At 41.9% G+C, this 288,358-nt stretch overlaps 8 protein-coding genes, 2 long non-coding RNA genes and 1 pseudogene across 15 annotated transcripts in view; 3 read left to right on the forward strand and 8 right to left on the reverse strand.

Annotated features, from left to right (window-relative positions):
- Window positions 1-1,864: 1,864 nt before the first annotated feature.
- LOC135549198 (transmembrane protease serine 2-like) lies at window positions 1,865-15,126 on the reverse strand. Its single transcript, XM_064979234.1, has 14 exons — window positions 15,030-15,126; window positions 14,817-14,867; window positions 14,412-14,607; window positions 14,073-14,165; window positions 13,716-13,832; window positions 10,118-10,247; window positions 8,585-8,698; window positions 8,381-8,421; window positions 6,121-6,289; window positions 5,635-5,807; window positions 5,112-5,207; window positions 4,803-4,945; window positions 2,153-2,305; window positions 1,865-1,947 (listed from the first exon to the last, which is right to left on the reverse strand). Exons 2-14 carry the CDS (start codon window positions 14,829-14,831, stop codon window positions 1,939-1,941), a joined length of 1,449 nt encoding a protein of 482 aa, XP_064835306.1. The 5' UTR covers window positions 14,832-14,867; window positions 15,030-15,126; the 3' UTR covers window positions 1,865-1,938.
- A 14,217-nt stretch (window positions 15,127-29,343) lies between these two features.
- acat1 (acetyl-CoA acetyltransferase 1) lies at window positions 29,344-45,684 on the reverse strand. Its single transcript, XM_064981681.1, has 12 exons — window positions 45,551-45,684; window positions 45,128-45,175; window positions 44,863-44,980; window positions 38,126-38,221; window positions 37,932-38,032; window positions 37,411-37,554; window positions 37,075-37,225; window positions 36,834-36,929; window positions 36,396-36,509; window positions 30,636-30,700; window positions 29,905-30,062; window positions 29,344-29,773 (listed from the first exon to the last, which is right to left on the reverse strand). The coding sequence occupies exons 1-12, from the start codon at window positions 45,599-45,601 to the stop codon at window positions 29,653-29,655; spliced, it is 1,263 nt and encodes a 420-aa protein (XP_064837753.1). The 5' UTR covers window positions 45,602-45,684; the 3' UTR covers window positions 29,344-29,652.
- A 9,909-nt stretch (window positions 45,685-55,593) lies between these two features.
- Window positions 55,594-60,483, reverse strand: LOC135550653 (collagenase 3-like). The gene is made up of 10 exons (XM_064981664.1): window positions 60,344-60,483; window positions 59,745-59,989; window positions 59,333-59,481; window positions 57,863-57,991; window positions 57,562-57,723; window positions 57,246-57,381; window positions 56,953-57,086; window positions 56,341-56,500; window positions 56,138-56,241; window positions 55,594-56,001 (listed from the first exon to the last, which is right to left on the reverse strand). Exons 1-10 carry the CDS (start codon window positions 60,443-60,445, stop codon window positions 55,901-55,903), a joined length of 1,422 nt encoding a protein of 473 aa, XP_064837736.1. The 5' UTR covers window positions 60,446-60,483; the 3' UTR covers window positions 55,594-55,900.
- A 90-nt stretch (window positions 60,484-60,573) lies between these two features.
- acer3 (alkaline ceramidase 3) lies at window positions 60,574-94,502 on the reverse strand. 5 transcript variants are annotated; one of them, XR_010457127.1, is made up of 13 exons: window positions 94,208-94,502; window positions 88,855-88,965; window positions 85,536-85,588; window positions 85,220-85,272; window positions 84,772-84,853; window positions 83,708-83,743; window positions 82,587-82,645; window positions 82,071-82,172; window positions 81,603-81,707; window positions 81,340-81,385; window positions 64,581-64,651; window positions 64,107-64,350; window positions 60,574-63,141 (listed from the first exon to the last, which is right to left on the reverse strand). XR_010457127.1 is itself a non-coding variant. In XM_064981666.1 (12 exons), exons 1-11 carry the CDS (start codon window positions 94,308-94,310, stop codon window positions 64,616-64,618), a joined length of 786 nt encoding a protein of 261 aa, XP_064837738.1. In that variant the 5' UTR covers window positions 94,311-94,501; the 3' UTR covers window positions 60,574-63,141; window positions 64,581-64,615. The 5 variants fall into 5 exon arrangements, 3 of the variants coding, with proteins under 3 accessions (XP_064837738.1, XP_064837739.1, XP_064837737.1); XR_010457126.1 differs by lacking the exon at window positions 64,107-64,350 and having other exon boundaries at window positions 64,546-64,651; XM_064981666.1 differs by lacking the exon at window positions 64,107-64,350 and having other exon boundaries at window positions 94,208-94,501.
- Window positions 71,388-75,567, reverse strand: LOC135550656 (uncharacterized). The gene is made up of 2 exons (XR_010457128.1): window positions 72,316-75,567; window positions 71,388-71,815 (listed from the first exon to the last, which is right to left on the reverse strand). It is a non-coding gene; the product is annotated as an uncharacterized LOC135550656 (long non-coding RNA).
- A 5,127-nt stretch (window positions 94,503-99,629) lies between the features above and the next one.
- Window positions 99,630-100,197, reverse strand: LOC135549199 (tsukushi-like; annotated as a pseudogene).
- Window positions 100,198-107,082: 6,885 nt separating this feature from the next.
- Window positions 107,083-111,598, reverse strand: serpinh1a (serpin peptidase inhibitor, clade H (heat shock protein 47), member 1a). Its single transcript, XM_064981668.1, has 5 exons — window positions 111,408-111,598; window positions 109,421-110,042; window positions 109,207-109,305; window positions 108,826-109,058; window positions 107,083-108,512 (listed from the first exon to the last, which is right to left on the reverse strand). The coding sequence occupies exons 2-5, from the start codon at window positions 110,016-110,018 to the stop codon at window positions 108,210-108,212; spliced, it is 1,233 nt and encodes a 410-aa protein (XP_064837740.1). The 5' UTR covers window positions 110,019-110,042; window positions 111,408-111,598; the 3' UTR covers window positions 107,083-108,209.
- Window positions 111,599-118,357: 6,759 nt separating this feature from the next.
- Window positions 118,358-164,699, forward strand: LOC135550658 (glycerophosphodiester phosphodiesterase domain-containing protein 5-like). 2 transcript variants are annotated; one of them, XM_064981670.1, is made up of 16 exons: window positions 118,358-118,803; window positions 149,217-149,394; window positions 157,747-157,850; window positions 158,052-158,145; window positions 158,250-158,309; window positions 158,425-158,523; window positions 158,613-158,706; window positions 158,899-159,044; window positions 159,285-159,367; window positions 159,748-159,898; window positions 160,091-160,312; window positions 160,432-160,577; window positions 160,775-160,922; window positions 161,308-161,390; window positions 162,128-162,240; window positions 162,474-164,699. In XM_064981670.1, exons 2-16 carry the CDS (start codon window positions 149,275-149,277, stop codon window positions 162,548-162,550), a joined length of 1,740 nt encoding a protein of 579 aa, XP_064837742.1. In that variant the 5' UTR covers window positions 118,358-118,803; window positions 149,217-149,274; the 3' UTR covers window positions 162,551-164,699. The 2 variants fall into 2 exon arrangements, with proteins under 2 accessions (XP_064837742.1, XP_064837743.1); XM_064981671.1 differs by having other exon boundaries at window positions 118,358-118,460.
- Window positions 164,700-166,962: 2,263 nt separating this feature from the next.
- On the reverse strand, window positions 166,963-179,506 carry samsn1b (SAM domain, SH3 domain and nuclear localisation signals 1b). Its single transcript, XM_064981672.1, has 8 exons — window positions 179,265-179,506; window positions 177,946-178,026; window positions 173,175-173,306; window positions 170,802-170,937; window positions 170,024-170,181; window positions 169,655-169,861; window positions 169,256-169,406; window positions 166,963-167,956 (listed from the first exon to the last, which is right to left on the reverse strand). The coding sequence occupies exons 1-8, from the start codon at window positions 179,325-179,327 to the stop codon at window positions 167,766-167,768; spliced, it is 1,119 nt and encodes a 372-aa protein (XP_064837744.1). The 5' UTR covers window positions 179,328-179,506; the 3' UTR covers window positions 166,963-167,765.
- LOC135550660 (uncharacterized) lies at window positions 179,452-240,993 on the forward strand. The gene is made up of 4 exons (XR_010457129.1): window positions 179,452-179,641; window positions 180,919-181,057; window positions 183,667-183,759; window positions 240,655-240,993. It is a non-coding gene; the product is annotated as an uncharacterized LOC135550660 (long non-coding RNA).
- Window positions 240,994-262,829: 21,836 nt separating this feature from the next.
- LOC135550664 (nuclear receptor-interacting protein 1-like) overlaps window positions 262,830-288,358 on the forward strand; it is a 63,353-nt gene continuing 37,824 nt past the window's right edge. The window contains 2 exon segments of the mRNA XM_064981680.1: window positions 262,830-263,086; window positions 270,957-271,067. The gene's annotated coding sequence lies outside the window, so the exon portion shown is untranslated.

Consider the following 288,358-nt stretch of genomic DNA (forward strand, 5'->3'; position numbering starts at 1 on the left):
AGGACTGGCCACCCCACATAGCCTGGTTCCTCTCTAGGTTTCTTCCTAGGTTTTGGCCTTTCTAGGGAGTTTTTCCTAGCCACCGTGCTTCGACACCTGCATTGCTTGCTGTTTGGGGTTTTAGGCTGGGTTTCTGTACAGCACTTTGAGATATCAGCTGATGTACGAAGGGCTATATAAAATAAATGTGATTTGATTGGAAATGTCCTGCAACAACAGGGTGATTAGATTAAGATCATGTTTTGCTGTTGGGTTGTTCCAGATTAAGCAGGATGACCCAAGAATATTTCATAATGACAAATTTGGAGCCTTGCCAGAAGAGGGATAGATACTGTAGACAGAAGTGTTGGAAAGCATGATTATTTGAAATGAATGTCCATGATACAGAGCACCAGTCAAAAGTTTGGACACACTTTCTCATTCAAGGGTTTTAATTAATTTTTTTACTATTTTCTACATTGTAAAACAGTAGTGAAGACATCAAAACTATGAAATAACACATATGAAATCATGTAGTAACCAAAAAAGTGTTAAACAAATCAAAATATATTGTTTATTTTAGATTATTCAAAGTAGCCACCCTTTACCTTGATGACAGCTTTGCACACTCTTGGCATTCTCTCAATCAGCTTCATGAGGAATGCTTTTTCAACAGTCTTAAAGGAGTTCCCACATATGCTTAGCCCTTGTTGACTGCTTTTCCTTCACTCTGCGGTCCAACTCATCCTAAACCATGTCAACTGGGTTGAGGTCAGGTGATTGTGGAGGCCAGCTCATCTGATGCAGCACTCAATAAATTTCCTTATTGGCCAAATTGCATTTACACAGCCTGCAGGTGTGTTTTGGGTCATTGTCGTGTTGAAAAACAAATGATAGTCCCTCTAAGCGCGAACCAGATGGGATGGCGTATCGCTGCAGAATGCTGTGGTAGCCATGCTGGTTAAGTGTAACTTGAATTCTAAATAAATCCCTGACAGTGTCACCAGCAAAGCACCCCCACACCTCCTCCTCCATGCTCCATGTTGGGAACCACACATGCAGAGATCATCCGTTCACCTACTCTGCGTCTCACAAAGACACGGCGGTTGGAACCAAAAATCTCAAATTTGGACTCATTAGACCAAAGGACAGATTTCCACTGGTCTAATGTCCATTGCTTGTGTATCCTGGCAAACAAGTCTCTTCTTATTATTGGTGTCCTTTAGTAGTGGTTTCTTTGCAGCAATTCGATCCCGAAGTCCTGATTCACACAGTCTCCTCTGAACATTTGATATTGAGATGTGTCTGTTACTTCAACCATGAAGCATTTATTTGGGCTGCAATCTGAGGTGCAGTTAACTCTAATGAACATATCCTCTGCAGCAGAGGTAACTCTGGGTCCTCCTTTCCTGTGGCGGGCCTCATGAGAGCCAGTTTCATCATAGCGCTTCATAAATAAAAATCCTTGAATGAGTAGTTGTGTCCAAACTTTTGACTGGTACTGTATGTATTCATTGTTTTCACCTGGGCTGGCTGTATTCAATGTGCAAATGTACATGTATCAGTGTCTGACTCACTCTAACACATGTACATAAAAACATAACACTTTATTTTGTGTCAATTAATACTTGATATTATCATACACAGGTTCATAAAAATTAGAAAAGGCTCTGATCATGTAAAACAAAAAAGGTACGACCAAAACATGGATTTATGTGTGTGCAAGTATGCAGAGTACAGTACTCCCTTTCAAAATGACAATTCCTGCATACCTTTCCTCAACATGATAAAATATCTTAATAATTAAAAAAAAAATAGATATTCCCTGAAAACTTAAATATTAGAAGTCAACAGGCACAAAAAATATCTGAAAGCAGTGTACATGTAATGTATTCAAAAGCTTTATTTCAGACAGGTGAATTTGATAAGCAACAGAGTGCGTCTTCATTGGCATCTCCATCAATTCTTCTGCAAGGAAATTCAAAATATATAAAACATGTTTTAAAGTAATAATCTTAATTTTATTGGTTCTATATATGCTGCACTGATTGGTGACTCAATGATTTATATTTTTTTTATGTAAAAAAAATTAAGAAATGTATATATCCTCTTTGCCTATCTTTTCTTACAATAATTCACTTTCTGTTATCATTGTCCTACTGTTAGTACCTACCTGCATCTGTTCATATATCCAGGGGAGGAAGTGGGTGACATTGCCGTAGACTCCTGGTTTGTTCCTCAGGGCACAACCTATACCCCAGCTAGTGTCCCCTACCAGCCACCATACTGAACCCTCCTTGGCCACCATTGGTCCTCCACTGTCCCCCTGCAAGACACAAGAATTTACCCCCCCTCCTATGTTAGCATTACAAAATGGGACCATAACTTTAATACTGTGCATTTGTAAAGTATAGTCAACTTCATCAGATTTGCCACCAATACTCCTTATAGGACACATCACTGCACTCTATACTACTCTGTAAACTGGTCATCTCTGTATACCAGTCGCAAGACCCACTGGTTGATGCTTATTTATAAAACCCTCTTAGCGCTCACTAACTGATAATCCTACTGCAGCCCTCATCCTCCACATACAACAACCGTTCTGCCAGTCATATTCTGTTAAAGGTCCCCAAAGCACACACATCCCTGGGTCGCACTTGTTTTCAGTTCACTGCAGCTAGCGACTGGAACGAGCTGCAAAAAAACACTCAAACTGGACAGTTTTATCTCCATCTCTTCATTCAAAGACTCAATCATGGACACTCTTGCTTACAGTTGTGGCTGCTTTGCGTGATGTTGTCTCTACCTTCCTGACTATGTGCTGTTGTCTGTGCCCAATAGTGTTTGTACCATGTTTTGTGCTGCTACCATATTGTGTTGCTCCCATGTTGTTGTCATGTGGTGTTGCTACCATACTATGTTGTCATGTGTTGCTGCCATTCTTAGGTCTCCCTTTATGTAGTGTTGTGGTGTCTCTCTTGTCGTGATGTGTGTTATGTCCTATATTTTTATTTTTATTCTAGCCCCCGTCCCCGCAGGAGGCCTTTTGGTAGGCCATCATTGTATGTAAAAATGTGTTCTTAACTGACTTGCCTTGTTGAATAAAAGGTTAAATAAATAAATACAAAATAAAACAAAAGTATTCAGACCACTTCACTTTTTCCACATTTTGTTACATTACAGCCTTATTCTAAAATTTATAAAAAATGCAAAACATCCTCATCAATCTACACACAATACCCCGTAATGGCATAGCGAAAACAGGTTTTTAGAAACAGAAACCTTATTTACATAAGTATTATTTACATATGACCCTTTAATATGAGACTCCTGTTTCCTGTTTCCATTGATCATCCTTGAGATGTTTCTACAACTTGATTGGAGTCTGTGGTAAATTCAATTGATTTGACATGATTACGAAAGGCAAACACCTGTCTTTATAAGGTCCCACAATTGACAATGCACGTCAGAGCAAAAACCAAGCCATGAGGTCGAAGGAATTGTCCGTAGAGCTCCGTGACAGGATTGTGTCGAGGCACAGATCTGGTGAAGGGTACCAAAACATTTCAGCAGCATTGAAGGTCCCCAAGAACACAGTGGCCTCCATCATTCTTAAATGGAAGACTCTTCCGAGAGCTGGCCGCCCTGCCAAACTGAGCAATCGGGGGAGAAGGGCCTTGGTCAGGGCGGTGACCAAGAACCCGATGGTCACTCTGACAGAGCTCCAGAGTACCTCTGTGGAGATTGGAAAACCTTCCAGAAGGACAACCATCTCTGAAGCACTCCACCAAATCAGGCTTTCATGGTAGAGAGGCCAGACGGAAGTCACTCCTCAGGAAAAGGCACATGACAGCCTGCTTGGAGTTTGCCAAAAAAGCACCTAAAGGACCTGAATGCCAAGTGTCACACCTGGAGGAAACCTGTCCATCATATGTACTGTGAAGCATGGTGGTAGCAGCATCCTGCTGTGGGGATATTTTTCAGCAGTAGGGACTGGGAGACTAGTCAGGATCGAGGGAAAGAAGAATGGAGCAAAGTACTCTCTATTGTTGATGAAAATCTGCTCCAGAGCACTCAGGACCTCAGACTGGGGCGACGGTTCACCTTCCAACAGGACAATGACCCTAACCACACAGCCAAGACAACGCAGGAGTGGCTTTAGTACAAGTATCTGGATGTCCTTGAGTGGCCCAGCCAGAGACCGGAATCTGGAGAGACCTGAAAATAGCTGTGCAGTGACGCTCCCCATCTAACCTGACAGCGTGTGAGAGGAACTGCTCAAATAGAGGTGTGCCAAGCTTGTAGTGTCATACCCAAGAAGATTCGAGGCTGTAATCGCTGCCAAAGGTGCTTCAGCAAAGTAAACGGTCTGAAAACATATGTACATTTGATTATGATTATATTTCTTTATATAAATTTGCTAAAATATCTAAAAACTCGTTTTTGCTTTCTCATTTTGGGGTATTGTGTGTAGATTGATGAAGGGAAAAAAACAATTGAATTCATTTTAGAATAAGGCTGTAACGTAACAAAATGTGGAAAAAGTGATGAGTATACTTCATATATATACTACTTCAAGGTCTCAGAGCAAGTGACGTCACCGATTGAAACGCTATTAGCACGCACCCCACTAACAAGCTAGCCATTTCACACCGGTTACAATAACAGAAAACAACTAAACCAACAAAACATTGTCATATTCAATCAAATAATAAAGAATAAATGCAGTAAGTAAAAAGTAAAAACTTTCCCCTAAATAAAGATTAGATAGCCTACAGTATGTGCTGCACATGTATGTTGGTTCTATGTGTGAATCTGACCTGACATGAGTCCACTCCTCCTGCCAGTGTCCCAGCACAGATCATAGAGGCGGTTATAAGTCCATTATACACCAACGATGCATTACATGTCTCTCTGCTGTACATGGTGATCTGGGCCTGACGCAGGTTTTCCGACGACGACCCTGGAGCCATAAAAATGATTAGCAATCATAAGTCAATCATACGGCTTCATTACAACAAATTAATTATATTCTTTAAATCTTATAAGATCAATCACTTTTAGTCATAAAACCTTTGACTTGTGTTTAATAATGACAGTCATTGGTCCTGTAATAAGAGTTGTCTTACCACCACTCCTAATGGACCCCCATCCAGAGATCCAGGCTTCTCGCTGGGGAGTCAGATTCACACCGACGTTGGGCAGACAGACTGGTCTCACCGTATCTGCAACATAACACCATAGTTGGCAATCAGAAGGTTGCGACACCAGGTGGTGTCATAGGAAGGCCCTAAAAATTGTCAAAGACTCCAGCCACCCAAGTCATAGACTGTCCTCTCTTCTACCTCATGGCACCGATGCACAAAGTCTGGAACCACCAGGGACCCTGTACAGCTTCTACCCCCAAACCATAAGACTGCTACATATTTAGTTAAAGATTTAACCAATAGCTACCCAGACTATCTGCATTGACCCTTTTTGCACTAACTCTTTTGACTCATCACACACACTGCTGTTACTATTGATAATCTATCCCCTGCCTAGTAACTTTATGCCTAGTCACTTTATGATACTCTTCTTTTTCAAAACCATAAAAGGGATTTTCTAATGGATCATGCTTTTTCAAATGTCTGAAATGGAACACGGACTTACTTGACATAGTGAGGGGTGTGCTGAGTTTCATGAGAGCGATGTCATTATCACTAGTCTGCTTGTCGTACTTTTCATGAGAGATTATGTGTCCCACTGAATTCCCAGTGGCAAAATCCATCTGGGTCAAGGCCAGATAGCCAGCATACACCGTCCACTGACTGGGCCTTGGTAGCCTAGCATACACAATGAGAGAAAACAGACAACAGTATGTCCTCAGGTGATCTTTGCTTTTTCATGGTTGTCATGCTGCCACCACACCACACATGCTATTGTATTGTGTTGCTTTGAATAGTTTTATGTTTTTTTCTTTTCTTTTGTTTGTTTTTATTATATTGTAACATTTTTAGGAGATCCATCCTCCTCTGCTTCATTGCCGAAGATTTCAGAGGAACAGATGATGTTTGGTCTGAAACGTATGCTTTTAAAGTTGAAATGGCTAATTAAACATGTTTTTATTCCCTTTAAATAAGTTGCAGTTAAACTCACGTTTCTACGCAGTGGGCGGCAGTGAGGATCCACTCAGGGCTGATGATGGATCCTCCACACAGGTGCTGGCCCCTGACGTGCAGACTGACCTGCCATGGCCAGGCCCCGCTCACTGCTATATCCCCCCCTACGATTCGGCTCCAAGGAGCTGCTATACTGACACCACAGTCTGGAAGCAATCCAACACACACATTTCAAAGACTAACTTTGTAGGGCAAAGAGAGCTGCATGGCCAGTCTGGCTCAAGATGAACACAACAGGGTTTATATCTGGCTATGTATTATGTAGAAATTATATAGCATCCCTATGTTTCCATAACCAACCCCAAAGTCTGGTGGAGGCTCCTCAGAGGAGGACCATCCTCTTCAGTGAATTTCATAAATTGTTTAATTGTAAAACATTTAAAAATGTATCCTTTTTAGATAAAACTGCACTAAATATAATCACGTCACCAAATAACTGATTTAAACACACTATTTTTCAAAGAAGGTCTACAGTAGCCTCAACAGCACTCTGTAGGGTAGCACCATCTCCTCTGGGTATATTGAATTCAGTTCAAAACCTAGGAGGCTCATGGTTCTCACCCCCCTTCCATAGATTTATGCAGCAATTATGACAACTTCTGGAGGATGTCCGCCAGCAAATCAGAGCTCTTGCAGCATAAACTGATATGTTGTCCCCCAATCAAAGGATCAGAGAATTAATCTAGTACTGAAATAAATAGCTATAACTAGCACTATAGTGTATAAAATGTGGTGAGTAGTTGACTCAAAGAGAGATAAGACAATAGTTTAGAACAAATTATTTTCTTCCAAAATGAAGGAGAAGCAAGAGAGAAATAGAGCGAGAGAGATGTTCAGTTTCACTTACTTAGCTAGCAAATGCAGCTAACTAGTTTAGCCTACTGAAACACCCTGCTCAAACAGAGGTATGCTATGTTAGCTAGCTGGCTATGACTTTCCAACACAAAACTGGAACTCTTCCAAGTCAAGGTAAGCTTTTGGTATTACTCATTTATTGCCACCGGGGTCAGCCGTTGTAACTACTTACTGACTGTACACTGTAACGTTACTGCATGATTGTAGCGGGTTTACTAACTTGTTAGTTCTATTAGCTATGCTGACTATGACGCTACTTTAGCCAATATGGTGACAACGATGTAGGCTGTGTGTAGCGGTTTGGCTTGGAAATGTTATTTTGCCTGGTCACATACAGCTGATGTGTTTCGCTCCACAAGCAATGGAAAGTTGTGAGAGAAGGAGAGTGCATAGGACATGGCTGCCATGACAGTGAACTGTGTTTACACGTGATCAGGGATGTGTTCAATCCGCCAATTATGTTGAAAAACGTTTCTTAAACGGAAGCAAACTGAACAAAATGGGGATAAACAGACCTGAATTAGACCAATAGAAACTCTTGTTTGCAATTGTTGGACTAATGATTACACACTATATCAGATAGATGCAAGCAAGAGTCCATATGTCACTGTCTGTCACCTCAAATTTGTCTCTCAACCTGTGTGCACCTATATTGTAAACTTTCATTCATAGGCTAGATTGTAGCAACCTCATGATGGGTATAGGGAAATTTGAGTATCATGTAGTAGCCTAAACCGATCACTGAATTATCACTGAACTGAGTGAATGGAATATGAATGAGTCATTTTATATGCTGTAATAGAAATAAGGCCATGCTCATGAAAAAAACATCATCCTCCCTCATCTTAAACGCCACTGACCGCCATTGCCAACGTCCCTAGTCAAGATATAGATCACAGTAGTAAACCAGTCTAAGCACGGTCCCATGTGGCTCAGTTGGTAGAGCACGGTGCTTGCAACACCAGGGTTGTGGGTTTGATTCCCATGGGGAGGAAAGTATGAAAATGTTTGCACTCACTATTGTAAGTGACTCTGGAGAGTCTGCTAAATGATGAGGAGTTCTAATGTTGTAAATTATCATCTTGAAATATTGAGTGCCATAGTCTAGTTTGTACACCAGACGTTAATGGTTATCTGTACAGGGAATGTTTTGAGTAAAGGAAGGGCAATCAAGTACCAGGCATTGATAAGGGTGGAGAGATGGAGAAGGAACTGTTTATGGGCCGCATCACTTAATTTCCTGCCTAGCAATAACAGATGTAAATGTAACAGTGATCATGTGACTTGAGATTTGTTCCCCTGAATGTGTTTCTATAATCTCTAACCAGAAGGTAATCTGAGTTTGTACTGAGAATTAGTGGAAGGGTAAAGTAATGGCTTACCAATACACTGCAGGGAGACTGCTTGTGCTGAGCAGTAGCGACTGCAGGCAGAAGTGACATCACAAAAGTTTATGGAAGCAATTCTGTACAATTCAATTCTTGAACTCCATTTTGTATGTATTGTTCACCACTCAAAAAAGATCTGTATAGACAACATTTTGTTTGTTTTGATAGAATAAGAGAGTGCATTCATGTTAAACTCACCTTCCAGTTAGCTGCCTCTGTAGAAGGGATTGGGGGTCAAAGCTCGACAGCTTCAAATAGCCCTCGGAAGCCAAGGAGCCTGGGTTTCTTTGTGAGGACCGAACGTAGGACCCACTTGGAAGCAGAGATAGACCTGGTCAGTACATGCCCCTTAAATAGCCCTTATGTTATGCACATTATACTGTATGTACGGTACAGAGTTTACCAAATCAAATCGCATTGGTCACCGACACATCTTTAGCAGATGTTATTGCGGGTGTAGCAAAATACTTGTGTTCCTAGCTCCAACAGTGCAGTAGTATCTAACACACAACAATACACACAAATCTAAAAGTAAAAGAATGGAGTTAAGAAAGACATAAATATTAGGATGAGCAATGTCAGAGTAAAATACAGTAAAATAGAATACAGTATATACATATGAGACAAATAAAGCAGGATGTAAACATTATTAAAGTGACCAGTGTTCCATTATTAAAGTGGTCAGTGATTCCTTGTCTATGTTTATAGGGTGGTAGCCTCTAAGGTGCAGGGTTGAGTAACAAGGTTGTAGCTGGCTAGTGATGGCTAGTTAACAGTCTGATGGCCTTGAGATAGAAGTTGTTTTTCAGTCTCTTGGTCGCAGCTTTGATGCACCTGTACTGACCTCGCCTTCTGGATTATAGCGGGGTGAACAGGCCGTGGCTCAGGTGGTGGATTTCCTTGATGATCTTTTTGGCCTTCCTGTGACATCGGGTGCTGTAGGTGTCCTAGAGAGCAGACCGCACCGCCCTCTGGAGAGACCTGCGGTTGCGGGCGGTGCAGTTGCCATACCAGGTGGTGATACAGCCGGACAGGATGCTCTCAATTGTGCATCTGTAAAGTTTGTTAGGGTCTTACGAGCCAAGCCAAATTTCTTCAGCCTCCTGAGTTTGAAGAGGCACTTTTGCTGGGTTCAGACCCAGGGTCCCAGAGCTTAACGATGAGCTTGGAGGGTACTATGAGGTTGAAGGCTGAGCTATAGTCAATGAGCAGGATTCTTGAAGAGGTTTTCCTCTTGTCCAGACGGGATAGGGCAGTGTGCATTGCGATGGCATTGTCGGTGGATCTATTGAAGTGGGTCTAGGGTGTCAGGTAAGGTAGAAGTAATATGATCCTTAACTAGCCTCTCAAAGCACTTCATGAGGACAAAAGTGAGTGCTACGGGGCGACGTAGCTGGTTTTCCCTTTGTTGTCTGTGATTGTCTGTAGACCCTGCCACATACGTCTTTTGTCTGAGTTGTTGAATTTCGACTTTGTCTCTGTACTGACATTTTGTCTGTTTGATTGCCTTATGGAGGGAATAACTACTCTGTTTGTATTCAACCATATTTCCAGTCACCTTACCATGGTTAAATGCGGTGGCTTGCACTTTCAGTTTTGGGTGAACGCTGTCATCTATCCACGGTTTCTGGTTTGGGTAGGTTTTAATAGTCACAGTGGGAACTGTGATTACAGTTACAATTACAGATACTCTATGACACGTATGTGATCCTATTTCTCATGGTGACCCACCTGCTGTATCCCATCTTTTTACAGGTGGCCCTGCCAAAGTTGTCATTCCAGTCATCAGCACACACTGGCTTCCACGTCTGACTGTCTGATGAGTAACTCTGCAGCACAGAACCAGACCCATAGAGGCGCACTGGTAGAAGAAAGTAGATATTACAATTGATTGACGAATAGTGTTGAAATTGGGTGGGATGGGGTTTGGGCACAAATCATATAAAAAATCAGAGTGAAAAAGTGAACAACCCCCATAGCTACATGAATTCTAACAGTGTTCCGAGACACAGCATCAAATCAAACTTAAGCACATTTCTTTAAAAAAAATGCATTTCAAGGTGCTTAACCCTCATTCTACCAACTGGGGTAGTTTTTGACTACAGACAAAAACACCCAATTCCGCCTACAATAAATACAAAAATCTTCCAATAGTATACAAAGTCTGCCAATAGTATAAATACTTGACAGAACTGCAATACAGAACTCCGATAGGCTCTGAATCTACATAGAGAGCTGTGCTGGTGTGTATTCTACAAAAAGTAATTATTCTAGGACGAATGTTAAAATATATATATATATATATATATATATTTGAATCCAGGTTTCTCTGGACACATAATATTAACAGGACAGATGCCTCACAAGTCCTCAACTGTCAGCTTCATTAAATAGTACACACAAAACATCAGTCTCAACGTCAACAGTGAAGAGGCGACTCCAGGATGCTGGCCTTCCAAGCAGAGTTGCAAAGAAAACGCCATATCTCTGTCCAGTGTCTGTGTTCTTTTGCCCATCTTAATCTTTTATTTTTATTGGCCAGTCTGAGATATGGCTTTTTCTTTGGAACTCTGCCTAGAAGGTCAGCATCATGGAGTCTCCTCTTCACTGTTGATGTTGAGACTGGTGTTTTGCAGGTACTATTTAATGAAGCTGCCAGTTGAGGATTTGGGAGGTGTCTGTTTCTCAAACTAGACACTCTAATGTACTTGTCCTCTTGCTCAGTTGTGCACCGGGGCCTCCCACTCCTCTTTCTATTCTGGTTAGAGCCTGTTTGCGCTGTTCTGTGAAGGGAGTAGTACACAGCATTGTACGAGATCTTCAGTTTCTTGGCAATTTCTCGCATGGAATAGCCTTCATTTCTCAGAACAAGAATAGACTGACAAGTTTCAGAAGAAATTTATTTGATTCTGGCCATTTTGAGCCTGTAATTGAACCAGATATCCAGATATTCAATTAGTCTAAAGAAGGCCGGTTTTTATTGCTTCTTTAATCAGAACAACAGGTTTCAGCTGTGCTAACATAATTACAAAAGGACTTTCTAATACTCAATTAGCCTTTTTAAAATGCTAACGTGCCATTGGAACACAGGAGTGATGGTTGCTGATAATGGGCCTCTGTACGCCTATGTAGATATTCTATTAAAAATCAGCTTTTTCCAGCTACAATAGTCATTTACAACATTAACAATGTCTACACTGTGTTTCTGATCCCTTTTCTGTTATTTTAATAGACAAAAAAATAGCTTTTCTTTCAAAAACAAGGACATGTCTACATTTGAACGGTAGTGTGTATGTATATACATATATGGAAAATGTTATATAAATACCAGAATTCCTATAATTTCCTCCAATAATCTATAAGTGCAACGTGTTATGGTATTTGGGTTGCTATAACATTTGGTTTGAAGTGACAACTAGGATTTGAGCATGCTTTTTGGATCCTGCTATAGGCCCTACCACTCCCATTGTTTCACTATGCTAATCCAAGCTGTGGTGTCAGTAAATAAAGAAAACCATATTTTTGGTCAGTCTCTCAGGATCAATGGATGACTCACTTTTTGTCAATAAAATTAAGTACATATCTAAACACCTCCGTCCAACTGGATCCTGGACTTCCTGACAGGCCGCCCCCAGGTGGTGAGGGTAGGTAGCAACACATCTGCCACGCTGATCCTCAACACTGGAGCTCCCCAGGGGTGCGTGCTCAGTCCCCTCCTGTACTCCCTGTTCACCCACGACTGCATGGCCAGGCATGACTCCAACACCATCATTAAGTTTGCTGACGACACAATAGTGGTAGGCCTGATCACCGACAACGACGAGACAGCCTACAGGGAGGAGGTCAGAGACCTGGCCGGGTGGTGCCAGAATAACAACCTATCCCTCAATGTAACCAAGACTTTGCTCGGCCTCTGACCGCAAGGCACTTCAGAGGGTAGTGCATACGGCCCAGTACATCACTGGGGCAAAGCTGCCTGCCATCCAGGACCTCTACACTAGGCAGTGTCAGAGGAAGGCCCTAAAAATTGTCAAAGACCCCAGCCACTCCAGTCATAGACTGTTCTCTCTACTACCGCATGGCAAGTGGTACTGGAGTGCCAAGTCTAGGACAAAAAGGCTTCTCAACAGTTTTTACCCCCAAGCCATAAGACTCCTGAACAGGTATCCAATGGTTATCCGGACTATTTGCATTGTGCCCCCCCCCCAACCCCTCTTTTACACTGCTGCTGCTCTCTGTTTATCTTATATGCTTAGTCACTTTAACTACACATTAATGTACATACAACCTAAATTGTCCCAACCAACCAGTGCTCCCGCACATTGGCTAACCGGGCTATCTGCATTGTGTCCCACCACCCGCCAACCCCTCTTTGCTACTCTCTGTTCATCATATATGCAGTCACTTTAACAATACCTACATGTACATACTACCTCAATAAGCCTGACTAACAGGTGTCTGTATATGGCCTTGCTACTCTTTTTTTAAATGTCTTTCTACTGTTGTTTTATTTCTTTACTTACCTACACACACACACCTTTTTTTGGCACCACTGGTTAGAGCCTGTAAGTAAGCATTTCACTGTAAGGTTTACACCTGTTGTATTCGGCGCACGTGACAAATAAACTTTGATTTGGTTAATTTTTTACCACATAAATGTGACTTGAATATTTACTTCAAAATTCTAAACACGAAATGATACTACACAATCAAATGATGGCAAATCAGCTCTTTGGTACTAATAAGAATTGTACTTATTTAATGGGAAGATTTATACTTTAGTTTCATAGAAAATGCAAATTAACTTTCGTTTTGCTAAAATAACAGTCTGTTGTATTTATTTCTTATTATTTCTTACAGATATCATTATTTACATGTCTAATTATGTTTTAATAATAATTAAGTCGATATGTTGGTTGGTAATCCATGTATGTAAAATATGTTGGTAATACGAGGGTTAACAAATAAAACAATAAAAGGTGCGAAAGATTAAAAACAACTCGCTTCTATGCAAATATAAAATCAAGACAAACATGAATAAAAATGTGCAATTAAGGGAGAAATTAAACCCACAACCCTGGCATTGCAAGCACCATGCTCTACCAACTGAGCCACACAGGCTTTAGACTGGTTTACCTCTGTGATCTACATCTTGACTCAGGACTTTGGGGTTGGCTATGGAAGCATAGAGATGCTATATATAGTTTCTGTCAAATTTAGAACCAAACGTTTCTGACATTTGGAACAACTAAAAGAATAATGCCTTAAGATCTGAGTGATCAACAGTCTACTGTAATGATAAACCAAAAATGATTGAGTGGAGACTTACGGCACTGTGTCTCGTCCTCTCCTCCTGGACAGTCTCTGATGCCATCACACCACTTGGATGCACTCAGATACGCACAACCCTGCCCACAGGACCTCCCCAACACACACTGGTTGGACACTGGACACACACACACACACGAGACCATGACTATAAGGTTACACTTGCTGTCCTTTTAAATGACTGAATAAGAACTACATTAGCCTCTAATTACAATGTCAACTAGTCTTTTTCCACTGTGTAGCAAGCAGTAGCATAGAAAGCATAGATCATTTCAACATTATTAATATTAATGTCAGCTTATGTCTACCAAAGCATCAATTAAGAAACAGTTACTGTATGAGGATTCTGTGTACGTACGGAAATACCAAACCAACGCTCCTGTTGCCCCAAGGAAAACTAAGACACTGAGGATAGAGGCCACAATACATTTACAGTGACTTTTCTTCGCCACTGAAAGAGAGCAGAAACAAAATAACACTCAAAATACGAACAATAACACTTTTTGCTCTACATTTTACCATGAAAGGACTCTCAACCCTAGACCTAGATATTCACATAGAATTTGACCATTATCCCCTCTTAACATCTGTGTGTCACCCTGGAAGCATGTAATCATGGCAAGGCTTGTTTTGCATTTAAGTGTGGCATCTGACGTTTATCAACAGAGGAATATCAGTGGAAAGGTAAATACTGTACCTTTTTGTTCTGGGACTGGGTGTGGTAGTCCAGGGGTGACCGTGTGGTGGGTATTGATGGTCTTGGGAGCGTACTGGGGAGTGTACTGAGGACAAATAGAGGGGGGGACATTGTGCATCTTTGGGGCAGAGGCGTAAGGAGGGGGTCTTCCCTCCCCTTGTTGAAACCCACGGTTCACATACTGGGGACCTGGTGTCTGGAGAAAGCGGAGAGAAGGATAATGGTTTTCCGTTTAACTACAATGATAAAGTATTTGATAAATTGGAGCGGTTTTTCCATGGTATGTTGAACATAGTCCATGGTACATTACACCAGTATTGTAATCATCACAAAACATCAATGAATGGCTGCCCATTTCCCATAGGGAAAACAAAAATCAAATCAGAGATATACAACTGAAGTTACCTGGTTATTGTTCATGTCGACACCACGTTCAGCGTACTGATAAGATCAAATCTGAAAAAGTTTGAAGTAACTTCTAAAAACATTTTAGCCACAGTTTAATATTTATTAACAAAAATGTTGTACAAATGTACAGCAAAGTCTTGTATGACTGTTTTTTTGACAGCAGATTCATTTCAGGTACTGTTTTCCTTACCTTGGATTAGTTTTACTTACCTTGGATTAGTTCAACTTGCTTTCAAACACTGATTCGGTGTCCTTTCTTTTTCTCTCCCTCTAACTCAGGCCATTTCTCCCTTTGCTCCTGGTAATGAACAGCCATGACCACACCTTAGCTTGTGCGCACAGCATGACTTGAAGGGTGGTTCAATTATTTAAGTTGTAACACTAACATAAATAACATTGTGATTTCCTGGTCTAGGCCTAGACCGAATACTGCACCTTGTCATCAATGACTTCAGATACTAATCTACACTATACTGCACTTGCACTATGCACAACACTGTATATATTTGCCATGGCAGTATCCCTCCCTCAGCTTATAGATATATCCCCTCTGTATATTCCCACTGCAATCAGCCTATAATCCAGAGTTTAATGGTCACTGTTCTGATATTGTATATTCTATATGATGTCTATGTATCCTGTTTATATATTGTCCATTGCTGGCAGCATCTTCCCACTAAGGCAAAATATGGGTGTGTAAATGTACTTGCTAAATGAGGAGATCTATATGAAAACTCAGGAAATAAATACATGTTGACAACAATTTTGCTGAGAATAGGAGTTAAAATACTGAATTGCAAAACGTGTAATCATTACTTTACATGCAATGATTAGCCTACATGGCACTTTACCTTCCTAAAATAAAACATTTTACTTCTGTTAAACATCTTTACAAGGAATTTTGTTGTGACACTACTAAAATGTAATGTTTATGCACATCTGCTTTTAGGAGTAGAATTTGCATTATGACCAATTCTGTGAGATTGAAACACAGTATACGGTAATGTGGCTAACTCTGGGAAGGAAGTATAACATGACTGTGAAAACAGATACATTTTATAACCATGTTTTAATTAAAAGTTTTTCTGTTTGGACTGTTATTGCATGGCAATCTCCCTAACACCCTAGTGATCATCTCTGCCAGGTCATGCGGGAAGAATAACTAGTCAACCATCCAAAAAACCTGCACACTTGAAGACACAATGACCAACCTTTAAAAATAAACAGCATTGTGGAAAAAAATATTTAACTGGGCAGTAGCCTACTGTGTATTGTTTGCTTTTGTAGATTTTGTCGGTTGAATAGCCAGAATCTTCCACCCACACACCTGCTCCAATTCACTTACAATACTGTATATCATTGTAAATGGCCAGGGAAGAAGAAAGGTTATCCAAAATGTTTATTCACAGGCATACATGTTTAGTATATATAGATTTTTAATCTACAAGTAAGTTTATTACATTACATTCCAATTCATCCCAAAGGTGTTCGATGGGGTTGAGGTCAGGGCTCTGTGCAGTAAAGTTCTTCCACACCGACCTCGACAAACCATTTCTGTATGGACCTTTGTCATGCTGAAACAGAAAAGGGCCTTCCCTAAACTGTTGCCACACAGTTGGAAGTACAGAATCGTCTACAATGTCATTGTAGGTTGTAATGTTAATATTTCCCTTCACTGGAACTAAGGGGCCTAGCCTGAATCATGATAACAGCCCATTATTCCTCATCCACCAAACTTTACGGTTGGTGCTATGCATTTGGGCAGGTAGCGTTCTCCTGGCATCCGCCAAACCCAGATTTGTCAATCGGACTGCCAGATGCTGAAGCTTTTGCAGAGAGCTCATTTCCAATGGAGGTGAGCTTTACACCACTCCAGCCGATGCTTGGCATTGCGCATGGTGATCTTAGGCTTGTGTGCGGGTGCTTGGCCATGGAAACCCATTTCATGAAGCTCCCGATGAACAATTATTGTGCTGACATTGCTTTCAGAGGCAGTTCGGGAACTCTTTAGTGAGTGTTGCAACAGAGAACAGACGATTTTTACACGCTAAAGCACTTGGCGGTTCTGTTCTGTGAGTTGTGTGGCCTATCACTTCGCGGCTGAGCCGTTGTTGCTCCTAGATGTTTCCACTTCACCATAACAGCAGTTACAGTTGGCCGGGGCAGCTCTAGTAGTGCAGAACTTTGATGAACTGACTTGTTGGAAAGGTGGCATCCTATGACAGTGCCACGTTGAAAGTCACTGAGCTTTTCAGTAAGGCCATTCTACTGTTAATGTTTGTCTATGGAGATTGCATGGCTGTGTGCTCGATTTTATACACCTGCCAGCAACAGGTGTGGCTGAAATAGCCAAAGCCACTAATTTGAAGGTGTGTTTACCTACTATGTACTCCTTAGATGACTTAAATGCAATCAATAGAATGAAGTGAAAAGATGGCAAATTGTTATTAATGTGTAAACAAGAACCCCTGGTTCTCTGCCCATGTCGTCTTTCTTCTTTGCAGTTAATCAACAAGCAATGCATTATGACCATGTTTTTGAGAAGATATTGACACACAACAGGCCCTTGAAATGTCTCCACACAAACTTTATGGCCTCAGGACTTTGACACACTAAGTGCCCAGTCAATATTTAACATGCCATATGACTGTTCACTGCCTGGATAGAAGATGATTTACTATGGGCCTAATGGGACAGAACCACTTGACTGTTCTTTGCCATTGGTGGGCTGAAATTTAGCTTTCTTCTCTCAGGTAAGTCAACTGGTTGTTTTATGTAATATAACCATAGATGAGAGGGACTGAGGTAATGAAGGATTATTTTTTTTTTACTGACAAGTCAGTTCCTAAGTTCCTTATGATATGATGGCTATGCATGAAAACCTCAAAAAGAAACACTGGGCTCCGTCTCACTTCAATCCTACCAAATCTAGTCTCTAACTCAACTGTTGGAATGCGAGAAGATGGGCTTTCAAGGCAATCTTGATACCAACAGGCAGATTTTCCTACGATTACTTGGTGGCCATATGTTACAGTAGTTGTCATTCATTACATAACATAACATAACTGTCACGTCTAATCAAGGTGGGTGGAATCAGGCGCAGAGAGCAGATAGCGATCTAAAGTTTATTCTCCGGTGAACAAAAACAAACAACGGTCAACCCAAATAGAGACAGGGTGAATATATCCAACACAGAATAAAGACTAACCGGAGAACAACAAACAGCAAACACCGACAGACAAAACGAAATGACAAAATAAACAAAACAAGGGCGGGACAACCTACATTAAATACAGACACTAATTAACTAAACAACACACAGGTGAAACCAATTAGACAAAACCAACAGATACACGAAAAAGGGATCGGTAGTGGCTAATAGGACGGTGACGACGACCGCCGAGCACCGCCCGAATGGGCAGGAGAGCCAACTTCAGCGGAAGTCGTGACATAACATAAAACACAAAACAACACAACACAACATAACATATAAAACATAACACATAAAACATAAAACATAACATACATGTGTTGAGAGTTGTCTACAATAAAATCATCTTTGTCAAAACAAACAGTGTAATACTAACAACAGAAATGTTCTTTAAAATTCCACATTTAAAAAGCCATAGGTCTATACCCTTGCCAATCACTGCCTGTGTTCAGAAGGCGACGCCAAAGAGAACTACATGACTTACAGTGCATTCGGAAAGTATTCAGGCCCCTTCACTTTTTCAACATTTTGTTATGTTAGCCTTATTCTAAAGTGGAATCATATTTTTCATCAATCTACACACAATATCCCATAATGAGAAAGTGAAAACAGGTTTAGACATTTTTTCAAATTACAAATAAAAAACAGAAATACCTTAATGACATAAGTATTCAGACCCTTTGCTATGAGACTAGAAATTGACCTCAGGTAATTCCTGTTTCCATTATATTTCACCTTTATTTAACCAGGTAGGCCAGTTGAGAACACGTTCTTATTTACAACTGCAACCTGGCCAAGATAAAGCAAAGCAGTGCGACAAAAACAACACAGAGTTACACATGGGATAGACACGTAAGTCAATAACATAATAGAAAAATCTATATACAGTGTGTGCAAATGCAGTAAGATTTGGGTGGTAAGGCAATAAACAGGCCATAATGCTAAATTGTAATTATTTCAACACTAACACTGGAGTGATAGATGTGCAGATGATGATGTGCAAGTAGAGATCCTGGGGTACAATAGAGCAAAAACATAAAATTATAACAATATGGGGATGAGGTAGTTGGGTGGGCTATTTACAGATGGGCTCTGTACAAGTGCAGTGATCGGTAAGCTGCTCTGACAGCTGATGCTTATAGTGAATGAGGGAGATATAAGTCTCCAGCTTCAGTGACTTTTGCAATTCGTTCCATTCATTGGCAGCAGAGAACTGCAAGGAAAGGCGGCCAAATGTGGTGTTGGCTTTTGGGGATGACCAATGAAAAATAACTGCTGGAGCGTGTGCTACCGGTGGGTGTTGCTATGGTGACAAGTGAGCTGAGATAAGGTGGGGCTTTACCTAGCAAAACTTAGAGAACCTGGAGCCAGCGAGTTTGGCAACGAATATGTAGCAAGGGCCAGCCAACGAGAGCATACAGGTCGCAGTGGTGGGTGGTATATGGGGCTTTAGTGACAAAACGGATGGTACTGTGATAGCAAATTAGATGTAGTCTGAGTAGTGTTGGAGGTTATTTTGTAAAATTTAAGGGATTTTTATGAATAATGACTAAATGATGTATAAATTTCAATTAGAACTATAACTAAACAGAATACTACTATGTTACTGTATGGATGTATGAATATTATTATAATCATAATACTGAATGTAATGTGTATAGTTTTGGTTAAGAATTAGCACAAGGACTTTCTGTTCCTTGTTAGAAATGAATGGAGCTATCATCAGACCGGCTGAAATGCTGTGTTCCTTACAGGATATTCTGTCTCTACCCAGGGAGGGGAGAGACCTTGGGCTAGTAGTAGATTGTTTAACAGGTGACAGACAATGTGGGAAGGCTTGTGAACTATACTGCCATTGTATCTGAGAGGAGGAGAGACATTTCTGATGAAATATGAGGTATATAAACTAATGTACATGTTATTATGGGAGAGCTCTTGGAAAATAAATGCTACTGATTAATTTTGAGACTGGTCTCTGTCCATTTTATGCAAATAAGTATCTTACAGAGTGTTTTAATTGAATTGGTTAATGAACATATAGTAGTTAAATTCCTCTAACAATTTGGTCCTTCGAGCGGATTTCCAAAATCTGTCCCTGTCGTCCGAAGGTATCACGCCGAAAACCGTGCACGGACGGGTCGTAGACCCGTAAATTAAAGACCTGGCCCCTGAATTGGGGTTCAAAGAGCAGGCCGGTAAATATAGGTCGACAGAAACGGTGACGGAATCTCACGAACATTGCTTTTGCCAGTCATCAAAACCAGGTCAGTTAGCCTTTATTTTCAAATTTGGGGGGAATTAATTAAGTTATTTGACTTGATGTTCTAAAAATGCTTAGAATTGATCAATAATAGGAGCTTGAGTATTCCAAACAGATTCACTCAGATTCCTTGTTGTTTAAGGAAGATCGATAGAGGCAGGTCCGAAAAGGCCTGAGGTAAGGCGACCTGGCCAAGATAAAGCAAAGCAGTTGGACAAATACAACAACAGAGTTACACATGGAGTTAAACAAACATACAGTCAATAATACAGTAGAAACAAGTCTATATACGATGTGAGCAAATGAGGTGAGATAAGGGAGATAAAGGCAAAAAAGAGGCCATGGAGGCAAGGTAAATACAATATAGCAAGTAAAACACTGGAATGGTAGATTTGCAGTGGAAGAATGTGCAAAGTAGAAATAAAAATAATGTGGTGCAAAGGAGCAAAATAAATAAATAAATAATAAAATAAATACAGTAGGGAAAGAGGTATTTGTTTGGGCTAAATTATAGATGGGCTATGTACAGGTGCAGTAATCTGTGAGCGGCTCTGACAGCTGGTGCTTAAAGCTAGTGAGGGAGATAAGTGTTTACAGTTTCAGAGATTTTTGTAGTTTGTTCCAGTCATTGGCAGCAGAGAACTGGAAGGAGAGGCGGCCAAAGAAAGAATTGGTTTTGGGGGTGACCAGAGAGATATACCTGCTGGAGCGCGTGCTACAGGTGGGTGATGCTATGGTGACCAGCAAGCTAAGATAAAGGGGGGACTTTACCTAGCATGGTCTTGTAGATGACATGGAGCCAGAGGGTTTGGCGACGAGTATGAAGCGAGGGCCAGCCAACGAGAGCGTGCAGGTCGCAATGGTGGGTAGTATATGGGGCTTTGGTGACAAAACGGATGGCACTGTGATAGACTGCATCCAGTTTGTTGAGTAGGGCATTGGAGGCTATTTGTAAATGACATTGCCGAAGTCGAGGATTGGTAGGATGGTCAGTTTTACAAGGGTATGTTTGGCAGGATAAGTGAAGGATGCTTTGTTGCGAAATAGGAAGCCAATTCTAGATTTAACTTTGGATTGGAGATGTTTGATGTGGGTCTGGAAGGAGAGTTTACAGTCTAACCAGACACCTAGGTATTTGTAGTTGTCCACGTATTCTAAGTCAGAGCTGTCCAGAGTAGTGATGTTGGACAGGCGGGCAGGTGCAGGCAGCGATTGGTTGAAGAGCATGCATTTAGTTTTACTTGTATTTAAGAGCAATTGGAGGCCACGGAAGGAGAGTTGTATGGTATTGAAGCTTGCCTGGAGGGTTGTTAACACAGTGTCCAAAGACGGGCCAGAAGTATACAGAATGGTGTCGTCTGCATAGAGCAGCAAGAGCGACATCATTGATGTATACAGAGAAGAGAGTCGGTCCAAGAATTGAACCCTGTGGCACCCCCATAGAACCTGACAGAGGTCTGGACAACAGACCCTCCAATTTGACACACTGAACTCTATCCGAGAAGTAGTTGGTGAACCAGGTGAGGCAATCATTTGAGAAACCAAGGCTGTCGAGTCTGCCGATGAGGATGTGGTGATTGACAGAGTCGAATGCCTTGGCCAGATCAATGAATACAGCTGCACAGTAATGTTTCTTATCAATGACGGTTAAGATATCGTTTAGGACCTTGAGGATATAGTAGGTGTTGTTTGAATAGGACGGTTGTTTTGTACAAATAGGACAGCCATTAATTCAAAAGACATACCTAAATAAAGTCCTAACCTAAGTAGTCTATTTGTATATGGGAAGTAGTCTGACTATGAAAAGTAGCGGTAGATATACTAAAATAGGTGAGGATATAAACTAGGCTTGGTGAGAAAGAAGGTAAATCTATGCGATCAGGATAACTTAAACCTATTTAACGCTGAAAGAAATGAATATCCAAACAGGAGGAGAGGGAAACCTAATCGAGAGGTGGGATAAAAGCCAAATCTATAGACAGAAGGTTCCAGGAGGAGGTAATCTAGAGGATAAATCTATAGACAGAAGGTTCCAGGAGGAGGAAACCTAATCTAGAGGTGGGATAAAAGGAAACCTAATCTAGCCAAATCTATAGACAGAAGGTTCCAGGAGGAGGGAAACCTAATCTAGAGGTGGGATAAAAGCCAAATCTATAGACAAAGGTTCAGGAGGAGGGAAACCTAATCGAGAGGTGGGATAAAAGCCAAATCTATAGACAGAAGGTTCCAGGAGGAGGGAAACCTAATCTAGAGGTGGGATAAAAGCCAAATCTATAGACAGAAGGTTCCAGGAGGAGGGAAACCTAATCTAGAGGTGGGATAAAAGCCAAATCTATAGACAGAAGGTTCCAGGAGGAGGAAACCTAATCTAGAGGATAAAAGAAATCTATAGACATATAATCGAGATCCACATAGACACATAGATGGTAAAAGAAATCTATTTCCAGAAAGGAGAAACACATATAGAGATCCACACACATAGATGGTGAACATTAAAGAGAGACACACATAGTCAGACAGGAGAACATAACTATAGTAACCAGGTAACAATAAACACCTGCATAGATCATATAAATACATACACATAAATAGTGATAAATATCATAACTACTAGCAATGGCAAGGATTTATCAAACATGGGTAGGAAATCCTCAAAGGAGGTCCAGGAATTAACGGGAGATCAGCGCTATATGGAACTCAAAGATAAAAGGAACATTGAATTCTGTCCAAAATGGAGAAAGAAATATGGATTCGATGGGCGTCTGGATGTGGAAAAGCTAGAATTACTTATAAATCAAATACATAAGGAGTGTGGTAAGGATGTGAAAAAGCTGAATAAACAGAGGTTGTACACAGCTAGAGTCTGGCTTTCGGAAGCCAGGAAAAGAGTAGAAGGGGGATAGGAAAAAGAAAGACCCAGAGAACCAAGAAATGCTGCCCTCCGCTCCCACAGCTGAAAAAGTTAACCAATTGGGCGGGGGAGGGGGTCAAAAACTATATCCTTCCCTAGTAGACCAATCATACCGAGGTAATCCCGACGATGAGGTGGTGGCTCAAAGAAGAGTGCAATTGCCTCTCCGAGCTGGGCCTCCCCCAGCTTATGATTTGGGAGCGGATTGTGTGAGGCCAGAGGGAAATGGAGACATGGAGACATGGAGAGGGATCAGGAACAGGTTAGGGCATCATTGAGAATGGTGGAGTTGGAAAGGGCATGGATAGAGGCTCAGGCTGTGAAGGAGATAGATAGATCGGGGAGAGGAAAATATCATACACATTCACCAAATCAGAACCGATCAGGGCGAATCAGAAAAACATCTCCTATAGGAGAGAAAAATAGAATGATGCCTAGATGCCTAGGCAACCCTAGCGGAGGTAAAAAGATATGCTGTCCATCATGAACAGCACAGATAGACAGAAAAAAGAAAAAGGGAGAATAGGAAGGATGAGTTCTTAATGGCAGTACTAGAAGACAGAGCTACCAGAGATAAGGACAGGGAGAACAGGACTTGGACAGACAGAAAGGGGAAGTCAGGGGAAGGGAGAAAGGGAGAGAGTATGTTTTAATTGTAACAAAAAAGGACATATCGGCAGAGAATGTAAAGCACCTTGTGTACATTGCGGTAAAAAAGCCCATAATCACAGCGATTGTAAACAGAAACCACAGGAAAAAGGGGGGGGCGCCCGAAACCTGACTCAGGCAGCGACGATGATGAATCCTGACTAGAGACTGATACCGCTAAGATAGGAAGGAGTTAGTGGACTAGACAGTGAAAATTACCTTGATATGTTGGATAATATGGACTCTGAGACTGAGGTGTTTGAATTAGCAACAGTAGACCTTGCTCAAGAGAAACCCTTTTTGACACTTACAGTCATGGGGAAAATAATCAAATTTCTGTGTGAAACGGTGGCATGTAGGACTGCTATATGCAGTGAGGATGCACCAAAAGGGATTCAATCTTCGGGGGAATTTCTTTGTTTGTTCGTTCTGCGTCTGGCCACCATTGTGGAGAAAGACTCGACTCCCATAACCCTCAGACATGAAATGACTGAGTGGGAGGCGACAGTCCCAGTACTCATATCAAAATTGTGTCCTGTGAATCTGTTGGGGAGAGACGTAATGAAACTCTTGAATATTGTCATAACACCGACAGACAAATGTATTAAAGCCCAGGTTGTTAAAAATAACATGGTAATCTGTGGGGAAGGGGAGCCGTATTACTGGTATAGTCAAGATTTATTGAGGGGAGGTTTGACAGACATACCCAAAGCGTTGATGGAACTAACAGATGATGTCATATCAGGACCCACTAAAATGTCTCCAGATGACTTGCACTGTACACTGTGGTATAACAGACACCCCGGCCCCGACCTGGTATACGAGGAGGCACTTCTAAAAACCACTGAAAGAACCATTGGTCTGAAATGGCTTCACTATGACTCTACTCATGCAGCGGTGGAAGTGGAACTGCCTACTCATATCCAGGCTCTTTACAGAGAAAATGGAACCCCCATGTGTCCCTAGCTAAAGAGCCCTCTGGGCAGTGGAAGGATATGGTGGGGGCAATCAATTCACATATGGTGTCCAGGGCACAGCTGGGGGCTGAGGGGGTCTATAATCAAATCAAATCAAAAAATCAAATCAAATTTATTTGTCACATACACATGGTTAGCAGATGTTAATGCGAGTGTAGCGAAATGCTTGTGCTTCTAGTTCCGACAATGCAGTAATAACCAACAAGTAAGCATAGGCAAGATACAGTAGATGGTATCGAGTACAGTATATACATGAGATGAGTATGTAAACAAAGTGGCATAGTTAAAGTGGCTAGTGATACATGTATTACATAAGGATGCAGTCGATGATAGAGTACAGTATCTACGTATGCATATGAGATGAATAATGTAGGGTAAGTAACATTATATAAGGTAGCATTGTTTAAAGTGGCTAGTGATATATTTACATCATTTCCCATTCAATTCCCATTATTAAAGTGGCTGGAGTTGAGTCAGTGTCAGTGTGTTGGCAGCAGCCACTCAATGTTAGTGGTGGCTGTTTAACAGTCTGATGGCCTTGAGATAGAAGCTGTTTTTCAGTCTCTCGGTCCCAGCTTTGATGCACCTGTACTGACCTCGCCTTCTGGATGATAGCGGGGTGAACAGGCAGTGGCTCGGGTGGTTGATTTCCTTGATGATCTTTATGGCCTTCCTGTAACATCGGGTGGTGTAGGTGTCCTGGAGGGCAGGTAGTTTGCCCCCGGTGATGCGTTGTGCAGACCTCACTACCCTCTGGAGAGCCTTACGGTTTAGGGCGGAGCAGTTGCCGTACCAGGCGGTGATACAGCCCGCCAGGATGCTCTCGATTGTGCATCTGTAGAAGTTTGTGAGTGCTTTTGGTGACAAGCCGAATTTATTCAGCCTCCTGAGGTTGAAGAGGCGCTGCTGCGCCTTCTTCACGATGCTGTCTGTGTGAGTGGACCAATTCAGTTTGTCTGTGATGTGTATGCCGAGGAACTTAAAACTTGCTACTCTCTCCACTACTGTTCCATCGATGTGGATAGGGGGGTGTTCCCTCTGCTGTTTCCTGAAGTCCACAATCATCTCCTTAGTTTTGTTGACGTTGAGTGTGAGGTTATTTTCCTGACACCACCCTCCGAGGGCCCTCACCTCCTCCCTGTAGGCCGTCTCGTCGTTGTTGGTAATCAAGCCTACCACTGTTGTGTCGTCCGCAAACTTGATGATTGAGTTGGAGGCGTGCGTGGCCACGCAGTCGTGGGTGAACAGGGAGTACAGGAGAGGGCTCAGAACGCACCCTTGTGGGGCCCCAGTGTTGAGGATCAGCGGGGAGGAGATGTTGTTACCTACCCTCACCACCTGGGGGCGGCCCGTCAGGAAGTCCAGTACCCAGTTGCACAGGGCGGGGTCGAGACCCAGGGTCTCGAGCTTGATGACGAGCTTGGAGGGTACTATGGTGTTGAATGCTGAGCTGTAGTCGATGAACAGCATTCTCACATAGGTATTCCTCTTGTCCAGATGGGTTAGGGCAGTGTGCAGTGTGGTTGAGATTGCATCGTCTGTGGACCTATTTGAGCGGTAAGCAAATTGGAGTGGGTCTAGGGTGTCAGGTAGGGTGGAGGTGATATGGTCCTTGACTAGTCTCTCAAAGCACTTCATGATGACGGAAGTGAGTGCTACGGGGCGGTAGTCGTTTAGCTCAGTTACCTTAGCTTTCTTGGGAACAGGAACAATGGTGGCCCTCTTGAAGCATGTGGGAACAGCAGACTGATATAGGGATTGATTGAATATGTCCATAAACACACCAGCCAGCTGGTCTGCGCATGCTCTGAGGGCACGGCTGGGGATGCCGTCTGGGCCTGCAGCCCTGCGAGGGTTAACACGTTTAAATGTTTTACTCACCTCGGCTGCAGTGAAGGAGAGACCGCATTTTTCCGTTGCAGGCAGTGACAGTGGCACTGTATTGTCCTCAAAGCGGGCAAAAAAGTTATTTAGTCTGCCTGGGAGCAAGACATCCTGGTCCGTGACTGGGCTGGGTTTCTTCCTGTAGTCCGTGATTGACTGTAGACCCCGCCACATGCTTCTTGTGTCTGAGCCGTTGAATTGGGATTCTACTTTGTCTCTGTACTGACGCTTAGCTTGTTTGATAGCCTTACGGAGGGAATAGCTGCATTGTTTGTATTCAGTCATGTTACCAGACACCTTGCCCTGATTGAAAGCAGTGGTTCACGCTTTCAGTTTCACGCGAATGCTGCCATCAATCCAAGGTTTCTGGTTAGGGAATGTTTTAATCGTTGCTATGGGAACGACATCTTCAACGCACGTTCTAATGAACTCGCACACCGAATCAGCGTATTCGTCAATGTTGTTATTTGACGCAATACGAAACATGTCCCAGTCCACGTGATGGAAGCAGTCTTGGAGTGTGGAGTCAGCTTGGTCGGACCAGCGTTGGACAGACCTCAACGGCTGTGATTATAATCGAAGAGAATTCTCTTGGTAGGTAATGCGGTCTACATTTGATTGTGAGGAATTCTAAATCAGGTGAACAGAAGGATTTGAGTTCCTGTATGTTTCTTTCATCGCACCATGCCTCGTTAGCCATAAGGCATACACCCCCACCCCTCTTCTTACCAGAAAGGTGTTTGTTTCTGTCGGCGCGATGTGTGGAGAAACCCGCTGGCTGCACCGCATCCGAGAGCGTCTCTCCAGTGAGCCATGTTTCCGTGAAGCACAGAACGTTACAGTCTCTGATGTCCCTCTGGAATGCTACCCTTGCTCGGATTTCATCAACCTTGTTGTCAAGAGACTGGACATTGGCAAGAAGAATGCTAGGAAGTGGGGCACGATGTGCCCGTCTCCGTAGCCTGACCAGAAGACCGCCACGTTTCCCTCTTTTTCGGAGTCGTTTTTTTGGGTCGCTGCATGCGATCCATTCCGTTGTCTTGTTTGTAAGGCAGAACACAGGATCCGCGTCGCGAAAAACATATTCTTGGTCGTACTGATGGTGAGTTGACGCTGATCTTATATACAGTAGTTCTTCTCTGCTGTATGTAATGAAACCTAAGATTACCTGGGGTACTAATGTAAGAAATAACACGTAAAAAAAATAAAAAAACGCATAGTTTCCTAGGAACGCGAAGCGAGGCGGCCATCTCTGTCGGCGCCGGAAGTACAACAGTGAGAGACTTATTTCTGGAAAGGTTTTTAAAAGTAGAAGCTCTAACTGTTTGGGCACAGACCTGGATAGTAAGACAGAACTCTGCAGGCTCTCTGCCGTGGATTGCAACACCGCCCCCTTTGGAGAGTTCTATCTTGACGGAAAATGTTGTAGCTGGGGATGGAAATTTCAGCATTTTTGGTGGCCTTCCTAAGCCAGGATTCAGACAAGGCTAGGACATCAGGGTTGGTGGAGTGTGCTAAAGCAGTGAATAAAACAAATATAGGGAGGAAGCTTCTGATGTTAACATGAATGAAACCAAGGCTTTTACAGTTACAGAAGTCAACAAATGAGAGTGCCTGGGGAATAGGTGTAGAACTGGGGGCTACAAGGCCTGAGTTAAGAACTGTTCGTCTAACCCGTTGGGAACAGAGAATAAAGGGAGCAGATTTCTGGCCGTGGTAGAATAGATTCAGGGTATAATGTACAGACAAGGGTATGGTAGGATGTGAGTACAGTGGACAATGCATGTGTGGCTTCGGGACACGTCTCTGAATGTCCTTGAGAGGCCCAGCCTAGAACATCTCTGGAGAGACCCGAAAATAACTGTGCAGTGATGCTCTACATCCAACCTGAAAGAGCTTGAGAGGATCTGCAAGGAATGGGAGAAACTCCCAAAATACAGGTGTGCTAAGATTGTAGCGTCATCCCCAAGAAGAATCCAGGCTGAAATCGCTGCCAAATGTGAATCAACAAAGTACTGAGTAAAGGGTCTGAATACTTATGAAAATGTGATCGTTTTTTATATTTAATACATTTGCAAAAATGTGTAAACCTGTTTTTGCTTTGCCATTATAGGGTATTGTGTAAAGATTGAGGGGAACATGTTTTATCCATTTTAGAAGAAGGCTCTAACGTAACAATGTGGAAAAAGTGAAGGGGTCTGAATACTTCCCGAAAGCACTGTACTTTAATCTGTGGCCAAGGCCTCTGTGACTATTACAGGCAGACAGACACCCATTTTTTGTCTTATTCAAAAGTTTAAAAAAATAAACATGTATCCACTTACGTGACACTTCCTATAATGAGCATAGGCCATTGAAGAATGTTCTCAATCTGTTCAGGGGATGTTTTTCAAGTTGAGGCAGCTCTCAGCCATTTCTGCCTGGACATCTCTCCAAGTGTTCTTGGGTTGGCCTCGGAAAATGTGTGCATCTAATTGTAAATCATATTACCTTGACATATGATATAAACCGCTATGTTTAGATATGATTCATCTTATCATGAAAAGCTCTTTCAACAAAAACGGTCATTGTTTAGTGGCTACACATTTACAGTAAGGATCGGTTATGTATAACATTGAAGACAAAAAAAAAACAATGATAGAAGGCTCTTTATTCATAAACTATTTATTAATCTTTACAGACGAAAAGTTAAATATAAAATTGCCTCTTGCAACAAACATTCAACAGGAGTGACTTAAACATGGGAGTTATAATATTAGTTCAGTACGTGAGGTGACCAGTAAGGCTGTCAGACTGGAGGTTGTTCATTTCAGACATATTATCGAGAGTGATAAGGCATAGTCTAAAACATGACAAGTACATCCAAAAGTGTTTTAACAGCTCAGTTCAGGCAGTTTATATGCTTGTCTGTTAATAACCTTTAAGGGGAAGAGAAACGATTCCTATATCTTCTGGATGATGATAGAGGAGGCTCCACCACCACCATTGCAGATCCCAGCCAGGCCGTACTGGCCAGACTTCAGAGCATGTACCATGTGTCCCACGATTCTCGCCCCCGACATCCTGGGAGATTGACAGAATGACAGAAAGTAAGCATCACAAAGATCTGTCTTTTCCCTCCCTTATTGATCAGGCTTTTATTTGTTTATCATCAGGAATTCTTCGGCATAGCACTCTATGGCAATGCTGCTTACCCAATAGGGTGTCCCAGGGAGACAGCTCCTCCATTGACATTGACTTTGCTGGGGTCGATGTCCAACATCTTCACGTTGGCCAGAACCACAACACTGAAGGCTTCGTTGATCTCCCACATGGCAATGTCCTCCTTCTTTAGCCCTGCAGCTGCCAGGACCTGAGGACCATAAAAATGTACATTTATTTATATTTCACACTTATTTTACCAGGTTGACTGAGAATACATGATCATTTACAGCAAATATGTGCTGTCATTCAATTAAATTGAACAAAGACGGATGCTTTTTTCACCGTGAAAAGCTATATTCATGAGTCATGTTACTGTCCCGATCTCTGATAACCCATATTATCTAAAAGGAACAGTGATGAGACCCACAAGTTACTTGAAACAACCACTATATCAGTCATTTTGTTAAAGGGACATAAAATAAAATTCATATAGTTCTCCAGCACTACCCCCAACATTAACATACTGTATGAGAAAGTGGCAGGTTTCTATGTTTTGTAGTCAAAAAGATAAAGGAAGATACAATTTTCCAATGGCATCATCAGGTATGCATCATGTGACTTCAACCAATGATGAGTAGGCATTGCCTACGACTGGGTAAAAATGTATTTGTACTACAAAACATAAAAATGCTGTATTTTCACATATGTTGATATTGGGGGTAGTGTTGGAGATGAATTTGGAGTTAAAACATTGAGATTTCCCATTAACACTCAGACTCACCTTTGGTACAGCAAAGGCAGGAGCGATGGGGAAATCAATGGGAGCAGTAGCTGCATCTGCAAAAGCTGGAAAATGAAGACATTTTATTTAAAAGGAGCAACATGTTATATTTAAGTCATCATTTTGCAACTTAATCATAATAAAAATTAAAAAAAACACACGTTTCAGTTACGTGAAGAAGTTTTGTATTACTAATGTTTTTGCTATTGTGGTCAACATCGCTAATGAGACTCAATCGTAATACAGGAAGTTGTAGAGACAACAGCTGGACCAGCTAGCTGCGGTAACAACTGATTAGCAGTATCAAAATCATTCTAAAAATTACTGGTATGTGATTGACATTTGGTATTAGTTGCAGGTGGAAATTTAACATGGATAACCTTTAACTATAATTGGGGGGGGGGGCATGGTAGTGGGTATGGCCAATGGCACGGTTTTAGAGGCCCTCTTGGCAGGAAAGAAAACATTTAGCTGTTTCAAAGCAAATTTCCTGGAATTATACACATTTTGCCATGGCATGCCTTGGTCTTAGGCTACCGGAGTGACTCAAAACATAACGTAAAATAAAAATTGGGAAGCCCCATGCCATTTTAAAAAATATTTTTTTACATTCTCCCTGACTGGCTAGTTTTTAATTTGATGTTTATAAGAACTTCCCAAAAAATATATATTGCTATTATCTTTCCTACATAATTTATATCTGGTTTTATTTACACTGAAAACGTTTTAACCATCCCACAGTGGCAGCCACAATTTAGCAGCGGCAGTGCGCAGTGGCTAAATGCATAAAGGGGAAATACTGCTCTTTATAATGAATAGCAGATTTTTAATGTGTTATTAAAAGCTGCAATATGTAACTTTTTGGGCGACCGGACCAAATTCACATAGAAATGAGTTATAGATCTGTCACTCATTGAAAGCAAGTCTAAGAAGCGGTAGATCTGTTCTATGTGCGCCATTTCTATGCTTCAATTTATTGATTTAAAATAAATAAATAAATAAATAAATAAACAGTGCAGTGAAGTCGCTCAACATTTACATTAGTCGGTCATCTAGCATACACTCCCATCCAGAACAACCCACAGGAGCAACCAGGGTCAAGCGCCCCGCCCAAGAGAACATGGACAGATCTCCCACCAAGTCAAATCGGGGACCCTGTCAGGATTCACCTAGCGGGCATGATTTGGGGCTGTACAAATGTTTGATGTATTAGAATAATTGATTATGCTTATGTTATATTAATAGAAGGGGAGGTGTTATCAGACCCCTCCCTCCTTACATTTATAGGGTCATAGACTACAGATTAATATATATAAATTGATTTATTGTGGAATGTCTGAGTAGTCTCTCATCTCCCACACTCCCCTGCAGAGTTCTGTCTCAGTCACACATTTCTAAGATGGGTCTTCTTTATAAGAGAGAGAAAGAAAGAGCAAACAACTGATCACAGTCTGAGACTACTCAGACATTCCACAATAAATCAACTTTGGGGAGGGGACAATTATTGCCTAGCTTTTAGATAACTACTGAAACTGTGTTTGTACAGCTGTGGATGCATGGTTTTGGTCTCAGGAGTAAAAAGGTAATTTTTATTTTACCTTTATTTAACCAGGCAAGTCAGTTAAGAACAAATTTTTATTTTCAATGACGGCCTGGGAACAGTGGGTTAACTGCCTGTTCAGGGGCAGAACGACAGATTTGTACCTTGTCAGCTCGGGGGTTTGAACTCGCAACCTTCCGGTTACTAGTCCAACGCTCTAACCACTAGGATACCCTGCCGCCCCAATAAATGACGTAGTCAGTGACATCACTAAGGCAGGACTTCGGTTTTATAAAACAACTTGAGACCTTTTGTTTGATGCAGAAATGACTCAGAAACATGCGTGCTATGTTCCTGTTTGTCAACTTCTGTCTGCAATTGCATTAATAAAGGTTTTTGAATTATTTAATTAAAGATATTGTCATAATACTAATTTCACCAATGATTGACAAAGAAGGACGTAAGGAACGAACCCTAACAACCCAAACCAGCGACCTCTCAGCCACCGGCCTAAGTTCCCAACCCCCAGGCCAGCAACCATCAAAGAGCCCCCCGCCAGGCCAGCAACCATCAAAGAGCCTCCCGCCAGGCCAGCAACCATCAAAGAGCCCCCCGTCAGGCCAGCAACCATCAAAGAGCCCCCCGCCAGGCCAGCAACCATCAAAGAGCCCCCCATAGCTCCCCTGAGAGCTGCCCCTCAACCATCTAAGACCCCTCCACAGTCCTCCCCGAAACAAGAGTGTATACACGTGTAGAGGCACTTACGTGGCATCAGTCTCAGGCAAACAGGCATTGGATGTAACAGTGTTCCTTTAGTGTTGTTTAAAAAAATAAAACAGTTTACTTTCATCTTTGACCTTTTGCATTCAGAAAGTATTCAGACCCCTTCACTGTATCCACATTGTTACTTTACATCCTTAAATCTAAAATGGATTAAATTGCTGTTGCCCCTCAATTTACACACAATACCCCATAACAACAAAGCAAAAACAGGTTTTTAGAATTTTAAAAAGATTTAAAAAAACATCACATTTACATAAGTATTCAGACCCTTTACTCAGTACTTTGCTGAAGCACCTTTGGCAGCAATTACAGACTGGATTTTTCTTGGGTATGACGCTACAAGCTTGACATCCTGGTATTTGGGGAGTTTCTCTCATTCTTATCTGCAGATCCTCTCAAGCTCTGTCAGGTTGGATTTATGGAGCGCTGCAGAGATAGTTATCCTTCTGGAAGGTTCTCTCATCTCCACAGAGGAACTCTGGAGCTGTGTCAAGAGTGACCATCGGGTTCTTGGTCACCTCCCTGACCAAGGCCCTTCTCCCTCGATTACGCAGTTTGGCTGGGGGCCAGCTCTCGGAAGAGTCTTGGTTGTTTAAAGTTCTTCCATTTAAGAATGATGAGGCCACTGTGTTATTGGGGACCTTCAATGATGCTGAAATGTTTTGGTAGCCTCGACACAATCCTATCTCGGAGCTCTTCAGACAATTCCTTCCCTAATGGCTAGGTTTCTGCTCTGACATGCGCTGTCAACTGTCGGACCTTATATAGACAGGTGTGTGCCTTTCCAAATCATGTCCAATCAATTGAATTTACCACAGGTGGACTCCAATCAAGTTGTTGAAACCTCAAGGATGATCAATTTAAAGAGCATGCACCTAAGCTCAACTTCCAGTGTCATAAAAAAGGTACATGTTTTTTTATATTTTTAATACATTTGTAAACATTTCTAAAAACCTGTTTTTGCTTTGTCATTATGGGGTAGTGTGTGCAGATTGATGAAAAAAAAAATTGATACATTTTACAATAAGTCTAATGTAACAAAATGTGGAGAAAGTCAATGGGTCTGAACACTTGCCGAATGCATTGTACAACATTTTTGGTTAATGAAAATATATTTCACAGTGGTTTTGATGGCACAATGATTCTCTACACTAAAAACTTGTTTGTTTTGTCACAAACTGAAATCAGGTGAACTATTATAATTTTATCAACCAAGGTGATTTCTGCATATTGCACCGTTAACCTCTCTGCGCACAGAACCTGTTAGCAGGATGAAATTCGACAACATACGGTGATCGCTACATAAATAGACATATTAAACATTCATGAAAATACAAGTGTCTCACCTGTTTCGAAAGTCTAGAATCTTGCTAATCCAACTGCATTGTCAGATTTAAAAAAGGATTTACTGCGAAAGAATACGATCATCTGAGGATAGAGCCCCCTAAAAAACAACTATTTCAACCAGCACAAGCGTAACAAAAATCACAAACTGCAATAAGTTAATCGTTTACCTTTGATGATCTTCCTCTGTTTGCAATCCCAATGCTCATTGTTACACAATGAATGGTCTTTTGTTTGATAAAATCCATTTTTATAGCCTAACACAAAACATTCTGTGAACCGCTTTGGTCGTGAATTCCGTCTCATTCCATTTGACGACACATTTGAGGTAAATACACACAAAACGTGACTTTTCCAGTCATGTTTGGTTTCATTGCAATCAACTGGTTTGTTTGTAACACAACCAAACCTGATGGGTCTTTTCGCAGGAGGTATTGACTGAAAGAAACCGATTTGAAGACAACAAGTAATGACATCACTGTGAACCAATGATTTGCCCGCTGTTTCGTTGATTGACTGTATTTTAACCCAATGAACACTAATCGTCTTGAAATCTAGCTGGGTAGATAGCCAATGAGTTGAGGTAAACGGCAATATGTAATGTTTATGTGTTGGAAGACCAACCCATGTAGTAAACTCCGGCGAATAGAGGTTAATTCGCCATTGACGATTCATACCGGAAGGAGCCACGCATGTTGCGCACAGCATTGTTTTGGTAAAGCGCATCTTCAGCTGTTTATATATCAATCAGTAAGACGACTAAGTCAGGGAAAGCTAAATCTAAATATACAGATGTACACACAATTTTAGAAGAAATTGATCGAGGACGATTCATTTAGCGATTCCCAAATGGAGGAATAATTTTTGAACGGAGAGGACATCGTTTTGGACTGGTAAGTTCTTCTCATGCTAATGCCGTTGTTTGAAATTAATAATATAAAAGATTATTTGTGAAATGAAATAGCCTATTTGAGGCTGTTGAGGGGAGGGCAGGCCCACAACAATGGCCAAAGTGAAATGGAGACAGTAGATACAGCTGGCCTGTTGTAATATAATAAAGACAGTAGATCTAGCTGGTCTGTCATAATATGAATGAGACAGTAGATCTAGCAGGTCTATAATAATATATTCAACCATATGTTCCCTGTACTCTATACATATCTGTTTATTATACCTGTTCATACAGGGCTCATATGTGAAACTATTCTAACTGAACATCTTTCAGTGACACTGACTCCGAATGGGAGCCCCCAGTGCCAAGGTGTCCATCCCCCACTGAAGCTGGTTCATCCAGCTCCTGCCACAAGTGGTGTTCATCTGCCCAAATGTATTTCATGGATGGCACCTGGCATCAGCAGCATACTATTGTGTAGAGGACGGAGGGTCTTCCAAATATTGAAAGTGTTATTTTGCAAATTTTTTTTTTTTTCCATTTTTTTTTTTTGGGGGGGGGGGGGGGATGTTAGAATACCATTTTGGTATTTTATATATAGTTATTCCATTCAAAATGTATAAATTCACCAATTTGGCCACTTGGGTATATTTGGGCTACCTGTGTGGGACACCTGGGGGACCTCATGATAAATGTCATGTAGCACACTCATTTTGGAAGGGACAGTATCATTCTGAAACTTTGCACAAGTACTGTTACCCTCTTATGTTTTTCACTGAAATTGTCCCCATCATCCTATCTGAATGTTCGTTTTATCTTGTTCATTTTAAAGATGATACAACAATAAAAATAAAAAACGTATGTTTTTTTCATTGTATTATCTAAACCAGATCTATTGTGTTATATTCTCCTACATTCAATTCACATTTAAACAAACTTCAGAGTGTTTTCTTTCAAATGGTACCAAGAATATACATATCCTTGGTTCTGTGCCTGAGCTACAGGCAGTTAGATTTGGGTATGTCTTCAGACGGAAATTGAAAAAAGTAGGGGGGGGTAGTAGCTCTAAAAGGTTTAAGGTGAAAGTTTATGATGTTCCTGGGAATCCCCCTGGATTGTTATCTCTACAAAGACACTATGTGCCATAGCATTATGCAACTACAGTCTGGTACTGGGCTACGTGGGGGGGTTGGTGTCTTACAGACGATCCTGGCCAATGGGGTGACGCCGAGTCTCTTTGCTGCGTCGACCGTCATGAGAACCAGAGCGGCTGCCCCGTCGTTCAGCGTGCTGGCATTGGCTGCAGTAACCGTGCCTGGAATCCAAATCACCAATCAGAATCAACTTAGTCTGCACACAGAGGTTTGTCTCAAGCACATCAGTGAATGTTTGAGTCTGTCTCGGTCCTTATGCAAATACCGTTCACAGTAGTTTTACTTCTGAAGACGTTTTCTTTATGCCCATTATCATGGATTACCTTGGGCTACCATGAAAAAAGGATATCGACCCAAGAGTTGAAAAAACAGACATCTATTTTTGGCTTTCTGTAAGCTCAGATACCCTCCTACTCAGTAATATATAAGCAAAGATGCAGCAGACACCAGTTCAGAGACCTATCAACTTGGACTAGGGTGCTTACCATTCTCCTTTTGGAACACTGCTCTTAGTTTGGGGACTTTGCTGAAGTCCACACGCCTCCACTCCTCATCCTCTGACACTACCACATCAGGCTTGCCTGCAGAGGAACAACATTATGTCAGCTACATGCATCTGACCACTGATAATATGCCTATGGATAAACATGGTAACATGGTTTGGTTTAGTTTATTTAGTTACACATTAGTTATTGAGGTTATATGTTATAGGATACCATCCTTTACCTCTCTGGGGGATGCTAACGGGGACAATCTCTTTCGCAAGCACTCCTGATTCATATGCTGCTTTGCTGCGGCTGTATGAGCTGATGGCGTAGGCATCCTGCTCCTCCCTGCTGATCTGGCTGTTCTTGGCTGTGTTTTCTGCACAGTTTCCCTACACATTAAATTCCATTAAAAACACATTATATCCTATTCAAAAGTCAAGAACTCAACTACTAACCATTGCTTACTCTGTCTCCAATGGAAATAATAATGTCCAGCCAGCAAGAACACCAACACATACACTCCTATAGAGAACATTTGCTCTATTTAAATATTTAATACACAGTGATAAAATACCATGTGGAATTTGTTGTAGACGTCAGTGAGGCCGTCCTTTACGATGAGGTCCTCCATCCTCACGCCTCCGTAGGATGGAGTGTCCCTAGTCATCACATAGGGGACATTGGACATACTCTCCATACCGCCTGCCACCATCACATCCTGACACAGTCAGAGTTAGTGGGAGAAACAAAAATGAAACACTTTTTAGGAGATTATTCCTATGTTACATGATGCAACCCTTTCCATCGAAAAATAATGGGCTTATTAGATAAAGATTAATGACATGGTTATATTTAGGTCACAATGACCTTCACCGGACATCTGTATTCTGTGAGTGCAATGCCACTCGGGTTTTATTCTTCTCTAGGTAGTAAAATCCAGTGTTCTTCTATGACCTCATATAGGCATACCAACCATAATGTTTGGCAAACTGAGTAACACAGTGATATTGCAGATGATCAGAGCAGGGGTAATAGCAGCAAAGTCTGGTGTCAAGTCATCCTATGGTAACACAGTGAGCTGTTATGTTACTGTACCTGGTGTCCACACATCAGACTCTGGGCAGCCAGCATGATCGACTTCATTCCAGAGGCACAGACTTTGTTGATTGTTGTTGCTGGAGTGGAGAGGGACAGCCCTGGGGGGGTAAGTAGCAGTCGATTAGCACACCTGATAATGTGGTGTGTGTGTGTGTGTGTGTGTGTGTGTGTGTGTGTGTTTCTAAACATACCTGCACCAAGCAGGGCCTGTCTTGTAGGGGCCTGTCCTTCCCCAGCCTGCAGTACATTTCCCATGTAGACCTCCTTCACCTCCTCAACTGGAATACCTGGCCACCATCACACAATATACATACCCTTACAGATAAAACAAATTGACTGTGCAGTTGGACACCTTTCAGATGAAGTGTACAATATTTTACTAGCCTAACTGTGCTGTATACTGCCTAGCGATTAAGTCAGTTCAATTATTTGAATTCCATTTTTGTTCGTTTTTTTGTGAGCTCAATGCGCACATTGAGAAGTTTCTCTAGAGATAAATCATGTGAGTGTGTGTTTGTCATATATACTACCATTCAAAAGTTTGGGAGTCACGTAGACATGTCCTTGTTTTTTAAAGAAAAGCACATTTTTTTGTCCATTAAAATTAACATCAAATTGATCAGAAATACAGTGTAGACATGCTCAATGTTGTAAATGACTATTGTAGGAAACAGCTGATTCTTAATAGAATATCTACATAGGCGTACAGAAGCCCATTATCAGCAACCATCACTCCTGTGTACCAATGGCACGTTGTGTTAGCTAATCTAAGATTAGCATTTTTAAAAGGACAATTGATCATCAGAAAACCCTTTTGCAATTATGTTAGCACAGCTGAAAACTGTTGTTCTGATTAAAGAAGCACTTATTTAGGCAAGTTGAGTATCTGAAGCGTCAGCATTTGTGGGTTCGATTACAGGCTCAAAATGTCCAGAAAAAAAAAAAAACATCTGAAACTTGTCAGTATATTCTTGTTCTGAGAAATGAAGGCTATTCCAAGTGAGAAATTGCCAGGAAACTGAAGATCTCATACAACGCTGTGTACTACTCCCTTCACAGAACAGCGCAAACTGGCCCTAACCAGAATAGAAAGGGTGGGAGGCCCTGGTGCAACAACTGAGCAAGAGGACAACTACATTAGTGTCTAGTTTGAGAAACAGAAACCTCCCAAGTCCTCAACTGGCAGCTTCATTAAATAGTACACGCAAAACACCGGTCTCAACGTCAACATTGAAGAGGGGACTCAGGGATGCTGACCTTATAGGCAGAGATCCTCTGTCCAGTGTGTGCTCTTTTGCCCATCTTAATCTTTTATTTTTATTGGCCAGTCTGAGATATGGCTTTTCTTTGCAACTCTGCCTGCAAGGCCAGCATCCCGGAGTCACCTCTTTACTGTTGATGTTTAGACTGGTGTTTTGCAGGTACTATTTAATGAAGCTGCCAGTTGAGGACTTGTGAGGCGTCGGTTTCTCAAACTAGACACTAATGTACTTGTCCTCTTGCCCAGTTGTGCACCGGGGCCTCCCACTCTTTCTATTCTGGTTAGAGCCGGTTTGCGCTGTGAAGGGAGTAGTACACAGCGTTGCACGAGATCTTCAGGTTCTTGGCAATTTCTCGCATGGAATAGCCTTAATCTCTCAGAACGAGAACAGACTGACGAGTTTCAGAAGAAAGGTATTTGATTCTGGCCATTTTGAGCCTGTAATCGAACCCACTAATGCTGATTTGAAGGCGATCTAATAAACCCCCACTTCCTTCCATTCTGCTAGCAAAAGTGCAATCTTTGGAGAATAAAATAGATTACCTACACGTAAGATTAAACTACCAACGGGATATTCAAAATTGTAATATCTTATCCTTCACGGAGTGATGGTTGAACGAGGACACTATCAACACACAGCTGGCTGGTTATACGCTGTACCGGCAGGATAGAACAGCAGCGTCTGGAAAGAAAAGGGGCGGCGGGCTATGTACTTTTGTAAACAGCTGGTGCACGATATCTAAGGAAGTCTCGCGCTATTGCTCGCCTGAGGTAGGGTCTCTCATGATAAGCTGTAAACCACACTACGTACCGAGAGAGTTTTCATCTGTATTTTTCGTAGCGGTTTACATACCACCACAGTCAGAGGCTGGCACAAAGACAGCATTGAATGAGCTGTATTCCGCCATAAGCAAACAAGAAAACCTCTACCCAGAGGGGGCGCTCCTAGTAGCCGGGGACTTTAATGCAGGGAAAATTAAATCCGTTTTACCAAATTTCTATCAGCATGTTAAAATGTGCAACCAGAGGATTTTTTTTTATTATTATTTTTTTTAGTCTGGACCACCTTCACACACAAAGCTCTCCCTCCACTTGGCAAATTGTTTATGGGTTATGTTTTAATAAATGATTAGAATATTACACTCTGAAACCATATGATATTATGAAATGGATTAGAATAATTTTATTATTTTAATGCTGTGTGTGGGTTTAGTCAGTAGAATTATATATCCGGGAGTGTAATTTTTGGTCAGAATTAATGTTTTGGAGACAATATGCCTAGTATCGTGATAACAGACTGTCTGAGCAAGATTCGGGGCCGACCTTGGCTGGGGCACTGAGAACTTCCCAGGGTCTCCCTATCTTGGGGGAGGGCGGGAAGAAGTTATTCTCCCTGACTCCCCTAATCTCTGTCGGCTGGGTAGCAGGACAGTGTGGGCGTCGGATACCTAATGTTTTGTGTGGAAGTATGTGTGTAACTATAAAATTAAGGTCTTTGTACTGTGTACGCCAGAACGTTCCGTGAATAAACATTTGACTATAGTAGACTGGGCCTCTGTCTGCTTTCATTTATATCAGTATCCTACAAATCCTGATATAGCAGACTGAGTAGTTTAATTGAATTGGTTAATGAACATGAGAACATAATTCTCCTAACACAAATCTGACCATAATTCAATCCCACTGATTCCTGCTTACAAGCAAAAACAAAAGCAGGAAGCACCACTGACTAGATCAATAAAAAAAAGTGAACAAATAAAGAAGATGCTAAACTACAGGACTATTTTGCTAGCACAGACTGGAATATGTTCCGGGATTCCTCCGATGGCATTGAAGAGGACACCACATCAGGTCATTGACTTTATCAATTAGTGCATCGATGACATCGTCCCCACAGTGAGCGTACGTTCATACCCCAACCAGAAGCTATGGTAAGCTAGTTGAGAACAAGTTTTAATTTACAACTGCGACCTGGCCAAGATAAAGCTTTAATAACTCTGCACGGGAGCATCCACACTGAGCTAAAGGCTAGATCTGCCGCTTTCAAGGAGCGGGACTCTAACCCGGAAGCTTATAAGAAATCCCTCTATGCCCTCCGACACACCATCAAACAAGCAAAGCGTCAATACAGGACTAACATCAAATCGTACTACACCGGCTCTGACGCTCATCGGATGTGGCAGGGCTTGCAAAGCACTACAAACTACAAAGGGAAACACTGCCGAGAGCTCCCCAGTGACACGAGCCTACCAGACGAGCAAAACTACTTCTATGCTCGCGTCGAGGTAATATGCACTGGAACATGCATGAGAGCACCAGCAGTTCCGGAAGACTGTGTGATCACGCTCTCCGCAGCCGATGTGAGTGAGTAAGACCTTTGAACAGGTAAACATTCACAAGGCCGCAGTGCCAGACGGATTACCAGGATGAGAATTGCGAGCATGCCCTGACCAACTGGCAAGTGCCTTCACTGACATTTTCAACCTTTCCCTGTCTGAGTCTGTAACACCAACATGTTTTAAGCAGACCACCACAGTGCCTGTGTCAAAGAACACTCAGGTAACCTGCCTAAATGTCTACCGACCCGTAGCCATGAAGTGCTTTGAAAGGATGGTCATGGCTCACATCAACACCATTATCCCAGAAACCCTACACCCACTCCAATTTGCATACCGCCCCAACAGATCCACAGGTGATACAATCTCTATATCACTCCACATTGCCCTTTCCCACCTGGACAAAAGGAACACCTAAGTGAGAATGCTATTCATTGACTACAGCTCAGCATTCAACACCATAGTGCCCTCAAAGCTCATCAATAAGCTAAGCACCCTGGGACTAAACACCTCCCTCTGCAACCCCTCAAGGGTGCGTGCTCAGTCCCCTCCTGTACTCCCTGTTCACTCATGACTGCACGGCCAGGCACGACTCAAACACTATCATTACATTTGCAGATGACAACACTGGCCGTGTGGTGCCAGGACAACAACCTCTCCCTCATTGTGATCAAGACAAATGAGATGATTGTGGACTACAGGAAAAAGAGGACCGAGCACGCCCACATTATCATTGACGGGGCTGCAGTGGAGCAGGTTGAGAGCTTTCAGTTCCTTAATGTCCACATCACCAACAAACTAAACATGGTCCAACCACACCAAGACAGTCGTGAAGAGACAACAACAAAACCTATTCCCCCTCAGGATACTGAAAAGATTTGGCATGGGTCCTCAGATCCGCAAAAGGTTCTACAGCTGCACCATCGAGAGCATGTTGCACCACTGCCTGGTATGGCAACTGCTCTGCCTCAGTACATCACTGGGGCCAAGCTCCCTGCCATCCAGGACCTCTATACCAGGCGGTGTCAGAGGAAGGCTCTAAAAATTGTCAAAGACTTCAGCCACCCCAGTCATAGATTGTTTTCTCTGCTACCGCACGGCAAGCAGAACCGGAGCACCAAATCTATGTCCAAGAGGCTTCTAAACAGCTTCTACCCACAAACCATAAGACTGCTGAACACCTAATCAAATGGTTACCCAGACTATTTGCATTGCCCCACTCTTTAACACCACTGCTACTCTGTTGTCATCATCAGCATAGTCACTTTAAAAAATAAAATAAAAATATTATTTAACCAGGTAAGCTAGTTGAGAACAAGTTTTAATTTACAACTGCGACCTGGCCAAGATAAAGCTTTAATAACTCTACGCACATGTACATATTATGACAACTAATCAGTGCCCCCGCACATTTACCCGGTACCACCCGTATAGTCTCTATTGTTATTTTACTGCTGCTCTTTAATTACTTGTTACTTTTATTTCTTATTCGTATTTCTTTTTTATACTGCATTGTTGTTTAGGGGATCGTAAGCATTTCACATGTGACTAATAAAATGTGATGCTACAGATACTCAACTAGTCTAAAGGTTAGTGTTATTGGTTCTTTAATCAGAACGACAGTTTTCAGCTGTGCCAACATAATTGCAAACGGGTTTTCTAATGATCAGTTAGCCTTTTAAAAATGATAAACTTGGATTAGCTAACACAACATGTCATTGGAACACAGGAGTGATGGTTGCTGATAATGGGCCTAGATAAGCCTACGTAGATATTCCATGAATTTATTTATTAACAATGTCTACACAGTATTTTTGATAAATTTGATGTTATTTTAATGGACAAAAAGAAGTGCTTTTCTTTCAAAAGCAAGGACATTTCTAAGTGACCCCAAACTTTTGAACAGTAGTGTATACACACACACACACCAGACAGCATGATAGACTTTATCCCAGAGGCACACACACACACTATACAGTGCATTTGGGAAGTACTCAGACCCCTTGACCAATCAGGCTTTTATGGTAGAGTGGCCAGACAGAAGCAATCCTCAGTAAAAGGCACATGATATCCCGCTTGGAGTTTGCCAAAAGGCACCTAAAGGACTCTCAGACCATGAGAAACAAGATTCTCTATCGGATGAAACCAAGATTTAACTATATTGCCTGAATGCCAAGCGTCACGTCTGAAGGAAACCTGGCACCACCCCTCCAATGAAGCACAGTGGTGGTAGCATCAGGCTGTGGGGATGTTGTTCAGCGGCAGGAACTGGGAGACTAGTCAGGATCGAGGGAAAGATGAACGGTGCAAAGGTTTCTAAAAAATTGTTTTTGCTTTGTCATTATGGGGTATTGTGTGTAGATTGAGGGAAAAACTATTGAATCCATTTTAGAATAAGGCTGTAAAGTAACAAAATAAGGAAAAAGTCAAGGGGTCTGACTACTTTCCGAATGCACTGTAGATAGGATAGATATATTTTAAATGTATCATTTTCCCCCAACCCTACCGCCCCTCCCCTATTTGGAGTAAACAAACGGACTTAGGCTTCTACCTCCAGCTTATACATACTATATACATTTTATGGACACAATGTATTTTACAATAGTAAAAGAGAAATAAATCAGATCAAGCCCGAAATATGCGATGTAGTAGGGAGTTGTAGTTTCCAACATGCCAATATTCTACATTCTTTAGTGCAGAAAACTTGACAATTCACGACAATGACCATGATCTACTGTACAACTACTTGTCCGGTCTATGTTACTTTTACACCTGCTACATAAAAGAGACAGAAGAATGTGCAATTAAGGGATAGAGAGCAGTTGCTTCGCAAGGTATCTCTACCAGAAAATACATGATCTAAGTGATTGATAATTGGTATTCAGCAGTGATAAAAGTATGCCTTATTTACTTTTAAGAACTACTAAAATTGTGATTTTGTCAGACAGCAGCTCTATAGAGATGAGAAGATGACTTGGAATTAAATAATAAAGTCATCAAATAAAACAAATGTAATATACACAACCTAAATATTGTATTAAAGTAATGTGAATAAATGAGGGCCAAGTGACAAGCAATAATGGGCAGTCACTACCATCAATGGACTTTGGTTAACCGTTTTAGTATGTGTCACAGCAAGGTAACCTACACAATGCATTCGTTTTAGAAAATGTATCAAAACCAAAAACCATTATTATTTTTTAACAATCAAATCGACCTCAAAAAGCACTAATCGCTCAGCACTACTGCTGTGTCAAAACATGCATCTAATTGTCAATCATTTTACTGTGAATGAATGGAATGACGTAAAGTCTTCATATCACTTCCATACCTGCTTTCTCAATGGCTCCCTTGATGGCGATGGAGCCCAGTTTGGTGGCCGGTACGGCTGCCAAGCTCCCTCTGAAGGACCCCATCGGGGTGCGGACCGCACTGACGATGACCACTTCCTAAAATGACCCATCAAAATTTGGCAAAAACCCTTGAGTAGCTTCCTACATTCTCACTTTCACTCAGTCAGTTCAATGTGTTAAGTTAGCTGCAAAGATCCTGAAAAGGGTAAATTATGTTCCAAAACATTTCAGTCACTTACTCACATTTAAAGAAGGGCGAGTTGAATATGTCCTTGACAGGTACTTGTGAGCCTGCAAGGGTAGAGGAGGGATATACCTATTAGCAGCTAGGTACTGTTTTGTGTCAGTGTGAGAGGGACGACGACAACGTTATGCCACTTTCAGCCAGCTAGCAATCTGATTAGCTACTGCTGCTATTATTGAGGTGGAGATAGAGCAATATATTTCTAGGAGTCAACTAACAATATATAGCAAGGTAACACATTACAGGGATTGCTGTGGCTAGTTAACTATATCAGATAGATAGCGAAGTTTACAAGGCAGGCCTTTTCTATCGTAACCGGCTGTCAAAACAACAATAGCTAGCATGTGCATGCGGCCGATAAAAATGAGAAGGAATGCTTCCCGTTTGAAGTGCCCACATTGATTTTGGTCACCCCCACTTACCAAACGCTTGCAAATTTGAGAACGCATGGTTAAAAGTCCACTTGATGACATAATGTTGAACTGCAACGGAGGTCTGTTCGCAAAGTTGGACCTATTTCACCTTCAGCCGACTAGTACAACGCCAACCCAATGGACCAATCAGAACGAGAGGTGTGTTTGCAAAACGTCAGTGCGCATTGTGGTCATTGTAGTAAAAACGATTCACAACTTGTAGTTATCTAAAGGAATCTACCACAGACAAAAGGGCTATTATTTTCATTTTTTTCACCTTTATTTAACCAGGTAGGCCAGTTGAGAACAAATTCTCATTTACAACTGCGACCTGGCCAAGATAAAGCAAAGCAGTGCTACACAAACAACAACACAGAGTTACACATGGAATAAACAAACGTACAATCAATAACACAATATAAAAAAAGTATATATACAGTGTGTGCAAATGGCTTGAGGAGGTAAGGCAATAAATAGGCCATAGTGGCGAAGCAATTACAATTTAGCAAATTAACATTGGAGTGATAGATGTGCAGATGATGACGTGCAAGTAGAAATACTAGTGTGCTATAGAGAAAAAAAGTTAATAAAAACAATATGGGGATGAGGTAGGTAGTTGGATGGGCTATTTACAGTTGGGCTGTGTACAGCTGCAGCGATCAGTTAGCTGTTCAGATAGCCGATGCTTAAAGTTATTGAGGGAGATATGTCTCCAACTTCAGCGATTTTTGCAATTCGTTCCAGTCAATGGCAGCAGAGAACTGTACGGAAAGGCGATCAAAGGAGGTGTTGGCTAAGGGGGGTGACCAGTGAGATATAACTGCTGGAGCGCATGCTATGGGTGGGTGTTGTTATCATGACCAGTGAGCTGAGATAAGGCGGAGCTTTACCTAGCAAACACTTATAGATGACCTGGAGCCAGTGGGTCTGGCGACGAATATGTAGCGAGGGCCAGCCGACGAGAGCATACAAGTCGCAGTGGTGGGTGGTATATGGGGCTTTGGTGACAAAACGGATGGCACTGTGATAGACTGCATCCAGTTTGCTGAGTAAAGTGTTGGAGGCTATTTTGTGAATAACATCGCCGAAGTCAAGGATCAGTTTTATGAGGGTATGTTTGGCGGCATGAGTGAAGGAGGCTTTGTTGCAAAATAGGAAGCTTTAATTTTGGATTAGAAATGCTTAATATGAGTCTGGAAGGAGAGTTTACAGTCTAGCCAGACACCTAGGTATTTGTAGTTGTCCATATAGTCAGAACCGTCCAGAGTAGTGATGCTAGTCGTGCGGGCAGCGATCAGTTGAAAAGCATGCATTTAGTTTTACTAGCGTTTAAGATCAGTTGGAGGCCACAGAAGGAGAGTTGTATGGCGTTGAAGCTCGATTGGAGGTTTGTTAACACAGTGTCCAAAGACGGGCCAGATGTATATGGAATGGTGGATCAGGGAATCACCCGCAGCAAAAGTGACATCATTGACATATACAGAGAAAAGAGTTGGCCCCAGAATAGAATTGAACCCTGTGGTACCCCCATAGAGACTGCCAGAGGTTGAGACAACAGGCTCTCCGATTTGGTCCACTGAACTCGATCTGAGAAGTAGTTGGTGAACCAGGCGAGGCAATCATTTGAGAAACCAAGGCTAATGAGTCTGCTGATAAGAATGGGGTGATTGACAGAGTCGAAAGCCTTGGCCAGGTCGTTGAAGACGGCTGCACAGTACTGTCTTTTATCGATGGCGGTTATGATACCACCTTGAGCGTGGCTGAGGTGCACCCGTGAACAGCTCGGAAACTGGATTACACAGCGGAGAAGGTATGGTGGGATTCAAAATGGTCAGTGATCTGTTTACTAACTTGGCTTTCAAAGACTTTAGAAAGACAGGGAAACCCAGATAAATGGCAGAAATCCTGTCAAAATCCAATCAAATTGTATTGGTCACATACACGTGTTTAGCAGATGTTATTGCGGGTGTTGTGAAATATCTAACAAGTAATATCTAACATTTTCACAACAATACACACAATACACACAGATCTAAAGTAAAGAAATGGAATTAAGAATATATAAATACTTGGACAAGCAATATCAGAGCGGTATAGATTAAGATACTGTAGAACAGAATAGAATACAATATATACATATGAGATGAGTTATGCAAAATATGTAAACATTATTAAAGTGACTAGTGCTCCAATGTTAAAGTGGAAAATGGTTAAAGTCTATGTCTATAGGGCAGCAGCCTCTAATGTGCTAGTGATGGCTGGTTAACAGTCTGATGACCTTGAGATAGAAGCTGTTTTTTAGTCTCTCGGTCCCAGATTTGATGTACCTGTACTGACCTCGCCTTATGGATGACAGCTGGGTGAACAGGCAGTGGCTCGGGTGGTTGTTGTCCTTGATGATCTTTTTGGCCTTCCTGTGACATCGGGTGCTGTAGGTGTCCTGGAGGGCAGGTAGTTTGCCCCTGGTGATGTGTTGGGCAGACTGCACCGCCCTCTGGAGAGCTCTGCGGTTGTGGGCGTATCGCCCCGAAGAAGAGTCTGTGCGTCTTGCCAAGATATGCCTGTCACCACCCACTTCAGCCCATACTGCCCCACGAAGCCATCATGAACCTGAGGAAGATGAGGCCCTCTCTCATCTAAGAGGCTAACAGCCAGGACTTACACTGCCTCCCGAGGTCATCCTGCTATTTACCAGACCCCCCTCCACACACACTAGTGTTACTCACCCCTTCACACACACTAGTGTTACCCACCCCTTCACACACACTAGTGTTACTCACCCCTTCACACACACTAGTTTTACTCACCCCTTCACACACACTAGTGTTACCCACCCCTTCACACACACTAGTGCTACCCACCCCTTCACACACACTAGTGTTACCCCTCCACACACACTAGTGTCATCCCCCTCCAATCCCACTAGTGTCATCCCCCCTCCAATCAGACTTGTTTTACACCCCCTCCACACACACTAGTGTTACCCCTCCACACACACACTCCAGTGTTACACCTGTCCACAGGCACTAGTGTTACCCCAGCCCCCACACATACTAGTGTTATCCCCTCCCCAAACACACTAGTGTTAACCCCCCTTGACACAAACGTGTTACCCCCCCTCCACACACTAGTATTACCCCCCATCCAAACACACTAGTATTACCGCCCTTCCACACACACTTGTGTTACTGCCGTACCATGCGGTGATACAGCCCAACAGGATGCTCTCAATTGTGCATCTGCAAAAACGTGTGAGGGTCTTAGATATACAAATTTCTTCAGCCTCATGAGGTTGAGGAGGCGCAGTTGCGCCTTCTTCACCACACTGTCTGTGTGAGTGGACCATTTCAGTCTGTGATATGTACACCGAGGAACTTAAAACTTTCCACCTTCTCCACTGCTGTCCTTCCGATTTGGATAGAGGGGTGCTCTTTCTGCTGTTTCCTGAAGTCCACAATCATCTCCTTTGTTTTGTTGACATTGAGTGAAATGTTATTTTTCTGACACTACACTCCGAGAGCCCTCACCTCCTCCCTGTAGGCTATCTCGTCATTGTTGTTAATCAAGCCTACTACTGTTGTGTCGTCTGCAAACTTGATGATTGAGTTGGAGGCGTGCATGGCCATGCAGTCATGGGTGAACAGGGAGTAGAGGAGGTGGCTGAGCACACACCATTGTGGGGCAACAGTGTTGAGGATCAGCAAAGTGGAGATGTTTCTTATCTTCACCATCTGGGGGCTTCCCATCAGGAAGTCCAGGACCCAGTTGCACTGGGCAGGGTTGAGACCCAGGACCAGGGGTTGAGACAGTGTGCTACGGGGCGATAGTCATTTAGTTGAGTTTCATTTGCTTTCTTGGGTACAGGCATAATGGTGGCAATCTTGAAGCATTTGGGGACAGCAGACTGGGATAGGGAGAGATTAAATATGTCCGTAAACACTCCAGCTAGCTGGTCTGCACATGCTCTGAGGACGTGGCTCGGCATGCCATCTGGGCTGGCAGCCTTGCGAGGGTTAACATGCTTAAATGTTTACTCACCTCGGCCACAGAGAAGGAGAGCCCACAGTACTTGATAGCAGGCCTCATCGGTGGCACTGTGTTATCCTCAAGGCTGGTGAAGGTGTTTAGCTTGTCCGAAGCAAAACATCGGTGTCCACAACGTGGCCGGTTTTCTCTTTGTAGTCCATGATTGTCTGTAGACCCTGCCACTTATGTCTTGTGTCTGAGCTGTTTAATTGTGACTCCACTTTGTTTCTATACTGACGTTTTATTACCTTACGGAAGGAATAACTACACTGTTTGTATTTGGCCATATTCCCAGTCATTCCCATGTTAAATGCAGTGGTTCGCGCTTTCAGTTTTGCGCGAATGCTGCCATCTATCCACGGTTTCTGGTTAGAGTAGGTTTTAATAGTCACATTGGGTACAACATCCCCTATACACTTCCTGATATACTCCGTATCACCGTGTCACCGTATCAGTGTATTCATCAATGTTATTCTCGGAGGCTACCCAGAACATATCCCAGTCTGTATGATCAAAACAACCTTGAAGCTTGGATTCCGATTGGTCAGACCAGTATTGAATAGTCCTTAGCACGGGTACTTCCTGTTTGAGTTTCTGCCTATAAGCAGGGAAGAGCAAAATGGAGTCGTAATCATATTTGCTGAAGGGAGGCCGGGGGAAGGACTTGTAGGCATCCCGGGATTTCGAGTAGCAGTGGTCGAGTGTTTCTGTGAAACAGAGTATGTTACAATCCCTGATATCTCTCTGGAAGGAAATCCTCACCCTGAGCTCATCAACTTTATTGTCCAGAGACTGAACATTAGCGAATAATATACTCGTAAGCAGTGGGTGCCTCCTGAGTCGGACAAGAAGTCCCCTCCGAATACTTCTTGTATTTCTTCTCCACCGACGGTGTTTAGGATCAGCCTCTGGAATCAGTTCGATTGCCCTGGGGGAAACAAACGTAGGATCCGATTCGGGAAAGTCATATTCCTCGTCGTATTGCTGGTAATGCTGGTGAGTTACCGTCGCTCTGATATCCAAAAGTTCTTCCCGGCTGTGTGTAATAACACAAAAAAAATTCTGGGCTAATAATGTAAGAAATAACACATAAGAAAACAAAATACTGCAAAGTTGCATAGGGGCTTGAAGCACGGCTGCCCTATCTATCGGCACCATTTTTTTACGCCCCCTGTCAGTGAATGTTCCCGCCATTGCAGGCCACTGAGCTTGTGTAGGGATGTACTTTAGAGTGGACTGTGATTGAAGAAGTGCGATGAGTTTTGTTAGTTGACGTGTTTTCCCCCTTTCCCGCAATTGTTTTTAAATTTCTTATTCAATAACCCGTCACGCTGGTGGCAGTATTGCACCATTAACATTGGATGCCAACCGCAGTTAAAGCCTATCGAAGAAGAAGAAGAACGTTTTCTTATCGCTAAATATGGTAGTGAGAGGCAGTCCAGTCGTGGCTAGTGGGAGAGGATGGAACTAGGTGAAACTGGGCCAATGTTCTGCTAATTTTCTTATCGATGAAACATCTGATCTCAATACATTTTTCTCTTCCCAAAACTGGAATCTTTTATGAACACAGTGCACTAAGATTTATAGACTTGACGCTTTGCCAAATTTGTACAAAATTGTGATGTTTAGGAGGATTCCAAGGTCGAATTGAGTTTCCCTAACGGAAATATCAAAAACATGCTACAGCACGCTAATAGGATCTCGCTAGCTCGTGCTTGTCTTTGCCTACATCCTTGCTTGTTCTGCCCTCTATGTTTAATTTGCTCCCACTGTAAACAACGCAGATTAAATACACTACATCACCAAAAGTATGTGGACACCTGCTCATCAAAAATCTCATTCTAAAATCATGGCCATTATTAATATGGAGTTGGTCCCCCCTTTGCTGCTAAAACTGCCTCCAATCTTCTGGGAAGGCTTTCCACTAGATGTTGGAACATTCACTGTCCAATTCATCTCAAAGGTGTTCTGTAGGGTTGAGGTCAGTGCTCTCTGCAGGCCAGTCAACATCTTCAACACCGATCTCGAGAAACCATTTCTGTATGGACCTCGCATTGTGCACGGGGGCATTGTCATGCTGAAATAGGAAAGGCCCTTCCCCAAACTGTTGCCACAAAGTTGGAAGCACAGAATTGTCTACAATGACATTGTATTCCGTAGCGTTTTCCGTTCAAGGTGCCTAGCCTGAATCATGAAAACAGCCCCCAGACCATTATTCCTCATCCACCAAACTTTACAGTTGGCACTATGGATTGGGGCAGGTAGCGTTTTCCTGGCATCCGCCAAGCAGAGGTTTGTCCACTGTTCCAGAGTCCAAAGGCAGCGAGCTTTACCCCTCTCCAGCTGATGCTTGGAATTGCGCATGGTGATCTTTGACTTGTATGCAGCTGCTCAGCCATGGAAACCCATTTCATGAAGCTCAGAAAGAACAGTGCTGACGTTGCCTCAAGAGGCAGTTTGGAACTCAGTAGTGTTGCAACCAAGGACAGACGATTTTTACGCGCTGTGCGCTTCAGCACTCGGCAATCCTGTTGTGCAAGCTTGTGTGGCCTTCCACTTCCCCGCTCAGCCGTTGTTGCTCCTAGACATTAACAACTTCCTAGAGCTGGCTGTCCGGCCAAACTGTGCAATTGGGGGAAAATAGCCTTGGTCAGGGAGGTAACCAAGAACCCGATGGTCACTCTGACAGAGCTCCAGAGTTCCTCTGTGGAGTTGGGAGAACCTTCCAGAAAGACAACCATCTCTGCAGCACTCCACCAATCAGGCATTTATGGTAGAGTGGCCAGACGGAAGCCCCTCCTAAGTAAAAGGCACATGGCAGCCCGCTTGGACTTTGCCAAAAGGCATCTAAAGGACTCTCGGACCAAAAGAAACAAAATTCTCTGGTCTAATAAAACCAGGATTGAACTATTTTGCCTGAATACCAAGCATCACGTCTGGAGAAAACCTGCCACCATCCCTACGGTGAAGCATGGTGGTGTTAGGGACTAAGGATGCATTACCATAATTATTGCTAGCTATGTACGGACGTCCTGATGCAGAATACAGAAAGTTTGCAGACAGCTTCTAACACAAACTACTGGATGTACACTGAAGCTGACAACTTAAAACATAGGAAAAGGATTGAGAGGAAGTCTATTATTTAGACTATTATTCACTTATTATTTAAAGTGGTTGATTAATTCAATCCAAGCAAGCGTTCAGACATATACAACATTTTATTAATCACTGTGGAATATTTTCTTACAGGAGAAACTTGTTAAACTGATGTTGACCTACTCTAACATCCATGTATGTGTTTAATTGTAGTTCAAAGAGCAGAAACAGGGGATTAGGCAATTGTAAATACTTAATTGGCAAGAGGGGAGGATCTTGACTCCGAGCTTGCACCTGTCACAAGAGGAGACTAGCCTCTTTGTGTATCGTTAGCATGGCTCATACTGATGTGACAAATGATTACCTGTTTTTGATGTGTCATAACATATAATTTCTCCTGTGTCACTGGACTATAATGGAGGTTAGATCAAGCAAACCAGAATATTTGCCAAATGTGTGTCATTTTCTCATGTAGCCTGGGGACTGTCATGCTAGCTCATGGTTTCTTTCCATTGCTCAAATCGAGTCAAATTTTATTTGTCACATGTACATGTATAGACCTTACTGTGAAATACTTACTTACAAACCCTTAACCAACAATGCAGTTTTAAGAAAAATTGTTAAGAAAATATTTGCTAAATAAACTAAAGCAAAATAAAATAAAAAATACAACAACATAACAATAACGAGGCTATATACAGGGGGTACCGATACTGAGTATTTGTGCGGGGGTACAGGTTAGTCGAGAAATTTGTACATACAGGTAGGGGTAAAGGGACTATGCATAGATAATAAACAGCGAGTAGCATGTAAAAACAAAGGGTGGGGGGGTCAATGGAAATAGTCCGGGTGGCCATGTGATTAATTGTTCAGCAATCTTATGGCTTGGGGGTAGAAGCTGTTAAGAAGCCTTTTGGACCTAGATGTCCAATGTCTTTGTTACCGCTTGCCATGGGGTAGCAGAGAGAACAGTCTATGGCTTGGGTGACTGGAGTCTTTGACAATTTTTGGGGCCTTTCTCTGACACCGCCTAGTATATATGTAGGTCTTGGATGGCAGGAAGCTTGGGCCCAGTGATGTACTGGGCTTTACGCACTCCCCTCTGTAGCTCCTTACAGTCAGATACCAAGCAGTTGCCATACCAGGCGGTGATGCAACCGGTCTGGATGCTCTCGATGGTGCAGCTGTAGAACTTTTTGAGGATCTGGGGACCCATGCCAAATCTTTTCAGTCTCCTGAGTGGGAAAAGGCATTGTCGTGCCCTCTTCATGACTTTCTTTGTGTGTTTGGACCATAATACTCATTGGCCTTTGTATTTCATTACAAGAGGATCATTGCTTGATATGGCAGAGCGGTTTTTCGAAATGTTCTCATCTATATTTTACCGTGAAAATAACAAAATATCTAGCAGTCTAGGCAGACCAGATCAAAGTCACACACCATATAATTTCCCTAAATAATTAGTTTAGTTATACCTTGTGGTATACTAAATCAGTGTGGCATGTAGAAGATTGAGTTCCTTCATTGTTATCTCTGTTATTATATCCATTCCATTTCATGTCCCATTGGGTGTCCTACTAATCGGGGCGGCAGGGTAGCCTAGTGGTTAGAGCGTTGGACTAGTAACCAAAAGGTTGCAAGTTTGAATCCCCAAGCTGACAAGGTACAAATCTGTCATTCTGCCCCTGAACAGGCAGTTAACCCACTGTACCTAGGCGTCATTGAAAATAAGAAATTGTTCTTAACTGACTTGCCTAGAAAAATGAAGGTAAAATAAAATTTAAATAATCCCTCTAAACAACCAGAAACGGGTACCCAAAATAACCCCGAAGTACCCCAAACAGGTACCAAAAAGAACCCAAAAGTACCCCAACCAACAAGAAGCATCAAACTGCAGACTATGTACCCTGAGGCCACCTGGTCTGCAAACCTCAAAGAGCATGCGCTTGCGTCTCAGATTATATTTTTTTGCATCTGAGTTGGTATTTGTGCAGTGCTCTAATGCCCTGGACCAGAGCTATAATCTGTCACAAGCTCTGGTCCAGGGCATAGCTGGTAGCTTGCTAGTACTGGTCCACACTAGCTCTGGTCTAGGGCATAGCTAGTAGCGCTGGTCCGCACTAGCTCTGGTCCAGGGCGTAGCTAGTAAATTACTAGCTCTGGTCCACATTAACTCTGGTCCACATTAACTCTAGTCGAGCTCTGGTTCGCACTAACTTGCTCTGGTCCAGTGTACAGCTAGTAGCTAGTAGCTCTGATCCGCATTAACTCTGGTTTAGCTCTGGTTCACACTAGCTAGTAGCAGACCAGCACTACTAGCTATGCCCTGGACCAGAGCGAGTGGGGACCATAGCAAGCTACTAGCTATGCCTTGGACCAGAGCTAGTGACATATTATAGCTGTGGTCCAGGGCATTAGAGAACACATACCAACTGAGACGCAAAAATACGCCAGAAAATGCACTTTGAGGTTTTGTTCATAATAGGTGGCCTCAGCGTGCATAATCTGCAGCTGGATGCTTCTCATTATTTGGGACAGGGTACCTTTGGGTTCTTTTGGGTACCTGTTTGGGTTTTTTGGGGGTTCTTTTGGTTACCTGTTTTTGTGGTTATTTGAGGTTGTTTGTGGTTGTTTGTGGTACCTGTTTGTGGTTGTTTGGCTTTGTTTGGGTTGTTTAACTTATCTGTTTGTGGTTGCTTGTGGATGTTTTGGGTTGTTTGGTGTATCTGTTTGTGGTTGTTGCGGGTTGTTTGGGACACCTGTTCTGTAGTTGTTTGCGGTTGTTTGGGGTGGTTAGTAGGACCCTCTGTGGGTTGTATATTTGTTTAAGTGAATTGTTTGGTAATGTCATTTGAAGCAATGGATCAAATACGCATCTTTTCTCCATACTGTTTCCAAAATAAGTACACCATAGTAAAAGGCAAAACAAATCTCAATAACTTGGAATTTATTTGAATATGCAAAGTGTAAAGACTTGTTTGGCCTTCATTCAATACATTCATGTTTTCAGATTATTTAGGTTACAATTTAATCAAGAAACATGTCAAATAATTGAGATGCATGAATAGATATTTGAATAGATATTTAAATAGACATGTGACAAAAATATTTATTAGAAAACAAATCTTTAAAATCTCAAAGTTACAACAACTATATTATATATTATTAAAAAAATATTTGGCTGCATTCATTGTTGTTCATGGCTGCTACTTTAAACGGCTCATGGGTGTCGATGTTCTAACAGGGCAGGAAGTAGTTGTTTCCTAGCACGCGTAACTGTCTCTTGGTCCTCATGCTGTACTCAAACATATAGGAGCCACTATAGAGGTAGGTAAAGCCTGTAAAACCATATAGGGTAGAGAAGTTAGAGACATCCTACTGGGCACATACTGGTTGAATCAACATTTTTTCCACGTCATTGTTTATTTCCATATGCTTGGCTTGCAATGTGTTTAGATGCTGTATCACACTCACCTCGGACTTGGAAGGCTGCAGTCACTTTGCTTGTCATGCCTGGGAACCCTTCATCCACACGCTTGGGGAAACCTTTGTCCATCCTTTTCATTGCCTCGTCGTAGCTACGGTAACAGAAATATTGGTGAGATTGGCAATACACAGTACATAGAAAAATGAATAAAAATGTAATAACTTGTAATGATTAAACAGACTCCACTAACCTGTAGTAGTTGTCATCAACGAAGAACAAGGTCTTGCGAGAATCTACATCGTACAGGGCGGCGTCAACTTTATTCACGGTACTGGGCAGGCCCAAGCTCTTCAGGTTTCTGGGATAACCGGGGACGATGTCATAGCCGTAGAGAGCCCAGACCTGACTATCTGCAGGGACAGAGAATGTATTGCTGAGACATATTCACACATTATTCATTACAGCCATAGTGCCAGCTTATAGAGACTTGCAGCTGTAATTGCTGCAAAAGGTGGCTCTACAAAGTATTGACGTTGGGGGAGGGGGGGTGACTAGTAATGCACGTTTTCAAGTTTTCCGTTTTTTTTGTCTTATTTCTTGTCTGTTTCACAATGAAAAATATTTTGCATCTTCAAATTGGTAGGCAGGTTGTGTAAATCAAATGACACAACCCCCCCCCCCCCAAAAAAAATCAATTTTAATTCCAGGTTGTAAGGCAACAAAATAGGAAAAATTCCCAGGGGGTGAATACTTTCGCAAGCCACTGTAGTGTATGAGGCTAGCTCTGATATGTCTCTAGACAAGTTATGGAGACTACAGCCATAACAGGGCTAACTTGAGGCATTTGGTGACTCTGCCATACCTTTGAAGAGGAAAACTCTGTCAGATAGCTCGCTCTCGTAAGCAGCATTGATGTTGTCGGGGAGTTCGGGCCAGTAGTTCTTGATGAGGCTCTGTTGTGGTTTGCTGCTCTGAGCGTAGCTACGCCAGAAGAACCTGAGGATGGAGGGAAGACATCAGGACGTTAAAGCTCTTGATTACAGATGAACAAGCAACCTGTTTTCCTGGGAAACCGTGTCATTCATTTACTTTTTTTGAGCTGTAGGTTACCATAAGTCACTGAACATTTGATCTAGGCTACATGATTTGCTGTACCTGCCCTTGAAGAACATCTTCTCCCCACGTAGAGTGGTGACAGCATCCAAAACTAGGGTGGGGTCACAGACATTAGGGGTGGAAGGGGGTGTAGGATCTGGCTTGTCTGGTTTGGGGTTCACATCTGTGTTAGGACCTGGAGGACACACAGATACTCATTAATTCAAGTTCCAGTATAAAATGACTTGGAGATCAATTATATAAATGATATGGCCTGAGCCTTTTTGTTGATCAGTCAAAAGCAAACAAAGTGGAATTTAGCAATATAAAGCTGAAGCAAACTGGGCAGAAGGAGAAAAGATAATTGAATACTGACCATAGATGTGCTGGATACCGTTGACGTCATCGCGGGGCAGAGAGAAGGTGCTGGGGTCTGTGTAGCTGTACACTGGGTACATCAGTGCTCCAGGGTCGGTGGAGTGGCTGAGACCGAGGGAATGGCCAAACTCATGGGCAGCCACCAAGAACAGGTTGTACCCTTTATGATGACAATACATAATTACAGATATTCTACTCTTTTGTGGCAATTATCATGACATGTCATTCAGGACTGTCGTACAATTGAAACAGCGAAAATGAAGTCATGTTCCACATATCGTTGTGATAGAGGGTCTCACCTCTGGTTGAGCTGAAGCTGAAGGACTCGTCATCATCAAAATGAGCATCTCCTCCAATGTCAGCGCCGGGGGAGAAGGCATGGGCCAGGGTGCCATCAGGGCCATCGAAGGGGTAAGAATCACCATGATCTACGCAGACAGGAGAAATCATCATTTGAGCCATCAGAGATAAGGACAAATGCATACTGTATAAACATTTATATTCAAATTATTTATATAGAATGTTAGTTTCTTTAAAACCGATACACTTCGTAACACGTCAGAAGGTGAAATAAGGCAGAGTGGCTCTAATAACACCCCTTCAACTCCTCAAACTGTAAATACGGTTTACAGTGAGGGGCAAGCAGTGACATGATATTGATGCTACTGTGGATGTATATGTTTAAGATTACGAGTGGTGATGATGGTTATGTAAGTGGTATTTGGGTGTCTCTCCATTCTGTCAGCACATCAAACCATGTAAAAGAGATTAAAGTGCAGTAGAATGCCACCGAGACCATTGTGGATGTCTGTGTTTGTGAGTGATGGTGATGTTGGTTATGTAAGTGGCATGTAGTGGAGGGTGCCCCTGAATAGGTCTGTACCTGCACTACACTCTGACAGGAGGAATGTAAACAGTGGATCCTCTACAGGTATCTCCCTGCATCCCTCCATTTCTAACTCTGCTATACAAAAACATCCTCAGAGCCTTTGAAGTGACCGCTTGTCTTTCAAAACAAAGCACTGTACAGTACATACAGTACTTTATGTTCCCTTTTTAAATGGATACATTCTTTGTGAACATTTACAGTATGACATTTTGGTACATCAGCTTATTAGCTAATTATAGTACACTGTAAAGGGGTTGCTGTGAATATGACAGTAACTTACAAGCAGCAAGTGGTTAGTAAGTTACTGTATTTCATATTGCAATATACCACCTGTAATCTAAATACAGTATCAAATCATGTACTGTGTAATTACACACAGTACAATACTGCAATGGATGAATGAATGATATTCAATTAGGGGAGGTAATGTTTGTATTTTGCTGTAATTACATGGGGTTGGTGCCAGCAGGTTGGCTGCTAGGTAATTTGAGGTTGACAATTAAAGGTTTAAGACTTGCTGCCACTCCAATCTGTCCCCTATACATTGTAAATTGATGGGGCAATATTACCACATACCAGTTAAATTGGTACAGCATTCTCACTAATGGGTGCAACAAATATAGCCTCTTACAAGGCACCCCTCAAAATATGTTAATGAGCCAGACAGCAATGCCATTTACTCACGAGTGGACAAAAGGCTTTCGGCACTCCAAAAATACGGTCTGGTACTGTATTCTGTGCAATGGAATTACAGTGCCACTCGAAATATAGCATTTCCTTCCCCACTGACAAAATCTTCCCACAATGCATCATAATGTGCAATAAACGTTTCGCAGTATTTTTCTGTTTCAATGTGTTGGGTAGGATAAAAGTTGCTTACTTCTGGTGCCGAATGTGATCCTGATGTCAGCGATGCCACTGTAGATGCGGGTAAACCTCAGGGGGGAGACCTTGGCCCACACCTGCAGTGCTCTCTCTATGGAGTTGTCCACCTCAGCCACAGTCATGTCAGGGGTGTAGTTCTCAATCCTGAAGAACACAATACACCAACAGTCAACATTAGAAAAACATTCCTCAAAGGGCTATCATCACTGTCTCTGTACATAACTTGATGTTTGCAAATACAACAACATTATTATCCACACTAAGTGGATACTTACCTTTATGTTTTTCTCAAAGTTTAAAGACCACCTGATTAATAAACGCACATAACTAAATGTTAACATGACAAGCCTTATTTTTTCTTAGCATAAATTCACCATGGTCAAATGAGTCTTTCTCACTCCTCTCACCTGTAGGTAACCTGGTTGGTCTGCCACTTGCGATTGTCGAAGGTGGTGAAGCGGCTGAGTTGGACATCAGGTACCCCACAGCGTGGCTTCTTCATCATCGTCACAGTCTCAGCGTCCAAGGTTCCTGTCACCTGGAGGCCAAAGAAACTTTGCATCTCGCTGACCTTCCTGCTCCGCTGGCTGGGCCCCCGTTTGAACGCAGGACCCGTCTCCTCTGTCAGGTTAAAAAACCTCTTCAGGTACGTCTACAGAAGACACAGCAAGCATGATGTTAACATGATAGTACATTATGGTGACCTTTACTACAGTTATGAATATAATATCCTATGGTAGGTGTACAAGGCTCACACAACAAGTGTTAAGATAAACAATGACTTTACTGTGTTATGAGTATAGCATCTAACTAAGCAAGTATTTCAATAGTTCTTGCACATCAATAGTTCAACACAACTAAGTCCAATGTATTTTTATTATCAACATTCTCTTTTACAATAACAAACTGACCAAGCCATATCATGTACATATCTATTCCATCACAATCATTTCAGTTGTAAAACCCATATAGGCCCTTCTAGCAAAAGATGTGACAAGAAGCATACCTCTGCAAGGGCTTCATCTTCTTTACTAGGTGGCGAGATTGGCAAAGAGTGAACCACTATTGCCAGGTTGATTAGTAGTAAGCACAGATTGAAAGTCTTCATGATGCTTCTTTCTCAAGAGTGTCTTCTTTGTGTGGTTTGTGGCCAGGAGTAGTCTTATATACGCTCAAAGCCCGGAGAGTTGAGCAATGTCAGTGAGTCATCACTGGTAAAACCCTCATCAAACAAGAGGAAGGAAATCAAGGTGATGACAGACACCAAATACATTATTACAGACAAAAACACTGCCTTAATCGTAATTACTTTTCACAATGTACTGTAATGTACTATAAATTGGAAGACAAAAATACCCACAAAACTGTATTCAGACACAGAAATAAAGCTCAACAAGCTTAAAATAAATGTGTTATCAATAGTCATATCCTCTAAATAATTGGTATATTGATTTATATTTGTCTTACTTGCTGACATCAATCTATTGTGTATTTCACATTCTAAATTACTAAGTTATTGCGAAAAACACTTTGTGTACTTAGTATCGTAGAATGTACCACTCTCTCAGAAAAACTTGTTATTGCATGTATAGGAGGGAATGATTATTTCCATCATATTAAGTCAAGTGTAAAAGAGTGATATGAAATTTATTTATCAAAACAAAAGTCAATGTAATATTTGGTTATTAAAAAGAAAGAGAGAGGAAACCGATGCAGCCCATGGAGTTGGCTAGTTGGCTGCTGTCCCATTTCACAGACACCGGCCCCAAACTACTGTAGTGCAACGACCCATGATGCCCATCAATCAAGAAATGTCCACCTGTAGCACTATAGTCCATCAGAAGTGGAAAAATACCATACTTTGGGAGTAGCACAGGGTCAGCTGCAGTGCAGCGCCTCTGGCACTATGGTTGGGTTAAAGAGGTTAAGGAGGAGATCTAATACCAGGTGCATTCTGGTTGTCAGTTCATTTTTAATGCCCGGCCTGGGATTCAAACCTTCCGGCGACTGGTCCTCTTCTCCAGCCTCTGGGCCTCTAGTGTAATATGTGTGTAATAGATACATTATTTTAATTTACATAGACACATCGATAATGAACTGAACAACTGATTATGACCATGGAATTTATAAAGTGAAGGTAATGGTTTTAAATGAGCAGTGCTGAGGACAGTCAGACAGACAGAGTCACGCTAAGTTGGCATCGCCAGGGCAACCCCACAGATTCATAGTAGCCTACTCTCAATTAGTAGCATGCCAACCTTTACTCATCAGCCTTGTCACTATGGGTTATGCTGCCAACTACCTACAGCAAAGAAACATGCAGTGAATCATTTAAATAAGGATTCAAATAGTCTAGAGCAGTTCAACTGACTTACAGGAGCATAACTATGAAATAATGCAGTTACATTGACACTTAGGCTGTCAACACCCCAGGTAATTTTAACACTGTTGGATTTCATTCATTGTTACCTGGTACACAATCCAGCTGTGAAGATATACTCCTTATGTTTCAGTCAGCCTCTGCAATCTTCCAACATGGGGCAACAAGAGGAACTATCCTTCCCACATACTGTACTGTATGACTCAATGGTCTCAGGTAATTGCGATAGTCAATAGCATTAGTCAACCTTCAACTGTAATCCATAGTGGTGAAACTGACACATCCGTTTGCAATATTACAATAACATTGTTGTTACAATATGTTACTTCAAACAATGCTTTTTTTCACACAGACATCATTGCATGTGTGATAGAACAGCAGTATGTACTAAGACTTTTTTTAACCATGACACTGGCTGCTCATTTCCAAAAAAACAAAACAAAAACAAATGCTCCTGGTGAGACAAGTGCCACTGTTTATAGAACAGATATACATTTATGTATTTTTTAAATCAATATCGATGGGGGGGGTTCTAGTGCTATGAATGACACAGACACAAGCAAGCAATCCCGTAGCTTTGTGTGAACTTCATGAGAGCAAAACACTTCCGGAGGCTACTTCCATTAGATGAAGGCTTCCCGCAAGATTGGAATTATTGTTTCATATATTGACAGACCATTTCACACTCAATATATAATAATTGTATAGTTTATAAATGTTTTATATCAGAGGAAATGCACAGTAATCATTAGGCAGTAAGTGTAACAATGCTAGACAGTAGTTCCTGGGCTTTTAGACTTTTTATTAGACTTTTTGTAATCTGGTTTAACCCTGATTAGACTTTTTATAGCATTACACTTGATTTATTATATAATTTCATCATTATCAGGTTGTGTCACATCAAATAACCATGCAACACCTTTCTTCACTTCCCTGAGCGGACAGCATACTGTCAATTCAACCAAGCATTTCAATAGCTATCCTGCTTACAGAATGTTTCATCGCTAAAAGTTGTGGGATTCTGTAATAAGGCATTGCAGAGTCTATGTAATGATGTAAACCAACTTGTTGTGGTTGTTTCCAGATCAAAATGTCACATCTCTTTCATGCATCTGACTCGGTTCCTCTATTGAGTCTTCCCTAATTTGGACAACCGTCTCTGGGGTTAAGGGAGAGCGTGAGATTTTGAGCAGAAGATGACTTTGCTATCTCCCCTCTTCAGTGTGTTGTTGTTAAATTGTCCTGTACACTCCTACAACCCATTGGCAGGCCCTGTGGCAGTGACATGTTTGGGGTCATATTTCTACTTAACATTCCCCTTGAAGAAGTAGATGGATCATTCAGAATCAGAACTCTCACCTGTAGCTCAGGGTTGCTGTTCTCACCTGTAGCGCTTCTCACTCGTAGCTCTGAAACTCCCCATTCTGGTTAAAAATATATATATATAAATTGCTGATGTGCATTCACTTTTGAGGACACAAGCTCAAGTACATATTAAAAATGTTATGAAAATATGAAATATCATATATACTTTTTTTCCTATTCAACAAAAGTGGTGGAATAGGGCTTGAAAAGACTGTCATGCTTTCTAAATATAGTAGCAATCAAATGTTACATTATTTACTATACAATATTGGTAGCATTTCATATAATTGACAACATACACTGAGTGGCGCAGAGACACCAATCAAATGTTTGTAGACTTGTTACTTCAGCTTTAAGCACTTTAAGCACAGATGTAAAAAATGTCATGAAGCCAAACATAATGAAGCATAACACACCATGTTATATGTTTGAATAAAAGTTAAGTAGAGCAAGATGGAAAATAACTAAATATAAATTGCTGCCATATGCTCTCCAGATCACACTGGCTGGCACAGTTCTTATATCTGCAGCATCAAATCAAATCAAATGCTATTTATCACATACGCCAAATACAACCGTGAAATACTTACAAGCGCTGAACCAACAATGCAGTTCAAGAAATAGAGTTAAGAAAATATTTACTAAATAAACTAAAGTAAAAAATGTAATAAAAAGTAACACAATAAATTAACAATAATGAAGCTATATACAGGGGGTACCGGTACCGAGCCAATGTGCGGGGGTCCAGGTTAGTCGAGGTAATTTGTACATGTAGGTAGGGGTAAAGTGACTATGCATAGATAATAAACAACGTGTAGCAGGAGCCTTTTGGACCTAGACTTGGCGCTCCAGTACCTCTTGCCGTGCGGAAGCAGAGAGAACAGTCTATGACTTGGGTGACTGGAGTCTTTGACAATTTTTTGGGCCTTCCTCTGACACTGCCTAGTATATAGGTCCTGGATGGCAGGAAGCTTGGCCCGAGTGATATACTGTGCTGCACACACTACCCTCTGTAGCGCCTTACGGTCGGATGTCAAGCAGTTTCCATTCCTGGCGCTGATGCAACCGATCAGGATGCTCTCAATGGTGCAGCTGGGGACCCATGCCAAATCTTTTCAGTCTCCTGGCGGGGAAAAGGTGTTGTCATGCACTCTTCACTCCTGTCTTGGTGTGTTTGGACCATGATCGTTTGTTTAGGGATGTGGACACAAAGGAGCTTGAAACTCTCGACCCGCTCCAGTACAGCCCAGTCAATCACAAGATCACCTCTGAAATAATAGGGTCAACCTATTAAAGAATAGCGCTTGTTCAAACAGTAGAACCAGCAACACACCTGAGCAAGGCTGCACTCACTGTCTTTGTAGGAGCCTCTAAAAGTCTGCCAATAAAACCATCTCAAACTTGACCTCTGATTAGTAGCAGCACTCTAAAATGCAATAGTAAGTCGAAGAGGCTTGTCTTACCAGGGGTAACAGCCTATGCCTCCTCTCATAAATACCTCCGCAAACTCCAGGTCAGCATCTGATGGTCCTCTCAGGGGTCGCCCTGGTTCTTTGTCTGGGGATCGACCTGGGGGTCAGAGGGGAAAAGTTAATATCAGGCAGGGCTGCATCAGAGCCTGGACGGTCAACCAGGTTGTCCCCCTGCCTTATGATGTCCCACCGACTCAAACTCTGCCGAGGCGAGGCCTATTGCTCTCTTTCTTAGTTATCATCTTTTCCAGTGCTGTGTCTACAGTGTATGGAGTAGGGGACCACCTAGATCATACTGTGAATTATGTTTGTGTGAGGACAGACGCTGGGTGATGAGAAGCAAGTACAGGGAGTGAATATTTAATAAATAACAGACATGAAGCAAAACACGGACAGCGTCTGGACAAGGGAAACGTAACGACATTAATGCTGACACGGGGATCAAACTGAGGAACAGACAGATATAGAGGAGGCAATCAATAAAGTGATGGAGTCCAGGTCAGTTCAATGAAGCGCAGATGCGAGTAACGATAGTGACAGATGTGCGTAATGATGGACAGCCTGACGCCCTCGAGCGTCAGAGAGGGGGAGCGGGAGCAGGCATGACAGTTTGAGAGCTCCTGTCCTAACAGGACTAGTACAATATCTCTAGACATGTTCCAGGTGTCGTGAAGGTACCACAAAATAATTGGTTTACCTACCCACATGTTAACAAGTGGTTATCTGTGGATGAGCATACAGAGAGGTATGCAACATTGTGAAAGTATGCTATCAGGATAATAATGGGGTAAAAACTGAGATTTGGGAGTGAGATTAGGCTTTAGCCCGCAGATACAGAACAGTATACATTCCCATATCAGAGTCTAGTACAATAGCAGCCAATTGGCTGCTGCTGTATTTACCAGAATCTATTGGTTGATGTATGACTAGACTTGTGGAACACAATAAATGTTCATGTAAATAAGGCCATGATGGGTAGAGATGGTTATGGTAGTATATAATATGTAATTTTCTCCTAAACTATTTATTAACAAGGGTATTTCTGAAGGCTTCATAATCTTCATGTAAAGTTTTATACAGTTTTAATATTAGCTCTAGATCTGCTCTATAGTTTCCAGTTAATGGGACAGAGCATGACAATGTTTGCAATGACTAAGCAAACACTTTTACAAACGTACGCACATGTCAAAATCACATAATCACTTTGGACATGTCTCTACACATCCCTCCATATGTGTCTGCTTTTTCAGGTGTTGATACAATCTGACCTTGTACCCTGAGGATGACTCAGAAATTTCCCAATTATGATGAGGGACGGTATGGAATGATAGAATCAGTGTTCCTACGTCCTAGGGATGAAGTCATATCCTGCATTCTGTAGCAGGAAATGTTGGCTAATGGACCATGGTAGTAGTTTGAAATAGCTATATGGTGGAAAAATCACATGAAAAACCTTGACAGTCTGATCAGCCTTTCTAGACAGTATTACATGCTATAGGTATACTGTGCAGAAAAACAGAAAAACAAACTAGAGGGATTGTTTTATTGTCTATGTTTCAGGCAATGTCAAGACATTTCTGAGACTTGTAAGGCAGCTAAGTCATTGGCAAAAAAATATCTAATTTCAATCCCAGTTTTGTATCTTTGTTTTTCAGGTGAACAAAGATAGCCCTAAGAGGCAGTAAGTCTGTACCATGTAGTGCTGCTCTTTATAGAACGAGTAGTTATGACATTGCACACATTATAGGAGCTGCTGCTACTGTGTATTTAAAATAACCTCTACATCTCACCTTCTCTCACTGATCTGAAAGAGCTGGATTAGATGGCCTCTTAGATGACACACTCTAAAAGGTACTTCCAAGAACACCATAGAAGGTGATATTCATCGAGGAACCTCAGTTCTTGGGGGTTCTTGCAGGAACCTAACTGCCCAATTGAAAAATGTGGATTTAAATTTGAGAAAACAGCAGGTGCAGGCCCTTAACTGAACATTTTTAAGATCTCCTCAATTAAAGGTAAGGTTTCTCCCTTATCTGATCTACATTGACATTGTTTTATGATGATACCATCTCTATTTTCATATTTGTGCAAATAGCTGTGGCTTTTCAAATTATTTCTAAAACAGAAAATGGACACAATTCAATGGGATGTTAATCAACAAAGAGTTAAGAATATGTTGAAGGCTATAGCTGCATTGGGCGCAGGTGACTGAACTACCCAACTTATTTGTGTGTGTCTGTGTCTGCAGGTATATTGATCAGGCACACAAAGGTATGTACAATTGGTATTGGTTTGTCACATAATGTTATGCAGATCACATGTAGGCTATCATTTATTAATGGTTTCTCTAAAACCTTATAGGACTCAGTCACAGCAGCCATCTTCCTTCTCCCTGACCTCTTCAATGAAGATCCCAGAGGTCTCTACATTATGGACAAGGTATGTGTATGAAAACCGTTGTCAAAAGCGAACCACTTTTTTCCTTCACATTTACCACAAAACCGATGGTATGAATACTGCCGTGTGCATGTTTTGTTAATCATTTGTATAATTATTAATGATTATTTTTGTATTCACAGACTTCACCCTTCACCCTACATGAATATAACTGGAAACCTGTTCGTTCACCAGGCACTGCAAAATCATTCTGGCTATGGATATAAAGGATATCAACACATTAACACACCAGAGGATAAACTGATTGAACTTGGAGCTCTGCTCGGAGTTTACATCATATTTAGATTTTTGAATTCTGCTTTGCCACTAAACAAAAATATTGTGTTATTGTTGTTATGCTGATTAATAGTAATAATAATTGGGGGGAGGGGTAAAAAATGATTATTCGAAGAACTTAGAGGTTCCCACACAGTTTCAATTTGAAGAACGCCTAAAAGATCTTTATTTTTAGAGTGTAAGGTTGCTGTCAGATACCAATGTTACAGGCTTACAATCATCAGACTCTTACCAGTATAGTGAGGACGACTATACTGTCACAGACAGTACCCAACCTGACATAACACACACATCACAGGCTGGGAGCCTGCTGCCAAACAGCGCCCCTGGAGCACTTAGGGGTAAAGTGCCTTGCTTAAGGGAACAACAGCCCTTAACTGCTTTGTCCGTCCAGGCTCGGGTATGGCACCCAGGTCTCACAGCGCAACCACCTCTGCAGATCCTTTCAATCAAATTTCAATCAAATGTATTTATATAGCCCTTCTTACATCAGCTGATCTCACAAAGTGCTGTATAAAAACCCAGCCTAAAACCCCAAACAGCAAGCAACACAGGTGTAGAAGCATGGTGGCTAGGAACAACTCCCTAAAAAGCCAGAACCTAGGAAGAAACCTAGAGAGGAACCAGGCTATGAGGGCTGGCCAGTCCTATGGAGATTATAACAGAACATGGCCAAGATGTTCAAATGTTCATAGAGGACCAGCAGGGTCAAATAATAATAATTACAGTGGTTGTCGAGGGTGCAACAGGTCAGCACCTCAGGAGTAAATGCCAGTTGGCTTGCAACATGGCTGCCTCACACAAGAGGCCATAACATTAGCAGATCCACACGATTCAGTCACAAACAAACGCTTCCCCCTACTTAGACTGAAAGATATTACAACAGCCCTATTACAACAGCCCTATTACAACAGCCCTATGCCCTACAACAGCCCTATGCCCTACTTTGTGAGACTGCTTAATGCTGCTTAGCTGTAATATTGTATCTCAATTACCAGTAAATTCACACAAAATAAAATATTTTATTTACTTACTTACGTAGGCCTACTGTATTCTGCAATTGTGTACAATTCAAAATAAACCTATCAACCTTACCATTATTAATATATTTATCAAAGCAATTAACTATTTGAACAATCAAGGTATTCCAGACATGACTCAGTCCCTACTTTGCAAGCTCTCAATAAGCGACTGGTTCACAACTGTCTTACTCACGCTTTCCTAGAAAATCAGCTCAGACGGATGCCAGCCAAGCAAAGAGCCTGTGGCCACTAAAACAAACTGATAGCTAGTTGTCTGTCTTGTTGTAAAGCTGAATCAATGTGAAACAGGAAGTGCTGGGTCTTATTCTTTGCTAATGGCCTTCATTATGCATTCATTACACCCAATAAAATGCTGGCTGAGCTCTTGGCATGCAATAAGCTTGCGATAGTAACCCCTAAAGACACAACAAGTGGATCTGTGGCTGTTCTGCAGACTGTGACATAGCCTACAGTAGCACTGTGTACCTACACAATGCCTATGATGCTAGAAAGAGGGAAGGCCTGGTTTAATGGGGAGGCATCGCCTGATGGAACATTGCTTCCCACCAAACATGCCTCCCCTATAGATATGAGCCTGCGTTGCACAAGTGTAATTTCAAGCACAAGACACTGCACATTTTGTGCAACATATAACGAATAAATACTTGTAACGAAACAGATGACTTCATAAGAAACAAACAACACTGAACGAAGCAGCTGGCATGTTTAGGCTGCTATGGGATGTCTGTTGCAGTTGGTAAATGTTACTTCAACTCTGTTCTTCTCTCCCAGTGATGGAATACATTTTACAGCAAATGGCCCTATAACTGCTCCAGGTATCTGTATCATTAAGATAATTCTATGTTGCAAGTGAGGACAGGAATGAATGTGAACCTTAGAACAAGCAGCAGAGACAGTAATATAACAATATGTAAATGAATGTACAGTATGTCCCAGGTTTATATGTGAGTGAACCTATTCTAGCTCCACAATGTTGTTTTTAGCTGATCCTTAGATGAAATATTAACTGAAACACCATGCGCACAGGTAGAGCTCTGCCCAGTGATACTACCGTCTCAGAGCAGGGAGTGTTATCAGGAACAGGAAAAATGTCTCAGGGACTTTTTCAGATTAGTCACCACTAATGAAACCTTACAGAGGTGTTTTCCCTATTTTTTACACACAGTTATATACCTTCTACAGATGTGCATTGGTACTTGTTCAACTAAAAACAGGGACAAAACTGAGATACACAAAACATGGGAAAATCTCATTGAAATCAATACTGGTTGTCTTTTGTGGTTTTGCCTTGTGTTTATTTGCTTTTCATTCGCAGTTTTCAGTATCTAATTTGTTATATAATTCTAATCTTGTATTCTCGCAGCCCAAAAAGAATGTTCTCAGTCGTTGAACCCAGAAACCTTTTTGATTGCAAAAGGCCCATAGAAACCACAAACTACTGAGTGTTAATCTGATAAAATCAATATCTATGAAAAACAAACAAATCTACTCCAAATACTGAGACAGGTAATACACACATTTACACTACAAATACTAGAGAACCTCCAGGGAAAATTGGATAGTGCTTGTGTGTGTTTAGTGTTGAACAGCTTGTTGATTAGATGAGAAGGAGCTGGGGCAGATCAGCTGTGTTGTCATTCTTTGGTGGAACAGCTTTGTCCTGACTTGTCTCTAGTCTAGTCTGTACTGTAAACACTTCCATATAACCTTATACATCTACCAAGCATTTATAAGGTACAGATGAGAGATCTTAATTTGAGACAGTTTCCTGCACCAACAGGAAATGTGAATTATTATATGGATTATATAATTAATGGAATTTTTTTTGTAGGTGTTGCTACATTTTTTGTTAATGCAAATCAATTCTGACATTTTAAAGTGGAAATTACAAACTTTAGAAGCCTGTTTAAACCTATACACATTACAAGTTTGCATTTCCTGCAGTGCAGGAAAATATTCCACAACAAAACATTTTCTTGTCACCCAGTGCAAGTTTCAGACTTGATTAGACTAAGGGCATGGTGACTCAAAGAAAATAGTAATTGTAAAGTTTTGGATTGCATCAAGTGTTTTGGATGACTCTTGAATAACGCATACTCGTAACAAACACACACTCTTTGTTTACCTTGGGCAATAAGTGGCTTGCTCTGTGGGAATTCCTAAGCACTTTGTGGTTTCATGTTCTCATGTGAACACAAGAGACAGATCATTATACTCCTACATACACCAATAGGATTCAGTGACTCAACCTTGCCAATGTAGCACTTTGGCTACTACTCAGCCTGAAGTGTCCCCATTTGCGCCAGCAAATTACTAGCTTTTCACATGGTGCCAACTGGTAAGATGCTTCAGGAGGGCAGTCATGTGTGTTAGGAAGGCAGAAGTCCTGGGTTCAAGCCTTGATGGGAACCAAATCAGGAGGAAGTGACACTTGCTAACCAAGCAGCATGATGTATTTACACCTAGCCTATAAACTGCAAATTATTCAATACTTCTCTCAATAAAGCTCTGAAAAATAGGCTATTGATTCAAGAAAGATCAAATCTCACAAATGTATCTTTAGTACATATTGAATTATGTTAATTTCCAGTAAGCAATACTATACACATTAAAAAGTGAAATACTGTAGCTATGTTATCAAAAAATTCAACTCCAAGCTACAAGTATCAGAACGCCTAGTAAGGTAGTTCTAACCTTAAGGTTTTTTGATAACATAGCTACACTATTTAACTTTTTAATGTGTATAGTATTGCTTACCAGGTGTGTCCAATCAATTTTGTAACCACTCCCTCTTCAAATTAGAGCTAATTGGAAAAGCTGTTCAAAAGAGGACATTGTATTATTTCTTTGTACTCCCTGACGAAGGCCATGCAGCCGAAACGCGTCGGATTTTTAAACTTTGTTTCTATTGAACATGCCATACAAATAAAGGCATTTTAATTATATGAAGAATGCCTTGGTCCTCCTTTCTTTTTGATGACCTGTATGTTTGACTAGTTAGAATTATGCCCCATAATGATAACATACAGTACCAGTCAAAAGTTTGGACACATCTACTCATTCATGTGTTTTTCTTTATTTTTACATTTTATAATAATAGTAAAGACATCAAAACTATGAAATAAATAACACATGTTGAATCATGCAGTAACCAAGAAAGCGTTAAACAAATCAAAATATATTTCATATTTTAGATTCTTCAAAGTAGCCACCCTTTGCCTTGGTGACAGCTTTGCACACTATTGGCATTCTCTCAACCAGCTTTATAAGGAATGCTTTTCCAACAGTCTTGAACGAGTTCCCACATATGCTGAGCACTTGTTGGCTTCTTTTCCTTCACTCTGCGGTCCAACTCCTCCCTAACCATCTCAATTGGGTTGAGGTCAGGTGATTGTGGAGGCCAGCTCATCTGATGCAGCACCATCACTCTCCTTCTTGGTCAAATAGCCCTTACACAGCCTGCAGGTGTGTTTTGGGTCATTGTCCTGTTGAAAAACAAATTATTTTATTTGGATCTATTTTAGTCCCCATTTGGACTAATCTTCCAAGAGTCCTTAAACATTAAAATACAATTTATAATACAAACATACTTTCACATATAACACACTATTACAAACATACATAATATACGAGCATAATGACCTAATAAATATTCAATCTAAAAAATATTGACTCTTCATCTACTATAGTCCCACAACATTTCTATATACTATATTTAAATTATTTTAAAATAATGTTTACATGTATATATTGAAAGGTTTCTAGTTTGCTCAGTTAATTTATTCCATTTCTGTATTGCTCTAAATCGAAATGTTAATTTGCCTATTTCTCTTTTCTGTCTGGATCACGCATAGATGGTGGACAATCTATTCCTAGTATTTACGGAATATCTGTCTCTTACCAACTGAATACCGTTGTGAATAGAACTTGGCCGTTTTAAATTATGTATATTATAAAATAAAATATGGATGTTTTTTTCAATTACCTTGTCGATTGATGACCAACCAAGAACACTGAGCATGACTGCAACAGAAGAACCATATCTCCACCTTAAAACAATCCTTGCTGCTTTATTCTGTGCATTCTGCAGCCTCCAAACTTCACTTGATGATGCATTTCCCAGACCACCGAACAGTAGTTCACCTGACTCTCAATTAATGCTTGTTTTATTTGCTGAATAATTTGTCCTGGTAAATATTTAGCTATCCTTCTGATTATGCATGCTGTTTTAATAATATATTAGTTATTTGAGACAACCATGATAAGCAGTTGTCTAGCTGCACTCCCAATAGTTTGGTTTCTGCCACTTCTTCAATTTGTACTCCTCCCATGCTTAATTGTATCCCATGCTGTTTTTGCCTTTTCCTAGTTGAACAGACCAACATAACTTTGATTTTCTTGGTGTTTAAAACAAGTTTGTTTTGGCAAACCCACTTCCTGATATTCTCCAAATCTCCTTGTAAAGCCTGCTGTACCTGTTGAACTGATTCTCTTGCTGCATAAATTGTAGTATCATCTGCAAATATAGTAGATTGAGTTTCAACCAAGGCATATGGAAGGTCGTTGGTATATATTAAATAAAGAAGTGGCCCAAGGCAGCTACCATGCGGTATTCCACAGTTTAACACATTAGGGGAAGAAAATGAACCATTAATATAGGTGGACTGTTTCCTGTCAGTTAGATATGACTGTACCCAATGCAATGCTACCCCCTTAAAACCATAATGCATTCATTTTGTCAAAATTATTTCAAGATCTACTAAATCAAATGCTGCACTGAAATCTAAAAATAGTACACCTACAAATTTGTCACTATCCATAGCATTGAGCCACTGGTCAGTCATGTCAACCAATGCAGTGGTAGTGGAATGGTTTTTGCGATAAGCATGCTGATTGGCTGTAATCAGATCATTCTTTTCCATGTACTCCCACATTTGTCTGCTCACAATACCCTCCAATATCTTGAGTGTAGGGAGTAGACTAATTGGTCGACTATTGGCAGGAGTAATGTTTTTTTTGCTGTCTTTCGGAATAGGACACAGTTTCGCATGCTTCCATACATTTGCAAACATTCCCTTTTCCAGTGACCAATTAAATATGTATCTCAGTGGAACTGCAATCTGGGGAGCAGCACAGTGAAGCAAACACCTCCTCCACTGACACCGTTTGTAGACTCAGAGAGCAGATCTTATTGCTCATAATATGATCATCAATCCATTGGACAATAGCTTGTTTGAAAGAATGTATGTCTACATTGTTGCTCAGTAATTACATTTTCTGTGTAAAAAAATCTGCAAAAAAATGGCAATATCAACTGGTTTTGTTATTATTCTCCCGTCAACCTCCATACTAGATGGGCCTGATGAGATAGATGTACCAAGTAAGCCCTTAACTGTGTTCCATACCTTTTTAGAATCATTTTTACAATCAATTAAAGCATTGTTGTAAAATAACATTTTTTTCTTTCGATTCATTTTAACTGCACAATTACGTAATGTTCTATAATTCTGTTCATCAATTTCTAATTTTGACTTGGCTGCTAAGACTTTTTTCATATTTCTTTGAGAAAAAGCCTCACCCAGTTCATCATCAATCCATGGAGATGGACGAGCACCAACTGTACTCTTTCTTATAGGGGCATGATGGCCCATTACCTCAGTGAGCAAATCAATAAAACATTCTGTAGCGTGATTTAAATCATCCTCTAGATAAATCAGCTCCCAGGGTACAGCAGCCAAATCATTTAGAAATAACTCATGGTTAAATGTTTTAAAATGTATTTTGACCACAATCCTAGGGGGTTTCTTTGGAACCTTGGTGTTCATGGTTTCAATATTATGGTCTCTCCAGCCCACTGGCATTAACCTGGCTTTTAAGCATTGCAATGGTATATTACAGAAAATCAGATCAATGCATGTGTCTCAACGATGACCCAACTTAATTAAAGATCTAGTAGTATCATTAACCATTTGTTTCAAACCACAGTTCTTAGCATATCTCATCAATTTAGTTCTATTCAAATCATTGTGATCCTTCCAATTTATATTAAAATCACCCAAGATAAATACATTTCTGTTGCTATCTGTGGCCTGGTCAAACCCAGTACATAAGTCATCCAGATAGGACACCGTAGAGCTCGGAGGTCTATACACACATCCTACAAATATGGGTGCCTGGTGAGGCAGATGTATTTGAGCCCATAGTGCCTCTATTTGACCTACATTAAGGTCATCCCTCCTCTTAAAAGGTATATGATTCTGAATATACAGTGCAACACTCCCGCCATTCCTGTTCCTGTCCCTTCTCAGTAGACTATATCCTTGAATGTTCATCTGCCCATCATTTACAGATGCATCTAAATGTGTTTCGGTCAAAGCTAAAATATGAATATTATTTATGTTGACCAAGTTAAAAACCTCATGTATTTTGTTAGGAAGGCTACATACATTAACCTGAGCTATATGCAGCCCTTTCCTTATCAAGTGAAGATCAATATAGCATATATTCATTATAGTTGAAGTTGTCATGATACACTACAACACACAAACTCAGTTTTAAACATTGAATTAAAATAACCAGAAAGTTATTCTAGAGTCCTGACACAATTGCCTGTTGATATAAAGTTTATCCATCACCATGGAAACTCGTTGATTCAGGCAACGCTTTTCCTTCATGATGGGATATAGTTTTTTTCTCCTTTCAATGATCTCGGTGGGGAAGTGATCATTCATTCCAAAATCAGTGTTTCTGAGTTCTCTCTCCATGTTCTTCTTCATTTCCTTTTGCTTAAATTTATCAAAACATGCAATAATAGCCCGTGGCCTATTTCCAGAGGCCTTGCCTATTCTATGGACTCTGGAGAAAGTGGCATTACGCACAACATCAGTGGGCAGTTTTAGTTGAGTTGACATAAAGTCTCGGACTGTGTCCTCATAGCCTCTGCTGTTGGCATTCTCCGGTATCCCTGTAAATATTAGATTGTTCCGCATTGATCGACACTGTACATCAAGCAATGTTTCTTTAAGTTGTTTGTTCTCCCTTTGCACCACCTCCACCTTGCTATGAATAGAGTCTACAGCACCTTTCAGCTCCGTGTTCTCTTTCCTTAGATCATCAATCTGACGTTGGTTGAATTCAAGACTAGCACATAATGCATTGATGTCCTCTCATAATGATAGTCCCACTAAGCGCAAACCAGATGGGATGGTGTATCGCTGCAGAATGCTGTGGTAGCAATGCTGGTTAAATGTGCCTTGAATTCTAAAAAAATCACAGACAGTGTCACCAGCAAAGCACCCCCACACAATCACACCTCTTTTCCATTCTTCACGGTAGGAACCACACATGCAGAGATCATCCGTTCACCTACTTTGCGTCTCACAAAGACAAGGCGGTTGGAACCAAAAATATAACATTTGGACTCAACAGACCAAAGGACAGATTTCCACCGGTCTAATGTCCATTGCTCGTGTTTCTTGGCCCAAGCAAGTATCTTCTTTTTATTGGTGTCCTTTAGTAGTGGTTTCTTTGCAGCAATTCGACCATGAAGGCCTGATTCCCGCAGTCTGCTCTGAACAGTTGATGTTGAGATGTGTTACTTGAACTATGTGAAGCATTTATTTGGGCTGTAATCTGAGGTGTAATTAAGCCTAATGAACTTATCCTCTGCAGCAGAGATACAATGGGGAGAAAAAGTATTTAGTCAGCCACCAATTGTGCAAGTTCTCCCACTTAAAAAGATGAGAGAGGCCTGTGGGTCTTTCAGCATGACAATGATCCCAAACACACCGCTCGGGCAACGCAGGAGTGGCTTCGTAAGAAGCATTTCAAGGTTCTGGAGTGGCCTAGCCAGTCTCCAGATCTCAACCCCATAGAAAATCTTTGGAGGGAGTTGAAAGTCTGTGTTGCCCAGCAACAGCCCCAAAACGTCACTGCTCTAGAGGAGATCTGCATGGAGGAATGGGCCAAAATACCAACAACAGCGTGTGAAAACCTTGTGAAGACTTACAGAAAACGTTTGACCTCTGTCATTGACAACAAAGGCTATATAACAAAGTATTGAGATAAACTTTTGTTATGGACCAAATACTTATTTTCCACCATAATTTGCAAATTAATTCATTAAAAATCCTACAATGTGATTTTCTGGATTTTTTTTCTGATTTTTTCTGTCAGAGTTGAAGTGTACCTATGATGAAAATTACAGGCCTCTCATCTTTTTAAGTGGGAGAACTTGCACAATTGGTGGCTGACTAAATACTTTTTTGCCCCACTGTATCTGTATCACTGTGTTTTAGCATCGTGCTTGACGAAAGCACTGATGTAAGTGACATTGCCTAATGATGTGTTTGGGTCCACTTCCCTCAAAACGAGTTGTTCAGAGGAACTTGTATGTTTACTGCCCCTTCAGAGACAAACATGTGGAGAGGATATTCTGAAATCCCTTGTTACATTTTTTTGCTGATAATAATATTGACTAGTTAAATCTGGCATCTCTGTGCACTGACGCGACCCCAAACACGCGAGGGAAGGAGAAGGTACTTATAGGCCTGATGAGAAAGGGAGCATATTCCCGAATTTGTTATTTTTCAATTTATCATTCATCAGGAAGCACTTGTGGCTAGACTTACAGAATGTGATGCAGAAAGTTGTGCGCGTGGTGAGCATTATTATTGTGAGGGCACTGAAGCACCGGAATTTCTGCAAGTTGGAAAGACCCAGAGTTACCTCTGCTGCAGAGGATAAGTTCATTAGAGTTACCAGACTCAGAAATTGCCAATTAACTGCACCTCAGATTGCACCTCACAGAGTAACAGACACATCTCAACATCAACTGTTCCGAGGAGACTGCGTGAATCATGCCTTCATGGTTGAATTACCTCAAAGAAATCATTACTAAAGGACACCAATAAGAAATTTGCTTGGGCCAAGAAACACAAGCATGGTATGGGGTTGCTTTGCTGGTGACACTGTCAGGGATTTATTTAGAATTCAAGGCACACTTAACCAGCATGGCTACCACAGTATTCTGAAGCGATACACCATCTCAACTGTTCTAGGCTTAGAGGGACGATCATTTGTTTTTCAACAGGACAATGACCCAAAACACATCTCCAGGCTGTGTAAGGAGAGTGATGGTGCAGCATCAGATGACCTGGCCTCCACAATCATTCGAACCTCAACCTAATTGAGATAGTTTGGGATGAATTGGACCACAGAGTGAAGGAAAAGCAGCCAACAAGTGTTTGCGTGTGTGGGAACTCCTTCAGGTTGGAAAAGCATTCCTCATGAAGCTGGAGAGCGTGTGCAAAGCTGTCATCAAGGCATGGGTGGCTACTTTGAAGAACCTCGTACATTTTTGTTTAACACTTCTTTGTTTACTACAGTACATGATTCTGTGTTATTTCAAAGTTTTGTCTTCACTGTGATTGTACAATGTAGAAAACAGTAAAAATAAAGAAAAAACCCTTGAATGAGTAAGTGTCCAAACGTTTGCCTGGTACTGTAAGTACATTACATTTAAGATCAAATTCACACAAAGTTTCAAAGACAAATCCCCAGAATAATGCATTGTAAATTACAGCATCCTTTGGTAAATGTACATATAGCCTCAAACTGAAATATGGCAATCCTTGCCATCTAGTGGCCATAAGGAATGAGAGCGTGTTGGAATCCATCATGAGAACTGCAGTGCATGAACAGACTGGTACAGTTCAGAGGTCTCATCCTTGAAGCAAATGTGTGTGTGTGGTAATACAGGACAATGATAATTATTTAATTGCAGACACCTGTATTCATTGCTAGATAGAGTTAAATAATGGATATTAATGTCCAGATGATCCAGTCTGTAGAACAGTGGTCAGAAATGTTCAGTGGTCAGTCAAAACACTATTTTCTCATTCCTCCTTTTGGCAGCAACACCAAGGCTTGTGCAGATATCTTTATTTCAGGTAAACTTTCTTCATGATCTTTTGCGTTGGCAAATAAAAAGACATTCACATGAAAATAATTACCCTGTATCCTTGTAATTCCCACTATGATAACAACGTGACTGTATTTTTTGAAATGGAACAATCCTTAACTTGTATAATCTTCCAATCTTCCATTTGTTAATATTAATCAAGTAAATCATAAAACACATGGACATGTAAATGTAAAAATATCTAAACAACTTCACATTTTACAAGTATAATGCAGCTGCAGTCTTGGCATACATTAAATAAATGTCATTGAAGTCAAAGAGTGTTCCTGTGTTACCAAGACGTTGCAGAGGACATATATACTGTAGTCAATATAATTGATTTATTATACCTTTCCCTGCCGTCTCTGTTTCAGTCCTGTCTGTAACCAGCACACTGTATCATCTAGACCAGATTACCTTAGAGAAGGGAGCCTCTGCCACCTCTGGTGTCTTGGGCCTCCCACCCCTACAGGGTGTCGGCTCCCACTCAGCCCAGTCAAAACTCTTCTCTGTTCTGGCACCCCAATGATGGAACAAGCTTCCCCCTAACGTCAGGACAGCAGAGTCCCTGCCAATTTTCCAAAAATGTCTGAAACACTACCTCTTCAAAAAGTATCTTAAATAAGACATTTAATTAATGCTTATGCACTTGTGTATTCCTACTCGCACTGACATTTGCTGATAACTTCTTTGAGGAAAAATGTACTTACTATGACTGTGATATATGGTTGTCTGACCTAGGTATCTCAAGATGAATGCACTAACTGTAACGGTGTCTGCAGGCTTTCCATCCTAAACAGTTATGACTTTTTTCTTTGTTTTGGTCTTTGGCAAGGTTTTTTTGGGCTGTTCGTGCACACAAACATTTTTAGATGGAAGCCAAAGTCGGTAGCCAAAGTCGGCAGCCAAACTTTACGCTCCTTCGTCGGTGAAGGGTCAACAGTGGGGATTCTTCAATGCTGTCATTGTTAATGCTTCATGTTTGCTGTCATTCAACTAGAGATGAATTGTTTTGATGCTAATTATTTCACTTGAGAAATACTGCACCAAACATTTTAGATGTAAAGTTGAGCAACTAAGATCTCCTCAGAAAAAAATGTCAAAATTAATGAAAAATTTCTTGAGTTATCATTAATTTTGGACTATTTTAAGAAAGTGTTTACTGGCTACAGAGTTTCAATATGGACAAACAGTAGTATTGCTGCTTTTTTCAAGCGAAGGGCATGTATTTTTTTTAAAGATATTTTTTTCTCCCCAATTGATAGTTACAGTCTTGTCTCATCACTGCAACTCCCATACAGAGGCGAAGGTCGAGAGCCGTGTGTCCTCCGAAACATGACCCAGCCAAGCTGCTCTGTTTCTTGACACACTGCCCACTTAACCCGGAAGCCAGCCACACCAATGTGTCGGAGGAAACACTGTACACCTGGCAACCGTGTCAGCGTGCATGTGCCTGGCCCACCACAGGAGTCGCTAGAGCGTGATGTGACAAGGACATCCCAGCCGGCCAAACCCTCCACTAACCCGGACGACCCTGGGCCAATTGTGTACCGCCCCATGGGTCTCCCGGTCGTGGCCAGCAGCGACAGAGCCTGTACTCGAAACAGGATCTCTAGTGGCACAGCTAGCACTGCCTTAGACCTCTGCGCCACTCGGGAGGCTCAAGCGAAGGTCTTTTAAGGGAGTATATGAACACTTGTTCGGCTAAGCATCAGCCGAGCCAAAGCATGCGGAAGGCTTAAGTCTCTCTGGATAAGAGCGCCTGCTCATTTATATTGAAAAAAATAGGGTAGTATAACCAGTTCCGGGTCTCAACATAACCAATGAAAAATACAGCCAGCTCAACCTGACCATCTGACATTATTATGGTTTGTGAATATGCTAAAGTATTATATTGAATGTTATAATACATACACTAATATAATTTAGATGTGTTCTTATGACTATTGTCTTTTTTCCTAATCTTATTCCAGAAAATATCCATGTTCGGGCAGGGCAGCTACATATCATATATGCATTGACATACAGGAAAGTATGTACTTTAATGCATTCAAAATGTTTGAGAACTTAAAAACAAAAACACTACAACATCACAATGAAAATCCGATTGTGATCGATGAAAGAGAAAAATCATTCCATATCAACTCTCAACGCCTTGCTGTACTTGGCAAATCCACACAGTGTGAAACAAAAGGGTCCCTGGAGTGGTAGGTTGGGGGGGGGGGGGGTGACCTGCCAGACCTCTGGTAGTGGGGTGTACAGTATCTGTCCCAGAGACAGCAGAGGGGGAGTTGGCAGACTGGCAGGTCAGGTCCCTTTGCTGATGCCTGTTGTATGGTAGTCACCCTCCTTCATGGTCCCCAGCCACTCAGCTTGTCTTCTGAGCCTCCATGTGCAACATGGGCCACACTCCACATATAAACTGATTGAACACATTGTGAACAAGTGTTAGGCTATTGTTGATATTATGGTGCCATACAGATGTAGGATCTTAATTTGAAAATCCTCTTGTGTATCATTACCTGAAGTTCTGATTCTGAATGATCTTCAGGTATGATGAGTATTAGAGAAGGATGGAGGGGGGCTCTGCCCAACAGTGGGCAGGCATACATACATCCCTGCATGCAGCCGTTATGTATACGAAGATAGCTATTGTATAGAAATTGCATCCCAACAAATGTCCTTATCATAACCCTCAGTCCATAAATGCATACCATAGAACTTAGTTATGACTGATTGAATGTCATGACTGAATGTCACACTACACATACTCAACTATATTTTCTATTCCCAACACCAATAATCTACTTAAAGAGGAACGTTCCGTATAAATATTGTTGGACTGTACAGGACAACTTAACAACAACAACAACACACTGAAGAGGGGAGATAACAGAGTCATCTTCTGCTCAAAACCTCACGCTCTCTCGGTGTGGGGGTCTTGATTTGATCACCCTGTCGCAAGTAAAACTTGTAGAGCCTACATCTGTATACACAAGCATAGAACTGGGATGTGTTGAAGAACTGGGAGGATGAGAGCACGCTTACCTTTACTTTTGGTCTGTGCTTGAGGTAGATTGACCGTATCTGGAGGCTACATGACAACAGAACATACTACATTTTTCAGTAACACATTCTTGTAGAAATCATCTGACCATATCCCTACTCAAGATTACCAGTCTGTTCTTAATCTAATTATGTTCTTCAAGCAGAATAAATTAATTTTAGTGGGAACAAATACAATGAGCAAACAAACACAGTAGAAGCTTTATAAGACCTGTAGAATATAGACGGTTCAGTGGATAGTTTACCTGAAGAGTATGTGTAGGTAGGAGCCCAGACCTGTGAGGATGTGCCACCAGGCATGGAACTGTGTCACCGCCCCAACAACAGGGGGCAGTCTCTGTCTGGTGGATCTAAAGGAGAGTGAGGAGTAGAGAGTTTTACATTTGATTCTGTCTACAAATGTAGAATCTTAATTTGAGACAGTTTGCTACAGCAGGTAAATAATCCTGCAGCAACAGGAAATAGTAATTATGTGGATTATAAATATTGGCCATTTTTGTAGAGATTGATTAAAAATGTTAAAGGAAATTCAAGTCTGACATTTTTAAGTGGAAATTACAAACTACAGAAGTCTTTTTAAACCTCAAATACAGGCCAAGTTAAAAACATTTTTGCATTGCAGGAAAGTTCTCCTTCAACATTGAGATCCTACATCTAGGGAGATGGATGTCCATATTCTGATGTCAGCATGTGCAAATGGTTTGTATATTTACCTGAGTGAGTCACATGCCAGATTATCAATGTTCCACAACAGGAACCCCAGCAGGAAGACACTCAGGGAGATGTAACACATAGGTTTGAGCCAGGGGTAGACCCTGCAGTTAAAATACAAAGTCATATGAGATGTATAAAGAATGTTATAACATAGCCCTACTTCAGAGGAGGCTGGTGCGGTGAGCTATGGGAGGACAGGTTCATTGTGATGGGTGGAATGGAATCAATGGAACGGTATCAAACGCATCAAACATATGGAAACCACGTTTGACTCCGTTCTATTTCAGCCATTACAATGAGCTCCTCCCACCAGCCTCCTCTGCCCTACTTCGTACTGTGGTTTCTGAAAACGTTGTCATCCAGAACCACAAATATCAGCATAATAGCAGTATCCAATGGTGAGTGGCTATGATACAATTCAAACTTTGTAAGGACAACAAATGTACTGTTGACCTCTTAGTTATCAGTTAGTTTCCCAAACTACTAAACCATGATGCTACCACATTGCCACATACCATGTAACTATAAAGACAGAACGCGTCACCAAGCAGGCTACAAGCGCACCATACATGACCTAAGGACACAAAAAGAAGAATCTTTAGTTTTGAAAAGCAACCAAATTCAAATCTGTGTCATATTTTAAAGTGACCTAATTCTGGTGTTTTCACTAGAACAAAGGTAAGTATGAGGTGCATAATGCACACGTTTTCAACCAGACTGCTCAACCCCTAAAAGGATAACACAGCATGTACAAGGTTCAAACACGAGGTTGTGCTAAATCCATGCTCAAATAAAGACTGCTCTTTTGTGATGGTTGATGAGACGTATAAATGGATTGTCACAGTTCGTGTGTTCAAATCAAAATCAAATCAAATTTATTTATATAGCCCTTCGTACATCAGCTGATATCTCAAAGTGCTGTACAGAAACCCAGCCTAAAACCCCAAACAGCAAGCAATGCAGGTGTAGAAGCACAGTGGCTAGGAAAAACTCCCTAGAAAAGCCAAAACCTAGGAAGAAACCTAGAGAGGAACCAGGCTATGTGGGGTTGTATCTAATTGAGTAGCAAATCAAACTACGTGCATCAGCTTGGTGTGAAACACCAACTCGTTGAAACAATATGCTGACACTATAACGTCCTCCAAAACAGACTGTTGAGGGCATGTTTATGACTAAACGTGTGCCACCATGGAGCAGTAGGTTAAGCAGAGGGGGCTCTGAAGTGTAAACAAAGGCTGCTTTGTCACTTTGTTTCTGTTGTTGTCGAGTAACACAGACACTTCTCTAGACTCTCAATATCCACAGCAACACTGGCTATTGTGGTGGTATGCTAGGGAGGAGTTTATATAAGTGTAACCTGGGCATATAAGATTAGTCAAAGCAATAGTCAAATAGGTGGTGTCTGACATGTTGTATGACATGTTGTACGACAAGTGACAACGCTGAAATATATTGCATTGCTGAATACAACTGCACAGATACATCTGAAGTGACATGCCACAATAGCAATCTAACAGGACCTCATGTCTGGCTGTTTCCACTTTTAGCCAGGGGCAATATTTACTAATGAAACAGTGAAACCTTATACCAAACAAAGAGCACGCTCACTGAAGAGTGCAAATGTACTCTCTCTTACCTGGTGAAATACTGGCTCTTTCCATTGTAAATACACCTGGGGGAAAAAAAGAGAAAAAAGAGAATGCAGATAGTGACATTATTTATTGACATACAGTAATGGAATGAAAATGGACACAACAGTTACAGTCAGGTCCAAAATTATTGGCACCCTTGGTAAAGAAGAGGAAAAAAATACTTTATAAAATAAATAATACAAATAGTGAGCTATATTGTATGCACATTTTTTAAATTCTATTATTTTATACTAATACAATTGCTCAGAGAAAGATTTCGTTAATCAAGCAAAAAAATCAAAATCAAAAATAATCTGCGTATGCATCTTTCTTTCGATGCCAAACCCACCACTGGTGTGCGTGTCCAAAGAGCTCTATTTTCATGTTATTTGACCACAACACCAGTTCCAATCCAAGTGCCGATGCATTTTAGCAAACTCTAGGCGTTTACATTTGTTGTTCTCTCTCAATAAAGTATTTTTTCTGGCAACCCTTCCAGAGAGCATGGAGGTGGCGTAAACTTGGTCACCGGAAGATACATGAAAAAAAATAATCTGTAATTCTCCAGCTTTGGCCCTTTGCCTCCCGAAACCGTCTTCCTTACTGTACGTGGGGACAAGATACACTTTCGCCCAATACCAGAAAAGTTGGTTTCAAACTGAATCGTTGCCCTAATAGTGGTAGAGATGTAGGATCTTAAATATGAGCCAGTTTGGTACAGTAGGAAAATAATACTGCAGCAACAGGAAATATGAATTATTATGTGGATTATAACTAAGGAAAAAATGTTGGAGGGGTTGATACATTTTTCAGTAGGGCAAATCAAGTCTGCCATTTTAAAGTGGAAATTACAAACTTTAGAAGCCTTTTTAAACCTTGAATCCACTACACTTTTGCATTTCCTGCTGTGCACGAAAATTCTCAGCAATAAAATAGTGATCAAATTAAGATCCTACAGCTGTAGTGGTGTATATGCATATATGCCTGAGCAAATGCATTAGAATAATATCATTTTTATCAAGGGCACCAATAATTTTTGACCTGACTGTGGGATTTATGAGACACTCACCACACTGACTGAGACACTGAAGAACAATAACAATGTGATAGGAAATAAACTCAGAGTGTTTTCTTGCTTGAAGCATTCATATCTGTAACAAAAAATGAATTAAATTATCATTCCTCTCATGAAACACATATGTAATTTTAGACATACTGTATTCAGTAAGGCCTTTGAGAAGGATGGAGAGCAAGATGATGAAAGATGCCCCAGTTGAAATGGAGGAACTCTAAGTGCCGCTGAATCCATAGACATCAGTTCGGTTACATGGCATCTACAACCACAATATGTGCTTTCTTAGGGTGGATCAATTGGAGGGTTGGATTCACTTTTCATTTATCACATTACATTTTATATTGCCCTCAAATTACTTTCAGTGAGCTTTTGACCTGGGCTGCGCAATGGCATTGGCACTGTGAAAGCTGAAGAGCGTAAATCCATTATGTTGGGTACTTACAGACAGTAGACAAAGACACAGGTGCTGTAGATCATTGGCAGCTCATCCAGCAACTGTGGGGGTCAGACAGCAGAGACAGAGAGTGATGTATAATGGGATGGTCGGCACGAGCCAAGACAGAACTATTGTTTTCTGTTGACTCCAGTGTCTGACCGAACTGCATGTGCATTCTTCAGGAAATGATGAGGTATCATTTTTTATGTCCTTAACAGCTGAAAAGGTCCATGTGATTATGAGAACACAACTCCTCAATGGTGGATGCATACAGTGTGCTGACGAATCACAATTTATTTTTAGATACTAAAAGTCAGCTCACCTGCATCTCATATTGCAACGTCATATGGAAGCACCAGGAACCAATGCCAACAGCTGGAACAGAAGAAGAGATCACATCAAACAAGCAGCAGGAAGGCATCTTGATGATGCCCTTTTAAAATACTATGAAGTAGGAGTAAGTACTGTAAGTAGCCTTACACAAGTCTTGGTCGCTGACACAGATTTGCAGATTTTATTGCAGGTGCAGCGAAATGCTTATGTTTCTAGCACCAACAGTACATTAATATGTAGCAATACAATAACAATACACACAATCAAAAAATGAAGGAAAATAATATTAAGAAATATCAGAGCTAGCAATATATAAAACAAATGGAATGTATAGACAGTATATGAATAGAACATGTGTATACAACAGTAGTTATATAAGATGAGCCATGACTAGAATACAGTATATACATACTGAACACTTAGTATACAAAAAAATTAAGAACACTTGCTCTTTCCATGACATAGCTTTCACCTGGATTCATCTGGTCAGCCTATCATCCCTTATTTATGTCACATGTTAAATCCACTTCAATCAGTGTAGATGAAGGGGAGGAGACAGGTTAAAGGATTTTTAAGCCTTGAGACAATTGAAACATGTATTGTGTATGTGTGCCATTCAGATGGTGAATGGGCAAGACAAAACATTTAAGTGCCTTTTAATGGGGTATGGTATTAGGTGCACAGGTTTGTGTCAAGAACTGCAGCGCTGCTGGGTTTTTCACGCTCAACAGTTTCCCGTTTGTATCAAGAATGGTCCATCACCCAAAGGACATCCAGCCAACTGTGGGAAGCAGTGGAGTCAACATTGGCCAGCATCCCTGTGGACACCTTGTAGAGTCCATGCCCCGGCAAATTGAGGTTGTTTTGAGGGAAAAAGGGGGAGGTGCAACTCAATATTAGGAAGGTGTTCCTTATGTTTGGTACACTCAGTGGGTAAAATAGTATGAAAACATTAAAGTAGACCAGTGTTAATGACTCTCGGTACATAGGGCAGCAAGTCTATGGTGCAGGGTAGAGTACCAGGTGGTAACCAACTAGTGACAGTGTAAGGTTCAGGGCAGGTTACCAGGCAGAGGCCGACTAGTGATGACTGTTTAACAGTGTGATGGCCTGGAGATAAACAGCTTCGATCAGTTTCTCGGTCCCAGCTTTGATGCACCTGTACTGTCTATGCCTGGTAGCGGGGTGAATAGGCTGTGGCATGGGTGGCTGAGGTCCTTGATCTTCTTGGCCTTCCTGTGACACCGGGTGCTGTAGATGTCCTGGAGGACAGGCAGTGTGCCCCCAGTTATGCGTTGGGCTGACCGCACCACCCTCTGGAGAGCCTTGCGGTTGTGGACAGTGCAGTTGCCATACCAGGCAGTAATACAGTCAGCCTGAAGGCTCTCGAAAGTGAATCTGTAGACATTTGTGAGGTGTCTTAGGGGCCAAGATGAATTTTTTCAGCCTCCTGAGGTCAAAAAGGGTCTGTTCAGGGCTCTACAGGGCAACCATATTACTCGCAAATGGCCTAAATATGTTTTCTGTGCGAACTGGAATTTATTTAGGCGCACCAGTGCCCCTAGAAGAATGAAGGATTCTAGCTTTATTACCTCATATTTTTCATTGAAATCCTACATTTCTTTGTGTGCGCCTACATTTTCCAACTTAGGCACACGTATGCTCCTTGTAAAAAAGGTCAGTGTAGAACCCTGCTGTTGTGCTTTCTTCACCACTCTGTCGGTGTGGAGGGACTATTTTAGGTCCTCAGTGATGTGTACGCGGAAGAACTTTAAGCTTTTGACCCACTCCACTGCAGCTCCATCGATGTGGATAGAGGAGTGTTCGCACTGCTGTCTCCAGTAGTCCACGATCAGCTCTTTCGTTTTGTTGACGTTGAGGGAGATGTCTCTCTCATGCAGTCTCCTCTGAACAGTTGATGTTGAGATATGTCTGTTACTTAAACTCTGTGAAGAATTTATTTGGGCTGCAATCTGAGTTGCAGTTAACTCTAATGAACTTATCCTCTGCAGCAGAGGTAACTCTGGGTCTTCCTTTCCTGTGGCAGTCCTCATGAGAGCCAGTTTTATAATAGCGCTTGATGGGTTTTGCGACTGCACTTGAAGAAACTTAACGTTCTTGAAATGTTCTGTATTGACTGACCTTCATGTCTTAGAGTAATGATGGACTGTCATTTATCTTTTCTTATTTGAGCTGTTTTTGCCATAATATGGACTATTTTACCAAATAGGGCAATCTCAAACGCATTAAGGAAAGACATTCCACTATTTTACTTTTAACAACGCACACCTGTTAATTGAAATGGATTCCAGGTGACTACTTCATGAAGCTGGTTGAGAAAATGTCAAGAGTGTGCAAAGCTGTCAAGGCAAAGGGTGGCTTTGAAGAATCTCAAATATATTTTTGTTTAACACTTTTTTGGTTACTACATGATTCCATGTGTTATTTCATAGTTAAGGTCTTCACTAGTATTCTGCAATGTAGAAAACAGTAAAAATAAAGAAAACCCCTGTAATGAGTATGTTTCCAAACTTTTGCCTAGTACTGTACATTTTTGCCCTCGGAACAGCCTAAATTTATCAGGGCATTGACTCTAAAAGGTGTTGAAATCGTTCCACAGGGATGCTGGCCCATGTTGACTCAAACGCTTCCCACAGTTGTGTCAAGTTGGCTGGATGTTCTTTGGGTGGTGGACCATTCTTGATAGACACAGGAAACTTTTGAGCATTTCAAACCCAGCAGCGTTGCAGTTCTTAATACAAACCGGTGCATCTGGTACCTACTACCATATCCCATTCAAAGGCACTTGCATTTTCTTGTCTTGTCCATTCACACTCTGAATGGCACACATACACAATCCATGTCTCAGTTGTCTCAAGCTTTGAATATCATTCTTCAACCTGTCTCCTCCCCTTCATCTACACTGATTGACGTGGATTTAATAAGTGACATTAATAAGGGATCATAGCTTTCACCTGGATTCACCTGGTCAGTCTATGTCATGGAGAGAGCAGGTGATCTTAATGTTTTGTATACTCAGCATACCGGATCGAGCATGCCATTCCAGCTAAACAATGGATATAATGTATAGCGTAAAAATAAAAATACATATCTAAAATGTATTAAATAAAAATCAGAGATCAGTAATATTTTACACACACATGAACGTACCCATAGACAACGATTTCTGATGAAAAAACACATGGGGAAAATGGGTGGATATAGCATTTAGGAAATAAACTCCTCATTTGTATTATAAAATATTAGTAAATCATACTAATAGTTCCTGATGTGTATGGAGCACCTACCTGCCAGTCCCAGAAAGGAGTAGACGTAGCGGAACTCTAGGCCGTCTTTATACGTCTGGATGGCACCGTAGATGGGAGGCAGGATCATAATGAGGTTGCTGACAGTGTTCCCTGTACAACAAGATAACAAACAGAGCAACTGTCAGAGGAAGACAAGACAACGTGTAGTGTATGATAGCAAACAACCACAATCATTTGATGTCTGGTAGAATTTCTAATAGTGTGTCTCTTAGCAGATGGAAAACTAGAGAAAGAATAGTGTTTACTTTCTGTAAGCAGGTCCAATTGATAAAATCAGTAAGATTTAGACTGGTGAAATTAGTTATTTCTTTAGAAGGCCATTTTAGGAAAACTGCCCTTTTATCTATGCTGTCTTCTGGCTCGAAAGGAAAATGCATAAAACCATGGTCCTTTAATTTCTCAGCCCCCTGGTCTTGGAATCTCCTCCAAGCCAACCTAAAACTATAGGACCTGATGTCCCTGGATGAGGTCAAAGGACAAATAGATGAACCGGTTGTTAAGACATGTAGTTGTTACTAGATGTCACTAGTTGCTTATGTAACGAAGCATGTTGTTTTACTTCACACACACCACAAACAAACATGCCTGCACACACACACATCCACTGTTTGTTTGCTGTTGTATTTGTGCTGTCGCCAGTGTCTTCTGTCTGTGTTGTCCGTTTTGTCTTCCATAGTTTTTTTCTATCCCAGCCTCCGTCCCCACAGGAGGCATTTTGCCTCTTGACATCATTGTAAATAAGAATTGGTTCTTAAATTCACTTGCCTGGTTAAATAAAGGTAACATATTTAATTTGAAGATTTCACAACACCAAGTGATGGTTGATGAACGATGCTAATGATTAGAATGTTGCTTCAAGTTGGGGCTTATATGTAAGAGGTAAGAGCTCTGAGGGCTAACTCAGTTCGTTGTTCAGTTAACACTGCTACACTGCTGTACGGTATTTGGTGCTTGCTTAGCTGCTGGATACAAAAGTAAAGGATTCTTGAAATCATATTCTTACAAATATATGTACAAGACCAAGGAATATTGGATGTCTGTTACACAATATTTATGTTTAACATTAGGCTGGTGCCCTACATTAGTAAGTTGTGTTGTACATTAGGCTCACTGACTTCAGGTCAAATAGCATTAGGCATTCCCCAAGGTGCTGTAGTCCGTACAATGCCAAGAACTTTCCTGTTTAACGTTTTCATTAGTTTAACTTTAAGCAAACGTGAGGAGAATCTCCTGTTGAATGTATTCTGACCTCCCCCGATGCTGCAAGCAGCGCTACTATTATTCAGCTCTGCTGAGGTTCTGAAAACTGAGATATAGCACATGTTTGCCACACAATGAGGGTAAAAAAAATTGCCTCTGTCTGTCTTCCACATTAGATTTATTGGACGTTGCACATTCCAGGCCTTTTATTCTACAACTTGAGACCCAATTTAAGAGCCAAACCAACCATTGCTTCAAACTCTACTGGTCGTGTGGAGTATCAGTGACATGGTCACTTTAATAATACAGTGTTCTACACATTTATAAAAGCTACGTAAGAGCAAGTGTTCTGCTTTCAGAGTATTAGTTCTAGGTTAGATGCTTTTTAATAAAAAAAAATGTTCCTTCATCTTATGCATGTGAATAGTCATTCAATCTAGTGTTTTCACCTTTCCAAGGTCAAGGAGAGAAGAGGAGTGTTGGGTCACTCAGTGTAATGTGGGTCATGGGTGAGTCAGAGATATCGAGAGAAAACTAAAAGAGCAGTAGATAAACACAGCTAATTCTGACCCACTTGGCAGTTTCGAAAATTGGCATCATGAAAAACACAATAAAGCCAACTGTATTATCATGGAGTTTTGCCATAACAGGACAGTGTGCGTGGGATTCTCAGAAAGCCTGTAGGGCAGAGTTTCTCAAACTTTTTGGGGCCAGGGATCTCTTTTGTAATAGCAAATTCACCAAGGACCCCCTCATAACTCGAGTGCTTCTACACCTGCATTGCTTGCTGTTTGGGGTTTTAAGCTGGGTTTCTGTACAGCACTTTGAGATATCAGCTGATGTACGAAGGGCTATATAAATAAATTTGATTTGAGTGAGATAGAACTAGCATAGTTTTACTGCTGCACTCACAATCTTTTATCACTCATATCATTCAAAAGGGTATCCAAAAGCAAATTACGAATGCCGAGTTGCAGGTTTTTATCTTGCAATGGAATGGAGCTCTTAGTGTTAAAGATAATTATCATGAATAGAAAAATGTTGCGGTGCCTGTGTAACATGCTGACTAAACCAGCCCTGCACGCGAGTCCATGTGCGCCATCGCATGGATGTTGATTTTGTCCATCCACACCAGACGCGATCATGATACGCAGATTAAAATATCAAAACCAATTGTGAACCAACTACATTAATTTGGGGGCAGGTCAAAACGCACATGAAACATTTATTGATGAAACATTTATAGCTAGCTAGCTGTTTCTAGCTAGTTTGTCCTGGGAGATGAACATTGGGATGTTATTTTACCTGACATGCACATCTTTTTAGCTAGTTCTATGTAGGATTTTCACCCAGAGTTTATTTTAGCGCTTGGTTACGCAGATGCTCGTTCAACATGCGAGTGTGGTTGTGTGGTGTGGTTGAAACAATGATTTATATTAACACTAGATGACTGGCAGGGGACGCTGTTTTGAAGCTATAGTGCCTCCATCTTGGTACTCCCCCACCAATGTAAAACATATTTTAGAAGCTATATAAATGCATTTTTGAAATATACAAAAACATTTTCCTTAAAGTATATATATTTTTTAAGTACTATTGCTAATGTCCACACTGCAACAAAAATGCTTAAATACATGTACTTTTGTCCTTGAAACATTTTACTTAAATACTGTAGAATTCCAATCATTCCTACAGTGCCTTCAGAAAGTATTCACATAGCTAGAATTTTTCACATTTTGTTGTGTTACAAAGTAGGATTAAAATGTATTTAATTGTCTTTATTTCTCAACGATCTACACAAAATACTCAAAAGTGTCAAAGTGGAAGAAAAATTCTAAAGTTTGAGTTTAATTTGTACAAAACACAAATATTTCTTCATTAAATAAGTATTCAAACCTCTTGAGTCAATACATGTTAGAATCACAATTGGCAGTGATTACAGCTGTAAGTCTTTCTGGTTAAGTCTCTAAGTCTTGCTTTCCATACTTGGATTGCGCAACATTTACCCATTGTTCTTTTCAAAATTCTTCAAGCTTTGTCAAATTGGTTGTTGATCATTACTAGACAAACATTTTTCAGGTCTTGCCATATATTTTCAAGTAGATTAAAGTCAAAACCGTAACACAGCCACTCAGGAAATGTCACTGTCTTCTTGATAAGCAACTCCAGTGTAGATTTTGGCCTTGTTTTAGGTTATTGTCGTGCTGAAAGGTGAATTAATCTCCCAGTGTCTGGTGGAAAGCAGACTGACCCAGGTTTTCCTCTAGGATTTTGCCTGTGCTTAGCTCCATTCCTTTGTTATCCTGAAAAACTCACCAGTCCTTAACGATTACAAGCATACCAATAACATGATGCAGCCACCACTCTGCTTGAAAATATGGAGAGTGGTACTCAGTAATGTGTTGTATTGGATTTTCCCCAAACATAGCACTTTCTATTCAGGACTAAAAGTGAATTGCTTTTCCACATCTTTTGCAGTATTACTTTAGTTCTTTCTTGCAGGATGCATGTTTTGGAATATTTGTATTCTGTCCTTTTTACTCTGTCAATTAGGTTAGTATTGTGGAGTAACTACAATGTTGTTTATCAATCCACATTTTTTTTCCTATCACAGCCATTAAACACTAACTGTTTTAAAGTCACCATTGGTCTCATGGGGAAATCCCTGAGCAGTTTCCTTCCTCTCTGGTGACTGTGTTAGGAAGGACACCTGTATCTTTGTAGTGACTGGGTGTATTGATACACCCTTCCAACCTTCACCAAGCGCAAAGGGATATTCAATGTCTGCTTTTTAATTTTCACACATCTACCAATAGGTGCCCTTCTTTGAAAGACAGTGGAAAACCTCCCTGTTCATTGTGGTTGAATCTGTGTTTGAAATTCACTGCTCGACTGAGGGACCTTTCAGATACTTGTATGTGTGGGGTACAGAGATGAGGTAGTCAGTCAAAAATCATGTTAAACACTATTATTGTGTCCATGCAATGTATTACGTGACTTGTTAAGCACATTTTTACTCCTGAACGTGTTTAAGCTTGCCATAACAAAGGGGTTGAATACAGTACTTTGTTTTGTTTTGATTCAAGACATTTCAGCTTATCATTTTTTTTTTTTTTTTTGCATTTGTAGAACAAAATCAAAAAACATCATTCTATTTTGACATTGTGGATTATTGTGTGTAGGCCAGTGAAAAAACAACCTAATTTAATCAATTTTAAATTCAGGCTGTAACAATAAAATACGGAAAAAGTCTAGGGGTGTGAATTAGTGATGCGTGGGTTGACTCATAACCCGCAGTCCCCCCAGTTATATCCGTTGGGCTGACGGGTTTATGTATATTTCTTGTGCAATTTATATGTATAGGTTTTTCTTTAATTATTTTAGGCTGTCTGGCATTAGTGCGTAAGCCTAAGGTTTAGGGTCAAACTGTATGCAGGGCAAATAGTCTACACGCCTATCGCCAAATGTTTTTGGGAGCGGGCAGAAAAGGTTTACGTCACTCCACAGAGGCAAAAGGGAAAATGTCGGAGTTTAATTCAATAAGAGAAAAGCTGAAGAGTTGAAAATAAAAGAGGGCCAGAAAAGTAATGTTTGGGAAAAATTTGGTGAAGTGGTAGCTCTGTCAGCTCTGGGATTCGATCCGGCAAACGTTCGGTTACTGGCCCACTGGGCTACCCGAAAGAGTCTATATGCTGAAGCCATCTTGTGGCGCATTTCATTGTACACATGCGCAAAGCGACTTTTTAATGTGCCGTATAGATAGCCTATTACAGAAGCATACTTGTAAACAGTTAGGCCTACTTGAAAGAGCGCGGTGCTGCTGCAGGTGCAAGTAGAGTTGTGACTCATTGGCGGGTCTGGCATCGCCCTAGGCAAGAAGCACGGTCGAGTTGACGACACTAATGGTAACTTCTACCTTACCGGTATAAAAACATCAAAGCTGTATTTAAATGTAGAAATAACAGGCATGATCTAGACTTCTGGCGCGAGCGTACGGGAATGGCACCACCAGGCATACTGTTTACGCTATTTCTGAGACGGCTTTCCGCACGGAGCCACATCAGTATTTATTGCATTCATTTTTGTTTTATATTACTAGTTTTGCAATAAGCATGGTGTCAGCTGTACTTACAGAATTCTGCGATGTAGAAAGAGACGACATAATTATCCTCACACCAATCTAGCGTTGAGGTTGGCCGCCCCCAGTATCCCAGCCTGTCTGCGGATGGAGCCATGATGGAAAAAACGATCGGGCAGTTCTGTGTGGCTGAAGTCCAAACACTTAAAAGACACACCCTATCCCCTCAGCCCTCAAATGAAGTGGACACTTCTGATGACGTGTCATGACGTCTGACGAGTATACACTTACAGGGCGAGGGAGGAAGTAATGATTTTTGTGTGTGTGTGAGTTAAGGAGGAGTGCAGCATCTTTAGTACTGACGAATTATGACCGAAAGGCGCCCTCCATCCCCTCAGTGACAACCAATTGTATGTATTAACCCTAGATGACTGACAGGGGGCGCTGTTTTGAAGGCACTGCGCCGCCATTTTGGTACACCATAGTAAAATATATACAGTACCAGTCAAAAGTTTGGACACACCTACCCTTTCCAGTGTTTTTCTTTATTTGGACTATTTTCTACATTGTAGAATAATAGTGAAGACATCAAAACTATGAAATAATACATGGAATCATATACTGGTACCCCCTGTATATAGCCTCGCTATTGTTATTTTACTGCTGCTCTTTAATTATTTTATTTCTTATTTTTTACTTATCTACTTAATTTTTTACTTAGGAGGTATTTTTCTTAAAACTGCATTGTTGGTTTAGGGCTTGTAAGTAAGCATTTCACTGTAAGGTACATGTCACAAATAACATTTGATTTGATGTAGTAACCAAAAAATTGTTAAACAAATCAAAATGTATTTTATATTTGAGACTGTTCAAAGTAGCCACCCTTTGCCTCGATGATAACTTTGCACACTCCTGGCATTCTCTCAACCAGCTTCATGAGGTAGTCACCTGGAATGCATTTAATTTAACAGGTGTGCCTTGTTAAAAGTTAATTTGTGAAATTACTTTCCTTCTTAATGCATTCGAGCCAATCAGTTGTGTTGTCATAAGGTAGGTGTCACTTCTACTCCCGCTCCCCCTCTCCAGCAAGCAATGTCGCAGGTTTACTAATCCCTGGCTCTGACTACCATCATTACGCACACCTGGCACCATCGTTATGCGCACCTGCGCCTCATTATGAGACTCACTTGGACTACATCACTTCACTGAATACCTCCCCTATATCTGTCAATCCCTTTCATTCCCTGGCAGTATTAGTTATGTGTTTCATGTCCAGACGCTACTCTTGTTTTGTTTCGATCTATGTTTATTGTATTATTAAACTCACCCCCTGCACTTGCTTTTTGACTCCCAGCGTCTCCTTTACAAAATACTGCCTTGACAAATGGAAGTAGCAGGAATTCAGGATATCTCCCAGTCGACAAACAGGGATACCTACTTTGTCAACACCATGACCAGCTGGCACAACTTGGGAAGGCTATGGAAGAGGTTCTTCGCAGTCTTCAACGTCTCAAACATATCCGAGAGGCGTTGCCTTCATCTAGCGGAGGATACTCTGCCAACCGGCAGACCCAGCACACCAGTCCATTCACCAGTCCGCCCAGGTCAGCGATGCCCGTTTATCCCTCCCGGATAAATATGACAGAACCCCATCGAAATGACGTGGATTCCTACTCCCCACCACGAGAGGTCCAAGGTTGCCACTGTTATTTCTCTGCTGATTCTACGACCGTCTTGGAGAGAGGAGAGTAGGAACTGGCTTCGTATTAGGAGTTCATGGCTCTGTTCAGAGGTATCTTCGATCATCCACCGGAGGGCAGAGAGGGGGATGAGCGCCTATTCCAACTGCGGCAGGATTACCAGACCGCTGCCGAGTTCACGCTCACCTTCCGGGCAATAGCAGCATCCAGCGGATGGAATGAGCCGGGGCTCCATATGCTATTCAGAAGAGGACTGCACGAGGAGGTCCATACGGAACTGGCATGTAGAGACGTCAACCTCTTCTTGAACGTGATGGCCATCCACCTGGATAATCTACTTCGGGAACATCGGTATTCTCATCGCTTCTCTCCCTCCCTCAGTGACCACTCTATCAGACCCTGAACCCATGGAGGTAGGGGTCACACGCCTCCCCGCGCCTGAGGATGGAAACAGCTGGGGCTCTGTCCCTATTGTGATCAAGGGGGGCACCAGCTCCAGCATTGTCCGGTACGTCCCAACTTGGCATCCACGAGAGCAGAGGGACAGTCAAGTGATTTTCCACCTCCTGGGGCAGTATTGATCAGACCCTTGCCTCCTCTCTGAACATCACCTCATACCCGCTCTGCCCTCTGCCCTCTGTTTCAAGGCCTTGATAATTGGCCACGAGGATCTGGAATCATCACACACATCACCACACCACTCACGTAGATGTGGACATTCGCCAGGCTCTGGAGAGGGAACCTGCATGTATACGGATGATCTCCATGCGTGGTTTCCACCGTGAAGCATGGAGGAGGGGGTGTGATGGTGCTTTGCTGGTGACACTGTCTGTGATTTATTTAGAATTCAAGGCATACTTAACCAGTATGGCTACCACAGCATTCTGCAGTGATATGCCCTCCCATCTGGTTTAAGCTTAGCGGGACTATCATTTTTTTTTGCGGTACAATGACCAAAAAGACACCTCCAGGCTGTGTAAGAGCTATTTGACCAAGAAGGAGAGTGATGGAGTGCTGCATTAGATGACCTGGCTTCCACAATCATCCGACCTCAACCCAGTTGTGATGGTTTGAGATGAGTTGGACCGCAGAGTGAAAGAAAAGCAGCCATCCAGCATATGTGGGAACTCCTTCAAGACTGTTGGAAAATCATTCCAGGTGAAACTGGTTGAGAGAATGCCATGAGTGTGCAAAGCTGTCATCAAGGCAAATGATGGCTATTTTGAAGAGTCTAAAATGTATTTTTATTTGTGTAACACTTTTTTTGTTACTACATGATTCCATATGTGTTATTTCATAGTTTTGATACCTTCACTTAGAAAATAGTAAAAATAAAGAAAAACCCTTGAACGAGTAGGTGTGTCCAAACTTTTGACTGGTACTGTATATATTTTTTGGGGAATAGTAAGAATACCTTACTGTCCCCACTACAACAACAACAAAAATACCTAAATACATTTGATTGAAATACTGTAGAATTCCATTCATTCCTATGGCGGACTGCTCCTACTGAGGACTACCATTATGGTGGCCGGTGGCTATGAAGTCTCTCATTGGCCATTACATAGCATAAGCACTCCAGGGTTTATACACATCATTGGTTTACAACCAACCTGGTACAGGTGAGTTTTGCTTGGGCAGGTTACTGCAGAAACATACCGACATTCACAACAGTGTTTTCTTAAATGTATCAGTGGTATAGGCCACTTTCGGGTTCTCATCCTGGCAAATGGTACAACAATGATTGTGCTTTAAATTCATGTTATTACTGTGTAATTAACTTTAAACCATGTAATTAAATACACTTTTTAAAAACGGCTAATTTATATACCATAATCATTTTTGACACTTTAAAATGCCCCATGAGCTTAGTTCAACTGTTGTTCCCCATCAGAACCCAAAATATAGGCATGTTTTACTCTATTGTTCGTTAACAATACAGGCCTAATTATAAACAAACACTGTATAGTCTTAAAACATGGTTCAAACTATCATTTTGATATCATCGATGGTCAGTCCTTGCATCCATAGCTCTTTCTATGAATTTGAAAACGGTTAAATTTCTCCAGCCCCATCACTTATCATTTTACCAAAACAGTGGCTGGGCGTTGATTTGTTATTGATTGAACTGCAGATTGCCCCTTTAAGTGTATTCTATTAATTTATTGGGAAATATAGCCTATACTGCGTTGTTCCTTACAAAGGTTTAGATGACCAGTACAAATAGAGGACTCAGGAAGCTGTGACATACTAGCCAGAAATACCAGTTTATAGGTACACTGAAAAATAGTAGAGGGATTGAAAACTTGGTACAACACATCTGCATAAAGTGCAGGTAATAATTTCTGTCTTGTCCTTCTAGATCTTCATCATGATGTTAACAAGATGGTATTAAGATGGACCAGCTTGAACTTGAGAAAAGTAAGTCAACCAACATCTGATGAATGGTAAGCCTTCTACAACATTCTTGACATAACTCTCTGCAAGTTTAGTTCAGTTCTCAACACTGGGGACACTCAGGGGTGCATGCTTAATCCCCTCCTGTACTCCCTGTTCACCCACGACTGTGTGGCCAAGCACGACTCCAACACCATCATTAAGTTTGATGACACAACAGTGGTAGGCCTGATCACCAACAACGATGGGACAGCCTATAGGGAGGACGTAAGAGACCTGGCAGTGTGGAGCCAGGACAACAACCTCTCCCTCAACGTGAGCAAGGCAAAGGAGATGATCGTGGGCTACAGGGAAAGGAGGGCCGAACACACCCCCATTAACAACGACGGGGCTGAAGTGGAGCGGGTCGAGAGTTTCAAGTTCCTTGGTGTCCACATCACCAACAAACTATCATGGTCCAAATACACCAAGACAGTTGTGAAGAGGGCACAACAACACATTTTCCCCCTCAGGAGACTGAAAGGATTTGGCATGGGTCCCCAAATCCTCAAAAAGTTATACAGCTGCACAATCGAAAGCATCCTGACCGGTTGCATCACCAACCTGGTATGGAAACTTTCCCTGCCTCTGACCGTAAGGCGCTATAGTGGGTAGTGCGTACGGCCCAGTACATCACTAGAGCCAAGCTTCCTGCCATCCAGGACCTATATACTAGGTAGTGTCAGAGGAAGGCCCAAAAAATTGTCAAAGACTCCAGTCACCCAAGTCATAGACTGTTCTCTCTGATCCCGCACGGCAAGCAGTACCAGAGCGCCAAGTCTAGGCCCAAAAGTCTCCTCAACAGCTGCTGAACAATTAATCAAATGGCCATCAGGCCTATTTACATTGATCCTTTCTTTTTGCACTGCTGCTACTCGCTGTTTATTATCTATGCATAGTCACTTTACCCCTACCTACATGTACAAATGACCTCAACAAACCAGTTCCCATACACATTGACTCGGCATTGGCACCCCCTGTATATAGCATCGTTATTTTATTGTGTTAATTTATTTATTTAGTAAGCTCATGAAAGCCATTGAACATGTTTAATTCACACAAACTTAATCTGAAAGTTTCAGTATTGATTATTTACAGTAATCTCAGTAAATATGGTAGCATGATTGCCATTGCTAGCTAGATAACTAGCTAAAACGGTTGCCGAGCAACAATCATTTCAAGAAGATTTGTAAGAAGATATTTGAGAAGTTCCTAAGAAAATTATGAAATCTTAAGATTGTTGAGGAATTGCACTTACAAACTATCTTATGAATTTTTTTTTTTCTTAAGAAGTTGCTTAACTTTTTGCATAAGAAGTGTTTTGTGAATCTGGGCCATAATCATAGGCTCATAATCTTCAGTGGAAGGCCCTGCAGCTTGGGCACGGCCCTCAAAAGGTTCTTTGCCAGATTGAGGATCTGGATGTTAGGAGGGCTCACCACCTGTGGATCCCTAGTCATGACCGTGGTCAGCAGGTTGTTGGACAAGCTGAGATCTTGGAGCCTTTTGCTGCTCAGGTCCACATCAGCCAGGGGCAGGCCAGAGAAGCAGCCCGGGGCCAGCTCCTCCAGGGTGTTGTGGCTCAGGTCCATGGTCTCCAGGTAGCGCAGCCTAAAGAAGGTGCTGCTGTTGAGTCTGGAGAGGAGGTTGTTGCTGACCAGGGTGGTGTACCCTGGCCCAGAGACGGTGGTGTGGATGGCGCTGGAGGACAGGTCCAGGGAAGGAATCCAGAGGGATGGAAATGGGGACCACCAGACCATGACCTCGGCCCACCCTGGTTAGGCTGAAGCTGTCGAACAGACTGAAGCTCTCCACTTCACAGAGACAGCCCGGGTGGCAGTCCGTCGCTGCAGCCACGTAGTGGAGGATGAGCAAGAACCAAACCCTCACACCCAGGAGACTGGACATTGCAAAGATGCAAAATGTTTTAATTAATTAGGTTTTAATTTAATTAGTTCATTACATTCCTCTTCAAGTATTTCACAAGAGTTTGGTTATTTAGGAGTCTATGAAGACCTACATTATTACGTTCTTTAAATCAGCACTTTTTCTCTTAGAATTAATTGAATGTCAAGCTCAATCAAATGTTCACATGCACAGAGATAATTAACATTAAAAGTTTTTATATTTCTGTTGTCAAAGGAGATGAAATGCTAAGGAAAGTAGGATTTCTTTTTTATTATTTTTGAACTTTACCCATTTTTCTCGCCAAAATCGTGGTATCCACGTTTTGGAGCCACTATCTTGTCTCATTGCTACAACTCCCGTACGGGCTCGGGAGAGACGAAGGTTGAGAGCCTCCGATACACAACCCAACCAAGCCGCAATGCTTCTTAACACAGCGCCATCCAACCCAGAAGCCAGCCGCACCAATGTGTCGGTGGAAACACTGTGCACCTGGCAACCTTGGTTGGCGCGCACTGTGCCCGGCCCACCACAGGAGTCGCTGGTGCGCGATGAGACAAGGATTTCCCTACCGGCCAAACCCTCCCTAACCCGGACGAGGCTAGACCAATTGTGCGTCGCCCCACGGACCTCACGGTCACGACCCCACGGACCTCACGGTCACGACCGGTTACGACAGAGCCTGGGCGCGAACCCAGAGTCTCTGGTGGCTGCAGTACAGCTCCCTTAACCACTGTGCCACCCGGGAGGCCGGAAAGTAGGATTTCAATAAAAATTGTGATATGGTATTTGGTCAGAGTTGATAACTTTATCTGTGAGTGAAGCAGGAGCTTAACCTGATGGTTGTAAATCAAAAAGCGTCTGTGTTCATTCATCCACCATGTATGCATCGCTCATAATCTCACATGGAGGGATTACATTTAGAGACACTAAATATTTTTTGTTAAAAGAACACATATCAGTCTAATATCATCAATTAACACTAGCAAATATTTTTACTAATATGCTGCTGTCAATATATCTTAGGTTGTTTTCAAGCGTTTCAGTTAATTGTTTGAACTCAGTCCGGTTCGCTTACTTTTTTGTGCAGTGTGAACACTCCAAATGGAACTCAGACCCCTCAAAAGAGGAAAACAAAAAACAAACAGACAATCTCCAGATGTGGTCTGAGTTCAGTTCGCTTGAATTCCACGGTCGGTTCCCTTTTTTAGCTCCCCAGGTTCGCTTGTCACTTGACTACCGCAACACCGTTTCCCCTGCCATAAACCATCACATTGGTGCTACAAAAGAGAGAAGTTGATGATGTGCAGGTTCCCTGAAAAAATGCGTGCTGTTTCTAGATATTGATTAGCGATTGTCAAGGATACACTAAATTCCAAAATGTATGGAGTTTTTAGTTCATATTATTTGTTTGCCATATATCTTAAGAGAGCTTCATAAACTGTTTATTGATAGTGTGAGAAGAAAACATATTTGGAGAGATTCACAACATAGGGTACAAAATCTATTCTAGCTCTTAAAGGGGCAGTAGCCTACTTTTGGGTGTACAATTTTAAATGACAGCATTATTTATTCTGAAATTATTACATTTCTATGTATTCTGTTAACAATCAAATGTAAATGTTAATAGTATCTTCTGATTACAAGTATTATGTCTCATATTTTAACATAGGTATATCTAGCTGTCCGATAAGGCATTCTAATTGAATGACTTGTCCTGCACTTTGTAAAAACCCAGTGAACTGGCAAAAGAGTTGAGTCCTCATTCAAAGACAAGGGCAGTGTGAATACAAAGCACATTAGACATTACATTTACATTACATTTAAGTCATTTAGCAGACGCTCTTATCCAGAGCGACTTACAAATTGGTGAATTCACCTTCTGACACGTGTCATTCTTGTGGCCCTGTGCTCTAGAGAACATCACACTGCTCAGATGTCTCATCATGTCAACCGGAGAGGTCACACTTGTCCCAGTCTCTGTTCCTGGAAGGGATCAGCTGTGCAGTGTGTGTGTGTGTGTGTGCAAGCTCTGTGGCGTCATGGTGAAATACCTGCCCAGGGGGCAGCATGGGGCACCAGGTGTGGCTGTACAAAGCACAGCTTATTCACTGAAATCTTCCATATACTATAAGTCAACCAACCCTATCTGAACTCTGGAACATGAATGAGCTGTTCCTAAATTTACCTAGTATTTTTGCATTAGCATTACTTTGTGTATTATTTGGTTACATATTAGATCATAAACGTTGGTACACTCAAACTATTGTAGTAGTACACACATAGGTCTAAATGCCTTTTCCTTTTCTCTTTCAATGGAATATTCCTACTTGGAAACCTTAAACCACACTTGGCAGTGAAATTGCTAGAGAGAACATAACACAGGAGGGTGTTATTCTAAATGTTGGGGGGACAGATTTGTTGCCAGCATGACTAAGACAATAACTGCATTTTGGTTTTATTTAGGAAATGGACACAGTATATTTGTTCACTAATTTTAAGCGCAACCTTATCTTTGACTTTGAAGGGTATAAATTCATTTAATTAATTAACAGACTTCTTTGAAAATGAGTGCATATACAGAGTGCATTATCTTGACTGTCCTGACAACATTCCTCCTTTCACAGCCTCTACAGATAGATGTGGAGTAAGCCAGTAATTTACCACAATAGAGGAGACCTGTTGTTATCATCCCTTTCCTTTCTCTGCTCTACCATTCTCCCACCAACACCATTTGATTTCACATGTGTGTACAGCATCACTAATTTAAACTACATCCTGTATCCTTTCTTTCAGGATCAAAAGTTGTGTAGGGGGCCATTGTATTATCATCTTCACAGATGGATGTTGCTTTTTGGTCATCAAATGAAAGGGAACTGCATTGAGGATTCTGCATTAAATGATTCACTTGACAAAAAACTAAATCCTTTATTGCAACACAGTAGAAATGTAAGCCATGTAGGCTATGGAATCTCTCATGTTCAGATCGTTAGCCTACAACAGGGAATCACAGACAGAAATTGTATGCTTGTGATCACCAATCCGTTACAATGTTTTTGAAATTATATGCTATCCATGACAATGTTTCAGGGGACTGCTATCCGTTACAGCTGGGGTTCTTAAACTTTTTTAGCCTAGGACCCAAATTAGAAATTCTGTGCTTTCCTGGGACCCAAGCTTAGGAAAATATGCAACTATAAGTAAATATTGGTACATTTCATTACCATTATGCCTAAAAAAAAGTAATATAGACAAAAACAAATAACAATGAAATACCCATGAATATATTTTGATGTTTATTTTTCCCCATTAAAAACTCTTTACATATCTGGCTCGGTTGGAACTGTTGCTGTTAAAATACAATAAATAATTTCATTCTGAACTGGAATAAAGGATTAATCACATCACACAGATGTATAACAGAACACACACGCACAGGCTTTTTGATCGTGCAACCCAAAGTATTCTGTATACATCTGGCCCTTCTGCGTTAACAAACCTCCAAACGAGCTTCAACGCCATACAACACTCCTTCCGTGGCCTGCAACTGCTTAAATCCTAGTAAAACGAAATGCATGCTCTTCAACCGATCGCTGCCCGCACCCGCTTGCCCGCCCAGCATCACTACTCTGGACGGTTCTGATTTAGAATATGTGGACAACTATAAATACCTAGGTGTCTGGCTAGACTGTCCTTCCAGACTCACATTAAGCATCTCCAATCCCAAATTAAATCTAGAATCAGCTTCCTATTTTGCAACAAAGCCTCCTTCACTCATGCTGCCAAACATACCCTAGTAAAACTGACTATCCTACCGATCCTTGACTTCGGTGATGTCATTTACAAAATATCCTCTAACACTACTCAGCAAATTGGATGCAATCTATCAGTGTCACCCGTTTTGTAACCAAAGACTCATATACTACCCACCACTGCGACCTGTATGCTCTCGTTGGCTGGCCCTCACTTCATATTCGTCGCCAAAACCCACTGGCTCCAGGTCATCTGTAAGTCTTTGCAGCCTTATTGCAGCTCACTGGTCACCATAGCAACACCCACCCATAGCACGCGCTCCAGCAGGTATATTTCACTGGTCATCCCCAAAGCCAACACCTCCTTTGCCTGCCTTTCCTTCCAGTTCTCTGCTGCCAATGACTGGAACAAATTGCAAAAATCACTGAAGTTGGAGACATATCTCCCTCACTAACTTTAAGCATCAGCTGTCAGAGCAGTTTACCTATCGCTGCAGCTGTACACAGCCCATCTGTAAATAGCCCATCCAAACAACTACCTACCTCATCCCCATATTTGTTTTAGTTTTTCTGACTCATCTCATCAGTATGATTGAGTGTAGTCTGGCCCAGGGGTGCAAAGGTCAACGGCAAGGCAATGGAGATACGAACCGCCCTTGCTGTCTCTGCCTGGCCGGCTCTCCTCTCTCCATTGGGCTTCTCTACTTCTGACCCTATTACGAGGACTGAGTCACTGGCTTACTAGTGGTCTTCCATGCTGTTCCTAGGAAGGGTAGGTCCCTTGAGTGGGTTGAGTCACTGACGTGATCTTCCTGTCCTGTTTTGCGCCCCCTCGGGCTCGTGTGGTGGAGGAGATCTTTGTGGGCCCTAGGACCATGCCTCAGAACTACCTGGCCTGATGACTCCTGGCTGTCCCCAGTCCACCTGATCGTGCTGCTGCTCCAGTTTCAACTCTTCTGCCTGCGGCTATGGAACCCACACCTGTACACCGGAAGTGCTACCTTGTGCCGGACCTGCTGTTTTTGACTCTCTCTGAATGCTCGGAAATTAAAAGTGACATTTACTCCTGAGGTACTGACCTGTTTCACCCTCTACAACCACTGCAATTATTATTTGACCCTGCTGGTCATCTATGAATGTTTGAACATCTTGAAGAACAATCTGGCCTTAATGGCCATGTACTCTTATAATCTCCACCCAGAAGACTACTGGCCACCCCTCAGAGCCTGGTTCCTCTCTAGTTTTCTTCTTAGTTTCCTGCCTTTCTTGGGAGTTTTTCCTAGCCACCGTGCTTTTACATCTGCATTGCTTGTTGTTTTGGGTTTTAGGCTGTTTTTCTGTATAGCACTTTGTGACATCTGCTGATGTAAAAATAAATAAATACATTTGATTGATTAAACAACTTCTCCCTGGGCGCCAATAACTTGAATGCCGATTAAGGCAGCCCCCTCTCCGCACCTCTCTGATTCAGAGGGGTTGGGTTCAATTCTCCAGTCCCTTCGGTGTGACCACTGTGACTCAAGCAGTGTACCCGTACTGTCTAGCTTCAACCCTCTGTCTTTTCAGATCTTGTTTTGTCAGATTACTTTGGAGCAGAGTTTCGTGGCCTCGTGCCATGGTGCATTAATGCAAAAGACAGCCTGTGGGACCGACGCTCTACAACACATAGAAATGAACTATAAATAAGTCCAGGCCCTGAAAATCATGAGATTGATGTGTGATCTTAATTGCATTATAGGCTATTTATATTTTATATGTTTTCATATAGCCTGTATGAGAACCAACTATTTAATAAGTTAAGATGTCAAAAACATTTTTCATCATTTGAATTTGTATGAAAAAAATACAAGCTGGATACATTTGATCTGCATTTAAAAATATATAAATGTAAGCAAAACAATACTTATTCTTGATCTAAGGGAGAAATAGTAAGCCCATTGAGCCCATGGGATGTTACATTTTGTTTGCCTACATTGTAAGCCACTAGATGGAGAGAGATGCCTAAATGATCCCCAGTGCCACATGATTACAGATAGGCATGCATGGAGCCTATTAGGATTATAAAACACTTAGACTTACTGTAGATGTCAGTTTACTCCTTTGACCAACTAGAAAACACTTGCTCGTATACCTATTTAATAACTCAGTAATGAATTACTACAGTAGCAACATATTTCAAGTTAATACACAGGTGTAGGAGCAACTCATTGAATCCCAACAACTGTCTGACCTGATCATCTTAAAGAGAGCCACAGGATTTTTTATTTCACAAGGTACGTTGACTGAGAACACATTCTCAGCAACAGCCTGGGGAATAGTTACAGGGATGAATAAGCCAATTGTAAGCTGGGGATGATTAGGTGACCATGATGGAATAAAGAACAGCTCAGGAATTTAGCCAGGACACCAGGGTTAACACCCCTTCTCTTACAATAAGTGCCATGGGATCTTTAATAACCTCAGAGAGTCAGGAAACCTGTTTAACATCCCATCTGAAAGACAGCACCCCAATCACTGCCCTGGGGCATTGGGATATTTTTTAGATGAGCAAAGAGTGCTTCCTACTGGCCCTCCAACACCACTTCCAGCAGCATCTGGTCTCCCATCCAGGGACTGACCAGGACCAACCCTGCTTAGCTTCAGAAGCAAGCCAGCAGTGGGATGCAGGGTGGTATGCTGCTGGGATGCAAACCTAACTTGGATATGTGAATGGTCCCATAACACTCAATCGGCCCATGGTGGGAATCCTGTGGGCTTCTTTGCCTATGGCATCCCACTCCATCTGACCAATAATTATATAAGGCTATGATCTGGACATAGTAGCTGCTATAGACATCTGCATAGGTTGTCAAGGTTTGGAGATGTGGCACTGGAGAGTATGACATGCACTGTTATGCAAAGCCACTCACTATACATACAGTAGATGGTGTTTTAGCATAACATTTGAAAGATATTAATTTCCTTTTGTAGCACAACCTTGTGAATTTTCTAAAGTCGTATAGCTGTAATTCCTTTTGTCCAATCAGTTGGAAACTCCTATTAGCTCCTGCACTTGACCTCACAAACCCTGCCATTCCATCCTAGTTGTCACCATAAGTTCGCCCTCGAACCAAATCACATTACAACATTCTTTTGTTTTACCATTTTATTGGAAAAAGAGAAAACTTCTAACTATCTCATACCATTCCATTGTTCCAAAAAAGCATATTCTTTTGTGGCAAAACGTGACAGTGTTGAGACAGGGCTAGGCTGATTAATCAAAAGTCTTCCACAGATATCACCTTTCTTTCTTTCACTCAGAGGTTAGTTAGCTAAAGAGTACAGAGCAGTGCTTTCAGTGCGGGTCAGTAAAAAGCCAAACAGAGGCGCGTCCCCTGGGTCATAGATTCATGTGCTTTGGGGGAGTGAACAATAGGCTAGCACCATGTAGTAAGATTGTGAAAAGGCTTGTGAATTAAAAAACATTTTTTTTACATTAAAGATATTGGAACCCACACGAATTTCACAAAGTCAAAATGTGATATTTGGTGACGGGTACACGGTAATCATAGCAAAACCTGTAAAGAAAACAGAAACACTTTACTTGCTCAGCACATTTGAATGAGATTATCACACAATGAGTTATTTTTAATAAAGAGTATGAATACCCCGACAATAGTAATTTGATGTTGACTTAATCTCAAGTAAACTGGTAGAAACAAATAGTCTGGAATTCAAAGTAAAGTGAAACAATAGTGAAACAGAGCGTGCATTCAGTTGGGATCCCAGACTGACAGACAGACAGGAGAGGAAACCCTGAGAGTAACACTGATTTTATATTTAAGGCGATAGTCTGGGAGATCATACTTAATGTAAGTATCCATCCTGTGATCTGCCCTTAATTAAAATACTCAAACATGCCACGTGGTGATGGTGATTACTAACTAGCCTGGAATCCAAACTGAATATCGCTTTCTATTCAGTTTGGATTGCAGGCTTGATGATGATACCATGTTAAGGTGAAGTTAATGTTTTTTTTGGAGTACACAATGCTTTGTTTCTTACAACACAGGACAAAATACACAAAAATATATTTCTGAATCATGCATTGTGAAAAACAGGCATGAATGTTGGCACATAGATGATGAAATGGGAATGTACTCTTGAGTTATAAAATGTACAATTCATTTTCTCTCCCTCCTCTCTTTTGCATAGGAAAATACAAACACATACACACACAAATGCCTGTGCATACAAAAACACTTCACCGAAGACTCAAAGTTGTTATAATTCATCTCTCATCTTCTCGCCCTTAGGTCGGACCAGTCTGCCGAGGAAGAGGATGGAGTTGGTCTTGGTGTCCTTCACAAGGAAAATGAAGGGGTGGTCAGCGTAGAACAACTTGGGGTTTTTCAGTTTATCGGTGCCAAAGATGCTGGTATTGATGGGGTTCCCATCAGTGTCCCACTCCATGGCAGAGGCATGGAAGACGTTGGACAGGTACAGGTCCTTCTTCCCAGAGATGTTGGACAGGTCCGCCTTGGTCTTATTCACAGCCTCTGTCAGACCCAGCTCCCCAAGGTGTTTCTGTGTGTGTGTGTGTGTGTGTGTGTGTGTGTGTGTGTGTGTGTGTGTGTGTGTGTGTGTGTGTGTGTGTGTGTGTGTGTGTGTGTGTGTGTGTGTGTGTGTGTGTGTGTGTGTGTGTGTGTGTGTGTGTGAGAGAGAGAGAGAGAGAGAGAGAGAGAGAGAGTTGTAAAGGAGTTCAGCCACCTAAGAGCATCGGGGATGTGTACTGTATAGTTAGTGTATACTAACATGTTATTCAAACTTGCATCTCATAAACATTTGATAAATGTGGTTTTCACCAATGACTTGTGCCATGTCTAGGTTTTTCCAGTACCTGGATGTTGTGGCTGACTTCCATGCTGACTTTGGGCAGAGACACAGCCACAGCCGTCTCCTTCAGCTTTCCCATCCAGTCATCCAGCTGCTTGCAGGTCAGCAGCTTCTCCAGCCTCTCCAGGGACTCCACGTGGTAGGGCATGAAGAACACCAGGCTGGATTTTTTATGGGCCAGGGGTATGCTCAGGATTAAAAGCTTATTCACTGTATCCTCGTGGAAACCATAGAGACCTGCAGGTACAACCAGTATGAGTACAGACTCAGAGACATTTCTAGAGCTTTTCTGTCCATCTTCCTTCACACTGAAATTAAAACACCCCAGTTCAGTTTAAATATACTGTTTAATATTATCTTGAGGGACATGTTGTAATTGATTAACCTGTGCGGTGCATCATGGGTACACCAACAGTGTGAGAGCGAGACACCAGGAAGCCACGGTTGTCCACCATCTTTTGGTGGAACTGTTCATCCCAATGGGCTGTTCAGATTGAAAGTAAAATACAATTTACTGTAAATATGTGAATGGATGAAAAACAAGACAAAAGAGAGAAGAGTATCTCCCAAGTGCTGGTGCTTTGTAAGATCAAACTCACGTTTGAAGAACATGGCATTGATGATCATGGCCCCATCGGTCCTCTCCACGTCCTTGGTGACCTCGAGCAGTTTGCCGTCGGTGGACTTGGCCGCCCAATCGTTGATGGACTTCACAGCGCTCTTCTTGTCCTTAAAGTTGATCTTAGTGTGGTCATAGTTGTAGTGCTTCTTGCTGCTCTTGACAAAGGCATCTGCGAAGTTGACCGAGCTGGGGCTGTAGATGCGATTGCTGATCTTCCAGGTGACGTTGCGGGTCTTGGAGTTGCTGACCTCCTCTAGGAGCTCGGCCAGGCCGGCGTGAAGCTGCTCGTCCTTTACCTTGTCGGCACTCAACACGGTCTTTACCTGGGAGGCGGTGGAGGCCTTCCCCCCGAGGGCCACCAGGCCCAGGGAAGAGGCCACAACCACAGGGGAGAATAGGATGTTCTCCAGGTCCTTCTCCTTGACCATGTTCTGGTAGAGGCTAAAGGCCAGGCTGGCGCTGTTGTTGGCCAGCAGGGTGGCGTGGTTACTTAGGACCTTGTCTGCCAAGGCGGCAGTAGCAGCGGAGGCTGTGGTGGCCAGTAGGGCCATGGCTACAAGGTTAGTCACCCACATAGTGTCAGAACGATCATTAAAGACCTGAGAGGGGACATGATAGAGCATCAGAGCAATTGCAGAGCAACAGAGTCTCAAATCTTTAGTGTCAGAGGAAAATTAAATGAAATTTGCCCTGGATTTTGAGAACAGAAAACCTTTGTAGGACTTCTCTCCTTACCCTTGCCAGTGATAGCACGAGTTAAGGAGATAACCCACTTCTCCAACCCGTTGTTGAGATTCAAGTGGAATACCACTTGTCCTTTATTCATCCTGGATGATGCAGAATAGACATGCTGTGTGGTATAAGCTTTCAGTATGCGGTCTGTAATGTAATTCATTGATGGAGAATCTGAGAGCAGGTTTGTCCATGCCAAGTTCAAGGCAAGACTCAAGAGCCACGTTTATACTGCAGCTGTAGAACACCTACGATATTTCAATCAAGCTCTCGCTTCATCTGGTGGACCAATCACTTTTTCTTTTCTCTTGCTACTCAAAGGAGTGTTGCCCTAAAGGAAGACTACACAGACAAGTGCTCAACAGGGTCAGATTTAGCTGCAGAATCTAAACAAAAGGATTGTATGCATCCTCTGAGGCTTGGAATTAGTGACCTTTTAAGCAGGTGCGAGGTTTCAAATGTTCCACTGTCTTTGAAACATTTGATCTTTCAGCTTACTCAGGCTGTCATGCCTGTGCTATAGGGATGATGTTTTCAAAGTTTTGTTGGAAGTACAGATGATTTCAAAATATTCTCAGTTTGCATCTATCATTTTTTTTAAACGGACCAATCAGCACTGCCACAGTGTGAGATAGTCTATAGGAGGAGGGATATTCAAGTTTACATCATCATCATCATTAATATCTGTCATTAAATTACACAGCTCATTTACCTCTGCGTAATCGATCGGATGCTTTCTCGAGTCTCGACACTCTCTACCACCATGTAAAGAGAGATGCCCCATGGCAGAGCAAACTGTGCGTTAGATCAGAGCACAGATAGTCTGTTGCTGGGTGGGGCCGTTACTAATATGATAGGCCTACTTTACAGACAAGGCACAGTTCAAAGCAGCATTGCCACTCAAATGATAATCACTTTTAATTGATCATCACAACATTTTCACTGTTATGTGATCCATTAACTAAGCGTGAATACTGAAGATGGAGGAAGAAGCATGTTTTAGCCTGGCAACTTTTCGCATGCATCTTTTCCATTCAACTGGCCTACAAAATGCTCAACGACATGAAGTTGTATTCTAATGCAGCACTACTTTCTCGAAAGGCATTTTATAACCCTAAGCCCAAAATGGAGGGACTTTTCACATTCCTGGTCAGACATTTTCCTTCAGTTAACACAGTTCAGTGAATATCCCTCCCCCACTCTCACTCCCATCTCATCCCCCTTTAACTTACCAGGCTCTTTCAGCAGTTTTACTCTAGTATCTCTCTCAGCTTCCACACGGACAGATCTTCAGCTGGTCTATAAACCGTGGGAAATGAATTTCTGGAAGTTGGGAAAATAACTATTTCAATGAGGTGCAGTGATTTTCCATGCACAGTGAGCTGAGCTGGGCCCTCCCACTGTATCCCATTACTGTGGAGCAGCTATGCAGAGGGACTTTCCCCCTCCAGGTCCTAAAGCCTGAGACACACTGAGTGCTCATTCACACTGTCAACAGACATCTGGCAGAGTTTCTGTAATGTTCATAGTTCTGTATTCTGAAATGATGCTTATTTAATATACTGTACCCAGTTTTAGACCATGCAACATGATTTACCATAGCCCTACTGCAAGGCTGAAGGCTGAAGAATAATCATTTTTAGGGTGTAGAAAGTACTTCGGTATTATAATTGTTATGATTTAGTAAAGTTTACTTTCTAGTTGCAAAGGTTTTACTGTCCACCTCTTCCTCCCAGTGCCACGTTTGCGGCTGTGTCTGTCTGATTTGTGAGGCTTGTACCGTGGGATGCAGGAGGGGGATGTGTCCATTCAATGCCGGGCCATGCCAAATTGTTAAAATGCCCTGGTGTCTAACGGCACATAGTTTGATTCTATTTTCCCAAAAATGGGCACCATTTTTTCCTCTGTGGACATGCAGTTTATCCAATTATTCCTTGTCTAAAAAGCACCCATTTAGGTACTCTCAAACATAGTAGTGTTTCTACTGAGCAGCAATAAAGTTGAGGAAATCACTCAACATGCCACAGTAGCCCAGTGTTTGGTGCCAAGGAATTTGTGACATCATATTAGAAATTAGGTCACATTACATTGGCTACGCCTCAGCACTGCTAGAGTGAAAAGGCTATGAATAAGAAGCATGTTCTGTTGATGTTTAGATTACTGAACTACTTACATAGAGCCAACATTGGTCTGAGGACGAAAAAAGTAACCCCACACCATATCTTCAATCTCAACATGAAAAGCATAGCTTTCAGCTACATGTTTAGTGCTTTTGTACTAAACTCAGTAAACAAAGAAACGTCCCTTTTTCAGGACCCTGTCTTTCAAAGATCATTCGTAAAAATCCAAATATCTTCACAGATCTTCATTGTAATGGGTTTAAACACGGTTTCCCATGCTTGTTCAATGAACCATAAACAATTAATGAACATGCACCTGTGGGATGGTCGTTAAAACACTAACAGCTTACAGACGGTAAGGAATTAAGGTCACAGTTATGAAAATGCAGGACACTAAAGAGGCCTTTCTACTGACTCTGAAAAACACCAAAAGAAAGATGCCCAGGTTCCCTGCTCATCTACGTGAATGTGCCTTAGCCATGCTGCAAGGAGGCATGAGGACTGCAGATGTGACCAGGGCAATAAATTGCAATGTCCGTACAGTGAGACATCTAAGACAGCGCTACAGGGAGACAGGACGGACAGCTGATCATCCTCGCAGTGCCAGACAACATGTAACAACACCTGCATAGGATCGGTACATCCAAACCCCACACCTGTTGGGCAGGTACAGGATGGCAACAACTGCTCGAGTTACACCAGGAACGCACAATCCCTCCATCAGTGCTCAGACTGTCCGCAATAGGCTGAGAGAGGTTGGACTGAGGGCTTGTAGGCCTGTTGTAAGGCAGGTCCTCACCAGACATCACCAGACATCACCGGAAACAACGTCGCCTATGGGCACAAACCCACCATCGCTGGATCAGACAGGACTAGCAAAAAGTGCTCTTCATTGACGAGTCTCATCAGGGGTAATGGTCGGATTCGCATTTATCGTCGAAAGAAAGAGCGTTACACCAAGGCCTGTACTCTGGAGCGGGTTCCATTTGGATGTGGAGGGTTCGTCATGGTCTGAGGCGGTGTGTCACAGCATCATCGGACTGAGCTTGTTGTTATTGCAGACAATCTCAACGCTGTGCGTTATAGGGAAGACATCCTCCTCCCTCATGTGGTACCCTTCCTGCAGGCTCATCCTGACATGACCCTCCAGCATGACAATGCCACCAGCCATACTGCTCGTTCTGTGTGTGATTTCCTGCAAGACAGGAATGTCAGTGTTCTGCCATGGCCAGCGAAGAGCCCGGATCTCAATCCCATTGAGCACGCCTGGGACCTGTTGAATCGGAGGGTGAGGGCTTGGGCCATTCCCCCCAGAAATGTCTGGGAACTTGCAGGTGCCTTGGTGGAAGAGTGGGGTAACATCTCACAGCAAGAACTGGCAAATCTGGTGCAGTCCATGAGGAGAAGTTGCACTGCAGTACTTAATGCAGCTGGTGTCCACACCAGATACTGACTGTTACTTTTGATTTGGACATCCCCCTTTATTCAGGGACACATTATTCCATTTCTGTTAGTCACATGTCTGTGGAACTTGTTCAGTTTATGTCTCAGTTGTTGAACTTGATGGAAGACCCTCTTTACATACTGTAATGGTTGATAACATCTTGTGGTTTTTGCTCACATTTCTACACATTCTTACAGACCAGTCCGTTATTGTTTTCATTGTGGTAAGGCTGTGTACAGTATATAAAGTGCTATATAGTGCAGTCTCCAACTAAGATCTTATAGGCAAAGGCAAGCACAATGTTCTCTATCATTACTGGATGACTGGATTGAATAAACCTTCACATAAAACTTCATAGCTCACTTTGGTTACTGCTTGCAAATTATTGCATGTCAAGATGCATGTAAAAATAGCAACAATAGCAGCATGGGAATCCCATCAACATACAGTAGGGAAAGGGGGCAGGGGAACAGGATGTGCATCCGTCTCCATGTTGTCCAGCTTCCTGTGATGGCCTGCCTTGTTTCCACATCCAGAAATAACACGTAGCATAGGAGTGGAGACACAGATCATGGAGGGGGGAAAATAAGTATTCAAGAGAAAAACAGGTTTCAGCAACTTAGCTGCACTTACTAAATTAAATCAACTCATTAATAAGGCAGTTTTTTCCATGTTTTGTATATCAAATAAAGTCATTTTGTGTTTGAGAGAACCATCAGTTATTTTATCCGTAAAAGAACCATCAGTTTAGAGCAGGGTTTCCCAAACCACCTGGGTGCACATTTTGCCTTTTGCCCAAGAGACCAAGTTTTGGATACTCTGGTTTAGAGGATGAGTAAAACATTTTTTGTTGTTGTAAATCCTCTATTTTGAGAATGGCTACTTCTATATGTTAATATAGCTCACAGTTCTCATGTATTAAAGCAGAGGAGCATCCCCAAGAGACACCTTATTCTTCAGCTGTAAACTATTTTTCAGCAAACCTTTACTTTTGTCTCAAATCTGAGCTCTCTGCTGTGAGGAAGCAGGTCACAGTGTGGGGGTATTCTTCTGTTAGTAATGGAATGTTGCCTGATCTTCTTATGATGTAAGACCTCAGTAAGGTTACCCTGCATGCTGATGCAACCTTCAGCTGTTTTAATATCACCGACTATGGCCAAACCTATTCAAAGATGTGATCTACTGTACAAACTCTGGTACAGTAGTTTAGTGCCTGTCTGGAAGGCGTGAAAGGGTTGAGAGATATTTTGATATAGTTCATTCCGATCCCATTTATGCAGTGTTCTTCAATCATGTCCCTAAAGACCCATTGAGTAGGCTTTTCTTCCATCGCAGTACTAACATATCTGATTCTAATCAATGGGGTTAGTTGATATTATTAGAGGAATCAGGTGTGTTATTGCTGGGCTACAGCAAAATCTTGCACACACAGTAGGTATTTGAATGATGATTCAAGACCACTACACTGACGAATGGAGTTTGTGCAGACAATTAGTATCAGGCATAAATGATATAGATGTAATTTTCATCATATTGCTTACTCACGTAGCCAGTCCTTTCAGACGGTGTGTCTATTAGGGACTAGTTTACATTTGGAACTGGACAAATGTAGAGGCCCTCAAGTTAGCTGTGTGAGATACAGAAGGCAATAGCTTCCTCTGGTGGATGAAAATCATCAAATGAATACAGGAGATGATGATGATTCACCACCAGGGGCTGCCAAGTGCTGGGGAATTATTCATGCAGCCACAAGCTCTGTATCTCTCTTGACTAGGATTGAGATATATGGGGGTTTTCTCCAGTGACAGTCACACAATTTCAACCATAGTTTATAAATCTGTAATAAACAGTTAGAAAACAATCAATAAATTTACAATTAACAGTATAAACTTCTAAACCCCCTTATAAATCAGTGCAGTTAATCTACAGAATAGTGATGTCACACCCCGGTCGGAATATATTGTGTTTGTCTTTATTTATTTGGTCAGGCCAGGGTGTGACATGGGTTTATTGTGGTGTGTTTTGTCTTGGGGTTTTGTTAGGTATTGGGTGTGTGGTTTAGTGGGGGTATCTAGCATAGTCTATGGCTGTCTGGAGTGGTTCTCAATCAGAGGCAGGTGTTTATCGTTGTCTCTGATTGGGAACCATATTTAGGCAGCCATATTCTTTGAGTATTTCGTGGGTGATTGTTCCTGTCTCATTGTTTGTTGTCACCAGATAGGCTGTATAGGTTTCCACGGTCCGTTTTTTGTATTATTAGTTATTTCATGTCGAGTTCCTTTTAATTAAAGAACATGAATAACCACCACGTTGCATTTTGATCGGCTTCTCCTTCGACAGACGAGAACCGTTACAAGTGCTCTCAGAAACAGAGAGACACAGAGAGTGTGTAGACCCACCTTACCTTCTTTGCTCACCAACTTCTGTTACAAGATTAAGTAAATTTACTCCACTTGTCAGCTACACAAGTATAGAGGTACCTGACACAAACATCTCCCAAACCAGGGGTTTAATCTGTGGCCGTTAGGCCTGGAATAGATCTCCTGCTGGATGTCACTCCCTCCCTGTGCCTGGTGTTGGCTCACTGCCTCAGAGCTGTAACAGGGGTTGGTGCTAGATGGCACCTGCGAAGGGCAGCCATCCTGATTCTTGGAGGTACCATAGACATCATCAAGGAGAACAGTTGAAATGTTAAGTGATGGAAATGATGAAATAGTGCAGGACATGTCAATTAGGGCTCCCGAGTATCGCAGCACTAAGGCACTGCATCTTAGTGCAAGAGGTGTCACTACAGTCCCTAGTTCAACTCCAGACTGTATCACACATCCGGCCATGATTGCGAGTCCCATAGGGTGACACACAATTGGACCAGCGTCGTCCGAGTTTGGCCGGGGTAGGCCATCATTGTAAATAAAAAATTGTTCTTAAATAACTTGCCTAGTTAAATAAATTAATTCAAGCATCAATACCAAATTCACCCTGTAAAAATGACCAGCCGTCATGATTTAGGACGATTATCCAGGGAACCTATGGAAAATAATTGATCATTCAGTTATTGAGTCCTTATTGGAAAATGTCCTATACATTGTGCACTTTTATTTACCTATCCAATGTGTGGGCCTTATTCTGATTCATCTGATCATATGTCAGATGCTCATTGTCAGTCACTAGCTGCAACCTGGATCAGGGGTAGACATAACATAGTGAATGTAAATCCATTACACTCCAATTAGTATGATAAGTTACATTTCATTTGATATGTAGTAATTTCTGGATGTCCATATTGTGTATGATATGGTATGCATTACAATTCGTATAGTATGTTGCAAATTGCAATTCTTAAAAATATGTTACAAATTACAATCATACAATATGTTATGATTTAGCAAAATGTATCATATTTTATGAATTCCAATTTGTTGAGGCTAACGTTAGCCAGGTGGCTAGGTGGCTAGCTAGGCTAAGGGTTTTGGGTTAAGGTTAGGCGTTAGGTTAAAGGGTTATTAAGGTTAGGGGAAGGGTTAGCTAACGAGTAGTTGCAAAGTAGCTAAAAAGTAGTAATTAATTGTAATTAATTCATTGCTAATTAGCTAAAATGCTAAATTCCATGATGCGATTCGAACACACAACCTTTAGGCCCTACTTTCGTTTTTATCCTGAAGTAAGTAACCTACTGTCTTATATAACCATACCTAACATAACATATCATACTATATTGAACATACATATGAACACAACATGCAACAATTTCTAAGATTTGGCTGAGGTACAGTTCATATAAGGAAATCAGTCATTTTAAATAAATTCATTAGGCCATAATATATGGATTTCACATGACTGGGCAGGGGTGCAGACGGGAGGGCCTGGGAGGGCATAGGCCCACCACTTGGAAGCCTGACCCAGCCAATATGAATATGTTTTTCTCCACAAAAGGGCTTTATTACAGACAGAAATACTCCTCAGTTTCATCAGCTGTCTGGGTGGCTGGTCGCATGTTCCCGCAGGTAAAGAAGCCGGATGTGGAGGTCCCAGACTGGCGTGGTTACACGTGGTCTGCAGTTGTGAGGCTGATTGGACATACTGCCAAATTCTCTAAAATGACATTAGAGGCAGCTTATAGTAGAGAAATGAATATTCAATGGTTGACATTTCTTCAGTCATCATGCCAATTGCACGCTCCCTCAAAACTTGAGACATCTGTGGCATTATGTTGTGTGACAAAACTGCATATTTTAGAGTGGCCTTCTATTTTCTCCAGCACAAGGTGCACCTGTGTAATGATCATGCTGTTTAATCAGCTTCTTGATATGCCACACCTGTCAGGTTGATGGATTATCTTGGCAACGAAGTAATGCCCACTAACAGGGATGTACACACATTTTTGCACAACCTTTGAGATAAATAAGCTTTTTGTGTGTATGGAAATGTCTGGGATATTTTCTTTAAGCCCATGAAACATGGGACCACACTTCACATGTTGCATTTATATTTTTGTCCAGTATAATTTGACAGTCCCTGATTTATGTTTACTATGTTACGTCTAGCCTATGAGACCAGGCTACTAGTTTCTAAAGCCCATACCCTGAATTAGTGCCGGGCAGAGGATACATAGCCTTTTCGTAACAGGTCTCTCAGAGCAAAGTGTGTTCACTGCAGCTCCACCCACACCGTGTAGGACGGATTAAGGTTCTATCCTTTTCTGAGAAGTGTGTAAACCTTCGGTGAGTCACAATCCTGTGAGTTATTTTGTTAGAATTCCAATGAAAATTCACTTCGGACATTGTCATTGGAAATGAGCATTCTCTGTGCGCCCGCGTCTGTAGTTTATCTACCCTAGATGTCATATTTTGTCATTCGATGGTTTGCCGACAAAACCCGAAACCTAATTCTCGCGAACCACAAAGTTTAGCGAATTATTTGAAGTCGGACGAACCCGCAATAACTTCAACGAGGGGACAAGTATCGGTGTACTATCACGGGAATATGGCTATGACAGATATATCTAATAGGCTACCTAGTTTTATAACTTTTGCTTTGGAGAAGATACGCAGTCGTGGAGGGAAGGTGAGTGTTGACATTGTGTGCAAGTTAACGGATTAAATGTAATATAAACCGACCAATATCACATAGCCTACTGTGTGGCTTGCCTTGTTTACCAGCGATCGTTTCATGAGTCCTAATGAGACATTGATGTGTAGACTGGTCAGACTGTACTGTACAGTGATGGCTGTAACACTTCTGGCATTTTTGTCAATTTCTCATAGATTGTTTGAGCTACTACATTCGAAACGTGATAGGAACAGCTTCCATCTGTCTGCTACAAATGGGTATAGGTATTATCTCTCTAAATAAAGCAGATAAATTGTGACTTTGTGGAAACATTACCCCGCCTTCGGGTCAGTTGAAACAGGGCTTGGTGAAATGTAACAGTTTGAATAAATGCATAAATCACGACATTCAACGAAATATTGATAGCTTTTATTGAGAACATGAGAACAGCCAAATTAATAAAATGTTTATTTTTACGTTCCATTAACTGGTCCTTCTCAACTAAACTACAACATCTGGACTAAACAATTGAATGTTTGTGGTGTCCCTTATGGAAGAAAAAAACAAATGAATTCCACATGTGAACACGTGTGATCCTTTGTGATGACATGTGATTTTATGTGAAGTTAATGTGATCACGTGAAAACATGTTTCACATATGAAAACATGTTTTTGGAACACTTCATGTAACATTTCACATATGAAAATGTGTTTTGGAACACTTCACATTAGATATTGAAGGGATTTGATTATCTGACACAGGTTGCCCCAGTGTAACAGGTGTGAAATGGATAGCTAGTTAGCGGGGTGCACGCTAATAGCTTTTCAATCGGTGACATCACTCCCTCAGATCTTGACGTAATTGTTTCCCTTGCTCTGCAAGGGCCGTGGCTTTTGTGGAGCAATGGATAACAATGCTTTGTGGGATACCTAGTCAGTTGTACAACTGAAATGTGTCTTCCATATTTAACACAACCCATCTGAATCAGAGAAGTATGGGGGGCTGCCTTAATTGACATCCATGTCTTTGGCACCCTGGGAACAGTGGGGTAACTGCCTTGCTCAGGGGCAGAACAACAGATTTTCACCTCGTCAGTTCAGGGATTCGATCCAGCAACTTTTCTGTTACTGGCCCAACGCTCTAACCACTAGCCTGTCTGCCTAGTGGTTTTGCTGATGTGTTCAGAGGGTTACTTTTTCGAGCCCAGGTTGGAGGGGGACAGAAGCAAAACTTACATTGATGCTGTTGACCCGGATCACTGGGTGCTGCAGAAAAGGAGGCGGTGAAAGGGGGGTGAAATGGCTAGCTAGTTAGCGGGGACAATTGGTGACATCACTCACTCTGAGACCTTGAAGTAGCTCTGCAAGGGCTGTGGCTTTTGTGGAGTGATGGGTAACAATGCTTTATGGGAGGCAGTTGTCGATGTGTTCATAGGGTCCTTGGTTCAAGCCCAGGTTGGGGCGAGGAGAGGGACGGAAGAGACATTGTTACACCAGGTAAAAAGTGATTGCATTCATTTTGGAACCGGGCTGCCTCCCGGGCGTGAGCCAGGTGCCCCGTTCAAAGCCCATTGCGAAGTCTGCTGAAAACAAAAGTGACGTAGATTAAGCACACAAATGTTATGTAATGGTCCCAGATAGTCCCAAACCATTAAGTAAAGTAATGGTATGGTGGTTTTAAAGTAAGTGGTACGCTGTTCCATCTCAAATATAACCTCACCTGGGATTTGGACTCCCCAGATTCTGGATTTTAGGTGTGCTGATCTTTCTGCTGAGCAATAATGTCTGTAGCATTCCCCTACACATTCAATGCCTATAATAAATCTATGCACAGAGTGCCATCTGCAGTGCTCTTTCAGTTAATCTGACTTTTCTCTCATCGTTGAATTTAATTGACATATTTCAGCAATTTGACGGTATTCTGTATGTTGTTTCAATGTTACTCCTGAATCATTATGAGAAATACAATATCATAGTTTTTCTTGAGCGTGTATTTAACAGGTGTGGTGGCATAGCAGAAATATCATAATGCCGGCAACCAAGAAGTTGTGAGTTCAAATCCCAGATGACACATTAAATGATAATTACTGTATAAATATACAGTTGAAGTCAAGTTTACATACACTTAGGTTGGAGTCGTTAACTTGTTTTTTTAACCGCTCTACAAAATATAGAAAAACAGAACACTGGACAACTCTTCAGTAACTAACAGTTAATTTGGCATCGGGTCTATAGTTTTGGCAAGTCTGTTAGGACATCTACTGTGTGCATGACACAAGTCATTTATCCAACAATTGTTTACAGACAGATTATTTCACTTAATTCACTGTATCACAATGCCAGTGGGTCAGAAGTTTACATACACTAAGTTTACTGTTCCTTTAAAACTTCTTATGGCTGCAGGGGCAGTATTGAGTAGCTTGGATGAAAGGTGCCCAGAGTCAACGGCCTGCTCTTCAGTCCCAGTTGCTAATATATGCATATTATTATTATTGGATAGAAAACACTCTGAAGTTTCTAAAACTGTTTGAATGATGTGAGTATAACAGAACTCATATGGCAGGCAAAAACCTGAGAAGAAATCCAAACAGGAAGTAAGAAATCTGAGGCTGGTCGCTTTTTTTGCTTTTTTTTCTCTCAACCCAGCCCCTATTGAATTCACAGTGGGATATGGATGAAGATGCACTTCCTAGGCCTTCCACTAGATGTCAACCGTCTTTAGAAACTTGAATGAGGCTTCTACTGTGTTGTGGGACTGAATGGGAGCTGAATGAGTAAGATGTCTGGGAGAGAGCCAAGGGCTGGTTACGTGCAATTCACATGATAGCGACCTGCGTTCCATGGCTTCTCTACACACAAAGGAATTCTCTGGTTGGAACTAAATTGAAGATTTATGATAACAACACCCTAAAGATGGATTCTACACTTAGTTTGAAAAGTTTCTTCGACCTGTAATATAACTTTTTGAAGTTTTCGTCCGATGTTTGGCTGGACCTGCCCGAGCGTTTGGATTTGTGTACTAAACGCGCTAACAAAAGTAGTTACTTGGACATAAATAATGGACATTACCAAACAAATCAAGCATTTATTGTGGTACTAGGATTCCTGGGAGTAAATTCTGATAAAGATCAAAGATAAGGGAATATTTATAAGGTGATTTCTGTTGACTCCAACATGGATAATTGTATTTATTTTCTGAGCGCTGTCTCAGATTATTGCATGGTTTGCTTTTTCCGTAAACTTTTTTTGGAAATCTGACACAGTGGTTGCATTAAGGAGAGGGTATACCTATAATTCTATGTGTATAACTTGTACTCATCTACATTTATGATGAGTATTTCTGTTGAATTGATGTGGCTATACAAAATCAATCATGTTTTTGGAACTAGTGAATATACGCGCCAATGTAAACTCAGATTTTTTTTATGTAAATATGAACTTTATCAAACAAAACAAACATGTATTGTGTAACATGAAGTCCTATGAGTGTCATCTGATGAAGATCATCAAAGGTTAGTGATTCATTTTATCTCTTTGTGCTTTTTGTGACTACTCTCTTTGGCTGGATTAATGGCAGGGTTTTTCTGTGAGTTGGTCACCTAACATAATCGTTTGTGGTGCTTTTGCTGTAAAGCCTATTTGAAATCGGACACTTTGGTGGGATTAACAACAAGATTACCTTTAAAAAGGTATAAAATACATGTATGTTTGAGGAATTTTAATTATGAGATTTCTGTTTTGAATTTGGCACCCTGCACTTTCACTGGCTGTTGTCATCATCCCGTTAATGGCATTGCAGCCCTGAAAAGTTTTAAACAGCTTTGAAAATCCAGAAAATTGCCATGGCTTTAGAAGCTTCTGATAGGCCTTGAAATACATCCACAGGTACACCTCCAATTGACTAAAGTTAGGCTAAATTACATATCTTCAAACCTTGCTTGACATCATGGGGAAATCAAAATAAATCAGTCAAGACCTGGTTCATCATTGGGAGCAATTTCCAAATGCCTGACGGTACCATGTTCATCTGTACAAACAATAGTACGCAGGTATAAACACCATGGGACCACATAGCCGTCATACTGCTCAGGAAGGAGACGCGTTCTGTCTCCTAGAGATGAACGTACTTTGGTGCGAAAAGAACAACAGCAAAGGACCTTGTAAATAAGAATTCACAATATTTCATCACCGTCATCATACTGTACCTCATTGTATAATTTCTCACTGTACATGAAGTTGCACTGATACATAGTTAAATTGTATTCACCTGCATAATTACTAAATAACCACACAGTAACTGTACTAGTAACTAATGCAAAAATAACTGGCCCAGTTGCTTCAAATCTAGTTTAATATTTGTTTTATACACCTTGTCTGAAAGTACAGTTTAGGCCTAGAGCTGAGTAATTAAAGCTGATGTGGTTCTAACACAGGATAGTTGTAACACTCAATATGTTTAATCAGGGATATGCTAGAATCATGTGACTCACTGTGCAATATAGTTACAGATTGCAGAAGGGCAACTTCATGCAAAATGTTCCCCAACTCCTGTCTCCTGATCTATAACCAAATATATAAATGAAAGGCCAAATGAAGAAATGGCCAGTGAAGACATGAATGCAACCATCTAGCTTGGTATTTGAATACAATAAAAATATAGGCCTGTTTTGACAGTTTTACATTCTAGAAGGTTATACACTGTCTGAAATCTTTTGAGCAGGTATTGGCCAATCATATTGTGATGTGGATCTCTTCCTATTTTTGTCTTGTGTGTTGGTCAGTAATGTATTCAGGTTTAGAGAGAAGGTTGGGATGAGCTCTTAAGTTATCACAGCAGCCAAATGCACCAGGGCAGTTGTAACATCTCAGTCATAGTAACTCTAGGGTCTCTGTTAAATGAAATTGTCAGCCTTTTTGCATTTGATATTCTGGTAGAGATATTATATTGTCACTGCGTTTGTAACAACACTTTCCAGACTCTGTTGTGTCCTGCTTTTCCCAACATACGTCATCATGAGGTTATCTGTCAGGTCGAAATCATCATTAATGAATGAATGATTAGGCCGCTACTTGGGAGACTGCATAAATTACCAAATGCTGGCCAAGAGGTTATACAGCTTTGCTACTGAGGAACATCTCATTAAGCCATTAAAAGTCACATCCTCCCACCATCTGATAAAGTCAGGTACATAACACGGTGTCAGCAAAGGCTATTTCTGGCACCAGCCACCTCAGTCATGATTGATTTGACATGTATGGGTCATGTCTGAAGCCTTGTTTTCACGATGAGGGCAATAGTAAATGTGTTATGTCCTACCATCCCTTTCATGAGTAGCTAATGAGAACGTTGCCCAAACCCTATTGTGGGGCAGTGAATACACTGAATGAGAGATCCAGGGATGAATAATTCATGTGTGATATATTTTTCATGAGGGAATGAATGAATAATGGAGGAGCTTGGAAATAAGTGACACTGACCGATATAAAGGGCTAATTTTAGACATATCCATGGCTGAAACTCAGTGGATTATTCTATGAATAACTATGGGCTGATGATTTTAATGACACAGGCAACTTTAATGTGCTGTCGTCTGAGAGGCCAATTCTAGAACACTGCTGTCGTCAGAGGCCCATTCTAGAAAACTGCTATAGACCCCGTCTGTATTAGAACATAGTGACACTGCCCAGCTGTGGGGAAAACAACATGTGGTTACCTAGGTTACCCAGGTGGCTCACTGCAAAAGCTTGACCTTTTTCAAGCTTAATTTGTGTTTTCTGCTAGTTTTAGTCAGTTGCAAAACTACATTGAAGAAAAGTAAAGATTATTTTCAACATCGGCTGCTGCCTAGCATTCTCACTACTTAGAAAAATATAATATTGTAGGGCTTCCCTCGTGCCCTTGTTATAGAAAATGCTTGACCAGAACATTAAAGTGGAACTGCCAGCGTTTTAATTACTTTGTCTGTTTCATATTGGCAATCATAATATCAGTCAAAAAGATACAAATCCCAGTTTATGCTGAGAAAATACAACTTTATAAGAGGTTTTAAAAATAGGTTATATTTGACTCAACATTCTATGGTGTACACTAAGGCATTGTTGGCAGAATAGAGGGATGCAGTTCAATGCATGATTAATATAATTCACCAATACATTTCTTGGTAGTCCAAAAAATATTGCTATCAGGTTGTAAATCCCAGTACATTCGGGAGGCACTGTTTCAATGACTCAATATTTTGGACAAAAACTGACAAATGGAACTAAGGGTGTGAATGTCGATACAATCAAACTAGCAAGGACAATGATCACAAGTTAGTCATAACGTGGCTAGTAGGCTATCATATCTACAGTTTAAGTCTGAAGTTTAAATACACTTATATTGGAGTCATTAACTCATTTTTCAACCACTCCACAAATTTCTTGTGAACAAACTATAGTTTTGGCAAGTCTGTTATGACATCTACTTTGCATGACAAGTAATTTTTCCAACAATTGTTTATAGACAGATTATTTCACTTATAATTCACTGTATCACAATTCCAGTGGGTCAGAAGTTTACATACACGAAATTGAATGTGCCTTGAAACAGCTTGAAAAAATCCAGAAAATTATGTCATGGCTTTAGAAGCTTCTGATAGGCTAATTGACATATTTTGAGTCGATTGAAGGTGTACCTGTGGATGTATTTCAAGGCCTACCTTCAAACTCGGTGCCTCTTTTCTTGACATCATGGGAAAATCAAAAGAAATTAGCCAAGACCTCAGAATTGTCTTTTGTAGACCTCCAAGTCTGGTTCATCTTTGGGCGCAATTTCCAAACGCCTGAAGATACCACGTTCATCTGTACAAACAATAGTACGCAGGTATAAACACCATGGGACCACGCAGCCGTCATACCGCTCAGGAAGGAGACGTGTTCTGTCTCCTAAGAGATGAACGTACTTTGGTGCGAGAAGTGCAAATCAATCCCAGAACAACAGCAAAGGACCTTGTGAAGATGCTGGAGGAAATGGGTACAAGAGTATGTATTGCCACAGTAAAATGAGTCCTATATCGACAACCTGGAAGGCCACTAAGCAAGGAAGAAGCCACTGCTCCTAAACCGCAATAAAAAAAAGCCAGACTACGGTTTGCAACTGCACATGGGGGCAAAGATCATACTTTTTGGAGAAATGTACTCTGGTCTGATGAAACAAAAATAGAACTGTTTGGCCATAATGACCATCGTTATGTTTGGAGGACAAAGGGGGATGCTTGCAAGTCGAAGATCACCATCCCAACTGTGAAGCACGGGGGTGGCAACATCATGTTGTGGAGGTGCTTTGCTGCAGGAGGGACTGGTGCACTTCACAAACTCAATGGCATCATGAGGAAAGAAAATTATGTGGATATATTGAAGCAACATCATGACATGTCAGGAAGTTAAAGCTTGGTCGCAAATAGGTCTTCCAAATGGACAATGACCCCAAGAATACGTCCAAAGTTGTGGCAAAATGGCTTAAGGACAACAAAGTCAAGGTATTGGAGTGGCTATCACAAAGCCCTGACCTCAATCCTATAGAAAATTTGTGGGCAGAACTGAAAAGGCGTGTGCGAGCAAGGAGGCCTAAACCTCACTCAGTTCCACCAGCTCTGTCAGGAGGAATGGGCCAAAATTCACCCAACTTATTGTGGAAGGCTACCCGACATGTTTGACCCAAGTTACAATTTAACGGGCAATGCTACCAAATACTAATTGAGTGTATGTAAACTTCTGACCCACGGGGAATATGATGAAATAAATAAAAGCTAAAATAAATAATTCTCTCTACTATTATGCTGACATTTCACATTCTTAAAATAAAGTGGTGATCCTAACTGACATATGACAGGGCATTTTTTACTTGGATAAATTGTCAGGAATTTTGAAACTGAGTTTAAATGTATTTGGCTATAGTGTATGTAATCTTCCGAATTCAACTGTACGTAATTCCCAAACTTCTAAGAATTTATCAAGTCTTGAAAATGACCATGTGTGAACGACTGCCTTCATTTGTCTTCTGTAGCAAAATTTGAAAGTGTTTTTACATTGAATAAAAGGTGAGACTCCGAGCTAGAAAATTGTATATCGTGCACTTCAGTTGAGGAACCATGTGAAATTAATTCTGCCTTGAAAGTTGATCAACTTAAATGTTTTTGTACCTACTGGAGAGCTCCTCTTTGTCTACACCCATTCAGTATCTTTCACACCCTCTTAAGCTTTAGCTCCATCTTTTTAAGGATTCACATTTGAAGCTCTGTACAAAACAACCAAAGATTTCAAGACTAATGCCTGTCTTATACTGCGGGTGTGTTTGTAAATTTAATCTGGAGTGCCAGAGTGAGCTCTGGGTGTTTTGTAAACTAAGCGTTGTCAGTTCGTAAATTCAGAGCATTTTGCTCTCGGAGGAGTAGGGTTGATCTGAGTGTTCTGACCTAACAGCAGTCAAGCACCCAAGCTAACTTGCTAATGTTGGCTATCTTGCTAGCTACTTCCAGACACAAATGAGAAAACAACAGCTCATTATGACCATATTACATGCCCTAGCAGAGCTGGTTAGGCTGTTTTTATGTTATCCAGAGCATTGGTGACTGCAACTGTGCTGCTGGCAAATGAAATCACCCTTTTTTGCCAACATTTACTGACATCGGCCATATTAAACGGGTGTTGAGCGTTTGTAAATTCATCAGTTATTCTGTCACGGGCTCAGACGAGTGTACTGAAATCAGAGTAGATAGCCAGAGCGAATTTACCAGCTACGTCTACCGATAGTTGTCGCAGTGACATCGTAAACATTCTATTGAAGTAGTTATGTGCATAATGGAGTATTTTGTAGCTAACTAAACAATGAAGTATAATCCCAACTCATAACGTTACTACCCTGCATAAATCTGCAGGTAGCTAACCAACCATGTTCAATGTTAAATAGGTAACATTAAGCTACAACTACCAATTCAAATAGCTCTGGGATGCAAATAATATTACTACACAGATAATGCACGTAACGTTAGCTAGATAGCTAACAGTACACTAACTTGAAATGAAAACAACTTTCTGACAATTAGAAATGTGTAATATCTGAATGTAGCTAACTAGACTCTTTTACCAATATACCTGGACAGACTCTTCTCCCTTGTTGCCCTTAGTTTGACGATGTAATCCAGATAGGTTTTTTTTTTTATACAACAGCCTTCTGTGTGTTCTCTTTTTGACTCCGTCTGCATATTTGCAATCAGACACCAGAATTTGCTCCATCTCCTTAGGTATCATCCTCTAATTCCACTAATTTCAAAACTCGGTCCTCCAGAAAGTGGAGCACAACACTTATGCTGTTATACTACGTGATATCTTTAAAAAAATATTTTCTAACGCTGATTTACCTACACATACTGACCAGCTCATATTATAGACAGAAAGTGCTACATGGCAGACCAATCCGAACTCCTCTCTCGGCATGTCCAGCACACTCATTATCTCAGCCACTCATGGCTAGCGGAAAATTTGCTGACTTTTTTTCCATGACTAAACCAACTAGGCTTGTAATTATAACAATTGCTTTTGTAATTAGATGGCATACACGTTTGTTATTAAGGTACATGTAAGTTCACGTTCCAGAAGGCATTTATGCAAAAAAAAAAAACGCATTTTGATTTGAAAAACAGTTTACGTTCAAATGGCGCTCCTGTGAAGTAGTGACGCGCGACACCCCTAGTTTCCTGAAACAAGTCACATATCTAAGTGCTCGCTTGTCAGAATTTTTTTGTAACCTTTTCACACATACCAACAAAAGAGTGATCATTCTACAGTGGTCCCTGCAGTGGAAGCTCAGACCGGTTTGATTAGAACGCTTATTTAGATTATTGCGTCAATCAACTGGACAGTCAGCTTTTGAGCTAGCCACACTGTTTTTTCACAAACATTTTGCACAAACACAGTCCTTATAAAATTATGTCCTGAATATAAGAAGTTTATTTTTGGATGCCATGTTCAGACATTCACAGAAGTACCAACAGCATACACAGTCATCCAAACTGGAAAATGTAAGCTACATTAGTCCTAGTGCTAACTGAAGAAATATTTACATAACACTTGCGGTGATATTTAGATAACGCTTAGCTGACAAACACAATATGAATTGGTTAATGGCAATTACTATTTATAAATTGTCACATTACGGTTGAGCTCAACATTGATCTAAATAATTGAGTAAAACACTTTCTTGAAATCGAAAGTAATCCAACGATGGGTTTGTGCGCACTTGTTTTTTTGCGTTAACCAAAGATAATAAGAGGAGATGAGTTGTCTGTTTGCAGTACGCATGTCGAAGGGGCTGTGTCATCTACAATCATTCACTTCCCTTAATTCATTGCCAGGAAGTTTACATGAAAGATGAGTGAACCAGTCCTTCACCTCATTATAACATCTTTGGTCTGACAGACTTTTACGTGACACCCAGACTGCATTGTATAATGTCAGAAAACATGGTGCCGCAAATAGCTTAGCATTAGCTCATTATGATCAGTACAAGCTTCAAAAAAGCATTTTACATACATCAGGTGTCCGTTACAATTTATGTAATAATTGTCACAAGTAATTGAAAACGTGAATAAAACTGTAAATATATTTATCATACATACATACATACATACATACATACTTCATGCTACAGTAGAAACGACAGCATGATATAGAGAAAATAAGGCACTTCGATAGAAAAGCACACTTGTCCAAAGTTATTATTTGTAAGGAAAACAACAATGGTGGCAAAGTGACCACCAGCCAGAAAATGTGCCAGTTCGTGCAAGTCTGCATACTTGATGTGTGGACAAAATGGGTAAGGGCTGTCCTCAGAGGGAAAGCCTCAAACATAAATTGTCCACAACACTGAAATTGGCTACTTGTGTGTGAATTAATGAGGCAAAACACACCTCAATTCAAACTGTTGTTAGAAAATACAACTTGTTAGAAAATAATTGGAAATTGACATGTTGAAACAGCCTATAGGTAATTAGCAGGCAGTGTGTGTGTGTGTTACGCAACAGGCAGTTAACAATCCCATTTTGGAACAGTGAATGCATTCTGACATCACGTACATAAAACAACTCCTGCTGGGGCGATCGTTAGAGATATTTGGAACTCACATATGAAAAGGTTAAAAAGTGTCATTCTTCCTGGGGGTGTATATGAACAAGTTTTTATAAGATTTCATGTTGCTAAAATGCTGCCAGTTCCACTTTAAGTGGGCCAAGACCAACAACACCAACAAACTATACAGCTACAAGTAGTGAGTGGAGTTACAAACAGACTACTAAACAAGTTAAATATCTTACCTGTGATGAAATGTTTTCCACACACATAGCTTCGTGTAGCCTACTTGGACACAGAGAACCCACATTTCCCACTCTCCCACACCGAATAGCCTGAAGCCTGAGGGCTCTTCTTGCAAGCTCTATTTCCCTAAGTGGGAGCATTGCAAACCGTAGGTCGGGATTATTTACCTGGCTACATGTACATTGTACAACACAGCAGTTTTTCTGCATTTTTTTGTTTGTTATTTCTGTATAAAATTAATGACGAAGTTGCTTATTTTATTTACAATGGGGGGAATTATTGCGTGAATACCGACTGGGACTATTGCTTGAGGCCAATTCTAGCAAACCGCTATCGTCTTGGAGGCCATTTATAAAATACTGATATCGTTTGAGAGGATGGTCCTAAAACATTGTCTGGGAAGCTAATTCTATAACCGATTGTAAAGGAAGAGAAACACCCAGAGAGAACCAGAGTCTTCTTAGGTAGTCGTGGAAATGTTGTTGTGGAAACAACACTGATTCAATGAGTGTGTGCCCAGTAGGTAGCTACAGAAAGGTGCCAGTTATGAAACTCCCAGCAGTGATCCTTTAAAGGTCTCCGAAGTCTTACTAGCAGAGATTGTTTTTCCTGCCCAGGGTCAATATTACATTCCAAATAGCTTGAAAAGCTTTGTTATAGGTTTTTTTTCTTCCAGTTAACTGCATCAACCATTGGCAGTTTGATATGTTAAACCCTAAGGAGTGCTTGTACTTATTGCAAAAAATAACTTTAGTCTCTGTTTAAGGCAGTTTGATTATAAGGTATGAGTGTTTTTCAGCTGACACTTCATCCCTCTAGCACATGTCTTTCTGTGTATTTGACTCCTATTCAGAAGAAAAATGAAGGCCTTTACTTTTGTGTTCAACTATTCATTTGAATGGAATAGCCTAACAGAGACAAATATTTAGCCTGTCATCAGATTTCTTGTTCTGAAAAGCCACAGTGTGTCAGCCTGACCTGACCTGGGTAAAATCTTTCCCTTGTGATGGAAGGCTGAACAGCCCTGCGTGACCCTCTCCTGGGGTCCCGTCTCGGGATGTGGACTCTGGCAGGGTGCCCACGGCCCAGCTCCCGCCAGCATGGTGGGCCACTCTGGGCTAGGTCTTCAGGAAGTATCTCCCCTGGGCTGGGGTGTTCCCATACAAGTCAAACAATGAATAAACAGCGACTGGACCGACGCGGATCTGCATAATCTGATGCTCAAGCATTTCTTTCTCTGAGTCTTGTTATGTGAATTTAGGTCGCCAGTGATTTACAAACAATATGTCCCCAGAGAGAGGTGGAATATGGTATATTGCCTGGGATAGAGATGTAACCTCTAAAGAGGACATGATAGTAGGGATGTAAAGGTCATGTATCAGGATGGAGACAAGGCAGTGAGTTATGTTTAATAACTCTTATTAACATGCAGTCCACTATCTGCTATCTGCACAGAACTACTATCTGCTAGTCCTCATTGCTAGGTTAGTCTTATTAGCATAGTCCGCTAGGTCAGTCACATCTGGTTATGATGATGACACGCATAACATCTGGTTATGATGATGACACGCATGACAGTTATTGGTCAGCCAAATGACCATGGTCACCAGAGTGCGAATTACGGGGAGCCCAGGGGGGTCTCAGATCCCCGAATGAGACCGCCTAAATGCAACCAAGTCAAACTGATGCTAATTTAACCATTCTCCTATTGGTTTATAATACAATTTGAGACGAGGCAACGAAGAGTCTTCTTGATTGGCTTGCCCCGACTGGCCATTAGATTGGGGATGAAACCCGGGGAAAGGCTGGCCAATGACCCAATGAGGGTGCAGAGCGCCTTCCAGAATCGGGATGAGAACTGAGGACCATGTCACCCGGAAGTCCATGGATCTGGAAAATGTGCTGGACCATGAGCTAAGCCATCTCCTTGGCTGAGGGTAACTTGGGAAGGGGAATGAAATGGGTGGCTTAGGAAAACCTATCCACTACCGTAAGGATAGTGGTGTTGCCATCGGATGGAGGGTGACCAGTGACAAAGTCCAGGGATATATGGGACCAGGGGCAGTGAGGAACAGGGAGTGTTTGAAGGAGGCCTGACGTGGAGTCTTACTCTGTGCACACACAATGCAGGCGGCGATGAACGTGGAGACGTCAGGAACCATGGTGGGGCACCAAAACCATTGTCGGAGGAAAGCCAGGGTCCGGTGGTAGCCGGGATGGCAGGTGAGGTTAGAGGAATGAGCGCAGGGCAGTAGGAGATGGTCAAATTAAAATGAGTGAATAACCGAGCCCAATGAGCATGCCTTGAGCGGAGGTGCTTGGTGGTGCGGAGATATTCCAGATTCTTTTGGTCGGTCCACACTAAGAATGGATGTTCTGCCCCTTCTAGCCAGTGTCTCCACTCCTCCAGCCTTGACCTCAAGAAGTTCCCAATTTCCCACGTCGTAGTTCTTCTCAGCGGGATTAAGACAATGGGAGAGGAAGGGTCAGGGATGCAGCTTTTGATCCTGGACAGGACGCCGGGAAAGGACGACCCCCCCCTCCCTCCAACGTCCGAGGTGTCGACCTGCACCACGGGCTGACGGGACGGGTCTGAATGGATTAAGATGAGGACTGTGGTGAATCGATGCGTGAGATCTGAAAACGCTTGGTCAGCAGCTGCGGACCACGTGAACAAAACCTTGAGTGAGGTGAGTGCAGAGGGGGGGGGGGAAGCCAAGGTGCTGTAGCGGCGGTAGAAAAGAGCAAACCCCAAGAAGCTTTGAAGCTACACTGGAGGTGGCTTGGGGTCACTCCACCACCGCTGTCACCTTGTTAAGATCCATCTGAATGTCCCCTGCAGTGATGATGTATCCCAGAAAAGAGTGGAGCGATGGAATTCACATTTTCAGCTTTAACAAACAGCTGGTTCTCCAGGAGGCGCTGGAGGACTTGTCGGATGTGGAGAACATGCTCTTGAGCCAAACTGGAAAAGATAAGGATGTCGTCAAGGTAGATATACACAAGCCGTTTCAACATGTCATGGAGCATGTCATTGACCAGATCCTGGAACACTGCGGGAGCATTGGTCAGTCCGAATGGCATAACTAGGTACTCACAGTGCCCACTAGCCGTGTTAGACTGTCTTCCACTCGTCTCCTTCCCGTATCCAAACCAGATGGTAGGCGTTCCGAAGGTCCAACTTCGAGAAAATGGTCGCCCCCCTGGAGAGGCTCGAAATCCGGAGAGAAGAGTGGTAAAAGGGTAATGTTTCTTTACCGTGATGTCATTAAGCCCCCTGTAGTCAACACATGGGCGCAGAGTCCTTCTTGTCCTCCTTCTCCACAAAGACACAAGGAGAGGTTTAGAGAGGAGTGCGAGTAATAGGAGATGGGAGACTCCCTGTATGGCCCACAGCTTACCTCCGTCATGAAATCCTCCAGACTAAGGCAAACGGTGGATTGTTGCTCCAACACCACCCTAGCCCAGGCGAGCACCCTCCCGGGCATCAGCGTTATAAGATACGCTATCTTCGAATGATCCAAAGCAAACAAAGATTGCTGTAGCTCGAAGATGAGGGAGCACTGGGAGAGAAACGACCGGCAGGTTCCAGGATCCCCAGCCTAGTGCTCCTGGAGGAGGTAAGCGGGATTCTCGGGAAACTGGGGTAGGCTGGAGAGACGCACCGCTGGTACAGGGGTTACTGGGAGTCTGGAAGGTTACCGTTGTGGCTTGCTGCCTAGTAGATAGTCTGCAGAATTGTTCCAACAATGCATGGAAGGCATGGTCGTGGCGTTCCGCCAAGATATGGAGTCCCTCCACAAGGTTATGCAGTAACTCCTCGTGTCTTCCAATGGTGGCTCCTTGGAGGGAGACTGTGTTGTGGAGCTTGCCCGAGTCTGCTGGGTCAGTCATGGCCAGTTCGTACTATAACGACTCAGGATATGACCCAGATGCAGACACCGGAGGCGGATAGTTCGGATCTTAGAATATTTATTATACAAAGGGCAGGTCGAGGGCAGGCAAAGGTTTGTAATCCAAGGCAGAGTCAATCAGTGACAGAATGGCAGGCAGGCTCAGGGTCAGGACAGGCAGAAAAGTCAGAACCGGGAAGACTAGAAAGCAATAACTAGAGAACTGGATAAATGAGATACGCTTGTAAGACCTGACAAAACAAGGTGAACTGGCAAAAGACAAATGCAGGTATAAATACACAGGGGATAATGGGGAAGAATAGGAGACTCCTTGTAGGGGGTGGAGACAAGCACAAGACAGACGAAACAGAACAGGATGTAACAAAGTGGATTTATGTGATTTTTTTTTCTTTTATTTTTTTTTTCTTCAAGATTTCTTTTGCCCATTTTAGTTATGATTGCAAACCTTATCAAAACATATAGGCCTATGGGTACATGAGGTGTGCGACTATGATTCGAAAAAGTCACTCAAAAAAGTGATAATATATCATTCACAAGTGATTGTCACCCATCAGACTATTCTTGATTTAATCTTGTCTTATACTAAATAATGTGTGTGAAATTTGTTTTGATTTAGAATGGGACATTATCATGCACCTGTCTCGAAACAGGGGCAGTGGGAAAAAATACATGTCATCTATGCACTTAAATAGCGAATGGAGGACGCTTTTCCCCAGATTTATTTTCATGCTAGCCAGGTAGGCTATACTCCTGTTGTAAAGAGATACTCCTGTTGTAAAGATAAGCAATGTTATTAATATTAGAAAAGTTGACAAATAAATATAGTAGGCCTAGCCCTCTTCTAAATAGAGGAAGACCCCATTAGCTTTCTATAGGCATCACTCTTTTCTCTCACAATTGCCAAGCCTATGGAAATGTTGCTCAACATGAGATCATTGGCTCTCATGAAGTTTGAATTGATTTTAAATTACATTTGCATTGATGTCACAATGGAGTGCTGTGTACCAGGCAGTTAGCAAGTTTGGTAGGCTACGAATGACCATTAGCAGCATCAGAGCTTGGAGAAGCCAAATTACCAAGACTAAACAGTCACATGGAATTTGACTGCCTTCATGACTCGTCACCGCCGGTGTGGCGGTAATACGGTCACCCCAAAAGCCCTATACAGTGGGGCAAAAAAGTATTTAGTCAGCCACCAATTGTGCAAGTTCTCCCACTTAAAAAGATGAGGCCTGTAATTTTCATCATAGGTACACTTCAATTATGACAGACAAAATGAGAGAAAAAAATCCAGAAAATCACATTGTAGGATTTTCAAAGAATTTATTTGCAAATTATGGTGGAAAATAAGTATTTGGTCAATAACAAAAGTTTATCTCAATACTTTGTTATATACCCTTTGTTGGCAATGACAAGAGGTCATTCACTAGGTCCCCCGTGTGGTTCTGGGATTTTTGCTCACCGTTCTTGTGATCATTTTGACCCCACGGGGTGAGATCTTGCATGGAGCCCCAGATCGATGGAGATTATCAGTGGTCTTGTATGTCTTCCATTTCCTAATAATTGCTCCCACTGATGATTTCTTCAAACCAAGCTGCTTACCTATTGCAGATTCAGTCTTCCCAGCCAGTTGCAGGTCTACAATTTTGTTTCTGGTGTCCTTTGACCGCTCTTTGGTCTTGGCCATAGTGGAGTTTGGAGTGTGACTGTTTGAGGTTGTGGACAGGTGTCTTTTATACTGATAAGTTCAAACAGGTGCCATTAATACAGGTAATGAGTGGAGGACAGAGGAGCCTCTTAAAGAAGAAGTTACAGGTCTGTGAGAGCCAGAAATCTTGCTTGTTTGTAGGTGACCAAATACTTATTTTCCACCATAATTTGCAAATAAATTCATTAAAAATCCTACAATGTGATTTTCTGGATTTTTTTTCTCTCATTTTGTCTGTCATAATTGAAGTGTACCTATGATGAAAATTACAGGCCTCATCTTTTTAAGTGGGAGAACTTGCACAATTGGTGGCTGACTAAATACTTTTTTGCCCCACTGTACATTTTCTGCTTTTACTTCCTGGTTTGCTCATATGGGTACAGTCACAAAGGTCGGCAGTCCACCCATATGCCATCATTGTCTTGAATGAGAACACCCGTTCTATTCAATGAAAGGATTCAACTAATCTGGCTTGGGCGCCCAGATAGGTGTGTTTTACTCCATTTGGAACCAGGCTGCCTCCCAGGCATGAGCCAGCACATGGAGTCATGAGTAGGATTCTGTTTGAAGTTCTCAACTGCATTATCCTCACATCCTCATCTCTTTCTCAAAACACATTGGATGAGAAAGCCAGAGGTCCTCTGGCTTTCTCATTCAATACATTTTGAGAAGGAGAGAGGATGCAAATTGGGATCTTCCCTTTGTTTTACATAACCCCACGGTTCTCAAACCTTCTAGCTAGAGTGCTACTGTCCTATAGTTTTTCAACCCAACCCTAATCAACATCACCTGTTGGAGTGAAAACCTACAAGACAGCTGCTCCCCAGGAACATGTTTGTAAATCCCTCGTCTGAGTGACGGTGTGAATGGCATAGTAACTGTAATTGTTGTTTTGTATTAACATTAAATTGTTTATAAATAATTATTGAACTACAATGTTATTTCTTTAAATATTCCTCAACTTCCTGGAATCCAATGATGAGGCTGTTGGGGTCAGGGTGGTTGGATGTAATTTCTGCCACCACAGAGGCTGGGAGTATCCGTCGTTGACCTTGACCTAGATGTTCTCCCCTCAGCATCCACTCCAGGGTGATCCGATTAGAGACCAGTCTGTATTGTCTCTAGAGGGACAGAAAATAAATACATGACAATGTTATGTACAACAATCAAGAAAATAAATAGGCCTCGGCCTGTACAACATAAAATATAACAGGCTCAGGGATCATTAATCATGTTAATTTATAAGTCATATTAATGATGGCACATACATTTAGGTAATTTAGCAGATGCTCTTATCCAGAGCAACTAACAGGAACAGTTAGGATTAAATGCCATGCTCATGGGCACATAGTGAAAAATCTGCCTATGTCGGCTAGAAATTTGAACCAGCAATCATTCGGGTACTGGCCCAACATTCTAACTGATAGGCTACATGCCACAATACTATTGATGTCTCGCTTTGTCTGTACAGAATGTACAGTATAGCCAACTCATTGTTCAAAGGGTTTTAGTGGTCAGCTGTTTTTCTTTCTCTTTTGTGTGGGTTTACAGGCTAATTAGGATATTATTGGTATAAAAGCTAGACTGGCAATTGCAAGTAACATGTTCTTCTCTACAAGCACAAATGACTTTATGCTTCTTACACTAATATAAATTATTGTTTATGTAGACCCATATTGTGAAGTGTTCGTCCTACACATTCTATTTCTATGGCGCGCATCAAACCTGCATGTCATCATTGTCAGACAAACTTGAAGGGGACTACAGTAGCCAGATAAATTATGGGGTGTAGGCAGGATAATCAAAAATACAGTTGGAAGAGTGTCATTAGGTAGGCTATTTTTTTTATTAGAGTAATATAAATATCCTCTGAGCAATGTTCCCCCAAAAAAATGTTTCTGCACTGAGAACATTTCAGGTCTGTTGAGCGCAAACTTGAATGTTGTGAAAATTCTGTGCAACTTCTGGTGTGTGTTTACTTGTGAACACTGAGGCTGTAACCGCTTTAAGTTCCAGTTATTTGATCATAGTGTAAGTGGTCTACCAAAAAAAACAATGGCGAAAATGTATCCCATAACATTTTAACATTGAAATAGCTGTTCTATAATTCAGCCTACATTCCATGAGACTTTTAACAAAAACTTGTAGGGATTGACATTAACCTTTTCATCCACTTTTCCTTCTTGCTTTGATCTCAAAACAAGCGCATTGACCCGCGACCACTCATGCTGTAAACACAGTCCAGTTCAAAGTGATTGGCACAGATCCATATATGACAATGGTCTATTTGCCGATAGCGATACTGCAGCTCTGTTTGGTTATGTTTGTGTAGAGTATGGGCCTGAGTCATGCCTGTCAATGCAATAGAATCCTACTCCATTGCGCCCTGCCCACAATAACATTTTTTGCATAGTTATTTTTTTTATATGTTAGTGCGTTGATTCGATCACAATTCCCACAGTAGATGGAAAAAATGAGTGTTAAGCGGAAAACTAGAAAGTTGAGTGAAGTTCAGTCTCGTGCTTCTCTGCGCGTGCTGATGGTTCTTCTGGGTGGCGCCCACACGCACCCATCTTAGAGGTAATATTGCCTGTGAGTAATATTAGCCCAAACACTTACGCTTCAGAGAGCTTTCCATTTAGACTGTCAGGTGTGGCACAATGTTTCCAGTTGATCCTGGGCATTCTAAAGAAAGGTTCCAGCACACCAGGATTGATGTGAGACAAGAAATCGGAGTGTTTAATTACACACATGCCATCTTCTACTGCATTGTCAGTCTGATTTTCTACCTCCTCCATTATCGACAGCTGACACATTCTCTGTCTGTTGGTAGAGGTAGGCATCTCCCGCAACTGCACCACCAGTCACCGTGCGTTCTGGGAAAAGCCCGTTTCCTCAACATCTGCTCGCTCCTGTCTTTCTGGCTCATTTCTTCTTCTGGTCTCTCTCTAGCTAATTTCTCTTGGTCAGCTGCAAATGGAATAACTCAGCCTCCAGTATAATCCGTCACAAACCGAAATGGCACGAGTACTATTCTGAAAATAAGGCACGTCTCCAATTTCCTCTTTGTTCTCGATCTGACATTCTTTACTCTAATTAAATTTGATGATGGCAGCAAATACTGTAAGGGAGTGAGAACAGAAAATGATTGTTTACATCCTTCAACCACGCCCACCTCGGAAGTCCCGACCTCGGTCTTGACTCGCGGCACGCATTAATCAACTTCCTGGAATTCAATATGAAAATAACAAAATACGTTGGTAAAAATGTGCCTACTAAAATAAGTCAGCTGAAAAATTGTGCAGAGGAAAGTAATTACAAGGACTATTGTGGTCATGATAGGCCAGAGATGTGTGTTTGGGAGGTATTTATGATGAACTTTGATGTTGCATGGGGATTCTATGGGGAAGACGGGTTTAGAATCAGCTTATCTAAATACTCAAGCAATGGACCTAAAAAGCTGTCTGGGTTACTGACAAACAACCAGGCAAGTGTTATAAAGGGCCTAGAAGTGTATTTCCGGTTGCCAAGTCATTTATGGTTTCTATGCCTTAAATTGGTCCACATGGAAAACTAATCAGTGAATTCTGAAAAGCTATCCTAGGATTGTTCCATAAGGTTGTGTTTTTAGGAAGTGATATTGGTTCTTGTAGAATTTGTTTCATTTTCTTCCATATTGCTATAGTGTTCTTAACTATGCAGTTGTTAATGTTCTTCGATTTATCCTTTTGAAAATAGACACATGAAAAGATTCTGGGAATGAGCTAAAGCATCTTCAATATGTACCAATTGTTCCTCTTTAGTGCATTTTAACTATACACTAAGTATATCAAACATTATGACTTTCCTAATATTGAGTTGCACCCCCGCTTTTGCCTTCAGACAGCATCAATTAGTTCAGGCATGAATGCTACAAGGTGTCAAGTGTTCCACAGGGATGCTGGCATATGTTGACTCTAATGCTTCCCACAGTTGTGTGAAGTTGTCTGGTGGACCATTCTTGATGCACACGGAAAACTGTTTAACGTGAAAAACCCAGAAGTGTTGCAGTACTTGACACAAAATGATGCACCTGGCACCTACAACAATACCCCGTTCAAAGGCACTTCAATCTTTCGTCTTGCCCATTCACAGTCTGAATTTCACACACACATAATCCATGTATCAATTGTTTCAAGGCTTAAAAATCCTTTAACCTGTCTCCTCCCCTTCATCTACACTGATTGAAGTAGTTTTGACAGCTGGATTCAGCTGGTCAGGCTATGTCATGGAAAGATGTGTCCTTAATGTTTTGTATAGTCAGTGTATGTCGCAAGTAAAAGCCTTAGGTAGCGAGTTGATGTAATTCCAATTCTGGAAGTTTAAAACCACCCTCAGTCTTAGGAAGATGTAAAACTTTCCTTTTTATTCTAGTAATTTTATATCCCCATATAAAGTCTTATGACCGACGTATACTTTTTAAAAGAATGTCTTCGGAGAGGTAATTGGTATTACCGAAAATAAAAAAATTAAACTTTGGCCGCCATGCCATTATAAAGAGGTTTATTCTACTTGTAAGATTTATGGGAAGATTATTTAATTCAATTAGATCTGCTGTAAAATTGTTGCGTAATGGAATTCAGTTTTCTTTATATATTTGTTGTTACTTATTTAGCATCATAAGTATTTAATATTTTTTTGTGGTCCACTTAAAGGATTGCTGTAGATAGTGAGTTATTACTTCTTTTTTTTCACATTACTTTTATATCCTGTGATTTTTTAAATTTTATAATGAAAATATTTTTAGCTAAGGAGTCATTGAGTTTTCAATATTGGTCAGGTATATCAGGAGTTCATCTGCAAATACGTTTAGTTTATATTCATGTTTACCAATACATGTTATGTGTCTAATTTATTTCTGCAAGCGGTTCAATTGCTAGTACAAACAGGTGGGGGGAGCGAGGACATCCCTGTCTTCTGCCCCTTTCTAAAGCAATTAATCAGATAAAGTATTATTTGTGTATATTTTTGCTTTATACAATATTTTTTTAAACTTTTATTATTTCAGCTGGAAAGTTCAAAGTTTTGAATAGGAAAGGCCATTCAAGACGGTCAAAACCCTTTTCGTCATCAACAGCAATTATTGATAGATTTATCTTGTTTTTGTTGTGTATTGTATTAAACTGAAACATGCTCTTGTATTTGTAAGTGTCTATTTTTAATAAACCCTGCTTGATATGTAGCAAGTCTCGTCAAACTTTTGCCATTTCTATTGCTTATAAGCTTTGTTATTATTTTATTGTCAGAATGTATTCAATTTATGGGTCTACAATCAGCACGGCCTCTCCAGACATTCCTGACTTTAACTGGAATAATTGTTTGATACGTGGAACTAGGAAGTACTGAATTGCGTGCCTTTTTGTATTGTCATTTGTGTAAATAGGTGGTTACTTTGGCCCAGAATGTTGAATAAAATTCTATGGGAAAGCCATCCATTCCTGGTGCTTTTCTCTGTGCTAATGTTTTAACAGTATCTAATATTTTTTTCTTGGATGATCTGTTTTTAGTGAATTTTTTTTTTTTGTCCGTTAAGTGCTTCAGTTGTTGAGTCTTAGGCTATTGGATCCATTCAACTGTTTAATTCTGATTTATATACATTTTCACAGAAGCTTTTAAAATGGTCATTAATCACATTATTGTTTCTAATTACCACTTGTATCTTTAACTTAACTTGTAACTGGTTTAGCATATTTGTTTTGTGAGAGCTGTGAGATGTTTACGAGGTGAATGCCATTAAGTAGTATGCTTTATTTGAGTTAACCTGTAGTTGTAGGCTTTCTTCAAAAGTAAAAGATAGTAAGATCGTACTGTTCAAGTTCCGAATTCTCTTTTTACCTTGTAAAGATTTTTTATATGTGCTTTTTCGAAGATAGATTTTAAAATGAAAGAAAAAGAAATCACTAAATCAGATTAAATTTGTGCAGAATATGATATTATCATCCCTTTAATGTACGCCTTAAAGTTGTCCCAAATGATATCAGGACTCGGCTTTTCTCTGTCCTGTATGTATACATTTGTAAAGGTTTTAAAAAATGTTTTATGTATAATACATTTCATGTCCAGAAGATGCACTCTCTTCATTCTCTAAACTCTATCGCTAAGTGTGTTTTTTTTATTGGTGTATTAAAACATAATACCAGAAAAAAATCCCATATTACTTTACTGAATCCAGTAAATTGTTGAGTGCATTTTTGGAAATAATTCTTGAATAACTTTTCTAATTCTAAAAAAGGAATAGTGTTTTGTAGTTGGGAATAATAATCTCCAGGTGTTCTGTTAATATTTTTTTTAGATCAACATTTTCAGCCTTTTTGGAGGCTCTCTAAATGTGCCTTTTTTCTAACTACACTATGGTTTAAAAGTTTGGGGTCACTTAGAAATGTCCTTGTTTGAAACAAAATGCACTTTTTGTCCATTTAAAATAACATCAAATTGATCAGAAATACAGTGTAGACATTGTTAATGTTGTAAATTACTATTGTAGCTGGAAATGACTTTTTTTATGGAATATCTACATAGGCGTACAGAGGCCCATTATCAGCAACCAACCATGGGGATGGAAACATCATGCTTTGGGGCTGTTTTTCTGCAAAGGGACCAGGACGACTGATCCATGTAAAGGAAAGAATTAATGGATTTTGAGTAAAAACCTCCTTCCGTCAACAAGGGCATTGAAGATGAAACGTGGCTGGGTCTTTCGGGCAACGAAGGAGTGGCTTCGTAAGAAGCATTTCAAGGTCCTGGAGTGACCTAGCCAGTCTCCAGATCTCAACCCCATAGAAAATCTTTGGAGGGAGTTGAAAGTCTGTGTTGCCCAGCAACAGCCCCAAAACGTCACTGCTCTAGAGGAGATCTGCATAGAGGAATGGGCCAAAATACCAGCAACAGTGTGTGAAAACCTTGTGAAGACTTACAGAAAACGTTTGACCTCTGTCATTGCCAACAAAGGGTATATAACAAAATATTGTAATAAACTTTTGTTATTGACCAAATACTTATTTAACACCAAAATTTGCAAATAAATTCATTAAAAATCCTACAATGTGATTTTTTTTTTTCTGGATTTTTTTTTTTCTCATTTTGTCTGTCATAGTTGAAGTGTACCTATGATGAAAATTACAGGCCTCATCTTTTTAAGTGGGAGAACTTGCACAATTGGTGGCTGACTAAATACTTTTTTGCCCCACTGTATATTTATATATATTTTTAACTGGAATGTGACATGTATTCATTCCAAAGTAACACCTAAAACAGCCAGAAAATAAATAAAATGGAAACAGTGGACCTGGTACAGTAGCTGTAATCAAACTTCATTGAGCTGAGGAGACCAGACCATACAGCTACACTCATCGAGAGAAAAAAAAGTTACTAAAGGGTATTTTGGCTGTCCTCTGGGTTCCATGTAGAACCCTCTGTGGAAAGGTTTCTACATGTAACCCAAAAAGGTTCTACCTGGAACCAAAAAGGTTTCTCATTTTACATTCTAGTCATTTAGCAGACTCTCTTACAGTATTAGCTTGTGCTGGTCCTCCATGGGAATCAAATCCACAACCCTGGCATTGCAAGTGCCATGCTCTTCCATTTGAGCAACACAGGACCTATGGGGACAGCTGAAGAAGTCTTTTAGGTTCTAGATAGCACCTTTTCTAAGCGCGTGCACCTTCCAGCCTCTCACATCTTCAATCTCACGCTCTCTCTCTGTTTCTCCGTTCTGAGAAACTGTCTGTTAGGAGATAAGGATCAGGGGAAAGTGTACTGCTTTCTTTGTCTGGGAAGATTTCCCAGGAAATGGGCTCTTGTCACTGTTCTATGTCCTCATGTGACAGCCATTCACTGACGCTCACCCGGTCCGCTGGTGTGATTAAAAAGACCAATCAATATTTCCTTGCTTATCTCATTTAGGCTGGCATGGTAAATCAACAGAGTAGAGGAGATAGTGGAAATGTAGCTGTTGGCAATGATTGATAACGTTAGTTCTCATGTAGGATTGATTTTCAGCTTGAGGTCGAGAAACTAAGAGGATGTCGCTGATGTTTAGAGTTGCGGCGATAACCAGAAAAGCATCGACACCGACCATACCAGGCTCCTCAGAGGAGGAAGGGAAGGACCATCCTACTCAGTGAATTTCATAAAAATACAAATATTGAAACATTAAAAAGGTTTTAGATAAAACTATATTCAGATGTCACCAAATAACTGCTTAAACACAGTTTTGCAATGAAGGTCTACAGTAGCCTCAACAGCAATCTCTGGGGTAGTACCATGGTGTATCTAGAGGACAGCTATTTTCCATCCTCTTCTGGGTATATTGACTTCAACACACAACCTCGGGTTAACTAACTTTAGCCACTGTTTGCTAAAAATCTATGGAAGTGATGGGGGCATGTGAGCACATTTTATTGATTTATTTCTGAATCACTTAAGTAATATCAAACCAAATATGGAGTTGATTTGGACTGATTTGAGGCAATTTGGATTTTTTTGTAACATGATCACATGCCCCGATCACCAGATTTTTAGCTAGCAGTGGCTAAAGTTAGCTAATGTTTTCTAATGGCTGTTTAAAGACAACTGAACCATGGATTGCAGTTTCCCCTGGCCCATAGACTACTTTCAGGGTGAGGAAATATGTAAAATAGTGAACCACTCATTTATCATTTAAATTTTACTATAGTTTTTTTCTTATTGAATGATGTGACAACTCAACAATGTAGCTTCTCTGCCTTTTATTACTAATAAGTTGTGTGGGCGATATCACTAATGTTGGAAGTGTTCATACTGTAGTTTGTTGTTAGGGTTCCCAGACAACCAGATGGTCACACACAAATTGTATTTGTGTTAGCCAGCCACATGCAATCTCCAGCTGTGAGACCTGTTTTATTTCACCACCTAGAAGATATAATGGACCAAAAGTGCAATCATGTTCTGTTTTAGAAGTAATCAATACTTTTATTGAGTGTTGGAAAGTGTATCACATGGGGTTTGGCATAGCCTCTTGTGACAGCCTCAGCTAATTTGGTGCCGAGTTAATAATAATTGCTGGGAAGGCTGAAACTGGAAATTGTTCACTCATTTACTATGGGACTAGGCTACTTTACCCAGCTTTATATTCATCATGTGAGTATGTTTTACCTGCCATCTCTGCTATGTCAGGGGACCTCTCCAGTTTCTTGTTTGTTTGTTGCTCATAAATGTTTGAGTGGTGTTTGTGTACTGTAACTACTAACTCCTGAAGGTGTGCTCTGGTTCCAGTTTAATACTTCTGGTCTGTGGCTTCTAGGCTAATTTGGCTGTGCGTCCAACTGCAGCTAGAAAGATAACTAAAGGTCACTGGTTCACAAAATCGACTCAGACAATTGACCCTTTTTTGTTGTGTGTATGTAATATGAAGCCATGAGAAAGGTTCCTACTACAGTAGTTGCATTGTGCCACTGTCAAAGGTAATGTTGTATACTGCTGTTTTTAAATGACTGTCAAGATGAAAATGTTGAACTAAAGAGTAATACAACAAATGAAGGACAGTCATTGACTACAGAACAGAGGTGTTTAAAATTTGAGGAAATGTTTCCATCTTCTCCAGAGGGGTGTGAAAGAACTCTTTTCATTTTATTTCACCTTTATTTAACCAGGTAGGCTAGTTGAGAACAAGTTCTCATTTGCAACTGCGACCTGACCAAGATAAAGCAAAGCAGTCGACACATACGACACAGAGGTATACATGGAATTAACACAAACATGCAATCAATAATACAGTAGAAAATTCTATATACAGCATGTGCAAATGAGGTAGGATAAGGGAGGTCAGGCAATAAATAGGTCAATAGTGGCGAAATAATTACAATATAGCAATTAAACACTGGAATGGTAGAACGTGCAGAAGATCAATGTGCAAGTACAGAAACTGGGGTGCAAAGGATAAATAAATACAGTATGGGGATGAGGGTAGTTGGATGGGCTATTTACGGATGGGCTATGTACAGGTGCAGTGATGTATGAGCTGCTCTGACATCTGGTGCTTAAAGCTAGTGAGGGAGATGAGTCTCCAGCTTTAGTGATTTTTGCAGTTGGTTCCAGTCATTGGCAGCAGAGAACTGGAAGAATTGGCTTTGGGGGTGACCAGTGAGATATACCTGCTGGAGCGCGTTCTGCTATGGTGACCAGTGAGTTGAGATAAGTCGGGGCTTTACCTAGCAGAGACTTGTAGACCTGGAGCCAGTGGGTTTGGCGATGAGTTTAAAGCGAGGGCCAGCCAACGAGTGTACAGGTCGCAGTGGTGGGTAGTATATGGGGCTTTGGTGACAGAACGGATGGCACTGTGATAGACTGCATCCAATTTGAGTAGGGTCTTGGAGGCTATTTTGTAAATGGCATCGCTGGGGTCAAGGATCGGTAGTATGGTCAGTTTTACGAGGGTATGTGTGGCAACATGAGTGAAGGATGCTTTGTTGCGAAATAGAAAGCCTATTCTAGATTTCATTTTGTATTGGAGATGTTTAATGTGAGTCTGGAAGGAGAATTTACAGTCTAACCAGACACCTAGGTAGTTGTCCACATAGTCAGAACCGTCCAAAGTAGTGATGGTGGAAGGACAGGCAGGTGCGGGCAGCGATTGGTTGAATAGAATACATTTAGTTTTACTTGCATTTAAGAGCAGTTGGAGGCCACGTAAGGAGAGTTGTATGGCATTAAAGCTCGTCTGGAGGTTAGTTAAGTGTCCAAAAAGGGCCAGAAGTATACAGAATGGTGTTGTCTGCGTAGAGGTGGATAAGAGAATCAGCAGCGGCAAGAGCGACATCATTGATATATACAGAGTCGGCCCGAGAATTGAACCATGTGGCACCCCCATAGAGACTGCCAGAGGTCCGGACAACAGACCCTCTGATTTGACACACTAGGCTCTGTCTGAGAAGTAGTTGGTGAACCAGACGAGGCAGTCATTTGGGAAACCAAGGCTGTTGTCTGCCGACAAGAATGTGGCGATTGACAGAGTCGAAAGCCTTGGCCAGGTTGATGAATACAGCTGCACAGTATTGTCTCTTATCGATGGCGGTTATGATATTGTTTCGGACCTTGAGCATGGCTGAGGTGCACCCATGACCAGCTCGGAAACCAGATTGCATAGCGGAGAAGGTACGGTGGCATTCGAAATGGTCGCTGATCTGTTTTTTTGTTATCTTGGCTTTCAAAGAATCTTAGAAAGGCAGGGTAGGATATATATAGGTCTGTAGCAGTTTGGGTCGAGAGTGTCTCCCCCTTTTGAAGAGGGGGATGACCGCGACAGCTTTCCAAGAGGACATTTTTAAATACAACCAAGACAACCAATATTTTGTGAAGGATGAAGTGATTGGGAGCTGGACGTGCTGGGCCACTTTTTCAGGTATACTGTTATTTTAACAGGCTGTTGTAAAATGTGCTGATGTGTGCTTGGTTGCCAAGTGAAGTCTTTTGGCAATATACCGTATATACCCTATACCGGTGTATTTGAAACACAGACGGTATGATTTTCAATACCGCCCCACTAAAGGGGCCTACTAAAGCTCTAAGCATTATGTGTTATGCCACGCCTTATAACTAGATGTGCCAAATAAATGATCTGCAGGTCCAGATACCTATTTGGTTTTCTAACTTGCTAGCTAAGTGGCTAGATGGCAATATTATGCTTCTTGGTTATAACATACAATCAATCCCTTTCTGGATCAACATCCCTGCTGTCTAATATTTGTTTTGTGTGTGCAGCAAACTGTGAGTAGCCTTTCAAGATATTTGTATAACTTTATGAGCTGGGTTGTCTGTCCTGGCAATTTGTTTGTTTGCTTGCGCTTCTTACCATTTAGCTAGTGTCCGCTATGGGAATTTTCTAGTAATTTGTTGGGACCCCAACCCCCAAAATTAGAGTTATAAATATATATACAGTGCATTCGGAAAGTATTCAGACCCCTTCAATTTTTCCACATTTTGTTACGTTACAGCCTTATTCTAAAATTGATTTAAATAAACCATTTTCCTAATTAATCTACACACAATACTCCATAATCACAAAGCGAAAATATGTTTTCAGACATTTTTGCAAATAGGTATTAGGTAGGCAAATATTTCTAAATAAGCAGGCAGACCCTTTGCTATCAGACTCGAAATTGAGCTCCGGTGCATCCTGTTTGCGTTGATTATCCTTTATGTCTCTACAACTTGGAGTCCACCTGTGGTAAATCCAATTTATTTGGACATGATTTTGACAGGCACACACCTGTCTATATAAGGAGCAAAAACCAAGCCATGCGATCGATGAAATTGATCATAGAGCTCCGAGACAGGATTGTGTCGAGGCACAGATCTGGGGAAGGGTACCAAAGCATTTCTGCAGCATTAAAGGTCCCCAAGAACACAGTGATTGAACTCTTTGGCCTGAATGCCAACCGTCACACCTGGAGAAAACCTGGCACCATCCCTAGAGTGAAGCATGGGGGTGGCAGCATCATGCTGTGGGGATGTTTTTCAGAGGCAGGGACTGGGAGACTACATGACAATAACCCTTAACAAACAGCCAAGACAACGCAGGAGTGGCTTTGGGACAAGTTTCTGAATGTCCTTGAGTGGCCCAGCCAGAGCCTGGACTTCAACCCGATCAAACATCTCTGGAGAGACCTGAAAATAGCTGTGCAGCGACACTCCCCATCCAACCTGAAAAAGCTTGAGAGGATCTGCAGAGAAGAATGGGAAGAACTCTCCAAATACAGGTGTTCCAAGCTTATCCAAGAATACTCGAGGCTGTAAACACTGCCAAAGGTGCTTCAACAAAATACTGAGTAGAGGGTCTGAATACTTATGTAAATGTCATATTTCCCTTTTTTATTTTTAATGCATTTTCAAAAATATTTTAAACAGTTTTTGCTTCATCATTATGGGTTATTGTGTCTAGATTGATGAGGGAAAAAATTATTTAATCCATTTTAGAAGGCTGTAATGTGGAAAACAATGTGGAAAACATGTACTTTCCGAATGCTGTGTGTGTGTGTGTGTGTGTGTGTGTGTGTACATACACTGTATACCCAGTATGGTACAGGAACGGTATGAAAATCAGGATACCGCCCAACCCTACCAGAGTGCAACTGATCCACAACCCGACTACCCCTTACATGACTAAGTCACAGTATTCATGCAGGTTTTATAGGGTTCCTGTTGTTCCTCACAACGATCACCATGGAGTTCAGTTAATGAAAAGACAGGCACCATGTTGAGTAACTGGAAAATGGAATAAATGGTCTTCTACATAAACACTCTGACAACAAATTCCTTTTGGCCTATCTTCCTTCAAGTTATAATATTTTCACATTTTCCTTCTACTTTCTCCTCTCAAAATTATTTCTCCAGTCTTGAATTATCTTCAATATGTTTCTGACTCCTGTCTTTTTTCCCTGCAGTGTTCCCTGTTCAGTGTGGGATGCTAGCGGACCGGTGGCGAGCCGAGGCTGAAGGAGCATGGTGAAGCACCAACCCTTGCAGCAGGTCTATGAGAAGCAGCTGTGTTTGTCCTTCCTCACTGGGATCTATGGCTGCCGCTGGAAACGCTACCAGCGTTCCCATGACAACAGCTCCAAGGTGAGAGAGAAGACTTTTGCAAATGTCACAAGATGTTCTGTTGTGGACAAATTATGGGTGTATTGGTATGTCCTCTTCTCATACCAATCAATGGAATATCTGAGAGTTAGATTGTCCTGACCTTTAATTGCACATGCTGGCAACATGCCTGGACTTGTTACGGAAGACCACTCTTGTTCTCAAGGACTTATTATTAAAGGGAGTGATGTACAGAGAGACCTGTCGTCTTGTCTCCTCTCATCGCCGTGTGGCACAGACTGGGAAAAGCTCGGCCTCAGTATCAAATTCCAAAGGAACTGATGCCCTTTCACTCACCTAATCAAACTGAGACAAACTGATGCCCCTTTAAGGAGTAAAACATCTATAACCCGTACTGAATGACTGTAAGACATAATATCTATTTACCCACATGGACTGAGGCCAAAACAGGGGATCTGTGCTAATGATGTATGGCTGGAAAGCCTGCGTTAATATAGCTTGAGTTAATAACTAGGCTTGAGCTCAATAGGAAAACGCTTTGGATCTCCTCATCGGACATTTACTGAGCAGCATGAGACCGCAAATCATGAATGATAATGATGAGTTACCGATATAGGGATTGATACACCTTCACAAGCACAGTTTGTGTGCGTGTATGACCCTGTACAGGATGTAGAACAAAAGTTGGCTAGCCTGTTTATTAGGCTGTCATTAGCACTACTGCAGCACCTGATTTAGCTCCAAGTACCAAAGTGGAATCACTGTTTCAACCAGAACGATCTTTCATGAACTGGTTACCGGCTGATGTTATGTTGTTATGGTCCGGCTACTTTGAGATTTGTGTAAGCAATGAAAAGCTTGGCAAACGTCAGCAGCTGTGTTGAGCTAAATGATGAAACTAGCCTTGCTCTCAGTGGACAGTTTTACAAAGCTTTGCTTAGCTTTTATTTTAGGCCACTGGCATGAAAGTAGGTATTTGGGCAGTGTAGGGCTAGGAGCAGTGAGGGGCTTTGGCAACAGTAGTAAAAATGTCACTACACAACAGAAGTCTGTTACTTGAAGAACTGCCTTGTTCAGACCACGAGTGACCGATGAATTTACAAAACTGATAGTGAGGCTTGTTTGTAAGCAAAACAAAGCCAGGAGACATATCACCTGCAGGGAAAGAACAGTGAAATTGTTTTGGGGACTTAGATACAGTAACCTGACACGTGTGAGATGGAGCACAACAATATCAGTCAGCCTGCCAAGCAAAAACCTGCCTGAATGACCTCTACCTTAGATATATGCTTCCTGGAGAGAAATAACATGTTATAAGCCTTATAATAAGACATTATAGTTCATAGGTGCTTATAACAAGTAATAAAGTGTTATACCTGTCAGCTGTTTGTAAAATGTTACCATGTACTGTATTTTCTTGTCTAGAAAGAGGCAGAGTGTAGAGTGAGTAGTGTGCATTGCTATAGAGGTCAGTGTGTACTATATAACTCAACTCATTTTAAAGGGCTAGCAGAACATAGTTCTGCCCATCCTGCCTTGAAACCTTATCACACCTCAGGAATAATTTAAACGTTTTCCATTTGTTTGATTCTGTTCTGGAGGCCCAGAAATTTTCTAAAACCTCTACATGCATGAAAAAAGTGACACAGGCAGGCAAGCAAGTAAGTATTTACCAAAAGCAAAAGTCTGAGTTGTCCAATGCATTCAACCTTTCAGGAAAGATTTATTATAGCTACAGTCCTTGTTAAATTGTTCAATTTATCCAATAGCATACTTTAAAAAATGTAATATTATTAAATGTAACTCAAATGACATTTTCTGTAAATAGTGGTATGTAACACTTTGCTCATTGTAAAGTATTAGGTTTATGGCAGGCCTTGGTAGCCATAAGCTTGTTGTAGAAGTAAATGGGGGTGTTTTAATATAATGCTTCTACCCAGACTCCCAGCTGTGTGTGATGCAGACTGAAGTATCAGTGCCGCTCCTGCTGTTCTTAACTTGTCATTGGACTACAAAAACCCAGTATGTTGTCCATAAATTAGGCCAGTTAGTAGGGAATGTGTGAGCGGGGCAGTAATGAGGTGCTGACCAAGAGGAAAAATACAAACACACAGCTGCACACCTGCTTTCCCTCGCTCCATTTACAAAGCACTCACTCACACACGATGCACACTCATGCACACAGACATTCATATCATCCAAAAATACACATCAATGAGAATCACATGTTCATCCCTACACATACTAAATGCAACTCTTATGATACCTATCTCTCCAACTCTCTCATTGAGAGAGTGCTACTGTGATTCCCAGGCCTGAGTTGACCCTCCTGTGTTTGTATATCATTGCTTTCTCTTCTGGTACTTAGTGGTATTACTTTGAGTAGTAGGTTGTTATTTCTCAGAAACAGGTTACCTCTGTCCTGCTCTTCAAACCCATAGAGAACTTTGTAATTAATGACCTAGAAACGCTTTCACTCAAGATTAGCAAACCATAAAGCAGCCCATGCTGAACAAGTTAAATTTCTAGCTGGAGTTGGATTCATAGCTCCATCAGTTGTCATTGAGACACCAAATTATATTTGTCCTATTTTTATGTGCGTATTTCCATGTAGTACCATGCACCTGATATGGCAAAATCCATAGGATAATAAGTGTGCATAGTACTGTATCATACAGAAGTGAGATGTACATCTCTGTCTGAGGAGGTTTGCTGGAAATGGTAGGCAGTCATACAGTTTCTCTGACTTTGATTCATCACAATGAAGTAGCTATGTTCTTCTCAATAGATGAAACAGCGTGGTAGGGCAACACTGTCTATCGGGGTTATAATTAGCAGGCTGTGAAGACGTTAGAGAGGGAAGGAGAATGAAGCCAAGGCACAGTCTGGAGGAGGAAGTGATGGGATTAGGACGTCAGGATTAGACAGCATCAGCTTGGTGACAATGACACTGTGCTAAAGACTGACCTCCTGTATCAATAGTGTGGTTGGTTGTGTCTGAAATGGCCCTACTATACTGTAAAATGACTTCCGCTGTGCACTGGGCTGGTTGATGTATCTCACATATTGGCAAAAAAAGACTACACCTGGAAAGGTGAAAAGATGCCTGCAAAATTATTCATCTAGACTCTGCATAGGGATGCTACCTATTTGAGAAGAACCAGGCTGGGGTCACTGACTGGACTTCATTGTTTTCAGGAACTACTGTGTGGATATTTCTACCCCCTTGGGTTTTAAAGGTGTGAGAGGTATGATCACCCACTGTAATGTGTTGTCTGCGAAAGGTGCAGAAAATATGATTATCCTTGGTTCTCTCCCAGCACTAGCTAACTTTCTGAATTAAAGGAATCGAAAATAAAATTCAACCCAACCCTGCTTCCTCCAACTGTTCTTGAGTGAGTGTTAGATTCATAATGTGGCTGTAGTCCTACACCTATGCACTTTCACCTCAGCGTAAGTCGACCTTAAATCAATTAAATAAAACCTGACATTGTCAGAGCCCCTTCCCCATGTCACTTTTCTATTACTTCTATTTGTCACATTAGGTCCAGTGTCTAACTTTACTCCTTTTAGTGCCATGAAAAAGTGTTTGCCCCTTACTGATTTTCTCAATTTTTTGCATATTTTTACTTATGCTGAATGTTATCAGATCTTCCACCAAAATATTAGATAAAGGGAACTGGAGTTTACAAATAACAACTGTACTGATTTTATTTATTTAATTAACAAAGTTATGCAACACCCAATTCCCCTATGTGAAAAATGAATTGCCCCCTTACACTCTGTCATGACGTTGGCCTCTGAGTATAGCAACCCCATCCCATCCCCCCCACCTCCTTCAACTAGGCTGCTGTGGTCAGAGGTTGTGAATTCCTGAGAAGACCTCATGGACACACAGTTATAGAGTAGTTTTTCATGGAGACAAAGGAAATCCTTCCAACTCACAGAACTTGAGGTACGAACAAATTTCATGTTCCGGAGAAAGTGTAAAAGATCGGTGAAGAATCCAGCTACAAACTGGTCTGTTTGTCACAACTTGGGAAGCTCTTGGAAGACTGTGTGGCCACATTACCATGACGCTGTTTATATAATTGCCAAGATATAAGGTTTTCATCTAATTGTTGTATAAGATGAATGAGTGAGTATGATACTGTTTACACAATTTTACAATGTGATTTTGGACTGTTTAATGAAGGAAAACTCAAAAAGGGAATTGGATTTGAACTAAATCAGAGGACCGCCCCTGAGCCCAGTTAGGGTCAGGCGTCCTGGGACAGCCCATTTCTGCCATTCCGAATAAAACCCAACTTTGAGAAATTATCAGCAGACCATGTTTTTCTCCATTAAGGGAGGACAAAGGTAGACCATTGCTGAATCTTTTAACCATACCACGTGGTTAAACGCTTACTGTCGATACCGATAGAATGAGAACAAGTCTTTGATATTCATTGCTAGTCTGCAGCTAGGAATTCGGTATCATTGAAAGAACGACAACCGCTGAAACATCCATTCTATAACGAATGTCACTTTGAACTACCCCCTCGAACCAAGACCGAGAGGGAGAGGGAGAGAGACGGACAATTCTACGAAAGACACACACTTTTCACCAGCGATCAAGATGACACACTGAGCGTAAATATATATTGATTGATTGCAATTGTTCCCGAATAAGTGAGCGTTCATATGTAAAGGATAAGCATTTTAATTGTTATAATTCTCACTCTGTAGTGACTTCTTGGTCGACCCCCCCCCAAAAAATAAATAAAAATAAAACGTGCCATACTGTTTCATTTTTAAAGAGAAAATACAAATCTAAAATAAGAATAAGTTTCTCAGTTGTCTAACAAGCTGCCATGCCGGTTCAACCCACTAGGGCACATCTTCCTATCATCTTATGTAACCACATTTACATTGTTTGTTTATGCATTTCTGTGAATTACCTAGTTAGTAATAAATAAATGACTTAAGACAATTGATGTATGGATGACTCATAGTGAAGACTGGGTTCGTGCAGATAACCAACAATTTACGACGTTTGGAATGAGACTAATGTGAGGTAAAACAAATAAATCATTAATCAGAAGACTATTGATCAGATATGAAAATATCTGAAAGGTTATATTGGGAAATTATAACTTTGTAATCTGAATACTTTCCTTGGTGCCCCGACTTCCTAGTTAATTACAGTTACATGATTATTCAGTTTAATTGCATAATACTAATTACAGGAATCTTAGATTAAAAAACAAAGTCTTCAATTTAATGATAGTAAAGACACAACAACTCAATAACGGGTTCTGCCACCTTAAGCTGCAATGACTGCAACCAAATGTTTCCTGTAGTTGTTGATCAGTCTCATCACTGTGGAGGAAGTTTGGCCCACTTACATGCAGAACCGCTTTAACTCAGCAACATCTGTGGGCTTTCAAGCATGAACTGCAACATCTCAATTGGGATTATATCTGGACTTTGACTAGGTCATTCCAAAACTTCAAATGTGATGCTTTTTAGCCATTTTCATGTAGTCTTGATTGTGTGCTTTGGATCATTGTCTTGCCGCATGACCCAGCTGTGCTTCAGCTCACAGACGGTTCCTTCTATTAAGGCAAGTCACCCAGGTCCTGAGGTAGCAAACCATCACACTATCACCACCATGCTTCACCGTTGGTATGAGTTTCTTACTTTGGAATCCAATGTTTGGTTTTCGCTAGACATAATTGGACCCATCTCATAAAACCTGGATGATCATCAAGACTCTTCGAAGAATGTTCTCTGGACAGATGAGTCAAAAGTATCACTTTTTGGATGACATGGGTCCCATAATGCTTGGCGAAAACCAAACACTTCATTTCACAGTAAGAACCATATACCAACAGTCACCCATTGTGGTGGAAGTGTGACGTTTTGGGGATGCTTTGCTAACTCAGGACCTGGACGACTTGCCTTAATAGAGGAAATCGTGTATTACGCTCTGTATCAGAGAATTCTACAGCAGAATGTCAGGCCATCTGTCTGTGAGCTGAAGCTGAAGCACAGCTGGGTCATGCAGCAAGACAATGATCCAAAACACACAATCAAGTCTACATGAACATGGTTAAAAAGCAATAATGTGAAGTTTTGGAATAACCTAGTCAAAGTCCAGACCTAATCCCAATTGAGATGTTGTGGCAGGACTTGAAACCAGCAGTTCATGCTTGAAAACCCACAAATGTCACTAAGTTAAAGAAGTTCTGCATGCAAGAGTGGGCCAAAATTCCTCCACAGCGATGTGAGAGACTGATCAACAACTACGGGAAACATTTGATTGGAGTCATTGCTATTAAAGGTGGCACAACAACCAGTTGTGTCAGGTGGCAATTACTTTTTCACACAGGAGCATTGGGTATTGCATAACTTTGTTTATGAAATAAATTAAAGTATGTAATCATTGTTATTTGTTCACTCAGGTTCCCTTTATCTAATATTAGGTTTTGGTTGGAGATCTGATAATGTTCAATATAAAAAAAATACAACAGTAGAGAAACCTATGTAGTGGGCAAATACTTTTTCACAGCACTGTACACACACACACACACACTTGCCACGGCTGTGAAGTATTGTGTGAGACCAGGTAATTGGCTGTCTCAACAGAAGTAGTGTGGTGGTTACCTCAGAAACCAGACATCATTTAAACACCAGCCCTCTACTCTCCCATTCTCATCTGTGCATTAACTCGAACCATAGAAGGTGAGGCCTCACTGATGAGATTCCTAGCCTTTCCTCTGAGTGCACTGTAAGTGTTAATGTGGTATGTTACTAAAGCACCTTATACCACCCACCACTGCGACCTGTATGCTCTAGTCGGCTGGCCCTCGCTACATATTCGTCACCAGACCCACTAGCTCCAGGTCATCTACAAGTCCATGCTAGGTAAAGCTCCGCCTTATCTCAGTTCACTGGTCATGATGGCAACACCCACCCGTAGCACGCGCTCCAGCAGGTGTATCTCACTGATCATCCCTAAAGCCAACACCTCATTTGGCCGCCTTTCCGTCCAGTTCTCTGCTGCCTGTGACTGGAACGAATTGCAAAAATCGCTGAAGTTGGAGACTTTTATATCTCCCTCACCGACTTCAAACATCTGCTATCTGAGCAGCTAACCGAACGCTGCAGCTGTCCATAGTCCATTGGTAAATAGCCCACCCAATTTACCTACCTCATCGAGAAACTGTTTTTATTCATTTACTTTTCTGCTCTTTTGTACACCAGTATCTCTACCTGCACATGACCATCTGATCATTTATCGCTCCAGTGTTAATCTGCTAAATTGTAATTATTCACCTACCTCATGCCTTTTGCACACAATGTATATAGACTCTTTTCTTTCTTTTTTTCTACTGTGTTGTTGACTAGTTTATTGTTTACTCCATGTGTAACTCTGTGTTGTTGTCTGTTCACACTGCTATGCTTTATCTTGGCCAGGTCGCAGTTTGTAAATGAGAACTTGTTCTCAACTAGCCTACCTGGTTAAATAAAATAAAGGTGAAATAAAAATACATTTAAAAAAAGGTGAGGCCTCACTGATGAGATTCCTAGCCTTTCCTCTGAGTGCAGTGTGTTAATGTGGTATTCCCCTCTTAACTACCACGCGTCCACACATTATCGCCAGGCCTCTAATAATAGACTGTAGGAGATGTGGAAGAGGTGCAGCACTAGTCTGGCCAGCATGAGATGTAAAGCTGATCCACACATTATCGCCAGGCCTCTAATAATAGACTGTAGGAGATGTGGAAGAGGTGCAGCACTAGTCTGGCCAGCATGAGATGTAAAGCTGATCACTGGTCAACTCCACCTGGCTGTGGTCTGACCTGGGCCACATTCAGTACGCAAACGTTGTAAAACGTGGCAGATAGAGATGTCATGAATACAGCTGACATTATTCCATATTCTTTATAATTACTTATTTACATTTTAGTAATTTGTGACTTACAGTTAGTGCATTCATCTTAAGATAGCTAGGTGAGAGAACCACATTTCCCCTCAATAAAATAATTATAATTGGGAAATTTGCTCTTTCGCAAACTTGTTCCCTTTCTGCATGCACCCCTGACCTGTTTTACCCCCCTCAATCCAGTCAATTACTATAGGGGAAGTGCCTAGTAATCTGACCAAACTTTCAAGCCAGTCATGCCAGAGGACAGATGAAAGGTGGAAGTTATGTTACCAATCAAAGGGGAAATTCATAAAACTTGGATTTTTATACAGTTTCGTTTTAAGATGTCATTTGTTTTAGACTTGTTTTACTCGTTGTGTGATTGTTTAAGCTGAAAGTTGTGGAACGTTATGTTAAAAGTGTTATAGAAAGTCTTCTTAATTCTGTTGTGTGTTCACCAGTGGGAATGTGCATGGTTCATCATCTTGTGCAGCACCTTCTCCCTGCTCCTCTTCTGGGCTTACTTCTGGTTGGAGGCCCACAATGACTACAACCAATTCAACTGGTGAGTGTAAGTTAGTCCTTACCAGAGTGGCTGTGAGCTGAGTTTACACCATGCTTCTGGGGGACAGAAACAAGTCTCTCTCTTTTGAGCAGCTTTCAATTAGTAATTTAATGTGTGCATATTTCAATATCTCCTATCAGGGCTGGTCCTCTTCTTATCAAGACACTGGCTCAACTTTCCCACCCTCTGTCTCTTTCTCAGGTTACTATACAACCGTTCTGGGGAATGGAAGGACGGCACTGTCCCCATTCTCGCAACCACCGCAGTTGGCTTTAGTTACATAACATGTTTAATGGTAAGTTTCATGTTTTGGTTAAATGCCTGTACACACAGTAAAACACGTGTTTTTGCTGCAGGTTCAGTAAGATCTAACCTGATTGTGGCTCTGTTCATATCCAGATTTTAGCACTCTGTCATATTTCACTGGGACAGCAGCTGAACCTCTACTGGATCCACAAGGTGGGCCTTCAAATGAACTCTGACCTACTGATGAGGAAATTAATACCATGTTACTGTTAGCCCTGCATAGGAATGTGTAGAACAAATCATACTGTTGATATGTTGGTCCCCACAGATTGGTGTGTTGGCTGCCTTGATCACCACTGTCAGTGGCGTGGTCTCCATCAGTGACGTGTGGGGGGACGAATGGGACATCATTCTTATATCGCTACAGGTCTACATCTCTATTTGTTGGTTTCTCTGTGCGTGTGTGTGTGGGTGAACAAGGTTATAAAACTCCTGTCTTTCTGTGTTGTAATTCAGTCCACAGGTCCTTTCCTGCACATTGGAGCTCTGGCTGCTGTCACAGCGCTGGGTTGGCTGGTCGCTGGACATGTGATCCGTGCAGGGAGAACCAGTAAGTATTGGGTTGGATTTTGATTGGCTTTCACTGTAACTCTAATCAGGATACCAATAGTATAAATTATTACATTACTTCATGATTATTATCATTATAACCATAAAGATTTTTGATAATGAACAATGATTGCAGCAGCAGTCAGAAATCTGGGACCTAATGTCCTCACTCTATGGTCTTCCTCCTTCCCAGAGTTCCACATGATTGTGCTGCTTGTCTACCTAAGTGTCCTGCTGGTCTTCTACATGGTTCCCCTTGCCATCACCTCACCCTGCATCATGGACAGGAACAGCCTCAAACCTCGACCTGATGTCATTGGAAGACGGGGGGCTCCAATGGTGAGTCCGTGTCTCCCTACAGAAACATCTTCTTGCCCCCTACTCTCTAGCCGCTTCATGTAGATCCTAAGGAATCTCCACATGTAGTCGGCTGCTAAACTATTTCCTATTTCTTTAAAGCTGAAATAATTTGCCTTTCCACCTCTAGCTCAAATGACTGCCACCAAATTCTAACAACCCATGATAACCCATTGTACCTCCTGTCTCTGTCTTTCCCCCTGCGTGTGTCCTGTGCTGTAGCTGGCTCCAGAGAACACCCTGATGTCCTTCAACAAGGCCCTGCAACAGGGGGTCAGCTCCCTGGAGGCCGACGTCTCCGTCAGGTACCCAACCACACTCTACCAGCCTATAACCTAACCCCACCCTACCACCTTAATGTTAGGAGTAATGAGTTCTCTACAGTAGACTGGTAATGGCGGGTGGGCCTTTCTGTAGTGAAGCCATAGCAACATTCACAGCGTGTAAAAGGTTATGGAGAAAATCTAAACACCCCCGTTCTGACCCTGCCTTTGACATAGTCAACTTGTTTTAAGACCATTTTAATCTCACATCCATTCCTTTTCACTAGTGCATTATAGCCTGTTATTACAGGCCCATTTTAGTACTCCCATTGCCACACAACCACTTTATTTTATTTATGAAAGCAGTGACAAATGTTACTGGTTCAGTGATGTCAGTCTGTGGTCCCAACTGTCCTCTACAGTCTGGACGGGGTGCCCTTCCTGATGCGAGACCGCACCCTGAGAAGGACCACTAACATTGCCAAGGTCTTTCCAGACAAACAGCACGAGGACGCCTCTCTCTTCAATTGGACAGAGATTCGCTCTCTAAATGCGGGGCAGTGGTTTTTGGAGGTATCCCTCTCCCCCCTCTGTCTCTCTCTCCCTCTCACTGGGTATATGTCTCTCTCCCTCCTTGTATTGCTCTTTCTCTTAGTCTCTCCCCTTCTCTAGTCTACCCTTCCCTTTCCCCACACCAAGTATATTTTTTCACTCCACTTTGCATCACTTCATCAAATAAAACGCCTCTCTTCCCTCTCTCTCCAGAGCGACCCCTACTGGACAGTTGGGTCTCTGACAGGGAGGGAACGGAACCGAATGGGGAACCTGACAGTGTGTAGCCTGGTAGAGATGCTCCGCCTGACAGCCAGGGCCAACCGCTCAGCCCTGTTAAACCTCCATAGACCTCCCCCAGAACACCCACACTACAAGACCTGGATCATGGACACCCTGTGGGCCGTCCAGAGGTCTGGGATATCACAGAAGAGGGTGAGGAGGACTTTCTGTGTATCTTTCTGTCCTTAGCAACATTGGTAGAGATGTTGTGTAAATCCAAAAGCAGGTACAGACTCTTATCCTGTGTCTTGTGCCCTGTGATTTTGTTTTAGGTGACGTGGACCCCGGACACAGACAGGGGCCGTGTCAGGGGGCTGCAGCAGACCTCCTTAGAGAAACTGTCAGTGGAGGAGTTCAGACACAGGGGCATCAGCAGCCTCACCCTGCGCTACTCACAGGCCAGCAACAAGGACATTCAGTAAGACATACTACTGTTACTCTCAAACTCATACTCTAACCCTAACCACCTGCTGGGATTGTCCAAAATGTTGTCTGGGAGGTCCAAACATGTCATTTAAAAAGTCCTAGAATCTTATCTTAATCCCTAACCCTAACCTCACCCTGCATTATGGTTACTCACAGGCTAGCATGTCCAATAACTATTTATCTTTGTAGGGACTTCCTGGTGAACAACATGAGTGTGATGGTGTACCCGGTGAATGAGCCGTGGCTCTACTCAGTGCTATGGTGCAGCGGAGTGCCTTCTGTCTCCTCCGACGCCCCCCAGGTCCTCCGCAAGGTGCCCTACCCCATCTGGCTCATGGTAAGAATCTCCGTCTACACCACTTCATTGCATTTACACTTTTGGTACAGTATAGACATATGGAAGATACCCATGAGTGTAACAGTCAATTTTCTATGACTGGGTACCCCTTTTAACTGCTACAGTACAGAGGCTGGGGACCGCAGGGGCGAGTACAGATAGTGACTAGGGAACAGCAGAATAGCTGGGTAAGAGCGAAGTGAGGAATGGGGACACAGCAGCAGACCCTACGACACAGCTCGAGACTAGGACTTAAAACTCTAGTAGTTTCATTCATGTTCTGATCGTCATCGCATGTTCATCATGATGTGAGGTACAGTATATTTGTGGTGATGCTGCGATCTAGTGGTGGATGTTGGTTCTGAACAGCTGTTCTTGTTGACAGAGCCCATATGAATACTGCTTAGTCTGGATCACCTCAGATCTTGTCTCCATCGCCATAGTTACAGGAATATTCATCTTTCAAAAGTAAGTACCCATTTTCCATTACGATCAAACTGAATCTCTTTTCATTTAGCTGTGAATGGTTGTGTATTTGCAGCATACACCTCACCCTCACACTTGAGTATTTCCAGAGTATTGCAATAACAATGCAAAGTTCTCTACTCCACTAATCCCTGACGAAAGCTGGATGCACACACTTCGGTGATATGTCTGCTCTGCTCCATTGTCTAGTCTGATGTACTAAGTGTTTCTTAGGACTGTTGTGTAAATGTAAAGGTCTGTGTGTTCTGAACTTTGTGTTGCGTAGCCTTCTGCTTCTAAACTGACGCTTCTGCTCTTTCCCTTTCACTGCCATGTCTCTCTCTCCTCCGCCTCATCTGGCAATTTCTCTCCTTCTGTTTGTCCATATCATATTTTTTTCTTATGTCCTCTTTCATTCCCTCCTCTTTCTCGCTCTTCCCTATTTGTCCTCTATTCTGCCTGATCTGTTCTGACTGATTTTGTTCTGCCTGATCTGCATGCTACGTTTCTCTGCTGCACTCTGGCGTCTGTCAGCTATCACTTGATCAGGTAACTGGGGTGACTCCCATGTTGCTTTGTTGTTTTCTGTCTTTGTGCTTTAATTGTGCCTGAAGCTCTAACGCTTGTACACAGTGTACACTGTTTCTTTTAGATATGTATTCATCAATATGGATTCATCATTTGACTATGCCTATATTGACTCTAAATGTGTCTCTGACTGTGCGGTGTCGCCCTGTCAGATGGAGGATGAGTGGCATGCAGAACTACAACCCAGAGCAGATCATGCTGAGTGCTGTGACACGCCGGCCCAGCCGAGACGTCAACATCATGAAGGAGAAACTCATATTCTCAGGTCTGTAATAAATCAAATATAATGTCGGCATTTAGCAGACACTTTTATCCAAAGCAACTGACAGAACTGTTGGAAGTTGACACGGAAACATACATGCATGGGCTACATACTGATTATACTGTATCAAACCCACAACCCTGATGTTGCCAGCACTATTCTTCAACTAACCCACTGAACCGAATGGAAAAGAGTGAGGGTCAAAGTTGAACTCTTATTTTTTTCTCCTTTTTTAGAGGTAAGCAATGGAGTAACCAATACAGATGAACATTTATATCCGGAGAATGGCTATGACATTGGGCAGTACAAGTGAGCTGTGTCTGTATACCTGGAGAATGGCCAAGACAATGCGCAGTACAGATGAATTGTCTCTGTACCTGTTTGAGCTGGTTGTGCTAACTACACTTATGACGGCATCACACGGAGACTGCAACAGACAGAATCACAATGGCTGCTACTTTAAACTTAGATGTTTCCGCCAACATGGTAGAACTTTGAACTTCTAAAAGTTGTGAATGTTCAATGTTTTGAAGACTGTTGATCTAATTGCTGGAGTGACCTTTTTAAAAGTTGTATTTCAAGCTCTGAATGATCATGGGATGTTTTTTCTTCTCAACTGTACATTTTTGTAAATATGACTTTGTTTTTCAGTTATTTTCTTTTCCCCCTGAGAGGATTGTCATGGTTTGGTGTTCTAAATAGTATGCTATTATAAGACTGAATTCACTCTCATGATGAGTAGTGTGTGTCCTGTCCTATTGATGTGTGAAGGACATTTAGCATCATTGGGAATGTGCACTGTTCTTGCATTGTGGTTATACATGTATGAACATGAAGGGAATTCAATAGTCAACATAGTCCATGTTGCAATCATCTTTTCTCTGCCTATTTTGTCATGCCATGATTGGTTTGCTTTAGGTTGAAGTTATTATATCCTTATCTCTTCACTTGCTGCCTTTTTGTAAACTAGTTTCCTGGTATGTTACAATAGGAGTCTGTTGCAGTGGCAGTGTGTTTCAGTACTTATATTGTTATATGACACAACTCCTATAAATAGTATTTCAGGAACAGTACCAGTCAAGTTTGGACAAACCTACAGTACTCATTCCAGGTTTTTTCTTTATTCTTTTACTATTTTCTACATTGTAGAATAATCAAAACTATTAAATAACACACATGGAATCATGTAGTAACCAAAAAAGTGTTAAACAGATCAAATATATTTTACATTTGAGATTCTTCAAAGTAGCCACCCTTTTCCTTGACCGCTTTGCACACTCTTGGCATTCTCTCAACCAGCTTCCTGAGGTAGTCAATTAGAATGCATTTCAATTAACAGGTGTGCCTTGTTAAATTAAGTTGTGGAATTTCTTTCTTTCCTTTAATGTGTTTTAGCCAATCAGTTGTGTTGTGACAAGGTAGGGGTGGTATACGTAAGATAGCCCTATTTGGTATAAGACCAAGTCCATATTATACCAAGAACAGCTCAAATAAGCAAAGAGAAATGACAATCCATTATTACTTTAAGACATGAACGTCAGTCAATCCGGAAAAATTCAAGAACTTTGAAAGTTTCTTCAAGTGCAGTCTCAAAAACCATCAAGCGCTATGATGACTGGCTCCCATCACGTCATCTGCTGCAGAGGATAAGTTCATTAGAGTTACCAGCCTCAAAAATTGCAGACCAAATAAGTGCTTCACAGATCTAAAGTAACAGACACATCTCAACATCAACTGTTCAGAGGAGACTGCGTGAAATAGGCATTCATGGTCGAATTGCTGCAAAGAAATCACAACTAAAGGACACCAATAAGAAGAGACTTGCTCTGTCTTTGTGAGACGCAAAGTAGGTGAATGGATAATCTCTGCATGTGTGGTTCCCACCGTAAAGCATTGAGTAGGAGGTGGGATGGTGCTTTGCTGTTGCCACTCAATGATTTATTTAGACTTCAAGGCACACTTAACCAGCATGGCTACCACAGCATTCTGCAGTGATACACTATCCCACCTGGTTTGCACTTAGTGGGACTCATTTGTTTTTCAACAGGACAATGACCCAACACACCTCCAAGTTGTGTAAGGGCTATTTGACCAAGAAGGAGAGTGATGGAGTGCTACATCAGATGAGCTGGCCTCCACAATCCCCCGACCTCGACCCAATTGAGATGGTTTGGGAAGAGTTGGACTGCAGAGTAAAGGAAAAGTGCTCAGCATATGTGGGAACTCCTTCAAGACTGTTGGAAAAGCATTCCAGGTGAAGCTGGATGAGAGAATGCCAAACGTGTGCAAAGCTGTCATCAAGGCAAAGGGTGGCTACTTTGAAGAATCTATAATATAAAATATATTTATTTAACACTTTTTTGGTTACTACATGTTTCCATATGTGTTATTTCATAGTTTTGATGACTTCACTATTCTACAATGTAGAAAATAGTCAAAATAAAGAAAAACCCTTGAATGAGTAGGTGTTTCAGATCTTTTGACTTGAACTACACTGCTCAAAAAAATAAAGGGAACACTTAAACACAATGTATCTCCAAGTCAATCACACTTCTGTGAAATCAAACGACCCACTTAGGAAGCAACACTGATTGACAATAAATTACACATGCTGTTGTGGAAATTATAGGCAATTAGCAAGACACCCCCAATAAAGGAGTGGTTCTGCAGGTGTCAACCACAGACCACTTCTCAGTTCCTATGCTTCCTGGCTGATGTTTTGGTCACTTTTGAATGCTGGCGGTGCTTTCACTCCAGTGGTATTATGAGACGGAGTCTACAACCCACACAAGTGGCTCAGGTAGTGCAGCTCATCCAGGATGGGACATCAATGCGAGCTGTGGCAAGAAGGTTTGCTGTGTCTGTCAGCGTAGTGTCCAGAGCATGGAGGCACTACCAGGAGACAGGCCAGTACATCAGGAGATGTGGAGGAGGCCGTAGGAGGGCAACAACCCAGCAGCAGGGCCGCTACCTCCGCCTTTGTGCAAGGAGCAGGAAGAGCACTGCCAGAGCTCTGCAAAAGGACCTCCAGCAGGCCACAAATGTGCATGTGTCTGCTCAAACTGTCAGAAAAAGACTCCGTGAGGGTGGTAATGAGGGCCCGACGTCCACAGGTGGGGGTTGTACTTGCAGCCCAACACCGTGCAGGACGTTTGGCATTTGCCAGAGAACACCAAGATTGGCAAATTCGCCACTGGCGCCCTGTGCTCTTCACAGATGAAAGCAGGTTCACACTGAGCACGTGACAGACGTGACAGAGTCTGGAGACTCCATGGAGAACGTTCTGCTGCCTGCAACATCCTTCCGCATGACCGGTTTGGCGGTGGGTCAGTCATTGTGTGGGGTGGCATTTCTTTGGGGGACCGCACAGCCCTCCATGTGCTCGCCAGAGGTAGCCTGACTGCCATTAGGTACCGAGATGAGATCCTCAGACCCCTTGTGAGACCATATGCTGGTGCGGTTGGCCCTGGGTTCCTCCTAATGCAAGACAATGCTAGACCTCATGTGACTGGAGTGTGTCAGCAGTTCCTGCAAGAGGAAGGCATTGATGCTATGGACTGGCCCGCCCGTTCCCCAGACCTGAATCCAATTGAGCACATCTGGGACATCATGTCTCGCTCCATCCACCAACGGCACGTTGCACCACAGACTATCCAGGAGTTGGCGGATGCTTTAGTCCAAGTCTGGGAGGAGATCCCTCAGGAGACCATCCGCCACCTCATCAGGAGCATGCCCAGGCGTTGTATGGAGGTCATACAGGCACGTGGAGGCCACACACTACTGAGCCTCATTTTGACTTGTTTTAAGGACATTACATCAAAGTTGGATCAGCCTGTAGTGTGGTTTTCCACTTTAATTTTGAGTGTCACTCCAAATCCAGACCTCCATGGGTTGATACATTTGATTTCCATTGATAATTTTTGTGATTTTGTTGTCAGCACATTCAACTATGTCAAGAAAAAAGTATTTAATAAGAATATTTCATTCATTCAGATCTAGGATGTGTTATTTCAGTGTTCCCTTTATTTTTTTTGAGCAGTGTATATGTGGATCATATGTGGAAATAAAGCAATAGATGTGTCCCTTTATCTTGGGGAAACATGACTGTGTAGTTGTACATCATACACTATGGATATATATATATTTTTTTTTTTACCTCTGTGCAAATGTACTTACTGTCATTTTTAAAGTGTTTCTAGTCGATATTAAACCCCATAGTTGTGTGAGTTGGCAAAACAAGTATATTTTTAAATTGCAGTGTTTCACAGATCTGTTCCTTAAGAGTCCTGATTGTGCTATTATAAACATTTCTCCATTCATTATACATGGCACACTGCTAACAACAGAATGGTCAAATCTGTTCAGATTAGGATTATACATTTAGGAATAAATAGGCCTGTGTTGGATTAGGCCCAATCCTGGATAATGGTGTTAATGAACACTTCCACCATGTGGACTCCTGCTCTGAAGAAAGGGTGGAGTGATGTTCCTCTCAGATTTCCATCTGAAATCAGCGACTTGCTTAAATAAAGAATGTAAACGTATCCAGTGTGCTTATTTCATGCCTATGCAAATGTTAATAAATTACTGTATTATGAAGAATTGTTACCAACCAATTGTAGGCCTATATTGCCGTACCTCTGCTGGTTATTCTTCCTGATGAAAATTCAGAAAAACAATGTATCCCCATGTGCCATTCTCACCAGAAATGATTTAACAGCTGCAGAAAATTATAATACTTTATTTTTGGAAAAATATTGCGTTTCATAGTCGTTTCATTGGTACATTGGTACATTGGTAAAACAATTGCTAGAATAAAGGACAGCTTTCAAAAAACTGTCAGTAAGCTGCTAACGCTCAAATCACTTTAACAAAATGTTCAATAATACCATAAATCTGAGATACAGTAGAAAAATGCTTTAAACCCTCATTTAATATCTCCCTCTTCCACATACACCTCTGAAAATGTACTGTACACCCACACTCAGTAATGTTGACATTGCACATTGTGCTAAAAACAAAGCCTAGCCTACTGCAATGATTTCACAGGTCCTGTGACAGGATAACTCACGAGACTTGAGGAATAACTGTAAAGGCTTGGGGGACATCATCATCAACAATTACAAACCAGCACCCAAGCCAACTCAGGAAATGCCTGTTCTGCCTTTGGTGTACAGTAGATAGCCACTGGGCACAGACATCAGTTCAACATCTAATATTGATTTACATTTGGTTGAGTTGTCAACTAATGTGAATTTAACGTGAAATCAACATTGTCATTGGATTTATGTTAAAGGTTGATTCACCGTCATCACAGATTTTTGGGGGTTGAAATGATGTGCAAATAGTGGGTTTATGCATAACTGCAATGCCAGCCACATAGGCTACTGATACTGAATGCAGTGTGAAAGCAAAGAGGAGTGCTCTTGTCCTACGTAAAGGGTCTTTCGCATGAGACAATTGTTGCATGGATCCACGTCGATCATTTTTCTGAAAGGCGCTGAGGAGTGTGTATCTGCTGGTGGCGGTTATGGCTGAGCCATGGGAGGATGATTGTTCAGTGCTGCTGGCATGTGGATGTCTGTCTCCTCCTTGCTGTTGTCTGAGCAGTCAGAAGGCATGTAGCAGCCAGAGTCTCTGGGGCAGTTCAGGTCAGCTTTAATACTCTCAGTTGGGGACTTGGCTTCCTTGTTTAACTCTCCCTCCTTCTGACCATCACCTGGAATGGAACAGACATGGGGGCTTAGAGAGCTTATAGTGGTCTATTTAAATGTTATGTCCACAAATCTGACATGTTCCCACAATATCAGAGTTGCAGAAATAACTTTTTTCATAGTTTCATTTTTCTCTCAAGCACTGAAATTTTATTGCAGCTGGTATGTTTCAATTTTAATGTAGGCTGTTGAATCTCTGAGTCTGAGATCTTGTTTTTTTTACCTTTATTTTACTAGGCAAGTCAGTTAAGAACAAATTCTTATTTTCAATGACAGCCTAGGAACAGTGGGTTAACTGCCTGTTCAGGGGCAGAACGACAGACTTGTACCTTGTCAGCTCAGGGATTCGAACTTGCAACCTTTCGGTTACTAGTCCAACGCTCTAACCACTAGGCTACCCTGCCGCACCATGTCAACACAATTGTTACTTTTGGTTACTGCAGCTAAAGGTTATTAAGTTCAAAAGATCCAAAGTGTTTGCAAGATTGAAAAACAAGATATATGGGCTGGTGCAACACCCAAACCACAGTTGCTTCTGAAAATTACATTTCCTGTTAGTAGCTTGTCTTGTCTTGCATCACTCAATGTTATGTTTCTTGACTACCACTCAGCCTTTCATGTCCTTCTAGCAACTGCCTCTTAAGGTATTAGCAGTGTAAGACATCTTCTTTATCTAGCTATGGCCAGGACAAGATGGCTGATATCCTGTTATTTACACACACTGTGTGTAAGTTCACACTTCTTGCAAGTTCACTTCTTTGTTATAATAGACAGTTTGCCAATTTAGCAGTATTGTTATAATGGTTTTAAACTGTGATTGGTAACTTTTGTGAGCTGTTTGCTGTAACTGTCCTGAATTGTTTATTGTAACTCTTTTGAACCATGTGTGGTAACTGTCCTGAATGATTGGTTGTGACTGTATTGAACTATGTGTGGTAACTGTCCTGTTGTGTTCTCTGTGCTGTAAGTGCTGGCTATCCAGTTATCATTAGCCTCTTTATCTGTGTCCCTGATACCACGGCCCTGATACAGCACTTCCTCTGTTGACGGTATACCCTTCCTGATCTGCTTGATATCTAAAACCAGACCTTTGGCAAACTAAATACAGTACATATGCTTAGAGGGAATTATGATCTCCTCCACACCTACAGTTTTTGTCAGAACTAGCAGCTCTGGAGCACCTCACCTAAGAGTATGGATCTGTTTAAATTGGCAATGTTGATGCCAGAAGGCCCAGGTGTTGTCTTGAGTGCCTTTGCATCCCACCTGGAAATCAAAGTAGGGAAAAGACTGCCCTGACTCACTCTGGGGTTCTTGGAGGCACTCGACGGCAGCCATCAGACGATGTCTGTGTTCAGAATCAGTCACATTGAGTTCCACCAGATGCTGCTCCTTCAGCTCTCTCAGGTCATCTACTGTCTGGTACCCATTAAGGAGCAGGGAGGAGGCATACTCCTACAACACAGAGAAACAATACCAATCGGTAAGCAAGCCATCATGTTACAATAAAAACATCTCAATCCTGTCTGTCATCACTGTGTTGACATCAGAAATGCATGGTTCTCTAAAGATGCAATTTATAGTTTTTTTTAAGAATGCAGGAAACATGTTTTTTGAGAGCAATTGTTTGTGACAGCAGGTTTGAGGAAAGAGACAGAGAAGAGTGTGAGAGAGACAAGGAGAGAGCGAGAGAGACAGTTTACCTCCAAATTGAGGCGCTCTAGGAGTTCCTGTAGCGTTTTGGGCCGGGGTCTCCTGCTCCTCCTGTGTGTCATCTTCTGAGGCGGTTCAGGAACCTTCTCTACTATGAGGTCTACGTAGATGAACTTAAAGTTTCCCACCTTGTTGTTCAGCATGCCTGTCCATATCCCCATAGGAGGCTTGCTGATGATCTCAATCACATCCCCTACCTGAAAGAAGAAATTGGCATTTTACTTGAGCAATGCATGTCTGAGGTCTACATAAGCTACTTTGCAAGACATTGGCTCTATCTCAACTGCTTAAAAACCCACGAGGATGTACTGAAGGACATGTTTGACAATTCAGTCAGGTGGTTCAGTCAGGTAGGTTACCTTAAGTTTGAGTGATTCAGTATCGTAGGGACTGGGGACAAAGTCAGTGTGGACCCGGGCTCTGCCACAGAACTGGCCTGTGTAGGAAAGGGGCAGCTCCTCATCCAGCCTCAGACTGTCTCTGTTACTGGAGCCGTCTGATCCACTGGTAACCCCACCTAGGGCGCAGCACAGTTGGATTGGTAGGAGACAGACATCATGTTAGCTTCAAAACAACCTTTACAGGGCTGAATGTGTTACGGTGAGCATTGTAGGTGTTGTCATACATCATGCTACAGAGTGAGGTAGTTTTTTCACTCCTTAATGCGATGTCTATTCATGAGTGTTGATGCCACAGGAGGTTGGTGGCACCTTAATTGTGGAGGACAGGCCTGTGGTAATAGCTGGAGCGGAATTAGGGGAATGGTATCAAATCCATTAAACACATGGTTGTCAGTTGTTTGATGCCATTCCATTCGCACCGTTCTGGCCATTATTATGAGCCGTCCTCCCCTCAGCAGCCTCCTATGATTGATGCTGGTCTAACAGTAGTCTACTTAACAATTATAATATTAAGTTACAGTATGATGGTTATGGCGGTGAATTAAATATTGACAGTTTAGACTTTTGACTGTGATTATGTTTGTCAGGCATCCTTTGTTGGCTAAATCAAGGTCCAACAACATGCCTTAGCAGATGAGACTACACACTTGATTTTAATCAACTGCAGATTAAAGTAAAATTGCATTAGTAAAGAGAGAACTTGTTTAATCCAGTAAGGTGTTGGCTGTGTGCTTACTGGAGGAGCTTTGTCCACTATTGAGACTGTAGAGGCTTTCCAGAGAGTGACTGGACTTTCTGTGTCCTTTTGGAAATGAATGGACGCCGTAAACAACATCCCCTTCTCCTTCTTCATCTCTCTCCGACTCGTCGCACTACCAGTAAAAAAGCAACAGAACAGGTCACGTTTTTTTATTTTCTTTGCCCTCCTTTTCTCCTTATGCCGTCACTCCTCATCTCCTCTCACAGCATGGCGGTTGAGGAGGAAGGAAAGGAGAAAGCTAAAGTAATCAGAGGGCTGGGTGGGGGCAGGGTTCTAAGATGTTCCGTGTGCCAAAACGGCTCAGTATCCCAGGCAGTTTGTGCAAGAACACAGAGGAGCTTCTCTCCTCTCTCTCTCTGAGTCCTTAATCCACACAGAGCTGCCTTGCCATTTATAACTGAGACTTGACATAGGCGGGAGCTGTGTGTAATCCCCCTATACCTACTCCGACTGTACCTCCCTCGTTCTCTTTGTGAGAGAAGGGTTGTGTCTTTTTAGCTTCACAAATGACTTGGTTACCAGGTGACGTGTTAACGAGTCTTTGTCCTGTACTGACCAGTGTTTGGACATGGACTAAGAGCCTAACTTGTTCGTCATCATTTATAATCCTCCTTTCTTTACTTCCTGAGGAGCCAAGCACTGTATTCTATTACCACTCTATGCTGTACTATTCACTTCCAAGGTTCCTGTTCTGTTGGTTTTATATTGTTAATTTATGTGGACTTGGTCTGACTGTACATTTCCTACATACCAGCCTATACCTCTGCATTAATTGGAACTACCCATCCCGGATCCGGGAGAATTGCCATCAACTACACTAATTAGCATAGCGCAGCATTCAAAAAATATTACTAGAAAATATTCATATTCATGAAATCACAAGTGAAATATAGTGAAACACAGTTTAGCCTTTTGTTAATCACCCTGTCATCTCAGATTTTGAAATTATGCTTTACAGCCAAAGCAAGACAAGCGTTTGTGTAAGTTTATCGATAGCCTAGCATAGCATTATGTCCAGCTAGCAGCAGGAAGCTTGGTCACGAAAATCAGAAAAGCAATCAAATTAACCGTTTACCTTTGATGATCTTCGGATGTTTTCACTGACGAGACTCCCAGTTAGACAGAAAATGTTCCTTTTGTTCCATAAAGATTATTTTTATACCCAAAATTACTCCATTTGTTTGTCACGTTATGTTCAGAAATCCACCGGAAATAGCGGTCACGACAATGCCGGGAAAAAAATCTAATTATATCCATAATATCGACAGATATTATAATCAATCCTCAAGGTGTTTTTCAAATATCTATTCGATAATATATCAACCGGGACAATTGGCTTTTCAGTAGGAGTGAGAGGAAAAATGACTACCTCTGTCTTTTACGCAAGAATCACTCTGAGAGCCCTCAGCTGGCCTCTTACGCAATGTAGTCGTTTACGCTCATTCTTCAACATAAAGGCGTGAAACTACGTCACAATGCTGTAGACACCTTAGGGAATACATAGAAAAAGGAATCTGGTTGATATCCCTTTCAGTGGCCAATAGGAGTGCATAGGAACACAACTGTTTCAAAACATGAGTCACTTCCTGATTGGATTTTTCTTAGGCTTTATTTTTTACTTTTAATTGACAATATTTTGACAGTTTTGGAAACATTAGAGTGTTTTCTATCCTAAGCTGTCAATTTTATGCATATTCTAGCATCTGGTCCTGAGAAATAGGCGGTTTACTTTGGGAACGTTATTTTTCTAAAAATAAAAATAGTGCCCCCTAGTTTCACCAACAGCCAGTGAAAGTGCATGGCGCCAAATTCAAAACAATAACAATCTCAGAATTATAATTCCTCAAGCATACAAGTATTTTCTACCATTTTAAAGATACAATTCTCATTAATCCAGCCACAGTGTCTGATTTCAAAAAGGCTTTACAGCGAAAGCACCACAAACGATTAGGTTAGGTCACCACCAAGTCACAGAAAAACATACAGCCATTTTTACAGAAACCTATACTTCCTGGTTGGATTTTTCTCAGGTTTTCGCCTGCCATATGAGTTCTGTTATACTCACAGACATCATTCAAACAGTTTTAGAATCTACTAATAATATGCATATATTTGCATCTGGGACAGAGTAGCAGGCAGTTTACTCTGGGCACCTTATTCATCCAAGCTACTCAATACTGCCCCCCGTCAACAAGAAGCAACAACTCAAAATCAGAAAATAACAAGAGAGGGGCTCTGGGGTTGTTTTCTACAGAAGGTGCCTATTCTGCTTAAAATTAATCAAACTAAAAAATAAAGAAAAGAAAACACAGTTGATCTGTTTGCCACAACGTGCTTCGTCTCACTCACCATTTCCTCTGACAGGGCTTTAGCGTACTGCCTGCCCATCCTCTTCCTCATCGTCAGTGAGATGGCCTTCATCTTCTTGCCTATACCTCCTGATCTGGTCTGGTCACTATTAACCTGCTCTCCCTCTGCAGACTGCACACATATCAACATACACTTGTTGTTACATCGTTGAAATGCTTAAACTACGATACAGCAACATAATTTAAAAAGATGAAATAAAGGAAAAATAAATACAAATCTACTAATGTTGAAACAATTAGGGCTGGGACAATAACCGTACTGTGTAACCGCCGATTATGGATGAAGACCAATCAACCCTCCCCTCCAAAAAAAGACGTCATAACCATTTGAAACCATAGTTTTTTTTGTGGAACAATCTGAAGACAGGACGGCCAGGCATTCATGTGGTTGAATCTGTTTCTGCGGTAACATGAACTCTTTACAATGCGATAAAACTTTGTTGCTCCTTGCTGACAAAAGCAAGGTGTTGTAGTAAACACGTCTTTGGTTGCCTAGGCAAAGCCCCCTTCACTTCAGCAGCAGCACCCATGGAAATAGAATGAATAGAACGGGATTGGAATTTGACTGGTAAACTCATGGTTACATTCGCAATGGCTGTCTGGTATTGTGATGCTATAATTTCCATGGTAATGTAAACTCAGCAAAAAAAGAAACGCCCATTTTTCAGGACCCTGTCTCTCAAAGATAATTCGTAAAAATCCAAATAACTTCACAGATCTTCATTGTAAAGGGTTTAAACACTGTTTCCCATGATTGTTAAATGAGCCATAAACAATTAATGAACATGCACCTGTGGAACGGTCGTTAAGACCTATTAAGGTCACAGTTATGAAAACTTAGGACACTAAAGAGGCCTTTCTACTGACTCTGAAAAACACCAATAGAAAGATGCCCAGGGTCCCTGCTCATTTGCGTGAACGTACTTTAGGCATGCTGCAAGGAGGCATGAAGACTGAAGATGTGGCCAGGGCAATAAATTGCAATGTTTCATACTTTGAGATGCCTAAAACAGTGCTACAGGGAGACAGGATGGACAGCTGATCGTCCTCGTAGTGGCTGACCACGTGTAACAACAACTGGAATGTTCATTTAATTTATGTGGCTCATGCAATGGAATGTATTTTTATTATACAATGCGTGGATCTAATCCTGGATGATGATTGTTTAAAAAATTGCATTCCAGCCGGTGTTTATTCCACAACTTACCACCCGCTAAAGCTATGACATTAAAATGCCCATTTACTCTGTTCCATCTCACTGCGCAATTCACTGTCTCATCAACCCTGCCAGGCAATTTATAAACTCGATCTCCACTATAAAAAGCATCTAGACATTATCTCCCATTTATTTTAGACTAACATTTGGTTTTCAACAGGGAGATTTGTATTAACCTTGCTGTATGCCTCTCTGACATTTGCAACATTGTTTACATTTTGAAATTCGATCTTCAGCTGTCCAATAGTAATGAAGGTGTAGGGAGTCGGGACAAGACAGACCGTAAGACAGCTTTTCTCAGCTTGTCGAACTCATGAATCAGCTGGCATCATTTTCAGGATATATAAAAATAAATGTCAATAGAAAACAGGTGAAACTAAATGAAATGCAGCTGGTTTGCAGTCTTTCCAGCTTCAGTTTGAAGTGATTGTGTTAGCTGTATTTGTTCGTTAGCTCTCCTGAACAACAGTGTCTTGATGAGAGAGCACATTTTCTATGCAGGCGAAATCGCGCATTATTAGCTCATTTTTGTGGCTGTATCCAAATAAATGTCACTAGAAAACAGTTTAAACAAACACAAATACAGCTACTTTGCTGTTATTCTGTATGCACTTTTTGACATGACTGTAAGTTAGCCGTAGTTGGCTACCTAGCAAGCAAGGGATAAGAATGTGTGGCAATGGAACATTCAGAACGAATGACTGGGTCACGTCTATATATACAAAACAAATAGCCTGAACGACTGGGTCACGTCTATATATACAAACCAAAAAGACTGAACGACTGGGTCACGTCTATATATACAAAACAAAAAGCCTGAACGACTGGGTCACGTCTATATATACAAACCAAAAAGACTGAAGACTGGGTCACGTCTATATATACAAAACAAAAAGACTGAAGACTGGGTCACGTCTATATATACAAAACAAAAAGACTGAAGAATGGGTCACGTCTATATATACAAAACAAAAAGACTGAACGACTGGGTCACGTCTATATATACAAAACAAAAAGACTGAAGACTGGGTCACGTCTATATATACAAAACAAAAAGACTGAAGACTGGGTCACGTCTATATATACAAAACAAAAAGACTGAACGACTGGGTCACGTCTATATATACAAAACAAAAAGACTGAAGAATGGGTCACGTCTATATATACAAAACAAAAAGACTGAAGAATGGGTCACGTCTATATATACAAAACAAAAAGACTGAAGACTGGGTCACGTCTATATATACAAAACAAAAAGACTGAACGACTGGGTCACGTCTATATATACAAAACAAAAAGACTGAAGACTGGGTCACGTCTATATATACAAAACAAAAAGACTGAAGACTGGGTCAACTGAAGACTGGGTCACGTCTATATATACAAAACAAAAAGACTGAAGACTGGGTCACGTCTATATATACAAAACAAAAAGACTGAACGACTGGGTCACGTCTATATATACAAAACAAAAAGACTGAACGACTGGGTCACGTCTATATATACAAAACAAAAAGACTGAAGACTGGGTCACGTCTATATATACAAAACAAAAAGACTGAAGACTGGGTCACGTCTATATATACAAAACAAAAAGACTGAAGACTGGGTCACGTCTATATATACAAAACAAAAAGACTGAAGACTGGGTCACGTCTATATATACAAAACAAAAAGACTGAAGACTGGGTCACGTCTATATATACAAAACAAAAAGACTGAAGACTGGGTCACGTCTATATATACAAAACAAAAAGACTGAAGACTGGGTCACATCTATATACAAACAAAAAAGACTGAAGACTGGGTCAAAATACAAAACAAAAAGACTGAAGACTGGGTCACGTCTATATATACAAACAAAAAGACTGAAGACTGGGTCACGTCTATATATACAAAACAAAAAGACTGAAGACTGGGTCACGTCTATATATACAAAACAAAAAGACTGAAGAAAGACTGGGTCACGTCTATATATACAAAACAAAAAGACTGAAGACTGGGTCACGTCTATATATACAAAACAAAAAGACTGAACGACTGGGTCACGTCTATATATACAAAACAAAAAGACTGAAGACTGGGTCACGTCTATATATACAAAACAAAAAGACTGAAGACTGGGTCACGTCTATATATACAAAACAAAAAGACTGAAGACTGGGTCACGTCTATATATACAAAACAAAAAGACTGAACGACTGGGTCACGTCTATATATACAAAACAAAAAGACTGAAGAATGGGTCACGTCTATATATACAAACAAAAAGACTGAACGACAAAACAAAAAGACTGAATGGTCACGTCTATATATACAAAACAAAAAGACTGAACGACTGGGTCACGTCTATATATACAAAACAAAAAGACTGAACGACTGGGTCTCATCCATAGATACAGAACAAAAAGACTTATCTACTCTGTCAACCGAACCAATAGAACGAACAACCAGTCGGCTTGGGTAGCAACCTTAGATTTATGTCGGGACTATGTCTTGTGGGAGGATGAAATAGTATGAATAAATTCATCAAAATAATGTTTTTTATGAAAATATGTGAATCATTATTTGGATATGTTGATATAAGTCATTGTATAAAAGTGATAATGCCCTCGAAGCCGGTGTTTGATGGATATATTGGCACGGTTTGCCAACACCCGTGCCAATATATCCACCAAAACCAGCTTTTCTGGCATTATCACCTAAGTAATGTCAGTTGAGTTTAATCAAAAAAATCACTGCACATATTGATGGGTACACTTCCTGCTTTGACTTACTGCTTTGTTCCTATGGGCAGAGATACTTAGAAAGGAGAAGATATGAATCCCAGTGGCCAATGAATGTAGACACGTATAAACGCCCCACCCAACAGACTGTCGACCAATCGCGTTCATGTTGTGGATATGAGTTGAGAAACCTGCCTATTTTCCTCGAAAGTACGCAATGTCACGATTTCAAAGCTGTACGATATTACAGAGAATAAGTTCATTATCTCACATCTCAGAAAAGATTCGTAATGTTGTACTTCTTGTTCAAGTAATTCATGCTAATGCTGTTTTTTTTAATTTAGCGTCCAATTGACTCCCATTCTTGAAGGAGTGATCTCCCTGTCCCAGAATCACCCATAATGCACTGTGTGGCCCATTGACGACACATGGGAAACGTACACAATGGGTGTTAATACGATTCGAGTGAGATTCCCCTCTTCTCAAAATTATCTCTGCTATGGGTACGCTTGCAATGGCCCCCAGTCCACCCATTATGCCATCATTGACTTGAATGGGGATGCCCGTTCTAGTCATTCTATTTCTATGGCAGCACATGCGGTCATGAGCGGAGGAGAGGAGAAAATGTTCATTTTTTTTGCTATTCAAACGGCTATAACGGTGACCACGGTCATTTGGCTGACAAATAACCGTCATCCAAAATCCCATGACCGTCACATCCCTAGAAACAATGAAGAAAGTTTACAGTATCACTTATAAGGAATTACTTGTTGAAGTAGCCGACAAAATCAGACAGATGCTTCACATACCAAAGCACCTCCATTTTCCTCTGGCTTCACTGGGGCTGGTTGGTGTCTGAGTGAGTCAAATCGGCCAAAGCTGGTGGAGCGCTGGGTGAGATGAGAGATTAACTTTACAGATTAAAACGTGTTTGAGATGGTAACAGCAGGACACATGTTGTCTGGCTGTCGTGTTTATGTTGAACTCAAAGCAGCACAATACAAACAAGTAATGTCTGTAGTAGGCCTATACCTTGTAAACCATACATCTAACCCGGCTGTTCCTAGTACTGTCTGTATTACCACCAGGCTCCATTATGGCATTTTACGAGATTTCTCTTCATCTTTTTTGTACTTATTGTGTCTTATGTTGCATTTGACTAAGATTGGATTTGATGATATAACTGCAGGTTCAGTTTGAACTCTACAGATGTATTTTCTAAAGCTACCAAACCAAACCAAACCTTGTCTTTGTAGTATTGTTGTTTTGTACTACTACTATTGATATCATGAGTATTATGAGTACTTCTGTATGGTAATGGATGAGTACTGAGTGGTGTTCAGCTTCACTACAGCTAATGGAGTTTGTATCAGTTATGGTCGGCTGTTTGCCATAAAGTGATGTAATGTAAATCTCTTATACTAAATCCAATGTAATACATTGAATATTATAATATTTCATGTCATTCATGTGCTACAATTTTGTGTGTGTGTTGTATTCCTGTTATATAATAGCGTTATTGTTATGGATTTTATTATTCTAGTACATCCTGCTGTTCGCCCTTAAACCTGTCATCTGCTCATCTGCACTATGCTAATTGAAAGATAATAATCTGCATAAACGTCATAAAAATGTGACTGTGTGAAAAGCAATGGCCCGTTGTTCACTGGCGGCCCATTAGATTAGTTTTTGTGGTCATTCTGAGGCTCTCATCCAACATCTGTTACATTAAACCCTGGCTCGTGGCCCCGCAATGATCATCTGACCGTTAGTGAACCGTGAACCTTGGCCGGCTGCAGTCACTGTCACCTACTGGGGAAAGCTAATGATTTCTAACAGAAATAATGGTCAAATAGCAAGAGCAAGAAATGCTAGTATTGCTTTTATAATGAACTCAAACTTTTGAGTGAATCTTCATTTTCAATATCCTGAGTTACCGCTGTAATACAGCCTAATGTTTGGCAAATATGCTTTAGAACTTTTCCTTTTAAATTACAACAAGTACTTTAAGTTAAAAAATGTTTAAACAAAATGCTCAGCCATATAAAATGTTGTTTTTTGTTATTACAACAGCAAATCAAAAAGCACATTTTATTTAAAAAAAAAACAGACTTTTAAATCATCTCACCTTTGGTTTTGTCTTGCTCTTCGTGTCGTTGTTTGAGACATTTGACGGTTTCCTCTGAAGCATAGTGCTGAATCTGAATAACTGCTGGTCAGTTTTTTTGTTGTTGATAAAAAACAACTGTGCTGTTGCTTATTTAACCAATCATCATATCAACAACCTACTGTACTGCAACAGTTGTGCAGAGCAGCTACATTTCCTCTAAGGCAGCCAGGATGTGACTGTCTCTACACAGTCTGTTTATCTGTGATGAAAGACATGCATGTGTTGTACTTTTAGGTGGGAGGTGGAAAGTCTGGTCAACAAGCTACAGACACTGAATAATCCTCAGCGCACCCAGAAAGTCTCATTGATGACTGCTTGTTTGGGGTTGTAATAATGTGAGTAATTGTTTGTTTTTTTGCCATAATTGCAATTTTTTAAGCTTGAAAGACTTTTCAGACTATGTCACAAACTGTTGTCTTCATAGTGTTTTTGATAGTTCACTGTAAACCAGTCAAATGAATTATGAGGAAGTGACCAAGCGACTGGTGAGCACAGGAAGGGGTGAATTACCACAAAGCCTGTATATTGCAGTTTCCGTTTTTATTACCTTAATAAGCTTGTTCATTGTTAAATGAATACCAAATAGAAATTTGCCTGTGTAGGGGGAAGTGTTCCCTGCAAAGCAATCATTTGGGAAAGACCAGTCCCACAGCTTCCCACAATATCTCTGTCAGACCTGTATGTAATCTCCTTTAAGTGAACCGTATCTTACCGTGGATTCTGAGATGTCCAGATCTGTGATCGAGCGTATGACCCGTTGGTGTGAGAACACTGGCGGCGTCTGTTTGCTGTCCAGTTCCTGGACCAGACTCTCAAAGTGGTCCCAAGCTGTTGCTCGGGGCAGGGTGAAGTCAAAGCCATAGTTCCGGGGCTCGCCTGGGGGCCGGTGACAGGTGTGGTAGGGGACATCCCAGGGTGGAGGGAATTCTGTGAGGCCCCAGTGGTGGTCGTGAACCCCAGTGCTCCAAGGTCCTTCCACAGCTTTCCCATTGGTCTCCTTATTCAGCTGCTTCTGTGGCGATGGTGCGTCAGCCTTCGAGGACTTCTTCTCTGTCTTCTTCCCCAGCCCAATGCAGGTGATGACGGGACTGTCGTTACTGAACACAGAGTCTGCCAAGTGACCTGGACAAGAAGAGAAATAAAGGACTTTTTAGTCCTATTCATTCATAGATATGTAATTTATTCTTTAAAGAACAATAAAATCATCAGCTTTTTTTTAATGAGAGAGTTGCCCCTATTATTCTAGGGTTTTGTATTCATAGGATTTGTTGTGTTTCAAGCAGGCAGGCAGCTCTGTCTTTGAATTTGGAGCTAAGGTGCATCCATTAGAACTCACAATTGCTGTCAGTCTTTCCATCATCTAGTTCCATCTGGCTTCCCTTCTTCACTTTCACTAGCCTCTGGAACCTCTTCAGCTTTCCCTTAGATTCAGCCATGTCAGCCTCCGCATCCCCAGTCTGCAGCAGAATAATATGGGTAGAGTGGGCTATCAGTGTCCATAATATCAGTGTGCATTATGTAATGCCTAGTACTCTCAAGTTGTCAAGTGAAAACTTGAAATGCCTTGTTTTTGTCTTATTTGTATTTGTCTTTAGTTTTGCACTGGTTATAGAGTCAGCATGAAGACTAAAGTGGAGGAGTGTCTGTGATATGGCCGCCACCACAGACAAACACCTGACGTCTCCTACCCTCAGTTCACAGCCTACCTCTTCCTCACCCCAACCACCCTGACAATCCTGGCCAGCAGAGCAGTAGGTCTAACTGTACCACATGGTGCCTTCCCAGTCACCTGAGGACTTTGGTTGATCTATTAGTTGTAATTCAACTGGCGGGATGAAGGATGAGGGAATGGATGGACCGGGACATTTTTAAACGTCAACAAAATACATTTCACTCAATAATTTTTTTAAATGTAACTAGGCAAGTCAGTTAAGAACAAATTCTTATTTACAATGATGGCCTACACCAACCAAACCCTGACGACGCTGGGCCAATTGTGCGCAACCCAATGGGACTACCAATCACAGCCAGTTGTGATACCGCCTGGATTCGAACCAGAGTGTCTGTCGTGATGCCTCTAGCACTGAGATGCAATGCCTTAGACCTCTGCGCCACTCGGGAGCCCAATAATTACACATATGCCACCTCCAGCTATGTTTTTTTGTGCCAAAATCTCAAATACATAGAACCAAATACAGAAGAACCATATAAACGGACACAACATGTAAGAACCCATGTGTGCTCACATTTCCCTTGCCGGTTTGCTGGGTATACTATATGTAGAGAAAGAAGCACAGAGAGGGCTTGCTACATCCTTTCTGGTCTCACAAACAAACATAAAGGCACATGTCCTGACACACACAAGGATCCGCGTGCCACATCCAGACAAACACACTAACACACACAGACCGATCCACGTGCCACATCCAGACAAACACACTAACACACACAGACCGATCCGCGTGCCACATCCAGACAAACACACTAACACACACAGACCGATCCGCGTGCCACATCCAGACAAACACACTAACACACACAGACCGGTCCGCGTGCCGCATCCAGACAAACACACTAACACACACAGACCGATCCGCGTGCCACATCCAGACAAACACACTAACACACACAGACCGATCTGTGTGCAGCTCTGGGGCCATGTGGGTGAGGGATTACCATTTCCATGCTCTGCCATCTGCACTGCATTACTAATAATTATCACTGTGCTGCTAAAGTGATTGCTGCCTGCTTGTCCCACAGGAGATTGTGCTAATGCCATAGTGCTTTGTTCTTCTCTCCAATCTACAATTACTGTGCCGTCTATTGTAGCATACGGTCAGTCTTTAGCACTGCATGAAACAAGAGAGTATTTCTTGTATTTATTGTGTATATCTTTCAGATAAATACTGAAAATGTATTAAGGTACAGCATCAGTACACCACCATACACCATTCAATGGGCATGAGGTCTCTGGCTGCCCCTGCTGACAATAACACTCACCATGTTCTGCTGATGGTTGTCAGGGGGCTCATAGTTTGGGTTCCAGGCCTCGAAGTTCACCCCCTGCACAAACAAAATAACAATACAAGTTTAATGAGTTACTTATATCCTCAATGCTTTTAGTGAAAACCAGGATTAGGCCTAATGTTCAACATGGCACTACATAAAAGGCTATTTATATATCATTCATTACGTTGGTAAATTCATCTAAATCAGACTTAATCATACTATTTTATGACTGTTCACAAATTGATCTCTATTCCCAAATGTATCTCAACTCACAATAGACCTACTGACTCCCAAACGTGACATGCGTGTGTATTTCTATGTGTGATCACTGAACATTTTGGCGGGATGGAGGAACCAGACACATGCAAACAAACATGGAGCTCTCCAAATAAAATTGGAAATTGACAGAAAAGTCTTAAATGAAATGAAATATTCCAAAACGCATTTCTCACAAGTGTATCGTGGTTTGTGAGCTCTGGGTCCGCTCCAAGAATGAGAATAAATAAATGAATGTGATGGGCCTACTGATAATACATTCCGTGAATAATAATAAGTTATCCAAACACTATCGTTCTAGATTATTGAGAAATGGCGGGGATTAACAGTAAATTTAGCGTCAATCGCAGGAATTAATAAACAGATCATTCACCTTTAATAAACAATTAATGCACCCGAATTGGCAGGAGACAAAGAACACATTTGTGATAAGAGGATAGGAGCCTAGTGTGGACTTCACCACAACCATCACCAAGTCCTTAAATATTTGCGGCTGTAGTAGGCCTAATGCAGGCTACGGTGCTAATTATCGAGGGACTGTAGTTGCTTTCTCTGTATTTCAAGATGACCCAAAATGTTTACACAACCAAAAAGCTCTGTGTCTGGGGAATTAATTAGTAAAATGATTGAGCATTTCAATCAGGAAGTGATTATATCTCAAACAGAAAGTGAAAAACAAGGGCCATACGTTTTAGAGATTTATGTGTGATTGGGAGGGCATTAGAGGGAAGAATTTAGAAAAAGCCTGTCGGAAATTCAAAATGTGACTTTTACCTAGAGAATATTGCATGTGTACCATATATCCCTCACTGATGAAATGAGCAAGGCCAGGTGATTTGAGCTCACCTGTTTGGGTAAATTAAGTCAATGCTGTTCATTTCAGGGGAAAAGTATTTATCCAGTTGCCTTTGTCATTTGAAAAGTGAAGTCCAATATCTCTAATCGAATTTGTGGTATTGTGCTAGCCTACAATTGATCTTTTGTCAAACAGTTGATGAAGTTGATGATGATGATGAGGATGATGATGATATGTATAGTATTACCTGAGTTGCGGGCTCTTTTTCTCTTCTTTCAGAGTTCAGCTGCTCCACTCTGTCCTCGACCGCCAGCACGCTTCTCTGACAAGGACCTTGACCCATCTCTGAGGAACCACAGGCAAGAATGCAAGGTTAGACCACTTTTCTGGTACTCAGTAGGTTGTTGTCAGTACCACACACACACACTCACACTCACACACACACACACACACACACACACACACACACACACACACACACACACACACACACACACACACACACACACACACACACACACACACACACACACACACACACACACACACACACACACCACAATCTTGACTTGTTTGGTTGTAGATTTGCAGGTGTAGGGTTACCTACTGTAACTATGCGTCATGAACCAGAATCCAAAGGAAACTGGGCCATTTGTCTCAGCCTCAGTTAGTATTTTACAGCCAACAGACACCCTGTTTGCTCTCATTCAGCTGTCCCATTCAACATAATCCCTCGTCATAAAACACATAGGTTTTTTCCTTCCTCACTGACTTTGGAAAAGCATGGGGAGCATCAGTAGGTCTGTCTGTATCTGTCATCATTAACTAAATCCTACAAGTCTGTCTCACACACATAGTGTCTCTCTCGGGCCTTAGCAAGCATACCCTAAATGAAATGGGGTTTATGTTCTTTGGCTGACATATGTTTCTGGCCGTTTACCTTCTTTGTGATTATTCTTGATGTGAACAAAATCTTGCTTCTCTCTGAGTGACTGCCAGTAGACATTAGTGTCTGTGTTATCTGCAATAGAGGGGTCAGGGGAAGAAAACAGAGGCCATTAAGGCCTCTATATTAGTGGCAGCAAGGCTAAGAGGGAGCCAAGTGAAATCAAATAGAGTACAGAAGCCAGTAGGTCTAGCACGGCCAAGTAGGTTACTAATACTGAGTGCAGCATTGGGTGCACACTATACAGCTCCAAATAAATTGGAGAGCAGGATCAAAGCAAAGTTAGTAAGAAGCCTGTGATTTTACGCTCACTCAAACATGTCTGAGTATGTCAGTGTGTTGCAGTCATTTTTGTTGTACTAACCTATGGCTTCATTGTCCGATGTTGACGTTGTTGGTACATGTGATCTGAAATGACAAATGAAAATAGATTCCGGTCAATGTTGAGGTTGTCTCTACAAGTTGTCTCCAGCAGAGCATTCACTCAATACGCAGACATTTTGTCAGAATGTTGTTGTTTAACCATATTAGTTAAATTTCACTAACGGTCTATGATGATGACATATTATGGCTCTAACAACACCTCAGGAGAAGTCTGGTGCTGTGGTTGCAATACGAACACATGAAACACACAATACTAACTGGATTTTATCTTTCAACAACAATGAAGTGCTTGATAAGATTTGTCATAGCACAACTGTTTGATTCACCCGCAATCAAAAATTACACAAGTCATTTCCACCGTACAATTCTACATTTTGACCCATCTCCTTGCATGCAATAGCAAATGTTTTAACAGTTTGAGTCTGTGTCATTCTGTAAACCACTAGCCTAAATAACAATTCTGGGAAATCCAAATCCAAGGTACTGTATTTCCAACAACATTCTGTGAAATATTTTATCTTACATTTTAGACTTACAATAGGTGAGTGCATGCAATAAATGTAAACGAGAAAGAATATTATATATCCCAACTCTTATCCCAATTAATCTAATCCTAATCCCACCCAACTCTCGTGAAATTGCACCATAACACCTAATACACATCATTGATCTAATATCATAGTTAAACACAACCACAGGCTAGCTATAGGCTCCATGTTTACAACTGTAAACATGTTTTATGTTCCACCTACGTCAGTAAATGGACTGGGCTTGCCAATTTGTTTGTGGATCTTTGGAGAGAAGTACATCTTTAAGAAAAGAGTTCCATCTTTAATTGTTTACTACAGTAGAATTAAGTGAAGGAGATCAGGTAGACTGCTTGTAATTTGTCAAATATATAGAAAAAGTATTCAGCTTTCAGTGCGTTTCTGCTTGAATTAACATTACATTACATCCCTAGGAACACCCTTGAATTTCAACCTCTATTGGGTCATTTAAAAAAAATCCAATCCTCGGTCAAACCAGACTATGAACTATGGCCTTATTCCGATGTGAAAATTATGGAATAGGTGCCCTCTAATGGACTTGAGCAGTGGACCAAGGTCCAAACAGACAGCTCCCTGGAGGCTTAGAGAGTGAAGGCCACCATGAAAGGACAGGAACATTAACGGTGGACCTGCTGAGAACTCCTGATTAACTCATCACCTCCTGGAGGTATACAGTGAGCAGCACCCCTTTAGTATCCATTTCAGGGGTTAACTAAACCCCTCACTCTTTCTTTAACCAAAGCATTTATTGACTGAAAGCCGTAAACAATACAAACTTCCATACCTTCTCTTCTTCTTTTTCAAATGGGATTTGTGAGCCTCGGACAGCTCCTGGGAAGAAGATAAATGTAATGTAACACTGCATTGAACTGGCACACATAATGTATTGCACAAGCAGGCCATCTCCAAATACCCTGATTAAACTTAGAGATTGGTATAGGCTTACACAGAAAAGTTGGTCTTCAGGCACCCATCCAATGACCTGAAGTTTCAGCAGCAGATTGCAGTCACAGGTCACCAGCAATGTCTGACTGGTTTGTTATTGTTGGAGACTAACGTCAGTGTGTTGGAAACTGTTGGCCTGATATGAGGTCTACTTTAGGTCCTGCTTTATCTGGATAGTCACCTATAGATTATCTATATATGCTCAATCTAGAAACTGCAACAGTGTTGATGTGCAACAATTTTCTAGGGTTAGGGAGTACATTAGTTAGTGTATTGATATTTTGTTAAATATTTGGTAGAACTCACTGTGGGTATACATGGATCTGAGCCTCTCCACTTAGCCCTGTCCCTCAGAGCAGGGCTGCTGTGTCGGCTGTTGTGTCGACTGGGAACTCTACAACTGGGTTCTTGGATGACTGGGTGTTTGTTGAGAGCAGGCTCGTACAGGCTGTCCGTCGAGCCCTCCTAGACCAGAGGAAAGAGAGCAACATGATCAGGGACAGGAAAGACATAAAACAGTATAAACACACTGAATGCTGTGGTTTACAGCAGGGATTCTTAAACTTTTGGGAGTCGAGGACGTTTTTTGTGATAGCAAATTCATCAGGGACCCCCTCATAGGTTTACTATGACTTCGGCAGTGGATGGCCGAACAAACCAAGTTTCGGGCCTTGGGAAGTAACATTTTGAAGGCCCACCTCTTTGCATCAGAGAGAGATTTTGCAGAGAGACTTTTTGTTGTTTCAGATTTCAAGATTATATCCTGCGATTCTACACATTTTGCCATGAGACAGGAGATCATTTTGCCATTTTAAAGCTTAAATTACAGTGTATTTATGTAAAACAGAAAGTAAATTAAACTTTTTGGGGGAACACAAGAAGTATTAAGTTGAAAAATGTATAATGGAGTACTATGGATACCAATATCGCTGTGAGCCTCCCAGGCCCATGTTGCACAGGGTTACGAAGATACATTATAGATGAATTATATTTCATTATATTGTATTGTATTGTATTACACCCTCTACATTTTTTCCACAGATCCCTTGCCCAGAATTCGTTATATAATTTTATTTATTTTTATATTTTGTATATTTTGAGATCTGGCCACAGAACCCCTGCAGTACTTCGGCACCCCAGGTTGAGAACCCCTGCTTTATGTTCTCAATAGACTATTCCATAGGGTATTGTTTATATACTCAATGGTCAAAATTCCCGCGTTGCCAAGTTCCGTGACTTGTTACTGTGTTATATTGGTTGTCATAAGCATGAGGTGATGATAGAAAACAGTCAAATCTTTAAGTTGCAGTGCCACACTTTTTCTTTCTGATCTTAACACACCATTTCACCAAGTTCACTGTCTAGTTGCAAGTTCTATACGTGTTATTTGGATAGGAATGACATGCTGGATTCTTCCAATCAGGGGTCAGGTTAGGAGACTTGATCAAATACATCTGATTATATTATGACACACAGAAAGACACGGTCCTTCTGACCTTTGACCCTTGAGTGTGTTTGAGCACTGCTCTAGTACTATAATTTTTGTATTCATATTCGGGGTTGGTTAGTTTTGGAAACCCCTAACGTCTGTTATAAATCCCTATGGTGTGCTAAACCAACCTAGTTACCTGTGTCTTAAATCCTACCTTAGGTTACAGTCAGACCTGCGGTAAAAGTCCAATTCTGAAGTGTACATAACATGCCAACAACAAATGAAGCAGCTGCATTGACACTTTACACAGTGAGCATGGGGGATTAAATGTTGACTCTGGGGTGATTACTTTGGCCTAATCCATGAATAGGACATGTTCCTCTCTACATAACCTGGTGAGCCGTGATCTGTTCTATGGAGCTCCATGTCGACCACATTCACCCAGTAATCCTAAACAGGCTAAAAATATTTATGCAAAAAACATGAACTTTTTCTTATTTTTAAAGGTATTTTAAGTTTGACATCTAATGTCCATTCTATAAAAACAAGTCATGCTTTTTTCTTTTTCTTAAATGTGGGCTATTGTTACAGGTTGCTAACCAGTTTTTGGAGACTCATCCAGGATGTGTATAGGGAAAATGGACTCTCCAACTGTGTCCTAACCACTTTCACAACCCCCCTATGTCAACAGTATTCAAAGAATACTATGTGTGTGAGACAGACTTTTCTTCAAAGTTCAAGTTACATTACAAAGGAAATGTTAAGTTCAAAAGCATCACATTGTCTTGCTTGACTCTATGTCAACCTCTATAAAAGTATTATTTGAAGAGAAACCTACTTTGTCAAAGAAACATTGTATTTTAGGACCAATTAATAAAACATTTGCCACTTCATCAATTCAGAACATTTAATCCTCCTATTAAAATGATCTGTCAGCTCTAAATCCCGACGTGACCAACAACTACAATACACAAATGTCTTTTGATAACTTTCTAAAGATTAGTACAACTGAAAGCTCAATTTCCATTATGTCTCCTTCTGAGAGAGTCCATGTCAGATCCCTGTCAACAGCAATAACATCTTGTGCTACCTATCCTTTCCCTGACTGAGCAATCTGCCAGATTATGAGAGGAACTGGACAGGGAACGCAGAGACAAGACAGTCTGTCCTGGCGATGTGGTCAATTCCATTTTAATTCATTCAATTCAGGAAGTAAACATCCACAACCCTGTCTGAGATGTAAGAGTTTTTGAGACACCAAAAATATAATACAAAATACAAGGAAGAGAAGGTTCATTAAAGCAAGAGTGTGTCTTACCAGAGAGAAGCAGAATAGGTTCATATTTCAGATGCTGTGCCTCTCTCCACCTCTGGCCACAGACAATGGAAAACAGTAGAGACAAGCTGACTGCTGGGGACTCCAGGACACACACATGCACACACACACCCAGAAACACACACCCCTATATACACATGCCCAAACACACAGCTCCTGCTGTCTACAGCCCTGCGGCTTAGTACCAGTTTAAAATCCCTCTCATAATCCAATAGAAGCAGTGAACCATTACTGTCCAAGACAGCCCTCACAAACAGGCAGGCCGGCCTGGACCAGGCAGGCCACCCATAATCACACTCTCAGCAGGCAGGCGCTGGCTCAGGCTGGCTAACTGCACACAACAAACAGTGCTACAGCTCACACCGCTTTTGTTATGGGATGTTTTTGTCATTCCTGGGATTTTGACGTGATGGGGTTGTGATCTTTTAGTCAGGCTTTAGTGATATAAGTGAAAGTGTTAAGATGGTTACTTTTGCCAATTAAAACAATTGTAATATTCCTGAGTGAACACTTAGCAAAGGTATTTTATTCATAAATTATATTTTACAATTTATAGAAACAAATACAGTATTTACATTTGTTGCAATATTATACCCTTCTTGAGGGCACAAAACATTTAAATAATCAAGAAAATATTTTCCCCACCCAAACATTGCAGGCCTGCTAAACATGCTAAACATTTTTTACATGTAAAGTTAATTGGTATGTGTATGCGACTGGGCAAACCCAGACATTAAAACCATCTTTTGTATAATCTCTTATAAACCCTGATGTTAATTCTTCATGTTTAGATTTCAGTTGTTCAATAGTTATAGTGGACAATGTTAGCAGACACACACAGCAGACATGTCATGCACTACACTGAATATAAAACGAAACGACAACACAAAAGACTAAAAGCATAAGATATGATACCACCATTTTCAATCCACTCAGATAAACAGATAAACTGTCCACATCTTTCTTAAACAAATCCTGTCAATTGTCAGCATTAAAGTGATATTATTTCTCCATTCCAAGGACAGATATGACACATATATATATCTGTTTTCACTAGGCTATATGGCCCATTTACTCTAAGCAGAGGTTCCGTAGAGGATTGCCCTCAGAAAAATAACATTATTTTTATTATTATTGATGTGAGGCGCAGGGTTAATCCTCTGTGAATCCTTCCTCTCCCTGTCCTCTACTGTACTTCTACTCCATCACTAACAACTTCAGCACATTTCTCTATTCTTGGGCACATGTGTATTGAATTTCTGGTCTGCGTCCCTCCTATTCTCTTGTCCACATCTGCCTCAAGTCACTGTCTTCTCAGGCAAGGGAATGTGTGAACAGTATATGTTGTCAGACCTATTTGAACCCAGATCTGTCTGCTGCATTTGTTTACAGGGCATCTACTCTCATCTACTCATCACTCACCCCTTTGTCTTTAATCCAGACATTAACACCATTTTCCATCTGGCTATGACAGGGTCACTGCAACAGAATTAGGTCTGAAATATTTAAAACAACATATCTTGCTGTCAGCACTGATAACACATACACTGAATGTACCAAACATTAAGGCCACCTGCTATTTCCTTGACATAGGCTGACCAGGTGAATCCAGGTGAAAGCTATGATCCCTTATTGATGTCGCTTGTTAAATCCGCTTCAATCAGTGTAGATGAAGGGGAAGAGATGGGTTAAAGAAGGATTTCTAAGCCTTGAGACATGGATTGTGTATATGTGCCATTCAGAAGGTGAATGGGCAAGACAAAATATATAAGAGCCTTTGAACGGGGTGAGGTGGTAGGCTCCAGGTGCCCCGGTTTGTGTCAAGAACTGCAACGCTGCTGCATTTTTTAAGCTCAACAGTTTCCCGTGTGTATCAAGAATGGTCCACCATCCAAAGGACATTCAGCCAACTTGACACAACTGTGGGAAGCAACGGAGTCAAAATACTGTAGGCCAGCTTCCCTGTAGAATGCTTTCAACACCTAGCAGAGTTCATGCCCCAACAAATTGAGGCTGTCCTGATGGAAAAAGGGGGGTGCAACTCAATATTAGGATGGTGTCCTTAATATTTTGTACACTCACTGTATATGTATGATAACCCAGCAAAACAGGAACATTCCCAGAACATTAGCTAAGATTCCCATTAAGTTCTAGAAAGGGTTTTGTTCTAACATTTGGATGATAACATCACAAAAACATACCAATAATGTTTTTGATAATGAACATTTTTATTTGATTTGTTTTATCTCTTAAATGAAATATCCTTGGAATGACATTCAGAAACATTCACAATCAGGATGCACAAAACGTTCCTTTGATGTTGCAATAATTTGGATAGAACAGCCTTTCTGAGTTCTTTAAAGGTTCCCAGAACATTAAACTACAGTGCCTTGAGAAAGTATTCATACCCGTTGACCCTTTCCAGATATTGTTGTGTTACAGCCTGAATTAGAAATGGATTAAATATGTTTTTCTCTCTCACCCATCTCCACACAATACCCGATAATGACAAAGTGAAAACATGTTTTTATACATTTTTGTAAACGTATTGAAAATGAAATACAGAAATATCTCATCGACATTGGTATTAACACCCCTGAGTCAATACATGTTAGAAGCACCTTTGGCAGTGATTACAGCTGTGAGTCTTTCTGGGTACAGTAAGTCTCTAAGAGCTTTGCACACCTGGATTTTACAATATTTTCACATTATTTTTGAAAAAATTCTTCAAGCTCTGTCAAGTTGTTTGCTAATCATTGCTAGACAGCCATTTTCAAGTTTCTCCATAGATTTTCAAGCCTCTTTAAGTCAAAACTGTAACTAGGTCATTCAGGAACATTCAATTTCGTCTTGCTAAGCAACTTCAGTGTATATTTGGCCTTGTGTTTTATGTTATTGTCCTGCTGAAAGGTGAATTTTTCTCTCTGATTTTGCCTGTGCTTAGCTCTATTCTGTTTATTTTTATCCTTAAAAAAACTCCCTTGCCGATGACAAGTGTCATGACTGTCCTGACCAGGTCAGGTTACAGGAGACCACAACCCAGATTATCTCTCAACCCCAACAGAGGAGGAGAGATCTAAGGGTCTGAAGATGTGGGGGGTTTTATGACCCCTCAGTCCGCTGGTAAATCCTTGTCCTCAGACAAATTCCTTTGCCCTGTTACTATGGAGAACCAGCCTCAGAACATTAAACATGAAATAAATGGACTTTGGAACAATGGTTTCCGTCAGCCACAATGGTGGTCATGACGATAGATGGAATATGAAAATGTATGTCATTTTTGTTTTGTTATTAAAGGTTAATAGATGACGTTATTACAAAAACATAGTAATGTGAAGAGTTTTCCTAGTATATGTTTGATGTTTATACATTGTACGTTGTATGGAAAATATCCAAATCAAAGAGAATGTTTTGGGGAACATGAAATGTTAAGTTAGTTGTCTAAAATTGGATTTGAATAAAATCTAGACTTTGCCTCATTAACTTGGTTCGCCCAGAGAATTGCCCTAAAGGCGGTTATACCCACTTCTGACCCAAGGGTATAAAACCTGTGAGTATAGAATTTACAGGAGACTACGTGACCCAAGCTGCAGCAAGGTCTAAAAAGTCAACGAACCCAGAACGCAACGCAAGTTTGAAGACAAAGAAATTCTTTCCTACCCAAGCTATGGATGAGTAGCTGTGTCTAAGCGGGTGAATTCAAGTCGAACCACCTAGCCTTCATCTCCCATCGAATCGTGGTATCTAAATGGTTTCATTCCTATGCTGTGAGCTCTGAGCTACAGAGCTGTCTGTCCTCAGAAGACCCCTTCCAGAGCAAAGGGTGAGGGAACAGACTCTTAAGCCAAAAGGACACTGACATCGGGAGGACGACCAGAGAGGTGCGCCGGAGTAGTGCGTCATCGAGCAGCCTGGACGGTCCACGCAGAGAATCCTTGGAGATCATCCCCACGTAATTACATCATTATTGTTCTGACCCATAAGAGCGGCAGTTTGGGGCGAGGCTAGGGTTAGAATAGCATAGCTGACAAATTCACCCAAATGTATATTTCTCTTGTGTACTTTCCTTTTCCTCTCTCTTTTGAAATCCCCATTGTGGGTAACATGCGCCATAGTGTGTTGGCCCGTTATACTAAGTTCTAATCAATAGCCTATAATGTGTTTTGTCTATGTGTATCTTTTATCATCATTTTAGCTTTTGAGTAAATAAATATTCAACTAAGATTGGTGTGGTACGAACTCATTGGTGAGGCCTGGGTCCGTGCAGATTCACGGGCTATACGACGTTCAGAACGAGTTTGGTAGAGGCAACTGGTTAATTAGCGGCTGTTGTAAAATCGATATTCTGATATTCTTTGAGTTAGAAACTCAATAAAAACTAGTTTTCCCATGGTACCCCAGGTTAATTAGTGAATAATTGCTTGATTCAGTTAATCACGCAAATAGAAACTTTAATCATTCGATGAACAACAGTCATCACATTAACTAATACAACGTCACGACACAAGCATACCCATAACATGATGCGGCCCCCACCATGCTTGAAAAAATGACGAGTGGCATTCAATGATGTGTTGTGTTGGATTTGTCCGAAGCATAAAGATTTGTATTTAGGACAAAAAGTTAATTTCCTTGCCACATGTTCTGCGGTTTGACACAAAATCACATTTTAATCCATTTTAAATTCAGGCTGTAACATCAGGAATTCCATGCTTCTTTTTTAGCCTTCTACATAACTAACCCAGGGAAATACTGGTAAGTGGGTTATTCACCATCACTCAACCATCGTCTTTATATGCTGCATACTTCTGGGCCGTATTTACAAGGTACTTTTCAGATAACGAAAAATAAGATGGGCGACCATATCAAGTGTCTCAAAGTTGGAAATATATTAGGTGTGTTTTTTAACAGTCTATCTTTTACACAATGTTAAAACATTTTACAGTTAGTCTAAATTTGCATTTCTGACTGGATTTATAAATCTGGATGAAATAAAGATCTTCTCTTTTGGTAGAGGATGCTTTATGGAGATACACATTTCTATGCTGAGAATGTTGTAGTAATAGTCTGTCAAACTTAAATATAACATTAACTAAATGTTTTTGAGATGTTCTGAGGACCTCCAAGACAAGGTTAATCGTATATTGCGTGAACATGAATGGAGGCTATCTACAACATAAATACAGACTATTTTGGATATTGTGGAACATTGTGCAACATTGTGGGAATGTTCTGTGCAACCTATGTGAATATCACAATAATATTCTTGTAACATCCTAAACTCCCATAACATAATTAAATGTTATGGGAACCTTTAAAGAACTTATTTAACCAGGTAGGCCAGTTGAGAACAAGTGTGGCAATAAATAGGCCATAGAGGTGAAAATAATTTCAATTTAGCATTAATACTTGAGTGATAGATGTGCAGACAATGATGTGCAAGTATAGATACTGGGGTGCTAAAGAGCAAGAGGGTAAGTAATAATATGGGGATGAGGTAGTTGGGTGTGCTATTAACAGCTGTGGCTGTGTACAGGTACGGTGATACGTAAGCTGCTCTGACAGCTGATGCTTAAAGTAAGAGAGGGAGATACTTTATAAGACTCCAGCTTCAGAGATTTTTGCAATTTGTTCCAATCATTGGCAGCAGAGAACTGGAAGGAAAGGCGGCCAAAGGAAGTGTTGGCTTTGGGGATAACCCGTGAAATATACCTGCTGGAGCTCTTGCTACGGGTGGATGTTGCTATGGTGACCACTGAGCTGAGATAAGGCGGGGCTTTACTTAGCAAAGACATACAGATGACCTGGAGCCAGTGGGTTTGGCAACGGATATGTAGTGAGGGCCAGCCAACGAGAGCATACAGGTTGCAGTGGTGGGTCGTATATGGGGCTTTGATGATAAAACGGATGACACTATGATAGACTACATCCAGCTTGCTGAGTAGAGGATCGGTAGGATAGTCAGTTTTACGAGGGTATGTTTGGCGGCATGAGTGAAGGAACCTTTGTTGCGAAGTAGGAAGCCGATTCTATATTTAATTTTGGATTGGAGATGCTTAAGTCTGGAAGGAGAGTTTACAGTCCAGCCAGACACCTAGGTATAAGTCAGAACCGTCCAGAGTTGTGATGCTAGTTGGACGGGAGGGTGCGGTCAGCAATCGGTTGAAGAGCATGCACTTCGTTTTACTAGCATTTAAAAGCAGTTGGAGGCCACGGAAGGAGTGTTGTGTGATGTTGAAGCTCGTTTGGAGGTTTGTTAGCACATTGTCAAAAGAAGGGCCAGATGTGTACAGAATGGTGTCGTCTGCGTAGAGGTGGATCAGAGAATCACCAGCAGCAAGAGCGACATCATTGATCTATACAGAGAAAAGAGTCGGCCCAAGAATGGAACCCTGTGTCGTCCCTATAGAGACTGACAGAGGTCCGGACAACATGTCCTCCGATTTGACACACTGAACTCTGTCTGAGAAGTAGTTGGTGAACCAGGCGAGGCAGTCATTTGAGAAGCCAAGGCTATTGTCACGTTCTGACCATCGTTCGTGTGTGTTTTCCTTGTTTTAGTGTTGGTCAGGACGTGAGCTGGGTGGGCATTCTATGTTGTGTGTCTGGTTTGTCTATTTCTATGTTTGGCATGATATGGTTCTCAATCAGAGGCAGGTGTTAGTCATTGTCTCTGATTGGGAACCATATATAGGTAGCCTGTTTTGTGTTGGGTAATGTGGGTGATTGTTCCTGTCTCTGTGTTTGTTGCACCAGATAGGGCTGGTTTGTTTGTTTTTTCCACATTTCTTGTTTTGTAGATCATTCATTGTTCATCTTGATTAAAGATGTTTACAAGTAACCATACTGCATTTTGGTCTGCCTCTCTTTCTCCAGAAGAAAACCATTACAGCTATTTAGTCTGCCGATAAGAATGCAGTGATTGACAGAGTCGAAAGCCTTGGCCAGGTTGATGAAGATGGCTGCACAGTACTGTTTTTTTATCGATGGCGGTTATGATATCGTTTAGGACCTTGAGCATTGCTGAGCCATGACCAGCTCGGAAACCAGATTGCATGGATGGGCAGGATGGATATAGGTCTATAACAGTTTGGGTCTAGAGTGTCTCCCCCTTTGAAGAGGGAGATGACATTATATGAATGTCCTTTGCAAACTAACTTAAACATTGCGTGAATGTCATCAAAACTGAGCATGTTTTGGGAAACTATCACTTGTCATGTACCCACACTGTTCCCACAACCTAATTAAATGTTCTGGGAAACTTTAAAGAACAGACACAATGGGTTCTGGGAACGTTCTTGAAACATCAGGTGAATGTTTTTGCACCCTAAAAGAAACATTGTAGAATCATCTGCACAACTTGACAGTTTTTGTGTTCTGGGAACATATCGTTTGTGATATCCCACAATGTCCTCACCAGACGGTTCTCACAAATTAATGAAACATTCTGGAACCTTTTGAAGAACAGATGACAAGTGTTCTTGTAACTTCAGGTTACTGTTTTGTGCACCCTAAAATAAACGTAGTAAAATTGTCTGCACAACTTGGCAGTTTATTTTGTGATGTTCCCACAATTTTTCCACCAGATTATTCCCACAACCTAATGAAACATTCTGGTAGTCTTTAAAGAACAGATTAGGGGCCTCCTGAGTGGCGCAGCAGTCTACTACATTTCAGTCTACTACATTTCAGTGCTAGAGGCGTCACTACAGATCCAGGTTTGATCCCGGGCTGTGTCGCAGCCACCCGTGACCGGGAGACCCATGACACGGCGCACAATTGGCCCAGCGTCGTCCTGGTTAGGGGACGGTTTGGCTGGCTGGGATGTTCTTGTCCCATTGCGCCCTAGCTACCTTGTGGCGCTGGGCGCATGCACGCTGACTTCGTTCACCAGCTGTATGGTGTTTCCTCCGACACATTGCTGCGGCTGGCTACCAGGATAAGCAAGCATGTGTCAAGGAGCACGAGTCCGTACGGGTGTTTCAGCGATTGGACAAGACTGTAACTACCAATTGGATATCATGAAATTAGGGAGAAAAAGGGGTAACAGTACCCCCCAAAATGTTTTAATATAGAACAGATTAAACGTGTTCTAGAAAACAGTTTTGCAACATCAGGTGAATGTTTTATATAATCATCAGCACAACTGGACGACCTAAAGAACGAGTACTTTCACAGAACCACTTTTGGTTTGCTGGGAAGTCGCTTGAGACCTGGAGACTTGCAGTAGCTCACCGAACTAGTGCCTAGTCTTAAGCTCAGCTGTAACGGCGTTCTTCGTTTGTCGAAAGAGAGTCGGACCGAAATGCAGCGTGTTGGTTACTCATGTTTTTAATGAAACAAATGATGATACATGAAATAACTAATAAATACAAAAACAACAAACGGAACGTGAAAAAACCTATACAGCCTGTCTGGTGAACAGTAACACAGAGACAGGAACAATCACCCACGAAATACACAGTGAAACCCAGGCTACCTAAATACGGTTCCCCATCAGAGACAACAAGAATCACCTGACTTTGATTGAGAACCGCCTCAGGCAGCCAAACCTAAACTAAACACACCCCTAATCAACCACAATCCCAATGCCTACAAAAACCCCAATACGACAACACAATAACATAAACCCATGTCACACCCTGGCCTGACCAACTAATTAACTAAAACACAAAATACTAAGACCAAGGCGTGACAGAACCCCCCCCTAAGGTGCGGACTCCCGGACGCACCTCAAAACCATAGGGAGGGTCCGGGTGGGCGTCTGTCCATGGTGGCGGTTCCGGCTCGGGACGTGGACCCCACTCCATAAATGTCATAGTTCCTCCCCTTCGCGTCCTGGGATAATCCACCCTCGCCGCTGACCATGGCCTAATAGTCCTCACCCAGAACCCCACTGAACTGAGGAGTAGCTCGTGACTGAGGGGCAGCTCGGGCCTGAGGAGCAGCTCGGGACTGAGGGGAAGCTCGGGACTGAGGGGCAGCTCGGGACTGAGGGGCAGCTCGGGACTGAGGGGCAGCCCAGCACTGAGAGGAAGCCCAGCCAGGCAGTTGAATCCGGCAGATCCTGGCTGGCTGGCAGTTCTGGCAGATCCTGGCTGACTGGCGCATCTGGAAGAGTCTGGTTGACTAGCAGATCTGGAAGAGTCTGGTTGACTAGCAGATCTGGAAGATCCTGGCTGACTGGCAGATCTGGAAGATCCTGGCTGACTGGCAGATCTGGAAGAGTCTGGTTGACTAGCAGATCTGGAAGAGTCTGGTTGACTAGCAGATCTGGAAGATTCTGGTTGACTGGCAGATCTGGAAGAGTCTGGTTGACTGGCAGATCTGGAAGAGTCTGGTTGACTAGAAGATCTGGAAGAGTCTGGTTGACTAGAAGATCTGGAAGATCCTGGCTGACTGGCGGATCTGGAAGAGTCTGGTTGACTAGCAGATCTGGAAGAGTCTGGTTGACTGGCAGATCTGGAAGAGTCTGGTTGACTGGAAGAGTCTGGCTGACTGGCAGATCTGGAAGAGTCTGGCTGACTGGCAGATCTGGAAGAGTCTGGCTGACTGGCAGATCTGGAAGAGTCTGGCTGACTGGCGGATCTGGAAGAGTCTGGCTGACTGGCGGATCTGGAAGGGTCTGGCTGACTGGCGGATCTGGAAGAGTCTGGCTGACTGGCGGATCTGGAAGAGTCTGGCTGACTGGCGGATCTGGAAGAGTCTGGCTGACTGGCGGATCTGGAAGAGTCTGGCTGACTGGCGGATCTGGAAGAGTCTGACTGACTGGCAGATCCGGAAGAGTCTGGCTGACTGGCGGATCCTTGCCGACTGGCAGCTCCTTGCAGACTGGCAGCTCCTTGCAGACTGGCAGCTCCATGCAGACTGGCAGCTCCATGCAGACTGGCAGCTCCATGCAGAATGGCAGCTCCATGCAGACTGGCAGCTCTGGCTGCTCCAAGCAGACTGACAGCTCTGGCTGCTCCATGCAGACTGGCAGCTCTGGCTGCTCCATGCAGACTGGCAGCTCAGGCTGCTCCATGCAGACTGGCAGCTCAGGCTGCTCCGAACAGGCAGGAGGCTCCGGCAGCGCTGTAGAGGAGGAAGGCTCTAGAAGCGCTGAACAGGCGGGAGGCTCCGGCAGCGCAGGAGAGGAGAAAGGCTCTGACAGCGCAGGAGAGGCGAGGCGCACTGTAGGCCTGATGCGTGGTGCTGGCACTGGTGGTATTGGGCCGAGGACACGCACAGGAAGCCTGGTGCAGGGAGCTGCTACCGGAGGGCTGGGGTGTGGAGGTGGTACTGGATAGACCGGACCGTGCAGGCGCACTGGAGCTCTTGAGCACCGAGCTTGCCCAACCTTACCCGGTTGAATACTCTCGGTCGCCCTGCCAGTGCGGCGAGGTGGAATAGCCCGCACTGGGCTATGTAGGTGAACCGGAGACACCGAGCGCAAGGCTGGTGCCATGTAAGCCGGCCCAAGGAGACGCACTGGGGACCAGATGCGTAGAGCCGGCTTCATGGCATTTGGCTCGACGTTCAATCTAGCCCGGCCGATACGCGGAGCTGGAATATACCGCACCGGGCTATGCACCCGCACTGGGGACACCGTGCGCACCACTGCATAACACGGTGCCTGCCCGGTCTCTCTAGCCCCCCTGTAAGCACAGGGAGTTTGCGCAGGTCTCCTACCTGGCGTAGCCATACTCCCTGTAAGCCCCCCCCAATAAATTTTTGGGGCTGATTCCCGGGCTTCCATCCACGTCGCCGTGCTGCCTCCTCATACCAGCGCCTCTCCGCTTCAGCCGCCTCTAGTTCCTCCTTGGGGCGGCGATATTCACCAGGCTGAGCCCAGGGTCCTTTTCCGTCCAGTTCTTCCTCCCATGTCCAATTCTCCAAGTGGTGCAGCCTCTCCCACTGAAGCTGCTTCTGTTGCCTCTTCTGTGGCTCCTGCCTGTTAACACGCTGCTCGGTCCGTGTGTGGTGGGTGATTCTGTAACGGCGTTCTTCGTTTGTCGAAAGAGAGTCGGACCGAAATGCAGCGTGTTGGTTACTCATGTTTTTAATGAAACAAATGACGATACATGAAATAACTAATAAATACAAAAACAACAAACGGAACGTGAAAAAACCTATACAGCTTGTCTGGTGAACACTAACACAGAGACAGGAACAATCACCCACGAAATACACAGTGAAACCCAGGCTACCTAAATACGGTTCCCCATCAGAGACAACAAGAATCACCTGACTCTGATTGAGAACCGCCTCAGGCAGCCAAACCTAAACTAAACACACCCCTAATCAACCACAATCCCAATGCCTACAAAAACCCCAATACGACAACACAATAACATAAACCCATGTCACACCCTGGCCTGACCAACTAATGAACTAAAACACAAAATACTAAGACCAAGGTGTGACATCAGCGGGCTAATGTAATGTGTGATGTAGCAGTTATATACCTTATGTCACCTTTTTCCACTCATGTAAAATGCATGCATTTGTCAGGATTCAGAGAGATAGCCGTATCGCTTGTAAATCCATTGGAGCTGTGTATGACTCCTTCAGCTGAGCGTTGCATGTCTGTCTGTGTGTTGTGGCCTTCACGCTAGGCTCCTTCTGCCTGTGGGGGCAGGAATTAGATTAGTGTGCTGGAGCAAGACTCAACTTCCTTTGTCATCACTCTCACTCCGACACACATAGCAGCAGCTTTGCTCACTGCACGGCAAGATACTGTAAGATATGCTGTGTATTGTGTGGTATATGATAATGTTATTGGATTAATCGTTGTTTTTAACAGAAAAGGTAACATTTCTACAAGATGTCGAAAGCGTTGCACAGTGATGCTGGCTTATGTTGACTCCAATGCTTCCCAAAGTTGTGTCAAGTTGTCTGGATGTGATTTGGGTAGTGGACTATTCTTGATACACACGAGAAACTGTTGAGCATAAAAAACCTAGCAGTTCTTAACACACACTGGAGCTCCAGGCAAATACTACCACACCCCGTTCAAACGCATAAACGTCTTTTATCTTTCCCATTCACCCTCTGAGTGGCACACATACACAATCATTTCTCTATTGTGTCAAGGCTTAAAAATATTTCTTTAACCTGTCTCTTCCCCTCCATCTACACTGGTTTAAGTGGATTTAACAATTGACATAAATAAGGGATCATAGCTTTCACCTGGATTCAACTGGTCAGTCTGTCATGGAAAGAGCAGGTGTTTTAATGTTTTTGTTAACTCAGTGTACATACAGTGCATTTGGAAAGTATTCAGACCCTTAACTTTTTCCACGTTACGTTACAGCCTGATTCTAAAACTACACACAATACCCCATAATGCAAAGCAAAAACAGTTATTTTAGACAGGTGTGCGCCTTTCCAAATCATGTTCAATCAACTGAATTCACCACAGGTGGACTCCAAACAAGTTGTAGAAACATCTCAAGGATGATCAATGGAAACAGGATGCAGCTGAGCTCAATTTCGAGTCTCATAGCAAAGTGTCTGAATACTTATGTAAATAAGGTATTTCAGTTTTTTATTAGCAAATATATAAAAAATAAAAAACAGATACCTTATTTACATAAGTATTCAGACCCTTTGTTTTGAGACTCGAAATTGAGCTCATCTGCATCCTGTTTCCATTGATCATCCTTGAGATGTTTCTACAACTTGATTGGAGTCCACCTATGGTAAATTCAATTGGTTGTACATGACTTTGGAAAGGCACACTCCTGTCTATATAAGGTCACACAGTTGACAGTGCATGTCAGAGCAAAAACCAAGCCATGAGATTGAAAGAATTGTCCGTAGAGCTCCCGAGACAGGATTGTGTTGTGGCACAGACCTGGAGAAGGGTACCAAAAAATGTATGCAGCTTTGAAGCTCCCCAAGAACATAGTTCCATCCATCATTCTTAAATGGAAGAGGTTTGGAACCAAGACTCTTCCTAGAGCTGGCCGCCCAGCCAAACTGAGCAATCTGTGGAGAAGGGCCTTTTCAGGGAGGTGACCAAAAATCCGATGATCACTCTGACAGAGCTCCAGAGTTCCTCTGTAGAAATGGGAGAACTTTCCAGGACAACCATCTTTGCAGCACTCCACCAATCAGGTCTTTATGGTAGAGTGACGAGACAGAAGACACCCCTCAGTAATAGGCATATGACAGCCCGCCTGGAGTTTGCCAAAAGGCACCTAAAGGATTCTCTGGTCTGATAAAACCAAGGTTGAATACTATGGCCTGAATGCCAAGCGTCACATTTGGAGGAAACCTGGCACAATCTCTACAATGAACCATGGTGGTGACAGCATCATGCTGTGGGGATGTTTTTCAGCAGCAGCGACGAGACAGGATTGAGGAAAAGACGAGCTCTCAGGACTTCAGACTTGGGGCGAAGGTTCACCTTCCAACAGGACAACGACCCTAAGCACACAACCAAGACAATGCAGGAGTGGTTTTGGTAAGTCTCTGAATGTCCTTGAGTGGCCCAGCCAGAGCCCGGACTTGAACCCGATCTAACATCTCTGGAGAGACCTGAAAACAGCTCGGCAGCAACGCTCTATATGCAACCTGACAGAGCTTGAGAGGATCTGCAGAAGAATGGGAGAAACTCATCAAATACAGGTGTACCAAGCTTGTAGTGTCATACCCAAAAAGTCTCAAGGCTGTAATCGCTGCCAAAGGGCCTTCAACAAAGTACAGAGTAAAGGGTCTGAATACTTATGTAAATGTTATTTTTCAGTTTTGTTTTTAATACATTTGCAAAACTTTCTAAAAACCTGTTTTTGCTTTGTCATTAAGGGGTCTGAATACTTTCCAAATGCACTGTAGTATGTCAGATACAAAGAAAATACACCCATCAATTGGTCAGCGAACAGTACTGCAGTGAAAATCCAATTTATAAACCCAATATTAACTATGTTTTCTGTTGTGACTACTGATTAGGCTCGTATACAGCTGAGGAGTGCAGTTCATATGGTAGGTTAGTTATTAAAACCCATTCATTACTATAATGCCACACTCTGAGCATTGCAGACTGACAGTGTGCTGCTGTCCGGCAGTTAGCTGCCATTGGTTCAAACAGACTAATCCCTGGTACAGTATGTTTGACATGGATAGACTTGCTAGAGTACATGGTCAAATCCTGATCTGATGTTTTGCCAATGATCATATCGGTGTTACTCATCTGCTGCAGCTAATTTGATTCATGAATCTAATGGGACAGCTGGGATGAGGAGGAGGAGGTGGCTAGTCCACTGGAAACACACAGATGTATCATGTCTCTTCAGCTTTATTCAGTTATTCACTACAGTTGAGATCCAATAAGCAGGCCAGGAGAATTAGCAAATGATGTTAGGAATTCAACTGTGTATCAAGTATATCAATTACCCCAAGTGACTGTACTTACACACTTACCTTGTGTGTGTGCTGTCACCTCTTATACAGCATGATTTCCTAAAAGGACTTTACATTTTAAATACATTTTTTAAATGCTGTTGTTAGCAGTGGGTTGAAATCATGTTGAAATGGGCTGGGTGGGTGCCATTGCAGTGCCCTCTACTGGGAGTTCTACCCTTGCACCACACTGCATGTTGGTGTCTGTTTTTAATGTTCTCCTCAAGATGGCAGTGTTACCCCTACTGCTTTTCAGCAGATCTGAACTGTCACATGTCTCAGATACAGTTAAAACACAGGGGGAAATGGGTTTAATGTCTTATTGTTGGCAATAATCCACCTTCACTATTACTGATGTAATACACATCTTGTCACTTGCAAAACACTTTGATGTGTGTGGTATTGAGAGAAGTATTTTTGTTTGGAATCAAATCAACAGTTTATGTCAATCATTTCACAATAAAAATCATTTTAAGCTGCCGGGTGTGATTTTTGTTGCGACGTTAAGTGGAGGAATTTTGAATATTGTTTTATTTTGTCAGGCTCAACTAAGCTTTCAACTAACGTCTCAGGGGATAACTAAATCGCTATTGAAATGTAAAACTAAAATAGCTTTAATGAGTTTTCTTACTATTCCCCTTTCAATTTAAAATTCAATGAAAAATTCCTTATGATTTGGAAATATTTCAGTATATTGATACTCGCAATATACCCATGAACTGTCTACATTATTGAAATATTTCATTAGAATTACAAATTCATCATATCGTATGTTGACTTCCCAAATAGTGATGTTGGAGAGACAGAGGTAAAACAAGGAGAGACAACTGTTCATTTACAATGCAGCCTTCGATCATTCGTCGAAAAGGAGGATGGAGACCAAACTTCCTACCCCCCATTACACAGCATTCCTTCTCTGACCTCTGACCCGCAGGGCACTCGGAATCTTAACCCAGGGGTTATGACCCTGCACCCTTACTTGAGACCTTTCGAACATTTGACGCACTCTAGTCAAAAAGTTAAACAGTTTGTCTCCCTGGAATGGCTGACCTCTCATCCCCTTGTCCGGTGAAGGTATGTGAGCACGCTGACCCCTTGCGACCTTTCATTAGCTCTTCTTTTTATTACGCTGCTTCCTCACAGCTGCCTCTTCAGCATGTCGGGGCGAGAGGGGGTGGGGTAGAGGGAGAGAGAGCAGGGGAAAGCCTAAAATAGCAGGGTAAGGAGAGAGAGGGATGAAACAAGGAGCATGAAGATATAGCAAACAGGGAAGATAGATTGGCGTTCTGTTTTGCGTTGACTGAGAACGTTACCTTTAAATAGCTTCACTGTCCTTGATGCTTGACCTCCATATCTGATCTCCGTTCTCCTTGGGAGTTCAGATGACTTATGTAGAACAGATCCCATATCAAACATAGCCCCAGTTCAAGATAAGCTTTTGTTAGAGGGGGAAAACTATTTATGGTGACTTTTTACGGTATGAGTGATATTAGAGTTGACCATTTGAATGTTACAGCTGAAGGTCGTTGCTCCATGTATGAATAAGGTAATTGGATGTTATGAGGTTATAGGTGGATGTGAATTCCTTCCCCAACAGTTGTAATTCAGTGTTTTGCTTGTTTTGTTCCCATTTTGTTAGAAATATAGTTATATTCACTATGACAGCGGTATAAGAAGCACCTTCACTTGTTCTGAACATTGTGATCACAGTTTTCTTCGACTTTCTAGTTCTACAAACACATTTCTGTTCTCTATTTATTTTACACAAACAAGGACAGCTTGACCTTCAGCCATTTCCATGTCAAACAGTACTGCGACATCGAGCGCGATGAGACAACTGAATGTATTTCACTAAAACCTCTCGCAGCTGAACCTGACCTGTGGCTAGGATGGCACATTCACATCTGGAAGGTGGCGTGTCTTGTTAATTGTCACTTGACGTGAGATAAGGTTGACAATCACGTGTGTCAGAGATGTGTGTGTATGTGCACACGTGTACATGTGTGTGAGTGTTAAAGCATATACACAAGGATGCATGCGTGTGTATGTTTGTGTGTCATTGGGGGTGGGGTGTTTATCAGCAGCTTTTGTAGCTAAATAAGATCAGGCTGACATTGCCTCCATTCAATGCCATGCCACAGGGCATGTGGGTGGCACAATCTATGTCATTTCCATCTGAAATGTCACTCACAGTCGACCCGTTACCATTTCCTTGACCCTGTCCTAAGGGCCACATTCACCCTCCAACCTTACAGTAATGAAGTAAAAGAGAGGACAGCCTTACTTAGCTTCATTAAGGCGAGGCACCACAGCCTGAAATGACATTTTTGCATCAACTTATCAATTTAGATTTTTTGCAGGTATTTTGGTCCTTTATTATTAGTATCTAAAAATGTAAACGTCAAAAACTTGATGTAAATTTAGATGTTCTTATGTTTATGCTACTACCATCATAAAAATGTAATTAATTTTAACACATTAAAATGGACATAAATCCATAATATCTATGCTCACTACATGTACGCTGAACAAAAATATAAATGCAACATGTAAAGTGTTGGTCCAATGTTTCATGAGCTGAAATAAAAACTCCCAGACATTTTCCATACTCACAAAAATATTATTATTTGTTTACATACCTGTTAGTGAGCATTTCTCTTATGCCAAGATAATCCATCCACCTGACAGGTGTGGTATATCAAGAAGCTGATTAGACAGTATGATCATTACATAGGTGTACCTTGTGCTGGGGACAATAAAAGGCCACTTCAAATGGTGTTTTGTCCCCCAACACAATGGCTCAGATGTCTCAAGTTTTGAGGGAGCGTGCAATTGGCACGCTGACTGCAGGAATGTTCACCAGAGCTATTGCCAGAGAATTGAATGTTCATTTCTGTACCAGAAGCTGCCTCCAACGTTGTTTTAGAGAATTGGGCAGTATGTCCAACCGGCCTCACAACTGCAGACCACGTGTAACCACGCCAGCCCAGGATCTCCACATCCGGTTTCTTCACCTGCGAGATCGTCTGAGATGGGGTGGTGGGATGCTGAGGAGTATTTCTGTCTGTAATAAAGCCCTTTTGTGGGGGGAAACTTATTCTGATTGGCTGGGCCTGGCTCCCTAGTGGGTGGACCTGGCTGCTAAGTGGGTGTCTGCACCCCTGCCCAGTCATGTGAAATCCATAGATTAGGGCCTAATGAATTTATTTAAATTGACTGATTTCCTTATATGAACTGTAAGTCAGTAAAATCTTTGAAATAGTTGAGTGTTGCATTTTATATTTTTGTTCTGAATAATCATACAGAATGTAAAAGACCATTTCATAGAGAATGTTACAAACTAGACATTATGTAGTAACTTACCTTATAGAGATTGGGTCTAAATAGGCGTTTGGCGATTTAGTAGCCTAAATTCATTGTGCTTCTCTTTAATCTCTTTAACTGCCATTTCCCAAAAGTCAGATGCTTCCCACAGCCAACTCATTTGAATCGGCTTCATAAGCATTGCATTCACCAAATTGTGTGAGTTATCCTTAGATATATTTTCCAGACATGTATAGAGGGAATTGTTGATATGTTGTCAAATTTTGATTATAGATAACATTTTCTTTGGAAATATACGCCAAAGATGCAGCTTTAGTTTTTTACAGATAGAAAGATGAAAAAAGTATATATCCACATTCTGCTCTATACAAGTCCATTCCTGGAGTCTCTTAACAAAACTTAACATAATTCTATAGGTTGACTTTATCCAGTGTCCAGAAAAATATATTTGTGGGTTGTGCAATTATGTGCATATTTAAGGAGATATTGCCTCAATATTTCAGAAAAGTTGTAGTACAAAGAAGTATCATATTGGTGTGTATATTCAACTAGTAAAATTCATTGTGATATGATTAAGGGGGGGAAAATACTCTATTAGGGTGTGGTGCCCCGCTTTATTAAGCCAGTTTATTTGCTTTGCATATTTCACCGTGACACCTAAGGACATTAAAGACATTGCATGCATTTAAGATAAATGCATGCCTGCATTTGTGTGTGCCAATGTGTGCCTGCCTGCTTCAGTATGTGTGCATGCCTGAGTATGTGTGCATGTTGATGTGTGCTCACCAGTTTTCATGATGGCTCCACTGTGACCTTTGATCCCGCATGACCCTGGGGTCGTGAGGTGCCCTTTCATTCCTAGAGATGTGGCGACAGCCAGGCTAATTACACACAGTGGGCCTGGGAGGACTGTAAAACTACTAATGTCTCAGGATGACAAAGCACCTTAGTGTCTAGTCTTCTGTTAGTGGTGTTCTTGTTGCCTTCATTATTTATTAATGAATACCTCCGTGTGTGTGTGTGTGTGTGTGTGTGTGTGTGTGTGTGTGTGTGTGTGTGTGTGTGTGTGTGTGTGTGTGTGTGTGTGTGTGTGTGTGTGTGTGTGTGTGTGTGTGTGTGTGTGTGTGTGTGTGTGTGTGTGTGTGTGTGTGTGTGTGTGTGTGTGTGTGTAACTAAAAGCATAACATCTAATATTTATAAAAATGACACATTAAAATCCATCATTATAACTAGAAAATTATCACAAGCTGTCAAGTTGGATTTGTTTTGGGATCACCATGTAGGAGGGGGAATTGCTGGGTATTGATGTTTTTCTAATTATCACTGTAAGCCCAGGCTTACACTGCTCAAAAAAATAAAGGGAACACTAAAATAACACATCCTAAATCTGAATGAATGAAATATTCTTATTAAATACTTTTTTCTTTACATAGTTGAATGTGCTGACAACCAAGTCACACAAAAACTATCAATGGAAATCAAATTTATCAACCCATGGAGGTCTGGATTTGGAGTCACACTCAAAATTAAAGTGGAAAAATGAGGCTCAGTAGTGTGTGTGGCCTCCACGTGCCTGTATGACCTCCCTACAACGCCTGGGCATGCTCCTGATGAGGTGGTATATGGTCTCCTGAGGGATCTCCTCCCAGACCTGGACTAAAGCATCCGCCAACTCCTGGACAGTCTGTGGTGCAACGTGCCGTTGGTGGATGGAGCGAGACATGATGTCCCAGATGTGCTCAATTGGATTCAGGTCTGGGGAACGGGCGGGCCAGTCCATAGCATCAATGCCTTCCTCTTGCAGGAACTGCTGACACACTCCAGCCACATGAGGTATAGCATTGTCTTGCATTAGGAGGAACCCAGGGCCAACCGCAACAGCATATGGTCTCACAAGGGGTCTGAGGATCTCATCTCGGTGCCTAATGGCAGTCAGGCTACCTCTGGCGAGCACATGGAGGGCTGTGCGGCCCCCCAAAGAAATGCCACCCCACACCATGACTGACCCACCGCCAAACCGGTCATGCTGGAGGATGTTGCAGGCAGCAGAACATTCTCCACGGCGTCTCCAGACTCTGTCACGTCTGTCACAAGTGTTCAGTGTGAACCTGCTTTCATCTGTGAAGAGCACAGGGCACCAGTGGTGAATTTGCCAATCTTGGTGTTCTCTGGCAAATGCCAAACATACTGAAGCTGTAAGCACAACCCCCACCTGTGGACGTCGGGCCCTCATACCCCCCTCATGGAGTCTGTTTCTGACCGTTTGAGCAGACACATGCACATTTGTGGCCTGCTGGAGGTCCTTTTGCAGGGCTCTGGCAGTGCTCTTCCTGCTCCTCCTTGCACAAAGGCGGAGGTAGCGGTCCTGCTGCTGGGTTGTTGCCCTCCTACGGCCTCCTCCACATCTCCTGATGTACTGGCCTGTCACCTGGTAGCGCCTCCATGCTCTGGACACTACGCTGACAGACACAGCAAACCTTCTTGCCGCAGCTCGCATTGATGTTCCATCCTGGATGAGCTACACTACCTGAGCCACTTGTGTGGGTTGTAGACTCCGTCTCATGCTACCACTAGAGTGAAAGCACCGCCAGCATTCAAAAGTGACCAAAACATCAGCCAGGAAGCATAGGAACTGAGAAGTGGTCTGTGGTCACCACCTGCAGAACCACTCCTTTATTGGGGATTTCTTGCTAATTGCCTATAATTTCCACCTGTTGTCTATTCCATTTGCACAACAGCATGTGGAATTTATTGTCAATCAGTGTTGCTTCCTCAGTGGACAGTTTGATTTCACAGAAGTGTGTTTTGACTTGGAGTTACATTGTGTTGTTTGTGTTCCCTTTATTTTTTTGAGCAGTGTATAATGCTCTGTCAATGTCTTCACTTTCACACACAGTATGTCCATGAATGGTTTGGGATCAGCAGACATTTTTGTTTTAATGGCATATTATGAGATGTTCCTAGAGAATAATTAAAAAACAGTGTTTATTGTTGCTCACCACTGTAACTTCTGTCATAGATAAAATAAAATAAATGTTTAAAAAAAACACCTCCTTACTATGTCTAAAAATAGAGAATGAAAGTAGTCAAAAAAAAAAAAAACGATTTATAATCGGTTTGTGACCCATTTCAGACGCAGCGTAAACCCCATTGTTTGGTATAATAAAATAACATATTTCCCCCGGCGTGTAAATATCTACAAAGCCTCAATCACTGACAAAGGGGTTTGTCATTATGGGACCGGGAGGAAATTAGGAGCACAAGGCACAAGCGTACGGCACCCAATTCCCTCCAAAAGTGATGTTTGTTGTGCCACGGATGTGATCCCAGTTCTAATTTTGAGAGTCCCACCCATGTGTGTCTTTGTCGTCGTAGTGCTGCCTCCCTACTTATCTCTCTCCAGAAGAAGAACATTGTCATGTTCACCATGTATGTTTTAATAGGATAGCAAAATAAACCTGTTTTCTGGTTAGGAATTACTCATTCTTCTGGCCTGGTGTAAATTAGGAAAAGCTGCATAAAAGAGGCTTTGTAAACAGGGTCTCAAATTAAGGGGTTGCTTCCCTTGTATTACTGTGACATACAGTATATACAGCCTCTGCTCAGGCTCTGTCGATTACCCCAACCCCCATGAGCCACTCACTCTTCCAGAGCAGGCAGCAATGCTTTTAGCTAGCCACTTTCTATCTTGCCAGTCAGTCCTACTACCAATCACTTCCCTGTGGGTTTCTCTGAAAAGCCTCTACAACCAGCACCATCTCCTTTCAGTTATCTGAGCTAGTGAAAGAGTATATTCTGTATATGTTCTGTTGGGTCTAATGAATTAGCTGCTTGACTGTTTTCTATGTGGAGCCTATATGGTTTGTTGTCATGACTTGACAAGCCCTTCCTATCTACTCCATCGCGATCCATATGACACAGGAAACTCTTAATGATCTTAGTTGTCACAGCACTGACTGACCAAACTATTCATACTGTACAATCGGAGTATGAAATAATATCACTGGTTAGTTCATTGCTCTCTGGACTTTGAATTCACGATGGATGTGGTATGTTAATTGTATCATCTCCTATGTTTATTTATCACGTTGGTGTAGTACAGTGAACCAATCATGTTTGCTATCCAAAGGTCCATGGTCATTGTATTATAAGGTGCAAAGCGTCACTTGTTTTTATTGCTATAGAAGGGTGAGGATCTTTATTGCATTATGGGCAGAGCACCTCCAAAGGCCGCAGGGGGGTGGAAGTGAGGGGAAAGGTGATGGCCCCGTCAGGTTGGGATGCTGGCTGACATCTTCCTCAGCTCAGAGGTATTACAGCCAACAAATAGCAGGTCTGTCTGCTGTCAGCCTGTATGCCACCCAGGGGCCCTTGCCCCAGCCTCTAACCCCACCACCTGACGCTTCACACTGTGACAGCACTGAGCCACCCCCTTCCAGACCCTCCTTACTTCAGATGCTCACTCAGCCACAGACCCACAATGCACCAATGGCAGCCATGGCGGATAAGGAGCGGTAAAGTCCTTATTTTGCTTAAGGTTTAATGAAAGGTCAGGAGGCATTATCACCGGGAGAATTACTCAACCTACTGTGTTCCTCCTCACCAAGCCAATAACAGAAAAACAAACTTGTGGAAAGGAGGGGAGAAAGAGAGGTGGGGGTTGGAACAGGTTGAGAGATTGAAGAAATCTATAAATATGGAGGGTGAGAGAGTAATGAGTAGGGGATGGGTGCTTGGGACTGTCGGGGTAAGGGGGGGGGGGCTGAGGGGAAAGAGAGAGGAAGGGGGGGGGGGGGTAATTTAAGACATCTTGCCCTTGCAGCACCTCATCACATTCAGAGTTTTTTTTATCCATGCTTCCTCGACTTCCTCTGGCTTTTCCGCTTCAGTTGGCTCACGGCAGACAATGTGATCAGTGTGTCCCTGCCTGCCTGAGCTGTGCATTGGGGAATGGAATGAAGAGTGTTCCGGTCTTTAGTTGAAATGTCAATTGTGTATGAACCTCCTCAAGGTCAACACCCTAATGAGAATCTTCCAGGGACCACAGTAATTATCGAGTAACAATGCAACGCAAGGCCAAGGAGAAAAAAATATGATTATTCGAATCAAATCAAATTGTATTTGTCACATGCATTTTGTGTACACTACAGGTGTAGACCAACAGTGAAATGCTTACTTACCTAACAATGCAGAGAGAAAAATATGTACAGTATATAATGTGTTTTTTATACACTGAGTGTACAAAACATTGAGGACACCCCCCCGCCAATGATTCCCACTGTTGTGTCAAGTTAGCTGGATGTCCCTTGAGTGGTGGACCATTTTTTATCTTATTTTTTATTTCACCTTTATTTAACTAGGCAAGTAAATTAAGAACAAATTCTTATTTTCAATGATGGCCTAGGAACAGTGACTTAACTGCCTTGTTCAGGGGCAGAACGACAGATTTTTACCTTGTCAGCTCGGGGATTCGATCATGCCTTTCGGTTACAACTCTAACCACTAGGCTACCTGCCGCCCCATTCTTGATACACAGGAGAGACTGTTGAGCATGAAAAACACAGCAGCGTTGCAGTTCTTGAACCAAACTGGTGCACCTGGCACCTACTACCATACCCCATTCAAAGGCACTTAAATCTGTTGTCTTTCCCATTCACCCTTTGAATGGCACACATATACAATCCATTTCTCAATTATCCCAAGGCTTAAAAAACCTTCTTTAACCTGTCTCCTTCTCTTCATCTACACTGATTGAAGTGGATTTAACAAGTGACATCAAAAAAGGAATCATAGCTTTCACCTGGATTCACCTGGTCAGTCTATGTTAGGGTTCCCCAACTGACGGCCCACGGGCCATTTTATTGTTGGACGTAAAAGACTGCAAAATCACCAGCAAATCAGCTCCAAGTGATTTTAATTTTGGAAATCTGTTCCCAAGTATTCCCACACATAATAGAGAGACACGTGATCGTATTCAAATATAACAAGGCTTGAAATGATTATGCTTTACTCAAATATTATATTTGTTTGGGATTCTTGCGGTTAAATGCAGTCTACAAATTATTTGTAATTATGTTCTGGGCCCCTGACCATCGCTCAGGAAAAAATTGTCCCGTGGCTGAATCTAGTTGATTATCACTGGTCTATGTCATAGAAGGAGCAGGTGTTCAGGGGTGCGTGCTCAGTCCCCTACTGTACTCCCTGTTCACTCATGACTGCACGGCCAGGCATAACTCCAACACCATCATTAAGTTTGCCGATGACACAACAGTGTCTGATCACCGACAACGATGAGACAGCCTATAGGGAGGAGGTCAGATATCTGACCTTGTGGTGCCAGGACAACAACCTCTCCCTCAACCTCTCCCTCAACGTGACGATGAGGAGATGATTGTGGACTACAGGAGAAGGAGGACCGAGCACGCCCCCATTCTCATCGACGGGGCTGCAGTGGAGCAAGTTGAGAGCTTCAAGTTCCTTGGCGTCCACATCACCAACAAACTAACATGGTCCAAGCATACCAAGACAGTTGTGAAGAGGGCACGACAAAACCTATTCCCCTCAGGAGACTGAAAATATTTGGCATGGGTCCTCAGATCTTGTAATGGTTTTACAGCTGCACCATCGAGAGCATTCTGACGGCTTGCATCACTGCCTGGTATGGCAACTGCTTGACCTCTGACTGCAAGGCACTACAGAGGGTAATGCGAACGGCCCAGTACATCACCGGCGCCAAGCTTCCTGCCATCCAGGACCTCCTATACCAGGCGGTGTCAGAGGAAGGCCCTAAAAATTGTCAGGCTCCAGCCACCCTAGTCATAGATTGTTCTCTCTGCTCCCGCACGACAAGCGGTACCGGAGCGCCAAGTCTAGATCCAAGAGGCTTCTAAACAGCTTCTACCCCCAAGCAATAAGACTACTGAACAGCTAATCTAATGGATTAGGCTCCCATTTTGGCTGTAGTGTTTCCAAGCATGTGGAAAAGAGTGAGATCTTTGGTATTTTTCTCCGGTAAAGACAATAACAATTCTCCATCTTAAATGTTATCGTTTATTTGCATATTAGGGTACCTAAGGTTTGATTATAAACGTTGTTTGACTTGTTTGGAAAAGTTTATTAGTAACGTTTGGGATTCATTTTGTATGCATTTTGATGGAGCGAAACTGGGTGGATTATTGCCTGAAACGCGCCAGCTAAACTGAGTTTTTAAGGATATAAAGGACATTATCGAACAAAAGGACCATTTGTGATATAACTGGGACCTTTTGGAGTGCCAACATAAGAAGATCATCAAAGGTAAAGGCATTTTTTATATCGCGATTTCTGACTTTCGTGTCGCACCTGCCTGGTTGAAATGTGTTGTTCATGTATGCAGGGTGCTGTCCTCAGATAATCGCATGGTTTGCTTTTGCTGTAAAGCCTTTTTGAAATCTGACACTGCGGCTAGATTAACAAGAAGTTAAGCTTCATTTTGATGTATTACACTTGTGATTTTATGAAAGTTAAATATTTATAATACTGTAGTTTGAATTTTGCTCTCTGCAAATTCACCGGATGTTGGCCAGGTGGGACGCTACCATCCCACCTGCCCATAAGAAGTTAAAGCTTTGCCTGTTTGATAGCTAGTCGAAGGGCATAGCGTCCAGGTTAGTGTCCTGTTCCTTGAAAGCCGCAGCTCTAGCCTTTAACTCAGTGCGGATGTTGCCTGTAATCCATGGCTTCTGGTTGGGAGATGTACGTACGGTCACTGTGCAGATGATGTCATCGATTCCCTTATTAATGCCATCAACTGAGTCCCAGAAAATATTCCAGTCTGTGTAGTTTAGCATGCACTTCATCGGACCACATCCCTATTGAGTGCGTCACTGGTACTTCCTGTTTGAGATTTTGCTTGTAAGCAGGAAAGAAGCATAGAGTTAGGGTCAGATTTGCCAAATTGAGGGCGAGGGAATGCTTTGTCTGCATCTCTGTGTGTGGAGTAAGATGATCCAGAGTTTTTTGCGCTTCTAGTTGCACAGGTTACATGTTGGTAGGAAAAACGTATTTCAGTGTTTCTGCATTAAAGTCACTGGTCACTAGGGGCGTCACCTCTACGTTAACATTTTCTTGTTTGCTTATGGCCCTATACAGCTTGTTGAGTGCTGCCAGTGCCAGCATCGGTTTGTGGTGGTCAAAAGACAGCTATGAAAAATATAGATGAAAACTTTTGCTAAATAGTATGATTCTATTTCCCCAAATACTTTCCAGCCTAATCCTTCCTGTGTGGTTAATTGCAAATTGCAATGTCAGATGCCCATTGCCAGTCAATCTCAGGAGTAGTTCATTTATATTAAACTGCTATGGACAATAAACTGCTGTGGTGCTTCACATTTTTCATGTTTAACGGAATGGTGATATACAGTACCAGTCAAAAGGTTGGACACACCTACTCATTCAAGGGTTTTTCTATATTTTTACTATTTCTACATTGTAGTATAGTAGTGAAAATATCATAACTATGAAATATCACATATGGAATCATGTAGTAAACCAAAAAGTGTTAAACAAATCAAAAAATATTTTCGATTTTAGATACTTCAAAGTAGCCACACTTTGCCTTGATGATAGCTTTGCACACTCTTGGCATTCTCTCAACCAGCTAGATAGATCCCAACAAGCTAACAGCAGGTTTACTAACCTGAATCAAAAGATTCCATGACTGTTGCTATAACCTGTTATTCATGACATGCCACCAGCTTTACCAACAGATTGTATTATTTGAGTAGCGGTATCTGTGTGTGAATGGTACAGAGGGGGAGCTGAGGATGGAGATTGATCAGTGCTGAGACAGTGGCCGTGCCTTTCGTCGAGTGTTCCTGATTTTTAAGGTCAGCCCTGGCAGCGCCAAAAGGGCACATACATTTTAGGGCCCTCGTGAGGAGCAACATGTCTTCTCCTCAATCACTCAGCCCCCTCCACCCCCTACTGAGCAGAGAGAGCTGCTTTCATCAACCCATCTGCAAAGCATTCCTTCTTGATTTGTGTAAAGAATTAAAATGAAATCAAGACAAGGAGACACAATTTATGTGACACAACTTTTGTGAACAAATGAAGCTGAAAAGAGGACTTGTTTTATCTTGTCATGACCCTGCAATGTCCCTGTGCTCACTTCCTGTCTGTGTTCGTAATACAAGAAAAGCAAAGCAATTGAACTGCTGTACACCCTTCTGTGTTCAGGCATTCATATGTTTCATTATGTTACGTCTCGCCTATAAACAGGAGGGTGTTTTGTAAATTGTATTTACAGTAAGAAGATGAATCATGCCTAGTGCATAGATCTATACATCACATGCTAACAGGGCTGTATGACAATGAACACTGACATTTAGGCTCCAGCCTGCGTGTTGCTGGGAGAGGATAAATTGTCTTTAAGTTGGCATTGGCCTGCTGCTGACCTGTCCTCCTTTCAAAGGGGACTGTGTAGGAAACAGCTAAACACCCTGACTAGGCATGCTGTGTTGTAAACCAGCACAAGGACAAAAACAATGAGCTGTTCATCCCGAGACAGCTTCAGGGAACAGCAGTGAGTGGGAGGAGAGTGAAAAGATAACATCACAAAAAAACACAGAGACGAGGAGGAGGAGAACGAAGGAGGAGGAGGAGAACGAGGGAGGAGGAGGAGAGAATGGGCAAGCAGGGATCAGGGTGACCCTGCGCAAGCCACTCGGGAACATGTTCTGCTGAAGCTGGAGAAAAGCCTTAACAAAACGACGCCAATGAGTAATCTCACCACCACCGTCACAAACCCTGGGAGTTGGCCTTGATGCCGACCGACCTCTCTCCACAGAACACGTTGCACTCCCAGTCCCACAACACAGAAGAATGGGATGACTCTGACTCTGAGGAACCATGTGGTCAAAACGCTCATCAAAGCAGCAGCAGCAGCTCCATCCTGACCTGACAGCAGTCCGTGGGATTAGAGAGACAGGGCTTCCTGTGATGTCCACCTGCCCTCTCATATAGACCCCATTAGGACCATGTGAAGAGAGGCAGGAAGGAACATTCGGACAACCACGATCAAAGACGCACTGTCTGTCACACCTGTGATGACAGTTCCACTTCAGTGAGGAACATTGATATTTTTGCCTACTTCCTGAATTAACTGAATTAGAAGGGAATTGACCCTAACCCTGGTTTCCATTGGTCACGTTGAAGCTCATTCCAAATTCGATGTCATATCAGCCCTTTCATTGTATTCACTCAGTTGATGTTATTTTATTGGCACTGTCTGTTTAGATACTATATATGAAAACAAGATTAACGGTGAGATCATGTGTGTTGTTGTTGTTGTTGTATCCATGGATAGTCCCAACCCATCTAGTGTTTAAATCCATCTAATTGAGATTTAATGCCAAAGCCATCTGTCCTCCCTCCTCCCCTGGCCCCTTGTAAACACTGCAGACACCTCCCTCAAGTCCTTTGTTAGTACAACAGTGGTTCAGGGTATACAGTCATTTGCATTTTACAGTTGTTAAACAAATACCCACCCATGAGTCACCCTTCTACCACCCACTGTGACCCTGCACGCATTACTAGCCATCCATGTCACCTAAAGATAAAACCAGTCACATGGTGGTACTGTAACACATACTACAAGAAGGAATACACTCAAAACCTCAAATGTTACTTTAAATAGCCAAAAGATTGAATTAGATATAGTCTATGGCACGTGTCAAACTCTTTCCACGGAGGGCCAAGTGTCTGTGGGTTTTCGCTCCTCCCTTGTACTTGATTGATTAATTAAGGTCACTAATTAGTAAAGAACTCCCCTTACCTAGTAGTCTAGGTCTTAATTGAAAGGAAAAACAAAAACCTGCAGACACTAGGCCCTCCATGGAATAAGTTTGACATCCCTGGTCTAAGAGGAGAAATATACCGCTAAAGTACTGAATGAACACAGATCACTCCTCCATAGTATCATGGATGTACCAGGGACCATTGAACTGAGTGTGATGAGACATTTTATGCAGAGCCATTTTGTTTAATTCGTCAAATGGCTCGCTGAACCATTTTGCAGACGGTAGGGCCATAAAAAAAACTTTTCACTATTGAACAGTATGCACGGACCAGATGCAGCATAGATTGTCTCATGTACATTAGCTGATGATGTCAGTAGGGGAGTGGGAAAGGAGAGGAGAGGGGCAGTTGTCTAGCACCACAGCCTCTTGACATTATAGGAGATCGTTGTACTAGTATACTATAGAGAAGCCTGTCGTATCGGGGTGTTTGATGTGTTCGACTGGAGATCAATAACAGTCACCAGGCAGTGGAGCAAGTAGACTTGTGTGCTGCAGTGTGCTCTGGGAGTTTCCTCTAGGGAGGAGTAGGTCACAGGGGTGTGTTGCGCAGGGCTGCTTGTGTTGTTTAGGATGGAAGGACAGGCAAGTAGAGTTTTGTGTGTTTGTGTTGCAACTGCTGATGCGTGAAATGGAACTCAGGTAGCCAAGCGGGCCTGAGGCCTTCCCTTTTTCTTCCGTCCACTGATTACTTTACTCCATAGATTTCTTTTCTCCTCTCCTCCAGTGATCTGGGACAGAGGAGAGTGAGGGGGGAGAGGGGTGCAGAGAGAGAGATTGATTGACCTGCATGGTTCTGAGGTTTAACGATTGACAGCAGAACCTTGAGCTACATATGCTCCCTCTTAGTGTGACAGCTAGACTTTATGACCAACATACTGCTTCTATCAGTAGCTTTGTTTCACAAATGCCCTCAAATGATGTGTTCCTAGACAAACAAATTGAGACGCTAGTAAAATAGGAGATTACCCATAGGTATCATTTTTTGTGCCAGACTGGGTTCAAATGACTTCAGTTTTTTTTCTGTATTTATTTATCTGTATATGTTATGTTATGTATGTATGTACAGTTGAAGTCGGACGTTTACGGACACTTAGGTTGGAGTCATTAAAACCTGTTTTTCAACCACTCCACAAATTTCTTGTTAACAAACTATAGTTTTGGCAAGTCGGTTAGGACATCTACTTTGTGCATGACACAAGTAATTTTTCCAACAATTGTTTACAGACAGATTTTTTCACTTATATTTCACTGTATCACAATTCCAGTGGGTCAGAAGTTGACTGTGCCTTTAAACAGCTTGGAAAATTCCAGAAAACAATGTCATGGTTTTAGAAGCTCCTGATAGGGTAACTGACATCAGTTGAGTCAATTGGAGGTGTACCTGTGGATGTATTTTAAGGCCTACCTTCAAACTCAGTGCCTCTTTGCTTGACATCATGGGAAAATCAAAAGAAATCAGCCAAAATCTCAGAAAAAAATTGTAGACCTCCACAAGTCTGATTCATCCTTGGGAGCAATATCCAAACACCTGAAGGTACCACGTTCATCTGTACAAACAATAGTACATAAGTATAAACATCATGGGACCACGCAGCCGTCAAACCGCTCAGGAAGGAGGCGCATTCTGTCTCCTAGAGATGAACGTACTTTGGTGTGAAAAGTGCAAATCAATCCCAGAACAACAGCAAATGACCTTGTGAAGATGCTGGAGGAAACAGGTACTTAAGTATCTATATCCACAGTAAAAACGAGTCCTATATCGACATAACCTGAAAGGCTGCTCAGCAAGGAAGAAGCTACTGCTCCTAAACCGCCATAAAAAAGTCAGACTACGGTTTGCAACTGCACATGGGGACAAAGATTGTACTTTTTGGAGAAATGTCCTCTGGTCTGATGAAACAAAAATATAACTTTTTGGCCATAATGACCATTGTTATGTTTGGAGGAAAAAGGTAGATGCTTGCAAGCCGAAGAACACCATCCCAACTGTGAAGCACGGGGGTGGCAGCATCATGTTGTAGGAGTGCTTTGCTGCAAGAGGGACTGGTGCACTTCACAAAATAGATGGCATCATGAGTTATGAAAATGATGTGGATATATTGATGCAACATCTCAAGACATCAGTCAGGAAGTTAAAGCTTGGTCGCAAATGGGTCTTCCAACTGGACAATGACCCCAAGCATACTTCCAAAGTTGTGGCAAAATGGCTTAATAAGGACAACAAAGTCAAGGTATTGGAGTGGCCATCACAAAGCCCTGACCTCAATCCTGTAGAAATTTTGTGGGCAGAACTGAAAAAGTGTGTGCGAGCAAGGGGGCCTACAAACCTGACGCAGTTACACCAGCTCTGTCAGGAGGAATGTGGGAAGCTTTACTAGGATAAAATGTCAGGAATTGTGAAAAACTGAGTTTAAATGTATTTGGCTAAGGTGTATGTAAACTTCCGGCTTCAACTGTAGATAAATATACTGTATTCATGAGATGGTCTCTTCTCATAATACGGTTCATCTGGTACTGAGACATCTCTTTTGATTCATTGTCATCCAAAACATTTTTTTTCTTCAAGGCAAATAATGTACATATATACATATACACAATATTCCATATGCATAAAATGCATGTCATTACTACAACCTATAGTGATTGCCAACTGTCACCTACGTGTCAGGGACTACGTGCAACACCAATTTTTAATTGATCACTCGGGTGTCAGTGAAAAATGTTTAGCTGGTCACGTTTGTTTTTGGTTCACAATTAGCTTTTTTTAGAGTAAATTAGCTCCACAATGCAGGTGTTTCAGCCTAATTCAGTGATTTCTGTGGTGGTGTGGCAGCCAGCAGAAAATATGGAGCATAGGGGTTGGTGATGTTCTCTTGTTGCGCCGTGATTGGCTCAGTTTTCTGTTACTCATGGGGACATTACGTCACTGCAAAATCTACAGGGAGAGCTCAAAAAAATAAAGCCCCTTGGGTGCTGCTATAGATTTACATTAGAAGTGCCCATTTAAGAAGGCTCAAGGTCATTGGCCACAGATAAAATTACATCAAATCATGTTTAGCTTTGATTGGACTGATCATGTCAACATCATACTTTCAAAATCTTAGCTAGCAAGCTAGACAAGCAGTCATCATCATGAATTAAGTTGACAATCTATTGGCAAATCCTTTTCCATCCTTGTCATATGAAGAGAAAATATAAATAAAATGTCTCGGTGCTCATTGGCCATTGAACATAAACATTACAAAACAAGTTGGAAATCACAAATTCAACAATGTTTGTAAGGAATCAGTAGCTAACTGCAAGTGTTGCAATAACTAGCCTGCTATTCAGTTGAGTGGGTGTGTGGTCCAAGTCTGGGTTTAAGGGTCTCCTTTCCAGGCTTAAAATTATAAACATTCACATGCAACACCATGGGCCAGAAAAGTTTGAATACATTAGCCTTGCTGTCAATCCAGCATGATTTCTGCCGCATTCAAAACACGTGGACACTCGGAACTGGGAAATCTCAGGCTTCAGTGAGTTCAAGACAACTGGGAACTCTGAACAAAACTAGCTCCGGCTGGGAAAATACATTTTGAAAGGTCATCCAACTCAGAATTCCAAGTCAGGAACTCAGGCTTATATTGATTACGTCCTAGCTCGCTCATTGTCTTAATCGAAATTACAGATTGCCTCTTATCTGCTCGTCGTTCCCTTATGCCATGGTTTGTACATCTCAATTGTCAGTAGTAACCGCATGTGTTTCAGTAAGTAAGTCAGTCATATCAGCTACGTTTTTAGAATTGGCAGTAAATGAGGCTGAATGAACTGTTTCGCTGCCAGACAAGACTTTGCTGATAGCCATGTGTAGTGGTGGTACGGATTCACTCCATGGTGCTGAAATGAAAGCTCTGCTTTTGGGACACCTTCATGTCTGCCCTAACAGTTTGTGGGCACAGTTTGTCACCATTATAGAATTTATTTTTATTTTTCTCCCCACCAAGATTTACATACTAAAATCACCACTGGTAAAACCATTGACAGCCTTTGCAAATAACCATCTCACAATAGGGAAGTGGGAGCTAAAGGTTCATGGACTCCAAACCAGTGGTTCCCAAACTCAGTCTGTCTTTAAACTTACTGCTGAAAATTGTAATAGTAGAATGCACTAGGTGCAGTTTCAAAATTGGATAGTGCATCAGCAGTTTTCCTCTTGTCATGTCAATCAGTGCAGACCTTAGAGAGCTATCTCTGCTACAGCACAGCAACCGGTACCGAAGCGCCAAATCTAGGTCCAAGAGGCTTCTAAACATCTTCTACCCCCAAGCCATAAGACTCCTGAACAGCTAATCAAATGGCTGCCCAGACTATTTGCACTGCCCCCCCTTTACGCTGCTGCTACTCTCTGTTATTATCTATGCGTAGTCACTTTAATAACTCTACCTACATGTACATATTACCTCAATTACCTAGACTAACCGGTACCCCCTGTATATAGTCTAGCTATTGTTATTTTACTACAGCTCTTTAATTATTTGTTACTTTAATTTTTTTCATTTTTTAGGTAATTTTAATACAACTGCAATGTTGGTTAAGGACTTGTAAGTAAGCATTTCACTGTAAGGTCTACACCTGTTGTATTCGGTGCATGTGACAAATACAATTTGATTTGATTTATTTATAACACGTCATAAATTTACAGATCAACTAGCCCATGTCAGCTAACATTTTTTAGCTCGTTTCTTTAGCCCATTGATTTTGTTGTAATGTTGAGTCACTAAAATATCACATGAACACACATGAGACATGGCAAAATGTGTAGAATTGCAGGAAATTAGCTTTAAAACTGGAAAATGTTCTCTGCAACCCATGACAAAATGTGTAGAATTGCAGAAAATGTGCTTTAAAATGGCAACAAAAAGTAACCATCTCATGGCAAAATGTATTTTGCATTTTGTAAGGACCGACGCCGGGGATGAGAAGCAGGTGCAATACAATGGTAATATTTAGGTGCAATGGCAGTAACATGGTAGTATCATCATACTTCAGAGCTAAAGCCATGGTATATTTCCATGATTCAGACTCTACCATGGTATAAGTTAAAGTACCATAGTAGTACCATGGTAGAGTACATTTTTGTAAGGGTTGCTGTTTAGTAGCCAACCCTATCTAGGACATAAAATGAATAGGCTTTACAATCAAGATACAAAAGATCTCCAATGGTAAAACCTCTTCTACTTTTAGTAATAGAAATGGTTCTTAGTGGTTGGTAGTTGTTTAGCTCGCTACCTAGCTAGTTACATAGCTTGCTAAGTTAGCAAACAGAAACATTATTTGATTTCCCCCCACTGTAACACAGTACTATATTAGACAGCAATACCAATATACGCATTGGCCCCTGATTCAAATGTTTAAGATATGACTGCATCAGTTGGCCGACCCCATACCAATCCAAATGTAACATGCATCGGTCAGAAAATCAACTCAAACGTTTTGAATTGCTGATTCACTATTATTTGGGCTGGTCCAACTCAAGGTTAAACTGTTGGATGCAGTCTATCACAGTGCCATCCGTTTTGTCACCAAAGCCCCATAAACTACCCACCACTGCGACCTGTATGCTCTCGTTGGCTGTCCCTCACTTCATATTTGTTGCCAAACCCACTGGCTCTAGGTCATCTATAAGTCTTTGCTAGGTAAAGCCCCGCCTTATCTCAGCTCACTGATCACCATAGTAACACCCACACGTAGCATGCGCTCCAGCAGGTATATTTCACTGGTCATCCCCAAAGCCAACTCCTTCTTTAGCCGCCTTTCCTTCCAGTTCTCTGCTGACTGGAACAAATTGCAAAAATCACTGAAGCTGGAGACTCATATCTCCCTCACTAACTTTAAGCATCAGCTGTCAGAGCAGCTTACAGATCATTGCGCCTGTACATAGCCCATCTGTAAATAGCCCACCCAACTACCTCATCCCCATATATTTTTCTTCTCCTTTGCACCCCAGTACATGCACATTCATCTTCTGCACATCTATCACTCCAGTGTTTAATTGCTAAATTGTAATTATTTTGCCACTATGGCCTATTTATTGCCTTACCTGCCTAATCTTACTTAATTAGTACACACTGTACACACCTTTCTATTGTGTTATTTACTGTACGTTTGTTTATTCCATGTGTAACTCTATGTTGTTTGTGTCGCACTGCTTTGCTTTATCTTGGCCAGATCGCAGTTGTAAATGAGAACTTGTGCTCAACTGGCCTACCTGGTTAAATAAAGGTGAAATAAAAAGGTGCCTTAAAACATTATCCACTCCCCTCCCCACATAAAAAGATATTTTCACATCACATTCCCCTTGTACATAAAATGTTTTTGCACACCCTCCTCCTCATAGAAGGAACTCAAAATAATGTTTATGACCACAAATAACAATAACTGTAGCGACCCTGTGTTTATTTAAAAAATCAAAATCAACCTTGCGACTTCAGTATTAGAAGTAAAAATACAGCCAGACTGGCCCGCTACTCTGCATTTCTAGACCTTATAAACTGTTGAGGGAAAAGGGATACCTAGTCAGTTGTATAACTGAATGCAATGTGTCTAACATTTAACGCAACCCCTCTAAATCAGAGAGATGCAAGGGGCTGCTTTAATCGACACCATCGGCCCCCAGGGAGCTGTTGTTGTTCGGGGTTAACTACCTTATTCAGTGACAGAACAGCTCATTTCTCCATCTTGCCGGCTCAGGGATTCAAACCAGCGACCTTTAGGTTCCTGGCCCAACACTCTAGTCTAGACCCACAACTGATCCAAATGTGATGAAACATTCAAATAACAGGGCTTTTGTGCCAGTATTCAAATTACATTTTCAATGCAGCCTATAGTAGGATTTTGTACTCACTATAAAACAATAATGCAATTATTCATAGCATTGTGGTGTTGTAGGCTAGTCTAGGTAGGATAGTTTTATTGTTCCCAAACAAGATCAATAGGGGAGCTGTTTGAGCTGCATATCTCGTCTTCGCTGTTCTTTCATGCAAAATGGCCCGGGGAAGATATAGGAAATGTATATTTCTTAGTGTAGTTACCATGTAATTCAGGTATGCAGGCACCTTGCACTGTTGTTTGGTTAATGGTATTTCTGTAGCACATGAGATGGAGTTTGCAAAACTAACGGCCACTGGATTGATGAAAATAATCATGATATCATTCTGCCAGGTAGGCATGGGCTATTTTGTAGCTAGTTAAGATTTAATTGAGAAGGTATTTGAGAAAGCAGTTAATCTACAAGAAAACAGTTATTAGCATCGCTATATTTTTCCTGTTCCTTAATTGTTTAAAACCTGGACGTTTTTCTTCATATTATGAGGCATGTCTTACCTTGCTTCAAAGTAGCCTATAGCCAAAATCCCACCATATAAACATAGTGGCAAAGACTTCCTTGTATGCGTTCTCCTGTTCTATTGGTTTTCTTTATCCTGTTTTTCATTGTCTAGTAGCCAAAGCATTATCTTAGTCATATTATTAACCCATGATAGCAACCCCAAACACTTTCTACATTTCTAAGGGATATGTGCGGTGTGCATTTTAGAACAGTGTTTTCCTGCAAATTGCACTTTGGAACATTCGAGGGTAGGCCAACCACTGTGAGCACATTGCTGTGGCTAAAATATGAATAATGAATAGTTTATCAACAATTTAAGCTAACAATTCTAATCGGTTCCATCAACCTCATTAATTGATAGGGCAAATACCTCCACTACACTACTTTGATACGCATATTAAGATGGGAGTATACGCAATGCCCACTGAAAAATAAGTGGGTATACAGCATATACCTTCGTATACACTCTACTGCACCACTTGATACAGGGCAGGATAGACAGTTAGACTGGTAGACTATATTGACCTATTGTATAGTAAAAGTTAGCTTGCGAAAAAAGTGTCGCACATAAGGGAAGTACCAAAACAACCATGATAATGGGGAAGCGCATGCAAGCAGAACCCTGATTATAGAAGAGAAAATCATGACTGTGTCATAGAGCTTCCATAGTAAGATAGTGTTACTGTATATGGTATGTGGATAATACACCAAGGCCAAGGGAACTTCTCACCATTGACCACTAGCACTCACAATCTAAATCACACTACATGGACAAAGTATATAAATTGTAGATGTTGTTCAATGTTACAGAGAAACACATATCAACTCTGTTTGCTAAAATATTGAGCTATAAGCTGTCAGGCATGCAGGGTGATATTAATCTGATCCCATGCATTGGTCATACAGCCAATAGCTAAGGTCAAACTCAATAGTATTATTGGTCCATCATTAGGGCCGGAACCCAGCGAAGGCCACTGTCGTAATTAAGACCTGAGACCTGCGCTTAACACAGCACACTCTGGGTCTCCAGAGTGATAAGTGCTTGATCCTGATCAATAAGACGCACAGCACTGTTGCCACTTGCAAAATCAATATTGTTATATTTGCTGTTACAATAGGCTTGTCTGGTTGCAAATGAGGTCAGAGCCGCAGAGTTACTTTGGAAGTGTAGCCCTTACCCTAGAGGTCTGCCCCAGTCCACATTAATGAAGAGGTCAATGATTGTCTGCACTGGTGGCCTCTCCAGCCTCTATAGCATCTCTAGCCTCACTAGCCCCACTATACTGCTTCACTGGTAGCCTTTATCCTTGCTATGATGCTGGGGTTACCCAGAGGAGAGAGGACCTATGGCTTGACTACAGACTACAGACATGCCCCCAGCCTTCCTCTGTGTTGGTCAGACATCATGTTATTATTCAAGTAAAAAATGATGGTAACTTATTGTAGGTGGTCAGTCATATTGTCCTTTCATAAAAATCATAATAATATGAATGGCACAATCCATGCAGTAGTTGGGCTATGCATGCATACCCATAGTAATTATACTTGTTTTCCATGTAATACTAGGCAACTTTGTTCTAATGCCAGCCAGGGTCAAATAAAGTGATACCACTATTTTGATGAGCATTTGTAAGAGGAAAGATGATGTAACTATTGTGACCTCAAAGAAATAGAGAATGAAACTAGTTGTATCTTCTATTGCCCTTTATACCACTATATACGCTTGCGCTTATTCCAGAAAGCATACCCAATATACCCTGGCATTATGTAGCTGAGTGATGAGGAGAAATTGCATTTTTTTTTTCATTGTGTATATCCGTTTGTGTAATATTTAGATAAAGCCTGGAATAAAAGAAAAAGGGCTACCTATAATTACATTGTAAAAATATTTAGCTTCTATGTGGTAAATGGCATGTGTGTATATAGATGGTGTATAGGCTTGTCTCCCCATATGAATCTTCTCTTTGTGCCAGACTGGGTTCAAATGACTTCTGTTTTTTTTTCTGTATTTATTTATCTGTATATGTTATGTTATGTATGTATGTACAGTTGAAGTCGGACGTTTACGGACACTTAGGTTGGAGTCATTAAAACTTGTTTTTCAACCACTCCACAAATTTCTTGTTAACAAACTATAGTTCTGGCAAGTCTGTTAGGACATCTACTTTGTGCATGACACAAGTCATTTTTCCAACAATTGTTGACAGACCGATTCTTTAACGTATAACTCACTGTATCACAATTCCAGTGGGCCAGAAGTTTACATACACTAAGTTGTGCTGTTAAACAGTTTGGAAAATTCTAGAAAATGATGTCATTGCTTCAGAAGCTTCTGATAGGCTAATTGACATAATTTGAGGAAATTGGATTTGTACCTGTGGATGTATTTCAAGGCCTACCTTCAAATTCAGGGCATCTTTGCTTGACATCATGGGAAAATCAAAAGAAATCAGCGAAGAACCCCGAGAAAATGTAGACCTCCACAAGTCTGGTTCATCCTTGGGAGCAATTTCCAAATGCCTGAAGGTACCACGTTCATCTGTACAAACAATAGTATGCAAGTATAAACACTATGGCACCACGCAGCCATCATACTGCTCAGGAAGGAGACGCATTCTGTCTCCTAGAGATGAACGTGCTTTGGTGCAAAAAGTGCAAATCAATCCCAGAACAACAGCAAAGGACCTTGTGAAGATGCTGGAGGAAACAGGTACTTAAGTATCTATATCCACAGTAAAACAAGTCCTATATCGACATAACCTGAAAGGCCGCTCAGCAAGGAAGAAGCCACTGCTCCAAAACCACCATAAAAAAGCCAGACTACGGTTTGCAACTGCACATGGGGACAAAGATTTTACTTTTCGGAGAAATGTCCTCTGGTCTGATGAAACAAAAATATAACTTTTTGGCCATAATGACCATCATTATGTTTGGAGGGAAAAGGGGGAGGCTTGCAAGCCAAAGAAACACCATCCCAAACGTGAAGCACGGTGGTGGCAGCATCATGTTGTAGGGGTGCTTTGCTGCAGGAGGGACTGGTGCACTTCACAAACTAGATGGCATCGTTAGGAATGAAAATTATGTGGATATATTGAAGCAACATCTCAGTCAGGAAGTTAAAGCTTGGTCGCAAATGGGTCTTCCATGTGGACAATGACCCCAAGCATACTTCAAAGTTGTGGCAAAATGGCTTAAGGACAACAAAGTCAAGGTTTTGGAGTGGCCATCACAAAGCCCTGACCTCAATCCCATAGAACATTTGTTGGCAGAACTGAAAAAGCGTATGCGAGCATGGAGGCTTACAAACATGACTCAGTTTCACCAGCTCTGTCAGGAGGAATGGGCCAAAATTCACCCAATTTATTGTGGGAAGCTTGTGGAAGGCTATCTGAAACGTTTGACCCAAGCTAAACAATTTAAAGGCAATGCTACCAAATACTAATTGAGTGGTGTCAACTTCTGACCCACTGTGAATGTGATGAAAGAAATAAACCTGAAATGAATAATTCTCTCTACTATTATTCTGACATTTCACATTCTTAAAATAAAGTGGTGATCCTAGCTGACCTAAGACAGGGAATTTTTACTAGGATTAAATGTCAGTAATTGTGAAAAACTGAGTTTAAATGTATTTGACTAAGGTGTATGTCAACTTCCGACATCAACTTAATGTATATTGTTTTACTGCTCTAGGAATTTAAATATTGTTTGGATAACCTTATTTACTATCATGTATTGATTTTTTACCTTACTTTTTTTTTACTCTTTATGCCATGCTCACTGCAGAGAACACCGGAAGAATAATTATTTAATTACCATAGTGAATTATTGTAATGTTTGTTTGTGTCAATTAACCACATAAGGGATGGGTTGCCAATTGGCGATTTGACACAAAAATAAAATGTCATTCATTCATTCATTCATTCATTCATTCATTGTATAGCCATGAGCAGTAGGCTACTTACTGTAATGTAGTACTTAAGATCTACTGTAGCGGTGTTCACAGTCTGAAATATGATAGCCACGATTGTCTTCATTCATTCATTCATCCTCTTCACATTTTCTATGGAAGTGTTGGTGGCCTGAGTTAATCTGGATTTAGCAAACATGATGTCCAGTATTGAGAGCCTAATTGTAGTGATAGAGAAATGATTGCAGAGGAACAATGATTTATAGAAAGAAATCAGCAGCGTTATGGATGGTGGGTGGGCAGTTGAGGGAGAAGGTCAGGAATAGAATGTCGTTATAGACGCTCCAAATGTATTAGTTTAATGAGAATGTACTGTGTCTTTCTTCAGTGTGATCATAGATCATGCTAATGTTCTTCTTGCTAATGCAAATTTCACCTCTCGCCGTACCGTCTCCATATGTTTATTCGGAGTGATATCGATACTGTTCAAATGCTTTCACTGACATACTGTAATGTAGAGCATTTTCCAGTGTATATGGGCATTTTGTGGTGTCCCCTTTTCCTGTTATTTCATCTCATTCACATGTCATGGTACTAGATCAAGCCAGATGTTGGTTATTCAACATGTCTCTGAGCCTCTACCAACAGCCCCGTGATCATACCTACATAAGTATGACAACACATTAACAACATGCAGTAATTCCTTTACTCTGATACAAATTTGTGAAGCAATTTTAATGAAATTATACTCCTGTTATTTATGTTTACATATTAAAGCATACTAATGTGTTTAGTAAAATGTTGCAGAGGGATTATATTGATGTTATCTCATGTAGGCTACCGTCTCACGTAGACTACCCATATATAGCTGTAAACACCACCTTTCTCTGACCTCGTCATGCAAAGTAGTCCAGTCAGTCAGAGGACAAACAGGACACACACATGCAGCAGCACAGCCTGCTACCCTCATCCATCTGTCATCCCCTGCCCAAACACACACACACACACACACACACACACACACACACACACACACACACACACACACACACACACTCCATTATCACTGGACTTTCATACATTCAAATCAATAATGTAGCACTTAAGACACGAGCGGCCCCAAAGATTTAAACCCTCCATTACCGGCACCTCTATCCTCACAATCTGCCCCAACTTAATTGCGACACTGTACCATAAACTATTTGCTACCCTGAACCATAATGCATTTCACCATTCCCCCATAATTCACCTGTGTTTGCTGCTGCGAGGCGGTGCTTCATCGTGGCAAAACGGCAGGGCTAATAAGGCTCGATAGCTCTCCTTGATTATTATCAGTGAAGGCTCGGTCAAGAACCAGCACCCCTCTGCTGGCCCCATATGTGCGTGGGACGCTGTGGCCCCTTGGCCCTGTGGCAGAGCAGCCTCACCCCTGTGACACACACACCACCATGCAGAGCGGAGAGGGGGCTGAGCTGGTGACAGTAATAATGCCCACAGCCACACCCCAGTACCATGGCTCAGCCGCCCTCCGAGGCCCCCAGGCTGTTCTGTCTGTTCAGCATCTCCCTTTAACCTTCATCTGGGAAACAATAAAACAAGAACAGGGAGGAGGAGGGGAGGTTGGGAGGCAGGGGAGTGTGAATGTGCACATGTGTCTGTGTGTGCGTATCTGGTGTGTGTGAGATAGGGAGAGATGCTGGAGACATTTGACATATCTCCTGAAGCCAATGTCTACTTTATTATCTTTGGCAGCCCTTATTGGTTCCGCTAATCAAGTGGAAGGGAGTAGCACTGTGTCGGGAGCTAACACACTGCGTGTGACAAATATATTGTTAACTGGAGGGAGATGGGCGACCTTGCCCATGTCACCTGGGGACCCCACCGGCGCTCGGTCTGCTAGCAGGAAACGACCTTCGTATTAAATCTCTGCAGAGGTCAATAAACTAAATCAATCACAAAGGTTTTTCGCTTTGCGTTGAAGTCTGCTTTTTTTTAAAGGAGAGAAAGGAGCTAGAAAAGAGGATTGCAAATCTTTTAACTCCTCGTCGGCCAAACGGGGCCTGTGTTTGTGTCCTTGTCAGTGTGGAGTCTCTTTATCATTGGGGGGTTTATCAGAGGAAGATGTAAATCCTGAATCTCTCTCTATTTCCTCACCTCTGTCACTCCGCAATCGATCCATCACCCTGTGTCTGTGTCAGCGTCTGTGTGTGTGTGTGAGAGAGGGGGGGGGGTCCTCCAATAGAGCCTTTTTAAACATAAAAGGACACAGCTCCACCTACAGTACCACTCAAAATTTTGGAGACACTGACTTATTCAAGGGTTTTTCTATATTTTTACTATTTTCTACATTGTAGAATAATAGTGAAGACATCAAAGCTTTGAAATAACACATAAGGAATCATGTCGTAACCAAGAAGGTGTTAAACAAATCTAAATAAGTCGCCACCTTGATGACAGCTTTGCACACTTTTAGCATTCTCTCACCCAGCTTCACCTGGGATGCTTTTCCAACAGTCTTGAAAGAGTTTTCACATATGCTGAGCACTTGTTGGTTGCTTTTCCTTCACTCTGCAGTCATCCCAAACCATTTCAATTGGGTTGAGGTCAGATGATTGTGGAGGCCAGGTCATCTGATGCAGCACTCCATCACTCTCCTTCTTGGTCAAATATCCCTTACACAGCCTGGAGGTATGTTGGGTCATTGTCCTGTTGAAAAACAAATGATAGTCCCACTAAGTGCAAACCAGATGAGATAGCGTACCGCTGCAGAATGCTGTGGTAGCCATGCTGGTTAAGTGTGCCTTGGATTCTAAATAAATCACTGACAGTGTCACCAGCAAAGCACCCCCGCACCATCACACCTCCTCCATGCTTCATGGTGGGAACCACACATGTGGATATCATCTGTTCACCTACTCTGTGTCTCACAAAGACACAGTGGTTGGAACCAAAATTCTCAAATTTGGACTCAGCAGACCAAAGGACAGATCTCCACCCGTCCATTGCTCGTGTTTCTTGGCCCAAGCAAGTCTCTTCTTCTTATTGATGTTGTTTAGTAGTGGTTTCTTTGCAGCAATTCGATCATGAAGGCCTGATTCATGCAGTCTCCTCTGAACAGTTGTTGTGTCTGTTACTTGAACTCTGTGAAGCGTTTATTTGGGCTGCAATCTGAGGTGCATTTAACTCTAATGAACTTATCCTCCGCAGCAGAGGTAACTCTGGGTAACTCATGAGAGCCAGTTTCATCATATCGCTTGATAGTTTTGCATCTTCACTTGAAGAAACTTTCAAGGTTCTTGAAATGTTCTGGATTGACTTACCTTCATGTCTTAAAGTAATGATGAACTGTCATATTTGAACTGTCATATTTGCTTATTTGAGCTCTTCTTGCCATAATATGCACTTGGTCTTTTACCAAATAGGGCTATCTTCTGTATACCACTCCTACCTTGTTACAACACAACTGATTGGCGCAAATGCATTCATTTGTGGAATTGTTTTTCTTACTTAACTTTTAACAAGGTACACTTGTTAATTGAAATCCATTCCAGGTGACTACCTCATGAATCTGGTTGAGAGAATGCCAAGAGTGTGCAAAGCTGTCATCAAGGCAAAGGGTGGCTACGTTGAAGAATCTCAAATATAAAATATATTTAGATTTGTTTGCCACTTTCTGGGTTACTACATGATACCATGTGTGTTATTTCATAGTTTTGATGTTTTCAAATCAAATCAAATGTATTTATATAGCCCTTCGTACATCAGCTGATATCTCAAAGTGCTGTACAGAAACCCAGCCTAAAACCCCAAACAGCAAGCAATGCAGGTGTAGAAGCACGGTGGCTAGGAAAAACTCTCTAGAAAGGCCAAAACCTAGGAAGAAACCTAGAGAGGAACCAGGCTATGTGGGGTGGCCAGTCCTCTTCTGGCTGTGCCGGGTGGAGATTATAACAGAACATGGCCAAGATGTTCAAATGTTCATAAATGACCAGCATGGTCAAATAATAATAATCACAGGCAGAACAGTTGAAACCGGAACTGTCATCATGTCAGGTAGTCGTGATGCATGGTCCTAGGGCTCAGGTCCTCAGAGAGAGAGAAAGAAAGAGAGAAAGAGAGAATTAGAGAGAGCATACTTAACCTCTTACATCTATGGGGGAGCTATTTCATTTTTGGATGAAAAACGTTCCCGTTTTAAACAAGATATTTTGTCACAAAAAGATGCTTGACTATGCATATAATTGATAGCATTCGAAAAAAACACTCTGACGTGTCCAGAAATACCAAGATATTCTCTGTGCGTGCCCTAGAACGTGAGCTTCAGGCAAAACCAAGATGAGATGGCATCCAGGAAATGACAAGGATTTTTGAGGCTCTGTTTTCCATTGTCTCCTTATATGGCTGTGAATGCGAGAGGAATGAGCCTGCCCTTTCTGTCGTTTCCCCAAGGTGTCTGCAGCATTGTGACGTATTTGTAGGCAGATCATTGGAAGATTGACCATAAGAGACCACATTTACCAGGTGTCCGCCCGGTGTCCTCCGCCGACATTGGTGCGCAAAAGTCACCTGCCAGTATTTTTCCATGGGATACAGAGAGGAAAGCAAGCTTCCACGAACTGCATATCAATGAAGAGATATGTGAAAAAACACCTTGAGGATTGATTCCAAACAACGTTTGCCATGTTTCGGTCGATATTATGTAGTTAATCCGGAAAAAGTTTTACGTTGTAGGTGACTGAATTTTCGGTTCGTTTCGGTAGCCAGACGCAATGTAGAAAATGGAACGATTTCTCCTACACACAGACGCTTTCAGGAAAAACTGCGCATTTGGTATGTAACTGAGAGTCTCCTCATTGAAAACATCCGAAGCTCTTCAAAGGTAAATGATTTTATTTATTTGGTTATCTGGTTTTTGTGAAAATGTTGCGTGCTAAATGCTACTCAAAATGCTATGCTAGCTTTGCATACTCTTACACAAATTAGTCAATTTCTATGGTTCAAAAGCATATTTTGAAAATCTGAGATGACAGTGTTGTTAAGAAAAGGCTAAGCTTGAGAGCAGACGCATTATTTTCATTTTATTTGCGATTTTCAGAAATCGTTAACGTTGCGTTATGCTAATGAGCCTGAGGCTTTAGTCACAAACCCGGATCCGGGATGGAGAGTTTCAAGAAGTTAAATTCACACAGGACACCGGATAGGACAGGAGAAGTACTCCAGATATAACAAACTGACCCTAGCCCCCCGACACGTAAACTACTGCAGCATAAATACTGGAGGCTGGGGGTGGGGGGGGACCCCTCCTAGGGACGGCATGAAAGAGCCATAGTAAGCCAGCGACTCAGTCCCTGTAATAGGGTTAGAGGCAGAGAATCCCAGTGGGAAGAGGGGAACCGGCCAGACAGAGACAGCAAGGGCGGTTTGTTGCTCCAGAGCCTTTCCGTTCACCTTCACACTCCTGGGCCAGACTACACTCAATCATATGACCCACTGAAGAGATCAGTCTTCAGTAAAGACTTAAAGGTTGAGACCGAGTTTGCGTCTCTGACATGGGTAGGCAGACCATTCCATAAAAATGGAGCTCTATAGGAGAAAGCCCTGCCTCCAGCTGTTTGCTTAGAAATTCTAGGGACAATTAGGAGGCCTGCGTCTTGTGACCGTAGCGTACGTGTAGGTATGTACGGCAGGAACAAATCAGAGAGATAGGTAGGAGCAAACCCATGTAATGCTTTGTAGGTTAGCAGTAAAACCTTGAAATCAGCCCTTGCCTTGACAGGAAGCCAGTGTAGGGAGGCTAGCACTGGAGTAATATGATCACATTTTTTGGTTCTAGTCCGGATTCTAGCAGCCGTATTTAGCACTAACTGAAGTTTATTTAGTGCTTTATCCGGGTAGCCGGAAGTAGAGCATTGCAGTAGTCCAAACTAGAAGTAACAAAAGCATGGATACATTTTTCTGCATAATTTTTGGACAGAAAGGTTCTGATTTTTGCAATGTTATGTAGATGGAAAAAAGCTGTCCTTGAAACAGTCTTGATATGTTCTTCAAAAGAGAGATCAGGGTCCAGAGTAACGCCGAGGTCCTCCACAGTTTTATTTGAGACGATTATTATACAATATGGAAAATAGTAAAAAAAATAATAATAATAATAATTAAATGAGTAGATGTGTCCAAACTTTTGACTGGTAGTGTAAATATAGCTCTATAGAGGCTACCTGAAGTAATGTAATTAAGATATCGCATTATTAGCCTTTCACAACAGGACCAGAGCAGACATTGTGCTTTTGAAAACTGTTCTGAATCTTCTTTTCCCCTTCAATTTATGACGGTAGTTACCTATCCGAGGCATTCTATGTACATCTATGTACATCTTATGTCTCCTTTGCCATTTCTAAGCTGTATTTGTATCCTGTTATCCTGACTATTCCTGTTTGCAGGAGCTATAGCTATCAGGGATCAAGGTCAGGGTTAGAAAAAGAAGCGTCCACTGTGTCAATGGGGCCTGGCCGGGGGAAGGGGGGGGGGGGGGGGGCTGCAAGCCAGTCATTTATTCTGAGATAAAGTCTTGTGGCGTCAATCCCCAATTACTGGAAATCTGTCTGGAAATTTGACCAATATCCGGGCCTGTGCAAATACTAAGTATCACAAGTGTAGGTTATTGGAAGGGATGGGTGGAGAAGTAACATAGATCTCTGTACATTTCACTTTTATGAGTTCTGTCCATCTATTCAGCATGTTCTGTCCTGTAATTTCCTCAAACATGTCTTGTATGTGTGGATCGTTTTGAGTCATTTAAAATGTCTCTTTAGTGCATTGTATGTATTATATGGGTGATTTTGCAACAAAGGGCACTTTTGGCATTTCTTATATTCCCCAAAAAAGGTTTCTTGAATAAACCATTATCAACAGAAATACATTTCTAATTTTGTCAAGAACTGCACTGGTATTTGCTGTGACTATTTTTTCAACAATACATGGATTTGACTCAGTTCTCCCAAAACACCTTCTGCAAATGTCATTACCATCGCATCATAGAACATAACATTTTTTGTTTAACACTGAAAGAAAAACACTGTTTTTATTGTATTATTGGGTTTATTGGTCTATAGGATGTGATACGACCACATTAAAAAATAATACAATAAAGCTACAGTAGCATCAACAATGCAATTTCTTGTTTAAATTGTTATACATTTATACTTTTTACAGTATTTATGTTGGGAACATGTAAGTGCTTTACACTTGAAGCAGACAGAAGTGTGATAACTAATGTGTAAATATATTTGTTATTAATAAATATGTGTACATTGTGGTGGAAATGGATATCTACCATATCATTTGTCAGGATTTGGCCAGGGTTGTTCCGGGTTTTGGTCACTAGATGCCCCCATTGTGCTTTTTGACCTTATGTTTTTTCCCTTGTTCCCCATTATTATTTGCACCTGTGCCTCGTTTTCCCTGATTGTATTTAAACCCTTAGTTTCCCTCAGTTCTGTGCTCTGTGTTTGTATGTTAGCACCCAGCCCTAGTGTTCTGTGTATTCTTGTCGATTCCGGTGGATGCTCTTGTGGAATTCTGTTTTTGTTTTTGAGTATCTCTTGAGGCTTTTTTGTGCTTTCCTACCACCTTTTGGATTTGCCATTTTTGTATTTAAGGACTTCTCCTTTTTACTTTATTAAATACACCGTCTTAAGTACTGCTGTGTCTGCCTCATCTTCTGGGTTCTGCTGACTATTCGTGGCTCAGTTGGTTAAGTGACTGTTTCTCACGCCGGAGACCCAGGTTCGTAACCAGGTCCTGACAGAAACACAGAGCCAAAAATGAACCCAGAGGCAGCCAGTTCCCAGGACCTTTTTGCCATGCTGTCCCACCACCAGGAGACTGTCCAACGCCACGAAGCCGCCCTGGTTCAGCAAGAGGCCTTAATGGCTAGACATTGTCATCTTCTGTCGGAGATGCTGACTTCCATTAAGCAAATATCTGATCGTCTTACCCCGGCAACAGTTCCCGTCCCAGTACCTCAGATTCACGTACCCATGGCAGTTAACCCCCTGGCTGAACCTCGTCTTCCACCTCCCCAACGGTTCTCAGGTGATCCAAGTGCTTGTAAAGGGTTTCTCACCCAATGTTCTCTCTCCTTTGAGCTACAACCCTCGTCGTTTCCCACCGACCGGTCTAAGATCGCTTATATCATCACCCTGCTGTCGGAAAAAGCCCTGGCCTGGGCTACTGCTGTGTGGGATGCCCATAGTTCCTGCTGTGCCAGCTACTCTGCCTTTGCTGAGGAATTCAAACAAGTGTTTCAAGGCCCAAGCAGTGGTTCTGACTCAGCCAAACAGCTCCTGACTCTCCACAAAGGTTGGCGCAGCGTGACGGACTATGCCATCCAGTTCCACACGGTGGCAGCAGCAAGTGGCTGGAACAACGAGGCGCTCACGGTGTGCTTTCTGAAAGGCCTTTCCGACACTATCCAAGATGAACTGGCCACTCGGGAACCACCGGACAATCTCGAGTCCCTGATCAAGTTGGCCTCACGCATTGACCAGCGTCTGAGAGAGAGAGAACTCAACCGTAGACCTCTAGCCCCTATCAGTCCCAGCTCCGAGTCCCCACCTTTATCCTCGCTGGCTCCATCGGAACCCATGCAGATTGGACGCATCTCCCAGGCTGAGAGAGACCGCCGGATGAGGGAGCGACGCTGTCTATATTGCGGCAAACCGGGCCATTTCCGTTCCACGTGTCCCGGGCTCCAGGGAAACGCTCTGTCCCGTACAGACCGGGGGAACTGTAACGGGAAACATAACCTCCTCCCATCTGTCCAACTCCCGTCTGCTCATTCCAGTCACCCTCTCCTGGGACAACCACAAGCTTCACCTTCAAGCCTTGGTAGACTCTGGAGCCGCAGGTAACTTCATGGATGGTGTCTGGGCGAAGGAGAATGGCGTTCCCTCTGAACCTCTAAGTGAACCCATGAGGGTCACTACATTGGATGGAAGCCCTTTGGGATCTGGACTTGTCACTCATGTCACTACCTCCTTGCGACTTTCAGTTTCACAACACCAGGAATTGATGAACTTTCATTTGATCTCCTGTTCCGAGTTCCCTCTCGTCCTTGGATACCCCTGGCTTCACAGCCATAACCCTCACATCGACTGGTCTGTGGGCACTATCAATCAGTGTGGTCCTACGTGCCAAGCTACTTGTATTTTCCAGAATTCCCCGAGTTCTACTCCCGAGTCTTTAGAATCCATCGACCTGACCCGAGTTCCCGAGTGTTACCATGACCTCAAACTGGTGTTTAGCAAACAGAGGGCCACCATGCTACCACCCCATAGACCTTATGATTGCCCCATCGACCTGTTTCCGGGCACTTGCCCCCCCCCAGGGGTCGGATCTTTTCCCTATCTCCACCTGAACGAGCTGCTATGGATACCTACATCAAGGACGCTCTGGAAGCAGGCCTCATGCGTCCATCCACCTCCCCGGCGGGAGCAGGGTTTTTCTTTGTGGCCAAGAAAGACGGTGGATTACGTCCTTGCATCGACTACCGGGGACTCAATGCCATAACCGTCCGTAACCGTTACCCGCTACCCCTTATGGCCACAGCCTTCGAGCTGCTCCAGGAAGCAGTTTTTTCACTAAGCTTGACCTGCGGAACGCATACCATCTTGTGCGGATCAGACCTGGTGACGAGTGGAAGACCGCTTTCAACACGCCTACTGGTCACTATGAATACTTGGTGATGCCCTTCGGCCTGACCAACGCCCCAGCGGTGTTCCAAGCGCTCATAAACGATGTGCTTAGGGATATGCTTAACATATTTGTGTTCGTTTACTTGGATGACATCCTCATCTTTTCGAGCTCCCTTCAAGAACACACTAAGCATGTCAGACAAGTACTCAAACGCCTCCTGGACAGCCATCTGTACGTTAAGCCGGAAAAATGTGAATTCCATTCATCCCGAGTACAATTCCTGGGATTTGTAGTGGAACCCGGTCGAGTCCAAATGGACCCCAGGAATGTAGGGGCGGTAGCGGATTGGCCCACCCCAAAATCCGTTAAGGAAGTTCAGCATTTCCTGGGCTTCACAAACTTCTACCGCAAGTTCATCAAGAACTTCAGCTTGGTGGCAGCCCCTCTCTCAGCTTTAACCAAGGGTGGCAATGCAAGGTTTTTGTGGGGAAGAGAAGCTGAGACGGCCTTCCAAGGACTCAAGCAGCGCGTTCTCTCTGTTCCCATCCTGATACTACCGACTACGGATGAACCATTTGTGGTGGAGGTAGACGCATCAGAGGTTGGTGTTGGAGCTGTCCTGTCTCAGAGGGGTGAAGACAAGAAGCTTCATCCGTGCGCTTTCTTCTCACACCGGCTTACCCCGACTGAGAGGAACTACGATGTGGGGATCGTGAACTCCTAGCGGTTAAGATGGCATTGAAGGAATGGAGACACTGGCTCGAGGGGGCTTCTCACCCGTTTCAAGTGCTTACGGACCACAAAAATCTGGAGTATATCCAGCAGGCGAAGCGGTTGAACTCTAGACAAGCTAGATGGTCTCTTTTCTTCAATCGATTCCAGTTTATCCTCACCTATCGGCCCGGGTCGAAGAATCTCAAACCGGATGCCCTGTCCCGAGTCTACGCTCCTGCCATTCGAGATGACACGGACATGCCTGTCCTTCCTGCTGCTAAGATTGTGGCTCCGATCTCGTGGCAAGTTGAGGATACCGTGAGACGTGCTCAAGCTAGCGAACCGGACCCGAAAGGAGGTCCTGCCAATCGGTTGTTTGTCCCCAAGGCAGTGAGGACTCAGGTCCTTCTGTGGGGGCACTCCTCTCGCCTCACCTGTCATCCGGGCGTAGGTCGCACCTTGGAGTTCATCCAGCGTAAGTTCTGGTGGCCTACCATAAGAGAAGACGTTGCCACTTTCGTCAATGCCTGTCCCGTGTGCTGCCAGGGCAAATCTTCTCACCTCCGCCCTCAAGGACTCCTTCACCCTTTACCTGTTCCCCACAGACCCTGGTCCCATATCTCATTGGACTTTATTACTGGACTTCCTCCATCCCATGGCAATACTACTATCCTAGTCATAATCGACAGGTTTTCAAAGGCGGCCAGGTTCGTCCCTCTGACTAAGTTACCTTCTGCCAAGGAAACGGCTGAGTTGGTAATTAATCATGTGTTCCGAGTCTTCGGCATTCCTCAAGATATGGTTTCTGACAGAGGTCCCCAGTTCGCCTCAAGGTTTTGGAAGGCCTTCTGCCAACTCATGGGGGCTTCTGCCAGTCTATCTTCAGGGTACCATCCGGAGTCCAACGGCCAGAGAGGATGAATCAAGAGCTGGAAACCACCCTCCGATGTATGACTCGTGACAACCCGTCCACATGGTCATCCTTTATTGTTTGGGCCGAATACGCGCACAACACCTTGCGTTCCTCCTCCACTGGTATGTCCCCGCACGAGTGTCAGTTTGGCTATGCTCCTCCATTGTTCCCGGACCAGGAGGCAGAAGTCAGAGTGCCTTCAGCCTTGAAGTTCGTCAGACGCTGTCGGCTTATGTGGAGGAAGACCCGTCTTAATCTTATGCGTTCCTCACAGAGGTACCAACAACAAGCCAACAGACGTCGCCGTCCCGGGCCTACCCTGCGCCCCGGCCAGAGAGTCTGGCTCTCCACAAGAGACTTACCTCTATGGGTGGAGTCTCGCAAGCTGTCCCAAAAATACATCGGTCCCTTCAAGGTTGCCAGGAGAGTTAACCCAGTTTCTTATCGCCTACACTTACCCAGATCCCTTAAGATTAATCCCACATTTCACATTTCATTGTTAAAACCTGTTTTTTCTCCCTTTGTCCCGGCAGACAGACCTCCCCCTCCGCCTCGTGTCATTGGAGGCCAGCCGGCTTATACCGTCCATCGGATACTGGATTCCCGCCGGGTGCAGCGGTCCTGGCATTATCTGGTGGACTGGGAAGGCTACGGTCCCGAGGAGCGCTCCTGGGTTCCTGCCAAAGACATCCTGGACCCTGACCTCATTCGTCAGTTCAGGGCCCTCCACCCTGAGAGAGCTGGTAGGAACGTCAGGAGCCGTTCCTAGGGGGGGGGATTCTGTCAGGATTTGGCCAGGGTTGTTCCGGGTTTTGGTCACTAGATGCCCCCATTGTGCTTTTTGACCTTATGTTTTTTTCCTTGTTCCCCATTATTATTTGCACCTGTGCCTCGTTTTCCCTGATTGTATTTAAACCCTTAGTTTCCCTCAGTTCTGTGCTCTGTGTTTGTATGTTAGCACCCAGCCCTAGTGTTCTGTGTATTCTTGTCGATTCCGGTGGATGCTCTTGTGGAATTCTGTTTTTGTTTTTGAGTATCTCCTGAGGCTTTTTTGTGCTATTCCTACCACCTTTTGGATTTGCCATTTTTGTATTTAAGGACTTCTCCTTTATACTTTATTAAATACACCGTCTTAAGTACTGCTGTGTCTGCCTCATCTTCTGGGTTCTGCTGACTATTCGTGGCTCAGTTGGTTAAGTGACTGTTTCTCACTCCGGAGACCCAGGTTCGTAACCGGGTCCTGACATCATTGATTGCTGTAAAGACAGTAATAATGTAATTGAAAAATGTATTGCTATAAAGACAGTAAAATATAATTTGAGAAGCAGTATTGAGCAGGAATATACCCAATTTATACAAAACTTATTCAAAAAGTTGTTACTTTCTGATGGAAATAACCTGGAAATGGTCATTACCAACACATTTTGTCGTGGTTATGACAGTGCTGGTAATGACAATTTGCAACATTTGGGGATTTAACGGCCAGGTTATAAGGTTTACTTGGTTAATATGGTCAGCTAACATTTGATAAATTCCAACCAAAACATAATGAGATGTATTTAAAATAGAGGACAATCTAGATTAGTTATAGCCATTGCGGTAATGATACAGAATATTATCTTATCTTGACATATTCAAAGTGACTTTTCTTGAAGGTGGAGATATAATATCATACAATGTCATATCCTTTGTTTTCAGTGTCACTTCCCAGTTCTTGTGTGACTTGATGTGTAAAATGTTGAAAAAAACTATCATTTGTACAATTTTTCAGAGTAATGGTAATGGCACAATAATGTGAGACAACTGTATTTTGTGTAAAGAAAAGTAATACATGGCTTATGCACATCAAATAGTTATATAGTTTTTAAAAAATTCACTCTTTTTCTAGCATGTGCGTTTAATATTTGTAAGTTATCAACACAAAAAATTCTAAGTGTTATACATAGCAGAATATCAAGTCTGGGTGTGAGACAAGGCAAAAAAAACCTGCGAAACAGTGAAATCCAGACATTAAATGCTTTAGACAATAAACAACAACAAAAATGTAAAGTTTCATGTTTTGATGTCTACTTAATATATATATGTAAAAGACAAATATAAATAAAACATGTTCTTAAAAATCCACCCATGGTACACAAGAAAAGCCTGTAGTTGCCAAATCGGCCACATATTGTATGTATTCTATATTTATGGGATTTTATACTGTATATATAGATTCTTTTATCTTCCGTATATATAACATTCTATAGTAATCCTCTCTCTACAGTAGGTGTTGTAATATTCTAGAGAGCTTAACCATGTGACTTGTTTACCCCGGTTAACCACTGACGCTTTAACAAATCCCCTCATACTGTATAGAACATTATGTTTGTCAATCTTGTTGTGTTTTCCTCAGCTCTCATTCAATCACTGGTATTATTGATTAAACAGTAGGAGCTACAGCGGTATGGTAGGTTAGATTAGTAGGGGCGGACAATGCTGTCCAGATGGTAGTAGAGGTGAATCACAGGACAATGGTAGTTGCCTGGCTGGTGTTGTTCTACCCTTGAGCAAGGAGATCCCAGCGGTTGGTTAGCAGCACAGGGTAAGACCAACACACAACACACTGTCCTGAGAGGTGACTTACAGTATGTTAAAGCAAATTCCAAACATCTCATCAGTGGTGATTTAGCAGGACATGTTTTCCCATAAACAGAAATATGTCAGTTTGAAATCTCATCCCCATGGAATTGACATTCACGCGCACGTGCACACACACACACACACAAACACACACACACACACACACACACACACACACACACACACACACAGTGAGTATTGGACTGGCAATGCACCTCTGCAATTAGACATTGCATAACTGACACCAGGAACTTGCTGACACTCTTGTAATTTTCAGCGAATGCAGCAACATTTGAGGCATCCTATACATCAAGGGTCTTGTGCTGCTCACCTGGCAAGGCACCACTCCTTTGGCTGCTTCCTTCTTTAGCGTCAGACATTTCAAAACTCAAAGAGTCGGGGAAGTGTTTAATGTGACTGTAATGTCTGCTCTGTATCTCTAGTGTTCACTGGGCTTTGAACAGGCTGGGGTATCAGACACATCAGTGCCATCCCTGTGTTGTCATGAGGAACGCAAGCAGGCAGCAATGCAGCTTTAAATTATACTAGCAGACTAGCGTGTGCAAGGAGCCTGACATGAAAGGAAGACAGAGGTATCAAAATAGCTGTTGAATAAATGTTACTCCAACGTTATTGTCTGTAGTGGCACATGTAGACACCGGCTGTTTTGCATAGAGAAAAAATGGGGGGAATGGCAGAAAAATAGGTATTGTAGGTGAAGAAATGGAGAGAAGAGGAATGCAGATGGACAGATACTAAGGAAGACAAATGCTGTAGAGAAGGGACAGACAATAGACAAGGGGAAGAGAAGGAAGGAGAGGCAGTACAAGGATTGGATAAAGAAGCAGTGAGAGATAGGCAGGGAGAGGGGGATGAGAAGGAAGGAGAGGCAGTACAAGGCTTGGATAAAGAAGCAGTGAGAGATAAGCAGGGAGAGGGGGTGAGAAGGAAGGAGAGGCAGTACAAGGCTTGGATAAAGAAGCAGTGAGAGATAGGCAGGGAGAGGGGATGAGAAGGAGGAAGCGGCAATACAAGGCTTGAATAAAGAAGCAGTGAGAGATAGGCAGGGAGAGGGGGTGAGAAGGAGGGAGAGGCAGTACAAGGCTTGGATAAAGAAGCAGTGAGAGATAGGCAGGGAGAGGGGATGAGAAGGAGGGAGAGGCAGTACAAGGCTTGAATAAAGAAGCAGTGAGAGATAGGCAGGGAGAGGGGGATGAGAAGGAGGGAGAGGCAGTACAAGGCTTGGATAAAGAATCAGTGAGAGATAGCCAGGGAGAGGGGGATGAGAAGGAAGGAGAGGCAGTACAAGGCTTGGATAAAGAAGCAGTGAGAGATAGCCAGAGAGAGGGGGAAGAGAATGAGGGAGAGGCAGTACAAGGCTTGGATAAAGAAGCAGTGAGAGATAGGCAGGGAGATGGGGGTGAGAATGAGGGAGAGGCAGTTTCAAGGCTTGGATACAGAAGCAGTGAGAGATAGGCAGGGATAGGGGGAAGATAAGGAGGGAGAGGCAGTACAAGGCTTGGATAAAGAACCAGTGAGAGATAGGCAGGGAGAGGGGATGAGAAGGAGGGAGAGGCAGTACAAGGCTTGGATAAAGAAGCAGTGAGAGATAGGCAGGGATAGGGGGGGAGATAAGGAGGGAGAGGCAGTACAAGGCTTGGATAAATAAACAGTGAGAGATAGGCAGGGATAGGGGGAAGATAAGGAGGGAGAGGCAGTACAAGGCTTGGATAAAGAAGCAGTGAGAGATAGGCAGGGAGAGGGGGATGGAGGGAGAGGCAGTACAAGGCTTGGATAAAGAAGCAGTGAGAGATAGGCAGGGAGAGGGGGATGAGAAGTACTTTAACTGTCTGAAGGACAAAGCTAGTGACCCGCGGATCATTGAGGATTGCCTTTCAGTTTCACAGCAAGGTCAGGCTGCTTATTTTACCTCTGTGTTTTCACTAATCTGCCTTTTGTCTGACACACACAAACACACATGCAGCAGGCCATGCACACACACAAACACACACACACACTGTATACAAACACACGCACACTCGCTGAAAATAAGCCTGTCTCCTACTGTTTTAAAATAATAACAGCCTTGGTAGTATGTATTGTATCTATAAACATTAGAATTGCACACAGAGTCTGTGCACCTACATGAGAATTACAGTGCAGTTCATGGCACCTGCCATGAATTTCAATTGATTACCACACATAATACATTCCTCTGTCTGAATTAGAATGGGTTTGATAGCATTTTCAGTGTTTCCTTTCACATTATTACATGATTGTTACACATTTGACTTGAATTGTTAAATCATTTGTTAAAATCTTAGTATCATAATAGAATGATAAAAAAAAGTGTGCCACATCCAGTATAATATAATATAATATTGACAGTCAGTCCCTTATTAGATGGATGATAGTGGATCCTGGCTAGCAGCTCATTAGGAGACACACTACATTTCTGTCAACACGTTTAGTAATGATGATCAGGGGGTGCTGCTAAGCACTGGCATTCCCTCAGGGCCTGAAGATGGTGCTGCTGAAGGAGACTGTCTGTGGAGGAGACAGTATGGCCTTTAGGCTTTCTCTCTCTCTCTCTCTCTCTCTCTCTCTTTCTCTCTATCTTTCTTCTCTCACTCACTATGTCTCTCTGTCTGTTTTGTCTGTCTCTCCCTGTCTCTGTTTCTGTTTCTCTCTCTGAATCGCACAGCCTCGAATGAAAACCCTACAGAGAGAGATTAGCATGTCCGTCCTACAGTCATTACAGTACGAGCACGTATTATTATTTTACAATGAGGCCAAATCATTCCCGGAGCACAGTTAGTTATCTGGACCCAGTGGGTGTATACACTGCACTGCATGTTGTTAAAGTGCCCCAGTGTGTGTGTGTCCAATGCTGATCTGATAATGACTGAGCAGGGTCAATAGTTAACGGCCCCGTGGGAACTGCTGCTGGTGGATGATTGGAGGGTGTGTGGAGGAGAGATGGATTGGAGGGTGGGTGGAGGAGAGATGGGTGGAGAAGTGGATGGATTGGAGGGTGGGTGGAGGAGAGATGGGTGGAGAAGTGGATGGATTGGAGGGTGGGTGGAGGAGAGATAGGTGGAGAAGTGGATGGATTGGAAGGTGGGTGGAGGAGAGATGGGTGGAGAAGTGGATTGATTGGAGGGTGGGTGGAAAAGTGGATGGATTGGAGGGTGGATGGAGGAGAGAAGGGTGGAGAAGTGGATGGATTGGAGGGTGGATGGAGGAGAGATGGGTGGAGAAGTAGATGGATTGGAGGGTGGATGGAGGAGAGATGAGGCCCCAGCTAATCCGCCAGGGCTGGGGGAGTTTAGTCACTGGGTGCTCACTCTACTGTGTCTGTGGGAGGGAGGGAGGTGCCTCTTTCCCTGAAATTTGACTAAAACCCCTCTCCTTCACCACTTCCTCTCATTAAACATCCCTCCAAACTGATATCCCTTCACGCTGACATTTAGAAAAGTTAAATAACATAGTGTTGTTGAAAATATGTTGAAGTAAAAAAATGAAGTTGGCAAATCTAATAGTTCAATAAAACATTATTTAAAAACAGCTGTTTTAAAAGTTTTCTTTCACTCATTGTTGCTAACCTACAGTAGGCATCATCCAATTGACTTTAATATAGATTTGGCAATGTATCCGTTAATAGTATATCTATAGCTCATTATACTTGCAAATGGTCTCTGGTGAGTGAGTAGGTTGAAGGCCATAAAGCACAAGGTGAAAGAGTAATTGAATCACCCAAACATAAGTAATTAAACCTCACACACACACACACAACTCCCATCACACATGCAAGGTGATATGATAGCATTTGTAGCTGGGTTATCTGTGTTGGAGGGTTAAGTAGACGCTGGTGCTACACGACCAGGTTCATGTGGGATAAAATATGTACAGTACATACCGCTCTCACAGTGGCCAACCTACACACACACGCAACACGTTAACACGCACACATAGCACCCAAGAGGAGAGAGTGAGGGCCATGTGACCTTTGGTAAACAAGGCCAGGGAAAAAGTGAGGGAAAAAACACAGTAAGAAACATGCCATGGTATTAGTTATATTGTTGCTGTGGTGTCAGTATCAGACCTAACACAGCGAATAAGATGGCTGCAATTCAAGCCTAACAAGTAGGTGGAAAAGAAGTATAGGTGTTGAGATCACGAGACAAGGGCTGGCTGCCACAAAGGAGCGAGAGAGAGTGGGAGGGAAAAAGAGAGAGGAAAGAGGTAGAGAGAGGGAAAGAAAGATTGGTAGAGAAAGAGACAGTGAAGGGGCACTGAAAAAACATTACGTGTTGTGTTGGCAGGAGTTCCAGTCAAATCCCTCGGCAGTTCAGAGATTTTTTCTGTGAGGCCCTGCCTTTTCCATCTGATATTCAAATGCAGGGGAACCCGGAGCAGAGCTCCTCTCCATACCACCTGCTGAAACACCAGGGAATAGTCAAAGAGCACCAAGTAGGTCAACAAGATGCAAGGCCACTGCACTACATTCATGAAGGGCACTTTTCGGCATTTGCTGTATGATCGATGAGAATCTCCATATTGCAACCGAACGGTCCCTTACTGGACGTCCAAGAATGTTTGTAAAATGGCGGCGGGCCATGCACCGGGGCCAGATCTTCCCAGAAGTCATCGAACGAAGTCTCTCGGACATTCGGTTTCCGTTTTATAAAATGTTCAAATGTTGGTAATTTTTCCGCTGTCCCTGTAAATTCCACCAGATGGCGAATGGGATCTTATTGCAAATGTACAAAACCTCACCAATCACGACATGGCCATTTCTCCTAAATGGAAAAGACTTCGAAGAAGAAACTTGGTGAGCATAGGTTTGGGCTAATGGGCTGTTTTCCCAGAAACAAGATGGCATCGAGGCCTCAACGCTTTTTGAGTTAAGGCCATTTTTCTGGGATTAAAGGTCAAAAACAAAAATAGAGCACTAATTTGACCGCTTCATGTCAAAGTACATGAACCTACGGTGTCAGGGAAAATGAACCAGCCACTTATCTATCGTAATTTAATAGAAATCGTACAATGTACAATTGGTGATGGTCAAAGAAATTTTAGTTTTTTTCTCCAAAAAAGTTACAGTTCCAGTTTCGGCGTGTTTAGATGAATCCGTTAAGGCGGGTTTCGGAGCTCTGCGATATTTCTGTGATCTTCTGCGATTTTCTGAAATCACAAACACTCATTCAACCCTCTGTAAATCAGTCAGTTCTTAACGTAAAGACTTAAAATTCAAGATTCTGTAAGAGCCTACCCCAAGGAGGATATGTGTTCCCTTCCAGCTTCCTGTGTCAACCGAAAGTGCCTTAAATTGGGGTCATATGGCCTTTTTTGAAGGGCTAAAAAGGTCACATTTTCCAAAGCTTCATATGTGTGATTTGGCAATCCTCATGAACTGTAAATCAGTCATTTCTCCCATCATATTTCCAAGAAAAACTCTCTCTCACACACACACACACACACACACACACACACACACACACACACACACACACACACACACAGCAAGGATGGAGTGACACAGTGTGGGGCTTCGAGACACACAGAGTGTCTCTTTGTTCGAACTATCAAGTTGATAGTGCACGGTGAGTTATGTGGCTCTAGAAGGTTCTCAGACTGAGGAACAGCCTCGTACCTTTGCAATAACTTCAAATCATTTTAACCATCACAAAGAGGACGACATTTAGAAAAGTCCCAGAGTCGCACGACTAGGTGGATTGAAACCTCCTTGGCCCATAGAGAAGGACCCCAACGTTTCTGTCCGATAGCTCATTCAAGGACCCCTTAGCAATGCCCGGAAAATGTGGATTTTCAGCACCAATTAAGATCGCTGCTTGGGCTCAAAATAACCTATCAAGCTAAAACTTGGGTTTTGGGGTCGCCTCAGCTAGGCCTACACATAATGTCAGAACTGGACCCGCAGCTAGAACGTAACTACGTGTTTTATGTTTTTATTATAGTTTGAACAGAAGGTGCTGTGAATTATGGGCCTGCTCTGAAATATTTGATAGTTGCCTTCTAAACGAGTTGGAAAAAGTGGGTTTAGTGTCAGATGATATCAGTTTGGTGTCAGAATGATATCTAATTGACTGATGGACAGTGACATGCTGGCTGACTTTTGTCCATTTGCAATATGTTTAAACAGTGATAGACCATCACCAAATTGACATTCTGAAATCAAACACCAACGAGCAATGGAGAGGAACCAGAATCACTGCCCGGCCATCCCGAGTTCATCGGGCCAGTCAATTTCACAATCCTGCAGGATTTTTGAGTCTCACTTCTCTCATGTCACCATTGAGCGATGGAGAGGAACCACTACTACTGCCCGGCCATCCCGAGTTCATCGGGCCAGTCAATTTTACATTTCTGCAGTATTTTTGAGCATGTCAAATTCGTGATGATAAATGCCCATTGAAACATATTGCAAATGGACAGTACATTTGCAATAAGATTCAACAGTTGAAAAACATCACCAAATGGACATGATGAAATCAACACATCGAGCGATGGAGAGGAACCACTATCACTGCCCGGCCATCCTGAGTTCATCGGGCCAGTCAATTTTGCATTTCTGCATTATTTTTGAGCATGTCAAATTCATGATGGTAAATATCCATTGAAACATATTGCAAATGGACAGCCATGCACCTGGTGATTGGAATGGGTTTCCAGGAGCACATTTTAAAAATGTTTTTTAGTGCCTTTAGTGGGGGAGCAATGGGTCTACAATTGGGTATGGTGCTTAACATAGTGCTGTATTTCATTTGGGCAGTATAAATGCCATTTGGACATGGTTCACTGACTTTTGGGTTTGGAAAACGACTTCCTATGATCGTACATGGCAAATGGACATAACATCCTGATTTGGCACTTTCAATACTTTCATATTGCATTTGGACATTTCTTATGGCATTTGGCAATGGTTCACTGATTTTTGACTTGGACTTTTGACTTCCTATGAAATCATATTGCAAATGGACAAAACATATGCCTTATTGACAAGTAAAACAAATATGACAATACAATATGACAAAAGTATGTTCATACAGTTCTTATACACGGTCCAGAAAGCAGTTTTTAAGGGGGTGATAAGTTTTAGAAAAATTTTTTTCACATTTTCAAAATTTGACCTTTGGGTCTTGACTTGATGTGTATTTGCAATATGAAAATTTACTGTGGAGAGCCCTCGCCATATATTTGATTTTTGCTGTGTGACACTTGGCACTTGGCATTTGCTTATGTCATTTTCCATAAGCTTTGAATGAAATGCCATTAATTTGAGTGGTATTGGATATCATGTATATGTTTCGTACGGTGCCAATAAATTCCCATTCTTTTTTGTCGATTTCAGGGGGGTATTCCCTTACAGGGGGAGAGACAGGCAGGGCAACTCACCCACAAACAAAACTTGTCTAGGCCTGCTTCAGTCACTCCTCACTTCTTTCACACACACGTATGCACATGCATTCATGCACACACACATGCATGCATAAGCATTTAGACAAACAGTGAACTGTTTTTCAAAGTTTGACAGTGATCCAGAAATGTGCATGTGCATCAGGCAAGAATTTCAAACAACATTTCTTCACAGGCAAGTCTTTATTTCAGGGACAACCATAAAATGGTTTCATGCCAGATGGCCTTGTTTTACTCAAACCAGAGCGCTTTGTGTTGCCTTTCCATGCCAATACCACAGGGGAAGTAGAAGTGTACAAAAATAAATGACACACCAACCCAATTGTGACCCAGACATCATAATATCGCTCACTGAGCAGTGGGTGGAGAAATACAACACACAAAAACACTCATCACACAGAAAATGGAGTCTTGAGCCTTGACATACCATCCCACTGGGTACAGACGTCAATTGAGCTTCTATTCTACTTTGGTTCAAAGTAGAATTTTAATTTAAGTGATGTGGAAACAACGTTGATTCAACCAGTGGCTCAATGGGATTCATTTAGAAAATAGCGAGGCATTTCATATTTTGAAGTATAAAGCTATGGTGATTAACTCCATATCAATGTGTTGAAAAGATACTTGAAAACATATATAATTGTTTTTAAATCACACAGACTCGTATGCTCCAGAGGTATTTTGATGTATTTGACATGTAGTCGTAGCAAACTTGGCTTCCAAGACGTGTGTTATTACATTCCAGAAACAACTGATAGGGATTATTGTGCAAAGTCAAAGCTGACCTTAGTTTTGCTTCCTACCATCTTAGATAATCAAATCAACGCCGAATACAACCTTACAGTGAAATGCTTACTTACTAACCAACAGTGCAATTTTTAAGTAAAAAATAGGTATTAGGTGCTCAATAGATAAGGAAATAAAAAACAACAGTAAAAAGACAGTGAATAATAACAGTAGCCAGGCTATAACAGTAGCGAGGCTATAACAGTAGCGAGGCTATAACAGTAGAGAGGCTATAACAGTAGTGAGGCTATAACAGTAGCGAGGCTATAACAGTAGAGAGGCTATAACAGTAGCGAGGCTATAACAGTAGCGATGCTATAACAGTAGAGAGGCTATAACAGTAGCGAGGCTATAACAGTAGCGAGGCTATAACAGTAGAGAGGCTATAACAGTAGCGGGGCTATAACAGTAGCGGGGCTATAACAGTAGCGAGGCTATAACAGTAGCGAGGCTATAACAGTAGCGAGGCTATATACATAGGTTATATAGTCGTGCTAGTTGAGGTAGTACGTACATGTAGGTATGGTTAAAGTGACTATGCATATATGATAAACAGAGAGTAGCAGTAGCGTAAAAGAGGGGTTGGCGGGACACAATGCGGGACACGATGCAGATAGTCCAATTTGTAAGTCGCTCTGGATAAGAGCGTCTGCTAAATGACTTAAATGTAATGTAAATGTCTGGGTAGCCAATGTTCCTGTAGTCCACAATCATCTCCTTAGTCTAGCATACAGTGCATTCGGAAAGTATTCAGATCCCTCCACTTTTTTCACATTTTGTTATATTACAGCCATATTCTAAAATTGATTACAATGTTTCTTTTACCGCATCAATCTCCACACAATACCACATAATTACAAAGCAAAAACAGGTTTTAAGAAAAATATTCTAATGTATTAAAAATTAAAAACTGAAACATAGTATTTACATAAGTATTCAGACCCTTTACTCTGTATAATGTTGAATCACCTTCGGCAGCAATTACAGCCTTTAGTCTTTTTGGGTATGACGCTACAAGCTTGGCACACCTGTTTTTGGGGAGTTTCTCCTATTGATCTCTGCAGATCCTGTCAAGCTCTGTCAGGTTGGATGGGGAGCGTCGCTTCACAGTTATTTTCAGGTCTCTCCAGAGATGTTTGATCAAGTTTAAGACCAGGCTCTGGCTGTGCCACGCAAGGACATTCAGCAACTTGTCCCGAAGCCACTCCTGCGTTGTCTTGGCTGTCTGTGTGTTTGATTTCATTTTCCACTTGGAAGGCAAACCCTGTTGGAAGGTTACACAAGTGTAAAATAGCTGTACAGCAACTAGGATTACCTTGTCCAAACTGGAAAATACAGCATGTTTGCATGAGTGCCCATAGTCCATTAGTTCCACAAATAATTAATAAACAATGAGTTATGATAACTTGGCCATATACCAGGGTACCAGTACAGAGTCCATGTGCAGGGGTACAAGGGAATTGAGGTAGATATGGCCATATACATTGAGTGTACAAAACATTAGGACATAGACATGTCATAGACTGACCAGGTGAGTCTAGATGAAAGCTGCAGTGTCTTCGGAAAGTATTCAGACCCCTTGACTTTTCCCACATTTTGTTACATTACAGCCTTATTCGAAAATGTATGAAACAAAACAATATCCTCAGCAATATGCAAAAAACAGGTTTTTAGAAATGTTTGCAAATGTATTAAAAATAAAAACAGAAATACCTTATTTACATAAGTATTCGGACCCTTTGCTATGAGACTCGAAATTGAGCTAAGATGTATCCTGTTTCCATTGATCATCCTTGAGATGTTTCTACAACTTGATTGGAGTCCACCTGTGGTAAATTAAATTGATTGGACATAATTTAGAAAGGCACACACCTGTCTATATAAGGTCTCACAGTTGACAGAGCAAAAACCAAGCCACGAGGTCGAAAGAATTGTTCGTAGAGCTCTTATACAGGATTGTGTCAAGGCACAGATCTGGGGAAGGGTTCCAAAACATTTCTGCAGCATTAAACATCCCCAAGAACACAGTGGCCTCCAACATTCTTAAATGGAAGAGGTTTGGAACCACCAAGACTCTTCCTAGAGCTGGCCGCTTAGGGGAACTGAGTAATCGGGGGAGAAGAACCTTGGTCAGGGAGGTGACCAGGAACCCGATGGTCATTCTGACAGAGCTCTAGAGTTCCTCTGTTGAGATGGGAGAACCTTCCAGAAGGACAACCATCTCTGCAGCACTTGTCAGTTAGCTTTTCATAGCCAATCATTAAGAGTATCTCTACTGCTCCTGCTGTCTCTAGAGAGTTGAAAACAGCAGGTCTGGGACAGGTAGCACGTCCGGTGAACAGGTCAGGGTTCCATAGGTGCTTCTATACCTGCATTGCTTGCTGTTTGGGGTTTTAGGCTGGGTTTCTGTACAGCACTTTGAGATATCAGCTGATGTACGAAGGGCTATATAAATACATTTGATTTGATAGCCGCAGGCAGAACAGTTGAAACTGGAGCAGCAGCATGGCCATGTGGACTGGGGACAACAAGGAGTCATCATGCCAGGTATGAGGTATGGTCCTAGGGCTCAGGTCCTCCAAGAGAGAGAAAGAGAGAATTAGAGAACGCATACTTAAATTCACACAGGACACCGGATAAGACTGGAGAAGTACTCCAGATATAACAAACTGACCCTAGCCCCCCGACACATAAACTACTGCAGCATAAATATTGGAGGCTGAGACAGGAGGGGTTAGGAGACACTGTGGCCCCATCCAATGATACCACCAGACAGGGCCAAACAGGCAGGATATAACCCCACCCACTTGGCCAAAGCACAGCCCCCACACCACTAGAGGGATATCTTCAACCACCAACTTACCATCCTGAGACAAGGCCGACTGTAGCCCTCAAAGATCTCCGCCACGGCACAACCAAGGGGGGAGCCAACCCAGACAGGAAGATCACGTCAGTGACTCAACCCACTCAAGTGACGCACCCCTCCTAGGGACGGCATAGAAGAGCACCAGTAAGCCAGTGACTCAGTCCCTGTAATAGGGTTAGAGGCAGAGAATCCCAGTGGAGAGAGGGGAACCAGCCAGACAGAGACAGCAAGGGCGGTTCGTTGCTCCAGAGGCTTTCCGTTTCACCTTCACACTCCTGGGCCAGACTACACTCAATCATATGACCCATTGAAGAGATTAGTCTTCAGTAAAGACTTAAAGGTTGAGACCGAGTCTGCGTCTCTCACATGTGTAGGCAGACCATTCCATAAAAATGGAGCTCTATAGGAGAAAGCCCTGCCTCCAGCTGTTTTGCTTAGAAATTTTAGGGACAATTAGGATTGGGCATATTGGAAGACTCCATGTCAGTTGGGATGGGATTTTGTAAATATTATATTGGTATATTGTATCATGAGAAACGTGTTGCAATGTATATAATTCATTATGTTTAGCTGAGTGGAAAATGTAGGCTTTGATGAAGGTACTTGATAAATTAATTAGTGCTGGGTATCTTCTGATGGGAGGGGCTTCCACTACAAAAGGAGCCTCTCTTTCAGTTCAAGGGGGGGACCATTTTGGATTGATCTGTTGATGGAGCAGCATTGTTTTTAAGCTGTCCCCAAAATGTATACTTTGGATGGCAGTACTGTTGTTTTTCTTCCGGATTCACTATGTAAATAAACACCCTTGCACAGAAGTACTTTTGAGGCTCAGCCATCTTTTTATTTGATAGAGGTCAGGTATTTCAGTTAAGCCTTCTGGTCTACTCTATGTGACAGGGACAGAGTACAAAGAGATCCTTGATGAAAACCTGCTTCAGAGCTCTCAATACCTCAGACTGGGGCAAAGGTTCACCTTCCAACAGGACAATGACCCTAAGCACACAGCCAAGACTGTAACGGGTGTCGTTGGATGAAGGATGAGACCAAGGCGCAGCATACTTTGAGTTCCACATAATTTATTAATGAAGTGAAACTTTAGAAAAGACAAAACAATAAAGAATACAACGACCGAATAGCTTTGTTGTGCAAACTACCTGCACACAAACAAAGACAAGATCCCACACAGAAGGAGGGAAAGGGCTGCCTAAGTATGATCCCCAATTAGAGACAACGATAGACAGCCGCCTCTGATTGGGTACCAGAAACAAAGAAATAAAGAACATAGAATGCCCACCCAAATCACACCCTGACCAAAACAAAATAGAGACATAAAAAGGCACTCTAAGGTCAGGGCATGACAAAGACAATGCAGGAGTGGCTTCGGAACAAGTCTCTGAATGTCTGTGAGTGACCCAGCCACCCGATCGAACAGCTCTGGAGAGACCTGGAAATAGCTGTATAGCAATCCTCCCCATCCAACCGGACAGAGCTTAAGAGGATCTGCAGTGAAGAGAAGACAGGTTAAAGAAGGATTTTTAACATTTGAGACATGGATTGTGTTTGTGTGCCATTCCGAAGGTGAATGGGCAAGACAAAAGTTTTAAGTGCCTTTGAACGGGGTATGGTAGTAGGTGCCAGGTGAACTGGTTTGTGTGTGTCAAGATCGGCAACGCTGCTGGGTTTATACGCTCAGCAGTTTCGCATGTGTGTCAAGAACTGTGGGAAGCATTGTGGTCAACATGGGTCAGCATCCCTGTGGAATGCTTTCGTCAACTTGTAGTCCATGCCATGACGAATTAAAGGCAAAACCGGTTCAATCCATATTAGGAAGGTGTTCCTAATGTTTTGTACACTCAGTGTAGGTAGGGGTAACGTGACTAGGCAACAGGATAGATAATAAATAGTAGCAGCAGCTGATGTGATGAGTCTAAAGAGTTAGCGCAAAAAGGGTCAATGCAAATAGTCTGGGTAGCTATTTGGTTAACTATTTAACCGTCTTATGGCTTGGGGCTAGAAGCTGCTCAGGGTCTTGTTGGTTCCAGACTTGTTGCATCGGTACCGCTTACCGTGCGGTAGCAGAGAGAACAGTCTATCACTTGGGTGGCTGGAGTCTTTGACCATTTTTAGGGCTTTCCTGTGACATCACCTGGAATAGATTATATGGAGGACAGGGAGTGCAGCCCCAGTGATGTACTGTGTCATACTCAATTCCATCTCTAGCGCATTGTGGTCGGATGCCAAGCAGTTACCATATCAAGTGGTGATGTAGCCAGTCAAGATGCTCTCAATGGTGCAGCTGTATAACTTTTTGAGGATCTAAGGGCCCATGCTGAATCTTTTCAGCTTCCTGAGGGGGAAGAGGCATTGTAGTGCCTTGTTGGTGTGTGTGGACCATGTTAATTCCTTAATGATGTGGACACTGAGGAACATGAAGCTTTCGACCTGCTCCACTACAGCGATGCCGATGTGGATGGGAGCGTGATCGGCCCTCCGTTTCCTGTAGTCCACAATCAACTCCTTTGTGTTGCTGATGTTGAAAGAGAGGGTGTTGTCCTGGCACTACACTGCCAGGTCACTGACCTCCTCCCTATAAACTTTCTCATCGTCATCAGTGATCACGCCTTACACCGTCAGGTCGTCAGCAAACTTTATGATGGTGTTGGAGACGTGCACGGCCATGCAGTTGTAGATGAACAGGGAGTACTGGTGGGGACTAAGAACGTACCCCTGAGGGGCCCCCCTGTTGAGGGTCAGCGTGGCAGATGTGTTGTTGCCTACCCTCACCAACTGGGGGCTGCCCATCAGGAAGTCCAGGATCCAGTTTCAGAGCGAGGAGTTCAGTCCCATGGTCCTTAGCTTAGTGATGAGCTTGGAGGGAACTATGGTGTTGAATGCTGAGCTGTAGTCAATGAACAGCATTCTAACATAGGTGTTCCTCTTGTCCAGGTAGGAGAGGACAGTGTGGAGTGCAATAGAGATTGCGCCATATGTGGATCTGTTGGGGCGGTATACGAATTGGAGTGGGTCCAGGATGTTTGGGATGTTCAAGGATGTTCAACAAGGTTTCCCCTCACACTTTTGTTTGGGTACAGCTCAGTGTTCTTGTATACTTTTGTTTTGGGTGTATTAAAAACCCTATTTGTATTTCTGCGCCTGTCTCCAAATCCTTTATACCAGCGTGACATATGTTTTCTTTAAATAAAAAAGTCAAATTAAGGTCAAATACACTGCATTTCAAACAGCAGAAATAATCTAATGAATTCAGGGCTTGAAATTATACCTAGGCTAAATATAAGCCTTCCACAACCATTAGACCCACTAATACTGTAGTTATTTTATCAAAATAGTTTAACCTGCTTATTTTGCAATAATCACTGATCTGGCTTTCAAGTCTGTCTATTAAAATGTGTTTTTCGTTACAAATTTAACTAGAGCCATGCATAATGCACATTCACTAATAATGACTCACTTCTTGTAGCAGCATTGTAGAAAATTAACACCAGTCACATAAACAATTTCTCAAGCACAAGCCCATGTGCTAGTGAGTAGCCAGCTTTTCTTTACATTTCAAGTTTAGCCAACTTTGATATTTTTATTAGCTAACAAGGTAGCACAGTTTAATTGTTATTAACACACCCTTCTGTCTGTCGCTAACTGTTGGAACACTATGCTAGCCTGTCCACTTTGTTCAGATGTTGAAATCAAGTGGCCTACCTTATTTCTCAAAATGAGAACAAATTTCCAATTCCATATATTATTGTGTTTTATGCATATTTCACATTTATATAACACAGACTAGACAGCTGGTATATCAGTCTTTGGCTAAAATTCTGCGAGCGGTACGTGGTACCACACACGACAAACTGATAATTAATTTTCCAGAATCAATGTTCATTGATACTCCTGTTTTAGTAGTGTCTGCTCTGCTCACAATTTGAGTAGTTGAGACAAAAAAACGGTATTGTTAGAAAGGTTAACTTCTCCTCTATTACAGTAAAATAATGTCTCAATGTGTTTCGGTGTCCATATGACCAATTATGTTGGACCAAACCTCAAATGCAAATAGCGGGTTGAAACCGCTTGTCAGAGCTCTCATCTTTGTAGTTGTGAGTGGCAGGGAGAGGGGATTGGTGTGTGTGAGTAAATGGCAAGGTACATACAGCACAGAAGGAGTGAATGAGAAGAGACCAAAAACACAACATGAGAACAAGTGGACAAAAACAGTCATAAAAACTAAAAATAAATATTGTGCTAAAACATACAGTACATTAGAATAAATCAAATTAATTTGATATATCGTTACTTTGGTGTTCTTGGGCACAGGAACTATGGTGGTCTGATTGAAATATGTAGGTATTACAGACTGGGTCAGGGAGAGGTTGAAAATATCAGTGAAGGCACTTCATAGCGCATGCTCTGAGTACACGTCCTGGTAATCCATTTGGCCCCAGGGCCTTGTGAATGTTAACCTGTTTAAAGGTCTTACTCACATCGGCTATGAAGAGAAAAATCACACTGTCGTCCAGAACAGCTGGTACTCTCATGCATGGTTCAGTATTGAGTTTGAGTTTATTTTATTTTTACAGGGACAGTGCACATTAATCAACGTTTCAGTAAAAGTGCCAGTTTTACCCAGCCGGCTAATTTTCAACTGCAGTCCCTGGGCAGGTTATTAAAAACAATTACAATATAGACAATCATTGCGCAGTGAGCACACGCAGAGCAACATAGGGCAAGACATAGCATACAGACAGAGCAACATAGGACAAGCAAGATGTAGCATACAGACAGAGAAACATAGAACAAAAAGCAGCAAGACAAAATTCATAAAAGCAACAAAGTGTTTCCACACCTCACAAGCTACAGACAACAGACAACATGGAAAGCGGCAATACACAGCTAGGGATTATGATCACAAATCTGATTGACCTTTAGCCATGTATTCATACATTTTGTGAAAGTATGATAGGTGGTGCAGTTATGTGTGTCTGATGGCAGTGTATTCCAGACATGGGAAGCTCTCACAGAGAAAGCGGATTTACTAAAGGTGCTTTTCCTTAAGGAACTATATAGTCACATCTCATGGCAGACCTTGTGGATCTGCTGCCATATGTTTGGGTTTTCTGTTTAACAAAAATACCGAGTTGAGGGGGAGCCAGTCCATTTAGGATCTTGAATACAAGACATGCGTCGGTGTGTTTCCCTTTGTAATTGCTTGCCTCGAAGCGAGCCTAGAAGGCATTTGGCTCGTTTGCTAGGCTTGAGTCGGAGGGCAACTCGCGGCTGGGTTTCCCTTTGTAATCTGTGATAGTTTGCAAGCCCTGCCACATCTAACGAGCATAAGAGCCGACGTAGTAGGATTTGATCTTAGTCCTGTATTGACGCTTTGCCTGTTTGATGGCTCTTTGGAGGTCGTAGCGGGATTTCTTATAAACGTCTGGATTAGTGTCCCGCTCCTTGAAAGCGGCAGCTCTGGCCTTTAGCTCAGTGTGGGTGTTGTCTGTAATCCATGGCTTCTGGTTGGGAATTGTATGTAAAGTATGTTCACTGGGGACGACGTTGTTGATACACTTATTCATGAACAGTGACTGATGTGGTAAACATCTCAATTTTATCGGATGAATCTCGGAACGTATTCCAGTCTGTGCTAGCGAAACAGTCCTGTAGCGTAGCATTTGCTTCATCAGACGCCGGTCAGTGTATGTATGAAAACATTTCAGAACATATCAATTCTAGATGAATGTGAAGCATCTCTGCTAGTCAGTGTTATATCATCTTTGTGTGTTTACTCTGAACAGAGGTTAGCCTTTCTCCTTCCTGTTCTTTGTTTGTTGCACCAATAAAGTCAGTTTAACTTTTTAATGAGTAATCTTCTCCTTGTTGGATCTAGAACTGTAGAAATAGGGTGACAAAAAAATCAAATGGCTTGAAATTGATACAGTTAGTCACTCAGTAAGTTTTAAATTCCAGACAAATTTAAATAGGTTCTGTTTGAAAAAAAAAACAGTACCTCAATATATTATATTTCCATACCCAGGCTTTTGCTAACTCCGGTACAAAGGTCAAAGTACAGCTCTATCCATTCTATTTCTATACATGAGACCCTAACAACCATTATTTACTCATTTGAGTCCAAAGGTTACAGTATAGTGTGACTTCCAACAGTCCTGCTCCTATCCCAGTTCGCACCTGCCTGCCCTTCCAACCTCCCTCCACTCCAAACCTTAGGAGACGTTCTGGATGAAATTGGGGAGTAGAGGTTAAAGGTCATGGGTTAATGTCTGCTGACACTCTGGCTCTCTCCCTCAGAGACAATCAGGCGTCTGAATCTAAACTCTCTTCTATTTGCACTACTGGGTCCAGGAGAACAGCCGTGGAGCACCATAGAACTTTGCACTGGGATTCATATCATTCTAGGTCTCATTTTGTCTTTTCATTGAAATGTTCTGCTGGAATGAAATTGTATAAAAAAATATTTGAGGGACTGGGGGGTTGATTGGATTATTTAATTCCTGGATGAAAGAAAATAAAATTCTGATAATAATCTGCCCCAGTAACTGCTCACTGAACCCTTGCTCATGTATAAGGTGAATCACAGTTGAATGGCTATTTTCAAGTATTTTATGGATGAGAAATTCCACAGTTTAGACTTGGAAAATAACCAGGCTAGTTAATTTTCTTTAGCAATTTGTCTTTTTGACATTGGTAGGTTGACTACTTTCTTCAAGTTTTAATTAATTGATGAGCAGGCAGTTTGTTAATTAGAGAAAGACTGATACAATTCTACATGAGGATACCAATTATCTTTATGTGATTTTCACATTTCAATTTGTTTAAATTTCATTTTGTATTAATCTTTTATTGTTCATCATCACACCGGCTATACAGCATTCTTGTATTGCTTTCTTTGGTACCACGGTTATTTTGGTAATGTCTCATGATACAACATCCAAACCTACTACTTTTGGTTATTCTGCATGACAGAGTAAGTAATCTTGGGTGTTAACAAAATTTTAACTAGTGTGTCCAGTAAAACATCAGAGTGCATTTACAAAAGGCCCTTAAACGCCTTGTTAACCAGCCCTCTTAAATGCGCCATGCGTTCTCCTCTTTTCTGTCTTTTGTTGTTTGTCAGAATCGCCACACTTCTACTAACTTCACAGTTATCCTCATGGCTGCCCTGACAGACTTTACCCTTACCACTTCCACTGTAGAATGTAACACACAAAGCATTGTGTCTGTTACCAGAGGCTTTGTTTTGTGTGTGTGATCCTTTTCAGGATTACTGTGTTACATGCAGACTTCTTCATACAGCCACAAAAACAGCCACGGGCTGTCCTTCCCTTAGGGTCAAAGGTGGAAGTTCTGTGAACCACATTTCTGTGAAAAGCTTGGGGGCAGAGGTCAGGGGAATTTTGGTGGGGGAAGGAATAAAGGGAGGATATTGTATCTCCATTCATGTGGCATTTGAGGTCAAAGTTCAAAGATGAAAGGTCATTTAAGTTCAGAGGTTACGAGGGTAGATAACGTAAATTGCTGAGGCCGTTTGCTCCCCCGAACCTAAAGGCTGACATCTCAGTGGTCAAGAAGAACATTCTAGATGTATGGTGCACATTTCGGTAGACAAAATAAATAGCACAAAAGGATATCAAAGTTAAGCCTGTTTTCATGTGTAGTATCTAGTCAGACAGTGACAATAAAAAGCCATCAATTTAGACAATACAAGGTTGATATGAGTGCCAATTTGGATTGAACTTTCGTCTCTGAGTCCTACATTAACCTCAGTTACACTGTAAAATGCTAATTAAAGGTAAACATGCCGTGAACAATGACCTTGTAAAGTGCTATACAATTTATCTCAGTGACAAGTTGAGTGTCAGTTCTGTTTATTAAACTGACATTGAAATAAATTACTGTTTAACCATTATGGCGAGGTTACATTCAGTTATGAGGCACATTATCCATTGGTTAACCTAAATGTGTGTGTGTGTGTGTGTGTGTGTGTGTGTGTGTGTGTGTGTGTGTGTGTGTGTGTGTGTGTGTGTGTGTGTGTGTGTGTGTGTGTGTGTGTGTGTGTGTGTGTGTGTGTGTGTGTGTGTGTGTGTGTGTGTGTGTGTGTGTGTGTGTGTGTGTGTGTGTGTGTGTGTGTGTGTGTGTGTGTGTGTGTGTGTGTGTGTGTGTGCGTGCGCATGTGCGTGCGTGTGCACCTGTGTGCGTGTATGTATGTGTCCTGTTGAAGATCTGTCTAACCAATAACATGGAATTAAAACAATAGTGAAAATCAGTGTGGTGGGAGAACTGCATTGCCCCCCTACACACCCACACTCTCACCCTCCAGGCCCCCAGTCTAAAAATAAAAAGAGTTTCTCTGGAAGAAGGGCTGTGCAGAAGAGAAGTAGGTTATGTTGTGTTTTTATTCATGACAGAAAACAGAGATGTTCCCCAGGTCCTCTGAGACATTTTGTTCAAGGCCAAATGAGATAGAAGACTGTCTGTGGGCCATCATAGTAGATACCACAGAGATTATGTCACAGAAAAAAAGAGCTACGCCTAAGTAATCGTGGAAATTTACAACATGCTGTACTAAACTGCCCAGACTATCAGTATAATGTAATACAACCATTAATATAAAAACCTGATTGTGCTATTTTTTGTTGTTGCTGATTGTTACATTTTCATTCTATTTCACTTTATCTCATCCTTGCTGTCTTTCAGAGGTTGCAAAGAGTTTGTAAGTAGGCCCAATTTATAGACAGTTAATTATTTGATAATTATGTATACAACATTAATAAACACATTATTTAAGTGTCTATAAACCATAGGCTATAAAACTGATTGTATACTACTTTTAAACACAATAAACCGCAAAGGTTTTCACGAAGTCCAACGATACATTTGGAGAGGGGCAGGGACAGGTTGATAATGCCACTGCTCCTTTAAACGGCTCCTTTAAGGGGGGGTGTCAGTGGCAGAGAGGAGGAGTGTCGCCTCTGCTGAGTGCTCGAGCGCAAGGGGATTCCGAGAATAAGCAATTCCGTCAGATTCGACTACAGGTCGCAGAGCCTGATCACTTCGATCAAAACCCGAGGCATTTTGGAATAAATCATCAATTTTTCATAATTAACCCGCGTTCGAGAAATCCGACCTTTTCACCGAGACTATCCGAAGGATTTCCTCCTTTCGAATGATAATGCACCTTTTCGCTTGAGTGGGGTCCACTGTCAGCTAGAGGGGTAGACAAACCCAAGCAGGTACGTGCCGAGCTAAATGTACAGAATAGGCTGTAAAATTAACGACTCTGTAAAAATCCGCGAAGGCACAAACGGGGTGTGTGTCATGGATTTAACATTTTTACAGCATGTTTTTGAGGATTGAATGATGTTTGTGTCTCGAGCCTTAGTCTCTGGGCTCATAGCGGTGTGAAAACGCTGCGTAAAGAAGTCGTAATAAACCAGCCAGTGCTGTGGTAATGTCGTTTCCATTTTGTTAAATGGCATCGGGGTTACATTATAGCCAGTTTGAGATTATTTCCTTGTCGATTTTATAAAAACGCATTACCGCACGTAGACATGTAATAGCTATTTGCCATGGAAAGCGCCAATGTTATGTCGCCTAAATCTAATGACTCAATACGAATCATGTAGCTTGTTCGTGCTGGCTACTTTGTGATTCCGTATTTTTCTCACATTGTTATATTGTCCATTCATTGTTGTGACACTGTTAATTTGTTGTTATAGTGTTTGTTGTTACAATTGTTGCACTGTCCTCGCTGTAGTCTAGCCTACGTGTAAAAATTATAGCCTACAAAATGATAGGCCACAAATACATATGTTCAGTTTAACCTGCATTAAAATGCTGCATAGGACTACTACTATGTAAAAGGCGCATAGCCACTGCCTACTAATACAGATAATGAATATTATTTCTATGAGCATTAGTAAATAGGCCCTGTATTGATATTATGACTGTCAACATCAATTTGGCTCTTTCGTAGGCTGCTCCATTGTAGCCAAATGAGTCATAATTTCAGAGTTTTGTTTGGTGTAGTTTAACATTATAAATGCATTATAATGCTTCATAGTTAAAACTGGATGCTGATGATTTTCAATTAATCTGTTGTGCTTCCTTGTTCCTTGTCAAAGGTGACAAAATGTCTGGCATTGCATTTCTCAAATGTTCATTCATCATTGGCACAGTGTCTGGGATAATGTAGGCCTACATAGCTAAGTTTAGTCACTTAATTTTTTGAGTTTTCAATATTCAGTTCATTAAAACAGATTGTAAATTAGCCTTGTGGATTTCTACACAGAACATACTGGTGACATTGTATTACTACTGCATTATTATTGTTATTATCATTATTATTATTATTATTAAGTTATCTACATCTTATATATTCTTTAGTTTGCTATGGTTTAATTCAATATCTCAGCAGTAGGCTACTGACAATTGACAGGCAGAATGGATTTGAACTATTCCACTGTTTGGAGTAGTCATCACCAGATGTCCTCTAGCTGCATTTGACCATTAACCTAATGTAGCAGGCATGAAAGAAACGCCTTAAACTAGATCCCCCACATACTTGTCTTGATTATAAAAAAAATGGCAGGGAACATTCTCTTCTGCACTCTTCAGCCAATCCAATAAATGTGGAGGAGGAGTTAATATGGAGTGCCGCCTTGTTAACTCCCAAATGCGGAAGTCCTGTCACAGGCTCTCTTTCCATTTCCCCTGAAAACCGGAACATTCAATTTTTGGGGACTCTGCAGAGGCTATTTGACCATGGGATCGGTGGAAAGGCAAAAAGTCAGGGGTTGAAGGTTGGCCAGCGGAGTCACAGGGGAGAGAGAGGGCATGACCTCACTGTTATTTTAGGTGTGCTTAGCCACCCTGGCAAAACTTCCCTCCCAACAACAAACCTGTTTACTTTTCATCATTTGGAACACATCAACACATTCAATTGTGTACTAGGTCTACTTTTACAGCAGACTTGGGTGGATTAGTCAAATATAGGCCTGAGTGTTGTTGAAGTGAACTTGGCTGACTTTTGAAAAGTTTAAATACTCAGCCTGTCTGGGGCTCTGGCTTTTAGCCCTCCCTTTGTGGATTGTTTCAGCTACTTAATTATTTGACCTGATCTTGTACAGGATGTTCAACGGTAGCTGCGTAGAGTCCTCTGTACTGGAGCCATAGATAACTAAAACCTCCACATTTAACATGTTCTTGCTCTTGAATAGGCTAATCTGGTGCACATGCCAGCCATATTCCTCCTACACTGAGCTAGTGTACTGTACTCTACACAATTTGTTTTGCTGTAACCGTGGGTTGTTGTCTATGATGATGATTGATGTGCAGTATCCCACCACAGAATCAGAGGATATTTAAATTAGAACTATGCAAATTATGTTACGTCTGCTGAATAGTCACAAGACTGGACTCTGGACCCTGGTCTAGCAGATCAAGGTTGTGTCTTCCCCGAAAATGGATGTTACAGTGTTGTTCCAGTTTTTGCAATTAATGCACTATCTTTGCTGTAGTGTATGTATTAAAATTAGGGCTAACCCAATTTTGTCGACTGGTTGATTGTTTGGTCGATAGGCTGTTGGTTGACCGAGATTTCTTAAGTCGATCAGTCGCAAATTTGTTTTTTCATGGTGCACGAGACACCTGTTTGATTCATCCCTGTCTCAGTGGACTAATCCATTGCAGAGGCCACAGGGATGGCACAGTTCATCACTCTAAGACGTGATACTGAAATTGTATATGGTTATAATATGTAAAAATAATGGTGGAACACAAATAAATCTCATATTTTATAACAAATGCGTTTTTCTCCGCGTTGGATATTGTCGCTGTCCGCGGTTCTGAAACATAATCTTCAATGTGTGGAAAATTGGCGCCTATCCCAATGTTGCTATGTGCATAATAGGAAAGTTAACCAGCATATTGGGGTTGAGAACAATGCGGTGGATGCAGCAGTAACCGAGAAGAGGAAACAGCCCTTGCCTTATTGTCTAAGAAAATTGAGGAGAGAGAAAATCCCAAATTAATTAGGTCTATAATTAATAGCCTAACTCTTAAATGTGCCTGGCTTTATAAATCATCCATAAAAATCTACAGAAATAAGACATACATTGCTTATGTTGCCTGTTTGAGTGATTGTTTGATAGCCTCCTGATTCCGTGAGCACCAAGGCTCATGCAACGGCAAAATGTCAGATAAAGCAATTTCCCAGATTCGCCTGTTTATAATCTTTGCTATGCTAAAATCAAGGTTTTACAATTGTATTTCATTAAAACAGACTGGTATTGCTTATAATTTATTTAGTGTTGTTTTCACTGTTCCAATCAGGCAGAAAAATAATATTGTAATCTAACAGCATCTGTTTGTCACACATAATATGCACGTAGCTCATGCTCTTATACCCTCCTTTTTCTTGATCTGCTTCTTATTGTCATTATAAAAATGATAATTATGATCGTCAGCAATAAGTGTAATTTTCATTGCTTAGCCCTTTATTTCAATACTTCTATAGGCTAATGTATCAATCATTCATTCATGTCATCACACAGCATTATGAGTCATTCATGATTTAAATTCAATCAATCATTTTAGTTTTAAAATTAAATTACAAAGGGAGCTTTGGATAATTATCCTAAACAATAAATCAATCGCAATTCAAAAGCATGCAACAGTTTTTAGTCTTCTGTAATAAAGGCTTTATTCAGTACCAGTCAAAAGTTTGGACACACCGACTCATTCAAGGGTTTTTCTTTATTTTTACTATTTTCTACATTGTAGAATAAAAGTGAAGACATCAACATGAAATAACATGAAATAACACATATAGAATCATGTAGAATCATGTAGTGTTAAACAAGTAAAAATATATTTTAGATTTTGATTCTTCAAAGTAGCCACCCTTTGCCTTGATGACAGCTTCATACACGCTTGTCATTCTCTCAACCAGCTTCACCTGGAATGCTTTCCCAACAGTCTTGAAAGAGTTACCACATATGCTGAGCCCTTGTTGGCTGCTTTTCCTTCACTCTGCGGTCCAACTTATCCCAAACCATCTCAGTTGGGTTGAGGTCGGGTGATTGTGGAGGCCAGGTCTACTGATGCAGCACTCCATCACTCTCCTTATGGTCAAATAGCCCTTATACAGCCTGGAGGTGTGCTGGGTCATGGTCCTGTTGAAAAACAAATGGCATTCCCACAAAGTGCCAACCAGATGGGATGGCGTATCGCTGTAGAATGCTGTGGTAGCCATGCTGTTAAAGTGTGCCTTGAATTCAAAATAAATAACAGACAGTGTCACCAGCAAAGCACCATCACACCTCCTCCTCCATGCTTCACGGTGGGAACCACACATGTGGAGATCATCTGTTCACCTACTCTGTGTCTCACAAAGACACGACAAGTCTCTTCTTATTATTGGTGTCCTCTAGTAGTGGTTTAATTGCAGCAATTAGAATATGAAGGCCTGATTCATGCAGTCTCCTATGAACAGTTAATGTTGAGATGTGTCTGTTACTTGAACTCTGTGATGAATTTATTCGGGTTGCAATTTCTGACATTTTCCGGATTGACTGACCTTCATGTCTTAAAGTAATGATGGCCTGTTGTTTCTCTTTGCTTATTTGAGCTGTTCTTGCCATAATATGGACTTGGTATTTTACCAAATAGGGCAGTATAACAACCCTACCTTGTCACAACACAACTGATTGGCTCAAATACATTAAGAAGGAAAGAAATTCCACAGATTATCTTTAAATAAGGCACACCTGTTAAATGAAATCATTCCAGGTGACTACCTCATGATGCTGGTTGAGAGAATGCCAAGAGTGTGCAAAGCTGTCATCAAGGCAAAGGTTGGCCACTTTTAAGAATCTCAAATATAAAATATATTTAAGATTAGTTTAACACTTTTTTGGTTATTACATGATTTCATATGTGTTATTTAAAAGTTTTGATGTCTTCACTACTATTCTACAATGGAGAAAATAGTAAATATTAAGAAATACCCTTGAATGAGTAGGTGTGTCCAAACTTTTGACTGGTACTCTGTATATCTTTTGTTTTTCGTTAGGACAGACTCTCTGGTACACTTATTTATTTAGTGTTGTTTACACTGTTCCAAATGGTCAGAAAAATATATAATATTGTAATCTAACAGCAACTGTTTGGCACACATAATTCTCACACAAAGTTGCTCCTATACTCTCCATTTTCTTGAGCTCCAGTAGCATCTACAACTAAGTCAAATGTCTTCCACAGATCTGACTTCCCTTTTCCCTCCTGAGCAGCCAGTACAATGTATATAAAGTGTAATATTGGGATGCAAACTCAAAATGTAATACATTTCATCTCTATATCTGATGTGGTACAGAAGTATTCTTTTTTAGGCCCATAACCATGTGTGTGAGGTGTATACTTTTATTTCAAAGTAGATTTGTTTAGGACTAGCAAGAAACACTCTGTGTGGCCCTGATTTAGCCCACAGTCGTAAAAGGTTAAGCCTCAGATTCTTTAAAAAAAACAATTTAGATCAACATTAAATTACTTCAGCAATCAGTGCGGATAGAGCAGCTTGCTATGGAGCGGGCAAGCTATAGTTGTTTACATGGACAGACAACTATAGGGGACATTTTGTTGGTGGAAGAGAGGGTGAAGGAGGAGGCTTGGCTTGAAGCGCTGGGCATCTTGTTATGACATGCATTATCTGAATTAGGCCCTCAGAATTATACCTACGTACGAAGGAACAACCTCTATGGCGGAACCTTCGATGTCTTTGAACTTCTGAGAGTTGGTTTAACGTTGGCCCAGAGCTAGCTAACTAGCTAACAAGCTTGTGTATGAAGAGTGACACCAGATTTAAAAACACGTCTTACATTTTTGTAGTTAATAAATCCAATGTGAAACATGATAACTATAGTATCCTTAAATAGCATTGAAAAAGTGAATCCATTCTTCTCTCCCAAGTGGCGCAGCGGTCTAAGGCACTGCATCTCAGTGCTAGAGGTGTCACTACAGACCCTGGTTTGATCCCGGGCTGTATCACAACCGGCCGTGATCAGGAGTTCCATAGGGCGGCGCACAATTGGCCCAGCGCCGTCCGGGTTAGGGGAGGGTTTAGCCAGGGTAGGCCATCATTGCAAATAAGAATTTGTTCTTAACTGACATGCCTAGTTAAATAAAGGTTTTAAAAATAAAAATGTAAAATCTCTCTTCCTAATTTCTGGATCACGCTTGAAACGTAAATAGGCTAGAGTAGCCTATGCTTCGGAGGGGGAGGGGCAGGTAGCCTACACACGCACAGGCAAAGATTTTAATCTGGCAGGCAGACACTGGAATATGTTTCTGAGTGACAGAGTGAGGGCTTTGCATAGGCGCTTTGTTGTGTATTTTGTGGGACTGGAAGTCTGGAATGTAAAATAACATTATTAACCAGTCCCCATGCTTTTAAAATGATGGCTCTGTTCCGGAATAGTATAGATCACGTTCACTTCTGGTTCTGATTCTGTTCCTGTAAAAATTTTGTTATTTTCCGTTTTTTGGTTCTGTTCCCAGAACCGGTTCCAATCCCTGCTAACAATAGGCCAAGATGTTGAATTAGTGATGTAGAAATACAATGTCATGTCGGTCATGCTTTCAACTCATCACACCAACTCTCCTAGGCTATCTACTCCAATCCGGGAGTGGTGTGGAAGGGAGGGATGGAACCAAAGTCAATGGGACTCATTTTGATGATATGGCAGGAGCAGCTAAATGCTTTTTTATTGCTGTGGCTCCTGGAGGCAGGCAGGGGTGAATGACGAAATGGAGGGATGAAAGTTGGAGGGAGGCTGGATCAGGCAGGCAGCCCTTTGAGATACTGACTGGCGCTGGCTGTCTGGCTCATCTGTTGGATAACTCTTCCTCTCCCACCTCACCTCCCCATCCCCCCTCCCACCTTACTCACCTCCCCACCTCAACCCTCCTGCACCCTGGCCTTGGAGCACTGACAGGGCCGCTCAATTATCCACACACATTGATTCTTATCGTTTGCAATTGCTGTAAATGATTTATACTTTGCTGAAATTACTCCCAAAGTGATCCACGGAGACAGGGGAGAGATGCAGGTTAGATAAATTAAGCATGTCACCCACATGAAAGCATGGCACCCAATTTCAGAAACAACAGCTGTGGAACCTAACTGTGACGATCAAAAGCAGGGGCAACAAAAGAGAACACAGTTACCTTGTACTGTTACATACACAGGCCAAACATAATGTGCGTGGCCATTGGTCTGTCGTTCCTTACTACTGATGATATTTGGATATAAAGGCCATGTTTTGTTGTAGTCTGAAGAAGCCCAAACCTACAAGCTGATGTGAGTCGACCTGACTGTCTCCTTGGGTTGGTTGGGGTGGTCACAACAGAGGAGCAGAGCAGAGTTGACTTTCCCTCCCTGCTCCTGAAGTTGAGATGGTGGCCTCAGGCTGTGGAGGTGCTGCAGATGGCTTCTCCTACTGTGTGTGTGGCTATTGCAGCACTGCCAGTTGGGCAGGCTAATGCCACTGGCATGGTAGTGTGTGGGTGCACTGTAGATGAAACAGGAAAATACACTCATGAATACAGTAGAATACATTGTTTCTAACTGAAGTAGTTATAGGCTACGATACATCAAAACATGACTCACATTGCTTTACAAAGTAGATACAACAAATAGGCTACTGGTGTGTGTACAATCAGTTTGAAATCACAATAAGAGGATGAAAATAGGAGACCAATAAATGGCCTTCAGAAAGGAAAGATAATGTTATTGTAAACAAAGACACACTGTTCAACAACTTACAGTATGACCTACAATATAACACCATTTGATAATTACAGAATTTGATAATGACTATCCCAAAGTCTTCTAGTTAGCTACTTAGTCTTGTGTAGTTACTAGTTAGTTAGCTGCTAATACATTAGGCTACCTGTTTTTGTCTGTGTCCTGGTCATGAGGGTCAGTCCTGAAGAGCACAGCTAGGAGTTGAAGGTTAAAGGTTAAAGTCCGATTATGATGTCAGAAACACCAGAGGATATTTGTGGACTGGGGAGTGTTACTTAACTGTGTCTTATTTTAACCAGGTTATGTGGAGGGACTGAGAGCAGAGCAGAGCTTAGATCTGGGGGAGAAAAAAGCCGTCCAGGCTAAGTGAAAATGCCACTCATTCCTGACGAGTCCCCGGCCTGGTGAAGGTTAGTGGTTTGTCTTTGTAAGCTGAGGGATTGATGCATGAGCCTGTCTATCGGAGAATTCAAATTCCAAGGCAGGCGCAGTCTCATCACAGCGCTCCCTCTCAGCCATCATATTACAGGGGCCCTGTCCTTCCCAACTTCTTAACAGCCTGTCCTTATGGGAACCTTGAAGCAGCCCAAGCAAGGACACAGCGTCTGCTGCAAAAAGCCTGTGCAGAGGGAGGCTTTACGTAACGCTGCCTGCCTGCCTACCCAGCTCACCTCTACTTTAAACATGGGTGTATGTGACTCCCTGACACTACATAGAGTAGCACAGAGTAGCACACGTCCCCCAGGCCCCCAGACTGGCCCCCTGGACAAGGAGGGGACAGAGAGATCCCGGCAACTTAATTATATCTTTCTCTTTTAAAAGCTTTTGTTTGAAATAAACTTTCCCAGTCAATTAGCTAAAGAGGAATTTTTAGAATGTATTAATAAATGATGGATATATTGCACAGGAAGACAGTAGAGGGAAGGAGGGAGGAGGGTAGTTGAAGGGGTGCATATGCTGTACAGTAGGTGGGATTGTGACTGTGAGATTTATTTACCTCAAGAAGGGGCACGTTCGGGAAAATGTTTATTGTGTAAAACATTGGCCTTAGAGTAGATAGCTGTAATGCTCCAAGACCAGGAGCACCGACCAGAGAGTTCATAGTGCACAGTGTGGCGGTCCATATTTTGATTATTGTTCATGTTAACACACGCTCACACGTACACAGACTCACACCCTGTTGTCTTAATCTATGGGCAGACTGAAATCTGAGTCATATGGCTTTCCAAGGGAGTGGAAAAACAGAGCTTGGGCCAAACACAAATGGAGCAGGATCCTGATGACATCACAGTGACTGTGTCTGTTTGTGGTAGTAGGATCTGCTAGCTGGGATTTCCCCATTCAGTCACTCACTCACTCACTGCTTGTTTTAGACACACATCCTTTATCCTTTTAGTGCTGTAGAAACAATAACCCGATCCCTATTATGTACTGTACTCCCCAACACCTCCACACCACCAACTGTAATTGTATAACTTTTGGGAGATTTGGGGATTTTAGTGATGAGGCGAGCTGTTGCCAGGCAACAGGGCACCTTGTGCGAGTGGCTGTGCTGTGGAGAGTGCACAAAAAAAATGCTGGGTTAAAAACAACGCAATTTGGGTTATTTGGTCACCTAGCGCTGGGTAAATATTGGACAGAACACACACTTGGTTATTTTGAGCCAGCCATTTGGGTTGCGTGAATAACCCAACATGTTGGGTTATTTGGATTACCTAAACGCGGGTTATTTAACCATCAGTTGTTTTTTTATTCACTTTCATGCTGGGTTAACTTTTCATGCTTGCTCTTATTTAATGTAATCCATAGGTTATTTTCAGGAGGCGTGGCCTGTTAGGGGCGTGGCTTTCACATTACATATTTAATATACAATGAATAAAATTATTATGTACATATTGTAACAAATGGTAACTCTCCCAACATTGGGATATGCATAGGCTCTTTAAGATCTCATATACTTGTGTAAGACTCATTAATTCTTAAATGTCTATGTCGTTGGGGGCGCGGGGGGGGTTCTAAACCAACATACAGTGTGGAATTGTTTTAAGATGGCCATACAATGGATAATTTAGCTATTTCATTTTGAATTTTAGGACTCCTTTAGGTATAAAACATTAGATTTGATAAATTATTGAATTTGACCTTTACTAATAGACCAGAGAAACGCATTGAATAACAATGGCAAAAAAATGGCAAATGGCAAAAAAGACAGTCAACAAATAAATAAGAAGAAACCAGGTTTTGCAGTGGGTGTCCTATATCTAGGAGATATAAGAAAGCTTAGGAAATATATACTGTATATATTTTGTTGCACATATTGAACCCTGTTTAGGGTAGGCACAAAACTACCTTCATACTTGCATTCATTATTTTAAACTGGTACTGGTTACCTTCAGACGAGTCCCGTAACACTTGTGGGGGTCGTAGAGCAAAACGGAGAACACCATCATGTTCGTGAGAGTCTCCCCTTTGGATGCTACAGATGTTTTCGTAAGTAGACCGATTTTCGGAATGTCTCATGGTCTGACAAACACCGCTCTAGCTCTGCCACCTTTCACCACAAATGCGTAAGTGCGACTTCGGCGGATGCAATATAAAACTGGGGATTTTTTTATTATGTTACTTAGTGCTTCGGTCAACTCTAGGTGGGGTTAAAGCTACAAAAGTGTTGGTGTTTAACCTTAATATATGATAACAATACAACAGAACAGATTAACCGGAATGACATTTACTCTCATGGATGGCCAAAAATTACTATCTGAACGCCACAACCCTACTAAGCCACTCCTACAGTTTTCTTATCTGACCCGCTGCATCATATTGCAAGAACACAGCATCAAGAACCCAACCTAGATTTTTTTAAAGAAAACAACCCAACTAAGTGGCCCAATGACTGCAACCCAGCACTTGGGCCATTCAAACAACGCAACATTTTTTGGAGTGTGGTGACTGGAGAGGGGTTTAGGAGAAGAGCTACAGTATAGCCTACCGCACAGAGATGCTACTGAGAGATACATGTACGATGATATGAAAACAGGGAGAATTTCAGTTTCTTGGTGTTTAAAGAAATTTTCCAAACAGGTTTCTTCACCTACTGACTACAAACCAGTAAATGTGTTTTTACACATTTTGTAGTGATAATTGATAAATTACATATATAACATGTTGCCCATTGCTTTTCAGACAAGAGTTCATATGACATTACAATATTTGGACTGCATAGGCTCTCACACACTGATGAATAGCATTCTTTAATTTCACCGGCGTGTCCCCCCCCATCCTGAGCTTTACCTCTGATCTGGGCTTTTACATTTATTAGTAAAGTAGTGATAATAATGTTAAAATACTAATGTCATTGTGGGCATCCTGGTGAGGGGGCTGCCTTGGTAAACAGACAGGGAGAGAGGTGTGGTACACAGCCAGGGCTAAGCCTTTCTGCCTGCCCTGTGCAGCATTAAAGAAAGAGAGGCCATTTGAGAGAGTAGAAAATATGTCTGTAGGGAGCGCTATGACCTATTACTTAGGGAGAATGGACTGGTGACTAGAAGATTGCTGGCTCATACTCTGCTGTTTTCTGCCCTTGAGTAAAGGCAATTAACCAGGATTTGGCCAGTAAATATCCAGCAGCCATAGAAATTTTAAAAAGATGTGTGAGACTAATAACCATGGAACTGACTTTGAATGAAAGTGCCCACTAAGCAGAGAGATTAATACTGTTAATAGAACCACTGCTGCCTGTGTATTAGTGATCTTCCTTCCTTCCCTCTTCAGGAGCTGTGAATGCAGAGGAGTAGTGTACTGTAGCGCTCCTCCTCCTCTCTCTCCTCTCTTTCTCCCCCCCCCCCTCTCTCTCTCTCTTTCTCCTCTCTTTCTCCCCCCCCCCCCCCTCTCTCTCCTCTCTTTCTCCCCCCCTCCTCCCTCTCTCTCCTCTCTTTCTCCCCCCCCCCCTCTCTCTCTCGCTTTCTCCCCCCCTCCCCCTCTCTCTCCTCTCTTTCTCTCCCCCCCTCCCCCTCTCTCTCTCTCTCTTTCTCCCCCCCTCCCCCTCTCTCCTCTCTTTCTCTCCCCCCCCCTCTCCCCCTCTCTCTCCTCTCTTTCTCCCCCCCTCCTCCTCTCTCTCCTCTCTTTCTCCCCCCTCCCCCTCTCTCTCACTCTTTCTCCCCCCCTCCCCCTCTCCCTCCCCCTCTCTCTCCTCTCTTCCCCCCCTCCTCCTCTCTCTCCTCTCTTTCTCCCTCCCCCTCTCTCTCCCTCTCTTTCTCCCCCCCCCTCCTCTCTCTCTCTCTCCTCTCTTTCTCCCCCCCTCTCTCTCTCTCTTTCTCCCCCCCTCCCCCTCTCTCTCCTCTCTTTCTCCCCCTCTCTCTCTCTCTCTCTCTTTCTCCCCCCCTCCCCCTCTCTCTCCTCTCTTTCTCCCCCCTCCCTCTCTCTCTCTCTTTCTCCCCCCTCCCCCTCTCTCTCTCTCTTTCTCCCCCCCTCTCTCTCTCTCTTTTCTCCCCCCCCCTCCCCCTCTCTCTCCTCTCTTTCTCCCCCCTCCCCCCCTCTCTCTCTCTCTTCTCCCCCTCCCCCTCTCTCTCTCTCTTTTTCTCCCTCTGGCATTAAGACCTTGACCTGATTGCTGAAGAGGCTTTTTAAGTAACTCTCCAGAAGGAGATCCAATCATGTGACATCCTTCACCGAACCTCACCCCAACCTCCCCTCCCAACATTAACAGTCCTTATGTGACTAAGAGGGGGCAGGGGGTGACTGACTGTAGCATGCAAGCAGAGCATGCAGCTGCAGGGGTTGTCCTATTGGCTAATCATGCCAGTCCAAGGTCAAACAGGTTAGAGGTCAATGTGTCAGAGCCAGGCAGATACATGGCTTCCCCTAGTTTCTACCCCTCGGATGACTCCTGTCATGATCTGAGCTGGAGCAAACAAACAGCAGCCCCACTAGTCCCCCTGAGCCCAGGGGCCTGCATGCTTCATTGTAATGGCAGCCAATGGCAGGTCAGGCAGGATTAGTCATCGTCTCGACTCTCGATCACCGATCCCAGGATGTGTCAGTTTGAAGGTCAGTCTGTGACTAAAGTGATTCATGTCCTCAATGAGCTGGCTGGGGGGATTCATGTTATTGCAGTTGCCTTGAGTCAGTCCTCTTCTCGGCTACAGCAGCAGCTGTCCCACTCATAAAAATGTACCTGCTCCTGCCATACTCTGTCTTTCTTTAATAGAGCTGACTGCTTTTCAGAGTATTTTTAATTGTCATTATAGTCTCCCCCCCCCCCCCTGATGTATTTAATATATGTTCTGCCTAGTGAATGGATCAACCTTATCGCTGTGTTAACACCATATTAACACATCCCAATGAAACTCCATGATTCCCATGAAGTGTGTAATGATACATTAGGCAGGAATCTCTCAGTATTTTGTCTCTCTTTCTCTCTCTCTCTCTGCCTCCTTTCTCCTCTTCCATTTTCTTTACCTTTGGATCAAGGGTTGGATTTTTATTTAGAAGTCTTTTTTTCTGGAATAAGGGAAGCTTTATGAAGAGTTCAAAACAAAACAGAGTTGTCGGAACGTCCGTGTTTCCTAAGGTAATACTTGAGTTATAACAGATGTGTGTAACATACAGGGTATTTTTCAGACAGACAGAAAGACATTTTAATAGAAGTGTTTACATGTAGGGTTCGCAGGCCATGAGTAACCCTTAGCTTGTATAACCTTGTTTCCCGTCAAGGTTTAGCATTAGCGTTGCACAAACACACAGCAGCTTGTGTAACTGTATTTACATGTCTGGGAATGGGGCTAGCGCTAGAGTAGCTAACAAACTGATGCCAATGTACAGCTTGTGTAACATGCTTTGTATACACGTACACAGACAGGCATGTGCACACACACACACACACACACACACACACACACACACACACACACACACACACACACACACACACACACACACACACACACACACACACACACAAACACACACCTGTGGTTGTTAGCTAGCACAAGAGATCTGTAGCAGCCTAACAGTCCTTGTGTCACTGTGTTTACATGTATAGAGATGGAACAGACCGGGCTGAGTCATTCCATTTCATTTCAACAAGCCATGACACCCACCATCTCAGATTGTTCTGAGATGGTCTTTGTAATTAAAAACAGATAAGATAAGCATTCCAGTAACATTATCTTGTTGAAAGACAATTTGAACTCTGAGAAATGAAACAATTTATAGGATTCATAAAATATTAGCCAACATCCGATTTGGACCAAACCTCTTCTTGACAATGATTAAGAAGTGAGGAATCCAAATAAATGGTCAAATGCCATGCACGGACCCTCCCAAACCCCAAATCAATTCCACCCCAATGGCCAGTATACAATATCAGTTCTCTATGTTTGTGTGCGCATTCATCTCTTTATTCAGACTCTTTCATGCCTTTTTTGTGAATTTGGTGATATTTTTTTCCCTGTCCAGAGAAAAATGTTGTGATCCATTCAATAAACACAACAGACCAGCATATACGTGTGTGGCAATAGAGGGAACAGTGCATCTAGTGGGCAAAACCTGGTACTTTCACATTCATTTATGGGGGACAATGCAAGCGACTCCAATGGTTCATTTCTCAGAAAAACCTTTGACCATTTTATTTGGATCTTAAACATTGTTAAGAAGAGATTTAGTTCAAATTTGGACTTTGGGTATTATATTTATTTAATATTTTACATATCTAATAAATTAAAATGCCGCATTTGGGTGCAATCAATGAGTTACATTTTTCACAGTTGAAATGATCTTTCAACAATTTTTTTTTGCAGGAATGCTTATCTTATCTGTTTCTAACTATAGAAACCATTTCAGAACAATCTGAGGTGGTGGGTGTCGAAATCCTCTTTCTTGTGCTTTTTTAGGTGGAACGACTTGGTAAAGGGAGAGAGACATGTGGTTTAGCCCAGCTAGGCCTGTCCATCTCCCTCTCTCTCCCTCTTGCTCTCTTTTCTCGCTCTGTGTAAGACACCTGCCGTTCCATTTAGCAGCGTTGACCTTGGTGGTTATGAGGAGACCAGGCCTGACCTACATACACCCCAAAACGGTTTAGACTGTTCCACTTACTGGCCTTTCCTAGGAAACCTCCCCTCAACCCTCACAGGCCCCATGAACACATCTGACACACATTCAACCCACAAGAGAATAAGGCCATGTTCCTCAGTTCTCACCTGCTGATGTTGCACATTCACATTAGTGATACATTTCATGTTTTTTCTTCTGGAGAGGAAGTGTCTTATGTTGTGTTTTTGGCTAGGCCAAGGATAGGGAAAAGTGGAACAGCAGCAGGCTTCATGCTGATGACTGTGCTCCGAGGCTACCCAACAGGTCTGTGCAGCAGCACAGTAGGTAGCCATTAGCATGCAGAGGCTTAGCACTTCTGCTGAAAGTTAAGCACCAGGTCAACCTCCTCTCTCTGCTTTTAAAGTAGGATGTCAGGTAAAGGCTAATGCTATTCAGTATGTATGCAACCACATGGCGTAGCAACCGCGCTGCTGCATCCACCGGTATCACTCTTGTCTCTATATACAGTATGCTTGCATACTCACTGCATGACACATGGGGCGAGACATAGGCAAAGAGATGCTAACATATAGCTAGCTATCCCATCTCTGAGTGGAATCAATAGGTTTGGCAATGTATTGATTAGTGCTTTGTGAAAACAAATTATCACGTTAGCAGAGATAAAACTGTGGGTCCCAATAAGGGACAAGGGGAGTATGTTGCTGTTGTCACTACTGCTAACTGAGGAACATGGCTAATGCAGGGGAATATTAAAGAACCCAGCCATGACTGAATGCAGCTTAATGAAGATTGAAGAATTACAGTGCCTTCAGAAAGTATTCACACCCCCTTGACTTCTTCCACATTTTGTTGTGTTAAAGCCTAAATTTAAAATGGATTGAATTTACATTTTGTGTCACTGGCATACACACAATACCATATAATGTGAAATGTCTTGAGTCAGTAATTATTCAATCCCTTTGTTATGGCACACCTAAATAAGTTCAGGAGGTAACATTTGCTTAACAAGTCACATAATACGTTGCATGGACTCACTCTGTGTGCAATAATAGTGTTTAACATGATTTTTGAATGACAACCTCATCTCTGTACCCCACACATACAAGTATCTGTAAGGTCCCTCAGTCGAGCAGTGAATTGAAAACACAGATTCAACCACAAAGACCAGGGACGTTTTCCAATGCCTCGCAAAGAAGGTCACCTATTGGTAGATGGGTAATAAAAAAACAGACATTGAATATCCCTTTGAGCATGGTGAAGTTATTAATGACACTTTGGATGGTGTATCAATACACCTAGTCACTACACCGATACAGACGTCTTCCCTAACTCAGTTGCCAGAGAGGAAGGAAAATGCTCAGAGATGTCTCTATGATGCCAATGGGGACTTTAAAACAGTTGCAGAGTTCATTAAGGGCTGTGATAGGAGAAAACTGAGGATCAATTTTTTTATTTCACTAGGCAAGTCAGTTAACCTCTCTGGGATCATTTGGGACGCTAGCGTCCCACCTCGCCAACAGCCAGTGAAATTGCAGGGCGCCAAATTCAAAACGGCAGAAATCTCATAATTAAAATTCCTCAACCATACAAGTTTTTTACACCATTTTAAAGATACACTTCTCGTTAATCCAACCACAGTGTCCGATTTCAAAAAGGCTTTTTGGCAAAAGCAGAACATATCATTATGTTAGGTCAGCAACTAGTCACAGAAAGCATTCAGCCATTTTCCAACCAAAGAGAGGTGTCACAAAAAGCAGAAATATAGATCAAATTAATCACTAACCTTTGACGATCTTCATCAGATGACACTCCCAGGGCTCAATGTTACACAATACATGTATGTTTGTTCGATCAAGTTCATATTTATATCGAAAAACCTCAGTTTACATTGGCGCCATGTTCAGAAATGCCTCCAAAACATCCGGAGAAATTGCAGAGAGCCAAATAACATAAATACTCATCATAAACTGATGAAAGATACATGTTTTACATAGAATTAAAGATAAACTTGTCCTTAATGCAACTGCTGTGTCAGATTTCAAAAAGCTTTACGGCAAAAGCACAATATTCAATCATCTGAGAACAGAGTTCAGCCACAAAAGCAAGCCATACAGTTACCCGCCAAATTGTGGAGTCAACAAAAGTCATAAATTGCATTATAAATCTTCACTTACCTTTGATGATCTTTGTCGGAATGCACTCCCAGGACTCCCACTTCCACAAGAAATGTTTGTTTTGTTCGATTACGTCCATATTTATGTCCAAATACCATTTTGTTCGCCCGTTTAGTTCACTATTCCAAAGGCACAATTGGCGAGCGCAAAATCCAGAGGAAAAGTCAAAAGAGTTCCATTACAGTTTGTAAAAACATGTCAAACGATGTTTACAATCAATCATTAGGGTCTTTTTATAAATAAATCTTCAATAATATTCCAACCGGATAATAGCGTATTCATTACAGAGGAAAAAGAAGGAACAGCGCGCCCGCGTGACCGCGCTGTGAACAACTGATTGGCCTCATCCTAGTCCACTTGTTGAAACAGCTCTTATTCGACACCGTTCCACAATAGAAGCCTCAAACAACTTTGCAAAGACTGTTGACATCTGCTGGAAGCCTTAGGAAGTGCAATCTGGCCCAATAGACACAGCATATTGGATAGGCAATCACTTAAATGAAATTACAAACCTCAGATTTCCCACTTCCTGGTTGGATTTGACTCAGGTTTTCACCTGCCATATGAGTTCTGTTATACACACAGACATCATCCAAACAGTTTTAGAAACTTCAGAGTCTTTTCTATCCAATACTAATAATAATATGTATATATTAGCATCTGGGACAGAGTAGCAGGCAGTTTACTCTGGGCACCTTATTTATCCAAGCTACTCAATACTGCCCCCAAGAAGTTAAGAACAATTTCTTATTTACAATGACAGCCTAAAGGGGAACAGGTTAACTGCCTTGTTCAGGGGTAGAATGACAGATTTTTATCTTGTCAGCTCAGGGATTCGATCCAGTAACCTTTCGGTTACTGTCCCAATGCTCTAACCACTAGTCTACCTGCCACCAAATGGATTAACAACATTGTCGTTACTCCACAATACTAACCTAACTGACAGCGTGAAAAGAAAAAAGCCTGTACAGAATACAAATATTCCAAAGCATGCATCCTGTTTGCAAAAGGCACTAATGTAAAATTTGACAAAGAAATTAACTTTATGTCCTGAATACAAAGCATTATGTTTGAGGTAAATCCAACACAACACATCACAGAGTACCACTCTTCATATTTTCAAGCATGGTGATGGCTGCATCATGTTATGGGCGTGCTTGTCATAGGCAAGGACTAGGGAGTTTTTTAACCTAAAGCACAAGGCCATATATACACTGAAGTTGCTTAATAAGATGACATTGAATGCTCCTGAATGGCCTAGTTACAGTTTATCACGTTCACTGTCTTCGAACTCCCTGTCATAGATGAGCCAAGGCGCAGCGTCCATGTAATTCCACATTTTTTTAATAAAGTGAAACCTTCACAAAAAAAAACAGGTAAACAGAAACCGAACGTGACGCAACCGTGGCGCACACAAACACACACAGAAAATAAATAATTACCCACACAATGAGGTGGGAAAAAGGCTGCCAAAGTATGATTCCCAATCAGAGACAATGATAGACAGCTGCCTCTGATTGGGAACCTCACTTGGCCAAAAACGAAGAAATAGAAAACATAGAATGCCCACCCAAATCACACCCTGACCTAACCAAATAGAGAAATAAAACGTCTCTATAAGGTCAGGGCACAGTTTTTACTTAAATCGGCTTGATAATCTATGGCAAGACTTTAAACTGATCAACAACCAACTTGACAGAGCTTGAACAAAATTAAAAAAGAATAATATGCAAATATTGTACAATCGAGGTGTGCAAAGCTCTTATAGACTTACCCAGAAAGACTCTAATCGCTGCCAAAGGCGATACTAACATGTTTTGACTCAGGGTGTAAATACTTATGTAAATTAGATATTTCTGTATTTATTTTTTAGAAAACATGTTTTCACTTTGTCATTATGGGATGTGTGTAGATGGGTGAGAAAAATAATCATTGTAATCCATTTGGAATTCAGGCTGTAACACAACAAAATGTGGAATAAGTCAAGGGGTATGAATACTTTCTTAAGGGGATTGAATGTGTGTTTGCGTGTGTGCGTGGGTGGAGATATCATGAGCTGTCGCGACCCACAGTGACATTGGTGTGACAGTGTCAGGCATGAATGTGACAAATAGAAAGATGTTCTTGGTATTTAAATCAGGCATAAAATACCACTTGAAATCCTATTGCGTGGAATGACCGTTAGGGGACAATAAAGTTATACCACAGTCATAGAGTAGGCTTAGGCATCTGGAATCTGCTTTGTAGCAGGTTACATTCTGTGCCTAAAACAACTGTTAATTCATGTTGACTCTCGTGTTCCTTCCATTTGTTATATTATCAACTCACAACAAAAAAGAAACCTAGTCAAGTGATTACAGTTCTTCTCCCTACATTCTTTTCCCTCCATTACATGTCTCTCACTCAATTTCTATCCGACCGCTCCCGCTACAGACACGTGCTGCACACCCAAGCTTCCATTAGGCCTACAAAAATTACTGCCTATAAAAACATATCTAACTGATGGGATACACAAACAAAACTGTAGACAAGCTACAATCCTTGCCAAATCACGACCGCTTTATCACAAATTCAAAATGGACTGGTTGATTAAATGGAAATATGTGTTCTAACCACAAGCTGCAGCTTTGGAATAGATGCTTTTCATCTATTTTCGTTTTTTTTTTTGCAAACTGTTATATAGGGTTACTTAAGTACTATTTGAGAAGGTCCGATCACACAAATTTCCTAGGTGGCAAAAGTCTGGATGGATAATGTAACTAATCGGCATAGTAACAAACCCCCACCTCGCAATCCGTGTAACCCCAAACTGGTCACACCCCTCTTGTTGGCGAAGAGAAAATGTTGCAGTTTTAAAGCTAATTATCCCGAATTCTACACATTTGCATGGCGGTTGCAGTCCTTCATTTAGCAAATTACCTCGCAACTCAAGTAGGCCATTGACAATGGCTGCATATCAACTGCAATAATTTCTGTAATCAGCGCTTTCTTTCTCAACTGTTAACAATGATGATGTGTGGAGATCTTTATATCCTCAATATATAATGTTAATGATTCAATTTAGTTTCAATGTTTTAACGTTGATCCTTTACACCCGTACCCATACAGGTTGAAAATGGCAGATTTGGCCACTGTTAAATGCCTAAATTGGAATGCAGTGACTGTACAGTAACAAGCTATACATGACGTCAGACCTCTGCCTCGGCGTTTCACAGCTCTCTATGGGTTTTGACTGACAGCTGTTCTGAACTTGAGCACCGCGCATGACAAGAAGTTGCCCCCATCCCTCCTGCTAATTGGGCAACTTTTGCAAATGCTTTGTTGTCTGAGTAAGGGGAATGCTCTAAATTAAGATGACTCGATGTATTTTGGAGATGAGACATTGAGGATTATAATAAATACTGCTTTGATGTCATACAAGCAAGCCAAACACCTGTGAGTCCATGTGCACATTTTCATATCATAAAACTTACATCATATACAGTGTCAGCATTTATGATCACTATGTAGTTACAAGATGGCATTGTGCTATTTTTTGTTATTTATTTATTTTCAAACCTTTATTTAACGAGGCAAGTCAGTTAAGAACAAATTCTTATTTTACAATGACAGCCTAACCTGGCCAAACCCTCCCCTAACCCAGACGACACTAGGCCAATTGTACGCCGCCCTATGGGACTCCCGATCACAGTCGGTTGTGATACAACCCGGGATTGAACCAGGGTCTGTAGTGACACCTCTAGAACTGAGATGCAGTGCCTTAGACCACTGCGGCACTCAGGAGACATACCCTGGGATACGATTTCTTAATCTAACCTTGGCACTCATGCGCACCAAAAGTATGATATTGTTCCCTCAATTGCATTGTGAAAGCCCAACACTGCAATATCGTATTTTCTAATTAGCTAGTCATGTTGACAATAGAACAAGCTTTCAACTGATGCCCACTTGACCCAGATTCTGATTTATAATGGACCATGTTTGGATTGCGTATACAACAACATTAATTGTGTGATGGCAGGGATGCAGGGTTGTGTCCCAAACAAAATAACTACAAGTGCTTGCTCTAGTTCCTCAACGGCACAGCTAGGAGAGCTCAAAAAATCGCCTTACAGTTAGGGCTGGGCGGTATACCGTACTTTACGATGTGCCGGTATTGATGCACGGACCGGTTTGGGTTTTAAACATTACCTTCTATAACGGTATTTGAATGTTTGATTTGTTAAATGTGATACGCCGTGTGTAAAGTCCATTTTTATAGTTTACTCATCTCTCTCCGCTCTCACGCCGCTTTCCACACAGACCTAGCCCCGTCCCCTTTCACTCAAGGAGCACATTTGTTGTTCCTTGACATTTTGAGCCTGTACTTGAACCCACAAATGCTGATGCTCCAGATACTCAACTAGTCCAAAGAAGGCCAGTTTTATTGCTTCTTTAATCAGGACATCAGTTTTCAGCTCTGCTAACATAATTGCAAAAGGGTTTTCTAATGATCAATTAGCCTTTTAAAATTATAAAATTGGATTAGCTAACACAACGTGCCAATGGAACACAGGAGTGATGGTTGCTGATAATGGGCCTCTGTACGCCTATGTAGATATTCCATAACAATAGTCATTGTAGTCTACAATAGTCATTTACAATATTAACAATGTCTACACTGTGTTTCTGATCAATTTGATGTTATTTTAACGTACAAAAAATGTGCTTTTCTTTCAAAAACAAGGACATTTCTAAGTGACCCCAAACTTTTGAACTTTTTTACTGTGATATGATATTTGGGACATATCGCCCAGCCCTAGTTGGTTGAAGACTCTTCTTTGACTCATTAAAGTGCATTAAAATTACTTAGGAAATGTGCACACTTTGTAGAGGTGTGTGGCCACTTGGAGGCACAAGTTAGTCCTATCACTCAAACCCTTGTCATTTTTTTGTCTTATGTTGCACCTACAACACATTTTCCATAGCTACCTTAATAATGGCTGTTGATAAATGAGTAAAACAACTGTGTGTGTTTAAATAAGGCAAAGGATCCCATTTAACATTCTGAGTAATAGATGAGCTAATGTTCACCTCTTAGCTGAGGAGGGGTGGGATGGGTGAGTATGTGAGTGTGTGTGTCTGTGTGCGTGTGTGTGTGTGTGTGTGTGTGTGCTTCTGCTTGTCTGCTTGTATGTTTGTGATTGTGTGTGTTGGTGAACACTGTAGATTGGCTAATGTTTGTGCCTTGGGAGCAGTAGCTAGTTGTTTAATGAAGGCGTGGGAGGATTGCTCTGCCTACTGTACATACAGTAAGGGTCTCACCAAGCTGATAAGGGTCAACTGTTTCAAAGGCCACAGAAGTGGGATCTCACAACTACTGGGTCTCAGGAGGGTAGTCTCTTTCTTTGTCTCTCTTTATTTCTCTCTCTCCCAGTCTGTCCTTCCTAGGGCTGTTACGGTGACCGTATTACCGCCACACCGGCGGTCACGAGTCATGAGGGCAGTCAAATTCCATGTGACTGTTTAGTCACGGTAATTAGGCTTCCCCAAGCTCTGATGCTGCTGATGGTCATTAGTAGCCTACCAAACTTGCTAACTGCCTGGTACATAGCACTGTATTGTCCTTCTTATCACTCTGACATCAATGCAAAGGTGATTTGAAAATGTAATCAAACTTCATGAGAGCCCATGAGCTCATGTTGCGCAACATTTTTATAGGCTATACAATTGCATGGTAAAATAGAGTGATGGCCTATATTAAAAAGAGGAGGATCCCATCAGCTTTCCATAGGCTACTAAATTTATTTCTCAACTTTCCTAAAATTAAGCACATTGCTTCTTTTTACAACAGAAGTATAGCATACCTGGCTGTCATGAAAATTAAACATGGGAAAAGCGTCCTCCGTCCTCGCTATTTAAGTGCAAAGATGACATGTATTTTTTCCCTCTGCCCCTGTTTTCGAGACAGGTGCATGATAATGGTCCATTCTAAATCAAAACAAATTTCACACATTATTTAGTATATGTAAAGACAAGATTAAATCAAGAATAGTGTGATGGGTGACAATATTAGCCTATCACTTGTGAATGATGCCCAGCTTAAGGCAAGAAACAGTTCATGCTTTTCTTTGCAACTTTTCAAATCATAGTCGCACATCTCATGTAGCCTAGCCTATAGGCCAATATGTTTTGATATGGTTTGTATCTAAAGTGGCCAAATAACGTCTTAAAATGAAGCACATTAATCCACGTTACAACGGGTGTAGAGCTTAACTGTTAAACATAAACTGCATGTGAATTTCAAGTTTGGGGAAGATACTTTTCACCATAAAAATGCAAAAATGCACCTTTTCTTAAAAAAAAAGCATTACATTCATTTGTGGTCTCTTTTGAGAATGGCGTTTTCCTGCTAATGGAACATTTGCTCTTACTGCCGTGTGCGCATTGCTGAGCTTATAAAGTGAAGAAATAGCCTAATAGTTTAACAACATTTTAAGCTAAACTTTCTCATCAATTGTGTCAGGCTCATTGCTTAAAACAGGTTTTTTGATGCTAGTGGTTGTATTAATTTGGGCTCTATCGCATCCCACGTTTGGGACAGTGTAGATTGATATAGGCTAGTGCTTTTGCTGTTTGTTAGGCCTACTCATCTTGTTGGCTGACGAAAAGTAAATGTGGACAGTTCTTCCAATATCTTCAATATGCGCCTCCGAATTGGAGAAGGAGCGCGCGCAGTTGCATCCCCAATGTGTCACTTGTCAAAAGATCCGATCACGTGACTGAGAGCCATGTGAGTGAGAGATGCTTCAGCACGCAACCGGAAGAAGGGAATTATACTTATTATATTCAGCCCAAGGGCACAACGGCCACTGGCCGCAAAAGGCATGGATTTTTTAGGGGGCATTATGGCCACACAAAGGGGATGCAGCCGGGAAATTTGAGGCATTATTAAGTGCTTGTCAAATTGTGAGTGAGAGACTGATGAAGTGTGTACAGCCTGTGCAAAAAACAAAGGAGAGCGCATGCCTTTCATGAACTTTTTTCAAATCACCATTAGAGTGGCATCTCATGCAGCCTTAAACTATATTAAAAATCAAAACATATAGCCCAACATTTGTAACACAATTAAAGTTACATAAATAACTCTAAATGAAGCATATAGTAGTACCTGTTTCTTTGTTAACCACTCAACACAGAATAGCCACATGTGCACATTCCCTCAAATCTTTTGGAGAAAATATACTTTCTATTTTATTCAGCTATGTTCAATTGTATTCTTCATACTATAAAATAATATCAAATAATGCCACGTAATTCTAAGAAAATCTTGTCCGCTAAAATGAACTAGTGTAGCCCACAGCCATGTGGCATAGCCAGATCAGGGCCTGACATAAGGACAACTCAGAGTATTCTATTCTGCTCTTCTGAAATAGACTACATTTTCTTCATATCATGTTTCTTTCGACCTGTCTAAAATAAATAAATAATGGATTTATTCTACTGGTTACATGGATTTATTTGACATTTTAAAATGTAGATGTTCCAAAGGTCTGCATCAGTGGCTTGTAGGCTATGGAAGCCAGGAGATGGAAAATGTGTTTATGTTAATTAACGGTCAATTACCGTGAGACCGGCAGTTATTTGCTTGACAATCACCGGCTGACAAAATTTTATGACCACCACAGCCCTAGCACCCCTCTTTCTCTCTGTCTCCCTTGATCATATGCTGCAGAACTCCTAGCACGGTCTCAGGGAGAGAAGAAAAAAAGGAAGAAAAGTGGGTCAGGGCGACCTATTTTTTTCCCACAGTTCATGAAGGGTGGCGGATTGATCGTCAGTTAGACTATAGAAGAGGGAGCAGAGCAGAGCAAGGCATGATGGGGAGGCAGGGCCCTGGCTGTTGCGAGATGCAGGCAGAGGCAGCCACTCAGAACTGGGTCAGCGGCAGAGGCTCCGTTTTGTAAACGGCTTGTCAAACTGAGGAGAAAAGCTGCAAATGAACCATAGATTATACGCCCCAAGCTGAGCGCCGAGGAACTCTCTTCACCACTCCTTAGCCCTACATCACACAGAGCGAAAAATACACACACACACACACACACACACACACACACACACACACACACACACACAGAGGGAGGGCCTACAGTAGTGGGAGTCTGTGAAGTACTACCACCTATAAGCGCCTCTGTTTCCCCCTCCGTCTCCAGTTATAGCGTTTGATTACTGCAATCACAACTGACAAGATCAAAAGTAACAGTCAGTATCTAGTGTGGCCACCAGCTGCATTAAGTACTGCAGTGCATCTCTTCCTCATGGACTGCACCAGAGTTGCCAGTTCTTGCTGTGAGATGTTATCCCACTCTTCCACCAAGGCACCTGCAAGTTCCCGGACATTTCTGGGGGGGGATGGCCCTAGCCCTCACCCTCCGATCCAACAGATCCCAGACATGCTCAATGGGATTGAGATCCGGGCTCTTCGCTGGCTATGGCAG

The sequence above is a fragment of the Oncorhynchus masou genome, chromosome 12 (genome assembly GCF_036934945.1).
Source record: "Oncorhynchus masou masou isolate Uvic2021 chromosome 12, UVic_Omas_1.1, whole genome shotgun sequence".
Lineage (NCBI taxonomy): Eukaryota > Metazoa > Chordata > Actinopteri > Salmoniformes > Salmonidae > Oncorhynchus > Oncorhynchus masou.

Excerpts from the sequence above, each read along its gene's own strand:
- LOC135550658 (XM_064981670.1), top strand. The coding sequence starts at position 149,275 with ATGGTGAAGCACCAACCCTTGCAGCAGGTCTATGAGAAGCAGCTGTGT. Across the intron at positions 159,899-160,090 it reads CGGGGCAGTGGTTTTTGGAG|AGCGACCCCTACTGGACAGT; the intron begins GTATCCCTCTCC and ends CTCTCTCTCCAG. Across the intron at positions 160,578-160,774 it reads GCCAGCAACAAGGACATTCA|GGACTTCCTGGTGAACAACA; the intron begins GTAAGACATACT and ends TTATCTTTGTAG.
- LOC135549198 (XM_064979234.1), bottom strand. Across the intron at positions 4,946-5,111 it reads GGGGTCCATTAGGAGTGGTG|GGTCGTCGTCGGAAAACCTG; the intron begins GTAAGACAACTC and ends TTATGGCTCCAG. Across the intron at positions 2,306-4,802 it reads GAGGAGTGGACTCATGTCAG|GGGGACAGTGGAGGACCAAT; the intron begins GTCAGATTCACA and ends TGTGTCTTGCAG.
- LOC135550653 (XM_064981664.1), bottom strand. The coding sequence starts at position 60,445 with ATGAAGACTTTCAATCTGTGCTTACTACTAATCAACCTGGCAATAGTG. Across the intron at positions 57,992-59,332 it reads GATCACATTCGGCACCAGAA|ATCATGGTGATTCTTACCCC; the intron begins GTAAGCAACTTT and ends CTGTCTGCGTAG. Across the intron at positions 56,501-56,952 it reads CAGAGTTTTCCTCTTCAAAG|ATAGTCAGGTCTGGGCTCTC; the intron begins GTATGGCAGAGT and ends CTGTCCCTGCAG.
- serpinh1a (XM_064981668.1), bottom strand. The coding sequence starts at position 110,018 with ATGTGGGTGACTAACCTTGTAGCCATGGCCCTACTGGCCACCACAGCC. Across the intron at positions 109,306-109,420 it reads CAATGCCATGTTCTTCAAAC|CCCATTGGGATGAACAGTTC; the intron begins GTGAGTTTGATC and ends CAATCTGAACAG. Across the intron at positions 109,059-109,206 it reads ACCCATGATGCACCGCACAG|GTCTCTATGGTTTCCACGAG; the intron begins GTTAATCAATTA and ends TTGTACCTGCAG.
- acer3 (XM_064981665.1), bottom strand. The coding sequence starts at position 94,310 with ATGGCTCCATCCGCAGACAGGCTGGGATACTGGGGGCGGCCAACCTCA. Across the intron at positions 82,173-82,586 it reads TCTGTCTTTATAGTTACATG|GGTCTACCCCTGGCTCAAAC; the intron begins GTATGTGGCAAT and ends TTTTAACTGCAG. Across the intron at positions 81,708-82,070 it reads CTGGCATGTGACTCACTCAG|ATCCACCAGACAGAGACTGC; the intron begins GTAAATATACAA and ends ACTCTCCTTTAG.
- acat1 (XM_064981681.1), bottom strand. The coding sequence starts at position 45,601 with ATGTCATCAAGTGGACTTTTAACCATGCGTTCTCAAATTTGCAAGCGT. Across the intron at positions 36,930-37,074 it reads CGTTAGCATCCCCCAGAGAG|GCAAGCCTGATGTGGTAGTG; the intron begins GTAAAGGATGGT and ends GTTCCTCTGCAG. Across the intron at positions 30,701-36,395 it reads CCCATTGGCCAGGATCGTCT|CTTTTGCAGATGCAGCTACT; the intron begins GTAAGACACCAA and ends TTCATTTTCCAG.
- samsn1b (XM_064981672.1), bottom strand. The coding sequence starts at position 179,327 with ATGCTTCAGAGGAAACCGTCAAATGTCTCAAACAACGACACGAAGAGC. Across the intron at positions 170,938-173,174 it reads AAGCCCTGTCAGAGGAAATG|TGCGACGAGTCGGAGAGAGA; the intron begins GTGAGTGAGACG and ends TTTTACTGGTAG. Across the intron at positions 167,957-169,255 it reads GTGCCTCCAAGAACCCCAGA|GTGATGGTCAGAAGGAGGGA; the intron begins GTGAGTCAGGGC and ends GTTCCATTCCAG.